This window comes from Hemitrygon akajei, chromosome 5 (genome assembly GCF_048418815.1).
Source record: "Hemitrygon akajei chromosome 5, sHemAka1.3, whole genome shotgun sequence".
Classification (NCBI taxonomy): domain Eukaryota; kingdom Metazoa; phylum Chordata; class Chondrichthyes; order Myliobatiformes; family Dasyatidae; genus Hemitrygon; species Hemitrygon akajei.
Genome location: NC_133128.1, coordinates 84143742 through 84414669, shown reverse-complemented (window position 1 = coordinate 84414669; position 270928 = coordinate 84143742). Strand labels below are relative to the sequence as shown.

The following is a 270928-nucleotide window of genomic DNA, read 5'->3' as shown; positions in this document are numbered from 1 at the left end:
CAGCTACAGTCTCCTGCCTCAATTAAGCAGCATGGAGTCCCAAATAAACAAAGGGAATCCCGGGAATTTTCTTGATTAGTTTTTGTTCTTTAAGAGTTGTCCCAAATAAGCAGCTGGCCCAAATTAACTGTAACTCTTTAGATATAGGAAGGCCATACCAGTACAGGTGTCCCCCGCTTTACGAATGTTCACTTTACACCACTTCACTTTTACAAAAGACCTACATTAGTAACCCGTTTTCGCATTGCAAAGAGGATTTTCGCTTAAAAGTTTTTGTAAACTTGTCCCATATAAATTAATGGTTCTTCGCTTTGTGCCATTTTGGCTTAAGAAGGGTTTCATAGGAATGCTCTGCCTTCATAAAGGGGGGGGACAACACCTGTAAAGCTGTTTGGACAATGGATAAATGAAGGTTGTCAAAAAATACAGAAAATAATTAGAACTTTGAAAATATTAGAAAATTAGAGGTGGCCACCTCTGATACAAATAGGAAGGTGAGTTATCTGAAATTGTTGAATTCCACATTGAATCTCAAAGGCAGAAGGATGTGATGCTGTTCTCCAAGTTACATTGAGTGTTGAATAATAGAGCAGACCACTGACATCTACATCAGAATAGGAGAGAAACTTCTAATCACAGGCAACTGGAAGTTTGCATTACCTTTGTACACTGAATGGAAGTGTTGTGAAAATCAGGCACAGATAGCCAAGATTGTATATGTGGCAATGTGTGTGAAATTGAAAGGAGTGTAAATGAATTGTTGCTTCACTGTGAAGAATTCTGGGCTCATGGATGATGGCAAGTGAGGTAAAACGCTAGGTGTTAAAGAAACTGGATTGTATGGAGCAAGTACTTTGATAAATGGAATCTTTGGTGGGGATGGAAGAGTGGAGCAGGGAGTTGTGGAGGAAACAATCTCTGGATGCTGAAAGGAGAGAATAAGATGTGCTTATTGGTGGCATCTCATTGAAGTACTGAGAACTTTCAAAGTCAAATCTTTGAATGCAGAGACAAGTGAGGTGGAAAGTGTTGCCTAGGAGAAGCTTATCCTTGCCCGGGCTAAGATGAGAGGAACAAATTGAGTCCTGGGAGGAAGTATAGTTGTGAAGAGTAGTGGGAGTCTGTGAATTTGTAATGAATATCAATCACTGGCCTGTTCCCTAATCTGGAAAAGAAGGGAAGTATTAGAGATGTAGTATGAGAACAGGATAGAAATAGGATAGGAATTAGCATAATGTATCACTTTTAGTAATAGATTAAGACAACTGTGCTGCTCCAAAGAGCGCTATAGGAAGTCATTCTTGCCCTCGGCCAGAAGTGTCCCCACGCATTCCAGTAATTCCAAATGGGGAATTATGGTCCAAATAGCAAAGCCATCAATAGATTATCTGTCCAGGCTTAGAACTTCTGGAGCAACACATACAAAATGCCGGAAGAATTGTAGGTCAGGCAGCATCTATGGAAATGAATAAACAGTCAATGTTTCAGGTCGATACCCTTCATCAGGACTCCCAAAACATCAATTCATTTCCATGGCTGCAGAGAGAGTAGAGCAGTGGGCTAAGCACACATCCTTGAGGTGTGCCAGTGTTGATTGTCAGCAAGGTAGAGATATTATTTCCAAACCGTACAGATTGTGGTCTGGTTCAGCTGTTGAGAATCTAGGTGCAGAGAGAGGTACAAAAGCCCAGATTCTGGAGCTTTTCAATCAGAACTATAGGAATGATGGTGTTAAACGCTGAGCTGTGGTTAATAACCAGCATTCTGACATAGGTATTTGTATTGTCCAGGTGATCCAAGGCAGTGTGAAGAGGCATCTAGAGCACGTTGACAATAGACCTTTTGTGGTAATAGGATCCAGGTCCTTGCTGAGACAGAAGTTAATTCTAGCTATAACTAACCTCTCAAAGCATTTCATCACCATGGAAGTGAGTGCTACTGGATGATAGATGTTAAGGCAGCTTGCCCTACTCGTTGCCCTTTTGAAGCAGGTGGGAATTTCCAACTGTAGCAGTGCAAACATCTTTGAACACCCCCACCAGTTAGTTGGCACAGGTTTTCAGTCTTACCAGCTACTCCATCAGGGCCTGTCATCTTGTAAGGGTTCACCCCCTTGACAGATAGCCTGACATCGGCCTCTGAGACAGAGATCACAGGGTCACCGGGTGCTGCAGGGATCCTCATAGCTGTAGTTGTATTCTCCCTTTCAAAGCGAGCATAAAAGGCTTCGAGCTTGTCTAGGAGTGAAGGCTGAACTTCAGTATATCAAATGAATTAATTCTGCTGAATATCGTAATGTGATTTCTTTTAACATTTAGTCAGGAGATACGGGCTTCACAGGCAGAGCCAGCATTTAATTGCCCATCCCTAGATGCTCTTGAGAAGGTGGCATTGAGCTGCCTTCTTGAACTGCTGCAGTCTTTGAAGTGTGGATATACCCAAAATGCTAGTAAGGACAGAGTTCCAAATTTTGACCCAACAGCAATGAAGAAACAGAGACATATTTCTGAGTCAGGATGGTGTGTGACTTGATGGTAGTGCTGTTATCATGCTTCTGCTGCCTTCCTTGTTCTAACTGCTGCAGGCTGTGGGTTTGGAAGGTGCTGTCTAAGGCAGTGAGTTCCTGCATTGCATCATGAACATGTTACAAACAGCGCTGTTGTGAGTTTGTAGTGGAGTGAGTGAATAGTTGTGGATGGGATGCCTAATAAGTGGGCTGTTATACCTTATATGATGTCAAGCTCTGTAAGTGTTGTTGAAGTGATGGAATATAGGTGTCCCCCACTTTACGCCACTATGCTTTTACAAAAGACGTACATTAGTTACCTGTTTTCGCTTTACAAAGAGGATTTTTGCTTTTATGAAAATTTTTCCCATATAAATTAATGGTTCTTTGCTTTACGCCATTTCGGCTTAAGAAAGGTTTCATAGGAATGCTCTACCTTTGTAAAGGGGAGAACACCTGTGTTCAACCAGACAAGTGAAGGATATTCTGTCTTGCTTCTTGCTTGGGACTTGTCGATAGTGGACTGACTTTGGGAAGTCAGGAGGAAAGTTAACATTTTTATCTAACCTATAACTGTACAATGAAATTGAAAACATTTCATCAGCATTTTTTGCAAAGACTTTTTGTAATTTAATTGTTAAATATGCAAACAGGTACTGAAAATATTCCAATTAATGAGAAAGAAAGATTACAGACCATACAGAAATTCCACTGAAAAAGCCAACTAAAATTTAGCCAGGTATGCCAATCATACATCAAGTTAAATCACTAAATTATTGGATATACACTCAGTTACCACTTTATTAGGTACACATGTACACCTGCTCTTTTTTGCAAATATCTAATCAGCCAATCATCTGGCAGCAACTCAATGCATAAATGCATGCAGACATGGTCAAGAGGTTCAGTTTTTCTTCAGACTGAACATCAGAATGGGGAAGAAATGTAATTTAAGTGACTTTACCCGTGGAATGGTTGCTGGGTGCCAAATGGGATGGTTTGAGTGTCTCAGGAACTGCTGATCTTGTGAGATTTTTACGCACAAGAGCCTCTAGGGTTTACAGAGAATGGTGCGAAAAACAAAAAAAAAACCTATGAGTAGCAGTTCTGTGGGCAAAAATGCCTTCTTAATGAGAGGTGTTGGAGGAGAATGGCCAGACTGGTTCAAGCTGACAGGAAGGTGACAGTAACTCAAATAACTTCATGTTACAACAGTGGTGTGCAGAAGAACATCTTTGAACGCACAACACATTGAACCTACAGCAGCAAGAGACCATGAACATACACTCAGTAGCCACTGAGTTTATATCATTTAACAACGGTCATTGGATTTCCTGTGATTTTTGATGCATTCATTCAGAGCGCATGCTGTTTAATTATGACAACCTGCTAAATGAAGTAACAGGTAATATATATCAAAACAACATATTTTTACCATTTAAAACATCACATATTAACACACCTTTGGGTCAGTTCTACAACCTAGTGAGACCGCTGCCCTGTCACACTCATCTCAATAATAAGCAACAACATTGATGTTGGAAATCCAGAGTAACACACACAGAATGCTGGAGGAACTCCGCAGGTGAAGCAACATCCATGGAAGGGAATGAACATTTGATGTTTCTGGCCAAGACCCTTCATCAGGACAAAAACCATAGTGTGGTGACAATGGGGAACTCAGTTACTGTCAGAAACGAGCCACGCTCCCAAATAATGGCTTCAAGACAAATTCAAGGAAACAAAGTTTATTAACAGTTCTGCAGAGCTGGGCCCCCTCAGAGAAGGGAACCCTGAACCTTACAGGGCAGCAGGTTTTATCCTTCTTCCTTACCACCCCTCCTCCCTGACCCGGGAGGTACACAGTGTTTTCCCATTCCATATTTGGAGTTGTTTTTTTACACGTTTCTGTAAAACAATAGTCCATATCTCAGGACTTCAATGATTCCACAAACAGTTAATTTTGTCAAGGCTTCTGCATTCATAATTAGATCACACTTGTTTACAGACTTTAACCCAGACATAATTAAATCACATTTGTCCCTAAACATAATTAAATCACAGTTGTCCCTAGACTTTAACCCGGACCTGTCAGAAACGCACATCTTAATTTTGAATCTTACAGTTACTAAATGTAGACTTTAGATTATGTTAACCTCAGTGGCAAAGAGGAGGAACAATTTCTGAATTGTTCAGGGGAGCTTTCTTGATTAATATGTTTCTAGACTATCAAGTAATGTGACATTGCTGGTCTTTGTTCTGTAAGATATATCAGGTCAAGTGATCTGGAATAGGTATCAATCAGGTAACATCAGACAAAGAGTGATCCTGAGATTTAGAATAATTATGGGAAAAGGTATGAACCACTTCAAAGTGAAAATTGTCAATGGAAAGAGTTCTAGACTGGGTAAACTGGAATTAAAGCTTGGCAGTTGAAATTGTACCATTGATATTTATAGTAATGATTTTTCAGCTGCAATCAAGAACACTGCCATGAGGAAAGAGGGTTGGGAAATTAATGCCAGAGCTTCACAAATCCCATAAAAGATTGAGAGTATAATTCAGATGCTGTTTTGTTGACTCACGAGAAACAAGCTGATTACAGAAGGTTAGAGTGGAAATTAGCTAAAAGAAAAGAAGTGGGACAAAGGAGAAAGCATGGGAAAAACTCACAGCAAACATAAAAGGGAATCGAAAAGTATTCCATAGTCATGTCCATAGTCATAGGAATAGAGTTGTAAGAGGAGAGGTGGGGCAATCAGAGACCAAAAAGGAGACAGTGGTACTAATTTAATATTTTATTAGGCTTCTGCTCCGTTTGAAGGCTAGCAATGTGGATATGTGACAAAGTACATTCGTGGTAGGATGTCCATCTGGCAGACTAACAAGGATGAGGGCTAGTGGCTCCCCACCATGTCAAACAGTTTTTGGCAGGTTCTGGGATCGGAGTTCCATGTAGTCAGGAGACACAAGAGATGGTGACCCCCTAGGTACATAAGTTGGCAAGACCAGGGTTCGAGGCCTTGTATATGGGGTCTCATCATTGACAAGTCCAGAGTTCAAGGCCTGGAGATTGGGATCCTTATCCACGGCCCTTATTCATCATCATCAAGGAATCCTGAGGTAAATACCAAAGGTTGATCGGAAGTTGAGACCCATTGGCAGGAGGGTCTGTACTTGGGTCTGCATATCTACTGGGGAAGTCAAAGGCCCAATGTCTGTGAGTCCACTGGAGGCCTGGAGGCAGCATATCGTGGGGTTAGAAGACTGTCTGGGTGAGTGGGTGGGTGTTAGGGAGGTAAGTGGCTTGTTGTTGTTGTTACTTGTGTTATTTTGAGAATATGGTGAACATGCTATGTCAGCACCAGAATATGTGGCAACATTCACGGGCTGTCCCCAGCAGACGCCCTTAGGTTTTTAAAGAGCAAACACGAGGAAATCTGCAGATGCTGGAAATTCAAACAACACACACAAAACGCTGGTGGAACACAGCAGGCCAGGCAGCATCTATACGGAGAAGCGCTGTCGATGTTTCGGGCCAAGACCCTTCATCAGGACTGACAGGGACAGCGCTTCTCCCTATAGATGCTGCCTGGCCTGCTGTGTTCCACCAGCGTTTTGTGTGTGTTGTTGTCCTTAGGTTTTGTTGTGTAGTAAATAAATCAATCTGAATCTGAATCTACTTCAGATTTCTCCAGGAAAGGAGATGCTGCAAAAGATGCTGTAGTTAGATGGAATAAAAATTGATAAAGAGAAGCAAGCAACACTGCAGATAATTTTTTGGTACATCCTGAATTGCTGGGCAAAGTAAGGAAGGAATTACAAAATTTGGCTGTAAGCTTCCAAACATTTATAGATTCAAGTGTGGTGCCCAAGCACTGGAAAAGTCCAAATGTTTTAGCTTTATCCAAAAAGCAGTACAGGAATAAATTGAGTAACTATAGATCAGATGAGATAAACTTTGGTGATGTCGAAACTTCTAGAAACAATAATAATTGCTAAGATTAGGCAATCCTAATTAGACAATGAAGGTTTCCTTTCTTCCCACTCTTTGCCTCTAGCCAATCAGCCAATCCTCTATCCATGCGAGTGTCTTTTCTGTAATACAAAAGGCTCATATCTTGTTAAGCCCCATGTACGGCACCGTTTCAAAGGCATTCTGAAACTCCAAATAGAAAATATCCACTGATTCTCTTTGTCTATCTTGCTTGTTATTTCTTTCCTCAAAGAATTCCAACAGATTTGTCAGGCAAGATTTTCCCTTTAGGAAACCATTTTGACTTTGGCCTATTTTATCATGCACCTCCAAGTATCGTGAAACAACATCTTCCCAACCACTGAAGTCAGGCTAACTGGCCTATAATTTTCTTTCTTCTACCTCCTTTGAAAAGTAGAGTAATATTTGCAATTTTCCAGACCTCTGGACGTCAGAATCAATTGTAGATCATTACTAATGCCGACACAATCTTTTCAGCTATCTCTTTCAGAACCCTGGGAGGTAGTCCATCTGGTCCAGATGACCTATCTACCTTCAGAACTTTCAGTTTTACAAGCACCTTTTCCCTAGTGATAGCAATTGTGTTCACTTCTGTCCCCGACACTCTTGAACTTCCAGCATACTGCTAATGTCCTCCACAGTGATGACTGATGCAAAATACGTATTTCTTTGTCCCCCATTACTACCTCTCCAGCATTATTTTCCAGTGATCCAATATTTACTCTCACCTCTCTTTTATTCTTTATACTGTATATCTGAAAAAAAACTTTTAGTATCCTCTTTGACTTTTGTCAGTAGACTCTCACCAGTACTTAATCTCCTGGTTGGTGGGTCTGACTGTCTGCACCCAGCATGATATTCTGGACTTCAAGTACCTGTTGATAGGAACCTTTAAGAGCTTGTGTTAGTGCTATATGTACAGCGACATGTTTCACTCATAATATGAATGTCCATCTTTTTAGTTAAAAAGAGAGAGGCGACTGACGTCCCAAAACTACCTCATGTGGCAATAGGCCTGAAGTGCGATGAGAGCCAGTGGAAGCCGCTCTCTGTGGTCACGTTAGCTTGATCTTGTTGCGCGATTTAGCTAACCTGTTTTTCAGGGCCCTGTTCTGTCTTTCAGCTGCCCTGCAGAAGATTGAGAGTGGTAAGAACAGGTGATATACTGCACACACCACAAGGCTTTCATCAACTCATATAACTTTACACGTAAAATGAGGACCATTATTGCTCGAGATTTTCTTGAGGATTTGAAACCTAGGAATAAATTCTCATAATAAATCTTATCAACGGTTATAGCATAATTTCTCTAAGTTGGATAAGCTTTTACCCATGGAAAGAACAAACAAAATAACAAGTACATAATCACAAACCATACATTTAGGTAACTGCATAAAGTCCATTTGAAGATGCACAAATAAATTCTGGGATGTAGGCCCAGCTGCAGCAGATAACAGCAGTAACTTTTGGGATTATGTCTCTGGCAAATCATACAGTTGCTGCTATTTTTCTTGCTATGGTCGAGAACCTCTCAATTTTGTTTATGCCCATTATCCTTTATAGATAAATGAATGAGAATCTAAATTGGAGGAATTCCACAATTAGGGATTAAAAGTTAAATGACAGCTTTCTATACACTCCAGTATACACATTGTGGCTATTTGTTATGTTTTGTAACTTCAAAACATTAAACTAATTCAGGGGAAAAACAAGAGAGCCGAGAGATGGGAATCTTAATTTGTGTTTACTTTAAGCAAGGCGCACATATATCACGTGCTAGCGTGATGACATTTGCAATTCACATATTTTTACATGTAACCCATAACAAATTATTCAAATGAACAAGAATTCTTAAGCAGACTATATCAATAAGATTACTCAAATGCTACAGAAATATTAAATACACAACAGTCCTCCCTACTTAGTGGAAAAACTCCAACTCAATATAGAATGCATCCCAACATATATACAGTACACAATATATAACATATAGTACAACTACTATACAGATATTCACAGCAGAGTAAATTTTAAATTGTCCCATACAGGCCCAAAGATTTAATCGTTGTGGAGAGTTTCTCACTCTTGTGGAATAACATCTTTCCTGACAAGGGAGATCACTCTCCTTGGCAGGAGAGACGAGTGGCTGTGAAACTGTGGTAAATTACATATACCTGTCTGGGCACGCCCCCCCCCCCCCCCCCCCCCCCCCGCTGACTGCTCCTGTGGCTCCTCCCTCAGACCCCTGTATAAAGGCGTTTGAGGCCTGAGCCCGGCCTCTCAGTCTCCAGGATGTAGTATGGTGGTCAACCACTGCTTGTTCCTTCTTCCAGTCAATAAAAGCCGATATCTCGCCTTTACGTCTCAGAGTGAGTTATTGGTGGTGCATCAGAAACAATCTCAGGTTCTGGGGCCTCCTCCATGGTGGTTGTAAGAATTGACTCTGAGACTGCAGGAAGTGGTTCTACTGCTGGTAGTCATCTTCCTTCTCTAACAATTGACGCTGCTCTCCTCAGCCGATCAATACACCATTTCCAGATGGTATCAGACACAAACTCCACTGTGAAGGAAAGTGGTCCAGTTCTGTTCTTAATCTTTCAGAGTACCCACTTTTGATCACCTCTGTAGTCCCTCACCAGGACTGCTAGTCCAAGGCTGAAATATTAAACCACCTTGTTTGAGGAGCTATTAATTATTCTCAGCTGTTTGTTGTGCATACTCCTTCTGAGATTGGGTTTGAGGAGGTTCAAGCATGAATGCCACAGATGACCCAGGAACAGCATAGCTGGTGAGCTGTTGCTTGTGGAGTGTGCTGCACTGCGATATAAAAGGAGGAAATTGGTGAGCTTCTGATTTGGTGTCAGTGGAGAGTGTTCGGCTGACATTACTCACAGTGCATTCTGTAGACTCTGGACAAAGCTTTTTGCCAAGACATTTGTAGCTGGGTGGTACAGTGTAGATGTAATGTCTTATTGCATTCATTTTCAGGAATGACTGAACCTGTTCCACAACAACCTGTGGTCCATTGTCACTGAACACCAGTCCTTGCAAAGAGGCTTCTCAACACATCAGCAGTGTGTGAGACTGTAGTGGAGGCTATTGGAAACTTCTGGCAACTTTGTAGCTGCATCCACTACTACCAAGAAATTTGTGCCATGAATGGTCCAGCAAAATCTACATGAATCCTCTGTCAGGGCAATGCAGGCTATTCCCAAGAATGTAGAGGTGCTAGCTCTTGGTATCTTCTGGACATGTTTGCATCCTGAACACTGCATGGCAAGCTGCTCCATCTGCTGATCTATCCCAGACCACCAGACAAAGCTTGGAGCCAGTACTTCCATTTTGACCATGTCTAGATGACAAGCATGTAGCTCCTCCAACACTTTAGCTCTCGACTTGGATGATACAACAACTCTCAATCCCTACATAAGGCAACCTCCATCAAGCGCAAGTTCATCCCAGCGCTGGTAAAAATGAAGAAAGTGGAATTTATACTGTACATTCTAGCCATTTCGGGGGGCCATGTAGACATGAGAGTGTGGGGTCTTTTCTGGTTCCCTTTGGATCATCACTGTTGTAATAGGAAGACTTTCAATTTGCATTAGGGAGACTATGTCAAGAGGAATTTTTTTTGTAAATTTTTCTGGTGTTTACTTTTCCAAGAGTAAATGGGATCATCAGCATTTCCACAATTAGTCGTCTTGTAATTGTGTCCTCCAAGAAACAGCCCATCTCTGCACTGGGTCCCGCAGCATAAAAGCCAGGACCAACAGGCTCCGGGACATCTTCCACCAGGCCATCAGACTGATTAACTCACACTGATTTGAATGTATTCCTATGTTACGCTGACTGTTCTATTTATTATAAATTATTATAAAGTACTATGATTGAACATTGCACATTTAGACGGAGACATAACATAAAGATTTTTACTCCTCATGTATGTGAAGGATGTAAGAAATAAATTCAATTCAATTCAGTTCAATTCATGCTGCTGCTGTTAGTGGAACACCTTCTGTGGATGGAAAAGGGACACTAGTGGTTGATAATCAGTAATGAGGGTAAACTCTCTCCCATACAGTACTGGTGGAAATGTTTTACACCCCAAACCAGACTCAAGGCCTCTCTGTCAATCTCTGCAGTAATAAAGGAACATGATGCAAAGGCTGTAGGGCGTTCACTTCCATCACTCATAACATGACTGCGCCTGTACCATAAGGTGAGGTGTCACAGGCAAGCTTCACTAGATGATGTGGTTCATAATGTGCAAGTACAGTGTCTGACATCACCACTTCACACTGCTTTCCATTGCCATTTCTTCCCAATCTGTAGTAGTGAGTTCAAGGGGTGGAGCACAGTAGCCAGGTTTAGCAGGAACCTGTTATTGTAGTTTACAAATCCTTAAAGGACCACAACTGTGATACATCCTTTGGCCTTGGAGCATTCAACACTGCTTGAATTTTCTCAGCACACTTGTGTAATGCTTGTGCGTCAATGGTGCAACCACAGTAAGTGATGCTTGGTTTGAAGAATTCACATTTGTTGTGCCATGCCCTGAGTCCATAATTTTCTAATCTTTTTAACACTGTCTTGAGGTTTTGGAGATGTTCCTTGTCATCCTTTTCGGCAACGATGATTGCATCTAGGTAACACTGATGTCGTGGGCAGGCTTACAGCACCATAGCTTTCTGCCAGTGTGCAGTGCAGATGTACTCAAAAAATAAGCCTATAATTGTGATAAAGCCCTTTGTGAGGGTTTATGATGAGAAACACTTTGAACTCTTCTTCCATCTCCATCTGTGGAAATATGTCAGCTAAGTCCACTTTGCTGAAGTGTTTCCCTTCAGAAAGGTTTGCAAAGATATCCTCTATCCTGGGCAGAGGGTATTGACCTACTTTTAGTACTGGGTTGATACTTAGCAAAGATCCTGGCAGACACATTCTTCTTGGCTACTGGGACCACTGGTATCACCAATGGGCTCTACTCAACCTTGAAAGGAATTCCTTTAGCCACTATGTGATATAGCTCACCGGCTATGTTATCATGGATGGTACAGGGAGGCAGACAGGCTTTGCAAAACTTGTGTATGGCATTTTCATTGAATACTATTTTACCCTCGATATGTTTGTGGTGAACTACATATACCTGTCTGGACTGCTTCTGTGGCTCCTCCCACAGACCCCTGTATAAAGGCGATTGAGGCCTGATGCCCGGCCTCATTCTCCAGGATGTAGTGTTGTTCATTCTTCCAGTCAATAAAAGCCGATACCTCGCTTCTTACGTCTCAGAGTGAGTTATTGATGGTGCATCAATGTTTGAGTTTTCCATTGCCATTCTTAAATACTGTTGAGGCATCATCCAGTACCTTTCTTAATTTGCTTTCATATGACTCTATTGCAGGGGAGTTGGCATTGCAAATAGTGGATGCATCTCCAATGAAGTTGTAATTTTTTCAGCTAATCATGCCTCCTCAATGCTGGTCCTCCTGTTTTTACAGCATACAAATCAAATGTGGCTTGTTAGCTATTGTAATCACTGTTACAAATGTCATTTCTACAGGAGCTGCCTTTTCTCCAGTATAAACTCTTCATTGGATGTCTGCAGGCTTCAGCTCAGTGTCATTTAAATGCTGTTCAAACTCATTTTGTGAAATGACTGAAACAGCATTCCATTTTAATTAACTTAATGTGCATTTCTGGTGTAAGCCCTATTGCTTGTTGCTTTTCACATTTTATGTCTTTAGGCTACTCAGTCCTCTGTCATTCACATCATTATCAGATTTTTCATCATCATCATGCATATTAGTGCCCTTTTTGAAACTCCAACTTACTTATTATCTTTATCTCTTTCATTTGCAGCACATTTATTTTTGTCTGCCTGACAAGTTCTTTGTATGTGTCCTACTTTGTTGCATTTTCTGCAAGTTCCACCCTTAAATCGGCATTGGACTGGTGTGTGCGAGACCCTGCCACAACGGTAACACAATTTATTCAGCCAGGCAGGCCTGTGCCTAGAGTCAGGCACTGCAATTCTTTTCATGCTTACTTTAATTTCTGACTGCAACTTTATTGCATCTCTGCTGTTTCCACTGATACAGCTATTTCAATGGCTCTTTTAAATGTAAGTTATGCATCAGTTAGGAGCTGTGTTTGAATGTTTTCTTGTAAGATTCCACAAATTGAACAATCTCAGTGCATCATTAAGCGCATTTTTAAACTGACAACTTCTTCAATTCAGCCATGTACGCTGAAATGGACTCCCCTTCCTATTGATTCCACTTATGAAATCTATAGTATTCTGCCATCAACAATGCTTTGGTTCTAAATGTTCCTACATTACTTTCACAATACCAGTAAAGTTCAATTAAGCTGGTTTGGTTAGAGCAGTTAAAGATCGAAGCAAACTGTATGGCTTTAAACCCAATGTACTCAGCAAAATTGGTACGTAGAAATATACAAACAGAGAAAACCTACAGCACATTACAGGCCCTTCGGCCCACAATGCTCTGCCAAACATGTACTTACTTTAGAAATTATCTAGGGTTACCTATAGCCCTCTATTTTTCTAAGCTCCATGTACTTATCCAGGAGTCTCTTAAAAGCCCCTGTCGTATCTGCCTTCACAACTGTCGCCGGCAGCTCATTCCACGCACTCACCACTCTCTGCGTAAAAGACTTACCCCTAACATCTCCTCTGTACCTACTTCCAAGCACCTAAAACTCTGCCCTCTCATGTTAGCCATTTCAGCCCTGGGAAAAAGCCACTGACTATCCACACGATCAATGCCTCTCATCATCTTATACACCTCTATCAGGTCACCTCTCATCCTCCACTCCTCAAAGGAGAAAAGTCCAAGTTCACTCAACCTATTCTCATAAGGCATGCTCCCCAATCCAGGCAACGTCCTTATACATCTCCTCTGCACCCTTTCTATAGTTTCCATGTCCTTCCTGTAGTGAGGTGACCAGAACTGAGCACAGTACTCTAAGTGGGGTCTGACCAGGGTCCCATACAGCTGTAACATTACCTCTCAGCTCTTAAACTCAATCCCACAGTTGATGAAGGCCAATGCACCATATGCCTTCTTAACCACAGAGTCAACCTGCGTAGCAGCTTTGAGTGTCCTATGGACTCAGACCCCAAGATCCCTCTGATCCTCCACGTTGCCAAGAGTTTTACCATTAATACTATATTCTGCCATCATGTTTGACCTACCAAATGAACCATCTCACACTTATCTGGGTTGAACTCCATCTGCCAATTCTCAGCCCAGTTTTGCATCCTATCAATGTCCCGCTGTAACTTCTGACAGCCCTCCACATTATCCACAATACCCCCAACCTTTGTGTCATAAGCAAATTTACTAACCCATCCCTCCATTTCCTCATCCAGGTCATTCATAAAAATCACGAAGAGAAGGGGTCCCAGAACAGATCCCTGAGACACACTACAGGTCACCGGCCTCCATGCAGAATATGACCCATCTACAACCACTCATTGTCTTCTGCGGGCAAGCCAGTCCTGGATCCACAAAGCAAGGTCCCGTTGGATCCCATGCCTCCTTACTTTCTCAATAAGCCTTACATGGGGCACCTTTTACAATGCCTTGCTGAAATCCATATACACTACATCTACTGCTTTACCTTCATCAATGTGTTTAGTCACACCCTCAAAAATTTCAATCAGGCTGGTTTGACAACCTGCCTTTGACAAAGCCACGCTGACTATTCCTAATCATATTGCCTCTCCAAATGTTTATAAATCCTGCCTCTCAGAATCTTCTCCATCAACTTACCAACCACTGAAGTAAGACTCACTAGTCTATAATTTCCTGGACTATCTCTACTCCCTTTCTTGAATAAGGAAACAACATCCACAACCCTCCAATCCTCCGGAACCTCTTCCGTCCCCATTGGTGATGCAAAAATCATTGCCAGAGGCTCAGCAATCTCCTCCCTCACCTCCCACAGTAGCCTGGGGTACATCTCGTCTGGTCCCGGTGACTTATCCAACTTGATGCTTTCCAAAAGCTCCAGCACATCCTCTTTCTTAATGTCTATATGCTCAAGCTTTCCAAACCACTGTAAGTCATCCCTACAATCACCAAGATCCTTTTCCATAGTGAATATTGAAGCAAAATACTCATTAAGTACCTCTGCTATCTCCTCCAGTTCCATACACACTTTTCCTTTGTCACACTTGATTGGTCCTTTTCTCTCACACCTTATCCTTTTGCTCTTCACATACTTGTTTCTCATTGGCTATTCCATTTGCTATAAAGTACTGCTCAATTCCTTCAATATACAGAATCAATTTATCTGTTGTGTTCTCAAAAGCATTAATCTTCCTGATGTAGCCAGCTATTTCTGCTCTTTTTTAGTGATTATTATCACCCGGTACTCACCGTTTATAAACCCGTGAATTCTTCCATTTTCTGCCTTTATTAAAACTCAGTCGTGTTTTCCCTTCTGAAGAGCAGGTGCTGTGCTGCCTTTTTTAACTTGAACATCTCACTGCACTTCCACAGGTCAGAATCAGATTTATTATCACTGGCATGTGTTGTGAAATTTGTTAACTTGGCAGCAGCAGTTCAATGCAATACGTAATCTAGAAGAAAAAGAAAATAATAAATAAATAAATAAATTCACAGTATACGTATATTGAATAGATTAAAATGTGCAAAAAAACAGATATAATTGTATATTTAAAAAGTGAGGTTGTACTCACGGGTTCAAAGTCCATCTAGGAAACAGATGGCAGAGGGGAAGAAGCTGTTCCTGAATCATTGAATGTGTGCCTTCAGGCTTCTGTACCTCCTACTTGATGGTAACTGTGAGAAAAAGGCATGCCCTGGGTGCTGGAGGTCCTTAATAATGGATGCTGCCTTTCTGAGACACCACTCCTTGAAGATGTCCTGGGTACTTTGTAGGCTAGTACCCAAGATGGAGCCAACTAAACTTACAACCCACTGTAGCTTCTTTTGGTCCTGTGCAGTAGCCTACCCCCCCCTCCCCGCCCCGTACCAGACCGTACCTGTCAGAATACTCTCCACGGTACATCTATAGAAGTTTTTGAGTGTATTTGTTGACATGCCAAAACTCTTCAAATTCCTAATGAAATGTAGTCGCTGTCTTGCCTTCTTTATAACTACATTGATGTGTTGGGACCAGGTTAGATCCTCAGAGATCTTGACACCCAGGAACTTGAAACTGCTCACTCTCTTCACTTCTGGTAGTTGTCTCAAGTTTGTTTTAAAAATACCTTGTTGCCACAGTTATGTTCTGTAACTTCAAAACATTAAACTAATTTGAAGGAAAACAAGAAAGCCAAGAAATGTGAGTCTTAGTTCCTGTTTACTTTAAGCGAGGCACACACATATTACATGGTAGCATGATGACGATACAATTCACGTATTTTCACATCATAGAACCTGTAAGGAATTATTTAAGCAAACAGGAATTCTTAAACAAACTATATATATATATACACAAGATTACTCAAATATTATTGAAATATTACATATGCAATACTATTGGATCAGTCTTTCATGTAACTTTTCCAAAATGTTCAAAGATTTAAAGTTGCAAAGTATATTTATTGTTGAAGAATGTACGCAGTATATAACCCTGAGGTTCATCCTCCCCATAGACAGCCATGAAACAAAGAAAACCACAAAAAACCATGGAACCTGTTCAAAATAATACATCAACCCCCACCCCCACATACAAAAATGAAACAAATGGCATAAACAGCAACAACAAGAAATGAGCAAAGAACACAGAATAAAACACAAAATTGAAAGAGTCCAGGCATATTCAATCATTATCTGCAGACCACCCCAATCAAGATGGTCCAGAACAACACCAACAAAGGGAGTGACCAGAAGCAGATGATAACGTGAACTACAGAGTCCAATCCACAAACGATGTCAATTTAAACCTTACCCAAAACCCAGAAATCCGGCACCATCCTCCAACAGCATCAAGGGAGAGAGACGATTTGGACGCAGGGATGTACGACCGGGAGCAGCAAGTGGGGTGGGGCGGGGGGGGGAGCATCACACACAGCCACCTTCCTCCGGTAGTAGTGAGTGAGAGGCTGGTAGACGGCGCTGATCATCCCGTCACCTTGATGATTTCAAACTTCCTCGGCAAGTTTGACGAGAAATGGATTTAATCATTGGCTCACACCCCATCTCCAGGCTGCTGGGCCTCGAGGCTGAACATTTTGCTCGAAGCCTCATGGAACCCTCTCGGAGTCAGCAAAGAGCCACATCGCTCAATTGGCCTGAAAACACGCCACTAAAATGCAGTTCACAGCCTCCAGCAGTACCAGAACCACGCGAGATGAGAAGAAGACCCAAAAGAAGTAGTTCTGTGAACCGTCTGGAGGATGCTGCCCTTGTTCGCTGACGCCATCTTCTTCCAGATGAGTGTTTGCTTTTGCCACATCAGTGTGATGTTGGCTTTGAGAAAACAATAATGAGGTTACATTTTTAACATTAAAACCAATGGGTTATGTGTATAAAGTGTGAAAGAGCTCTGAGAATAGTTTGAGAGTTGTGACTAAAGAAGTCTGCATTCAGATAACAAACACAAAAGATTCTGCAGATGCTTGAAACCCAGAGTAACACACACAGATTTCTGGCAACACTCAGCAGGTCAGACAGCATCTATAGTGAGGAATCAATACTTCAGGCTGAGACCCTTCAAGACTGCAAAGTACAGGGGGGGGGGGGGGAGAAAGCTGGAATAAAAGGAAATACAAACCGGAAGGTGGTAGGTGAACCCAGGTGAGGGGGGGGGGCGCGGAATAAAATGAGAAGCTGGGAGGTGATAGGTGGAATAGGTAAAGGGATGAAGAAGAATATATCTGTTGGAAGAGAAGAATGGACCATGGGAAAAAGGGGAAGAGGTGCACCAAACAGAGGTGATAGGCAAGGGATGTAAAAAGAAGAGGTAAGAGGGGAGCCAGAATGGGGAATGGAAAAAGAGAGAAGGGGGGAGTGGGGAGAAATAACTGGAAGATACATGGAAAAACTTGTTTTGCATGATGACCATACAGATAATTTCATTTCAACAGTGCATTGATATTGGGGAAGGGGAGAAAATCACCAAATGCAGAATGAAGTATTACAGTGGCAGAGAAAGTGCAGTGCGTGCAGACAAAATGATTATAAAGCGGTATATTGTAAGGTTAAGAGTCCACCTTTTCCACTGAGATTAAGTGAAGTCAACAAACCAGACAATTGCTGTGTAAATGCTTTAAAAGCAAGACTGAAAAAGCACAATGTGGTCTGTATGTATTTGTCCTTTCAAAGCAGCAGGCTTTGGTGATTGAGGGGTTAAGTTGGTGTTCTTTTACTTTAAAGTTTATATTTAGAATTCAAATCTAGTGACTTACAATGTTAGATTTGAAACTTTCAGCTGGAGTGTGTACAGTTTCAAGTCAGGAGGTAATCAAAAAGTTTGTTACCAAAGGAATCCTTTCAAATGAGATCAGATAAAGTCAGCCAACTACATTGATATTGTCTGGGTGAAAAGGAGACTCAGATATCACAACATGGTTTATACACATCAGTCTTTGGAGTGTGTGAGTGAGACATCTTCATTGGGTGGGGTTTGGGGGACTGTTTTAATGCTGGGTATGATTTAACAGTGTGGCATTGGGGCGACACAGTATCATTGTAGTTGGCACTACACTTTACAATACCAACGACCTGGGTTCAATTTCCACTGCTCCTGTAAGGAGTCTGTACATATGTGGGTTTCCTCTGGGTGCTCCACAGTCCAGCAATGTACTGGTTGGTAGGTTAATTGCTCATTGTGAATTGTCCCGTGATTAGGCAGGGCGGAGCAGGAGAAGCTATTCCACGCTGTATGTCAATAAGCTAAAATAAATAAAAATCTCAGGCAGGTGTGTGATGAGTCTCTGGTTCACAGGTTGGCAGTGAGAGTGAAGCATGACAAGGCAGCTCAACCAGATGGAATGCTTCTCCTGAACTACATGTGAAGTTCCCGATACCTCCAGTGTTGCAGACAACCCATGTGAGGAAGATACCTTCAGATGGAACAGCATGAACTCCACTTTACAGATCTGGACCTCCATGAAGCTGAGACAGCGTGTTTAGAAGGTGGTCACGCTGCTGCTTAATCAAGAGCAAACCATGGACGATCTCCAGGCAGACCAAGAGGAGCAACAGATAGGTAATTTAATCCAATCTCCATTGCTAACAGATTTTTCATTCTGGATTCTGGTTCCTCAGCAGACTGCAGTCAAACCAGGAGCATTGCACCGTGAGTGTCTCTACTCAACAGGGGAGATGGAAGACCAATAGAAGAGCAATACTGAGAGGAGAATCAATTGCTCAGGCAAAACAATGATTATTTCACTGGCTGCAGACAGGCATCTGCAGCATAGAATAATAGAATCTAGGATGTTACTGGGCATCCTGAAAGAGGAGGGTGAACAGCCAGAAGTCCTGGTACATATCAGTACCAATGACATAGGTAGAAAAATTGTTAAGGTCCTGCAGGCAGAATTAAGGACAGTAAAAAACAGGACATTGAAGGTTATAATCTCAGGATTATTCCCACTGCCACAACCTAATCTGTACAGAAACAAGAGAATGGAGCAGAATATCTGGCTGGACAGATGGCACAGGAGAAATAATGTCATATTTCTGAAACATTGGAACAGATACTGGGACAAAGTGAGACCTGTACGACTTGGAAGAGTTGAACTTCAACAGAACTGGGACCGACGTCCTTGCAGAGGGAATAGGGGTTGCTGTTGCAATTGGGGTGTATTTAAGCTAGCTCAGCAAGAAGATGGAAACCTTCAAAGACAGAAATGAAGCTGTTAGGGGAAAGTTAGTAAAATAATGAGTGAACTAAATAGCAAATACCAGCCTAGTAGCAAGAGTTACAGTAGAGAAAGATGCTAATTTGGCAAAATTAGAGACACTGCATCAGAATGCTTGCAGATTTTCAGAATGGTAAATAAATTAATGGCCAAATAGAAGTAAACTTGTGTGATATTAAGTATGTTAAGCTAAATGTGACTGCAGGATGACTAAAAATGAGAACTACTCTTCTGAGAATTAAATCCTCTTCTTTGATCCTCGGATCCTCACAGGTTTCACACTCCCACCCCTCACCCCAACTGGTTTCACCGTTCTCCTAATGGGTTTCCATTCTCATTTAGTTTACTTAGAATCTAACACTGGTAGCACTTTGTTTCTGCTTATCACCCTCCAGCAGCTGTCTCCTATCCACACATCCCCTCCCTCTACCTGTTTTCTCTTCCCCTGCCCCAGCATCGCGTACCCCTTCTTAGTCCAGAAATCGCCTTCCAATCTCTTCTTGACACTCACCACTCACTCACTTCTTCACTCTCCGCCCTGATGCAAGGTTTTGACCTGAAATGTCAACTATTGCTTTCCTCCCACGGATGCTGCTTGACCCACTGAGTTCCTCCAAGGGATTGGTTGTCACTCCAGATTCAGGTCTGTGCAGACTCATGTTTCCCTAAGTATTCCATAGTAATTGCCAGTTAGGAAGGACAAGCAAAATGGAAAAGTGGGTGCTGTATCACTCTTAGTAAGGTGGAGGATATTGTAAAGCTAAGGAATGATCTTGCCATGAAATCAAGTACATTTGAAATTAATTTGAGTTGAGCTAAGGAATAACAAAGGACAAAAAAGGCATTAGTAGGACCAATTTAAAAGACAGCAAATAGCCACTATAATATTGGGGATGACATTAGGTGCCATACACAAGGCTGTTTAACAAGTTAAGAGCCCATGGTATTATAGAAGAGTTACAAGCATGGATAGAGTATTGACTTATTGACAGGAGCTATAGAGTGATAATAAACAGAGCCTTTTCTGGTTGGTTGTCAGTGACTAGTGGTTTTCCACAGGGGTCTGTGTTGGGACTGCTTCTTTTTACATTATATGTCAATGGTTTGGATGAAGGAATTGATGGCTTTATTGTCAAATTTGTAGACAATACAAAGATAGGTGGAGGGGCAGGTAATTTTGAGAAGCAGCTAAGCTGCAGAAGGACTTACACAGATTAGGGGAACAGTTTATGGTCATGCACTTTGGTGGAAGAAATAAAAACAAAGATTATTTTTAAAATGGAGAGAACATTAGAAAACTGAGGTGCAAAAGGACTTGGGAGTCCTCATGCAGGTTTCTCTAAAGGTTCATTTGCAGGTTGAGTCAGTGGTGAGGAAGGCAAATGTGATTATGGTATTCATTTCAGAGGACTAGAATATAAAAGCAAGGATGTAAAGTTGAGGTTTTATGACTCTAGTGAGGCCTCAGTCAGTGTATTGTGAGCAGTTTTGGGGCCCTTATCTAAGAAAGGATGTGCTGACATTGGAGAGGGTTCAAAAGGAGGTTTACAAAAATGATTCCGAGATTGAAAGGTTTATTATATAAGGAACACTTGATGGCTCTGGGCCTGTACTCACTGGAATTCAGAGAAATGAGGGGGGAATCTCATTGAAACCTATCGAATGGTGAAAGGCCTCGATAGAGAGGATGTTTCCTATGGTGAGGGAGTCTAAGACTAGAGGACACTGCCTCAGAATAGAGAGGCGTCCTTTTAGAATGGAGATGAAGAGGAAATTCTTTAGCCAGAGAGTGATGAATCTGTGAAATTGTTGCCACAGGCGGCTGTTGAGGCCAAGTCATTGGGTATAGAAGGGGCTGAGATAGCCTGTTTCCGTGCTGTAATTCTTATATGGTTATATTTAAGGCAGACATTGATAGATTCTTGATTAGCCAGGGTGAGAAGGGATACAGGGAGGAAAATGGATCAGCCATGAGGAGATGATGGAGCAGACTCGATGGGCCAAATGACCTAATTCTGCTCCTATGTCTTATGTTCTTATACTCTCATAAATAAGAAAATTAGAGGCTTGTATGAAATGAATAATGCAGTACTCAAGGGAGACTTTGACTTATATTTAGATATTTTCCATAATAAGGTAGAAAGTGAATTCAAGTAATACAGTTGAGATATATTTATAGATCAATATGTTGAGAAAGCAATAGAAAAAAGAGGATTTTGAATCTTATTTTATGAGATGGGAAAAGGACGATTAATAATGTAGTCAAAATTGTCCTTTTACAGAGTAGCCTTATTATAATGTATTTCAATCCAAAATTGCAGTCTTAAGGCTAAAGAAGGGGAACACAGGAATGCATGGAATGAGAGTTAGCTGTGGTTCATTGGGAGAGTACATTGAAAGGGTGATAATGGAGAAGTAATGGTTAACATTTAAAGCAATAATACACAAGTTGCAAAACTGTACTCCTTTAAGACACAAAAAATGAAAAGGAAGAGGCTTATAGCTGACAAACGTATCTGTTGGCCTGAAGATTGGAGCGATTCTGAACTTGCAAGAGGAAGGCCCAGAATGTTTAAAGAAAGACCATGAGTGTCGATTGGCAAAAAGTAAAAAAAATCAGAAGAACTTAGTAGTAGTATGTAAAAGCAAAAGAGTGGAAGAGCCAATGCAGAGTCCTCAAAGATAGAATAGTCAAGTCAAGTCATTCAACTCTATACATGTCTACCATCAAATGAGACAACGTTTATCTGAACCAGGGTATAAAGCAAAGTAGTACTCATAGCACACATAAAACATAATAATTTATGAAAATAAGGATGAAATTCTACAGATGGATTACATATACTGTAAATAAATAAACTAAAGTGCACATTTAAATATTATCAGATTCAGAACAGATTAATCAGTGACACTTTGAATATGATGCATCAGGGAGTTCAAAAGCCTAATGGCTTGAGGGAAGAAACTGTTCCCCATCCTCTCCATTCCTGTTGTTATGCATTGGAGGCTATTGCCTGAAAGTCAAAGAGGATGCTGGATGGATGTGTGGGATTCTTCATAATACCCAGTGTATGCAGCGCTCCTGATAAGTGTCCCCGATGGATGACATGATCCTCTCAGGTGTTCTCATAGTCCTTTGTAGGGACTTCTGGTCTGATGCTTGGCTACTGCCATACCAGATGGAGGTGCAACTTGTCAGGATGCTCTCAATGGTGCTCCTATAAAATGCGGTTAAGATGGGGGTGGTGTGGAGAGGAACCTCACTTTCCTCAATCTCCTGAGGATGTGGAGATGCTGCTGTGCCTTCTTGTTCAGGGAGGTGATATTAAGGGACCAGGTGAGGTCATCCGTGATGAGAAGGAACTTGGTGCACAACTCTCTCTAAGGGGGAGATATGTATTCATAGAGGGACATGGTTCATCTGCACCTTCCCAGTCTACAATAAGTCCACAACTTAATAAGGGAATGGCAGAGAATGGAGGAAGACCTACAAATCCTACTGCAAATATTAAAGTTTCCAGGGAGAATAAAGAATTGAAGCAACTAAGTATTAGTCAAAACATTGAACTAAAGAAGTTGGTGAGCTTGAAAGATGTTGGAGATCTTTTACCAGTCTGTTGTAGTGAGTGTAGTCTTCTTTGCTGCTTTATGATGGGGGAACAGCATCGGTGCTGGTGACACAAAAAGACTAAATAAACCTATCAAAAAGGCTGGATCTGTCCTTGGCTACAAACCGGACCCTTTTGAATTAGTGGTGGAGAGGAGGTCACTAAACAAACTGTTATCCATTATGGACAATCTGACACATCCTCTCCATGACCTACTGAATAAGCAGAGCACCCTTTCGAACAGACTCATTCAGCTCCGCCGTCACATGGATTATTACAGATAATCTTTCCTACCAAATGCAATAAGCAAATACAACAGTTCATCTCTGTGTGACAGGAAAACAGACATGATAATACAATAGTCTGTTTTATTATTTCATACCAGTAAATTATTATTGTGTATATTATTCTGTACTTTATCGTGAGTTAAGTCTGCACACTGCTGAGTGTGTTTTTAAATGTTACTGCTGTAACAAAAGGATTTCCCAGTTGGTATCAATAAAGTATTTATTATTGTTGTTGTTATTATTATTGTTATTGTTGTTATAAATCCTGAGGAGCCAGTGATTTGAAAGCTGGTGGCTTTTGAGACAATGGGTGCTCTGGTTATTATTTTTCAGCCTTCTGAATATTCTGGAACTGTTCCCATGGATTGGAGGCTGGTGAATGATACCCCATAGTTAAAGAAGTGAGGGAGACAGAAAATAGGGAACCACTGACCTGTTAACCTAGTGTCAATGGTAAGAAAGATGCTTGAGTCCAAAATGGTTAAAACAACATCATACCTTGACAAGAATAGCAGTACTGAGCAGAATAAACATGGATTTAAAGGGAAAATCATGCTTGTCTAATCTGATGGAGCTCATTAAAGCTGTGACAAAGAGAGTAGATAAAGAGGAATCGATGCGTGAAACAAACAACAAGAAGAACTCAACAATTCAGGTAGCATCTGTGGAAGCAAAGGTATAGTAGATGTTTCAGGTTGAATCCCTGCATCAAGATTGCTTGTGGATGAAATGTATTTGGATTTCTAGAAGGTTTGGATAAGGTGCCACGCAGGATGTTAAAGCACGTAAAGTTGAAATTTGTTTATAGAATGGATGGAGAATTAATTTTGAGCAGAAAACAAAGGGGATAAGCAAATTCTTCCCAGATTGGCGGGCTGTGACAAGCAGGGTACTACAGCAACTAGTACTTAAGCTTCAGCTATTCACGATTATATCAATGATTTATCTCAAGGGAAAAAACTGACCTAATTTTTTTGTTGATTATACTAAACTAGGTGACGTGCTGAGTGCAGGGGAGGATGTAAAGGGATTTGGAGGGGATATATGCAAGTTGAGTGAGTGGGTATTAACATGGAGGTGGTGGAAAAATTAGGTCACCTGTTTGGTGTCCATAACAGAAAAGCAGTTTGTTTAATGGTGAGAAAATGGTAGGATTGATGTTCAAACAGATTTAGATATTTTTAAGTGCAAAGGGAAATTTGATAGTACAAGAACAGTTAGAGGGCAAAAGGTATATTAACCTTTTTATGAGAAGGTTTGATGACGAAGTAAGGAAATCTTATTGCAATTTTATGGGCTTATGTAAGACCACGCCTGCACTATTATCATTTAGCTCTTGTATTGCTAACTAAGGAAGGATATATTTTTATAGAAGGAATGCAATGTGAAATTAGTAGGCTGGTTCCAGGGAGGACAGGTTTTTTGGATCCTTGACTTCTTTCGATGCCATTGATAAATTTGTGGATGTTACAACCATTGTTGGCAGAATATCAGATGGAGGTGAAGATGGAGGTACAGGAGTGAGGTATATCAGCTAGTTGAGTGGCGTTGCAGCAACAACCTCAATGCCAGTAAGATGAAAGTGCTGATTGTGAACTTCAGGAAGGGTAAGGCAAGGGAACATGAACCAATCCTCACAGAGGGATCGGAAGTGTAGAGAGTGAGCAATTTCAAGTTCCTGGGTGTGAAGATCTGAGGATTTAACGTGATCCCAACATATTAGCTATAAAGAAGGCAAGACCGTGGCTATATTTCACTAGGAGTTTTAAGAGATTCGGTTTGTCAACTAAAACACTCGAAAACCTCTACAGATGTACAACGGAGTGCATTCTGATAGTCTGCATCACTGTCTGGTTTAGGGGTGGTGTCCACTGCACAGGATCAAAAGAAGCTACAGAAAGTTGTAAAGTTAGTCAGCTCCTTCTTGGATACTAGCCTCCAAGGAGCGGTGCCTCAGGAAGGTGATGTCCATCACCCAGGGCACGCCCTTTTCTCATTGTTACCATCAGGAAAGAGGTACAGAAGCCCAAAGGCGCACACTCAACCAATTCAGGAACAGCTTCTTCCCTTTTGCCATCCGATTTCTAAATGGAGACTGAACTGATGAACACTACCTCACTTTTTAAAAATATAAATTACTTCTGTTTTTGCAATATTTTTAATCTATTTAATGTACATGTATATACTTACTCTAATTGATTTACTTATTTTTCTTTTTATTATGTATTGCTTTGAACTGCTGCTGCTAAGTTAACAAATTTCATGTCACATGCCGGTGATAAGAAACCAGATTCTGACTCTGATTCTGACATGAGGAGAGATTGAGTGGATCAGTTTCGAGGAATAAGAGATAACAATGAAACTTATGAAATTCTTACAGAGCTTGTTAGATTAGATGTAAATGTGGTGTTTCCCACAACTGAAGATTCTAGGAACAAGAGGCACATTGTGAGAATAATGTATCGGCCATTTCGGATTGAGATGAGGATAAATTTCTTCAATGAGGGGATGGAAAACCTTTGGAATTCTATACCAGCACAGCTGATGACGCATGGGCATTATATTCTTTCAAAGAGGTGACTTATAGATTAAGGGAATCCAGGGATAAAGAGGTCAAATTCTTATGTTCTTGTAAATGAGTGACTACTGTCATGGTTTCTCGTGCCCCACAAACGACCAGGAGACGCAGAAGATTTTTCAAGAAGAGTTTAAACTTTAATTTGCAAATCAAAGCTGAGACAGTCATTGAGCTAGTCGCTGATTGCCCACCGATCCTTGTACATAGCATGTTTTATAGCAATCTCCTGGTTCAGTTGCATTAACATATCCAATCGGTCTACAGTTGCGTCTCACAAGTACATCCGCCACTATTGTTTCTACTCATTGACTTAATCATGTTCTAATCTACATCTCTTAGCTACCTCTCATTAACACACCATTATAATCTACATCTCTTAGCTAGCCTCTCATTAACACCCCATTATCTTCTACATTCTTAAGATTTTATTCTCCTACTAAATTGGATACATGCATAGCAAATAGCAAGCTCATAGTTCTGGTTACACAGCAAACAATGCAACTTTTATACTCCAATACTACTACCTATTATGGGTGGTGATAAAACTAATGGTATACTGTAGGTTGGGGAAGCAATGTTACCTAGGCTACCTTCTCTCCTTAATGTTGTGTTATTGGTCTTTACTCGTAATTCCGCAGCAGAAATAACCTGTTTATTTATACACACCCCTGAATGGCGCGGTAAATTGGAATGTTACAAGGATCACTTTAACTGGCTGAATGACTTTCTCTTGCCCTTCAGCTGTTTTGTTTGTGCTCTTTAGTGCCACTGTTGTAACTATATCCTCAATGCAAACATTCAAATGACTTGAAGTATGCAGAACAACGCAACTGTAATTAAGCTCTTCCACTGAAAGTACTAAGAGAGGTTGCAAAAAAAGGTCAGTGCTGATGAAGATGGCAGAGTTTGCCATCGAAAGGTCGGTTATAATCGATACCTGTGCCCAGCTGGAAGCCCGAGAAGAGTTTATTCGAACAATGCACTAGCTTAGAAGACTTGTTTGTACATGTCATGCAAGTTATTGCCTTTAAAACATTACTCTGTCAGCTCTTGACAATGACCTACTCCTTTAAAAAAAATCAGCAGTTACGATTATTTTTCTATAAGAAATGGCCAGAGGTCGAGGCAGTTAGTCTATTTATGCAATAACTGCCCGAAGCTTTCTAACAAAGAAAGTACGTGAATCTGAAATCAAGGTACATTAATTTGAATGGGAGACGTTGGAACTCCTTTTCTGCATTTCAGCCTGATTTTCTGTTCTTTGACCTGCTATGGAAAGGAGGAAGATGAAAAGACAGCCAAATTATACCTTTGTTGGCTCCTGGGTCAGTCAATCTTTGTGTTGACTGTGATTGCAGCCCATGAAGGAGTGAAATGGGCAGGTCACTCTGTTGTATGCTTTGCCCACCCAGTTATACCCGGTACATTTAAGGCCTTTTTCTGAAAATCAAAGTACTGCAAAACCTGTAAATCTGAAATTAAAAGACAGAAGTGCTATACATACTCAGCAGCTCAGACTGCAGCTGTGAAGAGCAACAGGTCAGAATTAGAACAACATAGGAAACAGGCCAACAGCATGTGCCTGATGGAAGGATGGAGAGAACAATTTTGCTTGGGTAGTTTACGGTACATAAGACCATAAGACATGGGAGCAGAATTGGCCATTCCGCTCATTGAGTCTGCTCTGCCACTTCATCAGGGCTGATTTACTATCCCTCTCAACCCCATTCTCCTGCCTTCTCTCCATAACCTTTGACACACTCACTAATGAAGAATCTATCAACCTCCACTTTAAATACACCCAATGACTTGGTCTCCACAGCCATCTGTAGCAATGAATTTCACAGATTCACCACCCTCTGGCTAAAGAAATTCCTCCTCATCTCTGTTCTAAATGGGCATCCTTCTATTCTGAGGCTCGCCCTCTGGTCCTAGATTCCCTCACTATAGGAAACATCCTCTCCAGATCCATTCTATCTAGGGCTTTCAACATTTGATAGGTTTCAGTGAGATCCCCCCTCATTCTTCTAAACTCCAGTGAGAGCCCAAAACTGCTCACTGTACTTCAAGCGCAGTCTGTCCAATGCTTTATAAGATCTCGGCATTATATCCTTGCTTTTATATTCTAATCCTCTTGAACTGGATGCTAACATTGCATTTGTCTTCCTTACTCTGCAAGTTTACCTCTAGGGAATCCTGCATGAGGACTCCCAAGCCCCTTTGCATGTCTGATTTTTGAATTTTCTCCCTGCTTAGAAAATAGTCTATGCTTTTATTTTTTTCTAGCGAAGTGCGTGACTGTACACTTCCCTACACTATCTGCCATTTCTTACTAGCCCATTCTCCCAAGCTAGGTCCTTCCACAGACTCTCTGCTTCCTCAACACTACCTGCCCCTCCACCTATCTTTGTATCATCCACAAAGCCGTCAATTTGTCATCCAAATCATTGACCTATAACGTGAAAAGAAACGGTCCCAACACAAACCCCAGCAGAACACCATTAGCCACAGGCAGCCAACCAGAAAAGACCCTTTTATTCTCACTTTGCCTTCTGTCAGTCAGCCAATCTTCGATCCATGCTGGTATCTTTCCAGTAATACCATGGGATGTTATTGTTAAGGAGCCTCATGTGCGGCACCTTGTTAAAGGCCTTCTGAAAATCCAAGCGTACAACATCCATTGACTCTCCTTTGTCTATCCTGCCTGTTATTTCCTCAAAGAATTCCAACAGATTTGTCAGGCAAGATTTCCCCTTAAGGACACCATACTCTCTTTGGTCTATTTTATCATGTGCCTCCAAGTACCCTGAAGCCTTCCACAGGAGCAGAATGTGGGGTCTCCCCGGTGACTACATCTGCAGGAAGTGCACCCAACTTCAGCTCCTGACTGACAAGGTCAAGGAACTGGATGCACTTGGTACCATCTGGGAGGCTGCAAACTTCATGGATAAGACTTTTACCGAGGTGGTTACACCCAAGATGCAGAGGGAATTACCTATCAGGGCTTAGCAACAGCTGCCAGGCCAGTGAGACTCAGCAGGGAAGGGTGAAATTAGGCAAAAGTGATAGAAGGCTCCATAGTTACAGGGACGGACACCAGATTCTATGGCCATGAAAGAGAAGCCAGGCTGATGTTATGCTTCCCAGGTGCTAGGGGCCAGGAAGTCTCAGAGTGGCTCCAGGAGATACTCAAGAGGGAGGGTGAGAAGCCAGACGCCACATAACATGGGTAGAAAGGGGTAAGAGGTCCTGGGTAGTGAGTATAGGGAGGCTGAAGAGTAGTAATCTCTGGATTACTCCCAGCACCACGTGCTAGTCAAGGCAGGAATAAGATAATCGTACTGATGTATGAGTGGCTGAGGAAGATGTGCAGGAGGCATGGTTTCAGATTTCCAAATCATTTAGATCTTTTCCAAGGGAGGTATGAGATGTATAAAAGGGATAGGCTACATAGGTTACACCTGAATGTGAAGAATGTGGTGAACTACATATACCTGTCTGGACACGCCTCCCTGCTGACTGCTCCTGTGGCTCCTCCCACAGACCCCTGTATAAAGGCGATTGGAGGCACTGCTCCCCCCTCAGTCTCCAAGATGCTGAGGTCACTTCTGCAGCTAATAAAAGCTCGTCGTTTGCCTCCCGTCTCCGAGAGTTATTGATGGTGCATCAATTTTATTAGCTGCAATTTTAAAACATGAAGAGCACTTTACGACCAGGAAAATTGGACATTGATCCTCAAGCTCCCGAAGCAGCCATTGCCTTTGAACTCTGGCTTGCATGCTTCCAATCGTACCTGGAAGAGATTCCCGTGACTGAGCCTGCTATCATGCACAAAGTTCTCCTCTCCAGAGTCAGTCCGCAGGTATACTCCCTCATCAGGGACCTGCCGAACTACTAAGGGGCACTGGATGCCCTCAAAAGACAGTACCTGCGGCCGGTAAACACCGTCTACGCAAGACATCGCTTAGAGACGCGGCGGCAGTGGGCCGGAGAGTCGAGCGCCGAGTTTGTCCGAGCCCTACAGACACTCGTGCGGGCCTGCGACTGCAAGGGACTGACGGCAGAACAGCATGCGGAGCTGCTAGTACGAGACGCCTTCGTTACGGGGATCAGGTCAGTGTACGTGCGCCAGCGGCTGCTGGAAAACACCGATCTTACCTTACAGTCGGTGATCGAGCTGGTCGACACGCTGGAGGCTGCTCTGCACAATGCTGACGCTGTCCAGCCGCACAATCTCCCTCCGGTCCCATGGACGCCGCAGACCCCGCCACCCGTCGGTGAATTGACCACGGCTGCTGCCACTCACGAGTCTGTGAACTCCCCGCAACCCTCCGGCAAATCAACCACGGCTGCTGCCAGTTGCAAGTCCGCGCAGTGTTACTTCTGCAGACTCGAAAAGCACCCCCGAAAACGCTGCCCGGCCCGAGAAGCTACCTGCTCCAGCTGCGGCAAGAAGGGACACTTCGCCAAGGCCTGTAAGTCTAAATTGCAAGCGGGGTCGAGCAGCGCTGCGTGCGAGGCATGGGGGTCGCCATCTTGGTCGCTGCCATCTTGCCTGCCTGCCTCGTGCAAGGCATGGGGGCGGCCATCTTTGTCGGCGCCACCTCGCCCCGCCTCCGACCCACGAGTGCTTACCGGACACCAAGACGGCGGTTCAACTCTGGCCTCCGTAACCCTCGACCAAAGCGCCCCACACCAGCTTGCAAGGTCAATGATGGACATCCTGGTGGAGGGGCACAGGACTAGCTGCCTGTTTGACATGGGCAGCACTGAGAGTTTTATTCACCCGGACACGGTGCAACGCTGCGGACTCGTGACACAGCCGGTAAGCCAGAGGGTCACCATGGCTTCTGGATCGCATTCCACAGACATCCGGTGGGGGGGGGGGGGGGGGTTGTGTAGTGACATTGGTGGTTCAGGGCACAGAATATCCGGATGTTGCGTTACTGGTCATGCCTCAACTGTGTGCCCCTGTGCTATTGGGGCTCGACTTCCAGAGCCACCTGAAAAGTGTGACAATGGAGTATGACGGGCCCCTCCCACCAATCACTGTCAGAAATCCTCAGTTTTGTGGGACTTCGTCATATACCCGGCTACTGCCCACACACACACCGACCCGCACATCCCACCCAACACCATGCCGACAGCCGCACTACTGACACCACTTGCAGCCTCTCCACCCTCAAGATCCCTCCCCCACTGCTGTTCGCCAACCTGACCCCCGACTGTAAACCAGTGGCAACTAAAAGCAGGAGGTACTGCACGGGGGACAGGGCCTTCATTCAGTCAGAGGTGCAGCGGCTGCTCAGGGAGGGGATCATTGAGCCAAGCACAAGCCCTTGGAGGGCCCAGGTGGTTGTTGTTCGGACTGGGCAGAAAAATAGGATGGTCGTGGACTATAGCCAGACCATCAATAGGTTCACGCAGCTTGACACGTACCCCCTACCCCGCATCGCGGATATGGTCAACCAGATCGCTCAGTACAAGGTGTACTCGACCATAGACCTGAAATCCGCTTACCATCAGCTCCCCATCCGCCTGGAGGACCACCCCTACACCGCCTTCGAGGCGGGGGGCAGGCTCTATCACTTCCTGCGCGTCCCCTTCGGTGTCATAAATGGTGTCTCTGTCTTCCAGAGGGAAAAGGACTGGATGGTGGACCAGTGCCAACTGAAGGCCATGTTCCCATATTTGGATAACATCACCATCTGCGGTCACGACTGGCAGGATCACGACACCAACCTCCAACGATTTTTCCAAGCGGCCAAAGCTCTTAACCTCACCTATAACAGGGACAAGTGTGTGTTCAGAACCACCCGACTTGCTATCCTTGGGTATGTCGTGGAGAACGAGGTCATTTGCCCTGACCCCGGCCCCTATTGGAACTCCCTCTCTCCACCACCCTCAGAGCCCTCAAACGGTGCCTGGGCTTCTTTTCCTATTACGCCCAACTACGCAGACAAGGCCCGCCCCCGGTCAAGTCCACCGCATTTCCACTCTCAGCCGAGGCCCGTGCGGCCTTCAGCCACATTTAAGGGGACATTGCCAAAGCAACGATGCATGCGGTGGACCAGACCATTCCCTTCCAAGTAGAGAGTGACGCCTCTGACTTTGTGCTGGCTGCTATCCTCAATCAGGCAGGAAGGCCGGTAGCATTCTTCTCTCGTACCCTTCAGGGCCCTGAAATTCGGCACTCCGCGGTGGAGAAAGAAGCCCTGGCCATAGTGGAAGCTATTAGGCACTGGAGGCACTATCTCGCCGGCAAAAGGTTTACCTTGCTGACCGACCAGCGTTCAGTTGCGTTCATGTTCAGCAACCAACAGCGGGGCAAAATCAAAAATGATAAAATTTTGCAGTGGAGAATAGAACTCTCCACCTACAACTATGACATCCTGTACCAGCCTGGAAGGCTCAATGAGCCCCCTGATGCCCCATCACGGGGAGCGTGTGCCAGCGCACAGCTCGACCGGCTATATGCCCTCCATTCAGATCTTTGCCACCGGGGGGTCACCCAACTTTACCATTTCGTGAAAGCCCGGAACCTGCCGTACTCCCTTGAGGAAATCAGGACGATGACCGGGGACTGTCAAGTCTGTGCTGAGTGCAAACCGCACTTCTACCGTCCTGAAAAGGCGCAACTTATCAAGGCTACCCGCCCCTTTGAGCGACTGAGTGTCGACTTTAAGGGCCCCCTTCCCTCCACCGACCGCAATGTCTACTTTCTCAACGTAATCGACGAGTACTCGCGGTTCCCCTTTACCATCCCCTGCCCCAACACCACTGCCACATCCGTCATAAAAGCCCTGCGCCAGCTCTTCACTCTGTTCGGATAACCCTGCTATATCCACAGTGACAGAGGGTCCTCGTTTATGAGTGACGAGCTGCGCCAGTACCTGCTTGCTAGGGGTTTTGCTACTAGTAGGACCACGAGCTATAATCCCCGGGGGAATGGACAGGTGGAGAGGGAGAATGCCACTGAGTGGAAGGCCACACTCTTAGCCCTTAAGTCAAAGGGGTTGCCAGTCTCTCGCTGGCAGGAGGTCCTCCCCGAGGCACTCCACTCCATCCGCTCCCTGTTATGCACGTCCACCAATGCCACCCCTCATGAGCGACTCTTTTCTTTTCCCAGGAAGTCTGCCACTGGGACCACCCTACCAGCTTGGCTGATGTCCCCAGGGCCAGTGCTGCTCCGGAAACATGCGAGGAGCAATAAATACTCCCCGATGCCTGATTTTATTCTCACAAATCAATGAATCTGTTGTTAAAAAAAGATCACCTCCTACTTGTACATAGTTCTTTCCTTTTGCTTATTTTCTCTTTCCACTCTTTTCTATAAGTGTATACCTCAGATAAATATTTTGTGGAGATTTGTGATATATATGATTATATGATGTATATGTACAATGTCTGAAATACATCTTATGGAAATGTATGTTTGATGATGAACTTCAATAAAAAAAATAAATTACAAAAAAAGAAATGAACCGTCTTACAGCAGGAGGCACCATTTCCCAGCATAAAAATATCCATAAAATCATGTGGAAATCCCCAGATGGGAAAACAGAGATGCACCATCAATAACTCTGAGACGTGAGTTAAGGTAGGCTTTTATTGGCTGGAAGAAAGCACAAGCAGCAAGTGACCACCACACGACATCCTGGAGACTGAGGAAGGGTCTGTGCCTTTATACCGGGGTCTGTGGGAGGAGCCACAGGAGCAGTCAGCGGGGGGGGGGGGCCTGTCCAGACAGGTATATGTAGTTCACCACAGAAAGAAACCAAGAAATGAATGCTGAGTACAACTTCCCGTCACCCGAAGGAGAGACTTCCTGCTGAATATGCCAAGAATGATGAGGATGTTAAACGAAGCTGCAGAAAGGACAAGCGACAGTATTTTGAGACACTTGCCTCAAAAGCTGAAGAAGCTGCAAAAAATATGGATATGAGAACATTATACAAAATAACCAAGTGCATGAAGGGGAACTATGGAAACAAGCATGATATTGCTATAAAAGCAAAGGATGGCAATATTATCAAAAACGAGAAAGGAATAACCATCAGATGGAAAGAACATTTTGAAGCAGTTTTGAATAGACCAACACCTTGAGAAACCCCTGACATCTGTGAGAGTAATGAAGACCTTGATATCTCCACGGAACCACCCACAGATGAAGAAGTCCAGCAAGCCATTAAGAAAATGAAATCAGGAAAGGCACCTGAAGCAGATGAGATAAGTGCAGAAATGCTTAAGGGAGGTGGCAGAGAAATGTACCGTGTGCTGTGTCAAATCTTTAACATCGCCTGGAAAAGTGAAGAAATACCCGAGGAGTGGAAAACTGGACTTACAGTAAAACTGCTGAAGAAAGGAGATTTGAGTATATGTGACAATTGGAGAGGTGTTACACTCCTCTCAATTACAAGCAAAGTTTTCAGTCGCATCCTGTTAAATCGGCTCTCAGAGGTTATGGAAGATATCATCCGGAAAGAACAAGCTGGCTTTAGTCGATCTTGCATAGACCATATATTTGTACTAAGACAAGTTCTCGAACAACCTGCAGAGTGGAACAGCAATCTTTATGTACTATTTGTGGACTTCAAAAAAGCATTTGACTGTATCCACCGAGAAACACTCTGGAAAATTTTAAGAATATACGGATTTCCCCAAAAAATTGTAAACATTATCCAAATGATGTACAGCGACTTTCAGTGTAAGGTGATTTGTGGAAAGCAACTGACAGAAAGCTTCAGGGTATGTACAGGAGTTAAACAGGGATGTATCCTATCACCTTTGCTCTTCATTTTAGCAATGGATTGGCTTATGAGAGAAACAATCACAGTAAAGAAACAGGGTATTCAATGAACACTTACCTCAACACTGACCTAGTTTTTGCTGACGATATCAGTCTGCTAGTGAGTCGTCATTGTGACATTCAGGAGAAATCAGACAGACTTACATCATATGCATTGCAACTTGGGATGAACATTCAAGTGAGAAAAAGAAAGATCATGAAGATGAACGCTTCCAACCTCCAACCAGTAATCATCAATAATCAGCAAGTGGAAAAGGTAGGTGAGTTCACGTACCTTGGGAGTAAAGTCAGCACTGATGGAGAGATCGGTAAGGACGTATTAGCAAGACTATCTAAAGCAAATCAAGCTTTTGGCAGCCTCAATGCAGTTTGGAAATCCACACAACAAAACTTAACACCAAAATCAGAATTTTTAAAAGCAACATCCTAAGCATGCTACTTTATGGAAGTGAACGTTGGAAGATGACAAAAGACATCTGCAAGAAACTTGGCACTTTCCAGACAAAATGACTACAACGTATCAAAAAGATCTTCTGGCCTGAGAAAATCAGAAACCAAGACCTGGTTACATTTTGCAATATGGAATCAGTCTCAGTTTGTGTGAAGATGGTGGAGATGGCTGGGCCATGTAATGAGAATGCCAAATAATCAACTAGCAAAAGTAGCGCTAAGATGGACCCCACAGGGAAAGTGAAGTAGCGGCAGGCCCAAAATGACATGGCGAAGATCTGTGGAAGCAGAACTGAGAGAAGTAGGCATGAACTGGGTAACGGCAAGCAGACTGGCAGAAATGGAAGACCCTGGTGGAGGCCCCATGTGCCACCTAGGCACTAAAGGGTTCAGACGACAAGATGGTAGATAGCCACAGTGAAGAACGTTATCTCAAGCTGTTCAGTAAATCTGAGGTCTCTTTTACAAACCTGAAGAAGGTGAGTGCTTAAATCTTCACTATTCCATGCAGCAATGCTCACACAGAACAAGTCATTGCAATGATGACATCAGCTTGGAGAAACGAGAGGAACCATCTGCAAGTGGACTCAGTCAAAGCAGAGCTCCAAATATGTAACAACTTCTCAGAAGAGTGCCCAGCCATGTACAAAAATCTCCTGGCCATCAGAAAACTCCTGGAGATGGCAAGTAAAGGGCAGAAATACAAAAAAATCCATACCTGGCAGCCCATGGTAGGCTATTTCCTTTAGTTTGTGAAGTAAGTTAATTTGGTTAGCATATCTGCTTCAGCAGGAGTAAAAACGAATATTCATTTCTTTCAGTTCTTTATTTGTACTGTATGAATGCATGTATGTAATAAGCAGAATGATGAATCATTGAATAGGAAAAAGGACTAGCAGAAAATCACTGATTAATGATGAAATAGCTAGGTTTTTGCTGGATTATTATAGGCAAAAAAGTATGTTAGAATTTTTATTTATTAAAATAACTAAACTGATCATCTGCTTGCATTTGTTGTTTTTACAATATGGTTTAAATTTTATTTTTTGAAACGCACTGTATATAGATGGTAACCTATGACCACGTATGCAATGCTCTTTTAGGAAATTTGGAAATGGCCACCCTAACGGGAATGGAGAACATGTCGTGTTTAGTGAAAGAATGGAAGCAATAGAATCTGCTGCAAGGACAACGTGTTGAACAGTATCGGTGGGAACAGATAGTCGACGTTTCGGGAAGAGTGCGAATTCGGAAGAGAGGCAAGGGGGATGAAGGAAAGGGGCCGGCAAAATGGGAAGGAAGCGAGGAAGAGATGGTAGCGAAGTGGGGATAGGAATGTCAGCTTGCTTGTTCGTTTCTGGAAGCTGATCCCTGTTCTACAGTCTACTTAAGCATTTATTTTCCAGATACTGTACTGTATTCAGATACGTATTTCCCTGAGGCGGCGACATGAGGTTTGGCACCCTCGATTTCTTTGCCGGCAGTAAGGAACGAAAACCCCGGATTGATGGAGCCACCTGCTGGAAACGAAAGTGCAAGCGCTCCTGAGCGGAACGACTTTTTCAGGAAACATGGGCCGGCCGGGCAGCTGTGCGGTGCCGGACAAAGCCGCCGCGGAGGGGTAGGACCTGCCGCTCAGCTCGGTTGCGAAACGATGCAAGGAGCCGGCAGAAGGTACGGTAACCGCGCACAGCGCCCTTCACTTCCCCGTCACCCGAATCGCAAGCAGCCGTCTGTGCTAGGCATGCCCCGGTAAAATGCTTGCAGGGCCTCAGCCCTGAACCGTCTGGGGAAGTGGGGTCCTTCATGCTGTTGTCATTCAACACCTCAATGAATCTGTTCTTCTCTGGCAACATTTATATTAAAATGTGTATTTAATTTTTCCAGTCATATTTGAGTAATCTTATAATATATATTGCTTTTTTTGAAGCATTCTTAATTCGTTTAAATAATTCAATGTGTGTATACCCGAATTGCGTACGTCATCACGCTGCCCCATGAACCGCGCCTCATTTGAAGTGAAAGACGGAAGTTAGATCCTCGGCTGCTTCTTTGCCTTTGTTTTGAAATGATAACGCATCAGAAAAACGTGATCTTTTAGCTCCTGATTCAAGTTCACTTGCAAACAAAGTTCTAACTCGTGTGTTTTGCTTGGATGTCAAGCATCTGCAGATTTTTTTTCGTCTTCTAACTCATGATCTTATTTGTTGTTCCTGGGTTTAGGTGTTGTCTTACCGTAGTAACGATAATGCGTGAATAACTTTCAACAGCAAACTTTGGGGACGTTTTGCTTGGAATGTATTAACACAACTTTGGATCATTTGGAAAATGAAATACTACTAACAATTTTCAAAAAAACTGTAATTTTTCATGACTTTGTTCTGTTCTTTATACGTACCGTGGGTTACTCATAAAGAAACACATTCTGGAAGAACATAACTAGAACTTTTATTTAACAGCAACCATGTTTGACACTGCCATGCTTCTAGATCATTCCGTCATTTCTGGGCATGCTCAGAACTCTGTCCAATCACGTTCTTATACATGACACATCTTCCTTTCCTTCAAAAGAAAAACAATTAGCAACATTAATCAAAGCAAATGCATAATTTAACCTGTCTTTATCAGTCTCTCTGGGGGTTTACAAACACGAGTAGACCTTCTAAGTGGTTCACACAGTTCTTGTGTTTCGTTATTTTCATGTTTCGTCTGGTCTGCATCAGTTAACTGAAACCCTGAAGCTGGCTCTTTCTTGAGGTCTTTGTGATTTCTTCTTAACACTGCTCCTTCTTCAGTTTGGACCATGTATGACCTGGGTTGAACCTTCAAGTACTGTAGCTTTCTTAATTTCTTCCACTTCCATTTGTAATGAAGTACGAATCTTCTTTTCTTCATCTAATTCATTCATTCATTAACTGTATTTTTTTATGCTGAGACTTCATCATTTCAATAAAACTTCTCAATTTCTTCACTTGTGCTTTCACTTCTTCAAAGGGATCCTGATTCTTGTCACTCTGGCTTCAGATCAGTATTGTACTGTAGCGGCAAGTTTAGTTACAAAGGGATGGGTCTGGGATCTTTCTTTATGACTTATTTTACTCTTGCCACATTAGAGTCAAATTCTGTTCTCTCTTGATCTTCCATCAAGTCACTGTATTCTGACTCTGTGTCACTGTCAGGACTAAGACTCTTTTCTCCAAATTCAGTCTCTCAGGCAGATAAACCAAGTATTGACTGTACATTTCTTGGCACGACCACAAATGAAAGCGTGTGCACACTATTTTTGTGTGATACTTTCACCACACATGTTCCTTTAACTCAGGGGTGTCAAACTCATTTTAGGTCACGGGCCGGATTGAGCAAAATGCAGCTTCATGCGGGCCGGATCAGTCGGACGCGTGCGAACGCAGCTTTCGTTGCCTCCGTTTTTTCAGCCTGCTCTCATGTGTCTCAGTCTCTGCTATAACTACAAAGTGTTTCACTTTACAAATTCCGTTTCTTATGAAGAAGACTGCCGAATAAACACTAAAAACCCTGAAAACCTGGTACCTGAATAAACTCAGCATTAGCCATATCATACGCCATAGGCGCTTCGATTACTGGGGCCAGCTTTAATAGTAATTAGATATTATCTCGCGGGCCAAAGATAATTCCACCGCGGGCCGGATTTGGCCCGCGGGCCTTGAGTTTGACATATATGCTTTAACTGGAATGTCTGCACCTGAATACCCAGTCACTTTTATATTTGTCTGATGTAACTTTGGTATTGGCTTTAATGCAAGATTCTGCAAGAATATTTACTTGTGCTCCAGTATCCAATTTAAACAGAATATTGTTTTGGTTCACTTGCAATGGCACAGTCCAGTCATTTTTACTTTGTTTTCACAAAGCACATCAATATAAAACTCCTCACGTTCATTTTCAAGCTCTGCATTTATGTTTTTTAATTTCCTTTCTATTTCTGCAACAACGTGAAAAGTTATTACTCTTACCGCAGTCTTTGCACATTTTCTGAGACGCTGGACACTTTTTGATCGGTGCTGCTACCCACAGCAATCACATAATTTTTTTCTTTCAGATGACGTCTTGCTCTCTGTTGGTTTCATTTTCACTTCATTATTGTTTCTAATATGTTCACGCTTTACAGCATCTACGCAGCTGTCAATAAAAAGCTCTTTTGCCTGCGACACCACAGTTTCTGAAGCTTTACACAGCCTCAAACCTTTTTCCAGGTTAATGTCTTGTTCTCTTAACAGTCTTTCTCTCAGACCACTATCCAAAATGCCATAAACAATTCCATCTTTAATGAGAGAGTCTGTGAGCTCTGCAAACTTGCAATTTTTACTGTGGTGTCTCAACTCTGTAACAAATGATCAATCATTTGACCAAGTCTCTGCCGACATTTGAAAAATTTGTACTGTTCATACGTCATATTGCGCTTCGATATACAAAATGGGTCAGATTTGTCCATTTTCGCTTTTAGATTCAAATTATTTCCATTCTCAAAAGTAAAATGATAATATACCTCAATTGCATCGTCACCAATCACGTGGAGTAGGATGGCAGCTCCCATTTTTCCCATTTTATTTTCTGCTCCAATTGCCAATAAATACATTTCAAAACACTGTTTAAATTTTTTCCAGTTTTCAGCCACGTTCCCAGTCAGCTGAGATGTTTTCGGAGGTTAGAGCCCTTCCATTTGTAAAACTGTTAGCAAACACCAAAACTGTTTGCGCTCTTTTTATTCCGATTATCTTCAATTCTCCCGTTTTAGTATTATTCTTCCAGACCGACTTCTGACACCATATTGTGTTCTTTATACGTACCATGGGTTACTCATAAAGAAACATATTCTGGAAGGCCATAACTAGAACTTTTATTTAACAGCAAACAGCAACCACGTTTAACACTGCCATGCTTCTAGATCATTCTGTCATTTCTGTGCATGCTCAGAACTCTGTCCAATCACGTTCTTATACGTGATATCACCACAGACTTAAGTGTTGTATTTTGTCGTATAGAGCAGATTACCCTTGCAAAGCTGTACACTACTATTCTGTTAATGCTGTGTGGATTACCAATAGCCTAATTCTCTCCCAGTAGCCCATTTTTCACAAATTAAGCTTAATTTAAGCAAGCAACCATGAATAGAGCAGCTTTTAAAAAATATTTTCATTTTCAGTACAACTGATTTCCTGGATCCAGGTATGGACCTACCCTAGAATATAGTGTCTAGAACTTGCAGCACAGCAGACCGCAAAAAATTTACTATATTTAAACCATTTGTTCTGAGTGTAATCCTTTTCAAGTTTCAGCCCTGCTTAGAGAGAATAGTTTTCCATTTGTTGAAAGTATAAAAGTTGTTATTGATGCAAAGAGGATGAAGCCGATTCTTCTGTGTTTTATGGAGACAGGAGACTGCAGATGCTGGAAAGCTGGAGCAGCACATGAAATGCTGGAGGAACTCAAGGCAGCAACTGTAGAGGGAAATAGACATTCAATGTTTCTGCTCAAGACACTTCATCAGGGTTGATTCTGTCTTAAAATATAAAAAGTAAAACAGAAGCAAGATTTTAAAAAACAAAGTGAATTATTATTCCTGAAATTGCTTAAAATTATCAGAAAATGGAGGATGGTAATTGAGAGTGTTGCTATAAATTCTAATAAGTAGATGTTGATAGTATAATTTGATATGGTTTTAGTTGTGGAAGCTGTCTGTACAGTTTCAATGGTACATTTAATTTCAGAGGAATGTATACAATATACATCCTGAAATGCTTTCCCTTCGGAATCATCCATGAAAACGGAGGAGTGCCCCAAAGAATGAATGAAAGTTAAATGTTAGAACCCCAAAGTCCACCCCCCCAGCTCCCCTCCCACGCATAAGCAGCAGCAAGCAATAATCACCCCTCCCCCCACTGGAAAAAAAAGCATCAGCACCCGCCACCAAGCATTCAAGCATGAGCAAAGCAACAGCAAAGTTACAGACTTGCAGTTACCCCAAAGACTTTGCATTTCACCCAGTATTCAACATACCACAGGTTCTCTCTCCCTAATAAGGGAGAAAGGGGTGTCTCCATTTTCACAGTGAGCGGGGAGACATAACAAACATCTCGCTGGTTTACGATGTTAAAAGTCAGTTACGTTGCTTTTATCGAGCTCTGTGCCCAAAGATCTCAAGTCTCTGGGCACATAGCCACAGATATTCCAGCTCCCCCCGACAACAAGCAGATCTCCTGCCGTGACACTGACCTACGATCCGCCTGTCTCCAGAAACCTGAGGTCCTAGGCCGAGCCCTTGGTGTGCCAAACAATGACCGGTTATGAAACCCTGAGAGCTGATCCCATTCCTGCAAAGAACCGTAGTCAGCATGTAACTCCAGGTCAGGGTCTTCAAGAGAACCCTGAAAGGGAAAAATAGAGATATTAAAGATAGACATAGAGCTGTTTTCGAAGATGCAAGCCAAGGAGTCACGGTTTAGCACCATCATCACTTCATTCTGCCAGCTTCCTGCAAATTGGGCCATTACTGTCACTTCTGTAGTGATATTTTAGTTTAACGTGCTTAAATAACGTTCCATGGAGAAATTTGAATAAATAAATTATTACATAGCTATGTAATTTTTCATCAGTAAGATGCCATCAAAATGTGGATTTTGCAAGCGGACAAAAGAGGAAGTATGCAATGGAGAAAAGCTCCTTTCTCAGGATGGTCAACTGGTACTTCACCGCAGATGTCTGGTCTGTGTTTTCTTTAATGGCTTAAGCTTACAAAATAAGGAAGCAATGTATTTAGTGTTAATGCTTTTACTTTACTTTGATTTCACTGAATATATGAAACAAGTGTTGGCATTTGGGCTTTGGAAACAGTGATCCAAGAGTCCACATGGGATTGTTATGGCAAGTAGAGATTGAAGTACAAACTCTAAAGTTCAATTTGGTCTTGAGTGGGGGAACTCTGAAGAGTAAGACCATCCCTTCTTGTTTGGGTAGTCCAGAAAATATCTTGCCATATCTGAATTGTACTGAGAGAAAATTTTATCACAACATCTTTATTTAAAAGTCAGCCTCACAATACATCCCATAATAAGAGGAAGAATTAGAAGTTTAAAATATACTTAAAGCTATTTGCTCTAATCTGCCTCTCTGATTTGATTTCTCTTATGCCACAGAAGCCAAAAATAAATATGGCATTGATATAGTCTCGATAAACTGTGCAAGTAATTAAACTTGCAAGTAAGTAACAGACAGTTTTTAGCAATGCATTCACCTAAAAAGCTGTAGACTGGTCATGGGAAACCAAGTTAACTTAGGTGGGCTTTAATTATCTGGCACTGATGGTGTCAATAGAGTGGTTGTCTTATATGCTATAAGTTTCTGTTTCTATGGGTTTCTAGAAGCAGTTCTAGTAACTGCACCCTTGAAAGTCAGCGGGCAGCTCTGAAATCTATTTTGGTGCATTGTTTAACTTCCAAGTTCCTTTTCCATTGTGTAATCAGCTTCCAACCATATACTGTATCTGATCTTCAACATGATGACAATGTTTCACTGATATAATGTTACTTGTCTCTGATATTACCTCAGCATAAGCGCTGCTATAGTTTTCACCTTATGTTTGTTACCACTATGTTTGACTCTGTCACTACCTTCTTAGATTACCTCCGGTTTTCCATTTTATGTGAGCACAAGTTCAAATGAAGCTCTTACTTTTTTCCTTGACTTGCACCCACCCTGCCTGTGGTTCCAGACTAAATTGGTTCCAAGTCAGGCAATGCAGAGATTTAAAAATTGGCATATTTGTTTTTGAGTTCTTTGAAGGGTATTTCCCTCCATTCTTTCAGCACTTTCTGCCCCTTAACCCTCTGAACACTGACTTCTTCCATTTCTGGCCTCGTGCATTCTTGATCACTATGTCTCTGGATCCGTGGCTTAAAGAAACACACACACAATGCTGGAGGAACTCGGGCCAGGCAACATCTCTGGAAAAGACGTTACCTGCTGAAGGGTCTCGGCACAAAATGTCAACAGTACTCTTTCAGAGACTTTTTAGAACAGATTGTTGTTGAGCCACTACGGGATTGGCTGTGCTGGATAGGGTGTTGTGCAGTGATCTGGAGGTGATAAGAGCTTAGGGAACCCTCAGGGAACCATGATCACAATATGATCGAGTTCACTGTGAAATTTGAGAAGGAGAAACTAAATTCCATTGTGTCGGTATTTCAGTGGAAGAAAGGAAATTACAATGGCATGAGAGAGGAACTGGCCAAGGTTGACTGGAAAGGGACACTAGCAGGAAGGACACCAGAGCAACAATGGCTGGAGTTTCTGTGAAAAATAAGGGAAGTGCAAGATATATATTCCAAATAAGAAATTTTCAAAGGGAAGGAAGGTACTACTGTGGCTGAAAAGTGAAGTCAGAACCAAAGTAAAGGCAAAAGAGAGGGCATACAAGGAAGCCAGAGCTAGTGGGCAAGATGAAGGCTTTTAAAAACTTGCATAGGAAACTAAGAAGGTCATTCGGAAGGAAAAGGTGAATTATGAGAGGAAGCTGGCGATTAATATCAAAGAAGATGCTAAAAGCTTTTTTAAGTATATAAAGGATAGAGAGTTGAGGGTAGATACAGGACCAATAGAAAATTAAGCTTGAGATATTGTATTGAGAGCCACAGAGATGGCAGAGGAACTGAATACGTATTTTGCAACAGTCTTCACGGTGGAAGATGTCTGCAGTATATTGAACATTCAAAGGTGTCAGGGAAGTGAAGTTTATGCAGTGAAAATAACAATTGAGAAGGTGCTGAGGAAGCTTAATGGTCTGGGGGTGGATAAATCTCCTGGACCTGATGGAATGCACCCTCGGGTTCTGAAGGAAGTAGCTGGAGAGATTGCAGAGGCATTAACGATGATCTTTCAAGAATCAATAGATTCTGACATTGTACCAGATGACTGGAAAATTGCAAATGTTGCTCCATTACTTAAGAAGGATGGGAGGCAGCAGAAGGGAAACTATAGACCTGTTAGCCTGTCGTCAGTGGTTGGGAAGATGTTGGAATCGATTGTTAGGAATGAGATTACGGAGTACCTGGAGGCACATGACAAGATAGACCAAAGCCGGCATGGTTTCCTGAAAGGAAAATCCTGCCTGACTAACCTACTGCAATTTTTTGAGGAAATTACAAGCAGGGTAGACAAAGGAGATGCAGTGGATGTGGTGTACTTGGATTTTCAGAAGGCCTTTGACAAGGTGGCCGCACATGAGGCTTCTTAGCAAGATAAGAGCCCATGAAATTATAGGGAAGTTACTAGCATGGGTGGAGCATTGGCTGGTCGGCAGAAAACAGAGAGTGGGAATAAAGGGATCCTATTCTGGCTGGCTGCCGATTACCAGTGGAATTCCACAGGGGTCGGTGTTGGGACCACTGCTTTTCACAATGTATGTCAATGATTTGGACTATAGGATTAATGGATTTGTGGCTAAATTTGGCAATGATACAAAGATAGGTGGAGGAGCGGGTAGTGTTGAGGAAACAGAGAGCCTGCAGAGAGACTTAGATAGTTTAGGGGAATGGGCAAAGAACTGGCAAATGAAATACATTGTTGGAAAGTGTATGGTCATGCACTTTGGTGAACGAAATAAACGGGCAGATTATTATTTAGATGGGGAGAGAATTCAAAATACTGAGATTCAAAGGGACTTGGGAGTCCTTGTGCAATATACCCTAAAGATTAACCTCCAGGTTGAGTTGGTGGTGAAGAAGGCGAATGCAATGTTGGCATTCATTTCTAGAGGTATAGAATATAAGAGCAGGGATGTGAAGTTGAGGCTGTATAAGGTACTCGTGAGACCACACCTGGAGTATTGTGTGCTGTTTTGGGCTGCTTGTTATAGAAAGGATATACTGACATTGGAGAGGGTTCAGAGAAGATTCACAAGAATGATTCTAGGAATGTCTGGCAGCTCTTGGGCTGTATTTCCTGGAGTTCAGGAGATTGAGGGGGGATCTCATAGAAATATCCGAATGTTAAAAGGCCTGAACAGATTAGATATGGCAAAGTTATTTCCCATGGTAGGGGAGTCCGGGACAAGAGGGCATGACTTCAGTATTGAAGGAAGTCCATTTAGAACTGAGATGCAGAGAAATTACTTTAGTCAGAGGGTGGTAAATCTGTGGAATTTGTTGCCATGACTGGCTGTGGAGGCCAAGTCATTGGGTGTATTTAAAGCAGAGATAGATAGGTTCTTGATTAGCCAGGGCAACAAAGGGTATGAGGTGAAGGCAGGGGAGTAGGAATGACTGGAAGAATTGGATCAGACCATGATTGAATGTTGGAACAGACTTGATGGGCCAAATGGCCTAGTTCTGCTCCTATATCTTATGGTCTTGTGCCCAGGTTTCCAGCATCTGCAGATTTTCTCTTGTTTGCCATGGCTTAAAGAATTCACTTGGAATGCCCTTCTTTGCTGTGTTATGAAGGATGAACAACTCTGATGGGCAGAAGGGTACAGAGTTGCCGATGTGTCTCCCCCCCTCCCCCCCGGGAGAATCGCAAACTGTTACTGTTACCACGCTGCTAATGAGAGAGAAAGAGAGACAAAGGGAAAACATACTGGGACTGGAACATTTGCTTCAGATAAGGGAGAGATAACACCGGGAGAGAGAGACTTGTTGACCCACCATATTATGACTCCCGAAAGACTTATGGCTCCAGAGAGGGCTGTTTACTTGGTACCATTCTGTTCATTCAAATTCCTCAGTGGACAGCTGGAGTGGGCTGGTTTGATGGACTAAGCCATTCAAAACTGATTGACATCTGAGACCCCGTGAGTGGGGATAAAAGTGAGGTCTGGGGAGACACCCCTCAGACACACCAGGAGACACACTAGTGAGCACTGCTTGAGTGTTGGAACCCACGTGAAGGTGTGGGGCATCGGAGACCGAACGAAGGATCGGTCAATTTAACTCACAGTGTTTATAGCAGGGCCGGTGGGGGTTTGTGTGTGTGTCCGCCCTTGCCTGGGTGACGAGCCCACCACAGAAGAACGGTCTAGCTGAAGGATAGAGGAGTCACACCTGAATGGCCACAACACATGGACGGATCAAGAACGTAAAGGAAGGTTTGCCTGGCTGCAGCTGTCACTGTTTGCTCTCTCTCTCTCTCTCTCTCCAACAATTACAACAAAACCACCAACAACTTCCTCAGCACGTATGAACTGAACTGAACTTTATATTCACATATGACAATTCATTAGCCCCTAGACATCGATAGAGCTTGTTTATTATTGATTATTATTATACCCACACTTTTAGGTTTAGTATTGCTAACATGTATTATCTATATATATTTGCATTGTTGATATTGATTTGTATATTTTACTAATAAACACTGTTTGAAAATAGTACCACCAGACTCCAATGGATACTTCTTTCTCTGCTGGTCAGACACCCAGTTACGGGGTACGTAACAGCTGTCATTCTGATGCTCTTGATAGCTTATCACATTTCTTAAAATCTCTGAATTATTCTGTTAAATTTTGGTTGATAATGCTTCTGTGAAGTGCCTTGAAGTCCCTTTTTAAAGATGACACGTAACCAAGTTTTATGTTGTTGTTGAACTTTCTTGTTTTATTAATTAGTTCTTTCCAATGTGGCAATGGACTATTTTTCACTACCTGTCAAACCGAGTAATCTCAGTTTTTTTCTTGTTTGATAAAGCATGGACATTAAGGTAGTTGTGTGGTGTGTTGATTTTTTAAAACTTCTTCCCCTAGCTGTTTTCTGCTGTACCCCTGGCATCCAAAATGTCCAAGAATAATAATCTCTCCAGCAAAACAGTGCAAGTTGTTAAAAAGGAACTGAGGAAAGCTGCTAAAATGGTAATTATATTCAAAAATCTGTTGGTTTGTAATTTATCTTGTGTGTGGAGAATACCACCTTGGTGTGTAATAGGAAATTAACCACAGGTATCAGAAAGTATGGGAGCATTATGAATTGAAGGCCATGGTATATGTAGGACACTTGTACGTTTACTTTTAAATCATGTGTAGGAGAAAGAAATGTGATTTGTCTTCATAACAGTGAAGTATATGAAAAAGTAAACAAGAAGGAACTGCTTTTTCTTGGCAAGTGAATTACGAACAAAGGTCAAATTAATATTGGTTGGTAAAGCAACTCGAGGAAAACATTTAAATTTTGTTATGCAGTAATCTACAGCCTGAGTTGCATTGTTTGAAACTTTATAGAAGCAGTTTAAATAACTTTCAAACAAATAGCTTTCTCTTGAAAGTAGAATTTTTTGCAAATGGGAACAATCCATGAATCTGAAAACAACTTTATAGATGTTAGATAACTGGCAATAAGGACCATTAAAGCTAAGAAGGGAGATAATTTTATTTAGAAGTAAGTAGCATATAAGTTGTGTTTTTGGTTCAAACCTAGATTCATTGTGAGACATATCCTTTGAGTTGAATGATAATGGATGGCCAATAAAAATATTTTGTTAGAATCTTGAGCCTCAAGCTTTCTTTGCAGGCAGTGTTCGGTTTTACCTGTGGATGTGCAGGTACCACTGTAGCCTCAAAGTGTGATCTCCAAGGTAGCTCAATCATCTTTCAAAGAAGGCAATCAAAATTACAATTGTCTTTCAGAGAAGGCTCCAGCTTATGTTCAAGTAGTAAATTGGCTTGAAATAAATTAATTGCAATTTGAAAGGAATTTGGCAATGAATGGTGAAGGGCATTATCTGGGAAACCTGTTTCTTGCAATTCACCAAGATGACCAATTGGGTGATCCTTTTGAAGACACAAAAGTTAATGGCAAAATATCCTACTATTTTAGACCAAGGAGATCGCTTTCAGTTTAGGAAACCTGGAATTGTTATGTTCATCTTTCTGAGTCAAGAGTCACATTAAGGTTTTAACTCATTGTTAGAATGCAAAATCTTTCAATTGTAATATATCTGATTTAAGACTATGTGTATCAAAACTGGGTGCGAACTAGGTAAACTACCAGTAGTGTTCTCCAGGTAAGCCTTCTGTTGAAATTAAGATGTTGAACTTGGAAGGTGTCCCTTATCTTTTATTTTAACTATACTTATTTACCGCTCATTAAACCGCTGGCATTTGGGGCAGCAATGTAGGTCCTCTATCTCTGTATAGAAAGATTCTTCATTGCTTTTTCCAGACAGTTGTTCTTTGAAAAATTAGGGTGGTTAGCACTGAGCTGAACCCCTGACCTCAAGGACTGGTGGACCATTATTAGTCTGTCCTCTACCCTTTGACCCATTTGGTATGAGTGACCGTACCAAGAGCTAAAGCACAAGGCCTTGACTCCAGCCAACGTAGCTCTCTGGATCACTGAGTTACACAAACCTCCAAACCCTATAACAAGGTTGTGGTTCTCTTGGAGGTTTAACTTGTGTGGTTTTTTGACTTATGTTGTTCTGAACCATTCTCCTGGCAGCAGGTAGAGAGTATACAAGGGATCTTTGTCATTAATGAAATGCTTAGTGAGGCTGGATCAGGATTCATTGACTAAGCTGAGTGACTGCATGCAGGGTTTAGATTTGGTTGCAGTAAGTGAATATTGGTGTTAATGTGATCAGCCATACCTGACAATGACTGACAGATATTTCAACACTTTTGCATCCAAACTGGAAAACACCTCAGACCCTTACATTATGTTTTTCATAGCCTGGTTTCACTATTTTGGGATAGTCAGTGGTATATTATCATCTTACTATGAACTTACTGAGTCTCCTGTGGGTGAATGGAGTGCTATTTCTGTGTTGGCTCAGGTTAATTTCTATTGTATTTGTGTGATGTATTTATAAAGATTTATTTATTGATGATTGTACAAGTTATAAGTATAGACTCAAAAATTCCTCGGTTAAGTTCTGAGTTTGATATGATGTGAAAGTGAGGAAAGAAACAGCTTTTCCTTTGCCTTCACTTGGGACAGTCATTATTGCTATTAAGCAAACAAACAAGCTGCTGCAGCAATTCAGCAGGCCAAGCAGCATCTGAAGCCAAAGAGATAGCCAACGTTTGGCCCATCTCAGGTTGCTTCTGAATTAGTGGTTGTAAATTGTTCTTTTTTGATGAATGCTGCTTGAAAAATTGAATGGTTGCTTCATTCTCCTAGTCTGATATCCTGTAGTCAAGTATCCGGTTGACACCCAAAAGGTATTTTGACAGTTTTTTTGTCGAATGGAGGGAAGTGCTGGGTGGGAGGGGAGAAATGTTTGAATTTGAAAATTGATTTTAAATGGATCTTAAACTTGTTCCCATATGTGGCAGACTGAGTTTGGAAAAGCAAGATCAGAGACTGAAAGCTTCTAGGTTTAATAAATCAAGTAAACATTTGACCTAAGCAATAATAGTGATATCATAGTTTAGCTGGGTATATTAGAATATGACTTGAGGCCTAAAACATAGTTTCAGGTCAACATGCAGTCCGCATGAGACATATCTACCTCATATATAAACACTAGCCAAGTTGATTATAATAAGATCCGATTTAATTTCAGAATGCTGTCTAGGGATGGTCAGTGTAGCTATATGGACCACTGGTTTTAGTCAAACCAGTTTTTCATTGTCCTCTGATGTTAGAAAGCTTTCTCATGGTTAGTCGGAGCTCAGGGACCCAGTTGTACTGTTTCTGATACTTCATATAATTTGGTTCAAACCTATCACTGAAAATAAAGCTGCAGTTATACAAAATAAAGACATATCATCACTGAACTAAGCATGCATTTAGAAGCCATGGTAATGCATGCGAGATCTAACTTTTTGTTTTGATCAGAAAATATTTAATATACTTATTGGTTAGTTTTGTGAAAATAGAAAAAATAAATTGGGTTTATAAAGCATTGTCCATATGTACTTTAGAAACTAATTAAATATTTTTGTGATGTTTTTGCTATTGTGTTATAGGGAAATGCAGCAGCCAGCATATAGCAAAATTCCATAAAGAGCAATGAAAGCATAATTTATCTTTAGGGGTCTCAATGAAGAATTGTAAACACAAAGTACACTGCAGATGCTGTGGTCAAATCAACATGTACAAACAAGCTGGAGGAACTCAGCAGGTCGGGCAGCATCTGTTGAAACGAGCAGTCAATGTTTCGGGCCGAGACCCTTCGTCAGGACTGAAGAAGGAGGGGGCAGGGGCCCTATAAAGAAGGTGGGGGGAGGGTGTAAAGTGCCAGGTGAAAAACCAGAGTTTGGCCTCATCATAGCAGTAGAGGAGACCATGTATGGACATATCCAAATGGGAATGTGAAGCAGAGTTGAAGTGGGTGGCAAACGGGAGATCCTTTCTGTTATGGCGCATGGAGCGGAGGTGCTTGACGAAGCGGTCCCCCAATCTGCGTCAGGTCTCGCCGATGTAGAGGAGGCCGCATCGGGAGCACCGGATGCAATAGATGACCCCAACAGACTCACAAGTGAAGTGTTGCCTCACCTGGAAGGACTGTTTGGGGCCTTGAATGGTGGTAAGAGAGGAGGTGTAGGGACAGGCCAGTACACCTGTAGGAACAGGTGTAGTTTATCCAGCTTGTTTGTACGTGTCAATGAAGAATTGGTCAGGGAGTTGGAAGAATTTCTTTACTCTTTTAGTTGCACCATGGAATCTTTTAAATCCACCTGAAAAGACAGGACATGGTTTGGGTTTAATGATTTATCTGAAGGACTGCACTTCTGGCAGTGCACCACTCCCTTGGTGCTGAACTGAAGGTGAAGATGAGAGTGGATGTGATATGCTGTACACAGATCTGTTCTGGAGGCTCAGTATTTAATCATGAGCATTACTAATTTGGAGAATTGCAAATTTGTTAATGCTCATTTGAAGAAGGTAATGGGGAAAAGCTCATGGTGGACAAACTTTGGAATATCTGCAGGAGGAGGGCTTGTTAGTCCAATTGGCAGGAATTTGTTCAATGCTTTGATTTGTGGCACACTTTTTTTTATACTGAAATCAAAGAATTGGTATTTATGAAAGAATGCTTGTTATTTAATGTTTTTTTTGGGGGGAACATGGTTTAATTTAGTAGAAATATTGAATAATAAAAATTAATGGAAATATTTTCGTGGAACAAAGAGTAATTACAATAACTTTAAGTAACTATGTGAGTCTTTGTATTTTTGTTTGGCCATTTCCATTAATTGACAATGGCAACTGCCTGTATTTTTATTTTAATTTTCATCTGTTTAGCTCTGGTTAAAGAGAACAGTTTTTTTACATTCCTGTCTACATTTATGTTTAGAAATGCAGTCACTGTCATCAGTCTGGAGCTGCTGTTAAATGTGCTGCAACATACTGTAGGAAGGTCTATCACTATTCCTGTGTGAGGAGTGATAATGGTGCAGTCAGGGAAAATGAATTCCGGGGAGTTTACAGGTAAAGTGTCCTTGTGCACATAATCTCACAATAACTGCACAAAACTGTCAGTGACACAAATTCTATCCAGTCTCTCTTTTGAACCTTTTAATGAATGAAAGTGTAAGAAAGGTTCTCCAAATACACAATTAGAAAATTATTATTTATTGTAAGGTCACTTATGAAAGGTGTTTACATTGTTCAAATTAGGTTTTCCCTGGGACTGTGTGGGTTTCTGCAAGTGCTCTGGTTTCGTCACGCATTCCAAAAGACATGGGTTAGTAAGTTGTGGGCATGCTGTATTGGTGCCAGAGGCATGACTGCACTTGCGAGTTGTCCCTGACATATCCTGTGACTGTTTTAGTCACCGACGCAAACAGTGCATTTCTTTCTTTCTTTTTAAATATTTTTATTAATTTTAAGAAAAACATAAGTGAGATATGAATACAAAACGTTTGAGAGTACATGATTAATAGTTTAAACAGGCAATCAGATATGTAATAATCAATATATAAGGCCTCCCAAACTCATAGTATTAATATAAAAGAATCGAAAAAGAGAGAAACCCCCCCCCCCCCAAAAAACTAAAAGAGAACTTAAAAAAAAACTAACCAACATGGGCAATTGCATAATGTTAAATACATACAGTAGTGCCGATAACTCCGAACCTCCATCCAAATACTTAAGGATAATAACAGTAAGGTTTAGGATCAGACCATTTAACTCATATGAAAATGTTGTATAAATGGTCTCCAAGTTTCGTCAAATTTAACTGAAGAATCAAAAACCACACCTAATTTTTTCTAAACTCAAACAAGAAATAGTTTGGGAAAACCACTGAAATACAGTTGGCGGGTTAATTTCTTTCCAATTCAATAAAATAGATCTTCTAGCCATTAATGTAACAAATGCAATCAGTCGTTGAGATGAAGCGGATAGACGATTATTATCTATCATTGGTAAACCAAAAATTGCAGTAAAAGGATGCGGTTGGACATTGATATTTAAAACTCTTGAAATGATATTAAAAATATCTTTCCAATAATTTTGTAAACAAGGACAAGACCAAAACATATGAGTCAATGAAGCAACATCAGAATGACATCTGTCACAAGTTGAATTAACATAAGAATAAAATCGAGCAAGTTTATCTTTAGACATGTGAGCTCTATGTACAACCTTAAATTGTATTAGGGCATGTTTAGCACAAATAGAGGACGAATTTACCAATGACAAAATTTTTTCCCATTGCTCAATAGATATAGGACAATGCAATTCTTCTTGCCATTCCTTCTTAATTTTTTCTGATACATCTGGCTGTACACTCATAATCATATTATAAATGATAGCTACTAAACCCTTTTGACAAGGATTGAGGGCTAAAATTCTTTCTGTAATGTCCAATGGACATTCTTTCGAAAAAGACTTTAATTCATTATACAGAAAATTTCTGACTTGCAAATATCTTAAAAAAAATGGGTTTTAGGTAAATTATATTTATTAGATAGCTGTTCAAAGGATATAATGTTATCATCCAAAAACAGATCACGAAAACATGTTATACCTTTTGTTTTCCATAATAAAAAAGCTTGATCTATAGCTGAAGGCCGAAAGAAATAGTTAGATACTATAGGACATGACAGCATAAACTTAATCAAGCCAAAAAATTTACGAAATTGAAACCAAATTCGTAATGTATACTTGACTATGGGATTAGTTATCTGTTTATTCATTTTAACTAACGAAAAAGGAAGTGAAGATCCTAAGATTGAGATCAATGAAAAATCTTGCACAGATTTACATTCCAAATTTACCCATTGTGGGCAAGCAGCTGTAGTCGATTCTTGTGTCCAGAATATTAAATACCGTATGTTAACTGCCCAATAGTAAAATCTTAAGTTTGGTAGAGCCAAGCCGCCCTCCTTCTTAGGCTTCTGTAAATATTTTTTGCCTGGTCTAGAACAGTGCATTTCATTGTATGTTTAGATGTACAATTGACAAATAAAGCTAATCTTTATCTTTTATAAATTGATTTTGTCTTAACGTCTTTGTCAGCTTGTGATGAAAATAGAATGATCCTTCCAAGGCAGCGTATAGAAAGAATAATCCAGCAACAATAATAAGAATATTCAAACAAATGAGATGAGAGCAGTGGACCACATGGCCTCAGGAGCTTGCTTCACTGTTATATGAGATCAGATATTCTCTCTTATCCACGTTTCTTAGAAAAATAGAGGGCTATGGGTAATACTAGGTAATTTCTAAAGTAAGTACATGTTTGGCACAGCATTGTGGGCCGAAGGGCCTGTGTTGTGCTCTAGGTTTTCTATGTTTCTGCCAGTTTCCCCACTTCCCTTGAAGCTTTTATTATTGATGTCTATCAGTGTCTACCTGGAATGACCTCATGGATTGCATAGCCTTGATGTCTAGAGAATTCAAAGTTAAAAGTAGTTTATTATCAAAGAACATGTATGTCCCTGAATGCAGCCCTGAGATTCATTTTCTTGCTGGCATACTGAATAACTCCATAATAGAATGATAACCATAATAGAATCAATAAAAGACTGCACTAACTTAGGCGTTCAATCAAAAGACGACACACTGATCAAATGCAAAAAGAAAGAAATAATGTTAATAAATAAATAAACAATGAATATCAAGAAGATGAGGTAAAGAGTGTTTGAACGTGAGTCCATAAGAATGTTTCAATGAGGATAAAGTCATCGCTTTAGGCTCAAGATGGTTGAGGGGTAACAACTATCGAGTCTTTCACCATTCAATAGGTTTCAATGAGGTCACCCCTCATTTTTCTGAATTTAAGTGAGTAGAGGCCCAGAGCCAGCAAATGCTCCACATATGATGAGTCTTTCAATCCCAGAATCATTTTTGTGAAACCCCTTTGAACCTCTCTGATGTCAGCACATTGTTTCTTGGATAAACAGTCCAAAACTGCTCACAATACTCCAAGTACGCCCTCATCTGTGCTTTATAAAACCTCAACATTACATGCTTTTATGTTCTAATCCTCTCAAAATGAATGTTAACATTGCATTTGCCTTCCTCACCACTGACTCAACCTGCAAATGCCTGCATGAGGACTCCCAAGTCCCTTTGCACCTCTGTTTTTTGATTTGCTCTCCATTTAGAAAATAGTCTACACTTTTATTTCTTCTACCAAAGTGCATGACCACACACTTCATGACACTTTATTCTATCTGCCACTTCTTTGTCCATTCTATTTGCTGCACAAATCACTCTCTCACCTAGAGGGGGTCAGTTGTGCTGTGAGGATTACATTCCTTGACTTCTCTAGTGCCTTTAACACCATCCAGCCCAAGATCTTAAGGCACAAACTAACGGAGATGGGAGTAGACTCTCACATGGTGGATTGGATAGTGGACTACTTGACAGATAGGCCTCAGTATGTGCGGTTGGGAGACTGTAGGTCTGACACGGTGGTCAGCAGCACAGGGGCGCCGCAGGGAACCGTACTCTCTCCGGTCCTGTTCACCCTGTACACATCAGACTTCCAATATAACTCGGAGTCCTGCCATGTGCAGAAGTTTGCTGATGACACGGCCATAGTGGGGTGTGTCAGGAATGGACAGGAGGAGGAGTATAGGAAACTGATATAGGACTTTGTGATATGGTGCAACTCAAACTACCTGCGTCTCAATATCACCAAGACCAAGGAGATGGTGGTGGACTTTAGGAGATCTAGGCCTCATATGGAGCCAGTGATCATTAATGGAGAATGTGTGGAGCAGGTTAAGACCTACAAGTATCTGGGAGTACAGTTAGACGAGAAGCTAGACTGGACTGCCAACACAGATGCCTTGTGCAGGAAGGCACAGAGTCGACTGTACTTCCTAAGAAGGTTGGCGTCATTCAATGTCTGTAGTGAGATGCTGAAGATGTTCTATAGGTCAGTTGTGGAGAGCGCCCTCTTCTTTGTGGTGGCGTGTTGGGGAGGAAGCATTAAAAAGAGGGACGCCTCACGTCTTAATAAGCTGGTAAGGAAGGCGGGCTCTGTCGTGGGCAAAGTACTGGAGAGTTTAACATCGGTAGCTGAGCGAAGGGCACTGAGTAGGCTACGGTCAATTATGGATAACTCTGAACATCCTCTACATAGCACCATCCAGAGACAGAGAAGCAGTTTCAGCGACAGGTTACTTTCGATGCAATGCTCCTCAGACAGGATGAAGAGGTCAATACTCCCCAATGCCATTAGGCTTTACAATTCTACCGCCAGGACTTAAGAACTTTTTAAAAGCTATTATTAATGCTTTTTGAGATAGTGATTTAGATGCATATCATATTCTTTACTGAGTTAAGTATTGTATGTAATTAGTTTTGCTACAACAAGTGTATGGGACATTGGAAAAAAGTTGAATTTCCCCATGGGGATGAATAAAGTATCTATCTATATATCTATCTATTCTACCTAAGTCCTTCTGTAGTCTCTCTACTTCCTAATAACTACTTGCCCCTCCACCTATCTTCGTATAATCTCCAAACTTGGCTACAAAGCTATCAATCTGTCATCAAAATCATTGACATATAACATAAAAAGAAGCTTCTTAAAGCAATTCATTACTGTGGATGAAGTATTACTGGATGATCATCATTGAGGCACGTCAGCATGTTCTTCTTAGGCACCGGTATAATTGAAGACTGCCTGACGCAGGTGTTGCTTCAGACTGCCGAAGCAAGAGGTTAAAGATCTCAGTGAACACTTCAGCCATTTGATCAGTGCAGGTGTTTAGTACTTGGCCAGGTACCGTCTGGATCTGATGCTTTTCATGCGTCATCTTCTTGAAAGCTGCTCTCACGTTGGCTTCAGAGACTGAAATCGCAGGATCATCGGAGACTGGGAGTTTGTGATGGTTCCTCCGTGCTTAGGCAGTCAAAGTGAGCTTATCTGGAAGCAAAGTGCTGTTGTTGCTTACGTCACTTGATTTTAGTTTATAGGAGGTGATAGTATTCAAGCCCTGCAACAACTGTTGAGCATCCTTCGTTGATTCAAGTACAGTCCAGAATTGCCACTATGCCCGTGAGATGGCTTCAAATGGTTCAATTTAATATACAGCCTGAAATTCTTACACTGCACAGAGACATCCAAAAACAAGAAACCTCAAAGAATGTATGATATTAACATCAGAACCCCAAAGCCCCCTCCCACACACAAGCAGAAGCATCGACCCTCCCCCTCCTGCCACCTGCTCCAGCAGCAGCACCCCATGCAAGCAATATCAAAAGCTCTCAAAGAGACCCTGATTTAGAGGCCCATCAAAAACTCGGACTGGCCCTTTCTTACCAGCCAGAGATTTGTGTATCAAGTGCAGGGGCCTTCTTCCTGATGCCTGCTGTCCCGATGTTTCGGTCTCCTATGACGCTTTAGTCAATGAAATCGGCAAGGAACTGGGTCGTCTACGCGGGTCACTCCCCAAAGGTGTGTGTCTTCCAGGCTGCTCCTGAAGATATTGAAACGCCAGACTGCACGGCCAATGTAAAAACCCACTGCTTGCAAAGAACTGTAGTTTGACTTGTAGCTGTAGATCATGGACTGACAGAATCCCAGCCACCTTGAAAATAAATACATAAGAAAGGAAGAATAAACTGTTTTGTAGACGAACTGGAAGAAGTTGCCTGTGTCTATAAAAATGTCTGGTGCCATCTTTCTTGGGATTGTACCCGGACCTCTTGGACCATAAGTTATAGGAGCAGAATTAGGCCATTTTGCCCATTGAATCTGCTCCGCAGACTCCTGTAACTTTTTTATCACCGGACTTCTCTGACTTGGCCTTCAGTAAATTGAGGATCTCATGGCTCATCCAGGGTTTCTATTTTGTGAAGACTAAATGATTTTGTGGAGCCACACTCATCTACAACCATTTTAACAGTGTCCAAGATTTCACAACACTGTTGCTGAAACTGCTCTAAATGCATCTCTTGTTTTGAGCCTGTTCCTCTCCTAGTTCTAGTTTCTCCATTTGGAGACAATGTTTCAGCATTTACTGTCATGTTAAAGAGGACCCTCCCCCTTCGAATCATTGAGAGAGACTGTATGGAAATGCATCCTTCAGCTCACTGAACCCATGATGATTATTGAGCACCTTTTTTTGTAAGCTAATTCTGCTTAAGTCTGTTTTACTTCACATTCCCACCATCTCCAGATTGTGCCATTCATCTTCACAGTGGGTCAGTTTGCTGTGGTCAACTAATCTATGAGCTCTCACACTTTTGTGATGTGGGAGGAAGCTAGAGCACTCAGAATAAACCCCATGGTCATGGAGAACATGCAAACACCACACAGACAGCTCCAGAAGTTATTTTGAACCAGATTGCTTGAGTTATGAAGAAGCAGCTCTACTAAGATGCTGAAGTATATGGCCATTCCATTCAACATCTGCACATAGAGTAATTCCCTCATCTGGGAAAAAAATATTTTCTTCAAAGATACGGAGACCAAAACCATTATACCATTATGATACTGCAAAATACGTCATTGTAAAGCTGACATTGTTAATTTCTAAGCAATAACTAATTTGAAGTACTCACATCATCAGGGAAAGGGAAACCTTCAACTGATTCAGAGCACAGTGGCTCCAGTGAGACTATTCTCATTATTTGATGAGGTGTATCACTGTAATCCATGATTGAATCCTGCCTTAGTGCTGTTGCTGCAAGTTATAAAGGAATTTTGGCTGGATGGAGTGAAATATTTATTTGTTCAGTGCAGCAGCAGGTAGATAAATTCTGTACTCTCAATTCTTATTTCCCCTGTGGACATGGTTGATTACAATCTTGCTGGGCGCTGCTTTTTTCCTATGCAGTACCTTGTGGTCAAGGCTGATTTACTTCCCTTTCAGCTCTGGATTTGAGGGTGGCTAATGAGGTCAACAGAATACTTAGAAATTCTGCCACAAAACTTGGCTATGGGCTTGATGGGTTAGGTAGGTGATACACTCCTGCCGTTAGGCTAGGTGTGTGTCTTCCCAATGAAGGAACTTAAAAATTCTTGTTGCAATCCTAAATGCTTCTGGTTTGAAGGAGGGATTTCCATTAATTAGTAAGAATGTTAAGCATTTTCAAGAAGGTTTTGGGTTCTGCTGACATGTATATCCATTTGGACACTGGAGAAAATATTAATGAGATAAGGGAAACACCCACTAGTGCCTTTATATTGGTGATCCTGTGATAAGTTTGCATATCATTAAATATGACTCCTTGCCTGTTCAGTCTGTTCATTTAGACCTTCAAGCCTGATCCTAACATTTGCAATAATACTTAGTGCAAATGAAATGCACAATCTGTATAAGCAAGTATACAAGCAGTTGGGCAACAGCTTGCTTTCCATATCGTACTGTCCAGGCTTTTGTATCTAGACAGCTAGGACGCAGCATCGATGGCCAATCCTGACTGACAGAGGCCTCATTCACACACCTCACTTACAAGCAGTCGTCTCACATTTTTAATAAAAACCATGATTTTGAAAATAAAATTTATCCTTAATTCTCAAATGTGGTGAGATTTTGGTACAACATTTGGAAGTGTGTATATGTTGCTAATATATTTGCATTGTACAATAACTTATCGCCATGATTATGTTTTGAAATTTATTTTAATTTCATCTTCAGGGTTTGGTGTCATAAACATAAAACTGAACAGAAATTTGTTGAAGGTAATGTATTTTATACCTTGCCTTTTTACAGAAGGAAATTAACCTTAGTTGAAGTTTATCATAATATAGTTTCCATCATTTGACAAGCATCGGTATTTTCAAAATCTTAATAAAAGGCAGAAATTTAAGTCTGAGATGATCTTACAGATATCAAGATAGTGAGGAAAGTTGCCCAGTTCAACCTTCCTCCTAGTTTCTAATCTGCATATTGTACAGGGAAGATAAGAGTAAAGACAAATAATATTTACTTTCTGCATGAACTTGTTAGCTCAAGAGAAAAGAGCTACAAATAATTATAAACTGGTCAGTCTTTTCCTGAATTGAAATGTATATGGCAAGCCCTCAATGCCATAATAATTTGTAAGATGATACAGTAATTTTTATGACCACATTGGTGTGACAGAATCTTTGGTTAATGTTTTTATTTTGAAACTATTTTGAGATAATGTAAAAAGCTCCTATATTTCCAGTCTTGATCCATTGCAAATGTATTAAAACAATCAATGTAAATAGTTTTGAAGAATGTGCACGCAAAGCATTTGTGGGTTTTGATTTGGTTTCCTACATACATTTTTTGTTATTTTGTACAGCCAGCATTTGCATTTCTCTTTTACCTTTTTGCAGATACATTCTCGGGCTTGGGAATGTAGGCAGTTTAAGACTGACTTAGTTACTTTGAAGCTTCACTTAGTGTACTTGAATACAGTGTTCTAATGTACAATATGATGTTTTCAGTTGTTTACTTACATACAAATTCACTGCTTCATTTGGATCTTACTTCATATAGACTTCTGTATGAGGATGAATATTTCACCAAGCATGGTCTTAAACACTGAGGTCGATTGGTGTTACAAGTAGTTATCATGTGCGATTTCTTGCCATCAATTTAAAAGTGTGTAATGTTTGGTTCAGACAGCTCCTCTGAAAGTGCTGAAGATGTTCCAGATGCTGTTTGCCCTAGAGAAGAAGAGCTGGAACATCAAGAAGGGCAGAATGCCTGTGGGCAAAAGGTAGACCCCCAGGTTAGAAATAGGAAATTTCACATTTAAGAAGTTAAATCTTCACATGTGTAGCAGAATATTGACCGCTTTACCTGTGTACTTGCATACCATTAAGAATGATGTCCTATTTAATTTTCCATTAATTTGCATGTGAGCTTTTATCTTAACCTTAAAATGATTTTCATCTTGGTTTTAGTGTCTGACAAGTGCATTTGAGTGAATGTCATTTTCATTTTCCTCCAGATCTTTAGTTAAAAACTGATGCTCATTTCAAAGATAGAACATGTTTATTTTTCACAGGGACATTCTCCTTGCAGCCAGACCGAAATGCTTATGAACCACCAAGCTAAGAACAGCTCCAAGACTTGCTACTTGCAATATGCAGCTTCTACCAGCGCAAAGCTTATTAAATGTATTGATGAAGGAGTTGACAGGTATGAAAGCAATGTATTCATATGAATTAAATTACACAGAAAATTCAGCACTTATAATAAAGGTCTTTTTTGAAAGAAAAAGAAGGAAAAAAAAGAACCCCTACTAACTGAAAAAAAACCTCTACTAACTGAAATAAATAAAAACAAACAAAAAAAAACCCATTGGGAGCACAACCCTGGAGCAATACATCATACAAGCTTCCATAGAAAAAAATATCAATCCGCCAACTCAAATCCACTTAAAATAAAATTGGAAGGAAACCATATTAACTCAAATCAAATGATAGTAGCGGGCGAATGAACCCTACCTTTTCTCAAAATCAAATCGAGGATCGAAAGTTCAACTTCTGATTTTCTCCAAACTAAGGCATAACATCACCTGAGAGAACCATTGTATCAAAGTAGGAGCAGAAACATCTTTCCATTTCAACAAAATAGCCCTTCTGGCTAATAATGTAACAAATGCAATTACATGTTGGTTTAATGGAGAAATACCATGAATATATTGAGGGACTATACCAAATAAAACTGTCAATTTATTAGGTCGTAAATTAATTTTAAAACTTCAGAAATTGTAGAGAAAATAGACTTCCAAAAATGTTTCAGTACAGAACACGACCAAAACATATGTGTCAATGTAGTTGTTTCAGTTTTAAATCTGCCACACTGACTATCAACATTAGAAAACATTTTAGAATGTCTCTCCTTTGTTAAATAGTAACGATGTACAATTTTAAATTGTATTAGAGAGTGATTGGCACAGATCGAAGAAGAAGTTAACCAACTTCAAAATCTGCAACCGATCTTTTGTTATCAAGGTCATGTTAAGCTCTCTCTCCCAATCTTGCTTAATCTTAAATTAAGGTTAATGTGCTGTTGTAACAATAAATTATAAATTTTCCTAATAAAACCCTCCGCAAAAGGATTCATTTAAAAAATAATATCTAACAGGTTGGAATCTTGTATATATGGAAAATTACTTAAGTATTTTTGTAAGAAGTGTCTGACCTGAAGATATTGCAGGAAATGTGAATATGAGAGAGAATATTCAGCTACCAATTTCTCAAAAGACATCAATCGGCCATCCTGGAACAGATCCATGAAGGAATAAACCCCATTATTCCTCCAAAAAAGAAAAGTAGGATCACTTAATGAAGGTTTAAATAAATAATTTTGATAAATTAAACTAAACAGTTTAAATATTTTAAGATTAAACAAGTTACGAAACTGGAACCAAGTTCGTAATGACTGCTTAATCACAGGATATGAATTTAAATTAGTAATTTTGGCCAGTTGTATAGGTAAAGAAGCTCCTAATAATAAGGTTAATTGGAACTGTTTCACAGCATTCAATTCCAAATTAGCCCAAGGCGGTCATTCATCTCTTTCAGCCCAATATAACACAAAACACATATAACGTATATTGACAGTCCATTAATACATTCTTAAATTAGGCAAAGCAAGACCTCCATCTTTTTTAAATTTTTGTAAATGATATTTACCAATTCTTGGTCTTATTATTCTAAACAAAAGATGAAATAATAGAGTCAACCTGATCGAAAAACTTCTTAATTTTTTAAAAAAAGGGGATATTTTGAAATACATATAAAAATTTTGGTAAAATCATCATTTTAATTGCATGAATTCGGCTGACTAACGAAAGCGTAAGGGGATTCCATCTACAAAATAATTGCTTCATAAAATCCACTAAAGGAACTAAATTTGCTTCATAAAGGTCTTAAATAAAAAGTATTCTTAACACTTTATTTTCTCTTATTATTATTGATATATTGCTTAGCTTTGTTAATCAGTTATTTGCTAATTTAATTCTTTATTGTATATAATGACATATTGACTTAATGTATCTTTTTTGTTAATCTTCAATAATCATAAAAAAGATTTAAAATGAAAATAATATAGGTTGACATTTAAATGGCATATTGCCATATTATCAGGGATGTCATACTGCGGCTGAGATATTGGACCATTTGGGTACATGTGTGAGACTCTGTCATTTTACTTTGAAGAAGAGTTGGAGAGAGTTACATTATCTGTCCTTCACCTGATATCAGAACTATAAATTGGCACTTTAGTGTTGTCCAGATGTAGGCTTATTCCCACGTAATCTTTGGTCCTTACTAATCAGGAATCTTTTCAACATCCACTTTTAAATATACCCAATGACTTGGCCTCCACAACCATATTTGGCAATGAATTCCACAGATTCACTACCCTGTGGCTAAAGAAATTCTTCCTCATCTCTAGTCTAAAAGGACGTCCTACTCTGAGTCTTTAGAGTCTAAATTCTCCCACTATTTGAAACATCCTCTGCGTTCACTATATGTAGGTCTTTCAGATGATAAACCTTTGGTTTATCAGCTGACAAATAAACCTTAATTTTTAACTGGCAATACTTCTACAATGCACTAGTGTTAAGCTCTTGGCATTCCATCACAGGTTTTCTATAAGGAATATCCTACATATTTTCCTCTTAAATGCATACAAATTCCCTAGCTCAAGATCTTGTAGATCTTTCTTTCAGTGGAAATATTGTGATCCAGATACTCAGTTCTTTCCTTGAAATACCAGTAGTCTTTTATCAATTATCTTGGTTATATGTATGTACTTCATCTGACTTTTCTTTCAAAACATACCCCTCTAAAATGTGCTGTGATTCCATAAAACATTGGAGTAGAATTAGGCTGATTTATCAAATCATGACTGATTTATTCCATCTCAGTTCTTCTCCTGTCTTCTCCCCATAACCTTTGATGCAGTTTCTAATTAAGTACCAATCAACCTCTATTTTAAACATACCCAGTGACTTTGGCATGCTTGCAATGAAGTCCACAGATTCACCACTTTCTGATTAAAGAAATTCCTCCTCACCTCTGTTCTAAAGGGATGTCCTTCAATTCTGAGACTGTGCTTCTGGTCCTAGACTCTTCCATTCAGAGTTACCTTTGCTACCATTTTGTGCCGCACCTTTTGAAAAATCCTTGCTGATTTGCCCCATATTTTGTGGTGCTGCATGCCAGAGAGACTGCTTCTGAAAGATGCAACTGTTTTTTGTTGTATGGATTTATTTCTGTTTTGATGTCTAAATATGTTTATTTATTTATCTCCTTGTAAAAATGCCTTTTTTACAGTTTATATTGTAGAAGCCTCAGCAGTTATGAAGATGAAAGCGACGAGAAAGCTCTTGGATTAACTTCTGGTAGTTGCTTCCACGACAATGGAGATGAAGAAAATTGCAGTTATTCAAAAGATTACCTCAAACAGAAAATGACAAGCGAAACAAAAGATGGTAAAAAAAAATATGTTGAGTTAAATTGGTAAATTGTTATTTTTGTTGGAATTGCTAGCAACTGAACAATTTATTAAACCACTTAAAATATATATCTGGCAAACATGAGGAAATATGCAGATGCTGGAAATTCAAGCAACCCATGCAAAATGCTGGTGGAACGCAGCAGGCCAGGCAGCATCTATAGGGAGAAGCGCTTTTTACGTTTCAGGCCGCGACCCTTCGTGAGAAATATATATCTGATAGTTAATTGCCAAAGGACTGTAAATGAGATTTTGAAGCCTAATAAAATTTGATTTCTGTCGGTTTTTTTAAAAAGTAAATTTATAGTGGTTATGACATTGTAAGGCATAACCATTTCCTGCCATTCTTTATAATGGTGTTATATTTTTGGCATCATTTTGTGTACATGGTTTTGATTGACAGGTAGGTAAAGTGAGTGGTAAGGGTCTTTGTAATATATTTTCTCTGGACTGGCTGTATAGTCTGAGATGGTACTTAGTCTAGGACAAAGAATACATGCCATCAACTGATGATTTGATCTTTTCTCATTGTTTTTCTGGAAAAGGGAAAAATAGGGAGGTCAGTTCTAAATTGAGGGATTAAAATTGATGGAGTTTTGACTGGTTTCGATTTTTCTTGTCATTCCCTGCTTTTTAATTAGGAATTAAGCAGGATTTTGAAAAATCTTATTTGTTATACAAGTTTATAAAGTAAACAGTATAACACTACTGGCGCTTCATACGTGATGAGACCTGGGTGGTGGCAGGAGTTCAGTAGTCTTACAGCCTAAGGGAAGAAGTTGTTTCCCATTCTAACAGTTCTTATGCTAATGCTGTGGTGCCTCCTGACTGATGGTGGGGGGGTCAAAGAGATTGTTGGATAGATGGGTGGGATCACTGACAATGCTCGGGGCCCTGTATACTCAGTGCACCTGATACATATCTCTAATGAGTGGAAGAGAGACCCTGATGATCCTCGCAATCCTTTGTGGGGACTTGCAATCATGTACATTACAATTTCTGTATCAGACTATGATGCAACTGTTTAGGACACTCTTAATGGTGTTCAAGTTAAAAATTGGTTAAAACACTGGGGGGAGGCAGCTTCACTCACATCAGTCTCAGGAAATGGAGGTGCTGCGGTGCTTTTTTTGATCAAAGAGGTGGTGTTGAGGGACCAGATGAGATCGTTCATTATATGCGCTCCTGAAAACTTGGTGCTCCTATCTCCTCATGGAGGAGCCATGTATGTGCAGTGAGGAGTGGTCAGCCTGCATCTTTCTAAATTCCACTATCAACTCTTTGGTCTTGTCCATGTTGAGACTCTGGTTCTTGTGCTCACGCCATTCTACCAGCCACTCTACCTCCTCCTCTGTCAGCCATATCATCGTCATTGTTGATGAGATCAACCACTGTTGTGTCATCAACAAATTTGGTGATTTGGTTGAAACTGGATCTAGCAATGCAGTCATGCATCTGTGGCATGAATGACGGTGGGCTGAGCACGTAGCCCTGGAGCTAGAGATGTTTCTGCCAATACGGACTGACTGTGGTCTTTCTGTCCAGAAGTTCAGCCTTCCGTTACAGAGAGGGTGTTGAGATCCAACAAGGACAGTTAACCCCACCAGCTTCTGAGAGATGATTATATTAAACACCGAGTTGAAATCAATAAACAGCATCTTGGCATATGAGACACCATTTTCCAGATGGAACAGGACAGAATGGAGTGTAGGGGTGAAGATGTTATCAGTGGACTGACTTGAGTGATAAGCGAAATGGAAAGGGTCCAATGAAGCAGGAAGATGGTATTTAAAGTGGTCCCTACCCAGCCGCTCGAAGCACTTTATTATTGTTGAGGTCAGTGCCACTGGACAACAGTTGCTGGGGCAGGTACTGTAGTCCTTTTGGGCACCGGGCTGGTGGTGGCTGCCTGAAACCTGACGGCACAGTGGACTGTTCAGGAGAGACGGTGAAGGTATCTGTTAGAACCTTGGATATCAGTCCCTCAGCAAATGACCAGATGTATTATCAAGCCTCACGGCTTTACATGCTTGACCCTGGCTAGGGTTTTTCTCATGTCATCTGTGGCCAGACAGAGTAGTCTGCTTCTTGAGGGGGAGAAGTGGGGCACATCGTTCTGTGCATCAAACTGAGCATTAAAAATCTTTCTGCCTATCAGGCAGAGAAGTGCAGAGTGGACTTGTCCACTTCTCTATGTAGTCAGTCACAGATCTCACATATTCATCGATGTTCCCTAAACATGTTTCATTCTTCATTTTCAAAACAGTACTTTTATGCAGAGCAATCATAAACACAAGAAAATCTGCAGATGCTAGAAATCCAAAGCAACACATGCAAAATGCTGGAGGAACTCAGCAGGCCAGGCAGCATCTATGGGCCAATATACAATCTCTGGGCCAGGATCCTCCTTCAGGACTGAAGTGGAAGAGGGAAGATGTCCAAATACAAAGGTGGAGGGAGGGGATGAAAGTCTCTGGTCTGGTCTTTATCTCCCTTTGAACTGGTTTGGCATGTTTAATCAGTGGTTCAGTGGGCGGTATGCAGGAATTAAGATAACAGATAAGTGGTCTCCATTATCTCCCCTTAGCTATGACAGCCTTAAGGAACTGTTCACTGCTTTATTTATCATACAGGTGGTTTTTCTGTCAAGGTGACTGCTGGTATGAGTTCAATGTTGTCATAATTTTCAAACAATGCTATTGTAATTTTATCCTCTGCACTCCTTGGACAATGGAGTATGTTTAGAACTTTTACCTTTGGACTGAAGCTAGGCTGTTTGCATTACTTGTAACTGAGACATTGTGTATGCAATTACATCATGACTATTTTTCCATGCAAATTTGATCCTTCGGGTGCCAATTGTAAAATGACATAATATTATTTTAATTTTAAAAAAAACTACTCAGGTTGACTTCGGTAGAGCAGACAGTTTTAATCAAAAAGATAAGTTGTTCCTTTAGGCCTGAAGTAGGAGTATATATTATTTTTTAGGCTGTGACATCTAATTTTAGATATTTCTTTATTTATCAATACTCATTCGTATTTTCAATACAGAGTAAATTATCATTTTTTCAATTCTTGGGAATATTTTAATTCATATTTCTTTTTGTATTTTCTCCTTTGCAAACCAGAATCATCTCTAAATCTTCACTATACTCCTTTCAACATCAATATATCTTCTGTAGGGTGTTGTGTTGAGAACTATTCATAGTACAACTTGCATCTGGAGGATGAAAGTACAAAATATTACGGAATTCTATTTCAGAGCCCATTTGAGTTCTTCCAGCATATTGTTTGTTGCTATAGCTTTCCAATAGATTTTTTGATTATTTCCTCTGTTTTATTTTCACAAAAAAAACCCATTTTAATATGTGGGTATCACCAGTGACACCAGCATTTATTCCCCATCCTTATTTTCTACACAAAGATGGTAACTTGAACCAGTTCAGTCCCTGTGACACACTCTCATCACATGTTCAGGTTGGGAGGACCAGAATTTTCATCACGTATTGGCATAACAGCATGTTTTCAAGTCAAGGTAGTGTACAACTGAAAGAAGAATGTGGAAGTGGTGATGTTTTGATGGGTCTTCTTGCTCCTGGCCTGAGTTAGGCAGGCACTACCAGTGATTTTCCCCGGTAATGCTCCCCACCTACACCTCTACTGCATTAGTGCTGCTTCGTGTACCCATACCGAGCTTGTCAATTTTATCAACTTTGCCTCCAATTTCCACCCTGCCCTTAAATTCACTTGGTCCATTTCTGCCACCTCCCACCTCTTCCTCGATCTGTCTCCATCTCTGGAGACAGACTGCCGACCAACATCTTTTATAAACTTGGCTAATCCCACAGCTATCTTGACTAAGTCTTTTTCCAGCTTATCTCTTATAAAATTGCCTTTTCCTTTTCTCAGTTCCTTCGTCTCCGCTGCATGAAACTTTCCCAGGATGAGATTTTCTTTTGCAGCATATCAGAGATGTCCTTCTCCTTCAAGGAACAGGGTTTCTCTTCCTCCACCATTGATGCTGCCCTCACCTGCATCTCCTTTGTTTCCTGGACATTTGCGCTCATCCATCTTCCTGTGTCTTAATAGTAATAAGGGTGCTCTTGGTCTTACCTACCACCCCATGAGTATCCACACTCAACACCTCATTCTTCGCAACTTCTGCCATCACTGAAGGGATCCTGCTACCAAACACATCTTTACCTCTCCTTCCGACACCATACTCTACAAGATTCCCATGTCCATTTGACCCACCCATTCCTCTCTAAACTCTCTCCCAGCACTCATTCCTACAAGTGGCCTAAGTGCTGCACCTGACTATTCGCCACCTCTTCCACCTCCATCCAGGGCCCCAGACAGTCCTTCCAGGTGAGGCAACACTTCACCTACAAATCTGCTGGGGTTGTCTATTGTATCCAGTGCTCTCAATGCAGCCTCCTCTACATTGGTGAGACTCGTAAATTCAGAGACCACATTGTCAAGAAACTCTGCTCCAACTGCCAAAAGTGGAACTTAATGATTGGCCCACCATTTTATTTCTGATTCCCATTCCTGTTCAATTATGTTGGTCGATGGCCTCCTCTTATGCCATAATGCGGTCACTCTCAGGGTAGAGGAGCAACACCTTATATTCTCTCTGGGTAGCCTCCAACCTGACAGCATGAATATCGATTCTTCCTTCGGGTAAAAAAAAATCTCCTACCCCCTCCCCTCTTCTTCTATTCCCCTCTCTAGCCTTTTAACTCTTTTCACATGCCTATCACTTCCCCGGGGTCTCCTCCTCCCTCCCTTTATCCTATGGTCCACCCTCCTCTCCAATCAGATTCCTTCCTCTCCAGCCCTTTACTTTTCCCACCAACCTGGCTTCATCTGTCATCTTCTAGCTATTCTACTTCCACCTTTTCTTTATTCTGGCATCTTCCCCTTTTCAGTCCTAAAAAGGGGCCTCGGCCCAAAATGTTGACAGTTTGTTCATCTCCATGGATGCTGTCTGGCCTGCTGAGTTACTGGTACTCCAGCATTTTGTGTATGTTGCTTTGGATTTTTAGCATATGCAGAATTTCTTGTGTTTATGATACTATTGTGGTGAACTACATATACCTGTCTGGACACGCCCCCTGCTGACTGCTCCTGTGGCCCCTCCCACTGATCGTGGCTCCTCCCACAGACCCCGGTATAAAGGCGATTGAGGCCTGAGCCCGGTCCTCAATCTCCAGGATGTAGCATGGTGGTCAATTGCTGCTTGTTCTTTCTTCCAGTCAATAAAAGCCGATATCTCGTCTTCACGTCTCAGAAAGTTATTGATGGTGCATCAACTATTAAATACCATGGAAGTCTCTGCACTTGTTTTATTTATGTTAGAGTTATTTGTTTCAGGCATGAATTTTGTTTGCTGTTTGTTGCCTATGTCATTCTGAAAGTGGGTGTGGAGAACGTTGTTATCTGAGGAGTTTCTCGCATAACTGAAAACAGTGCCGTTATCAGCGAGCACGTCCACGTCGTCTAACATTTAAGTTCTGACCATTTATAAAGTATTCTCTTTTCTTTTTGGGTTAACATTAACATTTGGGTTGAGTGCAAGTGTCAATGCAAAGGCAAGAATTATTGCTTATCTGTAATTCGTCTTGAAAAAGATGAAGGTGAGTTGTTTCCTTAATAATTGTAGCCGTACCTATGATGTCCCTTTTGTGTTAGTGTTGATAGGGAACTCCCATATTTAGAGCTGGCATTTGCAATTTTGTGCATTAACTACTTATTAATGTGTTTGTAATTTAATATGAAATTACATTTCTCAATTGTTCATGAATTCATTTCAGATTTCCATCGCTTAGTTTTCCATTTCCAAATTCTCAGGTTCTAACAACAGGAATTCCAATGAAGAGGCAAGTATCTTTGAAAAAGATCATCTGGAGCTCAGAGATGTGAACACTGAGAAAGTTAAAGAGAGTAGAGCAGAGCTATTGCAGGTAATATGCAAAAGTCGTACTTGTTTCATTATGCTGTGGCAAAATGTCTCGTGTAACTTTGAGCATAGAATTTCATTGTTATTCCCAAGCATTTACTATTTCATGCATTTTTTTAGTTTATGGTTTTGTTTTGTCCCTTTTACATTAGATTTTTATGACCCATGTAATTATTTTATAGTCTTGAATATTGCTGTAATCTACAAAAAGCTCAGTTATAGTAACCTGTTAAAAATGCATCCAGTCTCACTTTTGCCCCTTTTCTTTCTTTCTGTCAAAACAGATTGCTTTGGGTTTTACAGAATTGTATCTGCTTTCAGCTTTGGGTCATGGGAAAAGAGTAAAGTACACAGACCTATTGGGTTATTGGTCTGTTTCTGTGATATTAATTTTTACCATGGAAAAGAATATGAAGACTTCAAAACTTGAGATAGTTAGTGGGCTTGTTTAGCGGATAGTCTGCATTGTAGCAGAGGTGCTAGACATCTTTAAAAAAAAAAATGAAGGCATATAAATCCCCAGGACTTGAGCTGGAATACTCCAAACAATGTGGGAAGTTAGAGAAGAAACTGCAGAAGCCCTGTCTGAGATTTATTCATTGTCATTAGTCACAAGTGGTTGACTGGAATGTGGCTAATGTTGAGCTTTTATTTAAGGACAACAAAGAAAACCATGAGAGCTATAGACCAGTAAACCTAAAATCTGTGGTAGGCAAATCACTGGAGCGCATTCAGAGGAGAAGATATATGTGCACTTGGAAAGATGGGTTGATTAGGGATGGTCTGTGTGGCTTTGTGTGTGGGAGAAGATGTACCAAAATTTGAGTATTTTTGAGGAAGTCACCAAGGAGATCGATGAAGGAAGGGTAGTGGACGTAGTCCATATGGACTTCAGTATCTGTACTACAGATACCTCAGGTACTTCAGTACCTACAAGTATCTGGGAGTACAGTTAGACGAGAAGCTAGACTGGACTGCCAACACAGATGCCTTGTGCAGGAAGGCACAGAGTCGACTGTACTTCCTTAGAAGGTTGGCGTCATTCAATGTCTGCAGTGAGATGCTGAAGATGTTCTATAGGTCAGTTGTTGAGAGCGCCCTCTTCTTTGTGGTGGCGTGTTGGGGAGGAAGCATTAAGAAGAGGGACGCCTCACGTCTTAATAAGCTGGTAAGGAAGGCGGGCTCTGTCGTGGGCAAAGTACTGGAGAGTTTAACATCGGTAGCTGAGCGAAGGGCGCTGAGTAGGCTACGGTCAATTATGGAAAACCCTGAACATCCTCTACATAGCACCATCCAGAGACAGAGAAGCAGTTTCAGCGACAGGTTACTATCGATGCAATGCTCCTCAGACAGGATGAAGAGGTCAATACTCCCCAATGCCATTAGGCTTTACAATTCAACTGCCAGGACTTAAGAACTTTTTTTTTAAAGCTATTATTAATGCTTTTTGAGTTAGTGATTTAGATGCATATCATATTATTACTGAGTTAAGTTTTGTATGTAATTAGTTTTTGCTACAGCAAGTGTATGGGACATTGGAAAAAATGTTGAATTTCCCCATGGGGATGAATAAAGTATCTATCTATCTCTCTCTCTCTCTCTCTCTCTCTCTCTCTCTCTCTCTCTCTCTCTCTCTCTCTCTCTCTCTCTCTCTCTCTCTCTCTCTCTCTCCCTCTCTCCCTCTCTCCCTCTCTCCCTCTCTCCCTCTCTCCCTCTCTCCCTCTCTCCCTCTCTCCCTCTCTCCCTCTCTCCCTCTCTCCCTCTCTCCCTCTCTCCCTCTCTCCCTCTCTCCCTCTCTCCCTCTCTCCCTCTCTCCCTCTCTCCCTCTCTCCCTCTCTCCCTCTCTCCCTCTCTCCCTCTCTCCCTCTCTCTCTCCCTCTCTCCCTCTCCCTCCCTCCCCCCTTTAGTAAGGTTCTACCTGGTAGGGAAGTTAGATTACTTGGGACCCAGCAAGAGCTGGCTAATTGGACACATAATTGACATGACAATAGGAAGCAGAGGGTGATGGTGGATGGTTGATTTTTTTTTGTCTGGAGGCCTATAACTTGTGGAATGTGTCAGTGTTAGGCCCATTATCATTTGTCATCTATATCAAAAATTTGGATGAGAAAGTACAAGGCATGTTTAGTACATTTGCAGATGACAGTCGTAGACAGTGAAGATTATCAAGAATTACAGCAGGACATGATCAGTTGGTCGAGGAATAGCAAATGGTGTTTAATCTGCATACTGTGAGATATTGCATTTTGGGAAGACAAATCAGGGACAAACTTTCAGGGGCGCTGCAGTTCATGCTCAGTGTGTTATGTTTACTTTTCTGTTGTTTGCACTACCGTAGATTCCGGATTTTAAGCCGCTACTTTTTTCCCACATTTTGAACAGCTTTGAACTTTGCGGCCAATAATCCGATGCGGCTAATGCAAGGTTTTTTTCATGCCGCCTCGTAAACATTTTGCCTCGTAACAGTAGACCAATAAAATTGATGAGTAGTTCACAGAGGTCCAATGAAATTGTACGATAAATCAAGCGCACTTTCACAATTAAATTATTGTAAATCAGTCATTTGTACTCACCCTCATCAACATGGAAAACACTCGAAGCATTGTGCTACCTACCCTCTTAGTTTAAACTATATTTGTTTTCTGTACTACATCGCGGGATGCTATGACGACACACCCGGTTTCGCGGCGTCTTGTGGGAAAATGCCGTTTGCGATGAAACGGAAAGGAGGGGGTCGAGCGGCGGAGCGGCTTTGGATCCGAGCGAAATCTGCTTTTAAATGCCGTTTGCGATGAAACGGAAAGGAGGGGGGGGAGCGGATTCCGCGAGCGGCTTTGGATCCGAGCGAACTCTGCTTTTAAGTTAAAGGTATCAATAACTTTTCCTGGTAGGCTGCAGTATATATATTTTTTACCAGTCGTTAGGAGATATTGGAATGTTGTTCAGTAAAGAAGTATACGCAACGTATATTTAAAAGTAGCCGCGTACGGGCACGGTTCGAAAAAAAGCATTTGCAATATGTATTTGTTTTTGTTACCATATGGATTTAATTAAAAGTTAAAAAAATCCTCACGTGTAATATCTTTCTGTGTAAATATCTCATATTACAACGTGGGACACCTGCGGCCGAAAATCCGGTGCGGCCTAAAATCCGGTGCGGCCTTTACATTTAAAAAAATGATTTTATTTCTAAAATTAGTGCCAGCGGCTAAAAATCAGGTGCGCTCTGTAGTCCGGAATCTACGGTACTTGTTCTTTTTTCACACAGTGGGTGTTTGATGGTCTTTGTGTTTTTTCTTGTGGAGTCTATTGTGTTTCTTTGATTTGCAGCTGTCTGCAAGTAGACAAATCTCAAGGTTGAATGTGATTAGATAGTGAGGACACTCAGTCCTCGTTTATTGTCATTTAGTAATGCATGCATTAAGAAATGATACAATGTTCCTCCAGTATATCACAGAAACACAAGACAGACCAAGACTAATTGACAAAAACCACATAATTTAACATATAGTTACAACAGTGCAAAGCAATTCCATATTTGATAAAGAGCAGACCATGGGCACAGTTTAAAAAAAGTCTCAAAGTCCCCGTTAGCCCATCATCTCACGCATACGGTAGAAGGAAGAAAAACTCTTCCTGCCATGAACCTCCAGCGCCGCAAACTTGCCATGTGTCGTGGTTTCTCGTGCCCCACAAATGACCAAGAGACGCAGAAGATTCTTCAAGAAGGGTTAAACTTTAATTTGCAAATCAAAGCTGAGACAGTCATTGAACTAGTCGCTGATTGCCCACCGATCCTCGGACACAGCATTTTTTATAGCAATCTCCTGGTCCAGTTGCATTAGCATATGTAATCGGTCTATAGTTGCGTATCACACGTACCACACGTACATCTTGCCACCATTGTTTCTACCAATTGACTTAATCATGCTCTAATCTACATCTTTTAGCTACCTCTCATTAACACACCATTGTCTTCTACATTCTTAGGATTTCGTGACTTAATCATGCTCTAATCTACATCTCTTAGCTACCTCTCATTAACACACCATTGTCTTCTACATTTTTAGGATTTCATTCTCCTACTAAATTGGGTACATGCATAGCAAATAGCAAGTTTAAAAATTATACTTTTATACTCCAATATATCCCCCCTTTGAAAAGCCCCAATAAACTCAAGCACTTATTCCCAAATCTCGGGTTAAACTATAATTTTCTGCGTCAAGACCTCAAAGTATTCTCTCCCTGTTACCCTGGGCCGCTGAGCCAAAAACCTGTCCCTCTGTATCTGAGACAGGGAAAAAGACTCAGCAGCCTTTACAATCTACTCCCACACTGTCGTTTTGCTCTTGTTCATCCTGCAGGTGTTGTAAGCTGTAACGATACATTTTCGGTGTTTCTTTCTCCACTAAGCTTGTTTCAGTAATTGCTACGAGCATTGGAAATTGTTTGGTTGCAGCACGCACTACAAGAGATTTGAGACAAGGAAGAAAACAGCACAGCACAAACGCACAGCTCAACAATATAATACTGACAGTTATTGCTATTTTAGTCAGCCATGCTCCCCATCCTCCGAGTCTACTTTCCAACCAATCAAAGAACTGATGTTCAAATCCTGCATTCTGTTTGACCTCCGCCCGCAGATTCTTTAATTTATTCATTGCTCTGGTGAAAGACCCTTCTGGGCTAGTATTGTTCGGTATGAAAGTGCAGCATTGTTCTCCAAACATTACACACACCCCCTTTTTCTGCCAAAAGCCAATCCAGTACCTGTCTGTTTTGCCATGCCATCCTGCTAGTTGCATCCAGCTGTTGCCCCAAGGCCTCCAGTGCATCATTGGTGTAGTTGATGAATCTTTGTTGATTGTAGTATATATAGTTTATCCATTCAATATTTTTGCTTACCCCTATCACAGGTATGATAGCTTCCCAGTGAGCATCTCATGCGGTGTCAGGCATGTCACTCAATTAGTTTGCATGCGGTAACTCATCAATGCTAACGGTAAAGCATCGACCCAATTTGTGTCTGCACAAATTTTGTTTAGTTTGGCTTTCAGGGTTCCATTAATTCTCTCTACCATGCCCTGCGACTGAGGGTGGTAAACACATCCAGATCTTTGCTTTATTCTCAGCGCCTGTAGTACCAGTTTGACCACTTTCTGGATAAAAGCTGAACCATTGTCTGAGCTAACTTCTGTAAGTATTCCAAACCTTGGGATGACTTCATTTGTCAGGAATTTTACCACTGTCTTTGCCCCTTGATCTCTTGAAGGTACCGCCTCCACCCATCTGCTAAATCGATCAATTACTACCAGCATGTATCTTTTCCCTCTCACTGTCTTTATCACGTCTACGTAATCGATCACTAGATGTTTAAATGGTTCTTCGGGTACAGGAATGTGACCTATTGGGGTTGTAATTCCCTTCCGAACATTATTCTGTGCGCATACCTTGCACTGTGACAAGACAAAGTCCACTGAAGCCTGCAAATAAGGTGACCAAAAACCATTCTTCTTTATTTTCTTTATCACTTCCCCCCTTGCACAATGGTCCATCCCATGTGCTTCTGAAATCAGAATCGTCAGTAGAGGGGCGGGTGCTACTAACAACCCGTCTTCCGTGCTCCACAAGCCTTCCGGGTTCTGCTTGGCCCCCCTTTTTCTCCAGATTGTCTGTTCTGCCAAAGTTGCCTTATCTTGTATTTCAATTAGGTCCTCTACCTCAGGTTCTGGAGTTAGGCTTACCTGGGGGGCAATGACAGCTGATGTACATCCAGACGCTTTTCTGGCTGCCTCGTCCGCAGCTTGATTTCCCTTTGTTATTACATCATTTCCCTTTTTATGTGCCTGGCATTTTACAATAGCCAATGCTTTAGGTTTCATTATGGCTTTTATTAAGTCTAGAATTTGCTGACAATGTTGTATGGGATCTCCGCTACTTTTTTAAAAACCTCTCTGCTTCCACACTGCCCCGAACAAATGGCATACTCCATGAGCATATGCCGAATCAGTATAGATGTCTACTTTCTCACCTTCCATCATTTCACATGCAGCTGTCAGGGCTTTGATTTCTGCTAGTTGGGCGGAACACGGTTGGGGACATGGCTCCATCCTAATAATCTTATAGCTCGACTGATCCTGCTGCACTACTGAGAACCCTGCATGATTTCCATCATAATCCCTATAACAAGAGCCATCTACGAACAGAACCTTTTTATCTGCATCCTCTAGTGGTTCTGATCGTAAATCTGCTCTCAATTTGGCAAATGCCATCGTCTTCCCTACACAATCATGGGGTTCTCCTTCATAGTCCAAAGGGACAAAATCGGCTATATTACTGGTAGTGCATCTCTGTATAGTTATGTCTGGAAATGTCAATAGCATCTGATACGCTGCTATCCTGGCTGGCGTCAGCACAAATTTCCCCCTTTCTAGCAATTCTGCTACTTTGTGGTGTGTGTACAGAGTCACAGGATAGCCCAGGGTTACAGATGATGCCTTTCCATATGCATAGTACAGCGCCGCCAATTCCTGATAACAGGGTGGATACCCCTGAGCCTCCTCATCTAGTCTCGTACTGTAGTATGCTATCGGCTGCTTTGCTTTTCCTGTGCCTGTCTCTTGTGTTAGAACCGCTGTGACATAACCCTCCTGTCGGTTGGATACATACAAATGAAAAACCTTCTCGTAGTCAGGCAAAGCTAATGCTGGTGCTGACTGCAATTCCTGCTTAATAGTATTGAAAGCTATCTCCGCCTCTGCATTCCACTGTAAGCCGATCTTCAAATTTGTATGTCCTGCTTCTTTCATTATCTTTCTGAAAGGTGCCACAATCTCAGCATATTCTCCTATCCAATCTGAGCTGTACCCTGCCATTCCCAAAAACGTCATCATCTGCCCTACAGTCTGGGGTTTGGGGGCCTTAGTTATTGCCTCAATCTGATCTGGTGCTATCGCCTTCACTCCCTTGGATATTACCCTGCCTAAGTATTCCACTTGCTGCGTGCAAAATTGCAGTTTCATTTTGGATACTTTATGTCCTCCGTGCGCTAGCTTCTCTAACAGAGTTATAGTGTCCTGCTCACACTGTTCCTCGCTGTGGGAGCAAATCAACAGGTCATCCACATACTGTACCAATGTACTTTCCAATGGCATGCCCTCTAGGTCTGCCTTCAATACCTGATTAAAAATGTGTGGTGAATGTTTAAATCCTTGCGGCATTCTGGTATAGGTATACTGAGCACCTCTGTAAGTAAATGCAAACAAATACTGACACTGATCGGCTAGAGGAATGCTGAAGAAAGCCGAACACAAATCAATCACTGAAAAGTAACTTGCTTCTGGTGGAACATTAGTCAAAAGCATGTGTGGGTTGGGGACTACCGTTGGCCAGTCCTCTACCACATCATTTACCGCTCGCAAGTCATGCACCAATCTCCACTTAGATTTATCTGCTTTTAAGACCGGCAGCAACGGGGTATTGCATGGACTGTTTGTTCTTTTAAGCACTCCTATTTCAAGCAACCCCTGCACTGTCGATGCTATTCCCTCTTCTGCTTCTGGTCTTAGAGGGTATTGTGGTCTCCTGGGTGGAATTGCTCCCCTTTTCAGCTTTAGTTCCACCGGACTAGCTGTTTTTATTTTCCCTACGTCCGTGTCATGCAGAATAGACGGCAACTCATCTAACCTTCTATCTTTCTGCTGGCCTCTTTCCTTTCCCAGCAAGGGCAGGTGTGGGTGGGGAGTTATTTCGACCTCTCTCACTGTCCCTACCATATCTACACTTACCATTATTTTAATGCAATTGTTGTCTTCTGATATCCACACCTCTGGCGTGATTTTCCTCCACACTGTTACGGTTTCAGCACTCTTAACTAAGGGTCCTAAGTCTTTAGACTTTAGACTGATATCCCTTGTTTACCAACAACGTTACGTGGGGCGCAGCCTCCGGTATCCTGTACCATTTTTCTAAAAATATGTTCCACTTAACTTGTAAAGCTGCCCCTTGCTTTCCAATTATCACAGCCTCCCCTTCCAGGTGCTGCTGGGTACATGCCTCCAGGTGCCATCTCTCCTCTAACTCCCTGTTCTGAGTCTCGTCAAAAATCACTGTACAATGTAGCTCAGATTTGGGCATTACAGCCCTGGGTAATATAGCCTGCACGCCCTTTTTCCATTTTTCCCAGGTTTCCTGAATCTGATCTGCGATGTCTCCTATCCAAAAGACATTAGCCTTCTTGTCTTCTTGCACTATCAATTGAGCCCCTGCTCTTTCCACACTCAGTCCATTTCTGGTGCATTCTAATTTTAATTCCAGTTTCAATAAGGCATCTCTGCCTAACAAATTAATCGGAGTTCCTTTAAATACTAGCACCGGCAAAACAATTCCTTTATTTCCCATTCTCAACCGCACTGGAGCCGTGCACTGTGTCAACTGTGTTTTCCCCGAGAACCCTACCGTCTTAATAAACTTTCCTGACATGGGAAGGTGAAGGGCATACTGTGGCCGTACACAAGTGTACGGTATCTATCTCCAGTATCTATCATCATTGGTGTCAGTTGCCCTTCTAACATAACCTGAACAATGGGTTCCTCGTCTTCCTCCCTTGTTATCATTGGGTAATGTCCCTTCCCACTCGAGTTCTTGGGGCACCCCATATACTTCGCATAGGGGTTCACAGGTCCGCTTGGGCCTGTGGGGGCTGGTCCTTGGCTAAACTTTGGTTCTCTTCTTATCGGTTCCTGCTGGTGTGTGACAGGCCATGGTGTAAACAGACAATCTCTTCTCATGTGACCTGGCTGATTACATCCCCAGCACAATCCCTCTACCTCTTTTTCCCCCTGTTTCCTCACTGGTCCCCTCTGCCCAGAGCTCCTCTGTCCCCCTCCTTGGGACTTCCAGTCCTGTCTGGGCTGTTTGAATTTAGTCTGTTCCTGATAGGGCATTTGTGGGAATGCTCCCCCAAAGACAATTATTGGCATGGGGTTTTCCAGTATGATCGGTCCCTCTATATAGCAGTGCTTTGTCCAGTTCGATGGCTGTACTCGAACCGGTGGTTGCTGGCAGCATCTTTTTGTTTTTCTCTTTTTCCTTCTTTTTGAGTTCTTCGAGCTGCATTTGTATTAACTTTCTTTGCACCTCTTCCTGCTGCTCAGCCAACCTTAGTTTGTCTTTCCGGTATTTCTCAACCGCATGGACTACGTGGTCTCTAAATTCTTGTGGGGTCATTGACGTCAGCCCAACCACTTCCTCCAGTTTGGATTTTACTTGCGGAGGCATTGCTCCAAAATGCTATGTCGGAACAGTGTGGTGATAAATAAGCTATTTTCCACCTCTTGCTCAGTCTCCAGTCTCCACCTTTTCAACTGGTTTTCTACGTAGGCTGCTGGGTTTTCAGTGTCTCCTAGTGGATCCCCTTTTAAGGCTTTGGGGTCCACTTTGGGTGGATAAAGCTTTCTGAGGGCCTGCCATACCCTCTGCCTCACTCTGTCAAACCCGTCTCCATCAGTTCTTGGGTCGTTTGAGTTTACTATGCCAGCCATTTCCATTAGTTCATTAAATTTGGAGGTTCCCATCAACCTTATCAATAGTGCCTTCAAATCTCCCATAGCCAATAATCGTCCCACTGTTTCTTCTTCAAAGGCTCTAATCCATTTCCATGCTCCTTCATGTAGATTGGGCAGAGTGTTTATCAGCCCTTCTAGGTCCTGGGATCCCCAAGGGATGTACTGCAAATGTCCTGATCCTTTTACTAACAACGGCATCATTCTTCCTCCTCCTTCCCACCTGCCCTGGCTCTCCTCCCCATCTGTCTCAGGGTATGTCTTTACTGCCTCCCACACAAATGTCTCCGGGGTCCTCCTCTTCCCTCGGTCTCCCTGTGGAGTCCTTCCTTTCTGTCTTGATTCAATACTTGGTTGGCCCCTGGAGTATTTTTCGCATCTCCTCTGGCAATCCCCTCTCAGTAACTTATCTAGCTCTCTCTCTACTTCCGCAAGTCGCTTCCCTACCGCCTCCTTCTGCTCTTCTAGGCTTCTGCCTCCTACCTCTTCCCCACAAATTCTCGCATCCTCTCTCTCTCTCTCTCTCCACTTAACTCTTGCTCCTCCAATGAGTCACCTTCTCTTTCTTTCTGTCCGTGTCTGTACACCTGTGGCAGGGACTCCTCATGATCCTTACTCGTGCTTGATTCCCTTCTCTCTTGTGTTTCTCCAAGACTCTCATCTCCTATCTTTTTTCCACCTCTTCTTGAATGCCTCATCTCTTCCTGCCCTGATGAGCCACTTTCTTTTCTAGTCTGTTTATTTCTATAGTATAACCGATACTCCTCATACTCCTTTTCCTCTCTCAAGTATTTCATCCGTTCAATCCCTTCTTCCATTTCTCTCTGTACCTGTTCCATCTTTATCCTTTCTGCCTGTATCTCCTTCCATATCGCCGTTTTTTCCTTCTCGTATTGTTTTTTCTCTTCCTCATTATCCCAAACTTGTACTTCTCCCTGCATGTTTACTGTTCCCGTCAGCAGGGGGCACTGCTTAGGGGTTCCTTCCTCATTATAGGGAGGGGGTCTTTCTGCTTCTTTCGCATCCGGGTACGGAGCCGAAGCCAGCTTCTCACCGTACCCTCCTCTCTCTCTAACAGGCTGTTTTTCCCAGCACCTTAGTGTCTTCCTCGCTTGTAATCAATATTCTACCTGTCCTCCTCAGCCTTTCTCCCTCCGTTCTGAAGAGTTTTAGCACTTCCATTTCTCGTTCTCTTTTTTGCCCTCTTTTCTTAGATTTATCTTTTGGTTTGTAATTTTTAATTAGTGCCTCCATTTCTTCGCACAAACTTACATCAAACGTTCCTTCTCTTGGCCACTTTGTGACCAGGTTTTTGGTTCTCTTTTCCCATTTTTCTGAAGTTTTTGTGATCTCATATTTAATTAACGGGAATTTTTTGCTCAGAATCTCTACTGCCGTTCGTTTACCTGTCATGTTATTCTCTCTTTTTAAGGTATTTCAGAGATTCACAGTTTGTTTACTGGATAATATTATTTACTCTAATTCTATGCCTAGTCTATTCTGTTCTGCCCGTGCAGACCTCTATTCAGAGCGGTACCCACAGAACTTGCTCTTTGCACCTCGTCTGTTCAGACCCTTATCTCTTAAGGCGGTATCCACGAGGATTTTCTCTATTTTCCTTTCCCTGCCCGTTCAGCCCTTCGTTTCATACGAAGCGGTACCCACAGGGATTTACCAACACCACGTGGACTTTTTCTTAACTTAACTTCTTATTAACTTATTTGTACTTACCCTCACTGCAGTGTTCTTGATCAATCCTCTGAGCCTCCTGTTAACCCCCAATTCTGCCAGATTCTTTGGACCGGAGAGACCCTTCGGCAGTGGTTCCACACTCCTGAGACTCCAAGACCTCCCCGAAGCCAACAGAATTCTTAGTCCAAATTGTCGCAAAAAGCGCTTACCTTTTGTTTGGGTGCACCCTTAATTCTGTTAGCCTTGTGGGGGTCCCTAGAGGACTGGGAAGCGTCCCCAATCTGCCATTTCCTTTCCGCGGGTCTCTTTCCGGTCCTGCCGCGGTTGCCAATTTTGTCGTGGTTTCTCGTGCCCCACAAATGACCAAGAGACACAGAAGATTCTTCAAGAAGGGTTAAACTTTAATTTGCAAATCAAAGCTGAGACAGTCATTGAGCTAGTCGCTGATTGCCCACCGATCCTCGGACACAGCATTTTTTATAGCAATCTCCTGGTCCAGTTGCATTAGCATATGTAATCGGTCTATAGTTGCATATCACACGTACCACACGTACATCTTGCCACCATTGTTTCTACCAATTGACTTAATCATGTTCTAATGTACATCTCTTAGCTACCTCTCATTAACACACCATTGTCTTCTACATTTTTAGGATTTCATTCTCCTACTAAATTGGGTACATGCATAGCAAATAGCAAGTTTAAAATTTATACTTTTATACTCCAATACATGCAGCCTCTGGAAGCACCCAACCACAGCCAACTCTGAGTCTGTTCGAAAACTTCGAGCCTCCTACCAGCCCTCCGACACCAAGCACCATCTCTACCAAGCCCTTTGACCCTGGCCGCCAAGCAACAGGCAAAGCTGAGGATTCGGGGCCTTCCTCCCGGAGATTTTTCGATCGCACAGTAGCAGTGGCAGCAAAACAGGCATTTCAGAAGTTTCACCAGATGTTTCCTCCATGCTTCTCACGTCCGTCTCTATCAAATCAGCATTGTACACGGCATCCTACTTGACAGATTACAGATATTCATCCTGGAGTGGCCACTGTGTGCCCCATCTTCTCTGTGGTTTACATACTTTGATAATAAATTTACTTTAAACCTTGAACTTTCTCCTTCTGTCAGCATTTTAGGTATGTAAGTTGGGATGTCATAATACAGGTACACAGGATGATTGTGAGGTTGCATTTGGAATATCGTGTTCAGTTTTGTTCATCCTGTTGTAGGAAAGATGCCATTAAGCTATAAAGAATGGTGAGAAGATTTATGAGAATGTTGCTGGAACTTGAGCAACTGAGTCATAGAGATTGAGCAGATTGGAACATAGGAGAATGAATGGTGGTCTTACAGAGGTGCATAAAATCATGAAAGGAGTAGATAAAGTAAATGTCTTTTTCCTGGGGTTGGAAATCAGGGAGAAGGCATAAATTTAAGATCAGAAAGGAGAGGTTTAATATGAACCTGAAGGGCAACTTTTTCACCCAAAGCTGGTCTGAAATGAATTGCCAGAGGATGTGGTTGAGGCAAGCCCAGTAACAGCACTTAAAATGCATTTGGACAGGTACATGGATAAGAAATATTTGGAGAATATAAGCTAAATATGGGCAACCGGAACGAGCTCAGATGGGCTTCTTGGTTGGCATGGACTAGTTGGGCTTAAGGGAATTTTTCCTGCTGTTTGAAGCTATACAAAAGACCTCTGTTCATATCTCCATGCTCTAATTTTCCCTTTGCCCTCGGAACATGTATATGATTTGCCAAATTGTGTTTGCAGCAGTGTGAGGTTTAATACTATTCAAATAGAATTGCTGCCATTTCTGAGGTAGAAGGTGAGATTGGGTCTTTAACCAGTTACTTCAATATAATCAGGAAACGCAAAATGGAGACTTGAATACTGCATGTTACTCTTCAATATTCTCAAGTCTTGAAAGCTACGGCTTGTCTGGCCAAGAATACTGTATCGATATTTCAGATCAATAACTTTCATCGGTATAGTAATGATGAGCTCTGTTTTACTCTTCACGGATGCTCTCTGATCTGGGTATTTCTAGCATCTTGGTAATTTGAACTTGCATGCATAATTTTCCATCATAAGCCTCTTTTGTTTGTGGAGTGAGTGAACAAGAATGGCAAGTTAGGCAGCTCATTGAGAGCTAATGGTGTGGATAAGTGGAGAAGGACCTGTTTCAATGTGACAAATGTTCTGTGTCAAGGCAGAAAGGCGTATACTTCTCACACTATTGGTGCTTTGTGTTTGAAGCTGATTTGTAGCACACCACACATTTAAGGCTCTTTCAGATTGACAAGCCAATAATCCTCCCCGTACAACTTTACATGTACTGTGATTGGGGGTGTGCATGGTGTCATGACAGCAACCTTTCCCTCAATGTCAGCAGAATAAAGGAACGTGTCATTGACTTCAGGCAGTGGGATGATGCACACGCTTGTGTTGTGCTGAGGTGGACATGGTTGACAGATTCAAGTTCCTAGGAGTAAACGTCGACAACAGCCTGTCTTAGTCCAACTAGGTAGAGGCCAACTACCAAGAAAGCACACCCTGTTCCTCTACATCCTCAGGGGGCTAAAGAAAGTTGGCATGTTCCCATTTACAGTCACTAATTTTAATTGATGTACTATAGAAAGCATCCTCTCTGGATACTTCACAGCTTGTGAGGACAGTTGCTGTGCCTGTGACCAGAAGGAACGGCAGAGGATTGTGGACACAGCTCAGTGCATCACAGAAACCAGCTTCCCCTCTATGGACTTGGTCTGTACTTCTTGCTGCTTTGATAAAACAGTCAATGTAATCAAAGACCTTTCCCAACCTGATCTTTCTCTGTTCTTCCCCATCACCCCTTCAACAGATAGAAGAGACAAAAGTTTGAAAGCAATTACAAGCTGGCTCAATGACAGCTTATTTCCTACTGTTAAAAAAGGCTTTTGAACAGACTTCTTAACAACAATATGGACTCTTGACTTCAGTCTGCCTTGCCAAGGGCTTGCATCTTCACCCCACTGCTCTTTGTTACCCTATGTTCTGCATTGTGTTATTGCTTTTCCTTTGTTCTACCTTGATGTACTGTTGTGATGAAATAATCTATATAGGTGACATGGAAAGCTAACTTTTTTACAATACCTCTGTACACATGACAATAAGCCACTGCCAGTCCTCAATACTCAAACCTTTTGGACATCACCTACCCCGTTTTGCATCTTAACATAAATGTAATAGGTGGCACAAGTTAAAATGAAAAGAAACACTTGGGAGGTTAAAAGAAGTTCATAAAGAAGACAATTAAGATGTGGATAAAATAGAAAATGCCAGGAGTACTCAGCAAATCAGGCAGGATCTGGAAACAAAGGGACAACACAGACTTTCATGAACTGTTGCTACCTCATCTCCTCTGCAACTGCCACATTATCCAGATCTACTAGTTATGGTTTATGTTTCACAGAGAACGGTTTCACATTACTTCCTCTGGCTCAATTGCAGCTTAAGGATCAATTTCCCTCTTCAAGCTCAAGTTTAGAAATGTTTTTTGACTTTGACTATTGAAAAGCTTTTTTTTCTGTCCGAACAGTAAATTAGCGTGCAGATTTAGAGTTCAGTCTGACTGGAGTAAAACCGATTGTTCACACCCTTTTTTTTTGTTCTGATACTGCTCGGATTAAATGCCAGTGTAACATGAAGCTGCAAATATTTCAGATTCGTTAGCTCCCAGTGTACTTGATAAATCTGCCTGGTCTCCATTCAGATGATTACAGAAGGTAGATGTGCCACATTTCTTCGTTCTTAAATACAAATTTTAATTGTTGGAGCAAACTTGTACCCATGAATGCAGATAGCGCTCTTAGACAAGACTGTTATTCTTGGGTCTAATCCATCTGAAATAGATCCCTGCTAACTGTAGCTGCATGCGTATGGCCAGTAGTCATTGTAATTTGAGTTTCCTACAAGCCTTGAGCTTTGAAAGATTATGTAAAAACCATCAGAGATGAATATTTCTTGTGATTAATTTCTCAATGGATTTTTAATTTCCTTGTTCGAAAATGCAGAGTGTGTTATTTTAAGATGTAATAATTAACGGTAATTAAACCATGTGGTTATGTGAGATTTTGTTTTTGAAATCAAAGAATATTAGTTCTGACCTGTAACTGAAATATGCGGCTTCATTTGGTTTAATATTCATGGTTCATTTGGTCTTTGATTTTATTGCTTCCTTAAGTTTATAACTTGTCTATCTTTTTTTCTTCCAGTCAAAAGAAAATTCTACCGAGACAGAGGAAGATGCTCTTCACGTGGACTGTCATAACCTAGGTAGTACTTTCATTGCTTATACTTGCTTTTCAGGGAGAAAAATAATCTTTAACATCCTTATACAAAGCATCTCAGTTATCTCTTCTGTTCCAATATGTTGTGTGTGGGAACAATGGGTTTTAGTTCATGGGGCACTGGATACTAGGTGTTGATAAGATGGGCTTTTATTGAGTCGAGTTGAAAACGGTATCGTAGTGAATCAATTAATTAGGACTGCCGATAAGCTTTAAGGGAATAGGGTTCAGTTTGGGCCATAAGACCATAAAATATAGGAGCAGAAGTAGGCCATTTGGCCCATCGAGGCTGTTCCACCATTTAATCATGGGCTCATCCAATTCTTCCAGTAATCCCCACTCCACTGCTTTCTTCCCATACCATTTGATGCCCTGGCTACTCAAGAGCCTATGACTTGGCATCCACAGCCGCTTGTGGCAACAAATTCCACAGATTTACCATCCTCTGACTAAAGTAATTTCTCCGCATCTCTGTTCTAAATGGATATCCTTCAATCCTGAAGTCGTGTCCTTTTGTCCTAGAATTCCCTACCATGGGAAATAACTTTGTCATATCTAATCTGTTCTGCCTTTTAACATTAGGAATGTTTCTATGAGATTCCCTCATTCTTCTGAACTCCAGGGAATACAACCCAAGAGCTGCCAGACGTTCCTCGTTCAGTAACCCATTCATTCCTGGAATCATTCTCGTGAATCTTCTCTGAACCCTCTCGAATGTCAGTTTCTCCTTTCTAAAATAAGGAGCCTAAAACTGCATACAATACTCCAAGTGCGGTTTCATGAGTTTCTTTTAGGTCTTCAACATCACATCCCCATTCTTGTATTCTATACCTCTAGGAATGAATGAATTGCATTTGCCTTCTTCACCACCAACTCAACCTTTAGGGAAAGCATAGAAAGGTTAAAGAGAACAGACAAGGTGGTAGTGTAGATGAGTGGTGATTAGTGATATTCAGATGATGTCAAGAAGAGACAGCATGCAAATTATAGTATACAGGCAGTCCCCGAGTTACAAACGTCCAAATTACAGACAACTCGTACTTACGAACCGAGGAAGGAGAATGGCATCCCCCATTTTAAGTCGGATCATGATGCCGTTGGCCATTTTTAAGTCGTTGCTGTTGACACTGTGTTGAGTGTGTAACTTTGTATTCGGCTTAAATTCTTCATAGCAAGATACACCCTGACCCCCCCCCCCCACCGACACTTTTCAGTCAGCACTGCTCCCACTTGTCCCATTTAACCTGTCTCAGTGCAGTGGACTTTAGGACCTGGGGAATCAGTGCGGTGGGCTTTAGGACCTGGCCGAGCTCAGGACCCGCCGCCCACAGTGTTTCTGTTCCGTTGACGGAAAACGATCATGATTGAAAATAAAGTGGAAATAATAAAGTGATCGGAAAGAGGTGGAACACCATCGGTCATTGGAAAAGCGTTAGGCTACAGTCAGTCAACGATTGGAACAATTTTAAAGGATAAAGTGAGAATAATGGAGCATGTGAAAGGCCCTGCCCCGATGAAAGCTACAATTATTACTAAACAACACAGTGGTTTAATTATTGAAATACAAACATTTCTTAAGTGTTTTATATGCATAGAAAGGTAAAATATGTACTGAATACTAAGACAAACATTTGACTAACTGATGCTAAATAATACTGGATGTACCTGTTCCGACTTACGTACAAATCCGACTTAAAGACGGACTTAGGAATGGAACTTGTTCGTAACCCAGTGACTGCCTGTATCTCTAAGTGGATTTCAAGTAGAGAAAACTAGTAAAATAATGAGGGTTGAAGGCTCTTTTTCCAAACGCGTGCAGCATTCATAGTTGAACTGATGGCTCAAATAGAAATACCTAACTATAACGTGTATCGATTATTGGAATTGGTTTATTATTGTCACATAGTGGAAAGCTTGTCTTGAATACTGTTCATACAGATCAAACCATTACAGTGCATTGAGAAAGAATAAGGTAAAACAGTAATAAAATGCAAAACAAATTGTATAAGCTACAGAGAAGGTGCAGAGCAGGTAAACAACGTGCAAGATCATGATAAAGTAAATTATGAGATTAAGAATCCACCTTATCATACCAGGAAACCATTCAATAGTCACAACTGCAGGATTTAAGTTGTCTTTTAGCCTAGTGGTACATAATTTCAGGCTTTTGTCTCTTCTGTCCAATGAAGGAGAGGAAAAAGATGGGGGTCCGGTATGCGTGAGGACTTTCATTAGGCTGGCTGCTTTACTGAGGCAGTGGGGAGGGGGGAGGCTGGTTTCCATGATGTGCTGAGCTGTGTTCACAGCTCCTTACAGCTTATTGCAGTCACATGCAGAACAATTGCCATACCAAGGTGTTCTGCATCCAGATAGGATGCTTTCTATAATGTAACAATAAAAAAAATTAAGAAATGCAGAATTCTTGTCCTAATGAAGGGTGGGCCCAAAAAGTTGACTGTTTATTCCCTTCCATAGATGTTGCTTGACCTCCAGAGTTTTGTGTATTTGTTGCTCCAGATTTCTTTAGTCTTCTGAGGAAGTCGAGGTGTTGGTGAGCTTTCCTGGCTGTGGTATCTATGTTAGTTGGACCAGGACAGGCTATTTGTAATGTTTCCTCCTAGGAACTTGAAGTTCTTGACCTTTTTGACCCCAACCCCATTGATGTGGACAGGAGCATGTGCCCTGTCCCCCTTCCTGAAGTCAATGACCTGCTCACTTATTTTGCTAACATTTGCGGGTATCATGATACCATGTCACTAAGCTCTCCATGTCCTTCCTATAATTTGTATCATTGTTGCTTTAAGATGTGGCTCATTACAGTGGTGTCATCTACAAACTTGCAGCTGGAGTTAGAGCAGAAGCTGCCCACATAGTCATGAGTATAAAGGGGGTAGAGTGTTCAGGCAGGAGAATAGTTCTTCAGGTTCATGTCTAATCTTCAGTTGCTTCATCTCTACCCCTACTTCCATCATAAGGTTAGAAATGGGAATATTGCACAGTGTTCAATTTGCAACTCCATAGCAAATGAACAATCCCACATATAGGCATGGGCTGATAAGGTGGCATATATTCACCACCTTTGTGAAGTGTTGCACCTTGATAGGTCAAATGTAAAGAGACGGTACAGTGTTAATAGCAAGACCTTTATCAGTGTTGCTGAGCAGAGGGATCTTGGGGTCCAAGTTCATAGCTTCCAGAAAGTGGCTACACAGGTTGATAGGGTGGTAAAGAAGGTATGTGGCATGCTTGCCTTTATTAGTTGAGGCATTGAGTTCAATTATCAGGAAGTTATGTTGCAGTTTTATAAAACAGGTTAGGCCACATCTAGGGTATTGCATATAGTTGTGGACACCCCATTATAGGAAGGATATTGAGGCTTTAGTGAGGGTGCAGCTGAGGTTTACCAGGATGCTGCCTGGATTAGAGGGCATGAGCTAGAAAGACAGGTTGGACAAATTTGGATTGCTTTCTCTGGAGTGACAGAGGCTGAAGGGAGATCTGATAGAGGTTTATAAGATTATGAGAGGCACAGATAGAGTTGACAGACAGTATCTTTTTTCCCCAGAGTTGAAATGTCTGATACCAGAGGGCATACATTTAATGTGGTGGGGGAACTCTAAAGGAGATGTGAGGGAGAAGATAGAGAGTGGTAGGTGACTGGTATGTATTGCCTGGGGTGGTGGTAGGGATAGATACATTAAGGAATTTGGATAGACACATGAATGTGAGGAAAGTAGAGGGTATGGACATTGTGTAGGCGTAGGGATTAGTTGGCCATTCGATTACTGATTTATTTGGTTCGACACAACATTAGGCTAAATGGCCTGTTACTGTGTGGTACTGTTGTATGTCTGTGTCATTCATGCTGCAGATGTAGCAGACAGTTACAATCTCACATGAAAGAATCTAATCATTGACTCTTGATATTCATGCCGTGGCCACTGAATGTTAAGGGCAGGTGACGTTCACTGTGTCAGCCTACCAACATCCTACGGACTGGGTCACCTTGACTGGAAATTCAACTTGACCAGGCACAGAAGTAATGTGCTACCAGAGCTGGGTTACCTATAGTATCTCATTTGATGGCCCAGAGCCTTGTCACCTGCTACCAGACACAGATCAGGAATGTAGTGGAATACATTCACTTACATGAATGCAACTTCAACTGCTTTCAAGAAACATGGTACTATCCAGGACAAAGCAATCCTTATGATCAGTACCCCATTCACTAACCTAAACACTCATTCTCTCTGCCACCAACTCACGGTATACAGCAGCTATTCACCTAGACTGCTCAACTAGCTCCTCTGAAATCCACAAACTCCATCACCAAGAAGCACCAGTGTATTTGAGCATTGCCATCTGCGTGTTCCCTCCAAATCACACAGTATTAATATCTTAGAATATACCTCAGTCTTTCATTGTCACTGAGTCTAACTCCTGAGAGAGCAATGTCGAACATCTTTGCCAGAAGTTCTGCAGGGCTTTAAGGCAGGAATTCACCACCTCTTCCTCCGAGGCTGTTAGTGATGGGCAGTAAATGATGGCTTGCCAGCAATTCCCAGGTTCCCCACTCCCAAAAAAAATCTCAGAATATTTAATTTTTCAAAGAAACAGGCTAATAAAACAAAATGTTATCGATGCTAGTGTATAGATGGGATAAAGACAATAGAGTAAAGATTCCTAGCTCAGAAAATAAAGTAGAAGAATCAGTTTGGATGGAGAAGCACAATGGAACATAAAACTTTAACATGTGTTACCTATTGGCCCTCAAACCGTCATAGTATTGTAGTACAGATTAAGAAATAAAAGGTGCAAGTAAGAAGAGTACCAGGGGAACTTGATTTTCATGTAGTTTGGACATTAGTCGTGTGGAGGATGAGCTTTTGGCATGCATACAAAATGATTTTCTAGATTATAATATTAAACCAACAAAGGAACTGGCAATTTCAAATTTAATACTGTGCAATGAGAAAGGGTTAACTAGTAGTCTCATAACTATGAGGTCTATAGGGAAGTGTTATAATAGGTTAGAATTTTATTTTGCATAAAGTGTGTTTATAAATTTAAATGAACCAGATCAAAGGTATGTGATGTATGTTGGCTCTGGTAGATTGGGAAACTACAGTGTGGTGACCATAACTGCACACGCTGTGACTCCCCAACATTTTTACTCAACATCATGACCAATAGATGGATATTGATACTGTAGCGATGTGCTACACACAGCGCTGAAATAATGACACGCAGTCGGTAAGTCGTTTCGAGACTAGTTTATTCCAACCTCGCGGTGCTGGTATTTAAATCCCTAGCGCCCGCCCTCTCCGGGCGGAAATGACGTCAGAGGTGCATTACCGAAGTCTCTCCCCGCGCACTGGCTATTTGTGAGCTGGGTCGCCAGATAACCCTCCCCCCCCCCAGAACCAGCGATACACCCCCCAATGTCCTCAGTCTGGATCGGACTCTGTTTGGGAGGTCTGCCTCTGCGCCGCGGTGCCTGAACCGCGACCGGCTGCGCCAAGTCCACATGGGCTGGTTTGAGTCGGTCCACCGTGAAAACCTCCTCTTTCCCCCCAATGTCCAGAACGTATGTGGACCCGTTGTTGTTGATCAGCCTGAACGGCCCCTCGTACGGCCGCTGTAGGGGTGCCTGGTGTCCACCCCTTCGTACAAACACAAACTTACGGTTTTGCAGTTCTTTGGGTACGTGGGTCGGGGTCGGTCCGTGCTGTGAAGTTGGTACAGGGGCCAGGTTGCCGAGCCTTTCACGTAGCCTGTCCAGGATTGCTGCGGGTTCTTCCTCCTGCCCTCTTGGGGCTGGTATGAACTCTCCCGGGATGGCCAGGGGTGCGCTGTACACCAACTCGGCCGACGAGGCGTGCAGATCCTCTTTGGGCGCTGTACGAATTCCAAGCAGGACCCAGGGAAGCTCGTCCACCCAGTTAGGCGGGCCATGAGAGCCGACTTCAAGTGATGGTGGAAGCGTTCCACCAGTCCGTTCGACTGTGGGTGGTAGGCAGTTGTGTGGTGCAGCTGCGTTCCCAACAGGCTGGCCACAGCCGACCACAGGCTGGAGGTGAACTGGGTGCCTCTGTCGGAGGTAATGCGGGCCGGTACCCCGAAGCGTGCTACCCAGGTTGCGATCAGTGCTCGGGCGCAGGAATCGGCAGATGTGTCGGTGAGCGGGACCGCCTCTGGCCACCTCGTGAACTGGTCTACCATAGTTAGGAGCTACCGCGCTCCTCGGGGCACTGGTAGGGGGCCCACGATATCCACGTGAATGTGGTCGAACCTCCGGTGGGTAGGTTCAAACTGCTGCGGCGGGGCTTTAGTGTGCTGCTGTACCTTGGCTGTTTGGCACTGCATGCACGTTCTGTCCCATTCACTGGCCTGCTTGCGAAGTCCGTGCCACGCGAACTTGCTGGAGACCAGCCAGACTGTTGTCCTGATAGATGGGTGCGCCAAACCGTGTATGGAGTCAAAAACCCGCCGCCTCCAGGTTGCCGGGACGATGGGGCGAGGTTGGCCGGTAGCCACGTCGCACAGGAGGGTCCTATCACCTGGGCCTACGAGAAAGTCCTGCAGCTGCAAACCAGAGACTGCGGTCCTGTAGCTGGGCATCTCGTCGTCTGCCTGCTGCGCCTCCGCCGGTGCTGCATAGTCCACCCCCAGGGACAGGGCCTGGACAGCTGGTCTGGAGAGTGCGTCCGCCACGACGTTGTCCTTTCCCGAGACATGCTGGATGTCCGTCGTGTACTCAGAGATGTAGGACAGATGTCACTGCTGGCGAGCCGACCAGGGATCGGACACCTTCGTGAATGCGAAGGTCAACGGTTTGTGGTCCGTGAATGCGGCGAACGGCCTGCCTTCTAAGAAGTACCTGAAATGCCGGATTGCCAGGTATAGTGCCAACAGTTCCCGGTCGAAAGCACTGTATTTGAGCTCGGGTGGTCGCAGGTGTTTGCTGAAAAACGCCAGGGGTTGCCAGCGACCCTCGATGAGTTGTTCCAGCACCCCACCGACTGCCATGTTAGATGCGTCCACTGTGAGGGCGGTAGGGACGTCCATTCTGGGGTGCACTAGCATCGCGGCGTTTGCCAAGGCTTCTTTTGTTTTAATGTAAGTGGCTGCGGACTCCTCGTCCCAGGTAATGTCCTTGCCCTTACCCGACATCAGGGCGAACAGGGGGCGCATGATTCGGGCAGCTGAAGGGAGGAAGCGGTGGTAGAAATTTACCATACCCACGAATTCCTGAAGGCCTTTGATTGTGTTGGGTCGGGGGAAATGGCGGATTGCGTCTACCTTAGCGGGCAGAGGGGTTGCCCCGTCTTTAGTAATCCTGTGGCCCAGGAAGTTGATGGTGTTGAGCCCGAACTGGCATTTGGCCGGGTTGATTGTCAGGCCGTATTCACTCAGTCGGGCGTAGAGTTGACGGAGGTGGGACAGATGCTCCTGACGACTGCTGCTGGCTATGAGGATGTCGTCCAAATAGATGAAAGCGAAGTCCAGGTCATGTCCCACCACGTCAATTAACCGCTGAAACGTCTGTGCGGCATTCTTTAGACCGAACCATGCGGAGGAACTCGAAAAGGCTGAAAGGGGTGATGAGTGCCATATTGGGGACATCGTCCGGATGCATCGGGATTTGATGGTATCCCCAGACGAGGTCTACCTTGGAGAAGATCCGTGCGCCGTGTAGGTTTGCTGCAAAATCCTGAATGTGTGGCACAGGGTAGCGGTCCGGTGTCATAGCCTCGTTCAGCCTGCGGTAGTCGCCGCATGGTCTCCAGCCCCCTGTTGCTTTGGGCACCATGTGCAGGGGGGAGGCCCATGGGCTGTTGGACCACCGTATGATCCCCAATTCCTTCATCCACATGAATTCCTCCTTCGTCAGGCGGAGCTTTTCCGGGGGGAGCCTTCGTGCGCGGGCGTGGAGGGGTGGTCCCTGGGTCGGAATGTGTTGCTGTACCCCGTGTCTGGGCATGGCTGCCGTGAACTGCGGTGTCAGAATCGATGGGAAGTCCGCCAGGAGTCTGGTGAATTCGTTGTCCAACAGCGTGATGGAGTCCAGGTGTGGGGCCGGCAACTTGGCTTCACCCAGGGAGAACGTCTGGAAAGTCTCGGCATGTACCAGTCTTTTCCCTTGCAAGTCGACTAGCAGGCTGTGAGCTCGCAAGAAGTCCGCCTCCAGGAGTGGTTGGGCCACCGCGGTCAGTGTGAAGTCCCACATGAACCGGCTGGCGCCGAACTGCAGCTGCACTGTGCGGGTGCCGTAGGTCCGTATCGTGCTGCCGTTTGCGGCCCTCGGTGGGTCCTGGCTTCCTGTTGCGGGTGTCGTACCCCGTCGGGGGCAAGACGCTGATCTCCGCTCCGGTGTCGACCAAGAAGCGGTGTCCCGACTGTTTGTCCCAGACGTACAAGAGGCTGTCCTGGTGGCCAGCCACCATAGTCATCAGCGGCAGCTGGCCCTGGCCCTTGCAGGGCGGGCGACAACGGCGGGCTTTTGTGCCCCACTGCTGGTGGTAGAAACACCACTGTTCACTGTCCTCCTCACTCCTGCCTCTTTGTTGTGTGCGCTCCCTTGCCGGGCCTGGTCTGGTCTGCTGTTGGGTACGTGGTCTGGTAATCTGACCGACGGATGCCACGTTCTCCCTCTTGGCTTTCCACAGCACGTCTGCCCGGGCCGCCACCTTCCGGGGGTCGCTGAAATCTGCGTCGGCCAGCAGCAGATGTATGTCCTCGGGCAGTTGCTCCAGGAATGCTTGCTCGAAAATGAGGCAGGGCTTGTGTCCGTCAGCCAGGGACAGCATCTCGTTCATCAATGCTGATGGCAGTCTGTCTCCCAAACCGTCCAGGTGAAGCAGGCGGGCACCCCGCTCACGCCGTGAGAGGCCAAAGGTCCCAATGAGCAGCGCCTTGAATGCTTCATATTTGCCTTCTTCCGGGGGCCACTGTATGAAATCCGCAGCCTGGGCGACCGTCTCCTGGTCAAGGGCGCTCCCCACATGGTAGTAACACGTGGAATCAGAGGATATCTGCCGAATCTGGAACTGGGCTTCTTCTTGGCTAAACCACACGCGTGGTCGCAGCGTCCAGAAAGTCGGCAGTTGTAGCGAAACTGAGTGAAAGGATTAGATATGCCTTTTACATTAAAAGAGGTTGAAGAAGCTTTAGGATCACCTCAGGGTAATAAATCCCCAGGAGAAGATGGTTTTCCTCCTGAGTTTTATAAAAAATTTAAAGATTTATTAATTCCTCCTTTTATGGAATTAATATACCAAGTGGAAAGAATGCATAAACTTCCACAATCTTTTTTAACAGCGATCATAACTGTATTGCCAAAAAAAGATAGAGACCCTTTAAAACCAACATCATATAGGCCTATTTCTTTGTTGAACACAGATTATAAAATAATAGCAAAAATTTTATCTAATAGAATATCTAAATATTTACTAAAATTAATACATATGGATCAAACAGGTTTTATTAAAAATAGACAAACAATGGATAATATAACTCGGTTACTTAGTATAATTCATTTGGCAAAAAAAAGAGAGGAAATGAGTGTGGCAGTTGCTTTAGATGCAGAAAAAGCATTTGATAGGTTGGAATGGGATTTTTTATTTAAGGTATTGGAAAAATATGAGTTAGGAAAATCTTTTATACAATGGATTAAAACTTTAAATACTAATCCTCAAGCTAAAGTAGTTACAAATGGTCAGATTTCAACACCATTTTGCTTAACGAGGTCAACTAGACAAGGCTGCCCATTATCACCTGCTTTATTTGTATTGGCAATAGAACTATTAGCAGAACTAATTAGAACAGATTCAGATATTGGGGGCTTTAGAGTTAATCAAGAAGAATATAAGATTAATTTATTTGCTGATGATGTTTTGATTTATTTAACAAACCCATTGCAATCCTTGCAAAGATTATCCTTTAGATTGGAAGAATATGGGAAAGTATCAGGTTATAAAGTAAATTGGGATAAAAGTGAAATTTTGCCCCTCACCAAAGGAAATTATAATCAATGTCGATTAGCAACTCAGTTTCGATGGTCAATGAATGGGATAAAATATTTAGGTATTAGAGTTGATAACGATGTTAAAAATTTATATAAACAAAACTATTTGCCATTATTAAAAAAAATAAAAGAGGATCTTGATAAATGAATGATGTTACCAATAACATTAATAGGTAGAGTTAATGCTGTAAAAATGAATATATTTCCTAGATTGCAATATTTATTTCAAAATTTACCAATACAATTACCTCAGAAGTTTTTTCAAGAACTGAATAAATATGTAAGGAAATTTCTTTGGAAAGGTAAGATGTCAAGAATATCATTGGAAAAATTGACATGTAAATTTGATTTAGGGGGGTTACAACTTCCAAATTTTAAGAATTATTGTAAAGCAAATCAACTTAGATTTATTGCGTCTTTTTTTGATGAAGAAAAATCGGCATGGATTAAAATAGAGTTACCGTAGATGTCGGATTATAAGCCGCTACTTTTTTCCCACATTTTGAACAGCTTTGAACACTGCGGCCTTTACTACGGTGCGGCTAATGCATAATTTTTTTTCATGCCGCCAAAAACATTTTGCCTCGTAACAGTAGACCAATAAAATTGATGAGTAGTTCACAGAGGTCCAATGAAATTGTATGATAAATCAAGCGCACTTTCACAATTAAATTATTGTAAATCAGTCATTTGTACTCACCCTCATCAACATGGAAAACACTCGAAGAAAAGCATTGTGCTGCCTTTATGGCAGTTATTTAGTTTATAATATTTTCGCTTAGTAATTCATTTTCTAGTTAAAGTTAGAAGTGTTTTAACTATATTTGTTTTCTGTACTACATCGCGGGATGCTATGACGTCACACCCGGTTTCGCCGCGTCTTGTGGGAAAAATACCGGTTTGCGATAAACGGGAAGGAGGGGGGGGGGGCGAGCGCATTACGCGAGCGGCATTAGATCTGAGCGAACGCTGCTTTTAAGTTAAAGGCGATCAATAACTTTTCCTGGTAGGCTGCAGTATATATATTTTTTACCAGTCGTTAGGAGATATTGGAATGTTGTTCAGTAAAAAAGTATACGCAACGTATATTTAAAAGTAGCCGCGTTACAGGCACGGTTCGAAAAAAAGCATTTGCAATATGTATTTGTTTATGTTACCATATGGATTTAATTAAAAGTTAAAAAATCCTCACGTGTAATATCTTTCTGTGTAAATATCTCATATTACAACGTGGGACACCTGCGGCCGAAAATCCGGTGCGGCTTGTACAAGTACAAAATTGATTTTCTTTCTAAAATTAGAGCCAGCGGCTTTTAATCAGGTGCGCTCTGTAGTGCGAAATCTACGGTAGATAAGATAGGAGAAAATATACCAGAGGATTTTATATATAAATGGGAATCCAAATGGATACGGGAAAAAAAAAGAATCTCCTTTATTAAGACACTTGATTGATTTATGGAATAAGGTAAATATGGACGATGAGATAAAGAAATCTTTATTAGCAAAAAGAACTTTAATTCAAAAATAGGCTTATTCCTTTTACAATGGATAATAAACTTTTACATAATTGGTTCCAAAAGGGGATTAAATATATAGGTGATTGTTTTGAAGGAGGTATATTGATGTCATTTGATCAATTAAAAAATAAAATTATAAAATATCAAATAATACTCTTTTTTGTTATTTTCAATTAAAAGCCTATTTACAAGAAAAGCTGGGACAAACAATGTTGATGCCAAAACCTAGTGAAGTAGAAATATTAATTCAGAAAGGAAAAATTAAAAAAATTATATCTTGTATGTATAATTTGATTCAAAAGCAAACAATTAAGTTAGGAATTCATAAATCAAGACAAAAATGGGAATCTGATCTGAATGTTAAAATTGATGGAAAAAATTGGTCAAGACTATGTTTTGATAGTATGAGAAATACAATAAATGTTCGACTTAGATTAATACAATATAATTTTTTACATCAATTATATATAACACCACAGAAAATAAATAGATTTAATTTAAATATGTCTGACCAATGTTTTCGATGTGGTCAAGAAATTGGTACTTTTTTTACGTTCTACCTGGTCCTGTTTTAAAATTCAACCATTTTGGATAAATTTAAGACTTTTATTGGAACAAATTATTGGAGTACAACTCCCACATAGTCCATTATTATTTTTATTAGGAGACATTGAGGGGATAATACCGAAACTTAAATTGAACAAGTATCAGAAAAAATTTATAAAAATTGCATTGGCAGTAGCCAAAAAAGTTATTGCAGTTAGTTGGAAATCTGATTTATATTTAACTATGGATCATTGGAATAATGAAATACATAGTGGTATTCCATTTGAAAAAATTACGTATAATCTAAGAAATGAATATGATATATTTTTGAAAATTTGGCTCCCATACTTACAAAAGATAGGATTAAATACACAGGTCCTTTGAAGATAAAATCATAGTAATTGGGGAAAGTAAAAATAAATATTAAAATTATTTTGTACTCCATGGAGCATGTGGGGGTCCTCCGATATCCAGGCAATCTTTTTCATTTTTCTTTCTTTTTTTCCCCTAAAGGTTAAGGGGGGGGAGGGGGGAGGGTCAACATTATTTTTCTTACTATTTTATTATCACATTTATTCCTTGTAATTTCTAAAATGTAATAAATAAATAAATAAATAAACCACACGCGTGGTCGCAGCGTCCAGAAAGTCGGCAGTTGTAGCGAAACTGAGTGAACAGATGAGGAGTCGGTCATCTTTGGTCCAAATCCCGTTTGGACTGTTGGGGTCACCAATGTAGCGATGTGCTACACACAGCGCTGAAATAACAACACGCAGTCGGTAAGTCGTTTCAAGACTAGTTTATTCAAACCTTGTGGTGCTGGTATTTAAATCCCTAGCACCCGCCCTCTCCGGGCGGAAATGACATCAGAGGTGCATTACCAAAGTCTCTTCCCGTGCACTGACTATTTGTGAGCCGGTTCGCCTGCGCAGAAAGTGGGTCGCCACAATACCATATTAAAGAGACTTATGTGAAGGGTGCAGGGACCAAGGAATTTCAATTTTAAAACGTGACTGGACTAGCTGCATTGTTCTTCCTGGACAACAGCTGAGGCAGGGTCTTCGTGCCATTACTTCCTATAAGGCAAAGCCTTATAGCATAAATAGCAACAATGCTTCACTCCTTGATGAGCTCAGTGCCTTTATATATACTTTGTAAGGGAGAATAACACCAAACCTCTATGAATTCCAGCATTCGGTGACTGTAATTTCAGTCTTGGAGGCTGATGCCAGAGCATCCTTCAACAGGCAGACTCTCACTGTGTACCTGGCTGGGTACTGAAAACCTGTGCTGGAGTGTTCAAGGACGTCTTCAACTTCTCACCTCTGCAGTCTGAAGTTCCCACCTGCTTCACATGGGTAGCAATCATACGAATGCCCAAGAAGAGCAGGGTGAGCTGCCTCAAACAGCATTGACCAGCAGCACATGCATATGTTATTATGAAGTGAATTGCTAGAGATTGGTTATGTATAGAGTTAATTCCTGCCTGAGGACATAACTTGCTGCAACTCGCCCACCACAGCAGCAGGCCTACAGTAGACTTAATCTCACTGACTCATCACTCTGTTTTGGAGAACCTAGACAATAGCAAAACATTACGTCAGGCTGCTGTTATAGATTTTAACTTTGTGTTTAATGTAATCATCTTCATAATCTTAATCAGCAAGCTGAGCCTATGCAACTGGATCCTCAGCTTCTTCATCTGGAGACAACACCTCATAGCTGACAGTCAACGTAGATGCACCTCAAGGATGCGTGATTCTGCACTCTACATTTATCACTGTGTGGCTAATCATAGCTTAAACACCATCTATAAATTGGTGACACTACTGTTGGTAAAATCTGAGGTGATGACAAGGATGTGTAAAGGAGTGAGGAAATTGGCATCACAACAACCTCGCTGTCACTGTCAGCCAGACCAAAGAATTTACTGTGGATTTTAGGGAGGCAAAGTCAGGAGAACATTCATCAGTCCTCATTTGAGGGTCAGTGGTGAAAAAGGTGAGCAGCTTCTAATTCCTGGGTGTCAACATCTCAAAAGATCTATCCTTTGCTGAATACATTGATGCAATCATTAAGAAGGCTCTGCTTTGTTAGTAGTTGGAGGAGATTTGGTGTGTCACCAGACTTTTGCCATTTTTTTTAATAGAAGCAATCTGACATGGGGGCTCCAATGCACAGGATTGGAAGAGGCTGCAGAGGATTGTAGACCCAGCCAGCTCCATCATGGGCACAAACCTCCCCACCAGTGAGAACATCTTCAAGAGGCAGTGGCATCCATTACTAAGGACCCCCACCACCTGGGACATGCTCTCTTCTTGTTGCTATCATCTGGACAGGCCATTTGTCCCATGATATTGTGCTGATCTTGAAGTCAGTTTATCCTAAGTGTTCTGCTCGGTATTATTCATATCCAGGTTCCCTTCATAATCATGCATCTATCTAAAAGCCTCTTGATCTGTATCAAACTGCCTGATTTCTTTGTGACTCCTGGTAACCAATTCTAGGCACCTACCACTGGCTGGGGATGGGGGAACACTCACTTTTCATGTCACCTTTAAACTTTCTACCTCTCACTAACCTTAAAAGGATGTCCTCAGGTGTTTGCTATTTCTGCTCTGGGGAGAGGATTCTGGCTGTTTATGCCTCTCATAGTTTTAAAGTCCTCTTTCTGGCCTTGCCTTATCCTCCAGTGCTCTAAGGAGAACATGTTTGTCTAACCTTTTCTTATATAGTTCATGCCCTCCTAATCCTGGTAGCATTCTGGCACACCTGTTCTGCATCCATCCATCCTGTAATGGGGACGACCAGAATTGTATGCAAAACTCCAGTTTGGTCTGACCAGAGTCATGACTTCCCTACTCTAATACTTAACATGTCTACCAGTGAAGGCAAGCATGCTGTATGCCTGTACCACTCTATCCACTTGTTTAGTCTCTTTCACGATATGCTGAGGTACAGAAATATCCCTGTGTCCTTGTAAAATATCCTGAATGCTATTAAATGTGTATCATTACTGTATACTTATTTCCTTTAGTTTAATCTCCCAAAGTGCAACTCCTCAAGCTTGCTGGAATAAACTCCATCTGCCATCTCTCTGCCCATATCTGTAACTGATTGATATCCCATTATATTCTTTGATTGTCTTTTACACTGTCTACAACTCCACCAATCTTGGTGCCATACACAAACTTGCTAATTCACCCATCTATATATTCATCCAAGTCATTGATGTATAACACAAACAACAGAGTCCCAACACCGATCCTTGTGGAACGTCACTGGTCACAGACCTCCAGCCAAAATAACAGCCTTCTATGTCTAATATGGGCAGCCAATTCTGAATGCAAATTTGCAATTCTCTGTGCATCTTTGTCTTATAAATCAACCTATAATGAAAAACCTTTTCAAATGCCTTATTAAAGTCCAAGTAGATAATGTCCGCTGCCTCAGCCTCATCAATCTCCTTTGTCACTTCCTCAAACAAAAACTCAATCAAGCCTGTGAAGTGTGACCTGCCCTGAACCAAGTCATCATGCTGACAGTTCCTAACAGGCCTTGCCTTTCCAAATGCTCATCAATCCTAACCCTCAGCTTCCCTACCACGAATGTGAAGCTCACTGGCCTATAATTATCTGGATTATCCCTATTTCATTTCTTGAACAAAGGCACAACACTTGCAACTCTCCAGTCCTCTGGGACTTTGCCTGTTGCTACAAAGATCTCTGTCAAAGCCCCAGCCAATCTTCTCAATTGCTGCTTTCAGTATTCTGGGATATATGCCATTAGGTTCAGGGGGCTTGCCTCCCTTAATACTTTTCAGAACTAGCACTATCCCCTCCTTGATCCTGAGCTGTAGACTCCTTCGAGATCACAGCTCAGCCTTAGTTGTTTAGTGGGATTTTTTAGGTTTGTACGGAGGGTTTTGGGGGGGCAGTGTGTTGGGGATTAGGTAGGTGTTTACGACATGGATTTGGGGGAATTAGAGCACAGGCCAGTGTCAAAGCCTCAACTCTGCATTCAAAGTTCAAGTGATGTCAGGCCTGCAGACCAGTGAGAGCAAGGGCTGGAGTCGTCAGCATGTTCCGGTATTAGAGTTCTGTGCAGACAGGAGGAACCAGATGTGACCTCCTAGGTATGCAAATTGGCGAGACTGGTGTTCGAGGCCGAGTGCTCGGGGTCCTCGTCCAACATCCTCCTTCATCACCATCAGCGAGACCTGGGTCAGTTGATATCAAGTCCAGGTCAAGGCCCGATTACTGGAGCTCTAGCCAAAGCTGTGAATCTGTGCGAGTCTGCTGGGGAAGTTGAAGTCCCAGTGACTGCAAATCCACGTATCTGCTGGAGATTAAAGATGGCCTGACCTTAGATTAGAGTTCTGTGTGTGTGGGTGGGTGTGATGGAGGAATAGTGCTTGTTTTTTGTTATTGCTTTGTCGGTTGGTATCTTCTGTTTTGTTGTGTTCTGTGTTGTTTTGCTGAGCTGGTGGCATGCTATGTTGGCACCAAAATGTATGGCAATATTTGCATCCTGCCCCCATGCACATCCTTGGGTGTGTTGGTTGTTAAGCAAACAACGCATTTCACTGTACCACTGTTTCAATGTACCTATGATAATGAAATCTGTGTCTGAATCTCTACCGCATTAGCATGTGCCTCTTTGCCTTCACTCTCTTGCAAATCCTGCTCAGTAAATACTGACATAAAGTAATCATTTAATATCTCAGCCACTTGCTCTGACACCAAGCAGAAATTCCCTCAGGAGGAGGTAGTACAGGACCCTGAAGAGCCATACTCATCAATTCAGAAGCAGCCTCTCCTCTATTCTCAGATTTCTGAACAGTCCATGAATGGTATCTCACTGTTCCCTTTTTTTACATTATTTTGTAATTTGTAGTTATTTCCTGTCTTTGCACTGCCTTGCTAACACACCAGCAACTTTCACATCATACAAGACAGGTGATAAATTCTCCATCATAGTAGCTATGCAGGCTCAGCTGCTGAGTGTACTCAAGCTAGAAATTAAAGAAGTTGAGGGATTTGGTCTTCGCATGAGATGCTGAGGTGAAAGGTCATCATGAAACTTATTGAATGACGGAACATGTTAAAAAGTCCAAATGACCTACTGCTGTGTTCTTCTCCTTAGAAAAAGCAAAATTGTTTTGGAACAAAGTGCAAGCTTCTGGGAGTGTAGAGCTTGTCTTTGAGCAACTCAGTAATGTGTTAAACTGCCTGAAAAACAAAATCGTCAGTGGTTCAGCGAACAATCAAGGTAAGACATTTTCTGGCTTTGAGTTATTTCTCCTAAATGATGTTTTCAACTCTACATTTATAAGTGATTAGCCCTGTTTGGCGGCAGTGGTGTACGGCATGACAATAACTTCAAACTTTAAAGCACTAGTCAGTTGCAGTCTTTTTTTAAAACAAAAGAATTTGCATTTATCCACAGACTCCAATGTGCTGCCAGACAGTATTTTACATTTTTCAGAAGCCCTCGCTGTGACCCCAAATGTTTTAGTAAACCGATGAAGTTGCATTCATATGAACATTTTTTTTGAGGCTCTTTAAACATTGACCTGGGTTGTGCAGAGTGTGGATGGCAACTTATCTTCACAGCATTGATGTTGTGCACTTATCTGCATTTAGAAAATTAATCTTATTGAACAACTTCCCTGCAGCTGAGTGAAATTGTGTGTCTAATTAAACTATTTATAACTTTCTCAAAGTTTTCTATTTGTTTTCACAAAATGGATTTTTCCCCCTCTGGAAGCTATTGGAGGATCAGAGGTGGAGAGGGTCAGTAACTTTAATTTTCCGGGTGTCACTTTCTCAGAGTAGCTGTCGTGGGCCCATCACATAAATATTGCGAAGAAAGCATGACAGTACCTCTACTTCCTGTGGAGTCTGTGGAGGTTTGGCATGTCACTGAAAACCTTGGCAAACTTCTATAGATGTGTGGTGGAAAATTATAGTCTGGTATGGGAACACAGTGCCTTTGAGTAGAAAATCCTACAATTAGTAGTGGATTTGGCCCAGTACACCACGGTAAAGCTCTCCCAACCTTTGAGCACATCTACATGAAACGTTGCCATAGAAAAGCAGCATCAGTCATCCAAGATCCTCACCACCCAGGCCAGGCTCTTCTCTCACCGCTGCCATCAGGTCGAAGGTACAGAGGCCTCAGGACTCACATCACCAGTTTCAAGAACAGTTACTACCCCTCAGTTTTGCATATGTACAAAATTAAGGGAGGAAAGTTTAGGGGAGACATCGGGGTAAGTTTTTTTACACAGAGGGTTGTGAGTGCCTGGAATGACTTGCCAGGGATGGTGGTGGAGGCTAAAACATTAGGGGTATTTAAGAGCCTCTTGGACAGGCACATGGATGAAAGAAAAATGGAGGGCTATGGGGTAGTGTGGGTTTAGTACTTTTTTTAAGGATTATATGGGTCGGCACAACATGGAGGGCTGAAGGGCCTGTACTGTGCTGTAGTGTTCTAACCATCAGGCTCTTGAACAAAAGGAAATAGCTACACTCACTTAAGGACTCTGGTATATTGTTGTTTCATGCTTGTTATTTGTTGCTATTTATTTATATCTGCATTTGTAGTTTGTTTACAATTAACAGTTCCTGATGTTTACAGTTTAGTTACTATTCTATAGATTTGCTAGATATACCCGCAGAAAAAGAATCTCATGGTTGTATGTGGTGACATGTATGTACTCTGATAATAAATTTTACTTTGACTTTGGATTTCCAGTTCTTAAAATCCCGTTGCTGTTTCTTCCAACCTTGCTCTTTATTTTTTAAATCCACAATGTTGATAAAGCTGTAGAATAGATATATAGATTTACATAGAAACATTTAAACAGATTCAGTGGGGCAATGCTTGTGATAAGAAACTGAAATTCTGAGTATAGGCAAAACATTAGAACGATTTCCACTAGTGCAGCAAAGGCCAAGGTATTTTTGGATATTGAAGGAATTGAGGGATGTGTTCTGGTATGAGGTGCTAGATGAAAGGTCAGTTGCGGTTTTATAGGATGGCAGAACACATGAAAAGGGCCAAGTAACTTGGTGAAGATGATCTAATTGAAATTAATTGAAGGTTATCTGAAAAGATAAATACAGAGGTGCTATTTCAACTTGTCCTCTCATCATCGACTCTAGAAAGGCAAGACTAACGTCAGGACAAACATAAGATCAGTTGTACATGGGCTAGTGTCTCATAGGAGTAGTAGAATTTGAGACTTAAGGGAAGACTAATGGGCAATTCCTGGTGTTTGTGGTCAGGAAGTAATATAGTGGGGTTTAGCTTTTTCTAATAATTAATCAGGAAGTGAAATTATTCATGGATCAGACTCTGAAGGTTCTCAGATTATAATATGACTGTGGCATCTGCAAAAGTGGGACTTTGAAGGGATATTTCCTTCCTTGAGAGACACTGAAGCTTAGATTTGACAATTTACTTCATGTTCTGTAATGTAAAAGCTAGAAATCAATGATCAGAGTTTAATTGATTTTAATATTTTGTCTTTTTATGTTCTTGCGAAATTAAATTTATGCAGCTAAATAAAAAAATCATTGGTTTTTGATTTATCTATGAGTCTATCAACTGAAATTGGTTAATTTAAATTATATATACAAGGTGCATGAATATCTATTAAAGCAAATAATATTGAACAGATTATCCACAATGTTAGCTATCCACAATGTAGTTTCATTTCTCTTTCTGCAGAATATTTGAAGGCTTTCAATTTGCTCAGTGAAGCCGGAATCTACATTTGTTTTTCACCTGATGTACCAGGTAGAGCCCAAGCATTAAAAGATCTTTATTCCCTTGAATTTGAATTAATGGCTGCAATACTATCACTGTATGGCAAGAATTGTAGCCATTGTGATTATCAGTGCACTTTGCTTTTGGATACTTAATGCTTTAATGTTTGTCATTTTCTGTTAATTAACCTTATTTTTAAATAGTAGGTATCTTTTTTAAAAAAAAGAAAGTCTACATTTTCCATACAGAGTGTGGGGGTATGTAGAATAAACTGTCTGAGAAATGGGTAGAGGCAAATACAATTGCAACGTTTAAAAGACTTTTGGGCAGGAAAGTTTAATATTCTAATCCTCTTAAAGTGAATGCTAACATTGCATTTGCCTTCCTTATTAAGTCAACCTGCAAATTAACCTTTAGGGTATCCTGCACTAGGACTCCCATGTCCCTTTGCAACCTCCAATGTCTGAATTCACTCCCTAATCAGAAAATTATTTTATTCCTTCTACCAAAATGCATGACATTACTCTTCCCCACGCTGTATTCCACCTGCAGCTACTTTGCCCATTCTCCTAATCTAACTAGCTCCTTTGTTGACCCCATGCTTCCATAGCACTACCTGCCCCTCCACCTATTTTTGTATCATCCACAAACTTGACCCCAAAGCCATCGTCTATCTCCCAGATCATTAACATAATAACATGAAATGTCAAGGACCCAAAATTGATCCCTGCAGAACACTACTAGTAACCAGCAGCCAACTGGAAAAGGCCCCATTTAATCCCATTCTTTGTCTTCTGCCAGTCAGCCCATCTTCTGTCCATGCTAGTATCGTGTAATAACATGGGTTCTTGTTTAGTAGCATCATGTGCAGCATCTTGTCAAAGGTCTTCTGAAAAATCAAGCAAAAAACATCCACTGACCTGCCTTTCTCTATAGTGCCTGTTATTTCCTTAGAGACTTTCAGCAGATTTCCCCTTAAGAAAAGCCTGCTGACTTTGGCCTATTTTATCATGTGTGTCCAAGTATCCTGAAGCCTCATCCTTAATAAAAGATTCCAACATCTTCCCAACCACAGAAGTTAGGTTTGCTGGCCTATAATTTCCTGCTTTTTGCTTCCATTCCTACTTAAAGAGTGGAGTGACATTTGCGATTTCCACTCCTCTGAAACCATTTCAGAATCTAGTGATTGCAGAATCTTGCAAGATCACTACTGATGCCTCCACAATCTCTTCAACTACCTCTTTAGAAACCTGGACATAGGAGCAAAATTAGGCCATTTGGCCCAACTAGTCTGCTCCGCCATTCAGTCATGGCTGATCCCAGATCCCATTCAACCACATACATCTGCCCTCTCACCATATCCCTTGATGCCCTGACCAATCAGGAACCCATAAACTTCCCCATTGAATATACCCACGGACTTGGCCTCCACCGCAGTCTGTGGCCGAGAATTCCACTGATTCACCATTCTTTGGCTAAACAAATTCCTCCTTACTTCTGTTCTAAAAAGTTGCCCCTCAATTTCAAGGCTGTGCCCTCTAGTTCTGGATACCTCTACCAGAAGAAACATCCTCTCCACATCCACTCAATCTAGTCCTTTCAACATTCAGTAAATTTCAATGAGATCCCCATGCATTCTTCTAAATTCCAGTGAGTGCAGGCCCAAAGCTGCCAAACGCTCCTCATTGTTAACCCCTTCTTTCCCAGAATCATCCTCATGAACCTTCTCTGGACTCTTTCCAATGACAATGCGTCCTTTCTGAGATAAGGGCCCAAAACTGTTGACAATACTCCAAGTGTGGCCTGACTAGTGTCTTATAAAGCCTCAGCATTATCACCTTGTTTCTAATATTCTATTCCCTTGAAATGAATGCCAGCATTGCATTTGCCACCTTTACCACAGACTCAGCCTCTGAATTAACCTTGACTATTCACTCGCCCATTGTAATTTTTACCCCACAAAATGACTACAGTTCAGAGGCCTGTATAAAGATCACAGAAGTCTACAGCACATTACAGGCCCTTCGGTCCACAACGTAACCTACTCTAGAAACTGCCTAGAATTATCCTACTGCATAGCCCTCTATTTTTCTAAGCTCCATGTACCTATCTAAGAGTCTCTTGAAAGACACTATTGTATTCGCCTCCACCACTGTTGCCGGCAGTGCATTCCACACATCCATCACTCTCTGTGTGGAAAAACTTACCCCAACATCCCCACTGGACCTACTTCCAAGCACCTTAAAACTATACCCCCTCGTGTTAGTCATTTCAGCCCTGGGGAAAAAGCCTCTGAATATCCACACGATCAATGCCTCTCATTATCTTATACACCTCTATCAGGTCACGTCTCATCCTCTGTCACTCCAAGGAGAAAAGACCAAGTTCACTCAGCCTGTGAAGGCATGAAGGCATGCTCTCCAATCCAGGCAACATCCTTGTAAATCTCCTCTGGACCTTTCCTATAGTTCCCACATCCTTCCTGTAGTGAGGCGACCAGAACTGAACACAGTTTTCCAAGTGGGGTCTGACCAAGGTCATGTATAGCTGTAATATTACCTCATGATACCCGATTGTCTCCTGTTCCCCTTCATCCCCAAATATTAATTCCCATCAGCTTCTTCTTACCCTTGCAGTTTCTTAACTCTACCCTTAAGGGTTCTACATCTTCTGATTCTATGTCATTTTATAAAGAGTTGATTTCATTTTTACCAAGAAAGCCACCCCTCCCTCTCTGCCCGCCTGCTTGTCAATAGACAATAGGTGCAGAAGTAGACCATTCAGCCCTTCGAGCCTGCACCGTCATTTTGAGATCATGGCTGATCATCTACTATCAATACCCTTTTGTCCATTTGATATGATATGTATCCTTGAATGTTAAATTCATATCTGTGATCTTCTTTCAGCCACAACTTGTACCCGCAGTGTCATACCTGCCAATCTCTTAATGCAATGCAAGATCCTCTACATTATTTCATATATAGCACATTCAATCTTTGCTCATTTCATGTTGCCTGAAGTTAAATTCTTATCCCTTTCTAAACTTCTTGTTATTTATTTTATTCTGGAGATTTAAGTAACCTCTCGTCCATTTTCCTTCTCCTTTACTCACTTTTCCAAGCTGTTGAATCCCTCCCCCCACTGTTTACTTTAAAGCCCGAGTTATGTGATTCACCAGTATAGTGGTCCTGTAGCGATGTGCTACACACAGCGCTGAAATAACAACAAGCAGTCGGTAAGTGGTTTCGAGACTAGTTTATTCAAACTTCACGGTGCTGGCATTCCCTAGCACCCGCCCCCTCCGGGCGGAAATGATGTCAGAGGTGCATTACCAAAGTCTCCCCCCACACACTGGCTATTTGTGAGCTGGTTCGCCTGCGCAGAAAGTGGGTCGCCACATAACCCCCCCCCCCCCCAGAACCGGTGATACGCCCCCCAATGTCCACAGTCTGGGTCAGACTCTGTTTGGGAGGTCTGCCTCTGCGCCGCGGTGCCTGAACCTCGACCGGCTGTGCCAAGTCCACATGGGCTGGTTTGAGTCGGTTCACCGTGAAAACCTCCTCTTTCCCCCCAATGTCCAGAACGTACGTGGACCCGTTGTTGTTGATCACCTTGAATGGGCCCTCGTACGGCCGCTGTAGCAGTGCCCGGTGTCCGCCCCTTTGTACAAACACAAACTTACAGTTCTGCAGGTCTTTGGGTACGTGGGTTGGGGTCAGTTCGTGCTGTGAAGTTGGTACGGGGGCCAGGTTGCCGAGCCTTTCGCGTAGCCTGTCCAGGACTGCTGCAGGTTCTTCCGCTTGCCCCCTTGGGGCTGGTATGAACTCTCCCGGGATGGCCAGGGGTGCGCCGTACACCAACTCGGCCGAGAAGGCATGCAGATCCTCTTTGGGCGCTGTGCGAATTCCAAGCAGGACCCAGGGAAGCTCGTCCACCCAGTTAGGCGGGCCATGAGAGCCAACTTCAAGTGACGGTGGAAGCGTTCCACCAGTCCGTTCGACTGTGGGTGGTAGGCAGTTGTGTGGTGCAGCTGCGTTCCCAACAGGCTGGCCACAGCCGACCACAGGCTGGAGGTGAACTGGGCGCCTCTGTCGGAGGTAATGCGGGCCGGTACCCCGAAGTGTGCTACCCAGGTTGCAATCAGCGCTCGGGCACAGGAATCGGCAGATGTGTCGGTGAGCGGGACCGCCTCTGGCCACCTCGTGAACCGGTCTACCATAGTTAGGAGGTACCACACTCCTCGGGACACTGGTAGGGGGCCCATGATATCCATATGAATGTGGTCGACCCTCCGGTGGGTGGGTTCGAACTGCTGCGGCGGGGCTTTAGTGTGCCGCTGCACCTTGACTGTTTGGTTCTGCGCGCTTGTTCTGGCCCATTCACTGACCTGCTTGCGAAGTCCGTGCCACGCGAACTTGCTGGAGACCAGCTGGAAGGTTGTTCTGATAGATGGGTGCGCCAAACCATGTATGGAGTCGAAAACTCGCCGCCTCCAGGCTGCCGGGACGATGGGGCGAGGTTGGCCGGTAGCCACGTCGCACAGGAGGATCCTATCACCTGGGCCTACGAGAAAGTCCTGCAGCTGCAAACCCGGGACTGCGGTCCTGTAGCTGGGCATCTCATCGTCTGCCTGCTGCGCCTCCGCCAGTGCTGCATAGTCCACCCCCAGGAACAGGGCCTGGACAGCTGGTCTGGAGAGTGCGTCCGCCACGACGTTGTCCTTTCCCGAGACATGCTGAATGTCCGTCGTGTACTCGGAGATGTAGGACAGACGTCGCTGCTGGCGAGCCAACCAGGGATCAGACACCGCTGTGAACGCGAAGGTCAACGGTTTGTGGTCCATGAACACGGCAAACGGCCTGCCTTCTAAGAAGTACCTGAAATGCCGGATTGCCAGATACAGTGCCAACAGCTCCCGGTCGAAAGCACTGTACTTGAGTTTGGGTGGTCGTAGGTGCTTGCTGAAGAACGCCAGGGGTTGCCAGCGCCCCTCGATGAGCTGCTCCAGCACCCCACTGACTGCTGTGTTGGATGTGTCCACCGTGAGTGCGGTCGGAACGTCTGTTCTGGGGTGCACTAGCATCGCGGCATCTGCCAAGGCTTCCTTGGCTTTAACGAAAGAGGCCGTGGCCTCCTCATCCCAAGTAATGTCCTTGCCTTTACCCGACATCAGGGTGTACAAAGGGCGCATGATACGGGCTGCTGAGGGGAGGAAACGGTGGTAGAAGTTCACCATACCAACGAACTCCTGCAGGCCTTTGACCATGTTGGGCCGGGTAAAGTGGTGGATCGCGTCTACCTTGGCGGGCAGAGGTGTTGCCCCGTCTTTGGTAATCCTGTGGCCCAGGAAGTCGATGGTATCGAGACCGAATTGGCATTTGGCCGGGTTGATCGTGAGGCCGAAATCATTCAGGTGGGAGTAGAGCTGGCGGAGGTGGGACAGATGCTCCTGGCGACAACTGCTGGCTATAAGGATGTCGTCCAAGTAGATGAACGCGAAGTCCAGGTCGCGTCCCACTGCATCCAGTAGCCGTTGGAACGTCTGTGCGGCATTCTTCAGGCCAAACGGCATTCGGAGGAACTCAAACAGGCCGAACGGGGTGATGAGTGCTGTTTTGGGGATGTCTTCAGAGCGCACCGGTCTACTTTGGAAAAGATTCTTGCCCCGTGCAGGTTTGCTGCAAAGTCCTGTATGTGCGGCACAGGATAGCGGTCTGGAGTGGTAGCCTCGTTCAGTCTGCGGTAGTCGCCGCATGGTCTCCAACCCCCGGCTGCTTTGGGCACCATGTGCAGGGGGGAGGCCCATGGGCTGTCAGACCTCTGTACGATCCCCAATTCCTCCATCCTCTTGAACTCCTCCTTCGCCAGGCGGAGCTTTTCTGGGGGGAGCCTTCGTGCGCGGGCATGGAGGGGTGGTCCCTGGGTCGGAATGTGGTGCTGTACCCCGTGTCTGGGCATGGCTGCTGTGAACTGCGGTGCCAGAATCGATGGAAAGTCCGCCAGGATTCTGGTGAATTCATTTTCCGACAGCGTGATGGAGTCCAGGTGTGGGGCCGGCAACTTGGCTTCACCCAGGGAGAATGTCTGGAAAGTCTTGGCATGTACCAGTCTTTTCCCTTGCAAGTCGACCAGCAGGCTGTGAGCTCGCAAGAAGTCCACCCCCAGGAGTGGTTGGGCCACCGCAGCCAGTGTGAAGTCCCACGGGAACCGGCAGGCGCCGAACTGCAGCTGCACTGTGCAGGTGCTGTAGGTCCGTATTATGCTGCCATTTGCGGCCCTCAGGGTGGGTCCTGGCTTCCTGTTGCGGGTGTCGTACCCCGTCGGGGGCAAGACGCTGATCTCCGCTCCGGTGTCGACCAAGAAGCGGCGTCCCGACTGTTTGTCCCAGACAAACAAGAGGCTGTCCTGGTGGCCTGCTGCCATAGTCATTAGCGGCAGCTGGCCCTGGCCCTGGCCCTTGCAGGGCGGGCGACAACGGCGGGCTTTTGTGCCCCACTGCTGGTGGTAGAAACACGACTGTTCACTGGCCTTGTCACTCCTGCCTCTGTGTTGTGTGCGCCCCCCTGCCGGGCCTGGTCTAGTCTGCTGTTGGGCGCGTGGCCTGGTAATCTGACCGACAGATGCCATGCTCTCCCTCTTGGCTTTCCACAGCACGTCTGCCCGGGCTGCCACCTTCCAGGGGTCGCTGATGTATGTCCTTGGGCAGTCGCTCTAGGAACGCTTGCTCGAACATGAGGCAGGGCTTGTGTCCGTCAGCCAGGGACAGCATCTCGTTCATCAATGCTGACGGCAGTCTATCTCCCAAACCGTCCAGGTGAAGCAGGCGGGCACCCCGCTCACGCCGTGAGAGGCCAAAGGTCCCAATGAGCAGCGCCTTGAATGCTTCATATTTGCCTTCTTCCGGGGGCGACTGTATGAAATCCGCAACCTGGGCGGCCGTCTCCTGGTCAAGGGCGCTCACGATGTCGTAGTAACGCGTGGAATCAGAGGATATCTGCCGAATCTGGAACTGGGCTTCTGCTTGGCTAAACCACACGCGTGGTCGCAGCGTTCAGAAAGTCGGCAGTTTTAGCAAAACTGCGTGAACAGATGAAGAGTCAGTCATCTTTGGTCCAAATCCCGTTTGGACCGTTGGGGTCACCAATGTAGCGATGTGCTACACACCGCGCTGAAATAACGACACGCAGTCAGTAAGTCGTTTCAAGATTAGTTTATTCAAACTTCGCGGTGCTGGCATTTAAATCCCTAGCTCCCGCCCTCTCCGGGTGGAAATGACATCAGAGGTGCATTACCAAAGTCTCCCCCCGCGCGCTGGCTATTTGTGAGCCGGTTCGCCTGCGCAGAAAGTGGGTCGTCACAGTCCCAGCATGATTCAGCTGGAGCCTGTCCCATTGGATCAACTCCCTCCTTCCCCAGTACAGGACTGGTGCCAGTGTCCCACAAATTCAAACCCACTTCTCCAAGACCAACCTTTGAGCCGCACACCTCTAATCTTATTAACTTTGTTCCAATTTGCACATGGGTCAGCAACAATCCAGGGATTATTTTCTTTTTGGTTCTCCATTTTAATTTTGTCCCTCATTGCTCAAATTCCCTCAGCAGAACCTCTTTCCATGTTGTTCCTACATCGTTGGTACACACATGCACCATGACAACTGGATCTTCCCCCCTCCCACCCCCACACTCCCAGTCCTATGCAGGTCAGACTGGATGTCCGGAGCCCCGGCACTAAGCAGGCAACACAGCCTTGGGGATTCTTGATCTTTGTGACAAAGAATTGTATCTATTCCCCTGACCATACTATCCCAAATTACAACTACATTTTATCTTTGCTCCCCTCCCCTTGAATGGCTTCCTGAACCACAGTGCCATGGTGCAGTTACTCATCCTTCCTACAGCCTAGAAGATGAAGCCTGTGCAGTCACAGGGAGTACGTGCAAACTCCACACAGATGGCAACCAAGGTCAGGATTGAGCCTGCATCTCTGAAGTTGTTGAAGTAGCAGCTCTACTAGCTGTGACAATGTGCTACCCTTAAGTATTATATAGAACTTTGCAAGTAACCTACTTTCTAGTGCGGATTTTTAAATCTAACTGAGGAAGAAAGTGATGCTCAATTTAATATCATTCAAAAGGCAGTACCTTCAATAGTGCTGCATTCCTTCAATACAGTGCTGATGTCACCTGGATTTCACATCCTCCTTATTTAGAAGTGTTGTCACTGCCGATGTAAAGAATCTCACTCTGTAAATACATGCTCTCTTTCTTTCCATCCTCCCCATTGTTCACCAAGTTAGCTTGATCAATATTGTCTATTTTAATAGGTTATTGGGTTGTGAAGTCTAAAAGAGTTCCAATAATTCTTTAACTACACATTTTATTTTTTTAATTTGCATTTCAAGTTATGGAAAATGAAGGAAAGCAGGTTAACTGTGAAGAGCAGTCAGAAAATGTGACAGTTTCTGAGGAAATGGAAGCAGAATCAGTATCAGACAGTGCCCTGTTTTCGTAAGTATTAAGTTTTATTGTGAAAAGACGAGGCCTCACCTTTCTGAGCGTGACAAGTTGGATAAATAAATTCTTATGTTACATTCAGCCATCAGAAAGTGCTGGTATCTGGTAAGATAGATCTGGGACTACCCCGAAAAATTCATGTTGTTTGAGCAGGGATGCAGTACTTTTAGGATCACAAAAGATTTGTTCCATTTTGTTTTCTTTGTGATGTTGGTTGGATAAATATTGACCAGAGTAATCTCTACAGTACAATTTGAACCGTAAGTGTTACAAAGGTGAAGCAACTCTGAGGGGCCGAAGGGTACAAAGTCGCCCCCTCCTTTTTGAGAATCGCAAGATCGCTATTAATTCGAGTCTGAGACCCAGGAAATGAGAGAGAGAGACACCCAGAATACACAAGGTTTGGAATGTGTCCTGACATCAGCGGAACGGAACCACTGATAACTGCCATTGTCTCTTGGAGAAGGAATTGTGTATTGAGTACTGTACTATTCATTGAAGCCCCTCAGGGGACGACCAGAGTGGGCTGGTTGAGGGATTGCATCATCCCAACCTGATTGACATCTGAGACCCCGTGAGTAAGGATAAAAGAGGGGTCTGGGGAACAACCCCTTTAGACGCACCAGGAGAAATGCTGGAAATCCAGTGACAGCGTTTTATAGCGAAAGCCGGTGGGGGGCTTGTGTGCGTCCTCCTTTGCCTGGGTGGTGACCTCACCACAGAAGAACGGTTTAGCTAAAGGAGAGGTCACACTTGAACGGCCATGACAACGAGACACCTGACGGATCAAAATCATAAAGGAAAGCCGGTAAGTTTTTCTCCTAATCTCTCTCTCTCTCCAACAATTGCAACACAGCGGTCCCCAATGGCTGCAGCCTGCATGAACTGAACGAGCTATATATTTCCATCGGACAATACATTATCCCCAGACAACGATAGAGCTTATTTCTTATTGATTATTATTATACCTGCACTTTTAGGTTTAGTATTGACAATGTATATTATCTGTATATTTGCATTGATATTATTTTTGTGTATTTTTACTAATAAATACTGTTAAAAATAGTATCATCTGACTTCAACGGACGTCTCTATCTTTGCTGATAAGTCACCCAGTTACGGGGTTTGTAACAGAAGTTTCTGAGACCTGGTTAAACCTGCTACAATTGAGTCATGATTGACTTCCCTTTGTTACTTCTGTTGCACTTTCCCATTATGTTAAATTTTTACCAGGATGACTGAAAATGATAGTGTTACTGGGTTTTTTTTTTACACCTGATCTAAAATTCTGTTTTATTGTGAAGTCGATGAAAGCAAATTATTTTAACTTCAAATGCTACAACTGAAAGTATAGGAAAGTAAAATAATAGCCACATTAAAAATAAGTTGAAGATTCAAACCATGCATGGCATGGTAACATAATAAAATGTATAGTTTAGAACTGAATGTAGGCACACTAATTTCAAGAGCACAGACACTGATGAAGATAGCATTATTCACTATTTAAATCTATATTCAAACAGAAGGTAAACCTTCAAGTGGAAACAGAACTGTGACGCATTCAGGCCATTGAGTCTGTGCGGGCATCTTAGTTATCTCATTCTCCTTATTTTCCCATCAGTGTTGAATTTCCTCTTGAAAATCCTAATTAATTCTATTTACAACAGCCTTGTAAGCAGATGATTCCAAATCAAACTACCTTCAACGTTACAACAAAAAGTTGTTTCCCTCATATTTCTCCTGGATCTTTTTAGTTATGTGTTCCCAATCCTTGATAATTCGAGCAATTTCTTTTTATTTACTCTCTCTGAATTAGTCGTGACCTCGCTCACCTCTTGTTAAATTTCATTTCTACTTTTCTCTGAGGATAATGAGGCACAATGTTTTATGTTGGAGCACAAGAATAATAAAAATTGTACAGAATTTGAAACTTTGTTGGCGTATTATGTCAAAGGATGTCTTAGTGATGGTGAATTTACTCTGCACTGGATTGTTTTGTTGAATAAAACTGAAGTTTAGGATGGAAATGTCATTTAACAATTTATGTTTTCATTGTGACCTGTTGTAAACTGTTCATACTGGTGTTTGATATCCTTTACTAGAACCTAGTACATGTTTAAATGGTTCTTTTTAACCACTCATGATTATCTGCCTTTTCAAGATGAGTGCCCAAAATACGGTGCTAACAGATTCTAACATTGACGGAGTTAATTATGATTGTGTTGTAAGTTTGATAGAGTAATTAAGTAGATTTTAATTTTGTATTTTTAGGCGAACATCAGTAATTAAAAGCCTGGCACCGTCAGCTATCTGTCCACCTGCAAATGACTTCCATCACACAAGTCTTCCTGATCCGAAAATATTTCATCAACACAAGTGCAGTAGAATGTGTATTGCAGGAGTAATGCCTCCAACTTTTGATAATTTTAAAGGGGAAAATCCGCTGAAAATTCCCATACTTTGCCAGTTTCAAAGAAGACATGCAAAATTGCACTGGAATAGTGAGATCTTGGAGCCTCCACATGTCTCCTATAAAGCTCCTTGTGGGAGAAGTTTGCGTAATTTCAAAGAGGTGCGCAGTTACATTTTTGAAACCCAGTGTGACTTTCTTTTATTGGATTTTTTCTCTTTCAATACGTATGTTCAGCTGTCAAGAACGTTTCCTTCCAAGAGTCCAATGGTTTACAAAGCTGACATAAGCCATGGAATAGAAGCTGTTCCAATTCCTCTGTACAATGCAATTGACTTAACTGCACCAGAGCATTTTAAATACAGAAAAGTACGGTTGCCTTATGGATATCTCATTAGCAATTCAGCAGAGATGTTACAACAGAAATGCAACTGCACAGATGGTTGTAGTGACAAGTTAGTATCATTTTTAACTTATTTTGGTTATCTCCTTGGGGATAAAAATGGAAGAGTTTCTATGCATGGAATTATGAGTTTCAGATCTTTCAGCTAAAAAATGGCGACTAGAATTAACCATTGGATATCAAAGTTTCAATTTATTTATGTAAAACCAAGATATTGTGGATACTGGAAGTACTCAGCTGGTTGGGCATCATCTGAGGAGAGTGAAATAGAGCTAACTTTTCAGGTCAATGGCCTTGCATCACTTCAGTTGCATCATTGTTTATACAGCTTTTAATGAACATTTGCAAAAACATGTTTCTCACTTAGCTGGGAGATTAGAAACATTTATTTCAGTTTTCATATGTTGTGTATATATCCTTAAATTCCTTTAAAAAGGAAAAAAAGTGGTCCACCATTCTAGTATGTGTTCCTCGTGGGTTAAATATTGGGCAGAGCTGAAGAGCTTTCTGCTTTTCTTCCTATATTACCATGTGTTTTTTTTTAAACAGTTAGAATATCTCTGTTTACTGCATTCCTCCAGCTCTGCTGTCTGTCGTCAGATGATGGGTCTTGAGCCCTTGGTACTTCCAGAGCTCTGAACAATTTGCTGGAGCAACTCAGTGGGTAAGCTGTATCGGTGCGAGGAAAGGGATTGATGATGTTTCAAGGCAAGATCCTGCACCAGTCCTGATGCATGACTTTAACTTGAAACATCCACGGTCCCTTCCTCCCCACACATTCCCCCCCACCCCCACAGGCACTGCTCAACCCACTGAATTCCTCCAGCGGATTGTTTGCTGCTCCACATTGCAACATTTGCAGTCTCTTGTGCACTTCTCGAACTTGTTCACTGTTATAGGTGTTAAATAAATCAAAAAGTAATCTGTGGTCTCATATACCAGGGGTGATTTATAAGTTTGTGGCCTAAGGTAGAAGGAGTCAATTTTAGAAAACCTAGCACATTTATTTTTCAACATAGTCCCCTCCTTCATTTACACACTTAGTCCAGCGGTCGTGGAGCATACAGATCCCTTCTTTGTAGAAGTCGGCATCTTGGACCTCTAGAGGTGGTCCACAGCAGGGGTGATTGATAAGTTTGTGGCCTAAGTTGGAAGGAGATGAGTTATACAGCTCTCGTTACATGCACATGCAGTTCAACTCTTTGAGTGATTATGCAGAAAGTTTGAAGTTAATAACATCTCCTTTTACCTTAGGCCACAAACTTATCAATCACCCCTCGTAGATCAGCATACATTGAAACTTGTCTTTCCAAGAATATTATCACATACCACCTGAAATATATTAATTCAGCACGGACCAACCTCAAACATTTTTTGGGGGGAATATAACTGCTTCCGATGTTATAACCTCTTCCTTTCACTTGGGATCCTTCTGCATTTTTCAGTTCCATGGTTCCAATTGTAGCCTCCTGGGGTGGAATTCTCTAAATTGTATCTATAAGCCTGGTTGCTTCTCTCTCACTCTGCTCTCGCCACCTCTCGCTCACCACTCCCCCCTCCATATAATTAAAGATAGATAGGAGTGTGCAGCAGAAAATTATGTTAAACATGATACATATTACTTGGTAATTTTGTAATTTATTGAGTATATTTTATGAATTTTATCTCCATCCAATCTCATTCTGTAGAAATGAAAAGCAGAAAGATATCAACAACCATAAGTAACATAAATGTTTGGTTGTTAATGTATTAAGACATGATGTCTTTGTAAGATCTAGGTGTGCATGTCAAAAGCTGACAGCAAAAGTCAACAAAAGATTTGGCAAAACTTCTGGGTACGAATACAAACGACTTCTGCAATGTGCACCTTCTGGGTGAGTTCAAATTAAGCTCTTTAAAACAATAAGCTCTGACTACCTCTTGAATCCAGGACAGGTCTATCATATACTGTTTTGGGAAATAAGCTTGTTGTTAGATATATTTGATGTAAATTTTAATTCTTTCTCCCTAAAAAGTTTTTTTTTAAAAATTCAGGCTTTATGAATGTAACAAATGGTGCAAATGCAACAAGAGGTTGTGTGAAAACAGAGTTGTACAGCAGGGCCTCACAATTCGATTGCAACTATTCAAAACACACAAAAGAGGCTGGGGAGTCCGCTGTATGGATGATGTTGATAAAGGAACATTTGTGTGCAGTTACGCAGGTATGATGATATGATCATATTCAATCCATGAGTTGCTGCTCCTTGAATCAAGCTATTAGTTTGTGTGTTCAAGCTATTGCTTTAATGTTACATACATAATACTTGCAAATGTGACTATTTTGATATGTAGTTTGTTCATAAGTCATAATGCCAGGAATAATGTGTTTATTATTGTGATGACCTAATATTATTCTGAAAGACATATTAATGATATGCAAAGGTAGCATTTCATCTGTAATTATTTTTGGTGAAATTATTTACATACATTTAATACTTTAATGTTTCTTTGATGAATTTAAAGAAGGACTTTTAGGACTTTCAAAACTAAGAGTGTAACAAAATATTTAGTAACCAGTGATATGTGGCCAATTTAATGATGAAGTGAATGCAGTCGCTGTGGTTACGTCCCACAAAGCATTGAGATAAATGACTAGATAATTTGTTTTAATGAAGTCAGTTAATGCAAAAATATTAGGTAGGGCATTGGAAAAATTTCAATGTGCAATACCAATAAGCTCATTCAAAATAAAGAGTAGCTGTGTTTTTCACATGTAAGTCTAAACATTGAATTTACATTGAAACACAAAATACTCTGCAGATGCTGGGGTCAAAGCAACACCCACAACATACTGGAGGAACTCAGCAGGTCGGGCAGCATCCATGGAAACGAACAGTCAATGTTTCAGGCCAAGACCCTTCGTCAGGACTGAAGAGGGAGGGGGCAGGGGCCCTATAAAGAAGGTGGGGACAGAAGAGGGAGGGGGCAGGGTCCATACATGGCCTCCTCTACTGCCGTGATGAGGCCAAACTCAGGTTGGAAGAGCAACACCTCATATACTGTCTGGGTAGTCTCCAGGCCCTTGGCGTGAACATTGAATTCTCCAGCTTCCTGTAATTCCCTCCCCCCTCCCTTCCCCCATTCCAGTTTCACTCTGCCTCCTCCTCCTCCAGCTGCCTATCACCTCCCTCATGGTTCTGCCACCTCCTACTACCCATAGTGCTTTCCCCTTACATTTCTCCTTCACTTTTCCTGCCTATCCCCTCCCCCACCCCTTGATCTTTCCCCTTACAGGTTTTTCACCTGGCACCTACCAGCCTTCTCCTTCCCACCCTCCCCCCACCTTCTTTATAGGGCTCCTGCCCCTTTCCTCTTCAGTCCTGACGAAGGGTCTCGGCCCAAAACATTGACTGTTCATTTCCACGGATGATGTCCGACCTGCAGAGTTCCTCCAGCGTGTTGTGCGTGAACATACATGGAAATGCGTGAACTACCAAGGCACTCCAAGGATGTGCTGGGGGTAGTCTGCAAGTGTCACCATGTTTCCAGCACCAACGTAGCGTGCCCAGAGTTTACTAATCCCATCCCGTACATCTTCAGAACGTGGGAGGAAACTGGAACACCTGGAGGAAATTCATGTGATCATGTGGAGAACATACAAACTCCTTCCAGATGGCAGTGGAACTGAACTCAGATCTCTCACTGATGCTGTAATCACTTTACGATAGTCGTTAAGCCACCATGCCACCTTAAAATAATAGTGCCATAAGATTTTTTTTTGTCCACTAGAGAAGTCCTAAAGCATCAATGGTGGCACTTCAAGCAGTATGAACTCTTCTTAAGTATTCCACCAACACTTTGGCCTGGATGATTTTTCAATAAAGTTAATGTCAGGTCTATAAAAACACATGATGATAATGAAATAAATCTAACAGCAAAACAGTGAGGAAATCAGAATAATACTGGCAGATTTGTCCTGATCTTCCGAGGACTATACAAAGCTCTCAACCTTGCTGTGGTTTTTGTCAATCAGATATATGAAGGATGTAAATTTATTAATAATTGCCCACTAGAGGCCACTAAACACAAAATGTTAGGTCTAGTTTCAATTTTAATGGCCAAGTGCCTCTATCACTGATAATTTAATTTTTAGGTTTGGAGCCTCATCTCCTTCATATTTTAATTATTGTTCTTTTGAAATAATTTTTATTTTTCTCTTGTTTCTACCTCATAAAACTTAAAGATATAAACAATGACTATTTTTGGACTTGTAGGTCTTTCTATTTTATACGTGTTTTCTTGAAGTAATATAAAATTTTTGAAAGCTGGGGAAATTTTATCAATTTCCCCACCTTTTTGGAAGGAATTGTTTTGCTGTTGTAAACACCTGGCCACTATTACTTGCACCTCCAGTAAAATCCTTGAGATTATGTTAATCCTGATGAGAATTGGAGCAAGTCTCTTTCTCCAGACTGTGCAGGTAATTAAATTTACAATATGTTACATTATACTGAATTTTGGTTAAACCCAGGTACATTTCCTTTTGATTTTGACCATTAAATGCATATCTCACAATGATTCATGGTCAGTTATGATCTGTATACCAAACAAGTTCTCATAAGCAACAGGAATCTCAATGAATGCCAGCAATATCCAGATTGCAATATGTGAATTTTTTAAAAAATCGACACTTTAATGTTGCATAAATTGTATGTTAATTGAATTTTGCTAAAATATGTGGAAATACCATCTTCAGTTTCCTTTTATTTTTAGGTAGAATACTAAGAATTGCCAATGATATGGAGAGCCAAAATAATGATAAAACCATTAATTTTAACGCTACTGATTTGTGTAGCAGCAAAACAAAAAATACTTTCAGCACAAGGGAAACAAAAGAATCCAATTCAGAAACTGAACATAAGTTATTAGAAGAAATGGAAGAGACAAAAGCAAGTTTGAAGAAGGAAGAAACAACCTCATTTGTTAAAACATCACCTTTAATAACCCAAAAAGGATGTACAGAATTTTTTGGGTAAGCTTAAAAACACAGATCAAAAAAACTGTTGAAGCTCAGTTAGAATTTCAACCATCAGATTGATATATATTTGTTAAGCAAGGCCATTGAGTGGTATAGAGCCAAGGTGGTCAATTAAGTTACAATTATTCAATTTAATTGTAGAGGAAGAGCTAGAAACTGCATAATATACTTTCTTCCAGCAGATTCTGATACATGAGTGTATAAGTACAAATCTTGGGTACCTTTATACTCTATTTCATTTCTTTATTTCACCCATCCTGCCCCCTTTCCTGCACCCATTCTTCCTCTCCACCTCCTCTTCTTGACCTGCTCCAACCATGTCAAAGTTCTATTTGTAGCTTCTAGCCTTGAGAACACACCATCTAGGCATTGTCCACAAGTGGCATTTGTTCATCATTTGGGTGGGTTGGGATGCGCAATAAGTTATGACTTCAGCAATTGATCAGTGGGCATGCTATAGCGCTCCCAGTTTGATGCCTGGACACTTGCACCACTGGGATGTAGTTATTGCAGCTTGCTGTCAGAAACACTGTCATTAGAAAAGCTGTCTTAAAGGTCTCAATGAGCCTACAAAGATAGCTCTACTCAAACAGTGGCTCACAGATAAACTGATGGCTCCCCACCAAAAAGGGGCTGAGCAAATTCTACAGTGTTCTGGACTCTCCTGAATCCTATGTAGATGGCACCTTTGAAGTGGCTCTTGGGCTTTTCTGCCAGAAAACTCTAGTAAATCTGGCTTAATGAGAATGACCTGCAGATCCATGTGCAAATGCAAACATTCTTAGATTGGCAACTCCCAATATAACTGAATGGAAAATAAATTGTTTTATGGGTGAGGTACAGCAGAAATACCTGGCCCAATGATCAGCTGGTGAGTGTAAGGGGGTGTTGGAGGTTCAGCGATTTGCGGAAGACCATGACTCATGAACTCTCCTGTTACATCAATCCACGGTTCAAAGACCCTTGGGTTCACTCTTCTGAGTCAAGAATAGAAGTGAACTTATCAATGCATCAATCACTGCTGTTAGAAGAGCGCTTCAAATGACAACTGTAGCTCTGTCTTTGACTTGAGCACTCTTGATGTTATTTCACAGCAAATTATCTGGTCCAATCTTCCTGTCAGACCTGACAAGCAAGAAGGTGAAAAGGCTCCATGCCAGGTGGAAAACACGCGCACCCCCACTGAGGTTCTAAAGCTTGACAGCAAGCAAATTCAGAATCACATCTTTCATGTCTACAGAGAGGAAAATATACCAGGGAACTATTTTCAAGAAAGGAGACAAAACTGATTGCATTAATTTTCAAAGAGCAAGAAATCCCAACATCTGGCCTCATTACTGCCACAAGGAAAACCATCTGCAGAGTTCTCTCGTTCTCTTTTCATCTCCTTCTGGGTTTTCCTTATGGCCATACAGCTCTCCCAGTTGCAGCGTGGCTTCAACTAAAAAACACAATGGACATAATCTTAACTGCATGTCAGCTCTAAGGAAAATGTAGGGGGCAGCATCAACCACTGTAAATTGACTTCTTTAATCTCACAAAATGTTTTTGATCTGTGTAGCTGGGAAGGGCTTTTGAACACCCTTCTCAAATCGGACTGATTCAGTCTTCACCTTTCATCTGTCTCCATGATGGCAAGCAAGCTTTCATTCACTGCGCCATTCTCAGTGCAGAATGGTGGCAAGCAAGGCCACGTTATCTCGGCGGCACTTTTTCAATCTTGCCACATTGCTGCGCCTCACTTCCGCAAGCTTTGTCCAGGGGTAGATATAAGCTACAAGATGAAGGGAGCTGTTATCCTGTGTCATCTTCTTTTCAGAACCAAGGTCATTACAGCCTTGCTCATTGAATGCATGATTTTGAAGGCTGATTTTCAGGTCGTCAATGATCTATTCATTGAGGTACTGGATAGAAAAGGTACTTCACTTCCTCAGAAAAAAGAACCTTTGCGCCCTGTTTTTCAATACCGTCCTCAGACAGCACTTCTCAATGGGGTCCTTAGAGCCATGGACCACTTCCAAACCTCATGAGCCATCACTCTATAAAGGCAGATATTGATGATGAGATTTCCTACTGCTTCTAGTGACTTTTGGCCATCTGAGAAATTTTAGTGTTTGAATGTTGCGACTTCAGATTCAGCACAAAACTCCCAGCTTATTGGGTAGGAGTAATCTTTGCTTTCCTGTATGTATTTGAGATAGAAACTTCAAAGCATTCAAAGATGTTGCTTACATGGCCTTTTCCTAAAATGTATCTTGTTCCCCTGCCCAAAATTGAGACCCTAATACAAGTGCACTCATGTAGGCAGGCCACATCATTTGCATGCCCAACACCAGATATGACATTACTCTGTCACAGCAAGTGGACACAGGTAATGTTCTCAAAACACCGTCTTGCCTGCTGGATAATACTGACTGCTCACTCAGTGGTAAATATTGTAGAATATTGCATTTCATTTTCCGTATTCTGTAAACTTTAGTAATATTAAGCACATGAAAGCATACTTAACTCATGACTGGCCAGCATATGTGACTGACTGCATTCCCCAAATATGAAGGATAGTAATTGTTTTACTGTAGTGGAATATTTCTTCTGGAAGAGGTGCCATTTGGGATCTTAACACAAGCAAATATAAGGGTGCAGAATGGAAGAGATAGTGAAGGGAAGAGCAGAATGATAATAGAGAATGTTTTCTATTTAGTTAATGGTATCTGTGAGAAGGATTGTGTGTTACGGGAGTACAAGGATGTTAAGTGTATGGGAGAGGAAATTAAATAGATCAGGAGAATAGACTTAACTGTTTCTTCTCTACACTTAAAGAGGCCATGTTTACATACATTCTCAAACAACATTTATTTGAGTTATAAAAAAGTACGTAACCCTGTTCCAAAGGTGTTTTTTTGAAGTTTTAATGTTAGTGAGTAAAGCCAAGTTGACTTAAATTCTCTTTGTTAATGTACTTACAATCTCTTGTAACAGAAGAGAAAAACCTGGATTTAAAAAGTTTGATTTGCATAACCCTGGATCATCATCAGTTGAGCGGCCCAAAACAAAGACAGCCCTTCTGCAGGCTCAACGAAGAAAACTTCGGCAACAGGTGAAATAAAAGCATCCAAATGGTTTTGACTAATTTCCAGCTAATTGCTTGGGTGGTATTGGTTGTGAAATGTTATTTAAAAAAACTAGGCCACTGAGCAATGTATTTTTGCAGAAGAATAATTTTATAGTGAAGTTTGATTTTATTTGAATTTTACAGTGTCTGCTCCCACAAAATATCTATATGCAACAGAACTGTGTTTCCTTTAGTTAAGGGTTATACATTCACAAAACTACTTTAAGCATTAATGTATTATTATTCCTCCACCTGAGTGTTCAGTATTCTTTGTAAATTGGTAAATTGATTTATTATTGTCACATGTACTGGGGTACAGTGTGAAACTTTATTTTGCATGCCACCCATACAACATTTCATTACAACAGTGCTTGAGGTAGTATGAGGGAAAACAATTCAGAATGCAGAATGAAGTATTGGTTACAGCGAAAGAGCAGGGCAGTAAGATGCAATGCCATAACAAGTAGATTGTGAGATCAAGAATCCATTTAATTATACTAGGGGACCATCAGATAGAAAATGGGATAGAAGCTGTCCTTGAGCATGGTAGTACGTGCTTTCAGGCTTTTGTATCTTTGTCTTGAATGGACTTGGGTGAATATCAGCAAGTCGGAGCAAGTTGAAATCTGTTCTGGCTAGAAAAAAGGGCTTTTTTTTTGTGCTTCAGGGTCATATTTTGGAAACGCACAGTAGTTCAGAGGAGGATGAAAGTGAATCATTAGCAGAGCGACCCAAAAGACACTCCAGATCACTTCAACATTCTTCACCAAAGAAACACAAGACTCTGTCAGATAATCAACCAATCAACAGTTGTAAAGGTATTTCAAGAAAGAAAAATCATTATTTTAAAGTCTAAAGCCTTGATTTTATAGTGTTGTCAGTATTTTTGAACTATTATAGTTGCTAACACATGTATGGTTTATTGTTGCCACCTGTAACAGGGAAACTATTAAATATGTTCCTTCACCATGTGCATCTGTTACATGGCACATGAAATGTATTAAGCTTGCAAAGAATATTTTACAATTAAATAAGTACTGTACACTTTAAATTAAATTCAGAATACCTGTAGATATAATGTAAAACTACTTCCTCATACAGTTTCAAAGAGATAACACCTGTTTTAAGTCTGATTTCTTTAATAGTGAAATTCTGTATACAATTGCAATGACAGAGTAGAGATTGTCTAATATTTCAATACTTCTATTTAATATCAGAGAATGTATACAATATACAACCTGAAATTCTTGCTCTTCACAGACATCCATGAGAACAGAAGGGTACCCCAAAGAATGAGTGACAGTAAAAACACAAGAACCCTGAAGACCCCTAGTCCCTCCTCTAATTACATACAGCAGCAGGCATCAACCCTTCTTCCCCCCCCACCTACTGTAGCAAAAAGCATCAGTGCCCACCAACCACCAAGCAAGCGATAGAAAAGCCCTCAAGAGAGGCCATGATCTGCAGCACATCAAAAACTAATCATTCACCCAAAATTTGACATGCCATAGACTCTTTCTAAAGAGGCAGAGAGGTGTCATACAGTGAGAGAGGAGACTAACAAAACAAAAAAAAACTCTTGCTGATTGTGATGTTTAAGTCTGCCTTGTCACTTTTTCTTTTCCTAACTTCTCTGACTCGAGAATCACAACAAACTCCTTCTCCACCATTGTGAGAAAGAGAGAGGGTTTTTCGCCAAGTACAGAGACAGCTGACAGCCGATCTGCTGTTCACGATTTTCCGTTTTCTCCTGCGACACTTCACTTAGTGACACTGGCATAGAATCAGCTTGTCAACAGGGCCACAAAGCCCCAGCACTCCAAAAGCATGCTTGTCTTATATGCCATGCCCCTAGGATATCGAAAAATGGCTGATCTGAAAGCACCGGGAGCAGGAGTCATAGCTGTAAAGAAGTGCAGTTTGAGTGCAGCTGCAGGTCAAGGACACTTAAAGAACCCTGTCCACCTTGAAAAGGAAAAAAAAGAGACATTAAAGCTAGAAATGAAACTTTCTGCAGATGAGCTCGAAGCAGCTGCTGTCTAGCACCATCGTAGCTCCCTCCCTTCTGTTAATAGAGCTAACAGTTTGACTTTAAATTGAGATGTGTTGGGTAAGTTGCTGTTGGCTTTACTGACTACTCCATATAGCAGACAAATCCTATTAATGTCAATTTGTTCAATATTAATTGAGTGGGCCTTGCATTACGCTGTTGATGTTAACAAGCAGTAGAAGGACATGAAATATAGGAGTAGGTTGATTAGTCATATGGGCCTGCTTTGAAGTTCAATATAATCATGGGTGTTAGCCCTTAGTTCCTTCTGTGTAAAGAAGTAATTTTCCTTCAAAATATTGAGTGACTTGCCTCAGATGGGCTTTGCGGTAGAGAATGTCACTGGTTCAGAAGGTGGAGGGTGAACATATGCCAGTCTACATTGGTAGAATTTGTGGTGAAGAGAGTGGCAACAGTTTTAAATTCCTGGTTGTTGTCAAATCGGATGACCTGCACTGCAGTCATAAGCAAAGTGCACCAGCATCTTAGTAGATTAAGGAGGTTCAGCTTGTCATTGATGCATGAACAAATTTTGCCATTATCTTGATTGGTTGCATCATGGTCTGGTATGGCAGTTTGAGTCTGCAGGAACGCAAAACACTGCAGATAGTATTGGGCAGAGTCCACTACGTCATAGGTGTGAACCTGTCCACCAGTGATAGTATCTACAAGAAGTGTTGCCTTAAGGGGGGGACGTCACGTGATGACGTAGGATCGAGACGCTGGAACCCAGCTCTCCCGTAAAAAGTTAATAAATTAGTGTCTAAATGAAGAAAAGTTAGTCAATACTTTCTAAAAGTTACTTATAAACTACTACGGATTGTGTCAAGCTATGCCTCAAGGAAGGAAGATGAAGAAAACTAAGACTACGCAAGTTGGAACAAGAACAAGGCCCATGTCTACCGAGGAACCACGGTCTCAGGTACATTATACCACCGGCGATACGGAACAGGAGACTGCGGCAACATTGGCCATTTCTAAAGGAAAAGGCCATCGTGAACTGCACAAACGCGAAGGATGGAGCATGCGCAAACGGGAGCAACAAAAACTACAAAGCCCAGCTACCACTGCAACTGAAAGTGATAGCGAATCGGAGGGAGAGTCAGAGCTTCCGGAAAGATCAGATGAAGAGGGAGTTAAAAGTCCTTCTAGAAATATAGAAAAGACTTTGAGGCAAATAATGCGTAAATTAGACACATTAAAAGTAATTAAAAATAATCAAAAAATACTCGAGAAAAAAATGACCAATATGGAGATTATGCTTGATAAAATGACAAAGAGACAGGAAAAAATGGAAAAAAGAATTACGGACTTGGAAACTACAACGGAGGACATGGTTGAAAGAATGGACAAAATGGAAAATGAAAATACTGCTTGGGCATCAGAAAGAAAACAATGTATGGAAAAAATTGATAAGCTTGAAAATTTCAGTAGATGAAATAATATTAAAATTGTTGGACTTAAAGAAGATATAGAAGGAGAAGATCCAATAAATTTTTTTCAAAAATGGATCCCTGAAAAATTGGAAATGGAAAGAGAAACTCCAATTGAGATCGAAAGGGCTCATAGATCCTTAAGGTCAAGACCTCGAGCTGATCAAAACCCACGATCAATTTTGATAAAATGCTTACGATACCAAGACAAAGCAAAGATCCTGAAGGCCGCTGCCCAAAGTGCCAAAAATAGAAACGGGCCACTGATGATAGCAGGGAAACCAGTTCTTTTTTATCCTGATATAAGTTACAACCTGTTGAAGAGAAAGAAGGAATTTAACCCAGCGAAAAAAGCCTTATGGGAAAAGGGTTATAAATTTACAATGCGTCATCCAGCAACACTGATAATTTTTTTGGAGGAGGGAAAATTTTTTTTTTCCGATTATCGAAAAGCGGAGGAGTTTGTACAAGAACTTCCATCTATTCGCTAATTACACATAGAGGCTTCCAAACGTAATGGATTAAAGATGAAGATAGACCCAACGAACAGAAGTGATGGACATTTATGGATATTATAGAAGAGAAAAGCAAAATTTTAGAAATACTAAATGAGAATAGTATTTTTTTTTTCTCTTCTTATACATATACTTTTTTATGTTGCGGGGGGGGCTGGGGAGCTTTGGATCGGTTACTGCGGGATTCACGTGTGTAATCATGGCGGTTGCCATGACCCGTACAGCAGAGGGGGGTAATGTTGTGTTTTTTTTTCCACATTAGTAGGGGGGTATTTTGTTTTTTTCTTTATATTTTAATTTTCTTCTATCTTTTTGCCTGGATGATTGGTGGGGACACACATAGCAACATGGAGATTTTTATAAAGATTTCCCAGGATACCATGAAAGTTGAAAGATTAGGTATTATTATAGATTGGAGTAATATAATAAAAAAAATAATGACTAATCTACTAAATTTTTTAAGTTTTAATGTTAATGGGCTTAATGGGCCAGTAAAAAGAAAAAGAATTTTAACATGTATTAAAAAAATGAAAACAGATATAGCTTTTTTACAAGAAACTCATTTAACAGACATAGAACATCAGAAATTAAAAAGAGACTGGGTTGGAAATGTTATTGCAGCTTCATTTAATTCAAAGGCGAGAGGAGTTGCAATTTTGGTTAACAAAAATCTACCAATTAAAATACAAAACGTATTAATTGATTCGGCGGGGAGATATCTAATTATACACTGTCAAATTTTTTCAGAACTATGGACCCTTATGAACATTTATGCACCAAATGAAAATGATGTAAAATTTATACAGGAGGTCTTTTTGAATTTGGCTGACGCACATGATAAAATATTAATAGGTGGAGATTTTAATTTTTGTCTAGATCCAGTTTTAGATAGATCAACAAAGGTTGTTACAAAATCAAAAGCAGTAAAATTAACTCTATCATTGATGAAAGACTTAAATCTGATTGATATATGGAGAAGAATTAATCCAAAAGAAAGAGATTATTCATTTTATTCAAATAGACATAACACATATTCAAGGATAGATTTTTTCCTATTATCAACGAATATTCAAGATAGAGTGAAAAATGTGGAATATAAAGCAAGAATATTGTCAGATCATTCTCCTTTAATAATGACAATGATAATGATAGATAAAGAGGAATCAATTTATAGGTGGAGATTTAATTCAATATTATTAAAACATCAAGACTTTTGTGATTTTATGAAAAAACAGATTCAGTTCTTTTTACATATAAATTCACATTCAGTTGATGATAAATTTATAGTGTGGGAAGCAATGAAGGCATACTTGAGAGGTCAGATAATAAGTTACACTTCTAAAATTAAGAAGGAATATATGATAGAAATAGATCAATTGGAAAAAGAGATTACAAAATTAGAAAAAGAATCCCAAAGAAATATGACAGAAGAAAAACGAAGACAACTTATTAACTAGTAGTTACAATATAATACGCTCCAAACATATCGAACAGAAAAAGCAATTATGAGAACTAAACAAAGATATTATGAACTAGGTGGAAGATCACATAAAGTTCTTGCATGGCAGCTAAAAACAGATCAGACTTCTAAAACAATAAATGCAATTCGAACAAGAGTAAATAAAATTTCTTATAAACCTTTAGAAATTAATGAAGCTTTTAAGAATTTTTATTCTGAGTTGTACAAATCAGAATCACAAAATGACAATGTCAAGATAGAAAAGGTTTTTATCACAAATAACTCTTCCAAAATTAAATACGGAAGAACAGAAGGGATTAGATATGCCTTTTACATTGAAAGAGGTCGAAGAAGCCCTAGGATCACTTCAAAGTAATAAATCTCCAGGAGAAGATGGTTTTCCGCCTGAATTCTATAAAAAGTTTAAAGATTTATTAATTCCTCCTCTTATGGAGTTAATACACCAAGCGGAAAGAACGCATAAACTTCCAGAATCTTTTTTGACAGCTATTTTAATAGTATTGCCAAAAAAAGAGAGAGATCCTTTAAAGCCATCATCAAATAGACCGATTTCTTTATTAAATACTGATTATAAAATAATAGCAAAAATCTTATCTAATAGATTATCTAAATGCTTACCAAAATTAGTACATGTGGATCAAACAGGATTTATTAAAAATAGACAATCAGCAGATAATGTAACTCGCTTATTTAGTGTAATTCATTTAGCACAGAAGAGGGAGGAAATGAGCGTGGCAGTTGCTTTAGATGCAGAAAAAGCATTTGATAGATTGGAGTGGGATTTTTTATTTAAGGTATTGGCAAAATATGGATTAGGAGTATCTTTTATAAAATGGATTAAAACCTTAAATACTAATCCCAAAGCTAAAGTAGTGACAAATGGTCAAATTTCAACACCATTTCAGTTAACAAGGTCAACTAGGCAAGGTTGTCCATTATCACCTGCTTTATTTGTGTTGGCGATAGAGCCATTAGCTGAATTGATTAGAATGGACCCAGATATTAAGGGTTTTAGAGTTAACCAGGAAGAATACAAGATTAACTTATTTGCTGATGATGTTCTGCTTTATCTAACAAACCCATTGCAATCGTTGTGTAAGTTATCCTATAGATTAGAAGAATATGGGAAAATATCAGGTTATAAAATAAATTGGGATAAAAGTGAAATTTTACCTCTTACTAAAGGAGACTATAATCAATGTCAATTAATAATCCAATTTAGATGGCCGGCAAATGGTATAAAATATTTAGGTATAAGAGTTGATAATGATATAAAGAACATATACAAATTAAATTACTTACCACTATTGAAAAAAATTCAAGAAGATCTTGATAAATGGATGGTATTACCAATAACATTAGTAGGTAGAGTAAATACCATAAAAATGAATATATTCCCTAGATTACAATACTTATTTCAATCACTACCAATACAATTACCCCAGAAGTTTTTTCAAGAGCTGAATAAATATGTGAGGAAGTTTCTTTGGAAAGGTAAGATGTCAAGAATATCGTTGGAAAAATTGACATGGAAATTTGAGCTAGGAGGGTTACAACTTCCAAATTTTAAGAATTATTATAAAGCAAATCAACTTAGATTTATTGCATCTTTTTTTGAGAAAGATAAACCGGCATGGATCAGAATAGAACTAGATAAAATAGGAGAAAACATACCAGAAGACTTTATATATAAATGGGAATCTAAATGGATACGGGAAAAGAAAGAATCTCCTATATTAAAACATTTGATTGATTTATGGAATAAGATAAATGTTGACGATGAGACAAAGAAATCCTTATTAGCAAAGAGATCTTTAATTCAAAATAGACTTATTCCTTTTACAATGGATAAGCAACTTTTATATAATTGGTTTCAAAAAGGGATTAGATATATAGGAGATTGTTTTGATGGAGGTATATTAATGTCATTCGATCAATTAAAGAATAAATATAAAGTATCAAACAACACTCTTTTTTGTTACTTTCAACTAAGGGCTTATTTAAGAGAAAAGTTAGGTCAAACAATGTTATTACCGAAACCCAATGAAATAGAAACTTTAATTCAAAAAGGAAAGATTAAAAAATTTATCTCTTGTATGTATAATTTGATTCAAAAACAGGCAATTAAACAAGGAGTCCATAAGTCAAGACAAAAATGGGAAAGTGATTTGAATATCAAAATTGAAGAAAAAAAACTGGTCAAGACTATGTCTTGAGAGTATGACAAATACAATAAACGTTCGATTAAGATTAGTGCAATACAATTTTTTACATCAACTGTATATTACACCACAAAAAATAAATAAATTAAACCCAAATTTATCTGATCAGTGTTTCCGATGTAACCAAGAAATTGGTACTTTTTTACATTCTACTTGGTCTTGTTCTAAAACCCTTTTTGGCCAAATTTAAGAGTTTTACTGGAACAAATTATTGGAATACAACTTCCACACAACCCAATATTACTTTTACTAGGTGATATTGAAGGGATAAAACCAATATCCAAATTGAATAAATATCAGAAAGAATTTATAAAAATTGCATTGGCAGTAGCCAAAAAAGCTATTGCAGTGACTTGGAAATCGGATACATATCTAAGTATAGATCGTTGGAAGAACGAAATTTATGGTTGTATTCCACTTGAAAAAATTACTTATAATTTAAGAGATAAATATGAAACATTTTTGAAAATTTGGCGCCCTTATTTACAAAAGACAGGATTAAATATATAGGTGCTCCGAAGATGAAATAATTGGTTACTTGGGGAAAGAAATAAATATATATACTAAAGTTATTACGAACTCCATGGAGCATGTGGGGATCTTCCAATATCCAGGCATTCCTTTTTTTTTCTTTCTTTCTTATTTTTTTAATAGGGATGTTAGGGGGAGGGGTTAAGGGGAGGGGGGCTGGGTAACACATTTTTTTTCATACACAATTATTCTGTAACTATTTGAAAACAATAAAAAAAAGTTTTTTAAAAAAAGTGTTGCCTTAAGAAGGCAACATCTATCGTCAAAGATTCCTACCATCCAGGCCACGACGTCTTCTCATAACTCCTACAGGCAGGAGGTACGGAAGCCCCACACCACCTGGTTCAGGAACAGCTACTTGTGTATAACTGTGTATAATCTATTATTAGTTTATGTTTATCTTATGCTGCTAATTTCTCCTTTATGGTTAACCCACCACCTCTAGAACCACTGTTATGAATCTTTGCTACATTCCTTTTAAAGCAAATGGAGTCGATTCCAGTTAATTGGGCCATCGGTTAATTGAGGCACCTGTTTATTTAGGGCCACTCTTAACAAAAACAAATCGAGAAAATAGCCGGGATTCCCTTCATTTCTTTGGGATACCATGATGCTTAGGCGACTGCTGGTGAACATTTTCTAACTAGCAACAGTTGGGTGCACATCGTGTGGCCATTAGACACGACATTGTGCTTAGAACAGTTTTTAAAAAGTGTCACTTGCTGTTTTTGTTCAAAAAGCAGTGATTTTTATCACTGACAGTTGTTGAGTAAAAAACAGTAAGACAATTTAGAACTGTTTTGCTTACTGTGGTTCAGGCTTAGAGATGCCAGAAACCGCCGGGAATGAAAATAAAACAATTTCACTACTTAAACAAGTTAGGAACTATGAAGAATTTGAAGGTATTAACAATCAACTTGAATGTTACAATTAAGATTTGGAGGATGCAATCGTCTATAGCATTGTTTGAAGCCAGTCCACTATCTATCTGCTCTAGGTGTCTGCACTGATTTTGTTCATTTATAGTCAATCAAAAGAACTGAATGAATTCCTCAGCTGATAACTATTAGGAACTAATACACAATTTTATGGTACTGGAGTAGTTTTGGTAGTGTTCTAATTTGTTCTGTACTTCATTTAAGTACATAATTTGTTACTCTATTAAACAGTAGTTTGTCATTTTTATACCCTTGTAATAATTTCCATGAAACTTCAGCTAACTGATTGGTCTTGATGTGTCTCAATTAACTGTGTCTCATTAAACAGTGTAATCCACTGTTTATATGTTTTTTTAGACCATGAGACCAAATTTGTATGCACAGGTCCATTCTCATTAAGGCCCAATGTAATTGTAATAAAATAAGGATTGAATTCTGTGTTAGAATTCATGTGTTAGAGGTGAGGACCACTGAGGATGTGAAAGGATTTGAAAATGAGTTGCCAGAGCAAGAACCTGTCTACTTGAGTAAGTTGTGATTTTGGGTATTAGGATTTTTGGTTGGCCTCAAGTTTATGGATCTCAAGTTAGATGGAAAGCTCTGTTGGAGAATATTGAAAAGGGAAGTGCCATGTTAATGAAGATATGGAGGTGGGTTTTAGTAGTGAAAAAATGAATGTATAGTGTTTTGGAAATGGAAGTTGGTATCCCTTGACACTTAGCTGAGAGTCACAAAGGAATATGATTGAGATTGACTAAGCTCAGGAAAGTGATGAAGTGAGGGACTATGGAATTGGTAGGAACTGAAGAGAATAAATCAAATTTTTCATGTACCCAGTCCATACTTCAAAAACATGGTAAACAATTAATTTATTTGTGAGCACATACGTTAAACAGATTTTTAAAAAATAAATATTTGATCATTTTTATTGTTCTAATCTAGATATCTAGATGACAGCACCTCCAGCTACTCGGGTCCAAATTAATTTATATGCTTCTTTTGAACTACTTTCTTAATGAAAGTCAGTGACCCTATTCAAATGAGTGGGCTGCAGTATGTACAGTGGCATGCAAAAGTTTGGGCACCCCTGGTCAAAATTTCTGTTACTGTGAGTAGCTAAGCGAGTAAAAGTTGAGCTGATTTCCAAAAGGCATAAAGTTAACGATAACACATTTCTTTAATATTTTAAGCAAGATTACTTTTTTTATTTCCATCTTTTACAGTTTCAAAATAACAAAAAGGGCCCGAAGCAAAAGTTTGGGCACCCTGCATGGTCAGTAACACCTCCTTTGGCAAGTATCACAGCTTGTAAACACTTTCTGTAGCAAGCTAAGAGTCTTTCAACTTTTGTTTGGGGGATTTTCACCCATTCTTCCTTGCAAAAGGCATTCTTGGGCCGTCTTGCATGCACTGTTCTTTTGAGGTCTATCCACAGATTTTTGATGATACTTAGGTTGGGGGACTCTGAGAGCCATGGCAAAACCTTCAGCTTGCGCCTCTTGAAGTAGTCCATTGTGGATTTTGAGGTGTGTTTAGGATCATTATCCTGTTGTAGAAGGCATCATCTTTTCATCTTTAGCTTTTTTTAACAAATGATGTGATGTTTGCTTCCAGAATTTGCTGGGATTTAATTGAATTCATTCTTCCCTCTACCAATGAAATGTTCCCTGTGCCACTGGCTGCAACACAAGCCCAAAGCATGATCGATCCACCCCCATGCTTAACAGTTGGAGAGGTGTTCTTTTCATGAAATTCTGCACCCTTTTTTCTCCAAACATACCTTTGCTCATTGCACCCAAAAAGTTCTATTTTAACTTCATCAGTCCACAGGACTTGTTTCCAAAATGCATCAGGCTTGTTTAGATGTTCCTTTGCAAACTGCTGATGCTGAATTTTGTGGTGAGGACGCAGGAAAGGTTTGCTTCTGATGACTCTTCCATGAAGGTCATATTTGTGCAGGTGTCGCTGCGCAGTAGAACAGTGCACCACCACTCCAGAGTCTGCTAAATCTTCCTGAAGGCCTTTTGCAGTCAAATGGGGGTTTTGATTTGCCTTTCTAGCAATCCTATGAGCAGTTCTCTTGGACAGTTTTCTTGGTCTTCCAGACCTCAACTTGACCTCCACCGTTCCTGTTAACTGCCATTTCTTAATTACAATATGAACTGAGGAAACGGCTACCTGAAAACGCTTTGCTATCTTCTTATAGCCTTCTCCTGCTTTGTGGGCATCAATTAATTTAATTTTCAGAGTGCTAGGCAGCTGCTTAGAGGATCCATGGCTGCTGATTGTTGGGACAAGGTTTGAGGGGTCAGAGTATTTATAAAGCTTTGAAATTTGCATCACCTGGCCTTTCCTAATGATGATTGTGAACAAGCCATAGCCCTAACAAGCTGAGACCTCGGTAAAAGTTATCTGAGAGCTCAAGTCTCTTGGGGTGCCCAAACTTTTGCATGGTGCCCCTTTCCTTTTTTAACTCTAAAATTGAACAAAACAAAAATAATACACTAATCTTAAATGTTTCATCTTTAACTTTATGACTTTTGGAGATCAGTTCATCTTCTACTGACTTAACTATTCACAGTAACAGAAATTTTGACCAGGGGTGCCAAACTTTTGCATGCCACTGTATGTCAGTTATATAAGACAGATTAAATCAGCACAGAAACCGTAGAATGCTTTTTGTTGATCCCAGTTGCCTGCATTTGCCCATAACCCTCCAAGCCCCCTCCCTCCATGTACCTCTTAAAATGTCTCTTAAATGCTGCACTGGTACCTTTTTCAATCACTTCCTCCAACAGCCCATTTCAACTACTCACTGTCCACTGCAAAGAAATTACCTCTCATATCTCTTTTGAATTTCTCTTCTCTTGTATTTGTGCCCTCTAATTCTGGACTCCCTAACCTTGGGGGAGAGTTCACCTAATCTATAACTCTCATGTTTACATAAATTTCTATGAGGTCACCCCTCATTCTCCAACAGCATGGCCAAACTTTCCCTATAACTCAGGCTTTCTAGTCCACATAGAGTCCTCATAAATCTCTAATGCACTCTGTCAGATTGGCAATATCTTTCTTATAACAGAGTGACCAGAACTGTATACAATCCTCCAAGTGTGGCCTCACCAATGAGTTATATAACTGCAATATAACCATACTCCTAAACTTAACAAAATCAGTTGTGTATGTGAATGAATTTCTTAAGGTCTGCTGTAACAGCAGTGGACAAAGGTTGGTTTGGCTTGAAGCCCATTCATTACCAGCACTACCCTCAGTTTGCAAGGTACAGCAAGAAGAAATAATATTTATCAATTCCAATATATAAAAACAGAAGATGCTGGAAATTCAAAACAAGTCTGGTAGCATCCATAAGAGAGGGAAATAATATTTTAGATTAATGATCTTTTATCACAGTGGTATTACTGAACCACTATTCCACTATTAATCACCAGTGCCATACTGATTTGTATACTGGTGTTTCCCTGCCTTTAACTGATCTGATGTAATTTCAGTCACTTTTACGTATAGTTATGATGCCACTGCAAACATTTCTGCGGCTGCCTTCAATTCCATACATCCCCTAGTTTTCATCTACTGTAGTTATTTAATTCCAAATATTTTTGCAGGTTCTTTGCTTGCTGTCTCTGTTTTAGTCTCTCAGGACACAGGAAGCGTATTCTCAAGGCTAAGGGTGCATGTACCAGCTCAAAAGATTATTTACTATCTACTCTATATGCTTCCAGTTTCATGTCAGTGATAGTGAAACTACATTCTGATTTTGTGTGACATAAACCACAGTTTTGGTTTTAAAAACTGAAGCAAACAGCCTCTTCTATTACTGTTATCTTTAACAGTAATCAGAGGACCAATATGAAGCACTTTGCATGCCAAGCTTGCTGGAACCAAGCCATTCAGTGTTGCATGGTTTCTTCCCCTAGCACCCATTCTCCAACTTGTTTTTGATATGCAAGGCAGATGATGTCATAGTGCTTATATTAGTGGACTCATTTGCAAGTTAAAATTCTGACATATCCTTGGTGAATTTTAATATAGTTAATTTTAAAATTAAAACTTGACTTAGCAGGGCTAACATCCATAATGGTGTCCTTGAAACCAGTTGACATTTTTACAACCATTTCACTAATGCCTTTTTAAAGAAAGAAATCTTTCACTATTACCTCTGTCTGCACACCCATAATAATGTGGTTAATTCTCAGCTACCCTAAAAAAAATGTTGCAAATAATGAACAGGGTGGATCACTCTGTGTTGATATAAAATTCTGGTATGACAGAGAGCTCTGAATCCAATAACCCTTATAAAATCTTTCTCATAAATATCTGGATGATATATTAGAATTCCTTTGTTATTCTATGGCAAAAGCCTTACTCACAAAATCAGATCTCTATCATCTAACATCCAGACTTGCATTGAAACTTGTCCATTAGCAGCAACATATGAATGCTCCCTCCCACCATTATGGTGACAGTGGTACACATGGGGAAGGAAGTACTCTTGGGGGATCATTGATCTAGATTCAAATTTCATTTCAGTCTACAAACGTGGTCAGCATTCTACCACAAAGTTTCAGTCAGTGTGACTCATTGAGCACTATATGAGAGAAGCATTAAGGGTAGAAAAGACATGAAAGGTGGAGACTTCCATGTCATTCTAACACTGAACTAACATGACTGAGGCTAGACTTGGATCTTCTACTTTGGGAACCAACACAGGTTGGTTTATATCACTATCACCATGCAGTAATTGTGACGATGAAGTTCAGTATTGCATTGAGACAACCTCATTTCTCTGCACCCTTTTGAAGTACAGTGGAACACTTTTGATTTTGGTTAACTACCGAGCAAGTATTGAAGTTGACCAAGGCACAGCCATGATTGCAACTAAATTGATAGTTTGTTTGGCTTAAGAATAGCATTACAAATATGCCTTATTTAATAACTGTAGAAATTTCTATCTTTTTAGGAGCCTCAGGTAAAAGGAGCAGCATTGGTTGTGGAAGAAACCCTTCTACCCCTCTGAGTCAAAATATTTTTGAGCGTGCATTGTTAACTCAACAGGAAATAGATAAACAAGAAAATAATACAAACAATGAAAATGCAAATACACAAAAAGAATCGATTCCAGATAACAGTCACAATGAACAGATGTCAAAATTACACCTGTTTTGTAAAGGTGATGATCAAGGAGATTGTTATTTCCTGGATGCCACAGAAGAAGGAAACATTGGGCGTTTTCTTAATGTAAGTAACCAATAATTACAGAAAGTAAAATCTGTAAAACATCCCAGAAGTAGACATGCTATTTTATGCATTTCCCATTGTTACAAAAGTGGGTGATGATTATTATGACTAAAGAGTTAAAGGGAATGAGCTATGAATGAAACCATCTTGTTTAATTGCTCAAAATAAAGAAAAACACAGCAGAAGCTGGAAATCTAACACAAAAAACAAAATGTTGTTAGCACTCTTAAGTCAGACAGGTTCTGTGAAAAGAGAAGCAGTTAATGTGTATAGCTGAAGATGAGGAAAAAATAAGCTTCAAATTCTGGAGAAGGTTGGGAGGAGGTGGGCAGGACAAAGGAACTATCTGTAATGGACTGAGGCCAGTGTTGCTATCAATCAGGCAGTTGGATGGTGACAGTGGAGTGATGTGCTGTTTATTTGCTGCTTCCAAATTCTGCGCATATGATACTATAATTTCATGTTTCCAAGTTCTTACTGAGCATCTGTGCTCAAAAGAAATTGGAGTTCAACATCCTCTGGTTTATTGCAACTTCAGCAAAATATCGAGCTTACCTGATCTATCTCACTTTCCTAAAACCTTTCAGTCTTGTTGCTATTGCCCTTAAAACTGGCCATGATGCCTAATTCTATTCTCAGTAAATGGATTCTTTTTAAAAAATTGAGTCACAGTAAATGTATATTTGGCAGTGGAGTATTTTCAGATACTGATTTACTGCAGAGTTTAGGGTTAAAAATGTGGACAACTCTTGTCACAACTGGCTTTGAGTTGTAGATGCAGGAAAAGCTGTTTATGGCTGCTTCAGTCTCATCGTTCATAGTGTTCATGAATTTATCCCATTCCATTTAATCAAGTATGCCATTTTAGTTATAAAATGATGGAATCAAGATTGGATATTCTACTGTACATAATCTTATACCCAGCAAACTTTTGTAGCTCAGTGATTTAATTTGTGCAGATAACTTGCTGTACTTCCTTTATCACATCACACAAGGATGATCTGAAAGCCCAGCACTGCTTCTGAGGGTTCAACCAGTCTCCCTCCACCACTATTCTCTTGTACTTCACTGAACTCATTCTCACATTTAAGTTTCTTCAAATCAAAGATGTAGCTTTGGGATCCTACATAGGTCCAAGCTAAGTCTGAAACTCTTTATGAGGCTAGAACTGTCCTTGTTTCAGTCCCACTGGGAACTCTCCTTTTTCATTCACTGTAATGGTCTCGGTTCCTGTTCATGTACTGAACTTGTTTTTGATACTTTTGAAGCCAGTTTCCACCCTGCTGTCACTATTATAGAATATGTCTCCAACTTGTCCTGGTTTGTGTATTCTGATCATGTATTCATTGTGTACTTGTTACAGCATAGCTGTGATCCAAATCTCATGGTGCAAAGTGTTTTTGTAGATACTCACGACAAGAATTTCCCTTGGGTGGCATTTTTTACTAATAGGTAAGTGGATCATAATAGACAAACACAATGTGTATTTGTTAAATGTACCAATGACAGATTTTAATAAGAATTTCAGAAAACAGCTGGCATATGGGTTCATTTATTACCCTGGACTTAAAAAGGATAATATGATTGAATTTTATACCTTATTTAACTGTTTGATCCTTGCATGAAACATCTGTTGATTGCAATTGTTTGAATGCTTTCTTAATCTGTTACTTAATTGAGGGATGTTATTGTTTGTGCCTGTTTTTGTTAGGTATGTTAAAGCAGGATCCGAATTGACATGGGACTACAATTATTTGGTAGGAACCACACCGGAAGAAGAAATTCCATGTTTTTGTGGATCTATCAAATGCAGAAATATTATAGTGTGATGCCATCATCCAGCTCATTTTTATGGAGTTGGGAAATGAAGATATAATTCTCTTAAGTTTTTGAGCAAAAGGTATCTACGTTCACTGGAACCAGAATAATCTCGTACGTCAGAATTCTGCAGACCTCACCATTTTCTTAAACTTTAGTTGGACAATTAATTGTACTTCTGTATTGTCCTGCACCAGGGCTTTATTTTTGAATTTGAATGTGGAAGTTAAATTGATCTTGTGATTATGATAAAGACTTTTGTAACTTTCAAGCCTGTGCACTGAAAGATGGATTTTCTGTGAGAGACTAAAGAATTGCAAGGTAATTGTACTCAATGTTACACAGTAGGCTTCAGTTTTGATTTTTGTTTTGAGATGTTACCCGATTTAAATTGTTGAAGGTTGTTTTGTCATTCCTGAGTGTTATTCATTTGATGATAAAATAAACTGCTTGGAGATGGGGGAGGGATAGGTCCTGGGGTAAGAACTATCTAATCCTTACACCACAGTCTAATAACACAGTGCCAATCACTGATTTACAAAAAAAAGCCTAACCCTTTTGGTAAAGTGTATGCATGTTTCTTATTTATGGGATCAGAACTAGGAAGAGGACAAGAGAAGATGGACAAATGAAGTTGTTATTAAAATTATTAATGTTAAATCAAATGTAAATGAAAATAGAAAAGGCTACCGATGCTGATAATCTGAAATAAAAAAAGAAAATGCTGGAAATTCTCAACAGGTCAGGCAACTTCAGTGGAGAGGGTAATGCACTAAAGAGTTTCTGTCTGTTTCTCTTTCCCAATTTAAATAGAAGTCAGAAAAAATAGAGTGCCTTCAGCACATTCAACTTAAGTCGATTGTATAATCTGTTTATAAGGCCGTAATGCACCATTGATGGAGGTTGCAGGTTTTCCAGGCAAACGTGGGATCAACCATCCACCATGAATCCTCTTATACAGTTGTTTTGCTGGTTTGTGGGTCTTGTCCCATTTGAGTGCAGGAAAGCTGTGAAAGCAAGTTTCACTTTGCTGTAGGACCATAAGATATAGGAGCAGAATTAGGCTATTTGACCCATCAAATCTGCTCCACGTTTTCATCATGGTTTTCAGCCCCACTGTCCTGCCTTCTCTCCACATCCCTTCATACTCTGTCTAATCAAGAATCTATTAACCTCTGCCTTAAATATAGCCCATGACTTGGCCTCCACAGATATATGAATTACACAGATTCACTGCTCTTTGGCTAAAGAAATTCCTCCTCATCCCATTATAAATGGACATCCCTCTCTTCCCAGGCTGTGTCCTCTGGTCTTCCCCTCACCATAGGAAACACCCTTTTCAACATTCAATAGCTTTCAATGAGATCCCCTCTCATTCTTCTGAATTCCAGTGTGTAAAGGCCCAGAGCAATCAAACGCTCCTCATATGCTAAGCCTTTCAATCCCAGAATCAATTTTGTGAATTTTAACCCTCTCCAATGTCAGCACATCCTTTCTTAAATAAGGGTAACAAAACACCTCACACTGCTCCAAGTGAGTCCTCACTAGTGACTTATGTAATGGCTTCTCTGTAATGTTCACTGCTGAGGTAGCGGTTTCTCTGAAGTAGCAATGTTTGGGTTATGGCTGGAGATAACAGGACTGTGGTATGCATGTTAGTCAATCAGAGATTGTTGCTCTGTCTTGTGAATCTGGAAGGAGCTTTTTTTGCAGTCTTTGTTAAGGAGAGATGAAGAGGGAAGACTCGTGTGGAGAAGCTGGTAGACCACCGGACGGTATGGACTGGGATCTGAGGGTCCGAAGGTCGACGACGTTCGGAGGAGACCGATGGTGGAAGAATGACTACTGAGTGAGCTCCAACATTCAATGGAGCTAGCCAGTGGAAAGGAATGCTATATTTGTCAGCACTGCTATATCTAAGGAATGAATCAATATAATTTTGATCATCTTGTTGAAGGGTCTGGCCCTGAAGTGTTGACTGTTTATTCCTCTCCATTGATACTGCCTGGCCTGCTGAGCAATGTCCCCTCAAAGGTATACGTGACTTTGACTTGACTTGGGCCCTTTTTCTCTTTTTTTTGTTTGTCTTCATTACTAACCCTATATTCAGATTAAGATTCATAAGGTTCAATCATTTATTTACATATGGTGTACTGTCTGACATTTTGTGTTGTGGGTTTGTAACTGGGGGTACATTACACAGCATCCACACAAACGTGATACCCAGTTTGGTGGGGCCGAAAGCTGTTTCCCCTAGACGAATGCAAGCTGGACAAGCCTAAGGGTTACACTTACAAAGCCTCAACTTTACGTCCTTGCTTTTATATTCTAGTCCAGTGGAAATGAATGCTGACATTGCATTTGCCTCCCTCACCTCTGACTCAGCCTGCAAATTAACCTTTAGGGAATCCTGCACAAGGACCCCCCCAAGTTCATTCAAATTTTTGAATTTTCTCTCCATTTTGAAAATAGTCTACAGTTTTATTTCTTCTACCGAAGTGCATGACCACACACTTCCTGACACTGTATTCCAACTGCCAGTTCTTTGTCCATTTGCCTAATCTGTGTGTCTTAACTTGCTAAGCAGTCTCATGTGTGGCAATTTGTCAGAGGCCTTCTGAAAATCCAAGTGTATATCATCCACTGGTTCTCCTTTGTCTACCCTGCCGGTTATTTCTTCAAGGAATTCCAACAGATTTATCAGGCAAGGTTTTCCCTTAAGGAAAGACTACAGCCTATTTTATCATGTGCCTCCAAGTACTCCAAACCTCATCCTTAACAATAGACTCTAACATCTTCCCAACCACAACAAGGGTATGACTAACTGGCTTATAATTTCCTTCTTTCTGCCTCTCTCCATTCTTGAAGAGTGGAGTGACATCTGTGGTTTTCAAGTCCTCCGGAAACATGCCAGAATCCATTGATTCTTGAAAGATCATTGGTAATGCCTCTATAATCTCTTCTGCGGCTTCTTTCAGAATCCTGGGGTGGAGTCTATCCGGTCCAGGTGACTTATCTTACAGTACCTTCAGACCTTTCAGTTTCCAAAGCACCTCCTCCCTAGTAATGGCAACTTCACACACTTCTGCCCCCGACGTGCTGGAATTTCTGGCATACTACTAGTGTCTTCCACAGTGAAGACTGGCGCAAAATACTTACTCAGTAAGTCCGCCATTTTCATATCCCCCATTACTACCTCTCCAGCATTATTTTCCAGTGATCCAATATCTACTCTCACCTCTTTTTTTACACTTTGTATCTGAAAAAACTTTTCTATCCTCTAATATTATTAGCTAGCTTACCTTCGTATTCCATCTTTTCCTTCTTTATGACTTTTGTATTTGCCTTCTGTTTCTTTTTAACAGCTTCCCAATCCTCTAACCCCAGTAATTTTTGCTCTATAATATATACTGTCTTGGGTTTTATGTTGGCTTTGACTTCTCTTGGCAGCCCATGGTCATGTCATCTTGCTTTTAGAATACTTCTTCCTTGAGATGTATCCTGTGCCTCCTAAATTTCTCTCAGGAGCTTCAGCCATTGCTACTCTGCCATCATCCCTGCCAGTGTTCCCTTCTAGTTAATTTTGGCCTGATCCTCTTTCGTGCCTCTGTAATTCCCTTTACTCTACTTTAAACTGATACACCTGACTTTAGCTTCTTCTCAAATTGCAGGGTGAATCCAATCATTGTGATCTCTGGTCCTGAAGGGCTCCTGCACCTTAAGCCCCCTAATCAATCCCCGTTCATTGCACAACACCCAATCCAGATTAACTGATTCCCTAGTGCTGTATCACTTTGGTTTTGAGCTACCAGCTTCAAACCCAAAGAAAATATCAATAAAAAATCCAGTCTTGAAATAGCAGATATTGCAAAAGATGATTGTGTTCGTGTGAGTCTTGATGCCTCATTTTTGATTGTAATTGATTAATGCAAAGCATATCAATTTAAAATATGTATAGATGTAAATTTAAAAGTAAAGGCAAATCTCAGTCATGTATTTTGATTAACTGAATGAATTGGAAAGTTGTTTTATTAAATCAGATAACTGTATTTTGTTTATTATGCATAATGTAGTGTTAACTCTTAAATGTTAAAAGGTTGTGTACTGAATTTTATTTTACATTTGATTAATGCAATTGCTTTTTCTTATTTCCAGAATTAAATTAAGTGCTTGTTTGTAAAATGAGTATAATTTTTAAAAACTTATGTTGCAGTGTGGATGTACAAAATTTATAGATTTAAACTTCATACAAATGTTACACTTTACTAAACCTTTCTTAAAGTTACAAAGCTTGGTGCTTTATAAACAAAGGATTTCTATAATGGTAAATAGCCTTGAGGTGTTCTGAATATGTGAAATGCATAAATTATTTTCCTAACTTGTTAATTGCAACTTCTGAGTTGTTTTTCAGAGAACCTGAATGCAAAGTGTGGTCACAACAATATTCCAGAAACTCTGACATGACGTATTGTTACTAATTTTACTATTTCTTATTATCTGCCTCTTCTACTAAATTATTCAGTAAACTGGAGAGAAGTAAAATACTGTATGAGCAAAGAGTTTTGCAGTCATTGGACTAACTTCTGTCTCCATTTTATATCCCTTTCTGCACCATTTCCATAATTATTATTTTATACATTTTTATTTGTCAACTTTCATCTTAATTTTGACTGTCCTTTGTTTCAGACATTTGTGTGAGAATGTAAACAAATTCAGTTGAATTGTTTAACCTTGTGCAATCAGAGATCCATCTGCACAAATTGCAGACATTTTTAGCTGTGAATTGTATCCCTTTCTGCTCTTTCTTTTTTTAGAGCAAAAAGTTTTCTTTCAAACAGACTGATAGACATTTTAACTCCACTGAAATCATTTTGTGGCCAGTACAATGTAGCTCATGTTAACACTGCATGTTGAGATATACGCCTTCTGTAAGTCTTTGTTGTATTTGCCTTGACTGTCATAAGTTCTCTGGCTATGATTGATTTAGGATTGTAAAGCTTATTTGAAGGGTTAAAGGTAAGTCAGATACGTGTTCACAGTGACTATACTATTGGAGCTGCTAAAGAGAGTTATTGCCTTAATGGTAGGGATGTTGGTTTTGGCAAAAACATGCATTTTCTCAGGGTAGATGATTCAATGGAAGCATCATTTCAGAGTCCCTTCCTAAGGTCTACAACTTATGTGAATGAATCATTCAATTTTCACATCTTCAGCCATGGGCGGTCCCAAGCCCGGTTGCACAAGGATCTGTTAAGTGTTTACAGGACTAGTTTTTTAAATTTCAGATCTCCGGCGTTGTCTGATTAATGGTCTTTATGTATGTAACATACTGTTATCAGAACATAAATCTGCATTTCACCTGACAACATAAGCTTGGCACAATTGTTCACATTCACTTCATGATGACTGTGCTGCAGCAATGTGACTGTGGACACTGGCGTTTAGTTCCTCATTGTGACATCTGCTCACTAACTGCATCTTCTAGACTTGCATTATGAAGTTGTGAGATTACCCAAGGGTCAGTGGCAGTGTTCAAAGTAAATTTATTATCGAAGTATGTATGTGTCACCATATACTACCTTGAGATTTATTCTCTTGCAGGCATTTCAAGATAGCGCCTGTCAACATTTTCTGGATAGATCACGAAACCATATATTTCACTTTGTATGTCTTTTACGTTTGTTGTTTATCTTCAAGGTAACTCTGGAACTGTCGGAGCCTGTGATTTGCAGTTTGAAGTTGATTTGGTTGTTCCAGCGCTCTGCAGCCTCCAAGAGGATTCTGAGAGGTAGAGGCAACATACATGAACTGAAGGCTGCGAGCTTCTGTTGTTCATGAATTAAAGTGACGAGTGAGATTGAAACATCAAGGCGAATGCGGTAGATGAGTTCCAGCCCCCTGCCTTTTTATCACTGGGGGATTGCTCTGCTGCCAGAGAGGGGAGACTGCCTTTTGATTGCTGGTGGGATCATTCTGTTATGGAGAGGGGAGACTGCCTTTTGATCACTGGTGGGCTCACTCTGCTGCCGGAGAGGGGAGACTGTCTTTTGATCACTGGTAGGATCACTCTGCTGCCGGAGAGGGGAGACTGCCTTTTGATTGCTGGTGGGATCACTCTGCTATGGAGAGGGGAGACTGCCTTTTGATTGCTGGTGGGATTGCTCTGCTATGGAGAGGGGAGACTGCCTTTTGATTGCTCTGCTATGGAGAGGGAAAAGCCTGCAACTGCCTGGTGAATGTTTCCCAGGTTTTTCTGCATTTTGGACATGGACTACAGACTTTTCTGCAGAGTTGTAGTTTTTTTATATTCTGTGTTTTTCACCCAATCTTTCTCAGGCTTTTTTTGTGTGCAGGGGAAGGGGATTTGGTGTTCGTTGTGCCTGTTCCTTTTTTTGTTCATTTTTCTGAGCAGGGAGGATGATTGTGCTGCCATTCCTTTCTTTCTTGGTTTCATGGCTAGAAAAGAATTTCAGAGTTGTGTACTTCGATATATACTTTGTTATATGTTTTCGTACCAAGCTGTGATGCAACCAGTCAGGATACTCTTTGCTCTGCATTCAAGAAAATTATGGTGCTGTCTTGCATTCTTTGTGATCGCACTTAATTACGTGTTGGTCCTAGGACAGACCCTCTGATAAGGTAACCCCAAGGAATTTAAAGTTACTGATATTCTCCACCTCCAATCTCCTCATGAAATTTGGCTCATTGACCTCCAGCTTCTTTCTCCTATTGTCAATAATCAGTTCTTTGGCTTTGCTGGCATTGAGTGAAATGTTGTGAAACTTTTGCCACACAAGAAGTTTTGTTGTGGCACCTTTAACCAGATTTTCATTCTCCCTCCTATATGTCAGTTCATTACCACCTTTGATTCGGCCAACAGCAGTGATGTCTTCAGCAAACTTGGGTATGGCATTGGAGCTGTACATACCCTTGCAGTCAGAGGTATAAAACAAGTAAAGCAGGGGAACAAGCACACTGCTTTTTGATGCACATGTGCTTATAGATATTGTGGAGGAGATGTTGCCAATCTGTGTTGGAGATTAATGATAGCTTAGTGATTAGTTTTGGGAATGATAGTATTGAATACTGAGCTGTAGTCAATGAAGAGCATCCTAAAGAATGTATCTTAGGCAAATTGGAATGGATCCAAGTCGCTCCTCAAGCAGGGGTTGATATGCTTCACGACAGATTACAATGGAAGATACACAAGACGTAAAAAGGGCAATGTTACGATAATCATAGGGCAGGTAATTTGAGAAAAGCGGGTTGGTGCTGGATGATCCCAAGAGGGAATTTGTAGAATGCCTACAAGATGGCTTTTTAGAGCAGTTTCTGGTTGAGCCCACTGGAGGAAAGGCTATTCTGGATTGGGTGTCATATAATAAACTAGATTTGACAGGGCTCAAGGTAAAGGACCCTTCGGAGGCAATGATCATAATATGATAGTTCACCCTGCAGTTCGAGAGGGAGAAGCTAAAGTCAAAAGTATTAGTATTACAGTGGAGTAAAGGGAGTTACAGAGGCATGAGAGAGCAGCTTGTCAAAGTTGATTGGAAGGGGACAAGGGAGAAAAGACCGCAGAGCACCAAAAGCTGGAGTTTCTGGGAGCAATTCAGAAAGCAAGGATAGGTACATCTCAAAGGAAAAAAAAGTATTATAAAGACATAATGACACAACCGTGACTGGCAAGGGAAGTCAAAGTCAACATAAAAGCAAAAGAGAGAGCATATAATAGGGCAAAAATTAATGGGAAGTTAGATGATTGGGAAGCTTTTACAAACCCAAAAGAAGGCAATTAAAGTAATGAGGGGAAAAATGAAGGTAAGCTAGCCAATAACACAGGATAGCAAAAATATTTTCAGGAGTAAAAGGTGAGAATGCATATCAGAATGCTGGAAAGATAGTAAAGGGGTGAAATAAATAGTGGACAAATTGAATAATTTGCATCAGTCTTCACTGTGGAAGACGTTAGCAGTACGTCAGAAATTCAAGGGTGTCGGGACAGAAGTGAGTGTAGTGGCCATTACTAAGGAGAAGCTGACTTGGAATTTGGAAGTTCTGAACGTAGATAACTCACCTAGACCAAATGGACTACATCCCAGGTTTCTGAAAGATGCAGCTGAAGAAATTGTGGAAGTATTAGTAATGATCTTTTAGGAATCACGAGATTTTAGAATTATTCCTGAGGATTGGACAATTGCAAATGTTACTCCATTCTTTAAGAAGGAAGGCAGCAGAAGAAAGGAAATTATAGGCCAGTTAGGCTGACTTTGGTGGCTGGGAAGATCATTGGAGTCCATTATATTTAGGCTGAGGTTTCTAAGTACTTTGAGGTACATAACAAAATAGGCCAAGGTTGGCACAGTTTCCTTAAGGGGAAATCTTGCTTGACGAATCTGTTGGAATTTTTTGAGGAAATAACAAGCAGGACTGACAGGCGGTGGATGTTATTTACTTGGATTTTCAGAAGACCTTTGACAAGGTACCGCACGTGAGACTGATAAACAAGATAAGAGCTGATGGTAATACAGGAAACATGCTAGCATAGATAGAGCACTGGCTGATTGGCAGGAGGCAAAAAGTGGAACTAATGGATGTCTTTTCTGGTTGGCTGCTGGATTCCAACCAGACAATATTTTCATGTTCTATGTCAATGATTTTGATGATGGAATTGATGGCTTTGTGGACAATATGAAGATAGGTGGAGGGGCAGGTAGTGTTGAAGTAGGGAGTTTGCAGACGGACTTAGACAGATGGGGAGAATGGGCTAGTAAGAAATGGTAAAACTTGTGGAGCAGCAAGCTGAACACCAGCTTATTCTTCTCCTCTGGCCCTAGCACCCTGAACTTTTTAATCTGGCCCATGCTTAAATCAGGCAAATAGCAGGTCATTCCTTGTTCTTGGACCCGGGCCCTGCTGCTTCGGTAAGCTCTTGGGGCCCAGGGCCTGGTGCTTCTATCAGTCAAACCTCGGCTTGTTCCTCGCTCTCAGATGCGAGCCCTGCTGTCTCACCTCAGCTCTGCCGTTTCGAATCAAATCCGAGTCACTCCTGCAACCAAGCATTAGCTTGTTCCCCATTCTCAGACTCACCTTGATCTGGCCTGTACACACCTCACTGCAACTGCCTGCATCCTTGAAACTTCAGTTCACACCACAAAGATGTCAGATTACACAGGCGGTTCAAAAGTTCACCACTGAAAGGGAAGTTACAGGCTATTGTTTGCAGTGATTATTTTTGAGAAAAAGTGTGAATAATTATGTAATTAATACTTGTTTTTGCTGTCAGCAAGTCATTGCTGTGGTTCAGCAGTGCCATCTTAAACCTATGCAACACACCCAATATGCTGGAGGAACTTCACAGGCCAGGTAGCATCTATGGAAAAGTAATCAGTTGACGTTTTGGGCTGAGACCCTTCATTATCCTTTCTTTTGAGCCTTAAAACTTGAATTCATTTTGAAATGACTAGAATATAAAAGCAAGGATGTGATGCTGAGGCTTTATGAGTTACTAGTCAGACCACTCATGGGAGTATTGTGAGCAGTTTTGGGTTCCTTTAAGAAACAAATGTGCTGCAATTGGAGAAGGTCCCGAGGAGATTCGTGAGAATGAAAGGGTTTAATGTATGAGGAGCGTTTGATGGCTCTGGGCCTGAACTCACTGGTGTTAGAAGAATGAGGGGCATCTTATTGAAACCTATCTAATATTGAAAGGTCTAGATCAAGTAGATGTTGAGAGGATTGTCCTATAGTGGAGAAGTCTAAGACAGAGAGGACAAAGCCTTAGAATAGAGGACAAGACATTGAGTATATTTAAAGTGGAGGTTGATTGATTCTTGATTAGCCAGGGTGTCAAATGTTACAGGGAGGAGGCAGGAGAATGGGGTTGCAAGGGATAATAAATCAGCTACAATGGAATGATGCAGATGTGAGGAGCTGAATGGCTTAATTCTGCATCTATGTCTCATGACCAACCTCTCAAAGTTCTTCATCACAGTATGTTCTACTGGGCAACGGTCATTGAGGCAGGTTGCCAAGTTGTTCTTCGGCACTGGTATGATTTGAAGTAGGTGGATACCTTAGATTGCTGAGACTAGAGGTTGATGATATCAGTAAACTCTACAGCCAGTTGATTAGCATAGGCCTTCAGTGCCCAGCACGCTAAGTCTCAATCAAACAAAGGGTATGTGATTGTTATTTTATCAGTGGGAGAATAAATGTGTAGATCTCAAAGTGAAAGATTGGGATGTTACTTTAAAGGGAGTTGTAGCTTTTCCTTTTCCCAACTCATGCCCTGCATTATATTCAATAATGATGTGCAATATTATGTGCTTACCTTTGTCTGCAATGTGAAGAGGAAAATATCAGTATAGTTGCCAGTAATCACATAGAATGGCAGTGAAAGGACACCAGCTTCTTGAACGTAGATGGGTCATCTGTTTGATCAATGACGTTAACTGGAGGAAAATTTAATTATTATACTTTGGGAGAAAGCTGGAGTAGCACAACAGGGACTTGGCTCAACTAAAGGCAACAAAACAATTAGTTAAGGATGTGAAAACTTTTTTTTTATGTTATCATAGATGACGCGATGTTATATTTAAATCTTGATAAGACTCCATATATCACAAGTTATATGGAATGAGATTTTGTACACAAAGAATGTGGACCTCTATCTCCAACAACAACTGGATCCTTGACTTACTAATCAGAACACCGCAATCTGTGCAGATTGGTAATAATATCTCCACCTTGCTGACCATCAACACTGGCGCACCTCAGACTGCTGTAGTCTCTCCTATGGCTAGCCATAACTCAAATGGTTGCTGATGATACAACCATCATTGGCAGAATCTCATGGTGACAAGAGGGTGTACAGAAGTAAGATATACCAACTACCTAGGTGGTGTCACAGCAACAGTCTTGCACTCAACGTTAGTAAGACCAAAGAGCTGATTGTGGACTTCAGAAAGGGTAGGATGAGGGAACACAAACCAGTTCTCACAGAGGGATCCGAAGTGGAGTGAGAAATTTCAAGTTCCTGGGTATCAAGTTCTCTGAGGACCTAACCTGGACCCAACATATTGATGCAGCTATGCCATTAGGCTTTACAATTCTACCGCCAGGACTTAAGAACTTTTTAAAAGCTATTATTAATGCTTTTTGAGATAGTGATTTAGATGCATATCATTTTTTTTTACTGAGTTAAGTATTGTATGTAATTAGTTTTGCTACAACAAGTGTATGGGACATTGGAAAAAAAAAGTTGAATTTCCCCATGGGGATGAATAAAGTATCTATCTATCTATCTATCAAAAAAAAGGCTAGAAAGCAGCTACATTTCATTAGGAGTTTGGAGAGATTTGGCTTGTCACCTAAAACACTATAAAGCTTCTGGAACTGTGGCATAGAGAGCATTCTGGCTGCATCACCATCTGGTGTGATGGTGGGTGCTACTGCAGAGGATTGAAAGAATCTGCATAAAGTTGTAAAATTAGTCAACTCTATCATGGGTACTAGCCTCTGTATTATCCAAGACAGCTTAGATAATAAAGAAATTTCAGAGAGGTTTATTTTTCACTTTTATTAGGCCTTTGACTGGACCACCAGAATTCAGTATTAGCACTGTGGTATTCAAAGAATCAGGTCCTGCTGAGCACTGATTTGTTATAATGACCCCACTCCCTCATTGTCTGTGGCTGCACAAGCTCAAAGGGTAGCAACCACTGCTGTTCTTGTACCATAGAGGAGTCTCCAGGCACGAGAGAGCTGTGCAGCCAAACGGGGGGGAACAACAGCTTCCATCACATGATATGAAGTGATGAGAGAGATCATTTGGATTGGATTGATCAGCAGATGGAGGAGCTGTACAGTTTCCCAGCAATGACAAACAGGCTATCACATTGTCCAGAATGAAGTCCCGCATCTCAGTGCTGGGCAGCTGCTTATCTCTCCGCACCCTGCCCAATACCAGCCCTCACAGGCAGCCACTGCACACCAGACTCATCATCGTGTGATGACAGGCAGAAGTCGCGGTTTCTGGCACAGCAATGCTGTCAGTAACACATCTCTGTATAAAGCTATACTGACACCCTTTCAACATAAAATACATTGTATTTTTGTTCTTGGGAACTTGGCCTGAATGAGTAAGGCATGCCTTGTTTGTCTTTTCCACTGCCAAAATGAGGACTAATGCAAGTTGAAGGAACAACATTTCATATTCCACTTGAGTAGTCTACAGCCCAATGGCACGAGCATTAAGTTTTCCAAGTTAGGTACCAACCCCCTCTCCCCTTTGATTCTGTTCTCGTCCCAGTTTTGACCCCTTCCCCCTCGTGGTCCAGCTTCGCCCACAGGCTACATCCCATCGTATGTGGTTCTGGTCCTGATCCCATCTACCTTTAACCTCCTTTAAAAAATATCCAACACTGGTAGCCATTCATGTTCTTGTTTGTATCCCTCCAGAAGCTGTCTTCAGCCTTTACCCTCTCCTCTGCCCACCTTGCCTCATCTATCAGGCTCCAATGTCATTTACCTACCACTGTCTCCCAAGTCTTTCAACCCTCCTCAGTCCACCAACCTCATGCCTGTTTCAGCATTCCCCTCTCCTGATGCAAGATTTGACCAGAAATGTTGAAAGTTCCTTTCCTCCAACAGGTTACTTATTACTTTAGCATCCAACATCTGCTGTCTTTAGTGTCACCAGTGTATATGTGATGGTTGTCAGGAGGAACAAGGAGGAATGTAAAGGAGGAAGGAAAGATTTGGGAGGAATTCTTGTGGAGCGCCAGAGTGAATGGTTAAGCATGATGCCATTGCAAGTGATTCTCTGTCAAAAACAGGTAAATAGAAATGTGATCAGCCAGTTGCAATCCCACATCTATGAGTGATGCTGGAAATGTATTTGGTCTTCAACGTCTCAGGTTGTTGACAGAGAAGGACTCTTTCCTTCTCCACTGATGCTGCCTGGCCTGCTGTGATTTTTCAACAATGTTTTCAGATTTCCTTCATTTGAATTCACAGGCTGTTTAAAAGGGGATTCAAACAAGGAGTTCTGGGGAATATGGACACGGATGATTTGGGAACTAATCAGATTGAAGAGGGAGTTTTTTTTGTATCAGGAGGAATAATGACAATGAGGTTGGAGAGGGAAAGGAATTAGTTTTAAGTAGATTTTGCACGGATTGAAATTACAACTGTATCTTTGCTTGAAGCTACAGCCTGGGTCTGATCTTTATCGCACCAAGTTCGATGCCCTAACGTCATTATATCCACGGTAAATGCATTCAGTAAGTAAGAAGCAACACACACAAAATGCTGGAGGAACTCAACAGGTCAGGCAGCATCTATGGATCCGAATAAATACAGCTGTAGTCGACGTTTTGGGCTGAGACCCTTCATCAGGACTGGAAAGGAAGGGGGAAGATGCCAGAATAAAAAGGTGGGGGGAGGGAAAGGAGGACGAGCTGTAAGGTGATAGGTAAAGATCAAGGGCTGGAGAAGAAGGAATCTGATAGGAGAGCAGAGTGAACCATGGAGAAAGGGAAGGAGGAGGCGAGCTGATAGGCAGGTAAGAAGAGGCCAGAGTGGGGAATGGGCGGAGGGTAAATGTTATTTTTTTTACCGGAAGGAGAAATAGATATTCATGCCATCTGGTTGGAGGCTACCCAGATGAAATACCGAGGATGGATCATGGATCGACACTTCAGAACGGGAATGGGAAACGGAATTAAACTGTTTGGCCACCGGGAAGCTCCGCTTTTGGCGGATGGAGCGAAGGTGCCCCCCAATAAGTGAGAAAGGTAGTCCCAAACTGAATGCTGCCCAGAACCTGCACGTTGAAGCCTCGGCTCTTCTGACTTCATGATTTAGCTTTACTGCTCCTCGCCCCGTCTAGAGGGCAGTAGCTGCCGGTTACCAAAGCGAGGACTGCGTGTACAAAAATAAAACAGCAGCCAAAGGGATCGTACGGACCCTGGTGCGTGTTAAGAACGAACGTGCATAGAGAGTGCGAGTAGCCAGAGGAAGTGACAGCGTGTGTAAATAGGAGTGTAAATGCTGTCCTTTCGACCGCTTATTCCGCTCTGCCTACCGGACTGAGTGAGGCCATAAGCGTCAACTTGCGCCTGTTCTCTCTCTCTGTGCCGAGGCCTAATTTCTGCGAAATCGAAACCGACCCACTGAAAGCCGAAGTGTCGGGAGGGGACCGTTTGCGCATCCGCCTGCTACCTGGGTTACAACTGGGCTGGAAGTAAGAAGGACGTCATAACTGTCAGGAAGCTTCTGTCTGGGTATGAATGCCGTTCGGACCGACAAGAGTTGAGCCAAGATGAGAGAATGTGGACTGTGTCTGAGGGCAGAAGAAAGTAACCTAACGGGGAAACTCTTCGCTGATGACAGTATTGCAGTACATCAGAACTGCCTGGTAGGTAGACGCTACTGTGACATATTTGAAATCCCGTGGGTGATAAAAGTTTGTTTGTCTCCACATTGTTATGCCCCTAAGGATTTTTTTTCGGTGATGGAATTTTGTGTGTGTGTGTGTGTGTGTCTTACACTTTTTTCATCCGTTCTCAACTCCGCAGAACATGGAAGATTGAATCGCAAACCCGCCCGTAAAATTGTTAAAGATAGCTAAACTCTTCGGATTGGTTTGGCAAGCGTCAGCACTTTCACAGTACCAGCCACTCGGGTTCAGTCCCCGTCGCTGCCCGTTGTCTCCCCGTGTCCTCCCGCAAAGGTGCGCCGGTTGGCCGGTTAATGGGGCATTGTAAACTGTCCGGTCATTCGGCCAGGATTAAATCGGGAGGGGGGGGGGGGCGGTTGCTAGGCGCCGCGGCTCGAAGGGCCTATTCCGTGATGTATATTTCAGTAAGTAATATCAATGCAGCAAGCTTAGCTGCTACCCTCTGAAATAATAAAGTGTAATCCTGCCGGCCTGATTTGCGTGGATATTTTGTTGTCCATGCAAATTGGGGGAGTAGGTAGTTCCTGAAATTAAAATCTGGCGAGGCGGAGCTGAGGTTAGTGAGGAAGAAAATCACCTGGGTTAGTAAACTGTTTTGTGGGACCAAATTTGCTTTTACCTGCTCGAACCTTATCCCACACTGCTCCACGCACCTTTGTTGGTCAGGGTAGACCCTGACTGAGTCATTAATGGTTCTGAAGCTCCGACACTTTGTGTATGCTATTGGATTTATTTTGCTTCAGGTGCGGAGTTTATCTTACCGCTAGCTCTCTTGAGATCTACACTTACAGGAACAATGTCGCCCAGTTTATTATTCATCAGTTTGTAACTCTTTTTAACCTTCCAACTTCTGGTCTTTGCATCTAAATTCACAGGGCGACGCACGGGCCAGGATCAACTACAGTGCCAGCATCTCCCCTCTGATTAATGGCACATCATTGTTACCATTGTTCACAGGGGAGTACCTACGGAAAATAGCACCTATGGCAGTCATTGAAATTGCGCCCCCGTCCAAACATCTGATACCCATCTTTTAGATAACTTTACCATAAAATCAGCTCAAAAATACAAGTCAAGCTCGTTAATCTTTTAATTAACAAATTATGGCACTACATGAAAATTATAACTGCACCTTCCTTGCTTTCACTGATGCAAATTGGTCTATGATGTGATCAAAGTCAGTTTTTTCAGTTTCTTCTCTTTCTACACTCAGCAGAGCAAGATCACAGGGTCTGCCTTGACCCATGGAGGCTCTCAAATACGAAAGTATTAGATTTAACTTGCTGAATGATCTCTCACAGCTGGCGATGGAAACTGCGATGGTTAGCATTATCTGAATAGCAATGCAAGATTGGGGAAGATGCTCTCATCTCCATTCTGAACAACAAATTCAGAAGCTCTTCAGGTCTTGATATTTTCATGTTGACCCGCCTTGATAGCAACATTCTGCCATCCAAAATTTCTTCATATAGTTGCTGTCCATCAATATCAGAGCTGTACAATTCGCCCAAATTGTCACACTTCTTCTTTAGGCCGTTACTGTCAGCACCATAACACAGTCTCTCGACATCGAGAAGAAACCCATATTTGGTGTCAGCGTCATGCAAACGAACGAATCTTTCATCCATTTCTCTGTGAAGACGGTCGAGCGTTCCCTTCATGATTCTCTCCATTTCCTCCTTCTCTCGAGTTCTCATCAGCCATTCGTTTTTTTCATCTCTGACGACTTTCAGTTTCCATTCTTGACAGAGTGACTCACTAACCAACACTTCACGTTTATCATAAAAATGATCTCAGAGGGCTTTCAAGTCCAGGGCAGCATTGTGGAAGATCACGCTAGGATCCTGCAGCCTCTTTTGAATACGGTCAATGCGAATGAGTACTTTGTTCCAAAATCCCAGCAAAATCAGAAAATCGTAACTCAACATGCGGTTGTACAGCTGCCTTGTGTCATTTCTTGTTTCACTGGTCTCCTTTTCATTGTCTATCATGTCCTGGAGAATTTGAAGTATCTCCTCAAGGTACTTGTTGACGGGCTTCACTGTTTCTGTCCTTGCACTCCACCTGGTTTCGGACTCCGACTCAGCAACCACAGGCACGGCGTTTTTGAGTTTTTCCCAGCACTGTGTTGAACGAGAGAAAAACAAGTAGAGAGCTTCGATGGTTCCAAATAACGTGACCATCATTGTATCCTGCTTGGCTGCATGTACACCCACCAAGCTGAGTGAGTGATTGTCGCAATTCGCAAACACTGCCAGGTTGTTTTTCTCACTTATCCTTTGATGAACTCCACTTCTGTGTCCAACCATCACAGCAGCGTTGCCATAGCACTGTGACCGACAATCTTGTAGCTCCATTTCGTCCTTCTCTAGCTGTTTCATGATGTCTGCAACCAAGCTCTCAGCATCCTTCTGGCTTATCTGGATAAAACCCCAAGGAAGGACTCTCTAACACTGACTGTTTTCCTCTCAAAATCAACTTCCACATATCTCACTACTTCTGACATCTGCTCACGGTGTGCCTGATCAGGAGTCGAGTCGAACATGAGACCATAGTACTTGGCTTTACGAATGCTTCTCAGTAAACTCCGGCGAACAGTGGATGCCATCATGTAGATGAATTCGTTCTCAACACCCGGTGAAAGTTAAGACATGGATCCAGGATGACTTTCCAAATGAGTGAGGTGTTCTTTTATGACAGGGTCGAAGATGGCCAGTAGTTTCAGTAAGCCAAGGAAATTTCCCACATTGGAGTCATCGTCTAGCTGAAGTGACTCCCTGTGTCCTCGCAAAGCCAGGTTCTGAGTCACAAGGAATTTTCTGCAGTGAAGGATTCTCGTCAAGATATCACGCCACTTCTGCTTTTCCTTCTCAATCTGTGACTGAAATACCGCGTCAATAACTCCTCCGTTTCCAGCTAAATTTCTTTCCATTTCTTTCCACTGTGTGAAGCATTCCCAATGATTCTTGGCATTTTCATGAACACTAATCCTTTCAGGTGCTTTCCGCTGGTTGAATCCACTTTCCTGCTCCAATGAGGATTGGTGGTCTGACTGGGAATAGAGAAGACAACAGATACAAAACGCAGACTTTTTAGAAGGGGAGTAGACCAGCCATGAGTGAGTCACTTCCTCACCATGACCATTTCACAATTTCTTCTTGAACCAAGTTTTGTTCATTGAGCAGTTATTTGTTGGTAGGAAAGGTCCCTCACTGTTCTAGAAATACTTCGAACCCAGCTTTGTTATTTCTGTTCTCAACGCGTTAGGCAGAATTGCTTTTCCAGTATCCTTGTCGAACTTCAGAAGTCCAATGTCATGCTGTTCTGGTATGACAGTTCAAGGCTCTTTGACACCATCCAGTTCACTAGGTTCAGTGTCATCAGGTTCAATCTCGTCAGCTAAAACCTCGTCAATAAACTCAACATCACCACCACCACCACCATCGTCTTCCCCTCCTGTCATGTCCACGTTCTCTGTGACAGCCTCATTCTTCATACTCGTCATACTCGGATTTATCTGACTTCTTCCTCGGCTTGTGACGCATTTGTACTTGATCCACCTTCGGATTCTAACGAACTTGTAGCAAATGCAGGCGACTCCATAGAACGAGTCGAACTACTTGTTCCGGGCTTTCCAAAGAAGGGCATGAAGGACTTGCTTGGCTTCTTGGCTTCCTCCACCTCCAACTTCCATCTCTTCCATCCTTCATCTCCACTTCTTCGTGAAGAAACATTTCACAATCTTCTTACACAATCCTCTGAAATAAGGCCATCCTAGTGCTTCTCAGCCATGATAATCAAAGACAGATCATACATCTGAAGAAAATTCTTTTCTCACTATCCGAAGATGGCTTGTCTGACTTTAGTAGACACTGCTCAGTGGCACCCCCCTTCAAGTGGTGCCCAGGGCATGTGCCATTCCTGCCGTACCTTAGATACGCCACTGGTTGTTCACCCATGCAACCCTTTTGAATTCCTCTGTCCTGTGCTCCACCTCTGGGGAACCTTCCATACATGAATACTAAACCGAATACCTCTAAAATTTAATCTCCTAATGGGAACCGGGGATCTTCTGCCCTAGTCTCCCCTTCCAATTATCATCACAACTTCTGTGATGAGATAACTACACATGTTCCCCAGGTTATCAACACCTGGCTCGTATGTAATTTCTACTTATGAGTGAATAACGTAGAAAATGCTGGATGAAGTCAGGTCAGGCAGCATCTATGGATGGAAATAAATAGTTGATGTTTTGGGCTGAGACCCTTCAACAGGACTTGACCCCAAATGTCGACTATTTATTCCCTTCCATAGATGCTGCCTGGCCCTGCTGAGGTCCTCCTGCAGTTTGTGTGGGTTGCTAAAGACTTACAGCATCTGCAGAATCTCGTGTGGATACAAACGGATGTTTGGGAGACTGGCTTTGGGAAATAGATTTGCCGGCTGCAGGCAGGTCTTCTGCCATGTGAAAACTTATAAGAGAATGGATCTGAAGGTGGTATATGGTAACGTGTACTGTATGTACTTTGGTAGTAAATTTACTTTGAACTTTGGATTGTGCCAATATAATTTCAATTTGCAGAGAAATTTGAATAGCTGAGTTAAACACTTTGGTTGACTTTTGTTTTAATTTAAATATATTGACGCATTTTCACATTTCTGACTTGCAAGCTGTTCGGGTTACGGGTGTTTGATAGGCATGAAATCCCGTCGTAACCCATGGAGGACCTGCATCTTAGGTAGCACAAATTTTTTTTATAGTTCAAAACTCTTCCAGTTCAAAAGCTGTCATTCATACAGTCACAGAGTTTAAAGTCACGGAAATGTTATAGTCTGTTGAAACTCTGCCGGTGTGTAGTAGAGGAATCTCCCATTCTATCTCTCTCTTTTCAGGGCTTTACAGATGATCACAATCAGTGGAGGAGGAAGGGATTGACAGAATTCTGGGGTTGAGCAATTGGAAAAGGGGATTAATCTTTGGAGCTGGAAAAAGTGCTTTGATTGTGATGGTAGGAGGAAGTCAGGTAAAAATCTTGATAGAAGACTTGGAAGGAGAGATTGGACAGAAGGTTGGAGGAAGGGGTGGTTGGGGTCAAAGAGAGGTGTGAGGGTTTGAATGGGTAGGGTCAAAAGGAGTACCATGACCTGGGTAGGAAAATGTGGATAGCCGGAGCAGAAATGGAGTGTGGGGACATGTCATTGGGCAGAGCATATGATGGGGAAAAGGCTTGAGAGTAAATTGGGGTTTGCTTGGTACAGGATCAGAGGGAGAAGGAAGAGCTGGAAGATCAGCAGTGAAGGTGACAGTGTGGTGCAGTCTCAAAGAAGTTTACCCGTAGGAAGATGGACTGCTTGAACTTCAGAAGCAACCTACACAAGGCCAAGGCCTGTTACTTCTTGCTGAAGTGTGCCTTGACCTTCCACTGAGGTTATATATGGGCACAACATTTGAAATCATTCTACATCACCAGGCAACTCCACACATGCCCATTGAGCTCCATGTACCCACACTTCATATTCCTGAAAATCCCAGCAACTATTTTTAACCATCTATTTTGACCTGGAAGTGGCCTTCCATGTACAAACATTTGGGTATCCCTGGCTTCTGCGATGCATTTACATTATTTTTTTCCTTTTCAGCTTTTCTCTTCAAATCTTGTCAATCAAAATTCTCAAGATTTTGATGTTTTTGGTGGATTTTTGCTCAAAGATATAAAAAAGGAAATTAACAGAGGAAGCAAGTTGGTAAGATTTCAATAATTATATGTACCCTTTACTCAAAGTAACTCATGGATTGAAACTAAAATGCTCCAGTACAAGTTGTGGCATTTTTCTATGTAAATTTACTGTGATAATCGATAAAACTGCACTTTGAAACCTGAAAATAGAAAAGTAATTACTGTGGGCGAAGCAGACTTGTATATTTATGGCAATTCTGGTTTAAGGTGCTAGTGAGCTCAGCAACTACTTACCAGTGACAAGCAAACCAAAAAAAACAACTAAATACTTCATTAATAACACGATTTCCAGTAAACGATTGCTGCAAACAATTTACAGGCAGTCCCCGAGTTATGTACGAGTTCCATTCCTGTGTCCGTCTTTAAATCGGGTTTGTACGTAAGTTGGAACAAGTACATCCGGTATTATTTAGAATCAGTTAGTCAAACTTTTGTCCTAGTATATAGTATATATTTTACCTTTCTATGCATATAAAACACTTAACTAATGTATGTATTTCAATAATTAAACCACTGCATTGCTTAGTAATAATTGTAGCTTTCATCAGGGCAGGGCCTTTCACATGCTCCATTATTCTCATTTTATCCTTTAAAATTGTTCCGATCGTTGACTAACTGTAGCCTAACGCTTTTCCAATGACCGATGATGACATTTCACCTCTTTCCAAATGCTTTATTATTTCCATTTTATTTTCAATGGTGATTGTTTCCAGTCAACGGAACAGAAACACTGCGGGTGGCGGGTCCCGAGCTCCACTGGCTCCTAAGGACCACCGCACTGAATTCCCCAAGTCCTAAAGTCCACCGCACTGAGACAGGTTAAATGGAACAAGTGGGAGTTCGGGAGCGGTCTGTCACTGGATCGAACTCGGGAACCTCTGTTCTTGAACTCAGTGCTGATCTCACTGTGCTAACGGCCGACCGGAAAAAGTGGGGGGGGGGGGGGGGGGTTAGGTCAGGGTGAATCTTGCTAAGAAAAATTTAAGCCAAATATAAAGTTACACACTCAACACCGTGTCAATGGCAACGACTTGGGTATGAAATGGTGGACAGTGTGGCGATCTGTCTTAAAATGGTGGACGGCATCGCGATCCGACTTAAAATGGTAGACGGCGTCGTGATCCGACTTAAAATGGCAGACAGTGTTCTCCTTCCTCAGTTTGTAAGTACGAGTTGTTCGTAAGTCGGACGTTTGTAACTCGGGGACTACCTGTACTTTTGTTGTTTGCGTGATTTGTGTTTTTTTTTCTCTCTGCATGTTGGGTGTTTGATGGTCTTGTTTAATGGTTTCTACTGGGGTTTCTTTGTTTTGTGGCTGCCTGTAAGGAGGTGAATCTCAAGGTTATATATAGTATGCATACTTTGATAAATGTACTTTGAACTTTGAATTGAAAATTAATGTTTCATATTAGTGGAAAGGATAAACTTTGTAACTTTTTCCTCTAGGATCACAGCATGGCACTTGTGAAATTGGTTTGAAAGATTGCGATGCTAGATTGTTATTTGAGTATTGATGAGTGATCAGCAGCGATGAACACCGAGCATGTGCTGCTCACTTTTTTAACGTGAGATATAGCATAGTACTTCAAGTGAATCTTGAGAAATTACCACGCGTGTTTTAAAAACATTGGGAATCAACCATAAGTGCAGTCATTACAAAACTCTGTAATTTAGTAACTTTGCCAGTTAAACTTATTAATGGGGAAGAATCTGGGCAAAGAGTCTCACTGTAGGGCAATGTAATTGGTGGAAACATACATAATCTAGAGTTAGGGTTTCACTCTGAGAGGCTGGTCTGACGTTATCAAAGTTCAAAGTACATTTATTATCAAAGTATGTATATATCCTTGATATTCGTCTCCTACCAGGCAGCCATGAAACAAAGAAATTCAGAAACAAACATATAGAAGACTGTCGAACACCCAATATACAGAGAATAAAGACCATGCCCATTAAAAAAAAGAATAAAATAACCCATGCAAAAAAAAATCATGCGAACAAATATCATTTCTGAACTGAAGTCTGTAAAGAGAGTTCCATAGTTGAGTGCAGAGCTGAGTAAAAGTCATGGAGCAGTGATTCAAACTGGCCTGTACCTCCCCTCGGACCCCTACACCCTGACATTTTCAATCTGGCACGGTGCTTAACTCTCCATCTGAACAATCTGTTCTACCACTATGAGCAGTGATCTGAACTGGCTGTACCTCGCCACCCTGACCTTTTCAATCTGGCCTGGCACTTAAATTTCCATCTAAACAATGGGTTCCGCTGCTTGGATACGCCAGACTTGGCCGCCTCGAATCCAGCCTGCAAAATTTCCATCCAAGCATCATGTCCAGTTCTTCAATATGCTCTGAGGCCTGGATCCCAAGTTTTCAATTTGACCTGTACCCAACCTTTCATGCTTTTCCATGCTTTTGCCACATCGAATTGCCTCCAAGTCCTAAGGGAGGTTATTACTATTACTTGCAATGATCATTTGCCAAAAAAAGTGTGGTTAACAAGGTATTTAGTTGCTAACCTTGTTTCGTTAGCAACCAGCCAGAAGTCACTGAGGTTCACCAGTGGTCACGTGACAATGTATTACGTGAAGTTACTGCACTTTTGGTGTTTGGCGCTTGAAGTTCAATTGATGAGTTGTTATGGTTTTTCATAAACATAAAATTCCTCATCATTTTATTGGTGAAAACCTACAATACAGCATGGAAACAGGTCCGTTGGCTCAACTTGCCCATGCCGTCTGTGCTAGTCCCATCTACCTCTGCTATCCATGTAGTTATCTAGATGGCTTTCAAATGTTGCTAACTTCCCTACCTCAACCACTATTTCTGGCATCTCATTCCAAATACACCCACTCCATTGTGTGAAGAAGCTGCTCTTCATGTCCTTTTCAAATTTTTTGCTTTTAATCTTAAACCTACACTCTTTTGCTTTTAGCAAACCCTCCCAGGGAAAAATATTATGATCTTGTATACCTCCAGTAGTCACCCCTCAATCTCCAACATTTCTGAGAATAAAATCCTTGTTAACATTCCAGGGAATAGTCCTTGCCCATGCAACCTGTCCTTGTGACTCAGGTCCTGAAGTCCAGACAACATCCTGGTCATTCTTCTCTGCTGTCCTAGTTACATGGCATCATTCCTATGACAGGGTGTCCAAATCTGTACACAATACTTAAAAGTGTGGCTCCACCAACATCTAGTGTAACTACAGTGTAACTTCCCAGCCTGACTGTTGAAGGTCAATGTGCCAAACTCCTTTCTTACCATCCTATCTACCTGTAAGGCCACTAGGTCCCTCTGTTCCATACACTCACTGAATAAGTCATCCCATCACCTTCCACTCACTGAATAAGTCCTTCCATCACCTTCCACTCACTGAATAAGTCCTTCCATCACCTCCCACTCACTGAATAAGTCCTTCCATCACCTCCCACTCACTGAATGTCCTTCCATCACCTTCCACTCACTGAATAAGTCATCCCATCACCTCCCACTCACTGAATAAGTCATCCCATCACCTCCCACTCACTGAATAAGTCATCCCATCACCTTCCATTCACTGAATAAGTCCTTCCATCACCTTCCACTCACTGAATAAGTCCTTCCATCACCTCCCACTCACTGAATAAGTCATCCCATCACCTCCCACTCACTGAATGTCATCCCATCACCTCCCACTCACTGAATAAGTCCTTCCATCACCTCCCACTCACTGAATAAGTCCTTCCATCACCTCCCACTCACTGAATAAGTCCTTCCATCACCTCCCACTCACTGAATAAGTCCTTCCATCACCTCCCACTCACTGAATAAGTCATCCCATCACCTCCCACTCACTGAATAAGTCATCCCATCACCTCCCACTCACTGAATAAGTCCTTCCATCACCTCCCACTCACTGAATAAGTCCTTCCATCACCTCCCACTCACTGAATAAGTCATCCCATCACCTCCCACTCACTGAATAAGTCATCCCATCACCTTCCACTCACTGAATAAGTCCTTCCATCACCTTCCACTCACTGAATAAGTCCTTCCATCACCTTCCACTCACTGAATAAGTCCTTCCATCACCTCCCACTCACTGAATAAGTCCTACTCCGACAAAGTCATTTGGCAGTCCTCTGCCCACATCCCCTGTAATTTTTCATTACTTTTAAACTATCTACATCACCGCTTATTTTAGTAACAACCACAAACTTACTAACCATGCCTTGTATATTGACATCTGAATCAATTATACAAAATACAAACAGCCAAGGTCTGAACACCGACCCATCTAGTCCTAGCCTTGACGAACTCCCTTTGCTTCATTCCACTGAGCCAATTATGAATCCAATCTGCTATCTCTCCCTGGACCCCATGCAATTTAACCTTGCACACTAGCCTGTCATGAGAGAGCTTATTAAAGGCATTTCTAAAGCCCATATAGATAACTCCCACTGCCATAACCTTATGTACCTACTTGGTTATCTCCTTTTAAGAATTCCAAGAGATTTGTCCTAGATAAAATCCCTTCTCTCCTTGACACAAACAAGAGAAAATCTGCAGATGCTGGAAATCCAAGCAATGCACACAAAATGCTGGAGGAACTTAGCAAGCCATGTAGCATCTTTGGAAAAAAGTACAGTTGGTGTTTCGAGCTGAGATCCTTCGGTAGGACTGGAGAAAAAAAGATGAGTAGATACAAAAGGTGGGGGAGGGGAGGGAGAATCAAAAGGTGAAAGGTGAAGCTGGGGGTGGGGGGGATGAAGTAAAGATCCAGGAAATTGATTAGTGAAAGAGATACAGGGGTGGAGAAGGGGGAGTCCGATGGGAGAGAATAGAAGACCATAGAAGACAGAAAAGAGGGAGGAGCACCAGAGGGAGGCAATGGGCAGGCAAGGAGATGAGGTGAGAGAGGGAAAGGGGACAGGGAAAGGTGAGGGGGTGAGGGGGTGCATTACCAGAGGTTTGATAAATCGATGTTTATGCCATCAGGTTGGAGGCTACCCAGATGGAGTATAAGGTATTGTTCCTCCAACCTGAGTGTGGCCTCATTGTGACAGTAGAGGAGGCCATATTGTGACATATGGGAATGGAAAGTGGAATTAAAATGGGTGGCCACCGGGAGATCCTGCTTCCCCTGGCGGACATTGCGTAGCTGCTTGGCAAAACGATCTCCCAATCTATGTCGGGTCTCACCAATGTACAAGAGGCCACACCGGGAGACTCCCTTGTCCATTCGCCCATCCCATCTGATCTCCCTCCTGGCAAGCGGAACAAGTGCTACACCTCCTCTCTTGCTACCCTTCAGGACCACAAACAGTCCTTCCAGGTGAGTCTGTTGGGTTCATCTGCTGTCTCCAGTGCTCATGGTGTGGCCTCCTGTATATTGGTGACCCTAATGTAGATTGTGAGACCGTTTAGCCAAGCATTAGTCTGCCAGAAAAAGCGGGATCTCCCAGTGGCCACCCATTTTATTTCCACTTCCCATTCCCACTCCTAAGGAATTGGCAAGGTTGCTGCCTGATGTGCCAAATGAGGCAAGGGGAGGATTTTTTTTATATAGTAAGACTGATATTCCAGCATCCTTGGTACTTTGGTTATACCAGCTGAGCAGATTTTCCAGACTATAGTAAACCCCAACAGACTTTTATTTTTCAACATGCCACACAGTAATAAAATAAATTTTCCTGTGAAGTTGATGAGTTTAAAGGGCGTGGGTAATTGAGCCCTGGTGAATTTTAAGACAGTGCAATTCAGCTGGTAAATTTAAAACAAAATCATAAGCGTTTCACACTCTGCACTCGAACTCCCATTCCGACTAGCATGTGGCCAACCTTGTGAAGAAGGGTGTCTATGGACAGTAGCTCTGTTGATAATCAGTCTTTATAATGCTAATAATTTAGCCATTTGCCAAACCATCAGGATTCCGGAAAATAGGATTCTGAACTTCTAGAGTTGTACACCTTCGATATTTCTGTTCTTGTTTCAGAAATGCTCGTTTTGTAGGAAGAAAGGAGCAACAGTTGGTTGTGAGGTGAAGACCTGTAAAAAGTCCTATCACTATCCATGTGCCAACGAAGACAAGGCAAAAATTATTGAAAATGAAGACCTGGGCATTTACAGGTTGCTATTCCTTTTTTTAAAAAAACATTTGAAAATCATGTTGCTGTTTTTAACTGTGCCTGAATTGAACTTAAAATTGATAAGATGGCAATGAATATCTTTACATTCAATCTCGAGCATAGCTCAAGTTAAACCAGAGCCCGATAGCCAATTTGCTTTCTAAACTCCTAAACTTTCATTAATTCAGTCAACGTCATCATTGACATATTTAATGTGTCAATGACTTTGCTTCAATATTTATTCGCCACGTCAGAATGTACAGTCATCTCCCGATCATGCCAAACTCTAGTCTGAATATTTGTGGGAAGTTCTAAGCTTATTTAGCAGGAACAGTCACGATATCTGCACTAATGCACTGCTACTGGATTACTGGTGGAATGCTGAGATCCTACCACATTTGGAGAGATTTACTCCTGGTTACTGTTCCAGGTTCAGTCTAGGATCCTTTGTCCCATCTCATCTATAAAAACCATTTAAATTGCCTTTATTTTTAAAATTATTTCAATATTTTTTTCTCAGCTTTGTTGGATGGTGTTTTATGCGCTTTTTAGCTTTTTTAAAAAATAATTGCATAGGCCCTTTTTCTTTTAATTTAATAACTATTTAATCCAGAGATTGCCTGGGTTATGGATGATCTGACTTGTGGAAATCTATTTTTGTGCAATTCTCCCATTCATTGTTAAAGCATTTTTCAAGATGAAAATAAGACATATATGTGAGAGAGATTGAGATATATATATATATATATATATATGTGTGTGTGTGTGTGTGTGTGTATGTATATGTATATATAGAGAGAGATACATCAATACAATGTGTGGTCCTATAGAAAATGCAGTTTCTGACATACAGACAGTTCTCAGGAAGGACCCTCTTAGATCTCCTTGTATGACCCGGGAATCAGTTATTAAGTATTTCTGAATCCTGAAGATCTTTACAGTCTTGCCAGGCATTGAAACAGGCCAAGGAACTTTGCCAGCTTCCAAAGGCTTTCTTTTATGAGGGGAGGGACTGGCCAGCATGCCAGTCATTGAAAGCCCTGCCATACTCCCTAGCTGGGAGATCAAGGGTCAAGATAGATCCCATTTCTCTAGGAGACCTCAGTCAGTCCGGATCGGGAGCAACATCTCCAACACCATCACACTGAGCACGGGGCTCCCCAGGGCTGCGTGCTCAGTACACTGCTGTTCACTCTGCTGACCCACGACTGTGCTGCAACACACAGCTCGAAGCACATAATCAAGTTCGCCGATGACACGACCGTGGTGGATCTCATCAGCAAGAACGATGAGTCAGCTTACAGAGAGGAGGTGCAGTGGCTAATGGACTGGTGCAGAGCCAACAACCTGTCTCTGAATTTGAACAAAACAAAAGAGATGGTTGTAGCCTTCAAGAGGGCACAGAGCGACCACTCTCTGCTGAACATCGACGGCTCCTCGGTAGGGATCGTAAAGAGCACCAAATTTCTTGGTGTTCACCTGACGGAGAATCTCACCTGGTCCCTCAGCACCAGCTCCATAGCAAAGAAAGCCCAGCAGTGTCTTTACTTTTTGCGCAAGCTGAGGAAAATCCATCTCCCACCCCCCATCCTCATCACATTCTATAGAGGTTGTATTGAGAGCATCCTGAGCATCTGCATCACTGCCTGGTTCTGAAATTGCACCATCTCAGATCGCAAGACCCTGCAGCGGATAGTGAGGTCAGCTGAGAAGATCATCGGGGTCTCTCTTCCCACCATCACAGGCACGTACACTACACGCTGCATCCGCAAAGCAAACAGCATTATGAAGGATCCCACGCACCTCTCATACAAACTCTTCTCCCTCCTGCCATCTGGGAAAAGACTCCAAAGCATTCGGGCTCTCATGACCAGACTATGTAACAATTTCTTCCCGCAAGCTATCAGACTCCTCAATACCCAGAGCCTGGACTGACACCTTGCCCTACTGTCCTGTTTATTATTTATTGTAACGCCTGCACTGTTTTTGTGCACTTTACGCAGTCCAGTGTAAGTCTGTAGTCTAGTGTAGCTTTCTCTGTGTTTTTTACGTAGTTCGGTCTAGTTTTTGTACTGTGTCATGTAACACCATGGTCCTGAAAAACGTTGTCTCATTTTTACTATGTACTGTACCAGCAGTTATGATCGAAATGACAATAAAAGTGACTTGACTTGAATCAGACACCAGATGAGTTCAAGTGTGGGCTGACTGCAGGAACAACCTGGGACAGTAGCTGATACAATAAAACAAACGTTCAAAGCCAAATTGCAGGGTCAGAGAGAATGGGAAACTATGAACTTGGATAAAGAAAAGGAATGGGAAAGGTGAAAGAAGGTAGAATCAAGCGATGAGTTTCCGAGCAGTCCTGGAAACCCGAGGACTGATGAATCAAAACAGTGAAGCAGACACTTCCTGGGAGCAGGGTGATTGCTGAAGCTGAAGGACTGTTGATTGGATGACAAAACTGGATGGAGTTGTACACAGTGTAGCAGAGGGAGAAGAGTTTTGCTGTATCTTCTGAAGAATATATGGAAGTACAAACTAGACAGTTGAGTCACTTGTAGTCACGATGTTGATTTTAAGGCAACTTAATTAAATCTATTGGAGGCACTACACAAGATCAGGGATCCCCTTCAAATGCATGTTTATAGAATAATCTTTTCCAATATCAGCCTTCCTTCCAGGTTGTGTAAATATCCATTAGAAATTTAAAAAATACTTTTACATAAAAACATTGAGCATGGCAGGGAAAAAGGTGTTTATTTTGTAGTATTGCATAGACATTAGTGCATGTTGAATGTTCCACATTAAGAACACCATCCCTGCTACTCTGGACCAGCACCAGTTTGCCCAGGGCAAACAGATCAACCAAGGACACCATCTCCTTCGCTCTGCCCGTCGTACTGGAACGGCTGGAGCACAAGGACACCTATGGCAGAATGCTTTTTATCAAGTAAAGTTCTGCCTTCAACACCATACTCCCCAACAAGCTGACCATTAAACTACACAATCTTGGACTCAACACATCAATTTGCAACTAAATTCTGGACTTTCTTACCAATCTCACCCAGACAGTCAGACTAGGCAAGTACATTTCACCCTCTTGACCATGAACACCAGTACACCCGGTACATGATGTGTACTAAACCCTCCTTTATGCACTTCTCACCCATGACTCTGCCCCTGCCTATGCCACCAACTACCATCGGATTTTCAGATAACTCCACAGTGACGGGATTAATTACAAATGACAATGAAACGGCATACAGAGAGGAGGTGCAGAAACTGTCTGAATGGTGCAGTAACCATAACCTCTCACTCAACATCCCAAAAAACCCAAAGAAATGATCAACTTCAGGAATCAAGGTATGAACAAGCTCCACTACTCATAAACGATGAAGCAGTGGAAAGGGTCTCCAGCTTCAGTTCTTGGCGGTGAACATCACAGGGGAACTCTCTCAGACCACCAACACCTCCCTGACAGTCGGGAAGGCTCAGCAGTGCCTGTACCATCTTAGGAGTGTAAAGAGAGCAAATCTGCCCCAAAAGCTGCTGGTCAACTTTTACCGATATGCCATGGAGAGCATACTGACTTACGACGTGACAGTATGGTACATTAGCTGCAACAAGATCAACTAGAAAGCATTTCAGTGAATGATTGAGGCCTCACAGAACATCACTGGGACACAACTACCAGATATGGAAACCATCCATAACTCAATGTCTATGGCGGGCTCGTAAAATCATGGGGGACTCATCCCACCCCAGTAATCACCTGTTCAGTCTCCTACCATCCTGCAGGAGATACAGAAACATTTCTGCATGGAGATCCAGACTGAAAAACAGCTTTTTCCCCAGGGCTGTCATGCAGTGAACAATCCCCCATTTTAGACCAGTTTGTTTTTAATTCAGTTGTAACATGGATGTCATTCTAAATAATTCAGACATTATTTTAAATTTAACAATTGTGTTTTTAGTAATTGGATTGCCAGTCTGTTGTTTCTCACTGAATGGAGCCCTGCAATCTCATTGTCCTCAGCAATGACAATAAAGCTCTTACTAACAATACTCTCTGTAACTGTGAAGAGCTTTTTGCTGAAGTAGAAAGGCATGGAGACTCTTGCCTTGCTTGGGAATTATATCTTCACTCACGACTTGCCCTGATTTTTAAGGTTTTGCAAAAGGATTTGGACGCTGATTAGAGAGCAGCAGGAGTAAATGGAATCTGCCCAGACCTCCCATCAGACCATAGGACCGAGTGATAAGTAAAGCATTTTACCAACATCCTATAGCACAGGTATCATCCCAGTTAACTGGTATTCATCTAGGTTGGCAGGTATTGCCAAGTCAGAAAAGTCACAAGATCCAGGCAGGCATTATGCATTACCCTCTTCCCCAACATCCTCCCTCCCAAAAAACTACAGCTCTTCTTCTACGTCCAGACCCAGCTTGTCAGGCTGAACTATTTCAGTTCATTGTAGAGACACTCTCAGCAAATCAACGTCCTCGGCAAACTTGCATTGATCAGCACGGAGGAGCTTGTGTCCAGTGCAAGGTGCCTTCGTGCCATTCTCCAACCCTACACTGCGGACAGCAACAACTCCAGAATATCGCAGTCAAACTGGGGGACCCTACCTGGGGTATCAGATTAAACACTGCGTCACTTGTCCTGGTCAACCCAGTAGCAGAGAAAAACAGTGCTGATGAAGGGTCTCGGCCCGAAACATCGACTCTACTCTTTTCCATTGACCTGCTGAGTTCCTCCAGCATGTTGTGGGTGTTGTCGCAGAGAAAGGTTGTTCAGCCTAGCCCTGGGGCTGCACTGTTGAAGCAGTGATCAGCGCAAGTGAAGCAGTTTCCTTTGATGTCTGCAAAGAACAACAGCACAGGTTGACAGCCATCAAAGCACTCTCACTGGCAAGACAGGAACGTATTTGACTGAATCTCACTCACAGTCCCAAATGGAATGCACTGTGAAACTTGCCAGTTATTGAAACTATTGACAGTGTTCGCTCGTCAACGACCCCTCAATAGGCTGAGCAACCTGGAGGTGCCCACACAATGTAGGATCGGGTTTGATCATTCCAAGGAAAACAGTGACTGCCTTCAATCACTGCAGGCCTGATTGGGGGAAATGTGGCCTTGTGCTTCACAGTGTAATTGTGTGGCACTGTAACACACAGACTTGGTTTTTCATTGCATTATTAATTTAAGAAAAATTGATTAATAGGCCTATTTGTAGCAGTACAGTGCAATACATACAATATACTATTAAATACAATAAGAAATTGTAGCAAAAATATTTTAAAATTCATTCCATGTTGTTTTTTGATTCAGCAGGATGAGGTATTTGCAAAGAAAGGAGACAGTATACATGTTTTAGACCACTACAACACAGAAAGAAAGACAAATGGTTAAAAATATGGTAGTACAAAAAATAATTAGACTCACTTAATGTGATCTCTGCAATGCCAGAGGGAACCACAGCTCTTACACACAGACCTTGCACACATCAGAAGGATCCTGGGGTCCGGGTCCATAGGACACTCAAAGCTGCTGCTGTGGTGGACTCTGTGGTTAAAAAGGCATACGGTGCATTGGTCTTCATCAATCATGGGATTGAGTTTAAAAGCCGAGAGGTAATGTTACAGCTATATAGGACCCTGGTCAGACCCCACTTGGAGTACTGTGCTCAGTTCTGGTCGTCTCACTATAGGAAGAACATGGAAACCATAGAAAGGGTGCAGAGGAGATTTACAAAGATGGTGCCTGGATTGGGAAGCATGCCTTATGAGAATAGGTTGAGTGAACTCAGCCTTTTCTCCTTGGAGCGACGGAGGATGAGAGGCAACCTGATAGAGGTGTACAAGATAATGAGAGGCATTGATCGTGTGGATCCCCAAGGCTGAAATGGCTAGCACGAGAGGGCATAGTTTTAACGTGCTTGGAAGTAGGTACAGAGGAGATATCAGGAGTAAGTTTTTTACTCAGAGAGTGGTGAGTGCATGGAATGGGCTGCCGGCGACGGTGGTGGAGGCGTATACGATAGGGTCTTTTAAGAGACTCCTGGACAAGTACATGGAGCTCAGAAAAATAGAGGGCTGTGGGTAACCCTACATAATTTCTAAGGTAAGGACATTTTCGGCACAGCTTTGTGGGCTGAAGGGCCTGTATTGTGCTGTGGGTTTTCTATGTTTCACATCTCTCTCGCTCTCTCTTACTCTCACTCCCTCCCCTCTCCCCCATGCTCTTTCTCTCCCTCACTCTCCGTGTCTCTATCTCCAACTCTTAGCAATCGCACTGGTTGCGACCCAGCCTAAGAGAGGATCTCCCCTTTTAAGATTACAGTTCAAAACCCCTTTTTGTCTCTCACGATCTTGAATTTGGCACACATGACTTAAAAATAGAGACAGCAAGTATGTCAGGAAGGGAGTGTTTTTCAGCAGTATCTAATGTGCATTGAGAATAGTGAAAAAAACTTTGGTCATTAAGGGGGAAAACAAGCCCAAAATTCAGCATTTCAGAAACCTCCAACTGCAACAGTGATGGATTAAAGTCTCAGAGAATATGCAGACTCTCTCATTGTCCATTTCAAGGGTGGCATCCCTACTCCTGTACAAGAAACGTTTCCTTCTAATGATTCAGGTACATAGACTTCGTGGCTGAATGGCAATGGTGCATTCTAATGCAGAAGACTGATCACTGGTGCCCCAAGCCCAAGTTGATGAAGCTCTTTGTCAATCAGGCATGATAATGCGTTGTGAGAGGCAAGATTCTGTCACTCTGTAGTACAGTGAGCTGGTGGTTAATTTTTTCCAGTTGTCTTATATTGTGACTCATGTTCATTACTTTTGGGTTTTCTTTAGGGTGTTTTGCAAAGTGCATAAAGATGGCCAACATCCAGACTCCAGTGGAACATCCTCCAGTAAGTACTGGGGAAAATGGTTTAACTACATAACGCCTCATAGGCCTGATTTTATTCTCACAAATCAATGAATCTGTTGTAAAAAAAGATCACTCCCTACTTGTACATAGTTTTTTCCTTTTGCTTGTTTTTTTTCTCTCCACTCTTTTCTATAAGTGTATACCTCAGATAAATACTTTGTGGAGATTTGTGATATATATGATTGTATGATATATATGTACAATGTCTGAAATACAACTTACGGAAATGTTTGTTTGATGATCAACTTCAATAAAAAAAGTAAATTACAAAAAAAGAAAATGAGATACACTCGTGCTGGTGTACAAAGCAGCTCGTGCTTGTGTTTCCAGCACTACTACCACTTATTTTTCACTTGCAAAGCCAGTACTTTTAATTTTCATGCCTCAGCCGTTTCTTCTGACAGCTGACTGCTCATCCTTTGCGTAAAAACAAAACGTTACCCCTTGTATTCCCCCTAAATCTTTCCCTTCTCACCTTAAACCTATGCCCTATCTAGTTCTTGATACCCCAGCTCTGAGTACTTTCACCCTGTCTATGCCCTGCTTGATTTTATACATCTCTATAAGATCACCTCTCCTACGTTGTAAAGAATAAAGTCCGAGCTTGTCTAACCTTTCTCAATAACTCAGTACCTCAAGTCCTGGCAGCATCCTTGTAAGCATTTTGTATACTTTTTCCACTTTAAAAATATCTTTCCTATACCAGTTCAACCAAAACCGACTTAGCAAAGTGCAACGCTTGGACTTCTCTGATATAAGCACCATTTGCCCTTTCTCAGCCCATTTCACAGCTGATGATCTTGAATTGGATTTTGTTTCAGTTTGCAAAGTGACATTAAGCTGACAAACTCAGAGTCCCATAGCATGTCTTTCTTCTTCTCCTTTGGATAATCTGCAGAATGTGTGGCTCCTGGTGAAAGACCCCCACAGAACCATCAATTGTTGCATTGAATTCCTCATTCCCCAATGCCCCCCCAATTCCCACATTCTCCGACTCTTCATATTTTGTTCCCTATCTCAGCACCAGCTGTGATCCAGCCTGAGACTCTAAACTCTATCCACTGAACAAAGAAAGTGCCCCCTTTTTTTCATACTCTTCAAAGCCTCTGTCACTGGTACTTCTCCATCTTAGTGGTACCAGCTGCACCCTCTCTATCTCTTACAGCCTTCAGTACAAACAAACATGTTTTTCTCCACTTTCCACTATTTTGGCTGCAGAATAGTTCCTCTACTCTCTCAAAACATTGACTGGTTCTCTTGTACTTTGTTAAAACGAAACATTCGCACTCCAAGCTAACACCATTTTCTTACAGACTTCCATTTTATTTTTGCATATACCAAGGAGGAATCACATTTAACTCTCTCCTCGCATACCATAAGCTCAGTGCCCACTTTGCTAGGTACACCTGCAAATGTCTAATCAATGCATAAATGCATGCAGGTGTGGTCAAAAGGTTCCGTTGTTGTTCAGACCAAACATCAGAATGAGGAGGAAATGTGATCTAAGTCACTTTGACCTTGGAAAGACTGTTGGTGCCATACGGGGTGGTTTGAGTATCTCAGAAACTGCTGATTTCCTGGGGTTTTCCTGCACGGCAGACTCAAGAGTTTACAGAGAATGCTGCGGAAAATCAAAAAAAAATCCGGTGTGCAGCAGTCCAGTGGGAGGAAATGCCTTGTTAATGAGGGAGGTCGAAGGGGAATGGCCAGACTGATTCAAGCTGACAGGAAGGTGACAGTCATTCACATTACCACACTGGTGTGCAGAAGAATATCTCTGTATGCACAACACGTTGAACCATGAAGTGGACGGGCCCCAGCAGCAGAACACTACACCGGGTTCCATTCCTGTACCTAATAAAGTGGCCACTGAGTGCCTGTGTATCCCTCTTACTCTTGTGAGACCCTTCATTTCTTGCTGCATTATTTAATATCCCAACTCCCCCTCAAGCACACTGCTGATATTTGCCCGAATTGCTCCCGCTTGTAGCTGCTTTCACGTTCCTGCCAGTCTGAGTAAAGGGTCCTCTTGTAATTGGATTTATTTCTGACTTCCTATGATTTTGAACAACCACAGAGGTGAAACCCTCTCCACATTGAATACCTTACAATATTGATGACTTGTATTGGTTATCTTCCAGTATCCCCCCTCTTTAAGGGGGGGGAGAGAGAATGCCTAGCCTGTTGATGATTGTACCACAGCCTGGCCTGCTGCGTTCCACCAGCATTTTGTGTGTTTTGTTTGAATTTCCAGCATTTGCAGATTTCCGTGTGTTTGATGATTGTACCGTTTCTTTTCTGGTGTCATTTTTTTGGCACCTCTTCCTTGAACTTTCTTCAGTTTCTTCCTACAATTTACCTATTTTGTGCCTGACCTGGTTGCAGTTTTCAATGTTTTATGTATCTATACTCCTCAATATCTTTGCAGAGTTGTTCTTAGGCCTGGTATTTGCACTGATTGGCGAGGTGGGGAGGCAGCCAAAACCTGCCAGCAAGAGTGGTCTCATTGTGTACAGTTCCTGTCTATTTCTTGAGTCAAAATTTGAAACTTTTAGATTTCAATTACATGAGCAGCTTGAATTAAAGCATAATGGATCTAAGTTTTCAAGCCTAGACTGAGATATGACTTAATAATGAATTAATTATCTCCCTCAGAGGGCAAAACTGCTCACAGACGTACAGATAATGGCAGTGTGAAAGGAGGATTGGTTAATTGTCTTCACGGAGTCTCCAATCTTGACAAATTTCAACCCAAGACGTCAGTAAGTTGGCACAATATCTGCTTCCTTCCGGTATTTGCCCTGATAAAAGTGGAGATTATTTGGTATAATAGTTTGAACTTTGAGCTGATTGGAATGAAGAGGCAGATGTTGGTATATTGATTATTGGAATGCTGTTACTCTGATTTAAGAATAACCAGACCTCACTATGGAGGTGTTGTAGCATGACAGACATTGTGTCTGGGATGACCTGCTTGGTCCACAGGGATCTACAAGATCTTCATGTTGTATTGCCTGGGGCAGTGAAGTATATAGTTGCCCTGAGCTGTTACAGGACATTGTATTGATTGGTCACTTGGATACTGCACACCTATCCAAGTCACAAGTTTAGATTAGACAGGAGACTGTGTCCTGACTCCTGATTGCATGTAATGCCTCCCTCAGCCAGATAACTGCAAAGAAAATCTCAATGTTATAAACCCTGTAAATGCTCAGAGTATTGTTCTCTGCATTTTGTACAGTTGAAATAATTGATTGTTTTCGTGTTGAAGGTGCAAAAAGCAATTTTCATAGTCATGACTCTTACTGCAACTTTTGTTTTGTATTTTCAATTCCTTAAGGAAAGTAACAAAAAGGGAGGAGCTGCCGTAAGGAAAAGGTAAGTGATTTTATGTCATGAGAAATAGTCTTTAAAAAGACTCTTTAGAGTCTGTCTGACTTGTTTGGCAAAGTTATTGTTGGGTTTATTTGGATTCAAGCAGATGGAGCAGATCAGGGGATGCAGAATTGAGGGAGAAGTTTGTGGGTTTAGGTGAGCCATTAATTCAAGAATGTCCGATGGTTCAGAAGGACACAGAAGATTCTCTGCTGCTAAACATGGACAGGTGTTTTTTTTTTTTTGCATCATTGAACATTTTTGATACAGCAGATTAATTGGCATTTCACATCGTGGACCCCCTCTCACCTTAAATGTATGCCCTCTAGTACTAGACATTTCAAACCTTGGAAAAAAGATACCACTCTCCTCTACGACTCACATAATTTTATAAACTCCGATTAAATCTTCCCCCAGCCTCCACCATGCAAAAGGAAACAGGCCTAGCTTGACCAACCTCTCCTCAGAGCAGGTGTACTCCAAACAAGGCAGCATCCGGGTAACCGTGTGAACCTTCTCCAAGGCTTCCACATCCTTCCCATAATGAGGTGGCGAACACTGAGCACAATACTCCAAATGTGCATTGTAGGTCACACCTAACCAACTTCAAGGAGGTTACCAGGAAAGATGATGAAGGAAAGGCAGTGGACATTGTTTACATGGAATTTAGCAAGGCTTTTGACGAAGTCCTGCATGGGTGACTGGTCCAGAAAGTTATTTGCTTGGCACTCAGGATGAAATAGTAAATAGAATTCAACACTGACTTAGCAGGAGAAGCAAGAGGGTGGTAGTAGATGGTTGCCTCTCTGACTAAAGGCCTGTGACTAGTGGTGTGCCACAGGGATTGTTACTGGGTCCATTCGGTTACAGGGAAAGGTTGAATAGACTAGGTCTTTATTCCTTGCAGTGTAGGAGAACGAGGAGAGATTTGATAGAAGTATGAAAAATTGAGGAGTATAGATTGGGTTAATGCAAATGGGCTTTTACCACTGAGGTTGGGTGGGACTACAGCTAGAGGTCATGGGTTAAGGATGAAAGGTGAAATATTTAAGGGGAACTACTTCACTCAGGATGTAGTGTGAATGTGGAACAAACTGCCAGCAGAAGTGGTAGATATGGGTTCAACTGCAACATTTAAGAGAAGTTTGGATGTGTGTGCGGATGGGAGGTGGGGTTGTATGGAGAGACTGTGGTTTGGGTGTGGTTCAATGGAACAAATGGCAGTTCAGCCTGAACTAGATGGCTGAATGGTTTATTTCGGTCTGTAGCACTCAATGACTCTATGTGCCCTAACTAGAGTTTTACAGACCTGTAACTTAAGTTACAGGCTCTTGAACTTGATGTCTTGACTCATATGCATGCCCAGTGGCTTCTTTACCATCCTTTCTACCTGTGTGGCCACTTTTAGGGAATGTGTACCTGGACTTCAAGCTCCCTCTTCATCAATGCTATTAAGTATCCTGCCATTAACCGTGAACTCTTCCTTTATGTCGGATCTCCCAAACTGCAGCAACTTGAAAGTGCCCGGGTTAAACTCCATCTGCTGCTCTCTGCCCATATCTGTAACTCTTCTGCTTCCCTCTGCATCTGTTGGCAATCTTTGATGCAGTCCACTTCGCCTTCAATGCTTCTTGTCTGCAAACCCATCCTACCACGTATACATGACAAACAATAGTGATCACTATGGAACGTCACTAATCGCAAGCCTCCATCCAGAATAACACCCACCCACACTACCCTCTGCCTTTTGGATCTAATCAGTCAAGTCATTGGATCCCACACGTCCTAATTTTCTGGATGAACCTAACGTGTGGGATTTGTCAAATGCCTTATTTAAACCCAGGTATACATCGTGCACTACTTTACCATTGTTGATGGCCTTGATTAGATTAATCAGACATGACTTGTCTTGCACAAAGCCTTGCTGACTACACCCAAGTAGACCATGTTTCTCCAAGTGCTCATAACTCCTAATCCTGGGACTCAACCACTGCCTTTGCAGCCGGATCCTAATCTTCCTGACCAACAGATCACAATCAGTAACAAGTCCAGCGTGATTATTCTCAACACTGGCGCCTCAAAACACTGCAACCTTTGACCCTTGCTCTACTCCCTACACACCTATACTGCATGGCCAGGTTCTACTCTACAAGTTTGCAGATGATTCCGTCTTTGTGGGAACGGTGAGTCAGAGTACCCGAGGGAGATGGAAACCTTAGTGACATGGTGTCATGACAAAAACATTTTGCACCGTGTCAACAAAACTGAAGGCTGTTCGTTGACTTCAGGAAGTGGTGCACTGGCTCCCATTTACATCAGCAACGCTGAGGCTGAGAGTTTCAAGCTCCTAGGAGTGAACATCTCCACTAGCCTGTCTTGGTCCAACCATGTTGTCGCCATGCCCAAGAAAGCTCACCAGCGCCTGTACTTCTTCAAGAAGTTTGGCATGTCCTCTCTGACCTTCATCGATTTTTATCAGCGCAGCATCGAAAGCATCCTCTCTGGGTGCACCTCAGCTTTGTGTGGCATCAGCTCTTCCATGACCGCAAGAAACTGCAGAGTTGGGGACGGGTCAGCAGAACATGGAAACAGCCTCTGCTTCACAGACTCTGACTTCACTTCTTGCTGCCTTTGTAAAGCAGTCAATACAATCAAAGACTCGTACACCCTAGACATTTTCTGCTCTTTCCACGTACCACCAGGCTTGTGGACAGCTTCCATGCCGCTGTCATCAGACGTTTGAATGGCTTCCTAGTACAATAAGAATGGGCTCTTGTTCCCTTAATCTAACTCACTGTGACCTCACACCTTACTGTCTACCTCCATCGCACTTACTTTATTCTGCACTCTGCTATTGTACTGTAGCTCAGTGCACGGTTATAATTAATTGATCTCTATGAATGGTATGAAAGTCATGTTTTTCACTGTACCTTGATGTGAGGCTTGCTGGTCCACAATTTCCAGGATCATCCCCATTTCTAGAGGGACTGATAGGGTAACTATAGGACAGTTAGCTTAACAATGGTAGTCATGAAAATACTTGAAGCTGTCATTAAACAGCAAGACATCCGGATAGTCATCAGGCAGACATAGCATGGAATCATGAGAGGCAGGTCCTGTCTGAAAAATTTACTTGAGTTCTTCGAAAATATAATGAGTGCAGTGGATAGATGAGAACTGTTGTATGCTTGGATTTTCATAAGGCGTTTGTTAAGATGCCACATGAGACTTATCCATATGATAAGGATGCACAGAGTTGGGGGTAATATGTTAGCAAGGGTGGAGGATTGGTTAACTAATACAAGGCAGAAAGTTGGGATAAATGTGTTTTTCTCTAGTTGGCAGTCAGTAGTGAGTGGAGTGCCGCAGGAATTGGTGCTGAGCCCGCAACAGTTCATGGGATACAGTACATTAACGATCTTGGAAAAGGGGACTGAGAATAGTGATTCCAACTTTGCTGATGGCACTAAATTGAGCGGAAAAGCATATTGTACGGAGAATGCAGTAATTCTGCAGAGAGAAACATAGGTTAAATGAACAAGTCTGGCAGATGAAGTGCAATGTTGGTAAGTGAGAGCTCATCTCTTTGGAAGGAAAAGTAGACAATCAGGTTCTTAAGTGCTGAAAGATTGCAGTATGCTGATGTGCAGGGGGACTTTGGGTTCTTGTGCATGTATGGCAAAAGTTTGGTTTGCAAGTGTTATAGGTTATCGAGAAGGCAAAAGGAATTTAAGAGCAGGGAGATTATGCTGTAACTGTACAGGGTATTGATGAGGCCACACCTCTGACATCCCCCTTGCACCTATTTCCAAGCACCTTAAAACTATGCCCCCTCATGGTAGCCATTTCAACCCTGGGAAAAAGCCTCTGGCTATGCCTCTAGAGGCCACATCTGCTGGGTTGCTTGAAGTGTTTACATACCTCCACAGAGATGTTTGTGAGACCTTAAGTATTTCTGAGACTCTGTTTGCAACGAAGGTTCGGAACCTGGAAGTTTCATTCTTGATATACTTCAGCACAGAAGTACTAACAGTCCAATATACTGAGCCCAGAAGCTGCATGTGCAACTCATTCCTCCACAATGTGTCCACACGGCTTGGCGCAGTAGCAGCGATGAGCCCTATACAAGGGATGGAAACTGACTTCAACGGAGCTACCCTAGGTCTTCCAATGATAAAACCACTGTGCACCTGAGAGCACATTGTGTGCAACAATAGGTAGGTCACTGCTCCGTAGCCATCCTTGCTTGTGTCTGTAAAGTGGTGTAATGGTGCAGCAGTAACTTCTCTGAAATCCAAGGGTTTCAAACATATAGTAATCTTGACGTCGTCCAACTGGCAGAGTTCTTCCAGCCAGCTTGTCCACGCATGAGCATGAGTTGGTACCGTGTCATCCCAGCCAAGCCCTTTCTTACATAGATCTTGTAGGATCTTAGCAGATAACATCATCGAACTCAAGATTCCTAAAGTGTCGTAGATGGAACTGACTGTGGAGAAGATCCCCCTTCTGGTAGGTAGTCTATCTTGGATCATGATCTTGCATTACAGTGAGAAGGCTGGGGAGTTGCAGCTAAGCAGGATCAGTCATGATTAAATGGCGGAGCAAATTCGATGGGCCAAATAACCTAATTCTGCTCCTATGTCTTATGGTCTTAAAGTTGAAAGTATTCAACTGAAGGCACCATTGCACACTCAGTACTCTTTCCACCGAAGGAATATCTTGATCCAAATCCTTCATGTATTTCGCTCTTTGCTCTTCCGGTGTCACCGTTCGCACACTATGTCTGTTGCTTATCCACTTTGTGAGTTGAAAGCACAAATGGATAAAAGGTCATGATAGGGAGATATCATTTCTTCCTCAGAGGACACTGACACAAGGCAGCCTTCAACATAGAGGCATTGCAAAGCCTTATCCACTGACTCGCAGATGAACTGCTCTTCCTGTGCATTTCCTAAGAGTGAATTTGGCACGGCTCAATGAAGTTGCTCTATCAGGCCACCAGAAAAACCTCAGCAAATCTGCAGCTTTTGCTGGTATTTTAACCTGATGAAACCTTGATTCAATAGCTGCCATAATCACCACTGTTTTTTTTTCTGAATCTGGTTAGGACTCCAATCAGTGAACTAGTAAGATCTGGTCCTTGTAAAAGCTGAGCATTAAGTGATATTCTCTGAAAAGTTGTTCTACAGTCAAACACAACACAAAGTTTCCTTTTCTGGGATGATAAACAGCATGATATGGAATAAACCCATATGGAACATGTCGCATGACCCTGATGACTGTTGGTTTAAAGACAAAGAATGCAGAAACTGTGGCAAACAGGGCCATATTGGCAGAGTATGCAAAGCTAGTAAACAGCAGAAAAAGGACAAAATACAGAGAAACAAGAAACCCCAGAAAGGAAAACACAATGTACAGAATATGAAAGAAAGCAGTTCTGATGAAAACGACTCAGATGAAAGTGAATTGTCTTGTCTGCAACTTCACAGTGTGAAAGAGACAGATGATCGAAGAGTAATAAGGATCACTCCACAAGTGGCAGGTGTGAGAGTGAAAATGGAGTTGGACACAGGCTCAGCTTTAACAGTGATCTTTGTACATGACTACAAACAACTGTTTTCTCACATACCTCGGAAACAAACTAAACCACTGCTAAGGACTTACACAGGACAGAGAGTGTGTCCCAAAGGTAAAATTAAAGTGACAGTGACCTATGGAGATAAAACACAGCAGCTGAACCTCTATGTACTGAAAAATGGAGGACCACTGTTGCTGGGACGTGAATGGCTCAGGAAAATCCAGTTGGATTAGCACACCATCAAGGCACTAGATGTGTCGACAAAGGAGGGCAGTTCGGCAGGGAAGATGTCCGCAGCTCTCTTCTCACCCATTGTTGACTATTACAACAATGAGGAGGAGCAAGACAGCGTCGACGATAAGGACAAACGCATTATCCGTGGCCATGACTTGGATGAAGATACAGAGGATGCAAGGGAGACAGATATTGCCAATAACACACACAAAATGCTGGTGGAACACAGCAGGCCAGGCAGCATCTATAGGGAGAAGCGCTGTCGACGTTTCGGGCCAAGACCCTTCGTCAGGACATATGACAATAAGCAGGATGATGAAGACTACCTGGAAGTAAAAGAGCAGATGTACCAGGAGAAATTGACATCTCTGAAAAGACAGCTACAGCAGTTACAGGAAGTCACTTTGCAGGAGTATCAGAAAAGGATGAAGAAACTAGATCAACAATACAAGGAAAGAATACGAAATGCAGAGCTTTTTCTGCAACTGGAGACAGAACAAGTGGGAAGAAATTATATTAAAGAGAAGAAAGCAGCAGTGAAGGAATTTGATAAAGAGATTGAGTTAGAAGAAAAGAAAAAGATGATCGAGAATGAGAGGCTATCAATGGAACTCACAGGAGATTCCATAGATATAAAGCCAATAATGACTAGGAAACTAAGGAGGAGACCTAATGACCCTGTTCCAATTACCGACAAAAGACGAAAACCTGCACCTGCGCAGTTAAATTACTTGTTAACAGATGAACAGATAATGGAAGATCTGTGAACTCCCAAAAAGCTTAAATCTCTGAAAAGACCAGCCAGCATCTTCGTCTTCTCCTGTGCATCTTCCCAGCACTCCTGCTGAATCACCAGCACAAAGATATGAAGCATGAATAGAAGATGAAAAGTTATATTATGTTACGAGATGGTATCATAAAGGTCAGGCTGTCTATTTGGAATCTAAGGAGAATACGAAGATTGGCTGTGTAATTAGCACAGTTGGATCAAATGAGACATGGGTAAGGAAGACAAGTGATAGCACAAAGATGCGTATATATCTAGGACAGCTGCACAGAGGAGTCTTCATTATACGGAGGCGATCTGCTGCCTAGAACGCTTAGCAAGTTGGAGGCGCACATCATCTTAACTCCCTATGCTCAGAGGTCAACTTTTCATGACATGTATGGAAATCTGTATTAAACCAAACAAGTTATTGACAGACATTACCTGGAGAGGTTGAGAAGTCCCTCCCCCCCCACCAGAGACTTGAGTTATAAATGGGTCTTGGACTAAAAGTAAAACAAAGGCTTGTTATAATTTGATGTAATTATGTTACTTTGTTATAATTTGATATTATTAAGTTACTAAGTAAACAAATGGTAGATGTTTGTATGTTAAGGGAAAACATTTTTGTTTAGCATCGTGCCGCAGTAAAAAAAACAGCTGATACAGTATTAAAATAAAAGGGGGGGGGGGAGTGTACCATATAGCCTACAATATAATAAGGGACTACTTTATGTTTTAGTAACATGTTGTTGAATGCAGTATTAGGCGTATATTGAGCATGCGCTATTAGGCGCGTATTGATCTGTACGTGTGTGCCGAGTTCAGATTCTGCCAGTGAAGAACCATAAAACTTAGCTCCCGTCTCCAGCATTTTTATTAATAACATTGTTGTGTAACCAGGCACAACAGGCACAACAGTTTTCATTTCGTAAGTTAATGTCCCCATGAGACTTTTTAGCTGTTTTATATGACATAGGTTCAGAGTCCCTCTTTAGTGCAGGCTGGAAGTGAACACCCTGAACTACCCCTTGGGTGTCTAACTCATGCTTCACAGACATTTGAGGAACAAATGAATCAACATTGAGAGTGTCGTGTTTTCTTTGTACCGTATCAATAGAGGAACTCACACCACACTGTCCTGCTGGAGCACCCTTGGCACTGGCCCACTTGAGGCACATTTGGCCATCTATGCAGTAATTTCTTCCTGCAACTTAAGCTGCTGCTTCCTTCTCTGTTGCTGTTCCTCTTGCACTTACAGTGCATGTGTGTCTTTAATGTGTGATTAATGCAGCTAAATCAGCCTGTTTTAATCCATGCAGAGAAGGTGTTGAGATACAGAGATGCTCTGCCTGTAGCAGAACTTCGAGCGTGGACGTTTGATGCACTGTTGCTCGGGTTTACATAATGCTGTCACTTCTCTGCTATATGTGTAGTCAAAACGTGCCTTGGAATTTGAGAAATCTTTTCACTTGTTTCAACAACATGACCTTTAATATCATATGTTTGGTTCAACATCTATGACTGCACTGCTAAGGCATCCAATGTTTAAAATCACTTTCATTTTGTTTAATTTGATCGATCTTCGGAATTAGCAACGACATGATGTTGCATAGCAACAGCTTCATGGAGACTGGTCAAGCCCTCATTTGCCTTGTGTTCCTTTTGAAGACTTCCAATTTCTACTCGCTAAAGTAGTTTAAGTTCTCTTTTGACAGTCCCAATATGAAGGTTGCTGACATCAGTTGCAAATTTCAATTTACTCCTGTTACTTTTCTCTTATTGTGCTACTCAGAATCAACTCTTTGTTGGCCCGCATCATCGGCGATATTTGATTCTGTAAATGTAGTCAACAATGAACTTTCCGTGCATCCACAGCGCTTAAGGCAGACAACCTGTAGGAGCATTCATTAATCAAACTGACTTGAGACAAAGCATGAATACGTAACTATACTCATGGTTTCTACCATACCCCAACCCACGTGACAAATTATAATATAATTAAATTAAAATATAATATAGACAGACAAAATAGGTTCATGGCTCCTACAGGTTGCATCACAGTCTGGTATAGAAACACCATGCCCAGTAATGCAAAAGGTGACAGAAAGTATCCCATTCCATCAAAGGTGAAACCCTCCCCACAATTGAATACGTTGTCATGGAGCACTGCCAGGAGAAAGCAGCATCCATCATCAAAGACCCCCACTGTTCAGGCCCCCACTTTTCACTACTACTGTTCAGCAGGAGGTCAAAAAACCTTGGGTCTCGTACCACCAGGTACAGGAACAGTTATTATCCTACAACAGAACAATAATTTGGCACAGGCCAGATAGGCTCTATATGCTGTCAGATTCTAACCATTAGGCTCCTAAGCCGGCATGGACAACTTTAATCAGCACTACTCTGAATCAATTCTACAACCTGCAGACTCATTTTCAAGGACTCTTTACACTCATATTTTCAGTATTATCTTCACAGTTTGTCTTTTGTCAGTGGTTGTTCGTCAGTCAGTCTACGTTTATGTGTAGTTTCTCGTAAATTAAATTGTATTTCTTCCTTTTCCCTGTAAATGCTTGCAAGAAAATAGTAACACATTTGTACTTTAATAATGAATCTACTTTGAAGTTGGGGATTCAGAAGAGAGGGAGGGCACTTTATAGAACTATATAAAATTGTGTATGGGAAAGGGAAGATAGAGCAGGGAAGTTGTTTCTGCTGGTAAGTGAGACTAGAACTAGGGGGCATAGTCTGAAGATTCGGTGGGGGGGGAATAGATTTAAGATGGAGATGAGATGGTGAAGGTGCACAGCAGAAAGTTGCAACTCCCTTGTAGGATGTTTTAGCCATGAGGGTTCACAGAGTTAGAGGGCCACTGTCTCTTGACTTGTACCATTCTGGTTTTAGATCCTGCTTATCAGGAAATTATTCTATGGTCACACCTATGTTAGGTTGACTAGTTTGCTGCCTCTTGGGTGCTGGTGAAGGGGGCTTTGCCTTGGGGGGGGGAGGTGTGTGTGTGTGTGTGTGTGTGTGTGTGTGTGTGTGTGTGTGTGTGGTCTTGGCTGATACAACAATAGCTATTGTTCTTGTGCCACATATTTACAGATGAAATGGAAATTGGACTATCCGTTTTCTCTTGTGGTATTGACTGAGGTGAAATGTAAACCAGGCTGCCAGTTAATTATTACACTATCAGTCTGCCTTAATGTTACTGCTGTGTCACTGTAGTTGTAATTAAATATGCTTTCTTTTTTTTTTGTTAAGGGCAGACAGTTCTGACACAGATGAAAGTGATGACTTGCCAATATTTACTGGCTGCCACATACAACTCAGTGCTAAATCCAGTGAGTAAAATATGGCATACTACGTATCAAAATATTGTTAATATTTTAGGTCAACATTACTGATGCAAAGCATCACTGTTTTGGCAAAGGAGCTATTGCTGAAAAGGGGCAAAGAGGTTTTAAAAAAAAGATCAGCTATAATCTTACTAACTGAATAAAATTATCAGCTTCTGCTGCTTGTGTCTTTATTGTTTGGATAACAATCTAGTTATACCTCAGGGTGAAACATTAGTTGTACTGTGGTAACTATGTTTGAAATCAAGTTCTGACCCACAATAACTAGCCAATACCCAGTATATCAATTTCTCGAAGGTAAGATCATAAGATGGTATAATTATATTTTTGTGTGCATATTATTGTCTTCTGCAACTGGCTGGTTAAATTTACATGACTCAAAATTTGATCTGAATCTATCCCAGTGATCAAACCTGGCACTCCAGTAACTTTACCGAAATCCCATAAGGCCATTTCCTTAATTAATAAACTGGTACCCAAACCCACTGCACATCATCAGCTTGATAATAGTCCTATCATCCTTTTTCATCTTGTTGTAAAAGTGACCTGGGGATCAAAATGGATACTTCTGTTGCTGTTTAGTCCTAACGAAGGGTCTTGGCCCGAAACGTTGACAGTGCTTCTCCCTATAGATGCTGCCTGGCCTGCTGTGTTCCACCAGCATTTTGTGTGTGTTGTTTGTACTTCTGCTGCTTGTAGTTTTCTAGCACTCTGGTTCCAGAACCTGGCCTCACAAGTTTATTTGGCTTATATTAATTGTCTTTCCATCAATTTTTCTTATTCTAAAGCTTGGAGTTAAACTGGCTCTGCCCAAAAACAGAACAATGCCATTGCTCAGTGATGGAGCTTTTATCCTAAGTCATTTGGTTTTAAGTTCACTTAGTCCAATCCTTGATTACATAGTGAGGATTGATGCATTCTTACAGTGCTGCTGGTGTTGCATAATTTGAGGGACTGTCTGCCTTGAATCAGTAAGCTTCAAGACCTTGTTCTTGATATCTCCTTGTGCAATTGGGTCAACAATTTCCTCATTTGCAGACCCCAGTCAGCTTGGATTGGCAACAGCATCTCCTCCATAATCTCCATCAAATTTTGAAAGATTGAAAATCTGGCTGAGTGGTGCCGCAAGAACAATCTCTCACTCAGTGTCAGCGAGACCAAAGAGCTGATCATTGACTTCAGAAGGAAACCAGCGGTCCATGAGCTGGTCTTCATCGGGGATCAGAGGTGGAGGGGGACAGCAACTTTAAATTCCCTGGTGTTATCATTTCAGAGACCTGTACTGAACGCAGCATGTAAATGCAATTACAGAGAAAGCACGGCAGCACCTCTACTTCCTTATGAGTTTGAGAAGATTCGGCATGACATCTAAAACTCTGACAAACTTCTATAGATGTGTGGTGGAACGTACATTTACTGGCTGCGTCATTAAGCACATCTACACAGAGCGCTATGGCAGGAAAACAGCATCCATCATCAGGGACCCCCACCACCCAGGCAATCCTCTCTTCTCACTACTGCCAGAAGGGGAAAAAGTACAGGAGCTTCAGGACCCATACCACTAGGTTCAGAAGCAGTTATTACCCCTCAACTATCAGGCTCGTGAACCAGAGCTGATAACTTGACTCACCCCATCACTGAAATGTTCCCACAACTTGTGAACTCACTTTCAAGGACTCTTCATCTTATTTTCTTGATATTTATTGCTTATTTATTTATTATAGTTTTTTTCTCTTTAGTATTTGCACAGTTTGTTGTCTTTTGCACATTGCTTGTTTGTTTGTGCTGTTGGTTCTATTATGGTTCTTGGATTTACTGAGTATGCCTGAATAAAACAAATCTCAGGGCTGATGTGGCAATTATGTACTTTGATAATAAAGTTACTTTGAACTTCGTTTGCATATTAAGCCAATGGTTATGAGACATATTTCCTGGCAACCGTTATCAAAGAGAAGTGGGCTTCTAGCATTTCAGTCTACGTACATTTGACCACAGACATTGCATCAGTTTGTTGGGGTGTTATCTTTTGTTGTATGCAGTTTGTTGCTGTGTGGGAAGACTGAAATATTGCCTGCTGAAGGCATTGCTTTCGAGCATAGCAACATTACTTAATTATGCAAGCTGTGCCACCTATCTCCCAATTTAATCCCAGCCTAGTCATGGGACAGTTAACAATGACCAATTAACCGACCAACCGGTATGTCTTTGGACTGTGGGAGGAAACCAGATGATGTGGAGGAAACCCGTGCGGTCACGGGGAGAACGTACAGGCAGTGGCAGGAATTGAACCCGGGTCACCTGTACCATTTAAGTTTTCTGTATGTATTTTTTTGCAGCTTTACTGCTGCTACCAGCCCCAGTATAAACTCCAAACAGACAAATTTGACTACAAGCAGCCATTGGATTTAATTTCCACTCTGCAGGAATGAAGTTTTTCCCAAATAACTTTTATCATAGCCCTTATTCAGGACAATAGTTGTATTTGTTTAATAAAAGGAGATTGTTTAAAAGAAGACGATGAATTTGCTAAATGACAAATCCAGTAGGAATTAAGGCAGAAGCTTTTGAACAAAATGGTGTTGATGCAATTAAATTCATCAGTAATCAAAATGGCTGTTGTTGTTTGTTCAATGTTACATTTAGAAACTGGATCGAAACAAATAAAGCTTGAAAATAATGATTGGAAACAAAATAAGGTGGGTATTGTGATTATACAGTTGGTTTATAGTTGTAACATGTATGGAAGTACAATGAAAAACTTTTGCATGCTTTGTTTTTGCGCAGTAGGGGAATTAAAGGTTACGAGGAAAAGGCAGGTAGGTGGAGATGAGTCCATGGCCAGATCAGCCGTGATCTTATTGAACAGCGGAGCAGGCTCAACGAGCCAGATAGCCGGCTCCTGCTCCTATCCCTTATGTTCTTATGTCATCCAGACGATCATTCCAAACATAAGTACATCCAAGTAGTACAAACAGAAAAGTAATAACTTCTCAAGCTTATTTTTGCAAAGCTTATTCTGAATAATTTTAAGCAGCTGCATTTTTGAATTTGCCAGCCAGTGACGTATTGGCATCCACACCAGACTTTGAGGCAAGTGGTCCCGGGTTCGAATCTGGCCGGCTCCTTGCACATTTTCTATCTGTGCTGGGCTGAATGTCAAGCTAGCAACTCAGCCTCATAAAAAAAGCACAAAAATGCTAAAGAAACAGCGAGGTTGCCACCAGATGTGTCAGAGGCACGGAGAGGAACAACAAATTTTTGAACTTATTGACTGCTGCTTTACTGTTTTGTAATGAGAATTTCAATAGTTTCAATTTATCAACTGGGATGTATTAAAATATCCAGTAAATAGTCATAAGAAAATAACTAAAACGTCATCTATCTCTTGGGGTTTGCTATTATTGGTTAGTTGTTCTGTCCGTTTCCCCTGCAATTTTTGTGTCTTTTGTATTTCAGTTATCCTGTAGTTCCAGATCGAGTCAAGCAGAAGGAATGGATGAATCTTCGGATGGTATGCCTAACTAAAATGTGAATTTAAATGAGAACTAATTCAAGGCATAAATATCGCAGTTAACATGTATATTACTTATACTGAATGAAATTCGAAGGCAAAGATTAAAACAACATCAGGTGCATGTTGTGGTCTGAAGGAATGTATTATTGAAGATTAGATTTGTGTTTGGATGGGTTTCGGGATACAAACTCACAGCAGAGCCAGGGTTCCTTCAGCTGATCTGTCATTTCCCAAACCGGAGCTGAAGGTTTCCTTCTCTTGTGAATATATTTCAGTGGTTTTTGGGTCGCTGGAGAAAGGGAAAGCTGATGTTGGAGCTTGTTGTCATTTTGTATGTCCTCACGTAGGTAGAGAATCAGGTTATTGAGCAATTCTGCTATGCTTCTGTGATCAATTAGTGGAAAGTCAGAGGGAAGAATGCTATCAGCCTGATAGGTGAGCATCACCTCAGTGGCGTGCCCAGCAGAGACCCTGGCTAAAATCAGATAAGCTGCTGCTTAAGCCCGTTAGTTAAATTGTTTTTTTCTGTGCACCAACAAACACCTTAGTCTTTTCTATGTTGATTTCTTTCTCTGCTTTGTTTTATGCGAGAAATGTAATAACAATCCTGGTATCTTTGTTAAGCGGCATCTTTAGGATCTTGAAAGGCCAGCATATTTTGGCATTGAAATACTTCCAAAGTCACAGTTGTGCTCCGGGAGTCACTCTGTTTACCACAAAACCCCACAAGCAGTAACGTATCAATGACAGAATTATTTTTATCCGATGATGTTTGCGGGACAAAACAGAAGGAACAAAACTGCTCCTCCTTCAAATAGTGGTATAGGATCTATTCCAAAAACCCAAAGAATTGAATGAGGACAGTTTCAGCTGAGGAGTCTGCATTTTCAGCAAAGCAGAATGCCTTCAGTCTTCCTACGAGTCATGATAACGTGGTCATATCACTGGACTAGAGCTTGAACTCCCACCTTCTGAGCCAGAGATAGAAGTAGTATCAAACAGCCAGTGCAGTCAGCCTTTTTAATAAGTAGTACTTGATGTTTCTAGATGTAAACAATTCTTGATGTTTCTCGATTTAAACAATCCTTGGTGGTTCTAGATTGTAAAATCTTGCTAAATCTTGGTGTTTCTAGATTTTAAAATTCTTCTATAAATAAATGATGAATGATTTTTGCTTCAGTAAATCCTCTGTGAAATCTTCAAGTATGTAGTCTGAATGTCTCTTGTTCTTAAACCATTCCTCCTTTTTCTGTGGAACAGAATGCTCATTCTCCTTGCTTGGTACAGGCAGTCCAGGAGACGGTCAAGAAGCCCTAATGAATGAGGTGCGTTGGAGTATTGGAGAGGAGGGAACGAATTCTGTGTAGCAAGGTTGCCTTTGTATGTCATCAAATGAACTGAACAGGAACAGGCAAATCTGGTGTCCAGGATGATCTCTACAAATTTGACAATCAGATATGATTAACAATATTGCGAAGCAGAATGTTTCATTTGTGATTGTTTATATAATAGTAAAACATTTAATAACAAATGCTTTTCCACAAATTGAATATTAATTGGTTTATGCTTTAATCCATGGAAGACTGCATTGTCCCTAGTTGTAACATTGGATAATTCACCCTTCTGTCACCTGAATCCTCAGGTGCTAATGTGACACTGTTCCACCTTTCTGAAAGAGAAATGGTGTTGGTACTCAAGGATGTGATATCCCTCTTCCTTAAAAAGACATTGATGTTTAAGTTACCATTACTAGAACAGGATTCTGCACCCATACATGGCCACTTTCACTGCCAGCAGCTATTTTGTTTCCAGATTTAATTTTTGAAACTGGATTAAAATTCTGAAACTGATACTATTTAAATTCACATTACAGGTATCCCCCCCCCCTTTTTACAAAGGTAGAGCGTTCCTATGAAACCTATCTTAAGTAGAAATGGCGTAAAGCGAAGAACCATTAATTTATACAGGAAATTTTTTTGTAAAAGCAAAAATCCTCTTTGTAATGCGAAAACAGGTTACTAATGTAAAAGTGAAGAGGCATAAAGCAAGCATTTGTAAACCGGGGGACACCTGTAATTGTGTTCTCTTTCAACTCATCTGATTTGTTGGAAAACTCATTGTGTCATCTTCAGAAGATGATCTTCAAAGTGTGTTGGAGTATTAAAGGAAGTAATGTTCAATAGTCCGGAACATCTGCTAGCTGGGCACCACTGAAGTCGTGAGAGTTTTCCATTTCCTCAAATAATTCCCAACAGGAGTATCAGTCTCATTTGATATACAGTATTCAATTGTCTTAGCTTGAATATCATTCTGTGAGAGTGAATTCCTGGTTTTCACCTGCTTTTTATGCAAAATGTGTCCTGATCGGTGGCTCTTTGTGTTTACAAATATGTTGGCTTGGATCTCCCACACTTCATAAACCTCACTGTCTGAAGGCAAACCACAGTGGACTGGGACCTAGCATCTGATAACTGTCTGACTGTAATGGACCCAGGTTCTGAGGATCATGAAACTACTGATGTTGGAAATCTGAAATAAAAGCAGGAAATGCTGCAAATCACCAGTAGGTCAAGTGAAATCAGTGGGTAACAGAATTAACACTCTAGATCGGTGACTCTTGTGTCAGAGTAGCTCACCTGACCTGCTGAGTGTTTCCAGCACTTCCAGTTGTTGTTTCACCCAATTTTCTTTCGTGAAATGGCTTGTGATGTTGGTCATGTTAAACACATACAACTAAGGCTATCGTAACAATTACTTCATTGAATTTAGAATAGTAGGATAACAGAGCACAGAGGCAACTATTTCAAAATCAGAATCAGGTTTATTATCATCGGCATGTGTTGAGAAACTTGTTAACTTAGCAGCAGCAGCTCAATGCGATACATGATATAGAAGAAGAAAAAGAATAAAATAATAATAAGTAACTCAATTTACAATATATGTATATTGAATAGATTAAAATTGTGCAAAAAAACAGATATAATTGTATATTAAAAAAGTGAGGTAGTGTCCAAGAGTTCAATGTCCATTTAGGAATCGGGTGGCAGAGGGGAAGAAGCTGTTTGTGTATCACTGAGTGTGTGCCTTCAGGCTTCTGTACCTCCTACCTGATGGTAATAGTGAGAAAAGGGCATGTCCTGGGTGCTGGAGGTCCTTATTAATGGAGGCTGCCTTTCTGAGACACCGGTCCCTAAAGATGTCCTGGGTACTTTGTAGGCCAGTACCCAAGATGGAGCTGACTAGATTTACAACCCTCTGCAGCTTCTTTCGGTCCTGTGCAGTAGTTCATCCCTCCCCCCCCCCCCCCCCCCCATACCAAACAGTGATGCAGCCTGTCAGAATGCTCTCCATGGTACACCTATTGAAGTTTTTGAGTGTATTTGTTGGCATACCAAATCTCTTCAAGCTCCTAATGAAATATAGCCATTGTCTTGCCTTCTTTATAACTGCATCGATATATTGGGATCAGGTTAGATCCTCAGAGATCTTGACACCGAGGAACTTGAAACTGCTCACTCTCTCCACTTCCGATCCCTCCATGAGGATTGGTATGTGTTCCTTCGTCTTACCCTTCCTGAAGTCCACAATCAGCTCTTTCATCTTACTGATTTTGCCAGCTGCGGCACTATTCTACTAGTTGGCATATCTCACTCCTGTACGCCCTCTCATCACCTTCTGAGATTCTACCAACAATGACTGTATCATCAGCAAATTTATAGATGGTATTTGAGCTATGCCTAGCTACACAGTCATGTGTATATAGAGAGTAGAGCAGTGGGCTAAGCACACATCCCTGAAAGTGCACCAGTGTTGATTGTCAGTGAGGAGAAGATATTATCACCAATCCACACAGATTGTGGTCTTCTGGTTAGGATGTCGAGGATCCAATTGTAGAAGGAGGTACAGAGGCCCAGGTTCTGTAACTTCTCAATCGGGATTGTGGGAATGATGGTGCTAAATGCTGTAGTCGATGAACAGCATCCTGACATAGGTGTTTGTATTGTCCAGGTGGTCTAAGGCCATTGACCTACTGCAATGGGTCCAGGTCCTTGTTGAGGCAAGAGTTCAGTCTAGTCATGACCAACCTCTCAAAGCATTTCATCACTGTAGATATGAGTGCTACATTAGTATTTGAATTTAGCATTTCAAATAAAAATACATCATATACCCATTGCCCGACTGTCTCTAAATCTGTAATATTTTCCATTTACTTGCAGTATATACCTGTATCTGATTTTTTTTTTGAAAGCCACCATTAATTAGATCTTCCATTTTTCAGGTAATGCACTCTAGATTGTAGGTCATTGTGTAAAATAAATTCACTCCTTCAGTTTTGTTACTAGCTATTTTAAATCTGTGCCTTCTAGTCATAAGCTAATAAGTTTTGTTTCAAAGTAATAGATTATTCAATACACTTGCCTCCTGGTATTTAACTTAACATTTTTTTTGTTTCCTTTTCAGGGAATTAATGATACTGAAAATCCGTCGGTTCATCCTCTTCTCATATTAGGTATGATCACTTAATTTTGCACTGCCTGGGCTGAAATGGTCTAAACATGGTCTTCAGAGCTTTGTCAATTAATCATTGGTGAAGGAAGTATCCAGAGCTAATATAATATATAGATAAGGACTATTTAGTCTAACTAGTCCATACTGTACTTGCAAACAAATCTTTCATTCTATCTTCCTCATCCCAGTTCTGATGTACTAGCCTTTTCTCCCTTTTGAAGGTGTTTATAAAATTTGCCACGTTTCCTGTGGCCCAGTAGCTTTTCTTTGAACCTCTCTTTTCTATACATTTTTTATATGGCAACTACTTTGTGTTTTATGGCTCCTAGTTTTAATTTCTCTCATAAAAATATTTTCTCTGCTTCACTCTATCCCATCTATGAGGTCATCTTTAAATCGGTGTTGACAAAATACAGCTGGCAGCTGTTCATTTGCTTCTGATTGTTGCGATGGCAGAGTTCTTGTAAATTATTTTTGCAATTTCTCGTGATTTTATTTCCTGTTTTATGGGAGGGAGCTAGACGTGTTCAAAGTACTAAGTACAACCAGACCAACATTGTTCACTGTTACTGCTAGGAGTTAAGAATAAGCAATGTTAACTTTTCAGTTGCTCTGTTGACTTGCAGTCTTGCTCAATGATTTGCCAGCCTTTATCCCTATCTGCTTTTAACGTACCCTATTTCCTAGGGTACGTGTTATTTCTGCCTGTTTTCTATTAAACTGTGTTACTTCTTGTCTGCATTTGTCACTTATCAACCTGCGTTTGCAAGTTTTCTGAAGTCAGCTCTACCAAGTTCTTCCTTCCCTGTTGCTGCCAGTAGGTCTGGTTTGATATCATCTACGAATATTGATAAAGTTTCTTTTTCCCAAATGATGAAAGATGATCATTTCAACACTGATTGTATCACACAGAGTTATCAGAATAATTAATGGTAACTATACCTTTCAGATTCCAAGCTGACTAAACCTTTCGGATTCCATGTGGATTATGTTTCTGTAACTTTTTCTGGTAAAGATTCTAGTATATTTCCTGGCACTTTCATTGAACAGGCTGGTCTGTTGTTCACTTGTTTTCCATAAGATATAGGAGCAGAATTAGGCCATTTGGCCCATCAAGTCTGGTCTGCCATTTCATCATGGCTGATCCATTTCCCTCTCAGCCCCAGTCTCCTGCCTTCTCCCTGTATCCCTTCATGCCCCGACCAATCAAGAATCTATCAACCTCTGCCCTTAAATATACCCTACGACTTGGCCTCCACAGGTGCCCATGGCAATGAATTTCACAGATTCACCACTCTCTGGCTAAAGAAATTTCTCCTCATCTCCATTCTAAATGGACGTCCCTCTGTTTCTGAGGCTGTGTCCTCTAATCTTTTGACTCCCCACCATAGGAAATATCCTCTCCAAATCTACTCTGTCAAATCCTTTCAACATTCAGTAGGTTTCAATGAGATTCCATCCCCCCCAATCTTCTGAATTCCAGTGAGTACAGGCCCAGAGCCATCAAACGCTCCTCAAATGCCTTTCAATCCCAGAATCATTCTTGTGAACCTCCTTTGAACCCTTGAACCCTCTCCAATGTAAGCACATCCCTTCTTAGATAAGGGGCCCAAAACTGCTCACAATACTGGTGAGGAGGCCTCACCAGCTCCTTTTTAAAGCCTTAATATTACAACCTTGTTTTTATTTTCTAATCCTCTCAAAGTGAATGCTCGTATTGCATTTGTCTTTCTCACCACTGGACCTTTTCATTTCCTTTTTTCTGTGAAAAATTTTAAGTTATCAGTTTGATTCCCTGGTGTTATTGCATCTTGGTTAGTTCTTTGGGATCAAGGATGATAGACTTCCACCCTAGTTTTATAGGTACTAAGGGGCTAATGCGGTCAAAATGAAAATGGTGTACCCTTCCACACGTGAGACAGGCGGCTGCTGACAGCTTGGCAGGGGGTAAATTGTGAGGAGGCTCTTTCTGCCTGTTGCTAGTGCATGGATTTAGGATTTCTAATGTCATTCTGACTGCTGCTCCTGCACCTTGAGCTATTTTGGGCCAGAGAGTTCTAGATGTCAATAGGGATGGTGCATTTGTGTGTGTGGTTTACCATTCTGGCCTAGGTTATTTTTCTGTTTTAGTTTACAGGTGCCCCCTGTTTTTTGAACGTTCGCTTTACGACAGCTCGCTGTTACAAAAGACCTACATTAGTATCTGTTTTTGCTAACCAAAGAGGATTTTCGCTTTTATGAGAAAAAGACGCCTGCTTTATATGTGTATTTACCCTGAGAAAGACTACAATGACCATGAAGCCTTGTGCGGGCAGTTGTTTGTGCATGTGTGTATGTGCGTATGCGTGTACATGCACATGTGTACGTGCTGATTTTTTTTTCTCCAAATCGATTTTGGCTCGCTGTCTTCCCGAGTTTGATAGGTGAAACTACACCGTACATACAATATTTCTACTTTATATAGGCTGTATATTTATCATATCATTCCTGCTTTTACTATATGCTACTGTTATTTTAGGTTTTATGTGTTATTTGGTATAATTTGGTAGGTTATTTTTTGGGTCTGGTAACACTCAAAAATTTTTCCCATATAAATTAATGGTATTTGCTTCTTTGCTTTAAGATATTTTGGCTTACTAAAGGTTTCAGAGGAACGCTCTACCTTCGGATAGCAGGGGAAACCTGTAATAGTTTTTAAAAAATTTTCTCCCATTCTCTTCAAACAGAATTGCTATTCTTTTTAAGCCCATCCTCTAGCGAAATACCTGCTTGCTGTTTTGTTTGATTAAAATTTATGCAGCGTTTCTGCTAATTCTTTACCTTTCTGTGAGTTCATCTTGTTTATATTTTGTGCCCTTGTCTCTAATTTTCCTTTTAATAAAATTCCTGTAAATTACTATTACTTCTTTCAATATTGTTGCATTTCATTACAACATTTCTTTGCTTTGCTTTTTTAAAAAGAATCTTAAATTGTTTTATTTAGTACTCTGCCTTTATTATCAAAAATATTTCCCTGTTTTTGTTTCTCTCTGTGTTTTTGATGTCCCATAATCAGCATGTTTGAAATTGGCCTTAATGAGTATATTTCTCTTGGAATATAGTATGTGTCTTTTAAAAATAAAACTTGTTTTTGTTGACATTTGTTGTTTGAGGTTTATTTGTAGTTTATTTTGTTCTAACTTCACATCCTCAATGGAGGAAGAGAATTGTTGACATGTTTTGTAAAGTTGTATTATTGAATGTCTATAAGAGTTTCATGCAAGTAAACTGATGTTTTTCTTTACAGAGGAACACGAGTCAAATGATGGGAACTGCACTGACACAAGCACAAACATAGATCAAGTATGTCTGAACAAGTTAAATAAATAAATAGAAAATCTCATCTGCTTAGTTTTTCAAAGTTGCCGGATTGTAGGTGGCTGAAGTACAACTCAAGGTAGAACCCCAACTTCTGCTGTGCAAGGGAACCCAAATCAATAATTTGTCTATGGTAACCTGATTATCCCTGTTACCCTTCTTGAACAACAGAACAATGCTTGTCATCATCCTAGCCTCTAGTACCTCTCCAGGGAGATGAAAAGATAATCATCCATGCCCCAGCAATCTCTTCCTTCACTTCCCATGGTAACCTGGGGAGCATCCCATCTGGCCCCGGGGATTTATCTATCCTAATATTCTTCAGAAGCTCCAACACTACCTCTTTTTTAACTCAACATGTGCCAAACATTAACCTGTTCTGTGCTGTCCACACATTCACCAAACTCCTTATGCCTGCTGGACACTGAGGTAAAGTACTGTATTCATTAAGGACCTTCCGTACCTCCACCACTCCCAGACACACATCTCCCCTTGGGTGGTCCTACCCTCATTCAGGCCATCCTGTTCTTCGCTTGCATCTGGACTTCTGTTCCCAATTTACACTCCCAAGATCCAGCCTAATAGCATCTGAATTAGCTGTCATCCAACCAAATACCCCACCTTTCTCTATCAGCTTTAAAAAGACTAAACTTCCCAGACCAAATAATTAAGAGCAGTGGTGAAAAGAATAGGACATGGAATATGGAAAAAACAGTCAGCGTTCTTTTGATCTCCTCATCTCCACGTTATTCACTAAATGGAACAAAGTAATGACAAGATAGCTTTCAGCTAACCAGAAGTTTCAATTGCTGAATGAAATGGATCTAACCACTTTAATATTGTTCAAAGATTGTTTATTACATAGTTGAATGATTTCTATTGAGAGTTATTTTAGCTGTTTGCTTTTATTCCTAAACATTTTGATTTTAAGGTTGTTTTACTTTTTAATCTCCTTTGAACTCTGTTCCACTAGTTCTAGCTTCATGCACCAACCTCTCACCTTTGTTCCATCACTGGTGTCCACTGTTCCTGCCCTCTTGCATGTCACTCTCTGATATCTCTCCTAAACTGCAGGGTTACTGTGCAAGGGTGGGGAAACCAAGACCAAGCCCCTCCCTGAACAATCGCCCATCAGATATATGAATAACTTTGAGTACTTGGACACGTGTACACACATCTGACTACAAACGTTAAGGATGAGTATATGTGTCCCTCAAAAACCTGACAGATTTGTAGTTGTGTTTGTTTTTATTAAACTTCCGATTTTGTTTTCTGCTCTGCACACTTCCATTATGGACTCCTCCCATGATAAATGTTCTTCTTAAACAGGATTTTGGTAACTCTGCTTTGTCACCCAATTCACTTGTGTCTTTCTAAACTGTCTTGGCTTGAACGCTATGCTAAAACTGCCAAGTAATGAAATACAGTGCCAAGCTTTTCCCCGTATATAAATAATCTTAGTCAGTGAAGTATAATCATAAACTGCGGAAATTCAAGCCAAATAGATTGCACTTAAGTGACTTGCCTTAAGGGAAAGGACATCTTTGCTAATTCTCTTAATGAGATACTACATTGCTAAGACTTGGAGCAATTTGTTTCAACTCTATGTAATTGTTCGTGGTACCCTCTGATAGAAACTAAAAAATGGACCATTGCAAATTACTGTCTGTTATGGATGTGTAATTTTGACAAGGTTAGGATCAAGCTTGGCTATCACTGTTCACTATGGCGTAAACACTCAATGCCCTGTTACCAGGTACACCTTTCAATCTGGGGTGGACTTCTGCTGTTGTAGCTCATCTACTTCAAGGTTCCACAAGCGTTGAGATATTATTCCACACACTACTGTTGACATGAATGATTATTTGAGTTACTGTCAGCTGGAACCAGTCTGGCCATTCTCCTCTGACCTCTCAATAACAAAGCGTTTTCACCCACAGAACTGCCACTCATTGTATTTTTTTGTTGTTGTAAACTCTAGAGACTGTTGTGTGTAAAAATCCCAGAAGATCAGCAGTTTCTGACATACTCAAACAGTCCAGTCTAGCACCAACAATCATTCCACCATCAAAGTCACTTAGATCACATTTCTTCCCTGTTCTAATGTTTGATCTGAACAACAAATGAACCTCTTGACCATGTCTGCATGCTTTTATGCATTGAATTGCTGTCATGTGATTGGCTAATTTTGTTTGCATAAATGACCAGATGTACAGATGTTCTTAAATGAAGTACTCACTGAGTGTAAGTATCTCTCAGTTGAGTCAAGCCAGTATTTGTCCAACCCCCAGTAAGCCTTCAATCTGAAACATTAACTCTGTTTCTCTTCCAACTGCTGTGCCTGATCATCTGAATGATTCCAGCATTTTCTCTTTATATTTAAGACTTGCACCTCATGAGAGAATCAACACATTTTAAAGTGGTACACATAGTTGATCAAAATTTACTTTTCATCTAAGATGAGCATAGTCCCAAGAAAAGAATGACTTCACAGCATACTGGAGAATAGTTGAATGACATTTCTACCACCTCTCCATGTTGAAATTGTTTACTTATCTTAGCAATTGGTGTCCATATCAAATGCAGATGTGTTTTAAGGAAAATCCCCAGTGGTAGAGAAGTTGGGAGCTTCAGATCCAAACTCCCAAGTTCGCTGGAACACCCAAGGGTCAAGCATAGACTTTTGTTTTGTTACAGCAAGAAATCCAACAGGACATTGACGTGCAGCACAATGGCCAGGACAGCAGAGAAGGGACTTCAGCTGCAATCAGAGAACCTTGTGAAGTATCAGGTAATAAAAGACAAACTACTGTATATACACAAGAAATCCAGTCGTGTGCTGCACTCCTGTCAGTTCTGTAACTACTCGAGGAGCTGTTCCTGCTGTTCTGATTTGACAGGTTTGCTTCTAACATAATATTTACAATATGTAAATTTAATAGCAGTTGCTGGGGTCTGGTCATACTGAAATTTGTAGGAAGTTGGCAGATATTTTTGAGACATTTTTATTATGTTGCTTTACTACTAGATTTATACCCAGTAGCTCAATGTGTTGAACCTGTGGCAAATTTCACTGAATAAAGGGTTTGGTTGAAAATAAATCACCAGGCTTCCTTTCAATAAAATAAACTGATATGAGTCAAGTGGTAATCACTTTTTATTCATTGTATTTATAACTAATCATATTCAATTTTAGTTTAGTTATAATATTTCAAGACCAGTTCAACTGTCAACTATTTCAATGTGCAAACTGCTTTATTTACTGAACTTTCTTTAAGCCACAGTCGGCTTCTCTTCACTTAATTATTGACGATCTGATATAGCTTAAACTTAGTGAAGGGAATACAGAAATGTATAAACTCTAAAGGGGAATTAAGGACATGGAAAGCTGGAATTTGCTACACATTGTGACAGTGAAATCTCTCGCACTCTCTCACACACAATAACAAACCAGCACTCTGTTTCCATTATCTTTGGGATGTGTGCATTCTTCCCTATAGTTCTGAGGTTGCTAAATATCAGCCAGGAAGTAGTTCCTTTCCTGAGTGAAGCTGGTAAAACAGTTTGTTTCATTTTTCTTTTAGTTGTAAACTGGTGGCTTCATTCTCTCTCTCTCTCTCTCTCTCTCTCTCTCTCTCTCTCTCTCTCTCTCTCTCTCTCTCTCTCTCTCCCTCTCCCTCTCCCTCTCCCTCTCCCTCTCCCTCTCCCTCTCCCTCTCCCTCTCCCTCTCCCTCTCCCTCTCCCTCTCCCTCTCCCTCTCTCTCTCTCTCTCTCTCTCTCTCTCTCTCTCTCTCTCTCTCTCTCTCTCTCTCTCTCTGGGTTACACATCTTCTCCATTGAATTAATTTTGATTGTTTATTGCTGGGCAAGAGGCCATTTGACAGATCGTTCATTCCAATATTTATTCCCCTCTGTCCTATTGGCCTATTTCAAACTCAACATAACTTTCAAATTTATTCTGCCCTGTCTTTACCCACTGATGTCCAAGTTGCTGGTGCCATTCGGTAACCAGTTGACCCAGCCCCCTGAATCTATCATAATCTCTGGCTTTTCTCTAAACAGTCAAAGGTAACTTTCCAGAAAGTTCGGGTCTGTCCAACATATGAACACAAAAATGTTTGTCCTTCACCAGATGACTATTACGCTCCCTTAGTCTTTTTGTGTCTTTCCTTCTGTCTGGTACCTGTACCTGAGACTTAAATAAAGTCTCCTAGCATGAGAGTGCCTAGCAGGGAACCTGCCAAGAAGCACACACTATACAAGTATGTAATTTCTGTAACTAATAGTAATTTCTGAATATCTACAGGACAAGCAGAGAAATTCTGGAAGATGTGTAAAGAAGCTCACTGTTTGGAGAAGATCTTCTTGACAATCCAGAAAGATCTGAATGCCATTCAGCAAAAAATAGCAACTGAAAATGCAACCAGTAAAGGTTCGTTTGTAGTGAAATATGAAAATGTTTGTATTTTTCCATTTCTTTTGTTCAATGAAATAGACTTTTGACTGTCTACACCTATCATATATTAGGGGCTGTTTATAATTTTCATTTTACCTGATGAGATTTCTCACCCTTCCCAAAGTTCTTGACTTAAAGCCCCAAATCTATTTCACTTGCTCACTGAATGGAGCTATAGGTGGTCGAAGGTTACAAGAAGATATAGACAGGCTGAAGAGTTGGGCAGAAAAATGGCAGATGGAGTTCGATCCGGACAAGTGTGAGGTGATGCATTTTGGAAGGACAAACCAGAAGACTGAGTACAGGATTAATGGTCAGTTACTTAAGAGTGTGGATGAACAAAGGGACCTTGGGGTTCAAATCCATACATCACTCAAGGTCGCTGCACAGGTTGATAGGGTAGTTAAGAAGGCCTATGGGATGCTAGGCTTCATTAACAGGGGGATTGAGTTCAAGAGTAGAGAGGTCATGTTGCAACTCTACAAATCTCTGGTGACACTGCACTTAGAGTATTGTGTTCAATTCTGGTCACCTCATTATAGGAAGGATGTGGAAGCTATGGAGAGGGCGCAGAGGAGATTTACCAGGATGTTGCCTGGATTGGAGAACAAGTCATATGAAGCAAGGTTAGCAGAGCTGGGACTTTTCTCTTTGGAGCTTAGAAGAATGAGAGGGGACTTGATAGAGGTCTACAAGATTATGAGAGGCATAGATAGGGTGGATAGTCAGTACCTGTTTCCCAGGGCACCAATAGCAAACAGCAGAGGGCATATGTACAAAATTAAGGGAGGGAAGTTTAGGAGAGACATCAGGGGTAAGTTTTTTTACACAGAGGTTTGTGAGTGCCTGAAATGACTTGCCAGGGATGGTGGTGGAGGCTCAAACATTAGAGGTATTTAAGAGCCTCTTGGACAGGCACATGGATGAAAGAAAAATGGAGGGTTAGGGGGTAGTGTGAGTTTAGTACTTTTTTTAAGGATTATATGGGTCGGCACAACATGGAGGGCTGAAGGGCCTGTACTGTGCTGTAGTGTTCTATGGTCTTAACAGAGGAGCATTCTTTAGCCTCAGCATTGATATTAATACCCCTCCCCTCAAAATATCCACTGGCTGTCACCATTTCCTCAGCTGCACGTTCACTGTGATCTCTTGTCCCTCTGCCAATGTGCACATGAATCAGCTGATAATCTAAAGAATACTCTGTCTGTGATTTTGCTTTTCAATTTGTTTTAGCCCCTCTCATTCCAGACCAGCTCTCATATTTGTAGTTCTATGACAAAATGGAAAGCATTGATAATCGTGAGCAGCTGCACAGACGCTCCCTGTCCTGGTGTGTATTTCCTGTTTTTTGTGTTTCTGTCTCAGAACTCTCTGGCTGCAGGATTCCTGGTTCTGCTGTCCCGTCATCTCAAGGTCTTTCACAATTACAAGATGTCATCAGGGAGTGATCAGCACAACCTTTAGCTATCCATGTTTCATGCAGAGAGCAGTATCTATTTCTTGTTTGAACTATAAATCCCTTTTTGTTCCTCCATTCTACTGTAGTCTAGTGGTCCATTTTTTTCCTTCAATTCCATTTTGCTGCACTCTAGGTCCCCATATGTTCATATCCTGTCTCTGGCCGTACTGAAACTATTATCTCCTGGTTTTGAAACATACTGATGTTACCTTCCCTTTCTGATGCTTCACAAGCTCTAACTTCTTTGACCACAGGTCCTTGATATGTAGATCACACCAGTAACAAGCTGCTAGTAACCTTGGTGGTCCCCACTATTTGAACATGCTCCAGATATGACACTGCACCTATTATTCCTTTCTATCCTTGTGTACATAATTATTTTACCTGTTCAGTTTAATTATCTAAGTAGATGATCATGTTTATTTCATAACAGCTATTTTTACTAATATTCTACATGTATTTGTACAGTACCTATAAAAAGTATTCACCCCCCCCCCCCCTTGGAAGTTTTCATGTTTTATTGTTTTACAATATTGAATCACAGTGGACTTAATTTGGCTTTTTTGACGCTGGTCAATTGAGAAAGACTCTTTTGTATAAAATACAAAATCATTGATTGCATAAGTATTCTCCTTAAATATGACACACCAAATCATCACTGGTGCAGCCAACTGGTTTCAGAAGTCACATAGTTAGTTAAATGGAGATCACCTGTGTGCAGTCAAGGTGTTTCAATTGATTGCAGTAAAAATACACCTGGATCTGGAAGGTCCAACTGCTGGTGAGTTAGTATCCTGGCAAAAACTACACCATGAAGACAAAAGAACACTCCAAGCAACTCCACGAAAAGGTTATTGCAAAGCACAAGTCAGGAGATGGATTAAAGAAAATTTCCAAGTCACTGAATATCCCTTGGAGTACAGTTAAGTCAATCATCAAGAAATGGAAAGAATATGGCACAGCTGTAAATCTGCCTAGAGCAGGCTGTCCTCAAAAACTGAGTGACCCTGCAAGAAGGGGACTAGTGAGGGAGGCCACCAAGAAACCAGTGACAACTCTGGAGGAGTTACAAGCTTCAGTGGCTGAGATGGGCGAGACTGCACATACAACAACTGTTGCCCGGGTGCTTCACCAGTCACAGCTTTATGGGAGAGTGGCAAAGAGAAAGCCACTGTTGAAAAAAGCTCACATGAAATCTCAGCAAGAGTTTGTCAGAAGGCATGTGGGAGATTCTGAAGTCAGCTGGAAGAAGGTTCTACCATCTGATGAAATCAAAATTGAGCTTTTTTGGCCATCAGTCTAAACGCTATGTTTGGCATAAGCCAAACACCTCACATCTTCAAAAACACACCATCCCTGCCGTGAAGCATGGTGGTGGCTGCATCGTGCTGTGGGGATGCTTCACTGCAGCAGGCCCTAGAAGGCTTGTGAAGGTAGAGGGTAAAATAAAAGCAGAAAAGTCTAAGGAAATCCTGAAGGAAAACCTGATGCAGCCTGCAAGAGAACTAGACTTGAGAGAAAATTTATTTTCCAGCAAGGCAATGAACCCAAGCATAAAGCTAAAACTACACAGAAATGGCTTAAAAGCAACAAAGTTTAATGTCCTGGAGTAGCCAAGTCAAAGTCCAGACCTCAATCCAATTGAGAATTTGTGGCTGGACTTGAAAAGGGCTGTTCTCCCATGATCCCATGCAATCTGACAGAGATTGAGCAGTTTTGTAAAGAAGAATGGGGGAAAATTGCAGTGTCCAGATGTGCAAAGCTGATAGAGACCCATCCACACAGACTCAAGGCTTTAATTGCTGCCAAAGGTGCATCTACTGATTACTGACTTGAAGGGGGTGAATACTTACAGCGTCAGTTATTTTGTATTTTATATTTCTAATTAGTTTAGATCACTCTGTAGAAATCTGTTGTCACTTTGACATAATAGAGTCTTTCTGGTGATCGGTGTCAGGAAAAGACAAATTAAATCCAATATGATTCAGTATTGTAAAACAGAACGTGAAAACTTCCAATGGGCATGAATACTTTTTATCGGCGCTGTATACACGAGGACTGGACTCAAAGCTGCGGTGTCACCTGGCAGGTGTAGGGGTGTTGGAGCAGGCTGGCGGATGATATTGGTGGGCTGGTGGGGTCTGGACTGTATACATGCATATTGTGTCATTGTATTTTACTGGCATCCTGTATGGGGTTTGTTGACTTGTATGTGCGAGGACTGGGCATCACGTCATGGAGGGTGTCAGGACTCTTGTACCCCATGAATGTGTTCTTGTGTGTGACTGTTGGTAATGTGTTTCAGCACCTTGACTCCATAGTAACGTTGCCTCGTTTGGCTGTACTCATGTATGGTTGAATGACAATTAAACTTGAATTGAACTGAAAGAGCTGAGGTGTTTGGGTTGGCTGCAGCTTAACTTTAAACATTGGCCTGTCAGGGTGAGAATAGGGAGAATAGAGAGCTGTGGGGTGGGGGGGAGAGAATGTTGCATAAAAGTGTTTGACGTATCCGACACAACCATAGGCTTTCCTTGGTTCCCCACACTAGCATCCCCGTCTGGAGGTAGCCAATGGAGAAGTTGCCCTGTGAGAGCATTCAGCCAAACAGGAAGGTAGTGATACCTGTGAACTGCCTTGACTTTGGTGCCGTGACGAAATGGAAGCCCGTGATTTAACCAAACGGGGTCAGAGCTGTAGAGAGATCAAGTGAATGGTGAAAAGTCGATGATCAGGATGGCAAACCTATTCAGTGTGAGGTATCCGGGTAAGGAGAGAGGGGAAAAAGAGTAAAGTTAGTCACATCAATGGGGCAAGTACTAGCTGTAACAATGGGTATGTTTCAGTAGGTGGAGAGAATATAAAACAGACTTTGTGGGATTACAGAGAATGCAGAAGGAAGAATTTCCGAGGTCAGTGAAACAGGAAACCTACGGCACAATATAGGCCCTACAGCCCACAAAGGTGTGCCGAACATGTCCTTACATAAGAAATTACCTAGGGTTACCCATAGCCCTTTATTCTTCTGAGCTCCATATACCTGTCCAGGAGACTCTTAGCTCCCATCACTGTCGCTGGCAGCCCATTCAGCGCACTCACCACTCTCTGCATTTTAAAAAAAACAGCACTTACCCCTGACATCTCCTCTGTACCTACTTCCAAGCACCTTAAAACTGTACCCCCTCGTGTTAGCCATTTCAGCCCTGGGAAAAAGCCTCTGACTATCCACACGATCAATGCCTCTCATCATCTTATACACCTCTATCAGGTCACCTCTCATCCTCCGTCACTCCAAGGAGAAAAGGCCAAGTTCACTCAACCTATTCTCATAAGACATACTCCCCAATCCAGGCAACATTCTTGTAAATCTCCTCTGCACCCTTTCCATGGTTTCCACATCCTTCCAATAGACAATAGGTGCAGGAGTAGGCCATTCGGCCCTTTGAGCCAGCACCACCATTCAATGTGATCATGGTTGATCATCCACAATCAGTACCCCGTTCCTACCTTCTCCCCATATCCCTTGACTCTGCTATCTTTAACAGCTCTATCTAACCCTTTCTTGAAAGCATCCAGAGAATTGGCCTCCACTGCCTTCTGAGGCAGAGCATTCCATAGATCCACAACTCTCTGGATTAAAAAGTTTTTCCTCAACTCCATTCTAAATGGCCTACCCCTTATTCTTAAACTGTGGCCTCTGGTTCTGGACTCCCCCAACATCAGGAACATGTTTCCTGTCTCTAGTGTGTCCAATCCCTTAATAATCTTATATGTTTCAATCAGATCCCCTCTCATCCTTCTAAATTCCAGTGTATACAAGCCCAGTTGCTCCAATCTTTTAACATATGACAGTCCCGCTATCCCGGGAATTAACCTCGTGAACCTACACTGCACTCCCTCAATAGCAAGAATGTCCTTCCTCAAATTTGGAGACTAAAACTGAACAGAATACTCCAGGTGTGGTCTCACCAGGGCCCTGTACAACTGCAGTAGGACCTCTTTGCTCCTATACTCAACTCCCCTTGTTATGAAAGCCAACATGCCATTAGCTTTCTTCACTGCCTGCTGTACCTGCATGCTTACTTTCAGTTCATTTAGTGAGGCGACCAGAACTGAGCACAGTACTCCAAGTGGGGTCTGACCAGGGTTCTATATAGCTGCAACATTACCTCTCAGCTCTTAAACTCAAGCTTACGATTGATGAAGGCCAATACACTGCATGCCTTCTTAACCACAGAGTCAACCTGCACAGCTGCTTTGAGTGTCCTATGGACTTGGACCCCAAGATCCCTCTGATCCTCCATACTGCCAAGAGTCTTACCATTAATACTATATTCTGCCATCATATTTGACCTACCAAAATGAACCACCTCACACTTATCTGGGTTGAACTCCATCTGCCACTTCTCAGCTGTCATCCGCAAATTTATTAAACCATCCCTCCACTTCTTCATCCAGGTCATTTATAAAAATCACAAAGAGCAGGGGTCCCAGAACAGATCCCTGAGGCACAACACTGGTCACCAACCTCCATGCAGAATATGACCCATCTACAACCACTCTTTGCCTTCTGTGGGCAAGCCATTTCTGGATCCACAAAGCAATGTCCCTTTGGATCGCATGCCTCCTTACTTTCTCAATAAGCCTCGCATGGGGTACCTTATCAAATGTCTTGCTGAAATCCATATACACTACATCTACTGCTCTACATTCATCAATGTGTTTAGTCACATCCTCAAAAAATTCAATCAGGCTCATAAGGCACAACCTGCCCTTGACAAAACCATGCTGACTATTCCTAACCATATTATACCTCTCCAAATGTTCATAAATCCTGCCTCTCAGGATCTTCTCCATCAACTTACCAACCACTGAAGTAAGACTCACCGGTCTATAATTTCCTGGGCTATCTCTACTCCCTTTCTTGAATAATGGAACAACATCCACAACCCTGTAATCCTCTGGAATCGCTCCCGTCTCCATTGATGATGCAAAGATCATTGCCAGAGGCTCAACAATCTCCTCCCTGGACTCCCACAGAAGCCTGGGGTACATGTCTTCCGGTCTCGGTGACTTATCCAACTTGATCCAACAAAGTGGAGGGCAGAGCAGACCTCAAACTTCAAGATGGCGGTGTGACGCAGTTTGCAGCAGCCTCTCCGGAGTTGATATCTGTTATTTGTCAAGCAGGGTGCCGTGCAGAATCCTAATCTGATGAAAAACAAACGTGGGAGCAGGGAGGAACATCTGGAAATCTCCAGGAATGCCTTCTTCGTTGCTGCTGCTGTTGTGCGGTCCGGGTCTCTGCTGGGAAGAACAGGCCCCCAGTCCTTGGGGTCGTGTTGCCAGTGGCCAGTGGTGGGGGTGTCGTAGTGCGCTCGGCAGAGGGTGGTGCTCAGAGAGGCTGTGCCAGAGGGGATGGTCGAAGGTTCAATGGACTCGGAGTCCGCTGCGGTCGGGGCGCTTTCACTGTGTGCTGTGTCTGTGAGGCTGAGTCCGGCGGCGCCGTGCAAGTCCATAGCGGGGGTATTCCCTTCTGTCGCCTGTGTGGGATGACGAGTCTATCGGGATCCTGAGGACATGTGGAAACTGTGTGGTGGTTTCTTTTGAACCTATAGTCTTTTAACATCTTTGGACTATTTTTACAGTGCCCATGGTCTGTTTTTATCAATTATGGTATTGTTTGCACTGTTGTAACTATGTGGTTTTGTGTAGGTCTTGTAGCTTTAGTTGTTGGTTTGTTGGGTGGTAGAGTTGGTCTCCTGACTTGGTGTGTCTGGGTAGTCTTGTTTTGTCTGGTGGGTTTGGAGCTCCTTTCCGGAGAACGCGCTAAGACGGTAGCACGATATTAATACGCAGCTGCCTCTCCGGACTCTGGATTTGGGGATTGCCAAACGTTATGTGGATTTTCTGATGTAGTCTGTTTTGTCATCTGCTTTTGTGATATCATTCTGGAGGAACGTTGTTTCATTTTTTAACTGCTTTGCATTTGTGGTTTCTAAATGACAATAAACCAAAATTCAATTCAATTGATGCTTTGCAAAAGCTCCTGCACTTCCCCTTTCTTAATATCTACATGCTCAGACTTTTCAGTCTGCTGTAAGTCATCCCTACAATTGCCAAGATCCTTTTCCGTAGTGAATACTGAAGCAAATTACTCATCGAGTACCTCTGCTATCTCCTCCAGTTCCATACACACTTTTTCACTGTCACACTTGACTGGTTCTATTCTCTCACATCTTATCTTCTTGCTCTTCACATACTTGTAGAATGCCTTGGGGTTTTCCTTAATCCTGACCGCCAAGGCTTTCTCATGGCCCCTTCTGGCTCTCCTAACTTCTTTCTTGAGCTCCTTCCTGCTGTCTATCATTACCTAACTTTTTGAACCTTTCATAAGTTCTTCTTCTTGACTAGATTTACAACAGCCTTTGTACACCACAGTTCCTGTACCCTACCATCCTTTTCCTGTCTCATTGGAATGTACCTATGCAGAACTCCATGCAAATATCCCCTGAACATTTGCCACATTTCTTCCGTACATTTCCCTGAGAATATCTGTTTCCAATTTATGCTTCCAAGTTTCTGCCTGATACCCTTACTCCAATTAAACACTTTCCTAACTTGTCTGTTCCTATCCCTCTCCAATGCTATGGTAAAGGAGATAGAATTGTGATCACTATCTCCAAAATGCTCTCCCACTGAGAGAACTGACACCCGATCAGGTTCATTTCCCAATACCAGATCAAGCACAGCCTCTCCTCTTGTAGGCTTATCTACATATTGTGTCAAGAAACCTTCTGAACACACCTAACAAACTCCACCTCATCTAAACTCCTTGCTCTAGGGATATGCCAGTCGATACTTGGGAAATTAAAATCTCCCATCATGACAACTCTGTTATTATTACACCTTTCCAGGATCTGTCTCCCTAGAGTTATTGACCCCTTCCTGTTCCTCACTTCCACCCACAGAGACTCCGCAGACAATCCCTCCATGTCTTCCTCGTTTTCTATGGCCGTGACACTACCTCCGATCAACAGTGCCATGCCCCCACCTCTTTTGCCTCCCTCCCTGTCCTTTCTGAAACATCTAAAGCCTGGCACTCGAAGTAACCATTCCTGCCGCTGAGCCATCCAAGTCTCTGTAATGGCCACAACATCATATCTCCAAGTACTGATCCACGCTCTAAGCTCATCCACTTTGTTCATAATACTCCTTGCATTAAAATAGACACATCTCAAACCATCGGTCTGAGCGCATCCTTTCTCCATCATCTGCCTATCCTCCCTCTCACACTGTCTCCAAGCTTTCTCTTTTTGTGAGCAAACCTCCTTTTCTCCAGTCTCTTCAGTTCGGTTCCCACCCCCTAGCAGTCCTAGTTTAAACTCTCCCCAACAGCCTTAGCAAACCTCCTTGCCAGGATATTGGTCCCCCTGGGATTCAAGTCCTTGTACAGGTCACTCCTGCCCCAAAAGAGGTCCCAATGATCCAGAAATCTGAAACCCTGCCCCCCTGGTCCAATCCCTCAGCCATGTATTTATCCTCCACCTCACTCTATTCCTATACTCACTGTCACGTGGCACAGGCAGTAATCCCAAGATTACTACCTTTGTGGTCCTGCTTCTCAGCTTCCTTCCTAACTCCCTGTAGTCTGTTTTCAGAACCTCCTCCCTTTTCCTGCCTATGTCGTTGGTACCAATATGTACCACGACCTCTGGCTGTTCTCCCTCCCACTTCAGGATATCGTGGTGCAATCTGAAACATCCCAAATCCTGGCACCTGGGAGGCAAACTACCAACCGAGTTTCTTTCCTGCATCCGCAAAATCACCTGTCTGACCCCCTAACTATAGAGTCCCCTATCACTGCTGCATTCTTCCTTTCCCTACACTTCTGAGCCACAGGGTCAGACTCTGTGCTAGAGACGCAGCCACTGTTGCTTCCCCCAGGTAGACTGTCCCCCCCAACAGTACTCAAACCGGAGTATTTATTGTCAAGGTGTACAGCCACCGGGGTACTCTCTAGCCTCTGACTCCTGCTCATCTCTCTCCTGACTGTTACCCACTTATCTATCTCCCCACGCCCCGGTGTGACTACCTGCCTATAGCTCCTCTCTATCACCTCCTCACTCTCCCTGACCAGACGAAAGTCATCGAGCTGTATTCCCAGTTCCCTAACTCGGTCCCTTAGGAGCTGCAGCTCGACACACCGGGTGCAGATGTGGCTGTCCGGGAGGCTGGGAGACTCCAGGACCTCCCACATCTGACACCGAGCACAGAACACCAGCCTCACACACATAGGTCCTGATTATATTCTACGCAGGCAACCTACCTCTCCTCCACCTGTTATCGCCAAAGCCTTCCTACTCTGTCTCCATCTACTACGTTGCCCACTCCTGCAACACCCGCTCTATAAGGCTGTCTCCTTTCAAACTCCCCTCGCTGTTCTCACTGGCTGATGTCCACGTGCTTGTGCAGTCGTGCCCTGATCAAACCGCTGAGAAAATAAAGTCGGGGTAAATGTGATTTATTGATCAGGGTATTGGGGACTGGAGTGATTTCAGTTTCAACTTTGGCAAAATGGAGGGTTATTTCACCACCACTATTATTTGTGGGTTTAGTGACAATATTAGATTTGCATCAGAGAACTGAGTGCTTCAAGATGAAAATGGAATTCAGTCAGTGTGTAGAAAAATGAACTTTGCTAATATCAGTCCAGCTGCCAGCAAAGAGCTGGAGACTGGAGGTGTGCAAATAGATGCAATGAGAAATCTGATCTAGAGAAAGAGTACGCTCTTTATGGGAAGAAGGAAGATTGGAATCCCTTCGAAAATCAAGAGTGAGGAAATCACTCCTCATAATGTAGGGGCATAAGGGGATGAAGCTAATGGGAAAAATGGTGGAGATTCAGAGTAGATAATGAAAAATAGGAAATAGCAAGTTGTAAGTAAGTTATTATAAAGTTCAAAATAAATTTTATTATCCAAGTACGTGGAAGCCATCATATACAACTCTGAGATTAATTTTCTTGTGGGCATATTCAATAAATCTACAGAATAATAACTATAACAAATCAATGGAAGACCACCCAATTGGGGCATTCATCCAGAGTTCAGAAGACAACAAACTGTTCAAATGCAAAAGAAGAAACAATAATAGTAAATAAGCAATAAATATCAAGAACATGAGATGAAGGGTGAGCCCATAGGTTGTGGGAACATTCCAATGAAGGGGCAAGTGAAGATATCCCCTTTGGTTCAAGAGCCTGATGGTTGAGGGGTAACAACTGTTTCTGAACCTGGTGGTGTGAATCCTGAGGCTCTTGTACCTTCTTCCTGATGGCAGCAGTGAGAAGAGAGCATGTCCTGTGTGGTGGGGGTCCCTGATGATGGCTGCTGCTTTCCTGCAACAGCACTCCGTGTAGATGTGCTCAGTGGCGGGGAGGACTTTATCTGTGATGGACTGAGCTGTACTCTATCCACTACTTCTTATAGGATTTTTCATTCAAGGACATTGGTGTTCCCATACCAGGTTGTGATGTGGCCAGTCAGTATACTCTCACTACACATCTGTAGATGTTTTTCCAAGTTGTAGATATCATGCTGAATCTCCATAAACAAAGTAGAGGCATTGCCATGCTTTCTTCGTAATTGCACTTTTGTGCTGGGCCCAGGACAGGTCCTCTGAAATAGTAACACCAAGGAATTTAAAGATGCTGACCCTCTCGACCTCTGATCCTCCGATGAGAATAGACTTATGGACCTCTGGTTTCCTTCTCCTGGTCAATAATCAGCTCCTTAGTTTTGGTGACATTGAGTGAGAGGTTGTTGTTATGGCACCACTCAGCCAGATTCCCAATCTCCTTATATGCTGATTCATCACCACCCTTGATTCGGCCCATGACCACGGTGTCATCAGCAAACTTAACTATGGCATTGGAGCTGTACTTAGCCATACAGTCATAGGTGTAAAGTGAGTAGAACAGGGAGCCAAGCACACAGCCCTGCGGTGCACCTGTGCTGATGGAGATCATGGAGATGTTGTTGCCAATCCAAACTGACTGGGGTCTACAAGTGAGGAAATCCAGGATCCAATTGCACAAAAAGATATTGAGGTCAAGTTCTTGGAGCTTATTGATTAGTTTTGAGGGGATGATAGTATTGCATGTCAAGCTGTAGTCAATGAAGAGCATCTTGATGTATGAATCTTCACTGTCCAGTTGTTCCAGGGCTGAGTGAAGAGCCAGTGAGATGGCACTTTATGTGGACCTATTGCTCCAGTCAGCAAATTAGAGGCGCTGGTATCATTGATCAGCTTTGATAAGATTTATTTACAGAACCCCTCTGCAAGTTTACAAGCTCACAGTTGCTTGTCATTTTGTTCTGCCTGCTCTCTGTCTCCTATACTAGACAGCAACTTTGAAGGAATGGTATCTTTACTCATAGTCTTCCGGATGCAACGTTTAGTATAACAAATTAACATCAGAAGTAGATCCTGCCATTTTTCATTTCTGGATATCATTCATTTTGTTATTTTATCTCTTCTGTTTCTCACCTCATCAGACCTGTCTTCTCCTCTGTACTTACTTAAAACCTGCCTCTATATTTTGCCAGTTATTGACTTGTGATGTCAACTGCTTCCCTCTGTCTCTTTTCTGTCAGTTTTCATACTCGTGTTTAGCTTAGTAATGGAGTCAGACTCTGTGGATCAACTGGAATCAATGTCAACGCAAATCTACCACGGTGAGAAATCTGTCTAAAAGGAATGTTTTCCTTTTTCTGTACAAAATACTCTGATTTTGTATCTTGTTAGAAATTTGTTTTACTCGATTGCTATGATGTCTGACAAACCATATACTCTGTGTAAATCTCGGTTTGACAGAAACTGCAATGCCGCAAATATTCCCCAAAAATACACAAACATATTAATTGAAAGCTAGACACATTAAACTATCTCTCTATGTGCCCCTGCAGATTTCAGTTAATCTAGGGCAATAGTTTGCTTAATTTGAACTGACTGTACCCGCATTTGGTGAAGCACATTTCCTCCACTTGGGCATGTTTGGGTGGGAGTCAAGATAAGGGATTAACCATTCAGAACAGAGATAACAACCCCAAGGGCAGTAAATCTTTGGAATTTTTCTTCCAAAAGCAGTGGAGGCTCAGTCACAGATCACATTTATTCAAAGTAGATTTGTTATCAAAGAATGGATAAATTATACAACCCTGAGATTTGTCTGCTCACAGGCAGCCACAGAGCAAGAAATTTGAAAGAATGTAGTTAAGATTTTTAGTAATCAATGGTAACAAGCCCATGCAGGAAAGTGGCAATGAGGAGCCAGGTGGCCTCTATATGTGAATCAGACAATTCTCAAGTTTACTGATTGATTTTGAACTTAACTTGAACAGAAAAATTACTTCAAGAATCAGGAAGTTTACACAATTGTACTTTCAATAAAAACAATATACTCCAAGTCAGGTTAAGTAACAACTGCAAGGGAAGAAATGGTTAACATTCTAGGTTGCTAACTTTTCCCTTTCTTTGAAACGTTAGTTGCTGCTTGTTTATATTTACTTATTTACACTTTTCAGACTATGAGATTGCATGGGCAATACTTCTGACTCTGAATTCACTTCAAGACATCATGTCAGATTTTAAATCTGGTAAGGACCAACCGCTTGAACTCTGAACTTGAAACAGAGAGTGCTGAGAACACTCAGCACATCAGGTAACACCAATTGCAGAGAAACATTAAGCTAGTGTTTGTATCTTAAACAAGATATTAAAACATTTTGTACAGCCATTTCTGTGGAATATTTCTGTACGTAAATTAGCTGACTTTTTTTAAATCTAATCAGAGTTAAAATTACTTTATTGGATGTGGAAGGTGTTGTATGGACACAGATTTCACTGATGTATCTTTTCCCTTCCCAACAGAAATACACCAAAAGCTGCAACATCTTGAAGAAGAAAAGTTAGCCTTGCAGAAGCGAGAGAGTCTCATTAAGAACTTGGCAAAGTTAGCCCATTCACTGACTACCAAAGCTAAGAGATAGCAGTGACTGCTCCAAGCTGGTTGCTAAACTGTCTTGCTTCATACGGGAAACTATATTTGTTTTGAGAAAAGCCATTGAGTGCATTGACAATGGAACTGAAGTAAACCATGACTGCAGAGATTCTTGGGTTTTAAGTGCAAAGCATCTAAGAAATAACTTTGACTTCAGCACCACTTGCACTCAACTCACTCCAGAGCCATCCTTGACAAGACTTCCTGGTGGGGCAGGTGTCTCCTATATTAGGCAAGAGCCAGTGAATCTACATAAAGCAACACCCTATGATATACAAAGGTCTGTGATCTGATTTTTACTGTTACTTAGGAGGACTGAGACAGACAATTGCAGAGCAGAATATTTCCTCTCTGCAGAAATTTTGAAGACTGTGACCTCCCTGAGGAGCTGGCCACTGGAGTACCTGACCACTTGGTGCCCTGGAATTGCAGCTGATTTCCATCTCTTCCATGTCTTCCAGCCTGCTGTCCAGTTAGTTACCCTGATATTTATCAATAAAAGTGCAACTCATCGTACATCCTGCAGAAGACCATTAAACATATTGTGTTTCTTGCCAATAGGCAGTAGATAAACTTCATAGAAGAACCCTTGGTCTAGGCCATACGGTCATCTACTGGCCAAACATAGCAACTGCTGAATTAACGGTAGGGCTTCCATTCTAAATATCTACAGTCATCATTTCACTATTTGACATAACCAACATTCACAGCAATGCTGTTATATCGAAGTTCAACTAAAATGCATTATAAGCGCAGGATATAAATAACATTTATATACAGAAAACCACACTTCCATTCTTGTTAATGAGGTGTCCTAATTTTTTTTATTGCTTATTAAAAGCTGTAGGCTATTCATATATAAATGCAAGTACCTTTCTCCCATGCCTTTCAAAATAACTGAACATGTAACATAGAAATCTGTGGCACATTACAGGCCCTTCGGCCCACAGTGTTATGCCGACCATGTAATCTACTCTAGAAACTGCCTGGAATTTCCCTACTGCATAGCCCTCTATTTTTCTAAGCTCCATGTACCTAAGAGGCTCTTAAAAGACCCTATTGTGTATTGATAAACATGTGAATCATAGATCACATGGCCACTCAATCCTTCTCCAGCAATTAATGAGATTATGGCTCATTTGATTGTAACTTCCCTTTCAATTCATTTCTGCCCATAGTAACCTTTCATCCTCTGCTTTTAAAAGACTTTTGGGGCTCTCAGAAGAAAATGTGTTTCAACTCTGTCTTAAATGAGCACCCTTATTTTGAAACAGTGACACCAAATCCTGGATTCTCCGACAGGAGGAAATCTGGATTCCACATTCATCCTGTCAAGACCCTATTCACTTTTTTTAAAATCTCCAGCAGATACAAGCCTGGCCTGTGCAACCTTTTCTCATAAGATAACCTGCCCAATCCAGGGATTCATCTAGTAAAGCTTCTCCAAGATGCTTTTAATACATTTCAGTGTGGTAGCCCTTCGGATTGGAAGAAGACACACTGACATACAGTTCATCTGTGAACACGGAGGTCTTGCTGATCCTGGAGTCAATTTCTTTGTCCAAAGACCTATCACTCAAGATGATGCTTCCTAAGTATCGGAAGCTGTTTACATTTGTCAGCGGGGTATCGTCAACAGTGATTTTTGGTTCTATGGGGTTGGTGTTTGGCACGGACTGGTGAAGTACTTCAGTCTTGTTCGGCTGATAGTCAGGCCAAAGGGCATAGCAGCATCTGAGAATTTGTTCAGCATCAACTATAGATCACCGTCTTTGTGCGCCAGGAGCGCACAGTCATCAGCGAAGAGGGTTTCTTGAATGCCTGTATGGAGGCACTTCGTCCGTGCGTTCAATCGGCGAAGGTCAAAGAGAGAGCTGTCCAATCGGTACCTGATGTACACTCCCTCCTTCAGCCCTTGGACAGCACGTGACAACATATAAGTGAAGAACAGATTGAACAGGACTGGGGCGAGTACACAGCCCTGCTTCACCCCATTGGAAATGGCAAATGCAGCTGACGTATCACCACTGCAAAGGACCTGTCCTGGAGCAGCTGAATCATCTTCACGAATTCCCTCGGGCATCCGTAACGTCCCAGGATGATCCAGAGAGCCTCCCTGTTTACAGTATCAAATGCCTTTGTCATGTCAATGAAGACAGAGTTAAGAGGCTTGTTCTGCTGGACACACTTCTCCTGGACTTGCCTCATGGCAAATATCATGTCTACTGTACTCCGTTCTGGCCGAAAGCCACCGGGAGGTTCCTTTCCGAGACAGTGACAAGTCTGTTCAGGTGAATGTGGGCAAAAATCTTGCCTGCGCTGGACAGCGGTAAGATACCCCTGTAGTTTCTGCAGTCTGATTTGCTTCCCTTGTTTTTGTAGAGAGCCACAATGAGGGCATCACGGAAGTCATCAGGCATCTCCTCTGTGATCCAGGTGTCTTCCAGGATACATTTACATCCTCTCAAAATGACCAGTCCTGTACATTGTGCACCTGATGTGGCCTCACTAGGTAACTAAAGCACACTACTTTTGTATTCAGTGTTCCTATCAATAAATGGCATTTTCAGCTTTCCGAATCTCGTGCTACAGCTCAACTCCAATCATTTGTAAATCATGCACTAGGGCACCTGCATCTCTGATTGCCAGAGTCCCTCACCAGTACATAATAAGACTACTTGGTTCTCTTTAGTATAGATTTTTTTAAATCACATTTCCCCCTCAGAATACTCCATTTGCCAGATTTTCTGGACATTTATCGATCAATCTGTTTTCCTTTGTAGCCACAATGTTGATTTCAAAACTGACCTTCACTATCTTGCCATCAACAGCAATTTGACACACATGCCTCATTAGAAGAATAATTTGTATAAATAGAGAGCCTAAGATGATCCCTGTGGCACACTGTACCACCTTGTCTACGATAAAGAGACCCATTTATGTCTGCTCTGCTTGACAGCCAATAATCTTTCTCACTAATGCTACCTCCTATATTATTTTCCAGAATATTATTTTAAGTGGCACCATCTCAAGTACATTCTGGGTATCTCTGTACAGTGGATCTACTTTACTAATGCAAGACTAATCAAACGTTTTTTGTTTTAACAGAACTGTTGACTCTGCTCCCTAACAATTTCTCTGACAGACTGTTAAGCTAACAAGCTTGTATTTTCCTGTTTGTCTCCTTCCGGTTTTGCATTCAAGAGTTACGATTGTTATTTTCCAATCTATTGAAATTTTCCTCAGTCTTAAAACTGGCTCAGTAGCCATTTCTATTAAGAACCTAGGATAAGCTTAATTCAATATTATTGGTTGAGGGATCTTTGACCTGAAATATCAATTTCTAAACAAAATATTTCATTTCATGTAATTGTGCTTCTTAGCACAAAAAAGATTTGTACTAAATCAGCATGAACAAGTTTATAAATTGTGATGCTAAAAGATCTGTGTTTTAAGTTTAAAAAGTTTTAAATTACAAACAAAAATTCTGCAGATGCTGGAAATCCAGAATAACACATACAAAATGCTGGAGGAATTCAGCTGGTCAGGCAGTATCTATGGAACTGAATGAACAGTTAACAGTGTGGGCCAAGACCCTTAATCAGGACTGGAAAGGAAGAGGTGTGAAGCCAGAATAAGAAGGTGTGGGAGGGGGAGGGGAAGGAGTAAGGTGACAGATGAGGCCAGGTGGGTGAGGGAGGGGTGATGAAGTAAGAAGCTAGTAGATCACAGGTTCAAAAGCTAAGGGACTGGAGAAGGAATCTTAATAGGAGAGTAGACCATGGGAGAAAGTGAAGGGTGGTGGGGTCACCATCGGGTGGTTGATGGGTGAGAGGGGAACCAGAGTGGAAAATGGAAGAAGAGGGAAGGGGATGGGGGGGAAAATTACCAAAAGTTGAAGAAACCAATATTCATGCTATCAATTTGGAGGCCACCTAGACAGAATATGAGGTGTTGATTTCATTGTGGCAGTAGACCAGGCCATGGAACCACATGGGGTGGAGATTGGAATTAAAATGGTTGGCCAGTGGGAAAATTGTTGCAAATGGAGCTTGCCAAAACAGTCCCCCAATCTATGTCAGGTCTCACTAATGTACAGGAGGTTGCATTGGGGGCACGGGATACCATAGACGACCCCAAGAGACTTGCTGGTGAAGTTGTGCCTCACCTGAACGGACTGTTTGGGACCTTGGAAGGAAGTAAATGGGCAAGCGTAGCCATTCCTCTGCTTTCAGGGGGTAAATGGCAGGAGGGAGATTAGTGGAGAGGGATGAATTGATAATGGAATCGTGGTGGGCGCAGTCCCTGTGGAAAATGGGGGAAGGGGGAGTGTGCGGTAGTAAAGATGTGTTTGGAGGTAGGGTCCTGTTGAAGATGGCTGAAGTTGTGGACAGAACCGCCGTTGCCCTGGTGGGCTCAAACATGCGCTGCACTAAAAAGCCATCTCCGGGGCCTTCTACAAATTGCCTCTCTTGGGATCCAGCACCAACAGGATTTTCCCAATCGACCTGCTTATTGAAATGCTCCACGATGATCACCACACTGTCCTTTTTACATACCCTTTCCATCTCCCGTTGTAATTTGTAGCCGTCATTCTGGCTACAGATCAGAGGCCGGTGTAAACTCCCATCGGAGTCTTTTTACCCTTGTAATTTCTTAACACTACTGGCGTGTACCGTTCAGCTGGGTCTACAACAAATCAGTGGATCACGTTATTAATGCATTTATTATTTTACACACAAACATTTGTAAGTTTGCTCACCCATGGGCTTTTGTAGATCCCACTTCGGTACATTGCGTTTTTCAAGTTACAAATTCATAAAGAATTCGTTTGGCATGTTCTTGCCCAATCGGAGCACACGCCTCCTTCCCTGGATAAAATAAAGTCGAAAGCCATTTGGTTTTTCAGTGCTGCTCTGCGGACCGCCACCAATTCTGTCTACAATTTAGATATTGCTTTGTTGGGTTTGATCGAAAGCACATGCAGTTTCATTTGCTAAATTTTCCTTTGCTGGTGTCACGTTAATCAGTACCTGTGCCGTATCAGTTCCCATAGGCCTTCCCCAAGGACAACTCTGAGGTTAGCGCTGTTTTGTATGCAGCATCCTCTAAAACACCTTTTACCAAACTATATCCCCATCCTCCCCCGGTGACATTTTGACTGTATCGGTAAGTGGAGGAAGGGGTTTATGTTTCTGAGTCCCAGCATCGTTGTACCAATATAGCCAGGGCAGAGCGTTGGGCCAATTAAAGTAACAGTTCACCTCTGCCTCATTAAAGAGACGGGCAACAAAAAAAGGCCCACCCACTTCCACGTGCCTGGACTTCCATTCAAACCCAGCAGTTTAGGACGTTGGTCCTGCTTCTACATTTGCAAGTCAATCGCAAGAAAATGTTCCTGTCAATTGCATTTGTCAGAGAAAAGAGAAGCGCTAATCCAGCCGCTTGTCATTAGGGCCTTAATGGCTGTATACAATCTCTGGGCTCTACCTCGTGGTATAGTCCCGCTTGCTCACACATGTAGCCAAATTCATTCTTAAAATTGTTCCGTTCGTCCTTTGCACTAGGGTCTCTGACTGAGAATGGAAATTGATTCACCTGTAAGGCGTTGCCTACAATAGGTACTAATCCCAAATCACGGGATTATTTTCCTTAACAAATATTTCGCTACTGTGACTGCTCTATTCGTTCCACAAGGAAATGCTTCACCATGGTGAGAACACATCAATAATGACTAATACTTACACCATTTACATTAAGATGATTCGATAAAGTGTAAAAATAGGTCATCTGACGACAGGGTATGAACCCGTTAATTAGGCATTTTTCCCGGATTTTGAAGGTATATCTCACATCTCATAAATTGTCTACAAATTTGTTCCGAATACTCCAGGGCTATGCCAAGTTTAGTTTAATTAATTAATCATTCCCCTCTTGCCCGCATGTGTGAACTTGTGAACTCATCCGGCAATCCGCGGTACCTGGGTCGAATTTGCCTGGGGCGCAATCCGTTTTCTCGGAGTGAAACCTCATTGTGCTGTTTACAATCCAGCTTTCCCCATATCGTTACTAAAGCCGAACCGTCAACGAAGACCATTAAACCGGCATTAACAACAGGAGAATCAGTAAGGTGCACACGGAATGCTATTGTTTCATGTGTAGGGTCGTGGGGAAGAGCGCCCATAAGAGTTGCACAGCGAGTAACTCGGGATCATTGATAACTCGATTTCGTACGTAGCTGGCCAGGCGGGTCAGCATGTACGAAACAGCTGTCACAACCACGGATTCGGCAGCGCAGGAGGTACGGTAACTGCGCTTGTGTCAGGTCATTATTATTTAACCGTGATACATTTAACTCCATTCTTGTCATCGTAGTGCTCGTCGCGACTTGGACAGAGCATAGCAACGCTTCGCTGCTGTTTTGTGTTCGGCCTTCCCTGATATATTGGGCTTTCAAATCAACTGACTCTGATGACTGGCGGTATTCGTTTAATACCCTTGTAAGCGGAACAAGTGCTACACCTGCCCTTACACTTCCTCCCTCACCACCATTCAGGGCCCCAGGTGAGGCGACACTTCACCTGTGAGTCGGCTGGTGTGATATACTGCATCCGGTGCGGCCTTCTGTATATTGGTGAGACACGACGCAGACTGGGAGACCGTTTCGCTGAACACCTACGCTCAGTCCGCCAGAGAAAGCAGGATCTCCCAGTGGCCACACATTTTAATTCCACGTCCCATTCCCATTCTGATATGTCTATCCATGGCCTCCTCTACTGTCAAGATGAAGCCACACTCAGGTTGGAGGAAGAACACCTTATATACCGGCTGGGTAGCCTCCAACCTGATGGCATGAACATTGACTTCTCTAACTTCCGTTAATGCCCCTCCTCCCCTGTGGTGAACTAGATATACCTGTCTGACTGCTCCTGTGGCTCCTCCCACAGACCCCTGTATAAAGGCGACTGTGGGCTGCTGCTCTCCCCCATTTTCCCCAGGATGTAGTGTTGTTTGTTCTTCCAGTCAATAAAAGCCGATATCTCACTTCCTAAGTCTCAGCGTGAGTTATTGATGGTGCATCATCCCCTTCTTACCCCATCCCTGATTGATTTATTTATATTTTCTCTCTCTCTGTCCCTCTCACAATCACTCTTTGCCTGCTCTCCATCTCCCTCTGGTGCTCCCCTCCTCCGTTCTTTCTCCCTAGGCCTCCCGTCCCATGATCCTTTCCCTTCTCCAGCTCTGTATCCCTTTTGCCAATCACCTGTCTGGCTCTCAGCTTCACCCCACCCCCATCTTCTCCTATCATTTCGGATCTCCCCCTCCTACTTTCAAATCTCTTACTATCTCTCCTTTCAGTTAGTCCTGATGAAGGGTCACGGCCCGAAACGTCGACAGTGCTTCTCCCTATAAATGCTGCCTGGTCTGCTGTGTTCCACCAGCATTTTGTGTGTGTTGTTTGGTATTCGTTTAATGTTTAGATGTTCTTTTCAGCCGCAGTGTAAGCTTCGTTTTCCTTTGAGAGTTTTATTTAACTGGCCTAGCGTAATTGCTTTATTTTTTTAGTCTGTGAACTATCGACCTGCTTAGTTTCTCTCACTCTGCACTTGGTCCGTATCCGAACCGAGGTGACAGCCAGAGGCTGCTGCTGCTGGAAGACAATCCGATAAACCTCTGGCTGTTGGGTCTGAGCTCTGCAATAAACAGCCGGCCTTCGTCTTTCCCTGTAATTCCCAGTCAAAATGAGCTGAACCATCATCCATGGTGAACAAAGGGTGAAACTCCTTACAGTCAGGGAGGCTCAAAGCTCAGGCAGATACCATTACGTTCAAATGCTTCCTCCGCTTCTCGGGTATAGTGGATCTGGTTGACTGGGAAGATATTTTCTGAACGGGCTTAACAATAGCGGCATAATCTAAAACCCAGTGGCGGCAATAACCCCGTCAACCCCAGGAAATGCTTCGTTTCCCCACGAGTCCTTGGCTGCGAGGCTTTGGCTGATGCTTCTGTCCGAATCTTCATCAATGACTTTGTATCCTGGGATAGGGTATGTCCCAGATAAGTAACTTCTGGCTACACGATCTGGAGTTTCTGCTTTGAAACTTCAAGATCTTCCTTAGGTAGTTTATGTAAAAGGTGGAGGGAATCCTGCTCGTGGGTTTCCTTGCTTGGGGAAGCCGACGGCGGGGTGATCCACCTGCCGCATTAGAGTGAAGGGTCCTGGGGAAACTCCTTGCCTTCTTCCGTTTGCAATTTACACGCTGAAATACAGATTGCCCCAAAGCTGTGTATTGCTCACTGGTAACTAATCACCTGGAGCAACTCTCTGGAGTCTAGAATCATCCATGGACTCATATGTCCCGATATCCTTAACAAAATCCCTTTAGCTGCTGTACCCAGAATGAGGGATGTGTTTTTTTTATTGGTTTTTATTGCCTGTCCCGGCCCCCCTCTCTCCGATAGTAACGGGGGTGGGGAAGAGGATCCTCGTCATAACCATATCTGGTCACCTCATCGGTCCAATCCATATTTCCATATTAATCCTCTTCCCCTCTTTCAGATTCCAAAACATATTATTCCTTTCTGTGCAGCAAGTTGGCCCTGCAGTTTTTGTATCTGTCTTAAACACTCCGCATTATTTCCAGTGTTACTTTTTTTTTCTTTTCATGTACTGATTTCCTGTTCAGGATCAGGGAAAGACGCATATCCCGTATTTTACTTTGTTACATTTACGCTTACCAAAATTCTAACAACTTACCAGTTTTCACTACATCGTCCGGAAGGGTTTACTAAATTTCAGCATTTAGTTCGGGCGCCCGGTGTTCCTGACGTCTTTCAGTTATTGGATAGTTTACTAATCTTTTTTCACATTACCTCAGAAAATTTTCACGCGTCCCAGACGCTAGATCGATCTCTTTCAAAGTTTCTGTCGCCACGCCACCGTGTCGGAATCGTGACGTGAGAAACTGATCTACCCATGATCACAGCGTTGATCGCAGTGTATAGGGCGAAAAAGAGACAAAACCGAAGTCGAACTGCCAAGGGTTTAAAAAAACACTAATTTTCCTTCGGCGGCCGCTGCTCCCGAGAATTTTCCCCTCGGCTGTTCTGTCCTCGGAATTTCCTGAGTCTCTGTCGCACTTGGACAGGCGTCTCGGTGGAACCTCCAAATTCTGTCAGCTAGGTCTTCCAATATGCAGATACAAACTACAACAAATACGGAGCGGATCACAGCATTAATGAATTTATCATTTTACTTGCAAGGGAAGATGTAACTGCAGCCATGTTTTGCCTGGAAATATAGCTCTCATCTTCTGTTTCAAAGTACTGTTTCTTTTACAAAAGGTCGCTCCATTCATAACATTGCATTCCTCTGCTAACTTCATCCTTATCTCTTCTCACATTTAATCTTTAGAACTTCCATCCTGTTTGCCCTGTTAACAACATCCCCCTCTGGCCATAAAACAAATTGCCTGGTTATTCCCATATAACACAAACACACAAAATGCTGGTGGAACATCAGGCCAGGCAGCATCTATAGGGAGAAGCACTGTCGAAGTTTTGGGGTCCGAAACCCTTCGTCAGGACTAACTGAAAGAAGAGATAGTAAGAAATTTGAAAGTGGGAGGGGGGGAATTCCAAAATGATAGGCGAAGATGGGAGGGGGAGGGATGAAGCTAAGAGCTGGAAAGGTGATTGGCAAAAGGGATACAGAGCTGGAGGAAAAGGATCATGGGACAGGAGGCCTAGGGAGAAAGAAAGGGGGGGGGGGAGCACCAGAGGGAGATGGAGAGCAGGCAAAGAGTGATTGTGAGAGGGACAGAGAGAGAAAAAAGAGAGAAGGGGGAGATATTAAATAAATAACGGATGGGGTAAGAAGGAGAGGAGGGGCATTAGCGGAAGTTACAGAAATCAATGTTCATGCCATCAGGTTGGAGGCTACCCAGATGGAAAATATTATTTTTATTATATTATTATTCCCCCCCCCCTTTTTTCCTCTCTCTGTCCCTCTCACAATCATTCCTTGCCTGTTCTCCATCTCCCTCTGGTGCTCCCCTCCCCCTTTCTTTCTCCCTTGGCCTCCCGTCCCATGATCCTTTCCCTTCTCCAGATCTGTATCCCTTTTGCCAATCACCTTTCCAGCTCTTAGTTTCATCCCTCCCCCTCCTGTCTTCTCCTATCATTTCAGATTTCCCCCTCCCCCTCCCACTTTCAAATCTCTTACTATTTCTTCTTTCAGTTAGTCCTGACGAAGGGTTTCGGCCCAAAACATCGACTGTACTGCTTCCTATAGATGCTGCCTGGCCTGCTGTGTTCCACCAGCATTTTGTGTGTGTTGCTTGAATTTCCAGCATCTGCAGATTTCCTCGTGTAACACAAACACTTGCAAGTTTTCTCACCCAACCCAGCAAAGCACATTGCGATCGCATAGACCCCATTTCGTTACATTACATTTTACAAAAGTCACAAATCCATAAAGACTTCAGGGTTACCGCTATATTTCCACACCACTCTCGGGGTTTCTACATCTTCTGATCCTATCTCACTTTTTTCTAAGGATTTGATTTCATTTTTTATCAGTCAGGACACCCCATCACCTCTGCCTACCTGCCTGTCCTTTTGATACAATGAGTATCCTTGGATGTTAAACTCCTAACAATGATCTTCTCTCAGTCACAATTCAGAGATGACAACAATGTCAATGTCAACCTTTAACTGCGCTACAAGATCATCTGCCTCATTCCGTATACTGTGTGCCTTCAGATGTAACACCTTCAGTCCTGTATTCAAAACCCTTTTTTACTTTGGTCCCCTTTTACACTTAAACACACCCCACTGACTGCAATTTTGCCCTATTATCTTCCTGTCCTTCCTTGCAGTCTCACTGCACACTGCATTTGTATACCAACTGCCCCATCCTCAGCCCTATCACTCCAGTTCCTATCCCCCTGCCAAATTAGTTGAACCCCTCTGCAACAGTTTTGGCAAACCTTCTTGCCAGGATATTGGTCCCCCTTGGGTCCAGGTGTAACCCATCCTTTTTGTACAGGTCATACCTTCCTCAGAAGAGATCCAAATGATCCAAAAATCTGAAACCCGGCCTCCTGAGCCAATTCCTCAGCCATGCATTCATCTATCAAATCATCCTGTGCTTATCCTGAATGGTGCATGGCACAGACAGCAATCCAGGACTTACTACCCTGATTTTCAGCTTTCTGCCTAACTCCTTATATTCTCTCTTCAGGACCTCCTCTCTTTTCCTACCTACATCGTTGGTACCAATATGTACATGACTTCAGGCTGTTCACCCTCCCTTTAGGGTGCTGTGGACTCAGTCTGAGACATCCCTGGCACCTGGGAGGCAACATATCAACCCAATGTTGATCAACGGAGATGGGAGTAGACTCTCACATGGTGGATTGGATAGTGGACTACTTGACAGATAGACCTCAGTATGTGCGGTTGGGAGACTGTAGGTCTGACACGGTGGTCAGCAGCACAGGAGCGCCGCAGGGAACCGTACTCTCTCCGGTCCTGTTCACCCTGTACACATCAGACTTCCAATATAACTCGGAGTCCTGCCATGTGCAGAAGTTCGCTGATGACACGGCCATAGTGGGGTGTGTCAGGAATGGACAGGAGGAGGAGTATAGGAAACTGATACAGGACTTTGTGATATGGTGCAACTCAAACTACCTGCGTCTCAATATCACCAAGACCAAGGAGATGGTGGTGGACTTTAGGAGATCTAGGCCTCATATGGAGCCAGTGATCATTAATGGAGAATGTGTGGAGCAGGTTAAGACCTACAAGTATCTGGGAGTACAGTTAGACGAGAAGCTAGACTGGACTGCCAACACAGATGCCTTGTGCAGGAAGGCACAGAGTCGACTGTACTTCCTAAGAAGGTTGGCGTCATTCAATGTCTGTAGTGAGATGCTGAAGATGTTCTATAGGTCAGTTGTGGAGAGCGCCCTCTTCTTTGTGGTGGCGTGTTGGGGAGGAAGCATTAAGAAGAGGGACGCCTCACGTCTTAATAAGCTGGTAAGGAAGGCGGGCTCTGTCGTGGGCAAAGTACTGGAGAGTTTAACATTGGTAGCTGAGCGAAGGGCGCTGAGTAGGCTACGGTCAATTATGGATAACTCTGAACATCCTCTACATAGCACCATCCAGAGACAGAGAAGCAGTTTCAGCGACAGGTTACTATCGATACAATGCTCCTCAGACAGGATGAAGAGGTCAATACTCCCCAATGCCATTAGGCTTTACAATTCTACCGCCAGGACTTAAGAACTTTTTAAAAGCTATTATTAATGCTTTTTGAGATAGTGATTTAGATGCATATCATATTTTTTGCTGAGTTAAGTATTGTATGTAATTAGTTTTGCTACAACAAGTGTATGGGACATTGGAAAAAAAGTTGAATTTCCCCATGGGGATGAATAAAGTATCTATCTATCTATCTATCTATCTATCTATCTATCTATCTATCTATCTATCTATCTATCTATCTATCTATCTATCTATCTATCTATCTATCAATGTCTCTTTCATGTCCACAGAATCAGCTTTCTGTTCCTCTAATTATGGAATCTCCTATCGCTTCTGTGCCCCTCTTCTCACCCTTCCCTTCTGAGCTACAGAGCCAGACTCAATATCCGAGACCAGGTTGCTGTGGCTTCTCTCAGTAGGTTGTCTCCCCACCCCCACCAACAGTATCCAAAGCTGTATACATATTATTGAGGGGAACGGTCACAGGGGCACTCTGCACTGGCTACCTATTCCCTTTCCCTCTTCTGACAGTCACCCAGGTACCTGCTTCCTGCAACCTACCTCCCTGTAGCTCCTGCTATGTGAGATGAAGGTCATTGAGCTGCAGCTCTAGTTCCTTAACATGGCCTCTAAGGAGCTGTAGCACAATGCACTTCGTACTTATTAGGGAGATGGGAGGTCTCCCAGATTTCCCACACCTCACACAAGGAACATAATACTGCCACCAGATCCATTCTCAGCACACTAGCTATGTATTAACAGAAAAAGAAAACTTGCTAGAAACTTTCTTACTTACTTAGAAGCTCCGTTGTGCTCGCCAAAGCAAGACCACTCTAACAATGCCCACTCTAACAATGGCTGCTCTGCTCACACCTTTATATTGGCTGATTGCCACCCAATTTTTAAAAAAAGCCAAAAAGCACCCAAGCTCTTTTTAAACCTTGCACTGCATCACCAAAGAATGGCCTCTCACGCTGATTTAGCCACTAAGAAAAAATCCCTGGGCATTTATCAATGAACTGCATTTAAGTTATCAAAACCTGTCAAGTAAAAGCATGAAGATTTTGGATCATAACACTGTACTTAAGAAACAGCGAAGTGTTCTCTATATGAATAGCTGATTTGTCCCTGGATGGAAATGCTGTACACTAAACATAAAAATTGTGATAAAATTAGCTCACAGTAAGCAGATTGATAGTTTTTATGTCAGATTTTAAAATTGTATATGTAAAACAATGTAATACAATATAGGTATAAATTAAAAGGTTCATATTGAGACTCTTCTGATAAAGTATCTTTCTGATAAACTGAAAGATCTATGAAGGAGTTCTATCAGACAGAATTCACCAGGGAGGTGTTACAGCAGACATCTGTAGTTAAGTTTTAAGAATGCCTTTAAAGGGAAGTAGGACAAGGGAGGGAGATATGACCATTGAAGGCTTGGCATCAATCGTGGGGCAATCAAATTCAGAAATGATCAAGGAGGCAAATTGGTAGAAAACATAACTTGGCAGGTTATAGGGCAACTGGAAATCATAAAACGAACTGAAAGCAAAGGACAGAGTTTTGAAATTAAGGTGTTTATTAAATGGGAACCAGTGTAGGGCAGGGGCACAGAGGTGATTGGAGGTAACTGGCAGAGAGTTATGACATGGGCAAAAGTATTTTGCATGACCTTGAGCTGAGGCAAAACAGATTGAAACTGTGTTAGCAAAGTGTATAGACATGGATAAGAGCTTTTGTAACAGCTGAGCTGAGGCATGCGTGAGATTTTGTAATGTCACTGAGTTGCAACGAAGTCAATGGAAGCAGCCTATGTGTGATTAGGCGGCTGAGATGGAGACTGTGAGGCCAGTGACTGGGAGACAGAAGCCCAGTGTTTTGCAGAGTGGGGTTATGGTCCAGAGAGCAGTGAAAGGAGCTGTCAGAGAGCTGCTGTTCAGTTCCTGCAGTTATAGATAGCACCAGCCTTGTGAGTACTTCCTGCAATGTATTTTATTTCATGTTCAACAGCTACAGTATTCTATTTTTGGATTACAGAGATGGAAACTGGCAGTCTCTGTGATGTGATCCGAAGCTGACCCTGTGAATTTGCATGACATGGAGTTTCAATTTCAGGCAATAAACGTAGCCTGTGACCAGGGAATGAAATCTCTCACCAGAAGTAAAGTCAGTTGTTTTGGTATTCTGAATATTAAGCAGCAGACTCTTTCTCTCCATCTGAAACCCAGGCTAACCAGAGGGATGCCAGTAGACTATGGCAGGGTCTAAATGAGATCACTGGGTGCAAAGAAAAGGCTGGGAATATCAATAACTGTAGTGCTTCTCTTCCTGATGAACTTAACGTATTCTACACAAGATTCGAACAGAAGAGGAGTGTCCCGCCCCCTCTGGATGAACCGGACCTGGTGGCATCAAGATTTATCGTCACCGAGAAAGACGTTAGAAGAGCCTTCTTGAAGATAAATCCAAGGAAGGCAATGGGCCCAGATGGCGTCCTGGGATGGGTTCTCCGGGTCTGTGCAAGTGAGCTAGCTGGAGTGTTTGCTGACATCTTCAACTGCTCCCTGCTTCAGTCTAAGATCCCCTCGTGTTTTAAGAAGGCAACGATAATCCCGGTTCTGAAGAAAAGCAAGGTGGCATGCCTGAATGACTACCAACCTGTGGCTCTAACTTCAATTGCTATGAAGTGCTTCAAGCGATTGGTTATGGTACACATCAACCATAACCTACCGATCAACCTCGACGCTTTGCAATTCGCCTACCGGAGCAACAGGTCAACGGCAGATGCCATCTCTCTGGCACTACATTTCTCCTTAGAACACCTGGAGAATAAATTCGCATATGTAAGGCTCCTTTTCATCGACTACAGCTCTGCCCTTAATACCATCATTCCAAATAAACTGATTCCTAAGCTCCGGAACCTGGGTCTTAGCACTCAGATCTGCAGCTGGATCTTCAGCTTCCTCACAGACAGGACCCAGGCTGTAAAGATAGGGGACAAGCTCTCCTCTACAATCACTCTGAGCACCGGTGCCCCACAAGGCTGTGTACTCAGCCCCCTGCTGTACTCACTGTACACCCATGATTGTGTAGCCAAGTTTCCATTGAACTCAATATATAAGTTTGCTGATGACACCACAATTGTAGGCCGTATCTTGGGTAATGATGAGTTTGAGTACAGAGAGGAAATTAAGAATCTAGTGGCATGTTACGAAGACAGTAACCTATCCCTCAACGTCAGCAAGACGAAGGAATTGGTTGTTGACTTCAGAAGGAGTAGCGGACCACACGACCCCATCTGCATCGGTGGTGTGCAGGTGGAACAGGTCAAAAGCTTTAAGTTCCTCAGGGTGAATATCACAAATGACCTGACTTGGTCTAACCAAGCAGAGTCCACTGCCAAGAAGGCCCACCAGCGCCTTTACTTCCTGAGAAAGCTGAAGAAATTTGGCCTGTCCCCTAAAACCCTCACTAATTTTTATAGATGCACCGTAGAAAGCATTCTTTAGGGTGCATCACAACCTGGTATGGAAGTTGTCCTGTCCAAGACTGGAAGAAGCTGCAGAAGATCGTGAACATAGCCCAGCACATCACATAAACCAATCTTCCATCCTTGGACTCACTTTACACCACACGCTGTCAGAGCAGTGCTGCCAGGATAATCAAGGACAAGACCCACCCAGCCAAAACACTTTTTGACCCTCTTCCCTCCGGGAGAAGGTTCAGGAGCTTGAAGATTCATACGGCCAGATTTGGGAACAGCTTCTTTCCAACTGTGATAAGACTGCTGAACAGATCCTGACACGGATCTGGGCTGTACCTTCCAAATATCTGGACCTGACTTGCACTACCTTACTTTCCCTTTTCTATTTTCTAATTATGATTTATAATTAAAATTTTTATTATATTTATTGTGATTTGTACTTCAGGGAGCGTGAAGCGCAGAAACAAATATCACCGTGATGATTGTACGCTCTAGTATCGATTGTTTGGTGACAATAAAGTATTTGTATTTGCATTTTGTATTTGCATCTGGTACTGTAAGCTGGGCAGGTAGTCTGATGACTTTGAAGCAGCAGAGACCATCAGGAGAGGTTAATGTGTGTCAAGGGTTGATATAATCCATGCACTGATGGAAAATGACACTGTTTTCAGATGATGCTGTTAAGATGAAGCGGACATACAGTATATGAACTCAAAGAAAACGAGGTATAATTACAAGATGTAACTGTGTGGATAAGATGCTGTGCAATTCTGTGACTGCTGAGAGTTATATTCAAATGTGACATGGGGCGAGTGTGGTCCAATTCGCTTGATGATGCTGGACCCATTTGAGGGGAGTATTAGCAGTGGCAATGTAAGGCTGCAGACAGGGTGAGTTAGGATAGATTACATAGGATGCTATGAGTGAATTGCATGAGGCATTATTGCAATGTAAAGGATGGAAATCTAACTGGATTTAAACAAAGAATTTCAGGAAGGATGACGGAGGATGCAACGTGTACAAGGATGGTGTATGGCAGACAAAGACAACAGGCTCCAAGGTATTTCTTCTGGGCAATTTGAAGGTCAGGGGATTAGTATCAGCCAGGATGAAAAGTTGAATAAACAAGAGAAAATCTGCAGATGCTGAAAATCCGAGCAACACTCACAAGATGCTGGAGGAACTCAGCAAGCCAGGTAGCATCTGTGGAAAAAAAAAGCACAGTCGACGTTTCAGGCCGAAACCCTTCCTGAAGCATCAGCTGCCTGGCCTGCTGAGTTCCTCCAGCATTTTGTGTGAGAACTGTTTAGGAGGAACTGGTGAGGGAGCAAGAGGTGGGTCTTTTGGACAAACTGAGCTTTGCGGGGATGCAGGGAAGAAACCAGAGAAAGATATACCTGTAACACCCTGGATAAGAACATGTTTATTGAATCACTACAGTTATGCTGTTGGGTATTTTATTCTCTGCAGGGTTTTTGTAAAACGCAGAGCATTCTGTTAGTCAAATTTTACAGCCCAGTATTTCGTTTTCGGTTAAGACAACAAGTCATTTATTTATTTAGGTACGTTTTATCAGCCAGTCGGGCTTGTGCTGATAACATTCTGTCCAATGAGATGCCATGGGACACTGGAGAGAGATTAGTGGCACCCAATTTCTGGGAGAACGTGGGTTTTTGGGGTAATTTTGTGGGGGCTGAGGGAAAAGTGAGGTGCGGAGAGGAGCGCAATGAACGATGCTCACGGGACCCTGCCCGAAGGAGAGATACTGGTGTAAGAAATTCTTTGTGCAGACGATTGGTTCCATGGAGGAAGTGCCAATACTCCTGATTTAGCCAGTCAAGTCGTAACAGGCCTTCGAAGAATGTTCGATTCGTGGCTGGTGTCTTCCACGCGGAATGTGAGTTCAGTACTGTGAGAGAATAAAGCGAGGCACACGCCTACACAGCAATGAGCTCCGTTTATGTGCACGTTCAGATGGTTTAACTGTATGGACCCCGTTTCTGCTACTGTTTGTTAAAGTTGAAATACTTGTAAATAAACTTCCACTGAAAGTTCATGTCGGAGTAAGTTTCGTTATTTCCTGGTGAATGGTAACTTGTGCATGTGTTTATACATGTTTATACAGCATTCACTTCGTTCCAACTTTCCTGCTTGTGCTGAACCCGAATCATTCCAACCCCGGAAATGTGTAGTTTATTGGAAAAAGCTGTCCCAGGCATTGCTGAGTCACGTGGCTGTTAGTCAGAGACAGCCAATGAGCCACGGAAGAGGGTTACATACCAAATAGTCCATAATTCTAGAACAGAGTAAGTGCACCCACCCACCCCCACTCCCCAAGCCTTGTAAAATCTTATGAAGTGCTACCGTACAAATTAAGGATTGAAAGTGTAAACAAATGGACATTAAGAGTTTAGCCATTCTTCTTTCAAATTACAGCCGGAACTTTCCCTTGATTTTGTGACATTAAAATAGTGCTTAACTTCCCTTTGGAAGATCACCCACGGAGGAGTTTATGCCACCACACACTGAAATTCTCAAACTGCAGAGCAACCTATTCTTCACATGCAGAACTTGAAACTGCAAATGGAAAATAAATCCATGGTGTTTGCAATACCGTCAGGTTCACTGAGATCATTATACACCGTGCAGGTTTTAAGCTGTTTTTCTTTTTTTTTCTTTTTATACTAATCTGGTAAAATATAGTTTGGGCCCCACCAACGTCTATAATTAAATTCAAAGGAATTACCGGAATACGGTTCGAGCAAGAAATTCCTCCACCAAAGCTATGGTAAACTTGTCGTCAGGAGTTGACACAGTGGATTTAGCCGATGGACCTGCTTCCTCTCCAGCTCCGGCTACCCCGACACTATCTCCGTGGAGCTTGCACCTTCTCTCGGTGACCATCCACCGGGAGAAGGTGCAAGTGAGTTGGTAAATTGCCCCTAGTGAGCGGTACAATGAGTGGAGTGGAGTTGGTGGGTATGCAGAGAAAATAATGTAGATTTTCGTAATTAAAATAGCAGAGGCGTTTTACATTTAAGAGAAACTAACTACTCCTTTTATTGTAAAGCCAAATGCAGACTATAAAGCGTGGTAAAAAAAAATATAGCAGACAAGCCTCTTAAAGTGAACTCCAACTCAACGTCGATGGTTGTGCATTGTGCATATATTTCCAATCGTTACATTACCACACCGGAACCCTATTACCCTGCCAGAATTTACCAAACCCAGCACCGCGAGCCTGCCCCCAGCTCAGATGGTGTGCGTTATGGCGGACACCAAAGGAGCCGGAATGGGGGTGTGATGGAGTCTGACACCGAGGTTATCGGCCATTGCAGCCCAGAGGTCTGATGTGAATTGGAGACCGTGGTCAGAGGAACTATCAGATGGGGTGCCAACCCGAGCAACCCAGGTGCTGATGAACGCCCGGGCCATATCTCTGGCCGTCCTCGATGGTAGAGGGATGACCTCTGGCCGCCGTGGTGACGAGGTGAACGAAACCCACGGGGAGGGGGCGGAAGCAGGGGCACGGGGTAGGGTCCACTCAACTTGTCGCTCAGAGATCTCGAAGGGTGGCAGTGGTGCCCGAACATGACGGCTAGTTTTTGCCCGCTGGCACAACACAGGCCGCACTCCAGTCACACCGTGCCGCACAAATTTTAGTGCAGCCACTTCCTGTGAGGCCTTGCGGCTCGGATGTGGGAGGCCGTGAATGGAGTTAAAAACAGTATGCCTCTAGTTTGCGGGCACAATGGGGCAAGGGCAACTTGTTGAGACATCACACAGGGAAATAAAAAAACGTTTCCATGAACTTAATGCAGCCAACCGCAGGCCCGTGACTGCTGTTCGGTAAGCCTGGACCTCTGGGTCAGTAGCTTGGTCGGCTGCCATGTTGACATAGTCAGCCACGGCATTATCTTTCCCCTTGATGTGTTGTATATCAGTTGTGAACTCTGATATGTAAACTCTGACAGGTGGCGTTGCTGCCGTGAAGACCAAAGGTCTGACATTTTGACCATCCAGAGTTCAGAAGACAACAAACTGTTCAAATGCAAAAGAAGAAACAATAATAGTAAATAAGCAATAAATATCAAGAACACGAGATGAAGGGTGAGCCCATAGGTTGTGGGAACATTCCAATGAAGGGGCAAGTGAAGATATCCCCTTTGGTTCAAGAGCCTGATGGTTGAGGGGTAACAACTGTTTCTGAACCTGGTGGTGTGAATCCTGAGGCTCTTGTACCTTCTTCCTGATGGCAGCAGTGAGAAGAGAGCATGTCCTGTGTGGTGGGGGTCCCTGATGATGGCTGCTGCTTTCCTGCAACAGCACTCCGTGTAGATGTGCTCAGTGGCGGGGAGGACTTTATCTGTGATGGACTGAGCTGTACTCTATCCACTACTTCTTATAGGATTTTTCATTCAAGGACATTGGTGTTCCCATACCAGGTTGTGATGTGGCCAGTCAGTATACTCTCACTACACATCTGTAGATGTTTTTCCAAGTTGTAGATATCATGCTGAATCTCCATAAACAAAGTAGAGGCATTGCCGTGCTTTCTTCGTAATTGCACTTTTGTGCTGGGCCCAGGACAGGTCCTCTGAAATAGTAACACCAAGGAATTTAAAGATGCTGACCCTCTCGACCTCTGATCCTCCGATGAGAATAGACTTATGGACCTCTGGTTTCCTTCTCCTGGTCAATAATCAGCTCCTTAGTTTTGGTGACATTGAGTGAGAGGTTGTTGTTATGGCACCACTCAGCCAGATTCCCAATCTCCTTATATGCTGATTCATCACCACCCTTGATTCGGCCCATGACCACGGTGTCATCAGCAAACTTAACTATGGCATTGGAGCTGTACTTAGCCATACAGTCATAGGTGTAAAGTGAGTAGAACAGGGAGCCAAGCACACAGCCCTGCGGTGCACCTGTGCTGATGGAGATCATGGAGATGTTGTTGCCAATCCAAACTGACTGGGGTCTACAAGTGAGGAAATCCAGGATCCAATTGCACAAAAAGATATTGAGGTCAAGTTCTTGGAGCTTATTGATTAGTTTTGAGGGGATGATAGTATTGCATGTCAAGCTGTAGTCAATGAAGAGCATCTTGATGTATGAATCTTCACTGTCCAGATGTTCCAGGGCTGAGTGAAGAGCCAGTGAGATGGCACTTTATGTGGACCTATTGCTCCAGTCAGCAAATTAGAGGCGCTGGTATCATTGATCAGCTTTGATAAGATTTATTTACAGAACCCCTCTGCAAGTTTACAAGCTCACAGTTGCTTGTCATTTTGTTCTGCCTGCTCTCTGTCCCCTATACTAGACAGCAACTTTGAAGGAATGGTATCTTTACTCATAGTCTTCCGGATGCAACGTTTAGTATAACAAATTAACATCAGAAGTAGATCCTGCCATTTTTCATTTCTGGATATCATTCATTTTGTTATTTTATCTCTTCTGTTTCTCACCTCATCAGACCTGTCTTCTCCTCTGTACTTACTTAAAACCTGCCTCTATATTTTGCCAGTTATTGACTTGTGATGTCAACTGCTTCCCTCTGTCTCTTTTCTGTCAGTTTTCATACTCGTGTTTAGCTTAGTAATGGAGTCAGACTCTGTGGATCAACTGGAATCGATGTCAACGCAAATCTACCACGGTGAGAAATCTGTCTAAAAGGAATGTTTTCCTTTTTCTGTACAAAATACTCTGATTTTGTATCTTGTTAGAAATTTGTTTTACTCGATTGCTATGATGTCTGACAAACCATATGCTCTGTGTAAATCTCGGTTTGACAGAAACTGCAATGCCGCAAATATTCCCCAAAAATACACAAACATATTAATTGAAAGCTAGACACATTAAACTATCTCTCTATGTGCCCCTGCAGATTTCAGTTAATCTAGGGCAATAGTTTGCTTAATTTGAACTGACTGTACCCGCATTTGGTGAAGCACATTTCCTCCACTTGGGCATGTTTGGGTGGGAGTCAAGATAAGGGATTAACCATTCAGAACAGAGATAACAACCCCAAGGGCAGTAAATCTTTGGAATTTTTCTTCCAAAAGCAGTGGAGGCTCAGTCACAGATCACATTTATTCAAAGTAGATTTGTTATCAAAGAATGGATAAATTATACAACCCTGAGATTTGTCTGCTCACAGGCAGTCACAGAGCAAGAAATTTGAAAGAATGTAGTTAAGATTTTTAGTAATCAATGGTAACAAGCCCATGCAGGAAAGTGGCAATGAGGAGCCAGGTGGCCTCTATATGTGAATCAGACAATTCTCAAGTTTACTGATTGATTTTGAACTTAACTTGAACAGAAAAATTACTTCAAGAATCAGGAAGTTTACACAATTGTACTTTCAATAAAAACAATATACTCCAAGTCAGGTTAAGTAACAACTGCAAGGGAAGAAATGGTTAACATTCTAGGTTGCTAACTTTTCCCTTTCTTTGAAACGTTAGTTGCTGCTTGTTTATATTTACTTATTTACACTTTTCAGACTATGAGATTGCATGGGCAATACTTCTGACTCTGAATTCACTTCAAGACATCATGTCAGATTTTAAATCTGGTAAGGACCAACCGCTTGAACTCTGAACTTGAAACAGAGAGTGCTGAGAACACTCAGCACATCAGGTAACACCAATTGCAGAGAAACATTAAGCTAGTGTTTGTATCTTAAACAAGATATTAAAACATTTTGTACAGCTATTTCTGTGGAATATTTCTGTACGTAAATTAGCTGACTTTTTTAAAATCTAATCAGAGTTAAAATTACTTTATTGGATGTGGAAGGTGTTGTATGGACACAGATTTCACTGATGTATCTTTTCCCTTCCCAACAGAAATACACCAAAAGCTGCAACATCTTGAAGAAGAAAAGTTAGCCTTGCAGAAGCGAGAGAGTCTCATTAAGAACTTGGCAAAGTTAGCCCATTCACTGACTACCAAAGCTAAGAGATAGCAGTGACTGCTCCAAGCTGGTTGCTAAACTGTCTTGCTTCATACGGGAAACTATATTTGTTTTGAGAAAAGCCATTGAGTGCATTGACAATGGAACTGAAGTAAACCATGACTGCAGAGTTCCTTGGGTTTTAAGTGCAAAGCATCTAAGAAATAATTTTGACTTCAGCACCACTTGCACTCAACTCACTCCAGAGCCATCCTTGACAAGACTTCCTGGTGGGGCAGGTGTCTCCTATATTAGGCAAGAGCCAGTGAATCTACATAAAGCAACACCCTATGATATACAAAGGTCTGTGATCTGATTTTTACTGTTACTTAGGAGGACTGAGACAGACAATTGCAGAGCAGAATATTTCCTCTCTGCAGAAATTTTGAAGACTGTGACCTCCCTGAGGAGCTGGCCACTGGAGTACCTGACCACTTGGTGCCCTGGAATTGCAGCTGATTTCCATCTCTTCCATGTCTTCCAGCCTGCTGTCCAGTTAGTTACCCTGATATTTATCAATAAAAGTGCAACTCATCGTACATCCTGCAGAAGACCATTAAACATATTGTGTTTCTTGCCAATAGGCAGTAGATAAACTTCATAGAAGAACCCTTGGTCTAGGCCATACGGTCATCTACTGGCCAAACATAGCAACTGCTGAATTAACGGTAGGGCTTCCATTCTAAATATCTACAGTCATCATTTCACTATTTGACATAACCAACATTCACAGCAATGCTGTTATATCGAAGTTCAACTAAAATGCATTATAAGCGCAGGATATAAATAACATTTATATACAGAAAACCACACTTCCATTCTTGTTAATGAGGTGTCCTAATTTTTTTTATTGCTTATTAAAAGCTGTAGGCTATTCATATATAAATGCAAGTACCTTTCTCCCATGCCTTTCAAAATAACTGAACATGTAACATAGAAATCTGTGGCACATTACAGGCCCTTCGGCCCACAGTGTTATGCCGACCATGTAATCTACTCTAGAAACTGCCTGGAATTTCCCTACTGCATAGCCCTCTATTTTTCTAAGCTCCATGTACCTAAGAGGCTCTTAAAAGACCCTATTGTGTATTGATAAACATGTGAATCATAGATCACATGGCCACTCAATCCTTCTCCAGCAATTAATGAGATTATGGCTCATTTGATTGTAACTTCCCTTTCAATTCATTTCTGCCCATAGTAACCTTTCATCCTCTGCTTTTAAAAGACTTTTGGGGCTCTCAGAAGAAAATGTGTTTCAACTCTGTCTTAAATGAGCACCCTTATTTTGAAACAGTGACACCAAATCCTGGATTCTCCGACAGGAGGAAATCTGGATTCCACATTCATCCTGTCAAGACCCTATTCACTTTTTTTAAAATCTCCAGCAGATACAAGCCTGGCCTGTGCAACCTTTTCTCATAAGATAACCTGCCCAATCCAGGGATTCATCTAGTAAAGCTTCTCCAAGATGCTTTTAATACATTTCAGTGTGGTAGCCCTTCGGATTCGAAGAAGACACACTGACATACAGTTCATCTGTGAACACGGAGGTCTTGCTGATCCTGGAGTCAATTTCTTTGTCCAAAGACTTATCACTCAAGATGATGCTTCCTAAGTATCGGAAGCTGTTTACATTTGTCAGCGGGGTATCGTCAACAGTGATTTTTGGTTCTATGGGGTTGGTGTTTGGCACGGACTGGTGAAGTACTTCAGTCTTGTTCGGCTGATAGTCAGGCCAAAGGGCATAGCAGCATCTGAGAATTTGTTCAGCATCAACTATAGATCACCGTCTTTGTGCGCCAGGAGCGCACAGTCATCAGCGAAGAGGGTTTCTTGAACGACTGTATGGAGGCACTTCGTCCGTGCGTTCAATCGGCGAAGGTCAAAGAGAGAGCTGTCCAATCGTACCTGATGTACACTCCCTCCTTCAGACCTTGGACAGCACGTGACAACATGCAGGTGAAGAACAGATTGAACAGGACTGGGGCTAGTACACAGCCCTGCTTCACCCCATTGGAAATGGCAAATGCAGCTGACGTATCACCACTGCAAAGGACCTGTCCTGGAGCAGCTGAATCATCTTCACGAATTCCCTCGGGCATCCGTAACGTCCCAGGATGATCCAGAGAGCCTCCCTGTTTACAGTATCAAATGCCTTTGTCATGTCAATGAAGACAGAGTTAAGAGGCTTGTTCTGCTGGACACACTTCTCCTGGACTTGCCTCATGGCAAATATCATGTCTACTGTACTCCGTTCTGGCCGAAAGCCACCGGGAGGTTCCTTTCCGAGACAGTGACAAGTCTGTTCAGGTGAATGTGGGCAAAAATCTTGCCTGCGCTGGACAGCGGTAAGATACCCCTGTAGTTTCTGCAGTCTGATTTGCTTCCCTTGTTTTTGTAGAGAGCCACAATGAGGGCATCACGGAAGTCATCAGGCATCTCCTCTGTGATCCAGGTGTCTTACAGGATACATTTACATCCTCTCAAAATGACCAGTCCTGTACATTGTGCACCTGATGTGGCCTCACTAGGTAACTAAAGCACACTACTTTTGTATTCAGTGTTCCTATCAATAAATGGCATTTTCAGCTTTCCGAATCTCGTGCTACAGCTCAACTCCAATCATTTGTAAATCATGCACTAGGGCACCTGCATCTCTGATTGCCAGAGTCCCTCACCAGTACATAATAAGACTACTTGGTTCTCTTTAGTATAGATTTTTTTAAATCACATTTCCCCCTCAGAATACTCCATTTGCCAGATTTTCTGGACATTTATCGATCAATCTGTTTTCCTTTGTAGCCACAATGTTGATTTCAAAACTGACCTTCACTATCTTGCCATCAACAGCAATTTGACACACATGCCTCATTAGAAGAATAATTTGTATAAATAGAGAGCCTAAGATGATCCCTGTGGCACACTGTACCACCTTGTCTACGATAAAGAGACCCATTTATGTCTGCTCTGCTTGACAGCCAATAATCTTTCTCACTAATGCTACCTCCTATATTATTTTCCAGAATATTATTTTAAGTGGCACCATCTCAAGTACATTCTGGGTATCTCTGTACAGTGGATCTACTTTACTAATGCAAGACTAATCAAACGTTTTTTGTTTTAACAGAACTGTTGACTCTGCTCCCTAACAATTTCTCTGACAGACTGTTAAGCTAACAAGCTTGTATTTTCCTGTTTGTCTCCTTCCGGTTTTGCATTCAAGAGTTACGATTGTTATTTTCCAATCTATTGAAATTTTCCTCAGTCTTAAAACTGGCTCAGTAGCCATTTCTATTAAGAACCTAGGATAAGCTTAATTCAATGTTATTGGTTGAGGGATCTTTGACCTGAAATATCAATTTCTAAACAAAATATTTCATTTCATGTAATTGTGCTTCTTAGCACAAAAAAGATTTGTACTAAATCAGCATGAACAAGTTTATAAATTGTGATGCTAAAAGATCTGTGTTTTAAGTTTAAAAAGTTTTAAATTACAAACAAAAATTCTGCAGATGCTGGAAATCCAGAATAACACATACAAAATGCTGGAGGAATTCAGCGGGTCAGGCAGTATCTATGGAACTGAATGAACAGTTAACAGTGTGGGCCAAGACCCTTAATCAGGACTGGAAAGGAAGAGGTGTGAAGCCAGAATAAGAAGGTGTGGGAGGGGGAGGGGAAGGAGTAAGGTGACAGATGAGGCCAGGTGGGTGAGGGAGGGGTGATGAAGTAAGAAGCTAGTAGATCACAGGTTCAAAAGCTAAGGGACTGGAGAAAGAATCTTAATAGGAGAGTAGACCATGGGAGAAAGTGAAGGGTGGTGGGGTCACCATCGGGTGGTTGATGGGTGAGAGGGGAACCAGAGTGGAAAATGGAAGAAGAGGGAAGGGGATGAGGGGGAAAATTACCAAAAGTTGAAGAAACCAATATTAATGCTATCAATTTGGAGGCTACCTAGACAGAATATGAGGTGTTGATTTCATTGTGGCAGTAGACCAGGCCATGGATCCACATGGGGTGGAGATTGGAATTAAAATGGTTGGCCAGTGGGAAAATTGTTGCAAATGGAGCTTGCCAAAACAGTCCCCCAATCTACGTCAGGTCTCACTAATGTACAGGAGGTTGCATTAGGGGCACGGGATACCATAGACGACCCCAAGAGACTTGCTGGTGAAGTTGTGCCTCACCTGAACGGACTGTTTGGGACCTTGGAAGGAAGTAAATGGGCAAGCGTAGCCATTCCTCTGCTTTCAGGGGGTAAATGGCAGGAGGGAGATTAGTGGAGAGGGATGAATTGATAATGGAATCGTGGTGGGCGCAGTCCCTGTGGAAAATGGGGGAAGGGGGAGTGTGCGGTAGTAAAGATGTGTTTGGAGGTAGGGTCCTGTTGAAGATGGCTGAAGTTGTGGACAGAACCGCCGTTGCCCTGGTGGGCTCAAACATGCGCTGCACTAAAAAGCCATCTCCGGGGCCTTCTACAAATTGCCTCTCTTGGGATCCAGCACCAACAGGATTTTCCCAATCGACCTGCTTATTGAAATGCTCCACGATGATCACCACACTGTCCTTTTTACATACCCTTTCCATCTCCCGTTGTAATTTGTAGCCGTCATTCTGGCTACAGATCAGAGGCCGGTGTAAACTCCCATCGGAGTCTTTTTACCCTTGTAATTTCTTAACACTACTGGCGTGTACCGTTCAGCTGGGTCTACAACAAATCAGTGGATCACATTATTAATGCATTTATTATTTTACACACAAACATTTGTAAGTTTGCTCACCCATGGGCTTTTGTAGATCCCACTTCGGTACATTGCGTTTTTCAAGTTACAAATTCATAAAGAATTCGTTTGGCATGTTCCTGCCCAATCAGAGCACACGCCTCCTTCCCTGGATAAAATAAAGTCGAAAGCCATTTGGTTTTTCAGTGCTGCTCTGCGGACCGCCACCAATTCTGTCTACAATTTAGACATTGCTTTGTTGGGTTTGATCGAAAGCACATGCAGTTTCATTTGCTAAATTTTCCTTTGCTGGTGTCACGTTAATCAGTACCTGTGCCGTATCAGTTCCCATAGGTCTTCCCCAAGGACAACTCTGAGGTTAGCGCTGTTTTGTATGCAGCATCCTCTAAAACACCTTTTACCAAACTATATCCCCATCCTCCCCCGGTGACATTTTGACTGTATCGGTAAGTGGAGGAAGGGGTTTATGTTTCTGAGTCCCAGCATCGTTGTACCAACATAGCCAGGGCAGAGCGTTGGGCCAATTAAAGTAACAGTTCACCTCTGCCTCATTAAAGAGACGGGCAACAAAAAAAGGCCCACCCACTTCCACGTGCCTGGACTTCCATTCAAACCCAGCAGTTTAGGACGTTGGTCCTGTTTCTACATTTGCAAGTCAATCGCAAGAAAATGTTCCTGTCAATTGCATTTGTCAGAGAAAAGAGAAGCGCTAATCCAGCCGCTTGTCATTAGGGCCTTAATGGCTGTATACAATCTCTGGGCTCTACCTCGTGGTATAGTCCCGCTTGCTCACACATGTAGCCAAATTCATTCTTAAAATTGTTCCGTTCGTCCTTTGCACTAGGGTCTCTGACTGAGAATGGAAATTGATTCACCTGTAAGGCGTTGCCTACAATAGGTACTAATCCCAAATCACGGGATTATTTTCTTTAACAAATATTTCGCTACTGTGACTGCTCTATTCGTTCCACAAGGAAATGCTTCACCATGGTGAGAACACATCAATAATGACTAATACTTACACCATTTACATTAAGATGATTCGATAAAGTGTAAAAATAGGTCATCTGACGACAGGGTATGAACCCGTTAATTAGGCATTTTTCCCGGATTTTGAAGGTATATCTCACATCTCATAAATTGTCTACAAATTTGTTCCGAATACTCCAGGGCTATGCCAAGTTTAGTTTAATTAATTAATCATTCCCCTCTTGCCCGCATGTGTGAACTTGTGAACTCATCCGGCAATCCGCGGTACCTGGGTCGAATTTGCCTGGGGCGCAATCCGTTTTCTCGGCGTGAAGCCTCATTGTGCTGTTTACAATCCAGCTTTCCCCATATCGTTACTAAAGCCGAACCGTCAACGAAGACCATTAAACCGGCATTAACAACAGGAGAATCAGTAAGGTGCACACGGAATGCTATTGTTTCATGTGTAGGGTCGTGGGGAAGAGCGCCCATAAGAGTTGCACAGCGAGTAACTCGGGATCATTGATAACTCGATTTCGTACGTAGCTGGCCAGGCGGGTCAGCATGTACGAAACAGCTGTCACAACCACGGATTCGGCAGCGCAGGAGGTACGGTAACTGCGCTTGTGAATTTGCACGTGTCAGGTCATTATTATTTAACCGCGATACTATTTAACTCCATTCTTGTCATCGTAGTGCTCGTCGCGACTTGGACAGAGCATAGCAACGCTTCGCTGCTGTTTTGTGTTCGGCCTTCCCTGATATATTGGGCTTTCAAATCAACTGACTCTGAAGACTGGCGGTATTCGTTTAATACCCTTGTAAGCGGAACAAGTGCTACACCTGCCCTTACACTTCCTCCCTCACCACCATTCAGGGCCCCAGGTGAGGCGACACTTCACCTGTGAGTCGGCTGGTGTGATATACTGCATCCGGTGCGGCCTTCTGTATATTGGTGAGACACGACGCAGACTGGGAGACCGTTTCGCTGAACACCTACGCTCAGTCCGCCAGAGAAAGCAGTGTCTCCCAGTGGCCACACATTTTAATTCCACGTCCCATTCCCATTCTGATATGCCTATCCATTGCCTCCTCTACTGTCAAGATGAAGCCACACTCAGGTTGGAGGAACAACACCTTATATACCGGCTGGGTAGCCTCCAACCTGATGGCATGAACATCGACTTCTCTAACTTCCGTTAATGCCCCTCCTCCCCTGTGGTGAACTAGATATACCTGTCTGACTGCTCCTGTGGCTCCTCCCACAGACCCTGCTGACTGCTCCTGTGGCTCCTCCCACAGACCCCCCACTGACTGCTCCTGTGGCTCCTCCCACAGACCCCCCACTGACTGCTCCTGTGGCTCCTCCCACAGACCCCCCACTGACTGCTCCTGTGGCTCCTCCCACAGACCCCTGCTGACTGCTCCTGTGGCTCCTCCCACAGACCCTGCTGACTGCTCCTGTGGCTCCTCCCACAGACCCTGCTGACTGCTCCTGTGGCTCCTCCCACAGACCCCCCACTGACTGCTCCTGTGGCTCCTCCCACAGACCCTGCTGACTGCTCCTGTGGCTCCTCCCACAGACCCCTGTATAAAGGCGACTGTGGGCTGCTGCTCTCCCTCATTTTCCCCAGGATGTAGTGCTGTTTATTCTTCCAGTCAATAAAAGCCGATATCTCACTTCCTAAGTCTCAGCGTGAGTTATTGATGGTGCATCATCCCCTTCTTACCCCATCCCTGATTGATTTATTTATATTTTCTCTCTCTCTCTCCCTCTCACAATCACTCTTTGCCTGCTCTCCATCTCCCTCTGGTGCTCCCCTCCTCCGTTCTTTCTCCCTAGGCCTACCGTCCCATGATCCTTTCCCTTCTCCAGCTCTGTATCCCTTTTGCCAATCACCTGTCTGGCTCTCAGCTTCACCCCACCCCCATCTTCTCCTATCATTTCGGATCTCCCCCTCCTATTTTCAAATCTCTTACTATCTCTCCTTTCAGTTAGTCCTGATGAAGGGTCTCGGCCCGAAACGTCGACAGTGCTTCTCCCTATAGATGCTGCCTGGCCTGCTGTGATCCATCAGCATTTTGTGTGTGTTGTTTGGTATTCGTTTAATGTTTAGATGTTCTTTTCAGCCGCAGTGTAAGCTTCGTTTTCCTTTGAGAGTTTTATTTAACTGGCCTAGCATAATTGCTTTATTTTTTTTTACGTCTGTGAACTATCGACCTGCTTAGTTTCTCTCACTCTGCACTTGGTCCGTATCCGAACCGAGGTGACAGCCAGAGGCTGCTGCTGCTGGAAGACAATCCGATAAACCTCTGGCTGTTGGGTCTGAGCTCTGCAATAAACAGTCGGCCTTCGTCTTTCCCTGTAATTCCCAGTCAAAATGAGTTGAACCATCATCCATGGTGAACAAAGGGTGAAACTCCTTACAGTCAGGGAGGCTCAAAGCTCAGGCAGATACCATTACGTTCAAATGCTTCCTCCGCTGCTCGGGTATAGTGGATCTGGTTGACTGGGAAGATATTTTCTGAACGGGTTTAACAATAGCGGCATAATCTAAAACCCAGTGGCGGCAATAACCCCGTCAACCCCAGGAAATGCTTCGTTTCCCCACGAGTCCTTGGCTGCGAGGCTTTGGCTAATGCTTCTGTCCGAATCTTCATCAATGATTTTGTATCCTGGGATAGGGTATGTCCCAGATAAGTAACTTCTGGCTACACGATCTGGAGTTTCTGCTTTGAAACTTCAAGATCTTTCTTAGGTAGTTTATGTAAAAGGTGGAGGGAATCCTGCTCGTGGGTTTCCTTGCTTGGGGAAGCCGACGGGGTGGGGGGGGGGGGGGGTGATCCACCTGCCGCATTAGAGTGAAGGGTCCTGGGGAAACTCCTTGCCTTCTTCCGTTTGCAATTTACACGCTGAAATACAGATTGCCCCAAAGCTGTGTATTGCTCACTGGTAACTAATCACCTGGAGCAACTCTCTGGAGTCTAGAATCATCCATGGACTCATATGTCCCGATATCCTTAACAAAATCCCTTTAGCTGCTGTACCCTGAATGAGGGATGTGTTTTTTTTATTGGTTTTTATTGCCTGTCCCGGCCCCCCTCTCTCCGATAGTAACGGGGGTGGGGAAGAGGATCCTCGTCATAACCATATCTGGTCACCTCATCGGTCCAATCCATATTTCCATATTAATCCTCTTCCCCTCTTTCAGATTCCAAAACATATTATTCCTTTCTGTGCAGCAAGTTGGCCCTGCAGTTTTTGTATCTGTCTTAAACACTCCGCATTATTTCCAGTGTTACTTTTTTTTCTTTTCATGTACTGATTTCCTGTTCAGGATCAGGGAAAGACGCATATCCCGTATTTTACTTTGTTACATTTACGCTTACCAAAATTCTAACAACTTACCAGTTTTCACTACATCGTCCGGAAGGGTTTACTAAATTTCAGCATTTAGTTCGGGCGCCCGGTGTTCCTGACGTCTTTCAGTTATTGGATAGTTTACTAATCTTTTTTCACATTACCTCAGAAAATTTTCACGCGTCCCAGACGCTAGATCGATCTCTTTCAAAGTTTCTGTCGCCACGCCACCGTGTCGGAATCGTGACGTGAGAAACTGATCTACCCATGATCACAGCGTTGATCGCAGTGTACAGGGCGAAAAAGAGACAAAACCGAAGTCGAACTGTCAAGGGTTTAAAAAAACACTAATTTTCCTTCGGCGGCCGCTGCTCCCGAGAATTTTCCCCTCGGCTGTTCTGTCCTCGGAATTTCCTGAGTCTCTGTCGCACTTGGACAGGCGTCTCGGTGGAACCTCCAAATTCTGTCAGCTAGGTCTTCCAATATGCAGATACAAACTACAACAAATACGGAGCGGATCACAGCATTAATGAATTTATCATTTTACTTGCAAGGGAAGATGTAACTGCAGCCACGTTTTGCCTGGAAATATAGCTCTCATCTTCTGTTTCAAAGTACTGTTTCTTTTACAAAAGGTCGCTCCATTCATAACATTGCATTCCTCTGCTAACTTCATCCTTATCTCTTCTCACATTTAATCTTTAGAACTTCCATCCTGTTTGCCCTGTTAACAACATCCCCCTCTGGCCATAAAACAAATTGCCTGGTTATTCCCATATAACACAAACACACAAAATGCTGGTGGAACATCAGGCCAGGCAGCATCTATAGGGAGAAGCACTGTCGAAGTTTTGGGGCCGAAACCCTTCGTCAGGACTAACTGAAAGAAGAGATAGTAAGAAATTTGAAAGTGGGAGGGGGAATTCCAAAATGATAGGCGAAGATGGGAGGGGGAGGGATGAAACTAAGAGCTGGAAAGGTGATTGGCAAAAAGGATACAGAGCTGGAGGAAAAGGATCATGGGACAGGAGGCCTAGGGAGAAAGAAAGGGGGAGGGGAGCACCAGAGGGAGATGGAGAGCAGGCAAAGAGTGATTGTGAGAGGGACAGAGAGAGAAAAAAGAGAGAAGGGGGAGATATTAAATAAATAACAGATGGGGTAAGAAGGAGAGGAGGGGCATTAGCGGAAGTTACAGAAATCAATGTTCATGCCATCAGGTTGGAGGCTACCCAGATGGAAAATATTATTTTTATTATATTATTATTCCCCCCCCCTTTTTTCCTCTCTCTGTCCCTCTCACAATCATTCCTTGCCTGTTCTCCATCTCCCTCTGGTGCTCCCCTCCCCCTTTCTTTCTCCCTTGGCCTCCCGTCCCATGATCCTTTCCCTTCTCCAGATCTGTATCCCTTTTGCCAATCACCTTTCCAGCTCTTAGTTTCATCCCTCCCCCTCCTGTCTTCTCCTATCATTTCAGATTTCCCCCTCCCCCTCCCACTTTCAAATCTCTTACTATTTCTTCTTTCAGTTAGTCCTGACGAAGGGTTTCGGCCCAAAACATCGACTGTACTGCTTCCTATAGATGCTGCCTGGCCTGCTGTGTTCCACCAGCATTTTGTGTGTGTTGCTTGAATTTCCAGCATCTGCAGATTTCCTCGTGTAACACAAACACTTGCAAGTTTTCTCACCCAACCCAGCAAAGCACATTGCGATCGCATAGACCCCATTTCGTTACATTACATTTTACAAAAGTCACAAATCCATAAAGACTTCAGGGTTACCGCTATATTTCCACACCACTCTCGGGGTTTCTACATCTTCTGATCCTATCTCACTTTTTTCTAAGGATTTGATTTCATTTTTTATCAGTCAGGACACCCCATCACCTCTGCCTACCTGCCTGTCCTTTTGATACAATGAGTATCCTTGGATGTTAAACTCCTAACAATGATCTTCTCTCAGTCACAATTCAGAGATGACAACAATGTCAATGTCAACCTTTAACTGCGCTACAAGATCATCTGCCTCATTCCGTATACTGTGTGCCTTCAGATGTAACACCTTCAGTCCTGTATTCAAAACCCTTTTTTACTTTGGTCCCCTTTTACACTTAAACACACCCCACTGACTGCAATTTTGCCCTATTATCTTCCTGTCCTTCCTTGCAGTCTCACTGCACACTGCATTTGTATACCAACTGCCCCATCCTCAGCCCTATCACTCCAGTTCCTATCCCCCTGCCAAATTAGTTGAACCCCTCTGCAACAGTTTTGGCAAACCTTCTCGCCAGGATATTGGTCCCCCTTGGGTTCAGGTGTAACCCATCCTTTTTGTACAGGTCGTACTTTCCTCAGAAGAGATCCAAATGATCCAAAAATCTGAAACCCGGCCTCCTGAGCCAATTCCTCAGCCATGCATTCATCTATCAAATCATCCTGTGCTTATCCTGAATGGTGCATGGCACAGACAGCAATCCAGGACTTACTACCCTGATTTTCAGCTTTCTGCCTAACTCCTTATATTCTCTCTTCAGGACCTCCTCTCTTTTCCTACCTACATCGTTGGTACCAATATGTACATGACTTCAGGCTGTTCACCCTCCCTTTAGAGTGCTGTGGACTCAGTCTGAGACATCCCTGGCACCTGGGAGGCAACATATCATCCCAATGTCTCTTTCATGTCCAAAGAATCAGCTTTCTGTTCCTCTAATTATGGAATCTCAAATTGCTTCTGTGCCCCTCTTCTCACCCTTTCCTTCTGAGCTACAGAGCCAGACTCAATATCCGAGACCAGGTTGCTGTGGCTTCTCTCAGTAGGTTGTCTCCCCACCCCCACCAACAGCATCCAAAGCTGTATACATATTATTGAGGGGAACGGTCACAGGGGCACTCTGCACTGGCTACCTATTCCCTTTCCCTCTCCTGACAGTCACCCAGGTACCTGCTTCCTGCAACCTACCTCCCTGTAGCTCCTGCCTCCTCATTCTCCTATGTGAGATGAAGGTCATTGAGCTGCAGCTCTAGTTCCTTAACATGGCCTCTAAGGAGCTGTAGCTCAATGCACTTCGTACTTATTAGGGAGATGGGAGGTCTCCCAGATTTCCCACACCTCACACAAGGAACATAATACTGCCACCAGATCCATTCTCAGCACACTAGCTATGTATTAACAGAAAAAGAAAACTTGCTAGAAACTTTCTTACTTACTTAGAAGCTCCATTGTGCTTGCCAAAGCAAGACCACTCTAACAATGCCCACTCTAACAATGGCTGCTCTGCTCACACCTTTTTATTGGCTGATTGCCACCCAATTTTTAAAAAAAGCCAAAAAGCACCCAAGCTCTTTTTAAACCTTGCACTGCATCACCAAAGAATGGCCTCTCACGCTGATTTAGCCACTAAGAAAAAAAACCCTGGGCATTTATCAATGAACTGCATTTAAGTTATCAAAACCTGTCAAGTAAAAGCATGAAGATTTTGGATCATAACACTGTACTTAAGAAACAGCGAAGTGTTCTCTATATGAATAGCTGATTTGTCCCTGGATGGAAATGCTGTACACTAAACATAAAAATTGTGATAAAATTAGCTCACAGTAAGCAGATTGATAGTTTTTATGTCAGATTTTAAAATTGTATATGTAAAACAATGTAATACAATATAGGTATAAACTAAACGGTTCATATTGAGACTCTTCTGGTAAAGTATCTTCCTGATAAACTGAAAGATCTATGAAGGAGTTCTATCAGACAGAATTCACCAGGGAGGTGTTACAGCAGACATCTGTAGTTAAGTTTTAAGAATGCCTTTAAAGGGAAGTAGGACAAGGGAGGGAGATATGACAATTGAAGGCTTGGCATCAATCGTGGGGCAATCAAATTCAGAAATGATCAAGGAGGCAGATTGGTAGAAAACATAACTTGGCAGGTTATAGGGCAACTGGAAATCATAAAACGAACTGAAAGCAAAGGACAGAGTTTTGAAATTAAGGTGTTTATTAAATGGGAACCAGTGTAGGGCAGGGGCACAGAGGTGATTGGAGGTAACTGGCAGAGAGTTATGACATGGGCAAAAGTATTTTGCATGACCTTGAGCTGAGGCAAAACAGATTGAAACTGTTTTAGCAAAGTGTATAGACATGGATAAGAGCTTTTGTAACAGCTGAGCTGAGGCATGCGTGTGATTTTGTAATGTCACTGAGTTGCAACGAAGTCAATGGAAGCAGCCTATGTGTGATTAGGAGGCTGAGATGGAGACTGTGAGGCCAGTGACTGGGAGACAGAAGCCCAGTGTTTTGCAGAGTGGGGTTATGGTCCAGAGAGCAGTGAAAGGAGCTGTCAGAGAGCTGCTGTTCAGTTCCTGCAGTTATAGATAGCACCAGCCTTGTGAGTACTTCCTGCAATGTATTTTATTTCATGTTCAACAGCTACAGTATTCTATTTTTGGATTACAGAGATGGAAACTGGCAGTCTCCGTGATGTGATCCGAAGCTGACCCTGTGAATTTGCATGACATGGAGTTTCAATTTCAGGCAATAAACGTAGCCTGTGACCAGGGAATGAAATCTCTCACCAGAAGTAAAGTCAGTTGTTTTGGTATTCTGAATATTAAGCAGCAGACTCTTTCTCTCCATCTGAAACCCAGGCTAACCAGAGGGATGCCAGTAGACTATGGCAGGGTCTAAATGAGATCACTGGGTGCAAAGAAAAGGCTGGGAATATCAATAACTGTAGCGCTTCTCTTCCTGATGAACTTAACGTATTCTACGCAAGATTCGAACAGAAGAGGAGCGTCCCGCCCCCTCTGGATGAACCGGACCTGGTGGCATCGAGATTCATCGTCACCGAGAAAGACGTTAGAAGAGCCTTCTTGAAGATAAATCCAAGGAAGGCAATGGGCCCAGATGGCGTCCTGGGATGGGTTCTCCAGGTCTGTGCAAGCGAGCTAGCTGGAGTGTTTGCTGACATCTTCAACTGCTCCCTGCTTCAGTCTAAGATCCCCTTGTGTTTTAAGAAGGCAACGATAATCCCGGTTCTGAAGAAAAGCAAGGTGGCATGCCTGAATGACTACCGACCTGTGGCTCTAACTTCAATTGCTATGAAGTGCTTCGAGCGATTGGTTATGGCACACATCAACCATAACCTACCGGTCAACCTCGACACTTTGCAATTCGCCTACCGGAGCAACAGGTCAACGGCAGATGCCATCTCTCTGGCACTACATTCCTCCTTAGAACACCTGGAGAATAAATTCGCATATGTAAGGCTCCTTTTCATCAACTACAGCTCTGCCCTTAATACCATCATTCCAAATAAACTGATTCCTAAGCTCCGGAACCTGGATCTTAGCACTCAGATCTGCAGCTGGATCTTCAGCTTCCTCACAGACAGGACCCAGGCTGTAAAGATAGGGGACAAGCTCTCCTCTACAATCACTCTGAGCACCGGTGCCCCACAAGGCTGTGTACTCAGCCCCCTGCTGTACTCACTGTACACCCATGATTGTGTAGCCAAGTTTCCATTGAACTCAATATATAAGTTTGCTGATGACACCACAATTGTAGGCCGTACCTTGGGTAATGATGAGTCTGAGTACAGAGAGGAAATTAAGAACCTGGTGGCATGGTGCGAAGACAATAACCTATCCCTCAACGTCAGCAAGACGAAGGAATTGGTTGTTGACTTCAGAAGGAGTAGCGGACCGCACAGCCCCATCTACACTGGTGGTGAGCAGGTGGAACAGGTCAAAAGCTTTAAGTTCCTCAGGGTGAATATCACAAATGACCTGACTTGGTCTAACCAAGCAGAGTCCACTGCCAAGAAGGCCCACCAGCGCCTTTACTTCCTGAGAAAGCTGAAGAAATTTGGCCTGTCCCCTAAAACCCTCACTAATTTTTATAGATGCACCGTAGAAAGCATTCTTTAGGGTGCATCACAACCTGGTATGGAAGTTGTCCTGTCCAAGACCGGAAGAAGCTGCAGAAGATCGTGAACATAGCCCAGCACATCACATAAACCAATCTTCCATCCTTGGACTCACTTTACACCGCACGCTGTTGGAGCAGTGCTGCCAGGATAATCAAGGACAAGACCCACCCAGCCAAAACACTTTTTGACCCTCTTCCCTCCGGGAGAAGGTTCAGGAGCTTGAAGATTCATACGGCCAGATTTGGGAACAGCTTCTTTCCAACTGTGATAAGACTGCTGAACAGATCCTGACACGGATCTGGGCTGTACCTTCCAAATATCTGGACCTGACTTGCACTACCTTACTTTCCCTTTTCTATTTTCTAATTATGATTTATAATTAAAATTTTTATTATATTTATTGTGATCTGTACTTCAGGGAGCGCGAAGCGCAGAAACAAATATCACCGTGATGATTGTACGCTCTAGTATCAATTGTTTGGTGACAATAAAGTACTTGTATTTGCATTTTGTATTTGCATCTGGTACTGTAAGCTGGGCAGGTAGTCTGATGACTTTGAAGCAGCAGAGACCATCAGGAGAGGTTAATGTGTGTCAAGGGTTGATATAATCCATGCACTGATGGAAAATGACACTGTTTTCAGATGATGCTGTTAAGATGAAGCGGACATACAGTATATGAACTCAAAGAAAACGAGGTATAATTACAAGATGTAACTGTGTGGATAAGATGCTGTGCAATTCTGTGACTGCTGAGAGTTATATTCAAATGTGACATGGGGCGAGTGTGGTCCAATTCGCTTGATGATGCTGGACCCATTTGAGGGGAGTATTAGCAGTGGCAATGTAAGGCTGCAGACAGGGTGAGTTAGGATAGATTACATAGGATGCTATGAGTGAATTGCATGAGGCATTATTGCAATGTAAAGGATGGAAATCTAACTGGATTTAAACAAAGAATTTCAGGAAGGATGACGGAGGATGCAACGTGTACAAGGATGGTGTATGGCAGACAAAGACAACAGGCTCCAAGGTATTTCTTCTGGGCAATTTGAAGGTCAGGGGATTAGTATCAGCCAGGATGAAAAGTTGAATAAACAAGAGAAAATCTGCAGATGCTGAAAATCCGAGCAACACTCACAAGATGCTGGAGGAACTCAGCAAGCCAGGTAGCATCTGTGGAAAAAAAAGCACAGTCGACGTTTCAGGCCGAAACCCTTCCTGAAGCATCAGCTGCCTGGCCTGCTGAGTTCCTCCAGCATTTTGTGTGAGAACTGTTTAACAGGAGGAACCGGTGAGGGAGCAAGAGGTGGGTCTTTTGGACAAACTGAGCTTTGCGGGGATGCAGGGAAGAAACCAGAGAAAGATATACCTGTAACACCCTGGATAAGAACATGTTTATTGAATCACTACAGTTATGCTGTTGGGTATTTTATTCTCTGCAGGGTTTTTGTAAAACGCAGAGCATTCTGTTAGTCAAATTTTACAGTCCAGTATTTCGTTTTCGGTTAAGACAACAAGTCATTTATTTATTTAGGTACGTTTTATCAGCCAGTCAGGCTTGTGCTGATAACATTCTGTCCAATGAGATGCCATGGGACACTGGAGAGAGATTAGTGGCACCCAATTTCTGGGAGAACGTGGGTTTTTGGGGTCATTTTGTGGGGGCTGAGGGAAAAGTGAGGTGCAGAGAGCAGCGCAATGAACGATGCTCACGGGACCCTGCCCGAAGGAGAGATACTGGTGTAAGAAATTCTTTGTGCAGACGATTGGTTCCATGGAGGAAGTGCCAGTACTCCTGATTTAGCCAGTCAAGTCGTAACAGGCCTTCGAAGAATGTTCGATTCGTGGCTGGTGTCTTCCACGCGGAATGTGAGTTCAGTACTGTGAGAGAATAAAGCGAGGCACACGCCTACACAGCAATGAGCTCCGTTTATGTGCACGTTTAACTGTATGGACCCCGTTTCTGCTACTGTTTGTTAAAGTTGAAATACTTGTAAATAAACTTCCACTGAAAGTTCATGTCGGAGTAAGTTTCGTTATTTCCTGGTGAATGGTAACTTGTGCATGTGTTTATACATGTTTATACAGCATTCACTTCGTTCCAACTTTCCTGCTTGTGCTGAACCCGAATCATTCCAACCCCGGAAATGTGTAGTTTATTGGAAAAAGCTGTCCCAGGCATTGCTGAGTCACGTGGCTGTTAGTCAGAGACAGCCAATGAGCCACGGGAGAGGGTTACATACCAAATAGTCCATAATTCTAGAACAGAGTAAGTGCACCCACCCACCCCCACTCCCCAAGCCTTGTAAAATCTTATGAAGTGCTACCGTACAAATTAAGGATTGAAAGTGTAAACAAATGGACATTAAGAGTTTAGCCATTCTTCTTTCAAATTACAGCCGGAACTTTCCCTTGATTTTGTGACATTAAAATAGTGCTTAACTTCCCTTTGGAAGATCACCCACGGAGGAGTTTATGCCACCACACACTGAAATTCTCAAACTGCAGAGCAACCTATTCTCCACATGCAGAACTTGAAACTGCAAATGGAAAATAAATCCATGGTGTTTGCAATACCGTCAGGTTCACTGAGATCATTATACACCGTGCAGGTTTTAAGCTGTTTTTCTTTTTTTTCTTTTTATACTAATCTGGTAAAATATAGTTTGGGCCCCACCAACGTCTATAATTAAATTCAAAGGAATTACCGGAATACGGTTCGAGCAAGAAATTCCTCCACCAAAGCTATGGTAAACTTGTCAGGAGTTGACACAGTGGATTTAGCCGATGGACCTGCTTCCTCTCCAGCTCCGGCTACCCCGACACTATCTCCGTGGAGCTTGCACCTTCTCTCGGTGACCATCCACCGGGAGAAGGTGCAAGTGAGTTGGTAAATTGCCCCTAGTGAGCGGTACAATGAGTGGAGTGGAGTTGGTGAGTATGCAGAGAAAATAATGTAGATTTTCGTAAATAAAATAGCAGAGGCGTTTTACATTTAAGAGAAACTGGAACTACTCCTTTTATTGTAAAGCCAAATGCAGACTATAAAGCGTGGTAAAAAAAAATATAGCAGACAAGCCTCTTAAAGTGAACTCCAACTCAACGTCGATGGTTGTGCATTGTGCATATATTTCCAATCGTTACATTACCACACTGGAACCCTATTACCCTGCCAGAATTTACCAAACCCAGCACCGCGAGCCTGCCCCCAGCTCAGATGGTGTGCGTTATGGCGGACACCAAAGGAGCCGGAATGGGGGTGTGATGGAGTCTGACACCGAGGTTATCGGCCATTGCAGCCCAGAGGTCTGATGTGAATTGGAGACCGTGGTCAGAGGAACTATCAGATGGGGTGCCAACCCGAGCAACCCAGGTGCTGATGAACGCCCGGGCCATATCTCTGGCCGTCCTCGATGGTAGAGGGATGACCTCTGGCCGCCGTGGTGACGAGGTGAACGAAACCCACGGGGAGGGGGCGGAAGCAGGGGCACGGGGTAGGGTCCACTCAACTTGTCGCTCAGAGATCTCGAAGGGTGGCAGTGGTGCCCGAACATGACGGCTAGTTTTTGCCCGCTGGCACAACACAGGCCGCACTCCAGTCACACCGTGCCGCACAAATTTTAGTGCAGCCACTTCCTGTGAGGCCTTGCGGCTCGGATGTGGGAGGCCGTGAATGGAGTTAAAAACAGTATGCCTCTAGTTTGCGGGCACAATGGGGCAAGGGCAACTTGTTGAGACATCACACAGGGAAATAAAAAAACGTTTCCATGAACTTAATGCAGCCAACCGCAGGCCCGTGACTGCTGTTCGGTAAGCCTGGACCTCTGGGTCAGTAGCTTGGTCGGCTGCCATGTTGACATAGTCAGCCACGGCATTATCTTTCCCCTTGATGTGTTGTATATCAGTTGTGAACTCTGATATGTAAACTCTGACAGGTGGCGTTGCTGCCGTGAAGACCAAAGGTCTGACATTTTGACCATCCAGAGTTCAGAAGACAACAAACTGTTCAAATGCAAAAGAAGAAACAATAATAGTAAATAAGCAATAAATATCAAGAACACGAGATGAAGGGTGAGCCCATAGGTTGTGGGAACATTCCAATGAAGGGGCAAGTGAAGATATCCCCTTTGGTTCAAGAGCCTGATGGTTGAGGGGTAACAACTGTTTCTGAACCTGGTGGTGTGAATCCTGAGGCTCTTGTACCTTCTTCCTGATGGCAGCAGTGAGAAGAGAGCATGTCCTGTGTGGTGGGGGTCCCTGATGATGGCTGCTGCTTTCCTGCAACAGCACTCCGTGTAGATGTGCTCAGTGGCGGGGAGGACTTTATCTGTGATGGACTGAGCTGTACTCTATCCACTACTTCTTATAGGATTTTTCATTCAAGGACATTGGTGTTCCCATACCAGGTTGTGATGTGGCCAGTCAGTATACTCTCACTACACATCTGTAGATGTTTTTCCAAGTTGTAGATATCATGCTGAATCTCCATAAACAAAGTAGAGGCATTGCCGTGCTTTCTTCGTAATTGCACTTTTGTGCTGGGCCCAGGACAGGTCCTCTGAAATAGTAACACCAAGGAATTTAAAGATGCTGACCCTCTCGACCTCTGATCCTCCGATGAGAATAGACTTATGGACCTCTGGTTTCCTTCTCCTGGTCAATAATCAGCTCCTTAGTTTTGGTGACATTGAGTGAGAGGTTGTTGTTATGGCACCACTCAGCCAGATTCCCAATCTCCTTATATGCTGATTCATCACCACCCTTGATTCGGCCCATGACCACGGTGTCATCAGCAAACTTAACTATGGCATTGGAGCTGTACTTAGCCATACAGTCATAGGTGTAAAGTGAGTAGAACAGGGAGCCAAGCACACAGCCCTGCGGTGCACCTGTGCTGATGGAGATCATGGAGATGTTGTTGCCAATCCAAACTGACTGGGGTCTACAAGTGAGGAAATCCAGGATCCAATTGCACAAAAAGATATTGAGGTCAAGTTCTTGGAGCTTATTGATTAGTTTTGAGGGGATGATAGTATTGCATGTCAAGCTGTAGTCAATGAAGAGCATCTTGATGTATGAATCTTCACTGTCCAGATGTTCCAGGGCTGAGTGAAGAGCCAGTGAGATGGCACTTTATGTGGACCTATTGCTCCAGTCAGCAAATTAGAGGCGCTGGTATCATTGATCAGCTTTGATAAGATTTATTTACAGAACCCCTCTGCAAGTTTACAAGCTCACAGTTGCTTGTCATTTTGTTCTGCCTGCTCTCTGTCCCCTATACTAGACAGCAACTTTGAAGGAATGGTATCTTTACTCATAGTCTTCCGGATGCAACGTTTAGTATAACAAATTAACATCAGAAGTAGATCCTGCCATTTTTCATTTCTGGATATCATTCATTTTGTTATTTTATCTCTTCTGTTTCTCACCTCATCAGACCTGTCTTCTCCTCTGTACTTACTTAAAACCTGCCTCTATATTTTGCCAGTTATTGACTTGTGATGTCAACTGCTTCCCTCTGTCTCTTTTCTGTCAGTTTTCATACTCGTGTTTAGCTTAGTAATGGAGTCAGACTCTGTGGATCAACTGGAATCGATGTCAACGCAAATCTACCACGGTGAGAAATCTGTCTAAAAGGAATGTTTTCCTTTTTCTGTACAAAATACTCTGATTTTGTATCTTGTTAGAAATTTGTTTTACTCGATTGCTATGATGTCTGACAAACCATATGCTCTGTGTAAATCTCGGTTTGACAGAAACTGCAATGCCGCAAATATTCCCCAAAAATACACAAACATATTAATTGAAAGCTAGACACATTAAACTATCTCTCTATGTGCCCCTGCAGATTTCAGTTAATCTAGGGCAATAGTTTGCTTAATTTGAACTGACTGTACCCGCATTTGGTGAAGCACATTTCCTCCACTTGGGCATGTTTGGGTGGGAGTCAAGATAAGGGATTAACCATTCAGAACAGAGATAACAACCCCAAGGGCAGTAAATCTTTGGAATTTTTCTTCCAAAAGCAGTGGAGGCTCAGTCACAGATCACATTTATTCAAAGTAGATTTGTTATCAAAGAATGGATAAATTATCCAACCCTGAGATTTGTCTGCTCACAGGCAGCCACAGAGCAAGAAATTTGAAAGAATGTAGTTAAGATTTTTAGTAATCAATGGTAACAAGCCCATGCAGGAAAGTGGCAATGAGGAGCCAGGTGGCCTCTATATGTGAATCAGACAATTCTCAAGTTTACTGATTGATTTTGAACTTAACTTGAACAGAAAAATTACTTCAAGAATCAGGAAGTTTACACAATTGTACTTTCAATAAAAACAATATACTCCAAGTCAGGTTAAGTAACAACTGCAAGGGAAGAAATGGTTAACATTCTAGGTTGCTAACTTTTCCCTTTCTTTGAAACGTTAGTTGCTGCTTGTTTATATTTACTTATTTACACTTTTCAGACTATGAGATTGCATGGGCAATACTTCTGACTCTGAATTCACTTCAAGACATCATGTCAGATTTTAAATCTGGTAAGGACCAACCGCTTGAACTCTGAACTTGAAACAGAGAGTGCTGAGAACACTCAGCACATCAGGTAACACCAATTGCAGAGAAACATTAAGCTAGTGTTTGTATCTTAAACAAGATATTAAAACATTTTGTACAGCCATTTCTGTGGAATATTTCTGTACGTAAATTAGCTGACTTTTTTTAAATCTAATCAGAGTTAAAATTACTTTATTGGATGTGGAAGGTGTTGTATGGACACAGATTTCACTGATGTATCTTTTCCCTTCCCAACAGAAATACACCAAAAGCTGCAAAATCTTGAAGAAGAAAAGTTAGCCTTGCAGAAGCGAGAGAGTCTCATTAAGAACTTGGCAAAGTTAGCCCATTCACTGACTACCAAAGCTAAGAGATAGCAGTGACTGCTCCAAGCTGGTTGCTAAACTGTCTTGCTTCATACGGGAAACTATATTTGTTTTGAGAAAAGCCATTGAGTGCATTGACAATGGAACTGAAGTAAACCATGACTGCAGAGTTCCTTGGGTTTTAAGTGCAAAGCATCTAAGAAATAATTTTGACTTCAGCACCACTTGCACTCAACTCACTCCAGAGCCATCCTTGACAAGACTTCCTGGTGGGGCAGGTGTCTCCTATATTAGGCAAGAGCCAGTGAATCTACATAAAGCAACACCCTATGATATACAAAGGTCTGTGATCTGATTTTTACTGTTACTTAGGAGGACTGAGACAGACAATTGCAGAGCAGAATATTTCCTCTCTGCAGAAATTTTGAAGACTGTGACCTCCCTGAGGAGCTGGCCACTGGAGTACCTGACCACTTGGTGCCCTGGAATTGCAGCTGATTTCCATCTCTTCCATGTCTTCCAGCCTGCTGTCCAGTTAGTTACCCTGATATTTATCAATAAAAGTGCAACTCATCGTACATCCTGCAGAAGACCATTAAACATATTGTGTTTCTTGCCAATAGGCAGTAGATAAACTTCATAGAAGAACCCTTGGTCTAGGCCATACAGTCATCTACTGGCCAAACATAGCAACTGCTGAATTAACGGTAGGGCTTCCATTCTAAATATCTACAGTCATCATTTCACTATTTGACATAACCAACATTCACAGCAATGCTGTTATATCGAAGTTCAACTAAAATGCATTATAAGCGCAGGATATAAATAACATTTATATACAGAAAACCATACTTCCATTCTTGTTAATGAGGTGTCCTAATTTTTTTTATTGCTTATTAAAAGCTGTAGGCTATTCATATATAAATGCAAGTACCTTTCTCCCATGCCTTTCAAAATAACTGAACATGTAACATAGAAATCTGTGGCACATTACAGGCCCTTCGGCCCACAGTGTTATGCCGACCATGTAATCTACTCTAGAAACTGCCTGGAATTTCCCTACTGCATAGCCCTCTATTTTTCTAAGCTCCATGTACCTAGAGGCTCTTAAAAGACCCTATTGTGTATTGATAAACATGTGAATCATAGATCACATGGCCACTCAATCCTTCTCCAGCAATTAATGAGATTATGGCTCATTTGATTGTAACTTCCCTTTCAATTCATTTCTGCCCATAGTAACCTTTCATCCTCTGCTTTTAAAAGACTTTTGGGGCTCTCAGAAGAAAATGTGTTTCAACTCTGTCTTAAATGAGCACCCTTATTTTGAAACAGTGACACCAAATCCTGGATTCTCCGACAGGAGGAAATCTGGATTCCACATTCATCCTGTCAAGACCCTATTCACTTTTTTTAAAATCTCCAGCAGATACAAGCCTGGCCTGTGCAACCTTTTCTCATAAGATAACCTGCCCAATCCAGGGATTCATCTAGTAAAGCTTCTCCAAGATGCTTTTAATACATTTCAGTGTGGTAGCCCTTCGGATTCGAAGAAGACACACTGACATACAGTTCATCTGTGAACACGGAGGTCTTGCTGATCCTGGAGTCAATTTCTTTGTCCAAAGACTTATCACTCAAGATGATGCTTCCTAAGTATCGGAAGCTGTTTACATTTGTCAGCGGGGTATCGTCAACAGTGATTTTTGGTTCTATGGGGTTGGTGTTTGGCACGGACTGGTGAAGTACTTCAGTCTTGTTCGGCTGATAGTCAGGCCAAAGGGCATAGCAGCATCTGAGAATTTGTTCAGCATCAACTATAGATCACCGTCTTTGTGCGCCAGGAGCGCACAGTCATCAGCGAAGAGGGTTTCTTGAATGACTGTATGGAGGCACTTCGTCCGTGCGTTCAATCGGCGAAGGTCAAAGAGAGAGCTGTCCAATCGTACCTGATGTACACTCCCTCCTTCAGACCTTGGACAGCACGTGACAACATGCAGGTGAAGAACAGATTGAACAGGACTGGGGCTAGTACACAGCCCTGCTTCACCCCATTGGAAATGGCAAATGCAGCTGACGTATCACCACTGCAAAGGACCTGTCCTGGAGCAGCTGAATCATCTTCACGAATTCCCTCGGGCATCCGTAACGTCCCAGGATGATCCAGAGAGCCTCCCTGTTTACAGTATCAAATGCCTTTGTCATGTCAATGAAGACAGAGTTAAGAGGCTTGTTCTGCTGGACACACTTCTCCTGGACTTGCCTCATGGCAAATATTATGTCTACTGTACTCCGTTCTGGCCGAAAGCCACCGGGAGGTTCCTTTCCGAGACAGTGACAAGTCTGTTCAGGTGAATGTGGGCAAAAATCTTGCCTGCGCTGGACAGCGGTAAGATACCCCTGTAGTTTCTGCAGTCTGATTTGCTTCCCTTGTTTTTGTAGAGAGCCACAATGAGGGCATCACGGAAGTCATCAGGCATCTCCTCTGTGATCCAGGTGTCTTACAGGATACATTTACATCCTCTCAAAATGACCAGTCCTGTACATTGTGCACCTGATGTGGCCTCACTAGGTAACTAAAGCACACTACTTTTGTATTCAGTGTTCCTATCAATAAATGGCATTTTCAGCTTTCCGAATCTCGTGCTACAGCTCAACTCCAATCATTTGTAAATCATGCACTAGGGCACCTGCATCTCTGATTGCCAGAGTCCCTCACCAGTACATAATAAGACTACTTGGTTCTCTTTAGTATAGATTTTTTAAATCACATTTCCCCCTCAGAATACTCCATTTGCCAGATTTTCTGGACATTTATCGATCAATCTGTTTTCCTTTGTAGCCACAATGTTGATTTCAAAACTGACCTTCACTATCTTGCCATCAACAGCAATTTGACACACATGCCTCATTAGAAGAATAATTTGTATAAATAGAGAGCCTAAGATGATCCCTGTGGCACACTGTACCACCTTGTCTACGATAAAGAGACCCATTTATGTCTGCTCTGCTTGACAGCCAATAATCTTTCTCACTAATGCTACCTCCTATATTATTTTCCAGAATATTATTTTAAGTGGCACCATCTCAAGTACATTCTGGGTATCTCTGTACAGTGGATCTACTTTACTAATGCAAGACTAATCAAACGTTTTTTGTTTTAACAGAACTGTTGACTCTGCTCCCTAACAATTTCTCTGACAGACTGTTAAGCTAACAAGCTTGTATTTTCCTGTTTGTCTCCTTCCGGTTTTGCATTCAAGAGTTACGATTGTTATTTTCCAATCTATTGAAATTTTCCTCAGTCTTAAAACTGGCTCAGTAGCCATTTCTATTAAGAACCTAGGATAAGCTTAATTCAATGTTATTGGTTGAGGGATCTTTGACCTGAAATATCAATTTCTAAACAAAATATTTCATTTCATGTAATTGTGCTTCTTAGCACAAAAAAGATTTGTACTAAATCAGCATGAACAAGTTTATAAATTGTGATGCTAAAAGATCTGTGTTTTAAGTTTAAAAAGTTTTAAATTACAAACAAAAATTCTGCAGATGCTGGAAATCCAGAATAACACATACAAAATGCTGGAGGAATTCAGCTGGTCAGGCAGTATCTATGGAACTGAATGAACAGTTAACAGTGTGGGCCAAGACCCTTAATCAGGACTGGAAAGGAAGAGGTGTGAAGCCAGAATAAGAAGGTGTGGGAGGGGGAGGGGAAGGAGTAAGGTGACAGATGAGGCCAGGTGGGTGAGGGAGGGGTGATGAAGTTAGAAGCTAGTAGATCACAGGTTCAAAAGCTAAGGGACTGGAGAAGGAATCTTAATAGGAGAGTAGACCATGGGAGAAAGTGAAGGGTGGTGGGGTCACCATCGGGTGGTAGATGGGTGAGAGGGGAGCCAGAGTGGAAAATGGAAGAAGAGGGAAGGGGATGGGGGGGAAAATTACCAAAAGTTGAAGAAACCAATATTAATGCTATCAATTTGGAGGCTACCTAGACAGAATATGAGGTGTTGATTTCATTGTGGCAGTAGACCAGGCCATGGATCCACATGGGGTGGAGATTGGAATTAAAATGGTTGGCCAGTGGGAAAATTGTTGCAAATGGAGCTTGCCAAAACAGTCCCCCAATCTATGTCAGGTCTCACTAATGTACAGGAGGTTGCATTGGGGGCACGGGATACCATAGACGACCCCAAGAGACTTGCTGGTGAAGTTGTGCCTCACCTGAACGGACTGTTTGGGACCTTGGAAGGAAGTAAATGGGCAAGCGTAGCACTTCCTCTGCTTTCAGGGGGTAAATGGCAGGAGGGAGATTAGTGGAGAGGGATGAATTGATAATGGAATCGTGGTGGGCGCAGTCCCTGTGGAAAATGGGGGAAGGGGGAGTGTGCGGTAGTAAAGATGTGTTTGGAGGTAGGGTCCTGTTGAAGATGGCTGAAGTTGTGGACAGAACCGCCATTGCCCTGGTGGGCTCAAACATGCGCTGCACTAAAAAGCCATCTCCGGGGCCTTCTACAAATTGCCTCTCTTGGGATCCAGCACCAACAGGATTTTCCCAATCGACCTGCTTATTGAAATGCTCCACGATGATCACCACACTGTCCTTTTTACATACCCTTTCCATCTCCCGTTGTAATTTGTAGCCGTCATTCTGGCTACAGATCAGAGGCCGGTGTAAACTCCCATCGGAGTCTTTTTACCCTTGTAATTTCTTAACACTACTGGCGTGTACCGTTCAGCTGGGTCTACAACAAATCAGTGGATCACATTATTAATGCATTTATTATTTTACACACAAACATTTGTAAGTTTGCTCACCCATGGGCTTTTGTAGATCCCACTTCGGTACATTGCGTTTTTCAAGTTACAAATTCATAAAGAATTCGTTTGGCATGTTCTTGCCCAATCAGAGCACACGCCTCCTTCCCTGGATAAAATAAAGTCGAAAGCCATTTGGTTTTTCAGTGCTGCTCTGCGGACCGCCACCAATTCTGTCTACAATTTAGATATTGCTTTGTTGGGTTTGATCGAAAGCACATGCAGTTTCATTTGCTAAATTTTCCTTTGCTGGTGTCACGTTAATCAGTACCTGTGCCGTATCAGTTCCCATAGGCCTTCCCCAAGGACAACTCTGAGGTTAGCGCTGTTTTGTATGCAGCATCCTCTAAAACACCTTTTACCAAACTATATCCCCATCCTCCCCCGGTGACATTTTGACTGTATCGGTAAGTGGAGGAAGGGGTTTATGTTTCTGAGTCCCAGCATCGTTGTACCAACATAGCCAGGGCAGAGCGTTGGGCCAATTAAAGTAACAGTTCACCTCTGCCTCATTAAAGAGACGGGCAACGAAAAAAGGCCCACCCACTTCCACGTGCCTGGACTTCCATTCAAACCCAGCAGTTTAGGACGTTGGTCCTGTTTCTACATTTGCAAGTCAATCGCAAGAAAATGTTCCTGTCAATTGCATTTGTCAGAGAAAAGAGAAGCGCTAATCCAGCCGCTTGTCATTAGGGCCTTAATGGCTGTATACAATCTCTGGGCTCTACCTCGTGGTATAGTCCCGCTTGCTCACACATGTAGCCAAGTTCATTCTTAAAATTGTTCCGTTCGTCCTTTGCACTAGGGTCTCTGACTGAGAATGGAAATTGATTCACCTGTAAGGCGTTGCCTACAATAGGTACTAATCCCAAATCACGGGATTATTTTCTTTAACAAATATTTCGCTACTGTGACTGCTCTATTCGTTCCACAAGGAAATGCTTCACCATGGTGAGAACACATCAATAATGACTAATACTTACACCATTTACATTAAGATGATTCGATAAAGTGTAAAAATAGGTCATCTGACGACAGGGTATGAACCCGTTAATTAGGCATTTTTCCCGGATTTTGAAGGTATATCTCACATCTCATAAATTGTCTACAAATTTGTTCCGAATACTCCAGGGCTATGCCAAGTTTAGTTTAATTAATTAATCATTCCCCTCTTGCCCGCATGTGTGAACTTGTGAACTCATCCAGCAATCCGCGGTACCTGGGTCGAATTTGCCTGGGGCGCAATCCGTTTTCTCGGCGTGAAACCTCATTGTGCTGTTTACAATCCAGCTTTCCCCATATCGTTACTAAAGCCGAACCGTCAACGAAGACCATTAAACCGGCATTAACAACAGGAGAATCAGTAAGGTGCACACGGAATGCTATTGTTTCATGTGTAGGGTCGTGGGGAAGAGCGCCCATAAGAGTTGCACAGCGAGTAACTCGGGATCATTGATAACTCGATTTCGTACGTAGCTGGCCAGGCGGGTCAGCATGTACGAAACAGCTGTCACAACCACGGATTCGGCAGCGCAGGAGGTACGGTAACTGCGCTTGTGAATTTGCACGTGTCAGGTCATTATTATTTAACCGTGATACTATTTAACTCCATTCTTGTCATCGTCGTGCTCGTCGCGACTTGGACAGAGCATAGCAACGCTTCGCTGCTGTTTTGTGTTCGGCCTTCCCTGATATATTGGGCTTTCAAATCAACTGACTCTGAAGACTGGCGGTATTCGTTTAATACCCTTGTAAGCGGAACAAGTGCTACACCTGCCCTTACACTTCCTCCCTCACCACCATTCAGGGCCCCAGGTGAGGCGACACTTCACCTGTGAGTCGGCTGGTGTGATATACTGCATCCGGTGCGGCCTTCTGTATATTGGTGAGACACGACGCAGACTGGGAGACCGTTTCGCTGAACACCTACGCTCAGTCCGCCAGAGAAAGCAGGGTCTCCCAGTGGCCACACATTTTAATTCCACGTCCCATTCCCATTCTGATATGCCTATCCATTGCCTCCTCTACTGTCAAGATGAAGCCACACTCAGGTTGGAGGAACAACACCTTATATACCGGCTGGGTAGCCTCCAACCTGATGGCATGAACATCGACTTCTCTAACTTCCGTTAATGCCCCTCCTCCCCTGTGGTGAACTAGATATACCTGTCTGACTGCTCCTGTGGCTCCTCCCACAGACCCTGCTGACTGCTCCTGTGGCTCCTCCCACAGACCCCCCACTGACTGCTCCTGTGGCTCCTCCCACAGACCCCCCACTGACTGCTCCTGTGGCTCCTCCCACAGACCCCCCACTGACTGCTCCTGTGGCTCCTCCCACAGACCCCTGCTGACTCCTCCTGTGGCTCCTCCCACAGACCCTGCTGACTGCTCCAGTGGCTCCTCCCACAGACCCCCCGCTGACTGCTCCTGTGGCTCCTCCCACAGACCCCTGCTGACTGTTCCTGTGGCTCCTCCCACAGACCCCCCGCTGACTGCTCCTGTGGCTCCTCCCACAGACCCCCCGCTGACTGCTCCTGTGGCTCCTCCCACAGACCCTGCTGACTGCTCCTGTGGCTCCTCCCACAGACCCTGCTGACTGCTCCTGTGGCTCCTCCCACAGACCCTGCTGACTGCTCCTGTGGCTCCTCCCACAGACCCTGCTGACTGCTCCTGTGGCTCCTCCCACAGACCCCTGCTGACTCCTCCCACAGACCCCCTGCTGACTGCTCCTGTGGCTCCTCCCACAGACCCCCTGCTGACTGCTCCTGTGGCTCCTCCCACAGACCCTGCTGACTGCTCCTGTGGCTCCTCCCACAGACCCCCCACTGACTGCTCCTGTGGCTCCTCCCACAGACCCTGCTGACTGCTCCTGTGGCTCCTCCCACAGACCCTGCTGACTGCTCCTGTGGCTCCTCCCACAGACCCCTGTATAAAGGCGACTGTGGGCTGCTGCTCTCCCTCATTTTCCCCAGGATGTAGTGCTGTTTATTCTTCCAGTCAATAAAAGCCGATATCTCACTTCCTAAGTCTCAGCGTGAGTTATTGATGGTGCATCATCCCCTTCTTACCCCATCCCTGATTGATTTATTTATATTTTCTCTCTCTCTCTCCCTCTCACAATCACTCTTTGCCTGCTCTCCATCTCCCTCTGGTGCTCCCCTCCTCCGTTCTTTCTCCCTAGGCCTACCGTCCCATGATCCTTTCCCTTCTCCAGCTCTGTATCCCTTTTGCCAATCACCTGTCTGGCTCTCAGCTTCACCCCACCCCCATCTTCTCCTATCATTTCGGATCTCCCCCTCCTACTTTCAAATCTCTTACTATCTCTCCTTTCAGTTAGTCCTGATGAAGGGTCTCGGCCCGAAACGTCGACAGTGCTTCTCCCTATAGATGCTGCCTGGCCTGCTGTGATCCATCAGCATTTTGTGTGTGTTGTTTGGTATTCGTTTAATGTTTAGATGTTCTTTTCAGCCGCAGTGTAAGCTTCGTTTTCCTTTGAGAGTTTTATTTAACTGGCCTAGCATAATTGCTTTATTTTTTTTTACGTCTGTGAACTATCGACCTGCTTAGTTTCTCTCACTCTGCACTTGGTCCGTATCCGAACCGAGGTGACAGCCAGAGACTGCTGCTGCTGGAAGACAATCCGATAAACCTCTGGCTGTTGGGTCTGAGCTCTGCAATAAACAGCCGGCCTTCGTCTTTCCCTGTAATTCCCAGTCAAAATGAGCTGAACCATCATCCATGGTGAACAAAGGGTGAAACTCCTTACAGTCAGGGAGGCTCAAAGCTCAGGCAGATACCATTACGTTCAAATGCTTCCTCCGCTTCTCGGGTATAGTGGATCTGGTTGACTGGGAAGATATTTTCTGAACGGGCTTAACAATAGCGGCATAATCTAAAACCCAGTGGCGGCAATAACCCCGTCAACCCCAGGAAATGCTTCGTTTCCCCACGAGTCCTTGGCTGCGAGGCTTTGGCTAATGCTTCTGTCCGAATCTTCATCAATGACTTTGTATCCTGGGATAGGGTATGTCCCAGATAAGTAACTTCTGGCTACACGATCTGGAGTTTCTGCTTTGAAACTTCAAGATCTTCCTTAGGTAGTTTATGTAAAAGGTGGAGGGAATCCTGCTCGCGGGTTTCCTTGCTTGGGGAAGCCGACGGCGGGGTGATCCACCTGCCGCATTAGAGTGAAGGGTCCTGGGGAAACTCCTTGCCTTCTTCCGTTTGCAATTTACACGCTGAAATACAGATTGCCCCAAAGCTGTGTATTGCTCACTGGTAACTAATCACCTGGAGCAACTCTCTGGAGTCTAGAATCATCCATGGACTCATATGTCCCGATATCCTTAACAAAATCCCTTTAGCTGCTGTACCCAGAATGAGGGATGTGTTTTTTTTATTGGTTTTTATTGCCTGTCCCGGCCCCCCTCTCTCCGATAGTAACGGGGGTGGGGAAGAGGATCCTCGTCATAACCATATCTGGTCACCTCATCGGTCCAATCCATATTTCCATATTAATCCTCTTCCCC

At 42.3% G+C, this 270928-nt stretch overlaps 2 protein-coding genes, 1 long non-coding RNA gene and 1 pseudogene across 7 annotated transcripts; all 4 read left to right on the top strand.

The window, feature by feature from the left end:
- The first annotated feature begins 36335 nt into the window (after positions 1-36335).
- LOC140727933 (histone-lysine N-methyltransferase SETDB2-like) lies at positions 36336-144272 on the top strand. Of its 2 annotated transcripts, XM_073045922.1 has the most exons (22): positions 36336-36774; positions 41733-41841; positions 46871-46975; positions 51364-51497; positions 59117-59160; positions 60073-60182; positions 60462-60595; positions 63745-63902; positions 69782-69894; positions 85406-85466; positions 102716-102841; positions 105308-105376; positions 113748-113853; positions 116131-116724; positions 118451-118546; positions 118707-118876; positions 121428-121686; positions 124672-124789; positions 125472-125622; positions 138952-139229; positions 140593-140681; positions 140941-144272. In XM_073045922.1, exons 1-22 carry the CDS (start codon positions 36608-36610, stop codon positions 141056-141058), a joined length of 3309 nt encoding a protein of 1102 aa, XP_072902023.1. In that variant the 5' UTR covers positions 36336-36607; the 3' UTR covers positions 141059-144272. The 2 variants fall into 2 exon arrangements, with proteins under 2 accessions (XP_072902023.1, XP_072902024.1); XM_073045923.1 differs by lacking the exons at positions 36336-36774; positions 41733-41841; positions 60073-60182 and having other exon boundaries at positions 46908-46975; positions 118445-118546.
- A 10420-nt stretch (positions 144273-154692) lies between these two features.
- On the top strand, positions 154693-242299 carry phf11 (PHD finger protein 11). 4 transcript variants are annotated; one of them, XM_073045924.1, is made up of 17 exons: positions 154693-155469; positions 161152-161256; positions 167229-167362; positions 174228-174286; positions 176962-177068; positions 177647-177684; positions 187527-187606; positions 190265-190317; positions 191078-191132; positions 192396-192460; positions 195597-195645; positions 198931-198986; positions 201699-201792; positions 203308-203433; positions 238316-238396; positions 239246-239317; positions 239592-242299. In XM_073045924.1, the coding sequence occupies exons 1-17, from the start codon at positions 155374-155376 to the stop codon at positions 239708-239710; spliced, it is 1389 nt and encodes a 462-aa protein (XP_072902025.1). In that variant the 5' UTR covers positions 154693-155373; the 3' UTR covers positions 239711-242299. The 4 variants fall into 4 exon arrangements, with proteins under 4 accessions (XP_072902025.1, XP_072902027.1, XP_072902026.1 ...); XM_073045926.1 differs by having other exon boundaries at positions 239246-239382; positions 239592-239727; XM_073045925.1 differs by lacking the exons at positions 238316-238396; positions 239246-239317; positions 239592-242299 and adding exons at positions 216505-216576; positions 216851-218827 and having other exon boundaries at positions 154696-155469.
- Positions 183547-184588, top strand: LOC140727329 (sin3 histone deacetylase corepressor complex component SDS3-like; annotated as a pseudogene).
- Positions 242300-258324: 16025 nt separating the features above from the next.
- LOC140727932 (uncharacterized) lies at positions 258325-264217 on the top strand. Its single transcript, XR_012098973.1, has 3 exons — positions 258325-260315; positions 261165-261301; positions 261511-264217. It is a non-coding gene; the product is annotated as an uncharacterized lncRNA (long non-coding RNA).
- The last annotated feature ends 6711 nt before the right edge of the window (positions 264218-270928 follow it).

What these genes read in the sequence shown, in the direction of transcription:
- LOC140727933 (XM_073045922.1), top strand. Translation starts at nt 36,608, where the DNA reads ATGGAGCCACCTGCTGGAAACGAAAGTGCAAGCGCTCCTGAGCGGAAC. An exon ending in GGCAAAAGGTAGACCCCCAG is followed by an intron (nt 60,183 to 60,461) that starts GTTAGAAATAGG and finishes TATTTTTCACAG; the next exon opens with GGACATTCTCCTTGCAGCCA. An exon ending in ATTTGTGTGCAGTTACGCAG is followed by an intron (nt 118,877 to 121,427) that starts GTATGATGATAT and finishes TTTTATTTTTAG; the next exon opens with GTAGAATACTAAGAATTGCC.
- phf11 (XM_073045924.1), top strand. Translation starts at nt 155,374, where the DNA reads ATGAGAGAATGTGGACTGTGTCTGAGGGCAGAAGAAAGTAACCTAACG. An exon ending in CAGTACATCAGAACTGCCTG is followed by an intron (nt 155,470 to 161,151) that starts GTAGGTAGACGC and finishes TTTCCTTTTCAG; the next exon opens with CTTTTCTCTTCAAATCTTGT. An exon ending in TCATCCTCTTCTCATATTAG is followed by an intron (nt 195,646 to 198,930) that starts GTATGATCACTT and finishes TTTTCTTTACAG; the next exon opens with AGGAACACGAGTCAAATGAT.